The 234,605-nt window shown below is 38.8% G+C and overlaps 27 protein-coding genes and 5 long non-coding RNA genes across 48 annotated transcripts; 16 read left to right on the top strand and 16 right to left on the bottom strand.

Moving 5' to 3' along the window:
• Window positions 1–14,382: 14,382 nt before the first annotated feature.
• Window positions 14,383–22,737, top strand: LOC136268573 (uncharacterized). Of its 2 annotated transcripts, XM_066063950.1 has the most exons (6): window positions 14,383–21,246; window positions 21,351–21,637; window positions 21,692–21,859; window positions 21,932–22,242; window positions 22,359–22,483; window positions 22,533–22,737. In XM_066063950.1, exon 1 carries the CDS (start codon window positions 15,408–15,410, stop codon window positions 20,562–20,564), a length of 5,157 nt encoding a protein of 1,718 aa, XP_065920022.1. In that variant the 5' UTR covers window positions 14,383–15,407; the 3' UTR covers window positions 20,565–21,246; window positions 21,351–21,637; window positions 21,692–21,859; window positions 21,932–22,242; window positions 22,359–22,483; window positions 22,533–22,737. The 2 variants fall into 2 exon arrangements, with proteins under 2 accessions (XP_065920022.1, XP_065920021.1); XM_066063949.1 differs by having other exon boundaries at window positions 21,351–21,859.
• Window positions 21,410–22,637, top strand: LOC136236764 (eukaryotic translation initiation factor 5-like). Its single transcript, XM_066027006.1, has 8 exons — window positions 21,410–21,489; window positions 21,550–21,637; window positions 21,692–21,832; window positions 21,932–22,076; window positions 22,145–22,242; window positions 22,309–22,312; window positions 22,359–22,483; window positions 22,533–22,637. Exons 1-8 carry the CDS (start codon window positions 21,410–21,412, stop codon window positions 22,635–22,637), a joined length of 786 nt encoding a protein of 261 aa, XP_065883078.1.
• A 1,066-nt stretch (window positions 22,738–23,803) lies between the features above and the next one.
• LOC136268577 (eukaryotic translation initiation factor 5-like) lies at window positions 23,804–26,403 on the top strand. 2 transcript variants are annotated; one of them, XM_066063954.1, is made up of 11 exons: window positions 23,804–23,885; window positions 24,050–24,118; window positions 24,218–24,431; window positions 24,481–24,562; window positions 24,701–24,873; window positions 25,000–25,145; window positions 25,196–25,301; window positions 25,348–25,533; window positions 25,600–25,935; window positions 26,010–26,132; window positions 26,182–26,403. In XM_066063954.1, exons 3-11 carry the CDS (start codon window positions 24,360–24,362, stop codon window positions 26,284–26,286), a joined length of 1,329 nt encoding a protein of 442 aa, XP_065920026.1. In that variant the 5' UTR covers window positions 23,804–23,885; window positions 24,050–24,118; window positions 24,218–24,359; the 3' UTR covers window positions 26,287–26,403. The 2 variants fall into 2 exon arrangements, with proteins under 2 accessions (XP_065920026.1, XP_065920027.1); XM_066063955.1 differs by having other exon boundaries at window positions 23,839–23,963.
• Window positions 26,381–29,001, bottom strand: LOC136268576 (aarF domain-containing protein kinase 1-like). The gene is made up of 8 exons (XM_066063953.1): window positions 28,805–29,001; window positions 28,676–28,759; window positions 28,251–28,613; window positions 28,041–28,199; window positions 27,190–27,306; window positions 27,000–27,146; window positions 26,747–26,947; window positions 26,381–26,700 (listed from the first exon to the last, which is right to left on the bottom strand). Exons 1-8 carry the CDS (start codon window positions 28,946–28,948, stop codon window positions 26,395–26,397), a joined length of 1,521 nt encoding a protein of 506 aa, XP_065920025.1. The 5' UTR covers window positions 28,949–29,001; the 3' UTR covers window positions 26,381–26,394.
• Window positions 28,988–30,804, top strand: LOC136268580 (DAZ-associated protein 1-like). Its single transcript, XM_066063957.1, has 4 exons — window positions 28,988–29,181; window positions 29,301–29,359; window positions 29,404–29,511; window positions 30,262–30,804. The coding sequence occupies exons 1-4, from the start codon at window positions 29,100–29,102 to the stop codon at window positions 30,727–30,729; spliced, it is 717 nt and encodes a 238-aa protein (XP_065920029.1). The 5' UTR covers window positions 28,988–29,099; the 3' UTR covers window positions 30,730–30,804.
• On the bottom strand, window positions 30,705–60,765 carry LOC136268575 (neutral alpha-glucosidase AB-like). The gene is made up of 23 exons (XM_066063952.1): window positions 60,606–60,765; window positions 60,305–60,541; window positions 59,838–60,002; window positions 57,558–57,784; window positions 57,385–57,481; window positions 57,228–57,332; window positions 57,025–57,103; window positions 43,107–43,280; window positions 42,880–42,941; window positions 42,746–42,823; window positions 42,372–42,447; window positions 40,266–40,475; window positions 39,441–39,482; window positions 39,293–39,394; window positions 38,351–38,549; window positions 37,687–37,930; window positions 36,487–36,551; window positions 36,352–36,428; window positions 36,001–36,075; window positions 35,797–35,910; window positions 31,148–31,257; window positions 30,978–31,078; window positions 30,705–30,919 (listed from the first exon to the last, which is right to left on the bottom strand). Exons 1-23 carry the CDS (start codon window positions 60,704–60,706, stop codon window positions 30,810–30,812), a joined length of 2,850 nt encoding a protein of 949 aa, XP_065920024.1. The 5' UTR covers window positions 60,707–60,765; the 3' UTR covers window positions 30,705–30,809.
• LOC136268581 (calcineurin subunit B type 1-like) lies at window positions 60,701–62,843 on the top strand. Its single transcript, XM_066063959.1, has 5 exons — window positions 60,701–60,818; window positions 60,881–60,920; window positions 60,976–61,212; window positions 61,894–62,078; window positions 62,563–62,843. The coding sequence occupies exons 1-5, from the start codon at window positions 60,816–60,818 to the stop codon at window positions 62,668–62,670; spliced, it is 573 nt and encodes a 190-aa protein (XP_065920031.1). The 5' UTR covers window positions 60,701–60,815; the 3' UTR covers window positions 62,671–62,843.
• On the bottom strand, window positions 62,704–64,604 carry LOC136268579 (GDP-D-glucose phosphorylase 1-like). The gene is made up of 9 exons (XM_066063956.1): window positions 64,430–64,604; window positions 64,238–64,354; window positions 64,078–64,185; window positions 63,849–64,030; window positions 63,688–63,790; window positions 63,539–63,636; window positions 63,341–63,489; window positions 63,206–63,289; window positions 62,704–63,014 (listed from the first exon to the last, which is right to left on the bottom strand). The coding sequence occupies exons 1-9, from the start codon at window positions 64,577–64,579 to the stop codon at window positions 62,896–62,898; spliced, it is 1,110 nt and encodes a 369-aa protein (XP_065920028.1). The 5' UTR covers window positions 64,580–64,604; the 3' UTR covers window positions 62,704–62,895.
• An 83-nt stretch (window positions 64,605–64,687) lies between these two features.
• On the top strand, window positions 64,688–67,286 carry LOC136236763 (hapless 2-like). Its single transcript, XM_066027005.1, has 7 exons — window positions 64,688–64,911; window positions 66,165–66,305; window positions 66,377–66,511; window positions 66,564–66,700; window positions 66,756–66,930; window positions 66,982–67,104; window positions 67,152–67,286. The coding sequence occupies exons 1-7, from the start codon at window positions 64,699–64,701 to the stop codon at window positions 67,284–67,286; spliced, it is 1,059 nt and encodes a 352-aa protein (XP_065883077.1). The 5' UTR covers window positions 64,688–64,698.
• Window positions 67,234–71,781, top strand: LOC136268574 (dentin sialophosphoprotein-like). Its single transcript, XM_066063951.1, has 9 exons — window positions 67,234–67,282; window positions 67,332–67,374; window positions 67,424–67,599; window positions 67,650–67,764; window positions 67,812–67,947; window positions 68,007–68,104; window positions 68,154–68,415; window positions 68,540–68,699; window positions 68,749–71,781. The coding sequence occupies exons 3-9, from the start codon at window positions 67,457–67,459 to the stop codon at window positions 71,753–71,755; spliced, it is 3,921 nt and encodes a 1,306-aa protein (XP_065920023.1). The 5' UTR covers window positions 67,234–67,282; window positions 67,332–67,374; window positions 67,424–67,456; the 3' UTR covers window positions 71,756–71,781.
• Window positions 71,782–75,409: 3,628 nt separating this feature from the next.
• Window positions 75,410–81,577, bottom strand: LOC136236258 (mediator of RNA polymerase II transcription subunit 17-like). The gene is made up of 14 exons (XM_066026384.1): window positions 81,418–81,577; window positions 81,220–81,366; window positions 80,979–81,117; window positions 80,762–80,930; window positions 80,577–80,714; window positions 80,385–80,521; window positions 80,267–80,338; window positions 80,072–80,140; window positions 79,830–80,011; window positions 79,679–79,735; window positions 79,495–79,629; window positions 78,439–78,553; window positions 78,213–78,382; window positions 75,410–75,664 (listed from the first exon to the last, which is right to left on the bottom strand). Exons 1-14 carry the CDS (start codon window positions 81,504–81,506, stop codon window positions 75,460–75,462), a joined length of 1,824 nt encoding a protein of 607 aa, XP_065882456.1. The 5' UTR covers window positions 81,507–81,577; the 3' UTR covers window positions 75,410–75,459.
• LOC136236256 (hapless 2-like) lies at window positions 81,481–85,064 on the top strand. Its single transcript, XM_066026382.1, has 17 exons — window positions 81,481–81,808; window positions 81,905–82,048; window positions 82,100–82,261; window positions 82,313–82,449; window positions 82,511–82,715; window positions 82,765–82,887; window positions 82,989–83,119; window positions 83,171–83,213; window positions 83,273–83,520; window positions 83,568–83,679; window positions 83,730–83,865; window positions 83,915–84,012; window positions 84,067–84,356; window positions 84,404–84,523; window positions 84,583–84,770; window positions 84,820–84,890; window positions 84,944–85,064. Exons 1-17 carry the CDS (start codon window positions 81,620–81,622, stop codon window positions 85,013–85,015), a joined length of 2,469 nt encoding a protein of 822 aa, XP_065882454.1. The 5' UTR covers window positions 81,481–81,619; the 3' UTR covers window positions 85,016–85,064.
• Window positions 85,065–85,066: 2 nt separating this feature from the next.
• On the top strand, window positions 85,067–93,924 carry LOC136236257 (dipeptidyl peptidase 3-like). Its single transcript, XM_066026383.1, has 16 exons — window positions 85,067–85,346; window positions 87,250–87,339; window positions 87,394–87,531; window positions 87,699–87,773; window positions 87,837–87,918; window positions 88,177–88,316; window positions 88,914–89,008; window positions 90,633–90,922; window positions 91,344–91,450; window positions 91,503–91,595; window positions 91,650–91,712; window positions 91,766–91,890; window positions 91,950–92,070; window positions 92,374–92,550; window positions 92,600–92,750; window positions 93,686–93,924. The coding sequence occupies exons 1-16, from the start codon at window positions 85,095–85,097 to the stop codon at window positions 93,832–93,834; spliced, it is 2,148 nt and encodes a 715-aa protein (XP_065882455.1). The 5' UTR covers window positions 85,067–85,094; the 3' UTR covers window positions 93,835–93,924.
• Window positions 93,925–96,299: 2,375 nt separating this feature from the next.
• Window positions 96,300–97,403, top strand: LOC136236762 (TNF receptor-associated factor 6-like). The gene has a single exon (XM_066027004.1). The coding sequence runs from the start codon at window positions 96,300–96,302 to the stop codon at window positions 97,401–97,403; it is 1,104 nt and encodes a 367-aa protein (XP_065883076.1).
• A 994-nt stretch (window positions 97,404–98,397) lies between these two features.
• On the bottom strand, window positions 98,398–112,376 carry LOC136236260 (uncharacterized). 5 transcript variants are annotated; one of them, XM_066026388.1, is made up of 6 exons: window positions 110,682–112,371; window positions 109,282–109,368; window positions 105,607–105,669; window positions 102,938–103,001; window positions 102,816–102,886; window positions 98,398–99,476 (listed from the first exon to the last, which is right to left on the bottom strand). In XM_066026388.1, the coding sequence occupies exons 3-6, from the start codon at window positions 105,607–105,609 to the stop codon at window positions 98,451–98,453; spliced, it is 1,164 nt and encodes a 387-aa protein (XP_065882460.1). In that variant the 5' UTR covers window positions 105,610–105,669; window positions 109,282–109,368; window positions 110,682–112,371; the 3' UTR covers window positions 98,398–98,450. The 5 variants fall into 5 exon arrangements, 3 of the variants coding, with proteins under 3 accessions (XP_065882460.1, XP_065882462.1, XP_065882461.1); XR_010692046.1 differs by lacking the exon at window positions 98,398–99,476 and adding an exon at window positions 99,587–101,721 and having other exon boundaries at window positions 110,682–112,376; XM_066026390.1 differs by lacking the exons at window positions 102,816–102,886; window positions 102,938–103,001 and adding an exon at window positions 105,471–105,547 and having other exon boundaries at window positions 110,682–112,370.
• LOC136236262 (uncharacterized) lies at window positions 112,353–116,105 on the top strand. The gene is made up of 3 exons (XR_010692052.1): window positions 112,353–112,435; window positions 112,487–112,616; window positions 113,700–116,105. It is a non-coding gene; the product is annotated as an uncharacterized lncRNA (long non-coding RNA).
• On the bottom strand, window positions 113,923–118,438 carry LOC136236259 (uncharacterized). 2 transcript variants are annotated; one of them, XM_066026386.1, is made up of 6 exons: window positions 118,301–118,438; window positions 117,946–118,133; window positions 117,869–117,900; window positions 117,484–117,546; window positions 117,281–117,436; window positions 113,923–115,109 (listed from the first exon to the last, which is right to left on the bottom strand). In XM_066026386.1, the coding sequence occupies exons 2-6, from the start codon at window positions 117,959–117,961 to the stop codon at window positions 114,033–114,035; spliced, it is 1,344 nt and encodes a 447-aa protein (XP_065882458.1). In that variant the 5' UTR covers window positions 117,962–118,133; window positions 118,301–118,438; the 3' UTR covers window positions 113,923–114,032. The 2 variants fall into 2 exon arrangements, with proteins under 2 accessions (XP_065882458.1, XP_065882459.1); XM_066026387.1 differs by having other exon boundaries at window positions 117,869–117,888.
• On the top strand, window positions 117,972–129,504 carry LOC136236261 (uncharacterized). 5 transcript variants are annotated; one of them, XR_010692047.1, is made up of 13 exons: window positions 117,972–118,625; window positions 119,981–120,222; window positions 120,394–121,078; window positions 121,143–121,239; window positions 121,385–121,480; window positions 121,705–121,857; window positions 122,708–126,227; window positions 126,276–126,444; window positions 127,620–127,700; window positions 128,013–128,081; window positions 129,084–129,218; window positions 129,268–129,325; window positions 129,383–129,504. It is a non-coding gene; the product is annotated as an uncharacterized lncRNA (long non-coding RNA). The 5 variants fall into 5 exon arrangements; XR_010692048.1 differs by having other exon boundaries at window positions 128,013–128,094; XR_010692049.1 differs by lacking the exon at window positions 128,013–128,081.
• On the bottom strand, window positions 122,140–126,134 carry LOC136236263 (uncharacterized). 2 transcript variants are annotated; one of them, XR_010692054.1, is made up of 3 exons: window positions 126,020–126,134; window positions 124,922–125,348; window positions 122,140–123,726 (listed from the first exon to the last, which is right to left on the bottom strand). It is a non-coding gene; the product is annotated as an uncharacterized lncRNA (long non-coding RNA). The 2 variants fall into 2 exon arrangements; XR_010692053.1 differs by having other exon boundaries at window positions 124,937–125,348.
• A 6,788-nt stretch (window positions 129,505–136,292) lies between the features above and the next one.
• Window positions 136,293–141,376, bottom strand: LOC136268290 (pecanex-like protein 4). Its single transcript, XM_066063581.1, has 7 exons — window positions 140,487–141,376; window positions 140,158–140,331; window positions 138,993–139,570; window positions 138,820–138,938; window positions 137,126–138,768; window positions 136,646–136,832; window positions 136,293–136,590 (listed from the first exon to the last, which is right to left on the bottom strand). Exons 1-7 carry the CDS (start codon window positions 141,164–141,166, stop codon window positions 136,342–136,344), a joined length of 3,630 nt encoding a protein of 1,209 aa, XP_065919653.1. The 5' UTR covers window positions 141,167–141,376; the 3' UTR covers window positions 136,293–136,341.
• On the top strand, window positions 141,332–144,287 carry LOC136268291 (uncharacterized). The gene is made up of 4 exons (XM_066063582.1): window positions 141,332–141,465; window positions 141,519–141,585; window positions 141,647–141,744; window positions 144,041–144,287. The coding sequence occupies exons 1-4, from the start codon at window positions 141,406–141,408 to the stop codon at window positions 144,134–144,136; spliced, it is 321 nt and encodes a 106-aa protein (XP_065919654.1). The 5' UTR covers window positions 141,332–141,405; the 3' UTR covers window positions 144,137–144,287.
• Window positions 144,288–152,154: 7,867 nt separating this feature from the next.
• Window positions 152,155–153,211, top strand: LOC136236761 (uncharacterized). The gene is made up of 2 exons (XM_066027003.1): window positions 152,155–152,718; window positions 152,776–153,211. Exons 1-2 carry the CDS (start codon window positions 152,155–152,157, stop codon window positions 153,010–153,012), a joined length of 801 nt encoding a protein of 266 aa, XP_065883075.1. The 3' UTR covers window positions 153,013–153,211.
• Window positions 153,212–157,244: 4,033 nt separating this feature from the next.
• LOC136268144 (uncharacterized) lies at window positions 157,245–160,192 on the bottom strand. Of its 2 annotated transcripts, XR_010706885.1 has the most exons (5): window positions 159,010–160,192; window positions 158,917–158,959; window positions 158,056–158,117; window positions 157,479–157,798; window positions 157,245–157,423 (listed from the first exon to the last, which is right to left on the bottom strand). It is a non-coding gene; the product is annotated as an uncharacterized lncRNA (long non-coding RNA). The 2 variants fall into 2 exon arrangements; XR_010706884.1 differs by having other exon boundaries at window positions 158,917–160,192.
• Window positions 158,034–159,580, top strand: LOC136268143 (uncharacterized). The gene is made up of 2 exons (XM_066063390.1): window positions 158,034–158,593; window positions 159,171–159,580. The coding sequence occupies exons 1-2, from the start codon at window positions 158,042–158,044 to the stop codon at window positions 159,381–159,383; spliced, it is 765 nt and encodes a 254-aa protein (XP_065919462.1). The 5' UTR covers window positions 158,034–158,041; the 3' UTR covers window positions 159,384–159,580.
• Window positions 160,193–168,459: 8,267 nt separating the features above from the next.
• Window positions 168,460–171,231, bottom strand: LOC136268142 (glutathione S-transferase theta-3-like). The gene is made up of 4 exons (XM_066063389.1): window positions 171,091–171,231; window positions 170,076–170,166; window positions 169,826–169,976; window positions 168,460–168,829 (listed from the first exon to the last, which is right to left on the bottom strand). The coding sequence occupies exons 1-4, from the start codon at window positions 171,203–171,205 to the stop codon at window positions 168,509–168,511; spliced, it is 678 nt and encodes a 225-aa protein (XP_065919461.1). The 5' UTR covers window positions 171,206–171,231; the 3' UTR covers window positions 168,460–168,508.
• Window positions 171,232–172,885: 1,654 nt separating this feature from the next.
• On the top strand, window positions 172,886–174,922 carry LOC136236760 (TNF receptor-associated factor 3-like). Its single transcript, XM_066027002.1, has one exon. The coding sequence runs from the start codon at window positions 172,886–172,888 to the stop codon at window positions 174,920–174,922; it is 2,037 nt and encodes a 678-aa protein (XP_065883074.1).
• Window positions 174,923–175,731: 809 nt separating this feature from the next.
• LOC136236759 (uncharacterized) lies at window positions 175,732–180,758 on the bottom strand. Its single transcript, XM_066027001.1, has 4 exons — window positions 180,754–180,758; window positions 180,509–180,612; window positions 176,028–176,049; window positions 175,732–175,969 (listed from the first exon to the last, which is right to left on the bottom strand). The coding sequence occupies exons 1-4, from the start codon at window positions 180,756–180,758 to the stop codon at window positions 175,732–175,734; spliced, it is 369 nt and encodes a 122-aa protein (XP_065883073.1).
• A 15,025-nt stretch (window positions 180,759–195,783) lies between these two features.
• Window positions 195,784–230,517, bottom strand: LOC136268141 (glutathione S-transferase theta-3-like). Of its 2 annotated transcripts, none has more exons than XM_066063387.1 (4): window positions 230,237–230,517; window positions 200,737–200,827; window positions 200,517–200,667; window positions 195,784–196,290 (listed from the first exon to the last, which is right to left on the bottom strand). In XM_066063387.1, exons 1-4 carry the CDS (start codon window positions 230,493–230,495, stop codon window positions 195,967–195,969), a joined length of 825 nt encoding a protein of 274 aa, XP_065919459.1. In that variant the 5' UTR covers window positions 230,496–230,517; the 3' UTR covers window positions 195,784–195,966. The 2 variants fall into 2 exon arrangements, with proteins under 2 accessions (XP_065919459.1, XP_065919460.1); XM_066063388.1 differs by lacking the exon at window positions 230,237–230,517 and adding an exon at window positions 202,568–202,743.
• Window positions 205,083–210,084, bottom strand: LOC136269348 (uncharacterized). Of its 3 annotated transcripts, XR_010707295.1 has the most exons (3): window positions 209,985–210,068; window positions 206,856–209,941; window positions 205,083–206,784 (listed from the first exon to the last, which is right to left on the bottom strand). XR_010707295.1 is itself a non-coding variant. In XM_066064897.1 (2 exons), exon 2 carries the CDS (start codon window positions 209,873–209,875, stop codon window positions 208,853–208,855), a length of 1,023 nt encoding a protein of 340 aa, XP_065920969.1. In that variant the 5' UTR covers window positions 209,876–209,941; window positions 209,985–210,068; the 3' UTR covers window positions 205,083–208,852. The 3 variants fall into 3 exon arrangements, 1 of the variants encoding a protein (XP_065920969.1); XR_010707296.1 differs by lacking the exon at window positions 206,856–209,941 and having other exon boundaries at window positions 205,083–205,536; window positions 209,985–210,084; XM_066064897.1 differs by having other exon boundaries at window positions 205,083–209,941.
• On the bottom strand, window positions 218,113–221,042 carry LOC136236914 (uncharacterized). The gene is made up of 3 exons (XR_010692233.1): window positions 218,984–221,042; window positions 218,501–218,565; window positions 218,113–218,441 (listed from the first exon to the last, which is right to left on the bottom strand). It is a non-coding gene; the product is annotated as an uncharacterized lncRNA (long non-coding RNA).
• On the bottom strand, window positions 223,133–229,907 carry LOC136268704 (glutathione S-transferase theta-3-like). Its single transcript, XM_066064147.1, has 4 exons — window positions 229,785–229,907; window positions 227,664–227,755; window positions 227,444–227,594; window positions 223,133–223,626 (listed from the first exon to the last, which is right to left on the bottom strand). The coding sequence occupies exons 1-4, from the start codon at window positions 229,905–229,907 to the stop codon at window positions 223,303–223,305; spliced, it is 690 nt and encodes a 229-aa protein (XP_065920219.1). The 3' UTR covers window positions 223,133–223,302.
• A 2,031-nt stretch (window positions 230,518–232,548) lies between the features above and the next one.
• On the bottom strand, window positions 232,549–233,538 carry LOC136236758 (uncharacterized). Its single transcript, XM_066027000.1, has one exon. It carries the CDS (start codon window positions 233,536–233,538, stop codon window positions 232,549–232,551), a length of 990 nt encoding a protein of 329 aa, XP_065883072.1.
• Between the last annotated feature and the right edge of the window lie 1,067 nt (window positions 233,539–234,605).

The following is a 234,605-nucleotide window of genomic DNA, read 5'->3' as shown; positions in this document are numbered from 1 at the left end:
ATGGACACTTATGGATGAATTTAGCTGATTTGTCAGTTTTTTCATCAAACTTTTCTGTCATACAGTATTTTACTGACAACCCCCTAGAAGGCTTGGCAGGGACAGAGGTGTCCATAGAAGCGTAGACAGGACACCTCTATGTCTTATGGCTATTCGGTTCTACAAATGGTCTTACTTTTGATTGGCTACTTTGTCTGAGCAATATATTATAGTTATACTCTGTATCCATGTATCATGTAATGGGCAAAAGACTTTGGGTGCCCGCACCTTTACTTGTGCACATGGCAAAGCCTCCTTTGGTTTACTAGTCCTGTCCAGAATGATTTGATTCAGTGCAAAGGTATCCCTGTGCTGGTATGCTGGGTAAACATGACCATGATAACATGGTAGTTTCACTTTGTGTGTGTTGAATTTGCTGTATTTGGTTTCAACATTAATTAACATGTGAATGTTTATTGACTCCACTTGATGGAGGAGTCTACAGAAGGAACATGTTGATACAATACCAAATGCTACTGCCCCAACTTTACTCACAGCTAAGAACACTAAACCACCCAGTCGTGAACACAAGAAACTGATTGTGCTTCATAATTTCACTAAATTGGAGACATGTGGTTGTATCATGAAGCAGTTACAAGAAGCCTCAACTGACATCATCATTGTTAGTAATGAGTTCCTCTTCAAAGATGATATTGTTACAGAGATAGACAAGAACCTCACCATGGGGTGCAACCTGATTGATGTGACCAACCTTCAGCCGATGAGTATTATTCAGAGAATTGAATATGGTCTATTGGAGAAGGATAGCTTTAGTATAAGAGATGCTGACCACATTGTGTTTACTTTGTTGAGTGAGTACTCCCGAGGAGCAGCTACCATTATACACATTTTAACATCACTAATGAAGAAGTGTGATGACAATAGAACTGGTTTTCAACTAGCAAAGCATCAGCTAAAGTTCCACATTGGGCATAAGAAATACGAAGAAGCATTAAGAAAAGGATTTTCAAAGCAAAGTGCAAATCTAAAGGGCCAAAATCAATCAAGGTTGGCAGTCAGCACCAACAGGAGTGCTGAAAAAGTTAACGCTGCTATTGCCACAAGTCAGGCTTCCCAAGAGGTTTTTCCACTCCAGGTAAAAAGATTTCAACTGAAACTAGCAGTGAAAGTGCTTGTGAGAGTAGCACATCTAAATCAAGTAGTGGATATGATGCTCACCATGATGATGGTGTCGGATTAAGAATATCAAGCGATCATAGTAGTGAAAGTAGTAAGCAAGATACTTCTATTGATTTCATATGTGCGGAGTCATATCATGGTACTTCAGATGAAAAGATAATTGGCAATGAAAGTGTTCTCAATAAATCTGCAGATATCAAACCAAGTGGTGGGCATGGTAATTTTAAAACGTCAAGTGATCAAAACAGTGAACAGAAAAGTACAATTGATCCTATTTGCACAGAAGCATATTATCAAGAGAAATCAACAGAAAGGCATCTGCTCAGAGAACTTCAAAAGAATTAATGGAAATGAAAGATACTTCCTATGATGATACTGAAACTGCTCCACAAACAGTTGAGCCGGTTGTGTATATTGCACCTGAAGGGCATGGTATTTCTCAGACTGACTACCCTCACAATTCTGTTAAAACCGAAAGCCAGGAATATTATCTTCTGCCTTCAAGATGGTTATGAGCTATGTAAAAGGTAGTGATGACAAACAGAAACCAGTTACAGATACTATTAAAAAGGATGACTTGCAGGCCAAACAAGAAGTGGTTTGGCCAAGTACATCTGAAGAAAGAATGCACAGCACTCTCTACATGTACATCAATGATATATTGAAGAGTGATGACTTCTCAATGCCAGCTCAACACCTGCTCCATTGTCTGTCCATTGTGGGGTCAATTCCCCTACGAAAGTTTTATATTGATGAAATTGACAAATTAATCACTGAAGCAATTACCACTAAGGAAGATCGAAGAATGCAGAGAGTTCAAGGATTTTTTCCTGAGCCTAGAACAAAGTGGAGTTTTTAGAAGATTTCCAATCCACTAGTATATCATAAAGATTTCAATCCTCAAAGTGTAGATCCCACTATTCAACTGATGTTCATTACCAAACTGATCTGTGATGCTATTGATAGTGAAATGGACACTGCAGACAAGGCAGTAACCATCATGTGTGTACAACAAGCCTATAGAGAATGTATTGACAGAAAAGAGTATATCCATGACTATACCTCCTGGTGTTGTGTAATGAACTGTTTGATGTGTGTGTGTCAGTGAACATTCCACTCTATATGTGATGCATTGTGATTGAGAGCCTCAAGTTGAAATTCAAGATAGTGGGGCACTCACAGAGTGGAATAACATAATTATTTCACATTCTTCCCACATGCAAGCAAGCATACACTGCACACAACCATGCATGCTCATGCATTCACAACAGCTAACACACACACACACACACACACACACACACACACACACACACACACACACACACACACACACACACACACACACACACACACACACACACACACACACACACACACACACACACACACAATGTTAACGTAGCACTGCACACAGGTGATTATGACACAACAATCCAGATTTCTGTATAATATTTATTGAAATACAGTGAACAATTGTAACAAGTGATTGTCTATACCCACGATCAGTAAAGTTCTTGTATCTCTAATCTTAATACTGTATACAGTGGATTTGTTTGATTCTATAGTTAGCTAAAGTGTCCAATAAAGTGATGAAACAAAGATAAGACATCTTATCTTGACCTCTCAGTTAGGAGCAGACAACGGTGGTGACTTGGAACATATTGATGGTGCAAGTATTGTACGAGATTGCTTTGAAATCCTTAGAACTCCCATTGGTGGAAATGACCTAGCAAAGTATACAGTTTACAGTCATATCCATAGGCACTACAATCATTCTTACATGTGTGGATCATCACAACGGTACCTAGAAGATTCTAGATGATAACTTTAAGTATAAAGAAGAAGAAAAAAAATGTCCCAGCTGTGGATCTGTGCATGTCCTGGACCTGTGCATGTCCTGGACCGGCCCAGGTTAACAGCACAAACATAGTAGTTGACATTTCACACGACTGCAACAAAATTGCAACACATACTAAACATTTAATTTTTTGTTTTTTTAAATATGTGTTTCAGTAGAAGAGATACATAGGTCTGTTTACAATATAATGGTTTTTAATTCTTTTAAAAAAATCTTTTATGTTTGCAACTGTGCATGATTGTTTGCATGTGTGGTTTCTCTGTTTTTGAATCCATGGTGTCATTGGGTATAGTAAGATTTATGATTCAGAATATAAATGAAGGTTTTGGCAATTGACTATATACCAAAACCATAGAAAAAGTAACAGGCCTATACCTGCTCAGAACTGATGCATTTATGTAGCAATTTTTTTTCAAGTTTCACGTAATTGCCTTTATACCAACCAGTATTTTGCTCCATCACAATAACAGTTAATTAACTTGCAGTCATCTGCATGGCATATTGTATTGGGCTAATTGATTGATCATGCATTGGCAATTACAATCAATATTGCTTGATTCCATATCTTCACTTCAAGAATTTACACATGCATGAAAGTACTTTTGGATATGAGTATACTGCAGCACAAAATTACCATGCAGGATTAGATCTTTAGTCATCCATGAGCAAGAGATGTAACATAGCCTTCAGATGCCATTTCAAACCTCCTGTATTCAAAAAATTTCCTGGGGGAGCATGCATGCCAACACATGCTGCATGTGCAGTTGACTATCACATGAAAGTACAAAATATTATCTGATTATTAGATCAATAAAAGGCAGTGTGCATGACTATAACCTCCATTGTAGTCCATAGGATGGCCCCGCCCAACACCTGCAAAAGCATGCATTTGTATGATGACCAGTTTGTTTTATTTGAGTAAACATTCTTACGTACTATAAATGTGTAGCTATATTACTGCACCACAGAAGAGTATAAACTTACATCTTCAACTCTTTTACAATTTACTACTGTTGATTTACCAGAATAAGTAACTCAACATCCAATCTTGAGATAGCCACTGCCAGGCCATCAAATATTTTCCATTTCATGGTCTACTCTTTGATTAAAATTAAAATTGCCTTGCAAATAGTTTTAATTTTCTTTCCTACAATCCACCATATCACCTTAAAAATTTCCTTAAAATAGAGGCTTACTGTACATTACATTTATGTAATCCTACATACATATATAGCACTTGTCTTATTTTAAGCTTTGTTCCTTCAGTTTGCTATTTATTTAAATTACTTCTAGATGTCAATTGTTTCTCAAAAATTGCTTCTAAGTTCAATCTTGCATGGCACACTTATACGTTTCAAACTTTTCCCTGAGGTATAGTATGCCCCAGAACCCCTAGTTAGTCAGAAATCCCTACACTTTTTCTCTTTATCACAAGCCCTCTCTTTCTTTACTTTCACTGTTTGGACAATCATTCAGCACAACTTGAATTAAACATACTAGCTTACTTCAAACACTATAATATGTGTACCCCCCAGGCTAGTTGTAATAATTAGTTATTTTAGCCACTTTTAAAGAACATGCATGCAGAGATTGTCTTATATAGCACGTAGAGCTGAGCGATGCATGTGAGCTTGAATTGCAATTGTGCATCATAGTATGGACAAATTTAATTAACTTATATTGTTGTTATGTATAACATGCTAGCACCACATAACTACATAGTTTGCACCTATGTGGTAAATATATTATATATAGTTATGCAGCATATTATATATACCTATATACTTATAATAAATATGCTAGCATTGGTACCTGCCCTACATGCAGGAATATCTCCACATTAACCATTTTAATGCCAGTAACAGAGACACCACTATATGTAGCATGCATGGTGATGTTACTTAAAAACTTCTGCCATCCTGCAAGTATACTTAAATATTATTAATGATGCAGTGAAAAAAAAAGCTTTGACCTAGGTGGGGATTGAACCCATGCAGGTTTGTTATAACCACTTGGGGTTAAGGGAAGCATGCAATTACAGTTGTTTGTCTGTGGCTTTGACAGGAATGTAGCTCAATTTCTCAGTGATCCTTCCCTACACCAGTGCCTTCATTGCCCTACAAAGAATAAATAGAAGCACAAATTATCTATATACATTCTTTGCACACCAAGATACCAAGAGCTAAAAGTTGAGTTTTAATAAAAGGTGTGCACAAAAAGGTAGAAAAGGGTGCCAACACGTGGATTCAAACCCATGACCTCCTACACGCTAGTCAGGCGTTCTTCCACTTGAACAGTTTGTGCTGTGATTTTCAAAGGAATGCTATTGAAGTTTTCTCTACACCTTGGCCTTCTACATGCTGTAGAGAACGAACAGAAGCACGCGTGAACTCATGATAATCTTAGAGTAGCCAGATGGTGAGTGCTTCATTATCAGCACTGGTTGTGTTGATTCATGCTGAGTTTGGTGAATAAGCAGTGTGCCAGTCAGACAGACAGATCGCTTTTCAGGTTTATATTATATAGATTTACCACACTATGTACTACTGTGTAGTCTGCACAATAGCATGCACGTGTATTACTGCATCATGTATAGATAGTCTGTACCTTGTGAGACATGTGTGCAATACATTGCTTCATCAGTTCACTTCCACTTTAACTGATTCAACAACAGGATAATAAAAGGTTGGGTACTGAGTGATACTACAGTATAGGACAGTAAATGTGCATGGTGTGTACATATTATGGGTTGTGTAGGAATTTGCCACTTTTATGGCTTTAAGTGCACAATAGAGCAAGTCCTGCTGATGGGATGCATATATCGGTCCAGATCCATACATGCACATGTTTTGTTGTCATGTAGAACCTATATAGCACCGTTGCACATCTTCAATTTGTTATTTACTTCAGCAGTATATAATAAGCTTAAGTCAACAAAACATCATGTTGTACTATATGCTTAAAAGCATAGCATAGTGCAGATATTCAGCGAGTGCAGTATAAACACAAAGTACAAACAGATTGGAGAAAAAGTCACCTGCTTTAGTACAATTAACACATGGGACAAGCAAATAGAAAAGTAACTGCATGTGCAGCATGCTGTATGCATTTCTATACTCACATGATGTTGTAAGGCAGCCTATGCCATGCAGTGCTGAATCTTTAAACAAATTGATTGATCGACTTGATTAATTGATTGGCTGACTGACTGACTGATTCATTCATTCATTCATTGCTTAAACTCGCAGTCGGCAAAGTCATTCTTCCATACTGGAGTTAGTACACATAACATTACAAACACATACATGGCATATATAGCTACAAAGCTACACACAACACATAAAAACTATTACAACCATAGTAAAAATAACAGCTGAGGACGAGTCAAGTAGGTACTTAAGCAGACAATTACGAAAACAAAAAAGATGTGCCGGCATAAAACAACTGAAGTGCACCAAAAAGGTTTCAAGTGAATACAAAATGTGATCTAGGCAGGGAACAACTAAAGTCATTTGTCTGTGGTCAGGAATATAGCTCAATTGCAACTTATTAGGAAGTTAATTCCTTCAATGTGCCTTAACAAAAGCCATTGGCACCTATCTTACATTCAAGACTTCAGATTAAAAAATTTCTACATTGAATGGAATAATTAAGTACATCATTATTAGGAACCAAGCATTATAAATTTAATTTAGCACATGGTGAAAGAAGCTTATGCTACGCATAGCTACAGGGTTCTTGGTGCTAGCTATAGTAGTATATAATCCAACCTCGGAACTTTTGCCTTGCCATAAATAACTATTGCCTTGCCATAAATAACTATTGCAAATCTGTTGGCTACATTATATGCACAAATTGTTTTTTGCTGTCAGTAAGGTAGCTAAACATCACAAAACTGAACTATGCTATATGTTACATATACATTATATAAGTAATGTCCTGGTCCAACGTAGTCGCTGACTCGCTGGTCTCCAACTGCATGTACATCAAAGAAATCAAATCAACTACCACATTGATGTACACATATCAGTTTCATGATGTTTATAGTTAGCTATTCTTATGCCAACACAGTTTATATATATTAAGGAAGACACATGTAGCTAGGGTTTGGAATATTATAGAATGATGTAAATAAGAGCAGATCCTTGTTATTTACACTGTGATTATGCAGTTTTACATGAAAAGATAAGATTAAACCATTGTTGGATCAGTTTCAAGGATGCTACAAAGACAAATATCATGGTTTTCAGCCTGAGCTTATTACATGACATGCATGCCAGTGCCGGCACTAGCTGGAGCTTATACACATGCAGGCTCCTGAACTAGATATTCTGCTAACTGAGTGTGTAGCAAAAAAGTTTAACAAACAAGCTACTTTTACCTACTCTGATACAAATACACCACACAGGACAAACTGTATACTACTGATGGACAATTTGGCTGCCTTAATTAGTTAACATACTCATAAAGTGCGATAATTAAGAGTCCCAATATATGCGATGATGCCAGCCAGCAGTCTATGTGCCAGTGCTGAAAAGCTGTCAGCATAAAAGTAAAAATTTGCTGCTAGAACAGATGAATGCACAGAAAACAAAAGATGCAACAAAGTCCAGGGATTGAACTTTAGTAGCTACAAGATAGTTGTCTGAAGATACTTTGGTATGAATTTGAAAAGTCTGACTGCCTATCATTGGTTGGTTTTCCATTCAGAATTTTTATACGACTGACAACATGAGTTGTCATGACTACATTGGATGTAAAATATGCAGGTAAACCTACATGTACTGCCACCTGTTCATCTTAGGATTATGTGCAATTTGCATAACAACTCTCTCCTGGCATAATATAATCTCCATTGTATGACTACCATTCGTCTTATGAAGTACAAACCATACGGTACATGTGTATATGTAGTATTCAGTGTATAGTAACCATGTATACTAAATCGTCATAGTCCGGCATCGAAAGCGAATTAACTTAAGTGGTGATAGTTGAGCCGCTGATACATAGCTGCAGCTTGACAAGTCTGGCATGATCACAGCTTTCTTTGTGCGTGTGTGTGTGGGGGAGGGGGGAGGAGAGTGGTCTAACTACATGAGACTAGCACCATAGATAATAGCTAGCACACACTACGCCTTAATTGCGGGAAAATAACCCTGAGTACAGTACAGCACCGTATACAACCAACGACAACCGACATGTAACACACCGTTCACGTGTACAAAGGCGCTTCGGGCTGCGCTAATGCACAAACACCATTAGCGCGAGCCCGGATGTGGAGGACGACTTGCGCTTTAATTTTGTTGTTATTATTATTTGTTATTATCTACTTTACCAGTTAGGCACTGGAGGGTGTACACAGAAGGCAGAGCCTGTTCGAGGTGTTGACTCGTAAAAACTTCTGTTACGGATTGATTCCTTTCTTCAAGGTTGCTTGTATCAACGTTTTGCTCGTTAGTGTAATAGAACTGCACTGTTTGGTTTGGTTAAACGCATTGATTGTTTAAATTCTCCTCTAGTGTGAGATATCGCTAGTCTCGCGTTGCCAGACCCTTTCCGCGCAGCCGCTTATCGATTGGAAATTATAAGCGCCGCGCTACAAGGGTCTGGAATAGTTCACGGACTTAAAAAAATCTACAATCCCCAGTGGTTGGGGAGTGTAAATTGGCTCACGCGATCCCTTACTCGCCAAAGTGTTCTGATTACTGAAGAATGAGCTGAAGAAGACCTCTGGGGATAACGAGTATCGACCCGTGTAGGTTTTTCCTTACTGAATCTTCAACAAGTACGGCTGAATAAAGACAAACAAGCTCAGTTCATCTCGAGTTACAAGGAAAGTAGGCGAAAGGTTTTAAGCGGATTTGTTGATCAAAACAGACTAAAGATTCAAGGGAACACACGTTGCATTTTGTACCTTTGTATCTTAGGTGTTACCCAATCAATCAATTGTCACCAATAACGTGTCGAAAAATTTCACGTTCATGAACTATTCCAGACCCTTGTAGCGCGGCGCTTATAATTTCCAATCGATAAGCGGCTGCGCAGAAAGGGTCTGGCCACGCGAGACTAAGATATCGCCGAGAGGAATTCAAGAAAAAAGAATTTATGAAGTTCTTTTACTTACCGAAAAGAAGGGGTACAGGGGCGGATCCAGGGGGGGGGGGGGCACGTGCCCCCCCCCTCCCTTAAAAAAATGTATATAAGATCGAGATACTCTAATAGAGCAGTCAATCACCAATCACTCTAATAAAGCAGTCACAGTGTTCATGGGGAAGTGTAGCTTACTTAGGAAGCTATAAATAGGATTTTATTTTACATAATATACGTGATATAATATATTTGGTAAAGGATAACTAGCTATTATTGTTGTGACCTTTTTTTTTTTTTTTTTTTTTTTTGCTCTTCAACTTTTTTCAGCAAGGTGCCCCCCCTCTTTCCAGACTCTGGATCCGCCCCTGGGGTAAGTAGTACAAACCATAGATATTAGAGAGACAAACTAGATGTGTTTGTTGGATAAAAAAATATATTTTGACGCGCTAAGGCTGTATGACCTACTTCTCTCTCATCACCTCCAACCTAAATAAGCTGTGGTACCGTGGTGAAAAGTGTGTAGATAACGGTACAAAGGAAGGTTTGTTTGCTTCAGTACGTACAGTTGTCTCGTTCGCGTATATTCGCAGCTGCTGGTCACCCTCAGTTGGCACTGAAAGTAGACTCCGAAGCGGATGGCATCGCTGGGAAACAATCCATCCAAGCGAAAGAGACCAGAGGATTCCCCTGACGATTCCAGTAAGAGCGTAGATGTTTGCCGTCATTGCAGCAAGAAATGTACTAAAAAAAGTGAGGCTGTTCAATATGATTTGTGCTGTTTGTGGCTGCACGCATCTTCCGAAGGTCTAAGTAAAGACGAATATAAACTGCTTACCCAATTAACATCCACTGTTGAAAATGTTATGTACTACTGCAAGTTTAATAAGTGTGAAACGCGCTCCAAGCAGCTTATGTTCGGTTCAATTAGTAAAGCACTTTTCCCACCGGCTGACAGCTCTGAAACCAGCACAACAACGGAACAGAATTGTTTATCTAAGACTCTGACTGACCTTAGTGAGAAAATTGCTGATATGACTATCAAACAACAAACACTACACAACTCGGTGCAATCTATATCCTCCAAATTTGTTGAGTCTGCTGTTAACATGGACACTGGTGCTCCAGCTCAATCCATCACTCAAGGAGCTGGTCCATCTAGTAATGCTCTAGACATTATAGATGAGATGGCAGATAGAGATCGAAGGAAAAATAACATTGTCGCATACAATTTCCCGGAGTCCACTGACCGAAACGTTGATATTCAATCATTTAAGGCCTTAAGTGACACAGTTTTCAAATTGGATCTGGATGTAACCAAGGCTATTCGTTTGGGACCAAAGATCCCTAATAAACACAGACCATTACTATTGACTGTTGAAGATGTTGACGACAAGACTTTCATGCTTTCTCATTCTCACTTTCTGAAGCGACACGAACAGTACAACAAAGTATACCTTGTCCCTGATAGAACAAGACTTGAACGTGCTAAGCACAAAAGGGTTGTTGACGAGTTAAAACAAAGGAAGGCCAATGGAGAAACTAATTTGATAATTCGTAATGGCATTATTTCACAGAGACAACCCGTGTAAATATAATTGCTGAAACCACCAACACTCAGCAGGCTACTAATTGTTCCTGATAGAAGTCTTGCTGGTTCTTCAGTAATGATAAGTAATACAATGTTAAGAACTTTGTATACAAATGCTGATCAGTTTTTAAATAAGCGTGATCTTCTTTCAGCTCAAATTACAGGTACCCACCCCCCTGACATAATTATTATTACCGAATTGCTTCCTAAATCACCAAATTCTACTGTTAGCTCAGCTCTACTGGCACTTCCTGGATATTCTCTTTACGTTAATTTTGATCCAGACACATATACCCCTGTCACCTCTCACATACGTGGAGTTGGAATATTTGTCTCTGGGAAGCTGCAGGCTCATCAAGTATTTTTTCACTCACCTGATCTTGAAGATCAAGTATGGATTAGAATTCAACTTTGCGGATCTGATTCACTGTTAGTTGGCTGTCTGTATCGTAGTCCTACGGGTGATCTCAGTACTAGTGTTTCATCTCTTTGTAATTTATTTACCAAACTCGATAACTATTCTCACTTATTAGTATGTGGCGACTTCAACTTTAAAGAAGTTACTTGGTCAGACCTTTCAGGTTCAACTACTAATTCTCATATAGTACCTTTTCTCGACTCAGTGGATGATTTATTCTTGTTTCAGCATGTTAACAAGCCCACAAGAATTAGACAGGGTGATTCTCCAAGCCTACTCGATCTAGTATTCACAAACGAAGAGAATATGGTTACAAACTTGTTGCATCTTCCACCCTTGGGTAATAGCGACCACATTTGTATACAGTTTGATCTTTTGTGCTATTTGGAGCCGAAGAAGACTGACAACTTGAAATATAATACAAGAGCGGCAAATATTGATCTAATGAAGCAAACTCTTGGTGATGTTGACTGGGTATCCTTATTGGACCCCCTTGATATGAGCGATGCTTGGTTGCAATTTAGGTCGATCTTTCAGGATGCTCTTGACAATTGTGTTCCTACTTACAAGCCCAAGGAGAAGAAAAGCCTATACAGTAACTCTGAAGTGTTTAGTTTGAAAAGGAAAAAGAATCATCTTTGGAAAAAGTACCTCTCGACTCGTTCTCTCATAGACCTTGCAAACTTTAAGTCAGTAAATAATCAGCTTAGAAGCTTGACTCGTAACCTTAGAAAAGACTACAAAAAGAATCTGGCTCAAGGTGTCAGATCTAGGCCTAAAGCATTCTGGCAATATGTTAACTCAGGGACAAAAGTACGCCCAGGTGTTACCGAGTTGGTCTCCTCGGATGGTTCTGCAATACATTCCGATACTGAAATGGCTACTCACTTTAACGAATACTTTTCTAGTGTATTTACCTGTGAGGACACCGCAAGTATTCCAACAGTTGATTCAACTAGTTCCCCTCTCCTTGATGACTCCATTGAAATCACTCCTGCAACTGTTTTCAGCAAGCTAATAGCTCTACAAAGTAATAAATCCTCTGGACCAGACGGATGGCCTATAACTATTATCAAATCAGTAAGTGAATTTATTTCTGTACCATTATCTATCCTGTTTAATAAATCGCTAAATAGTGGCACTTTACCTTCAGATTGGAAGTGTGCCAATGTAACACCTATTCACAAAAAAGGTGCATGGAATCTGGCCTGCAATTATAGACCAGTCAGCCTCACTTCTATTTTCAGCAAGTTAATGGAATCCATTGTCAAAGATCATATACTGAACCACCTATCCACAAACAACTTACTGTCTCCCTATCAATTTGGCTTTATACCAGGAAGATCGTGTTCCACTCAATTGCTTCTGATGCTGGATTATTTAACTCATCATCTTGATGAGGGCTATTCTATTGACGTAATCTATTTAGATTTCCAAAAAGCCTTCGATTCTGTTCCACACCGACGTTTATTGCAAAAGTTAACATCGTTTGGTATTCATGGAAATGTGCTAAAATGGATTGGAAGCTTTTTATCTAACAGAGTGCAACAAGTTGTACTTAATGGCCATAAATCTTCCACCATTCCAGTTACTAGTGGTGTCCCCCAGGGTTCTGTGCTGGGTCCCCTACTATTCACGATGTTTGTAAATGAGATACCATCAATTGTATCAAGTCCGGTGCTATTGTTTGCTGATGATACAAAAATCTTTCGAGTCATTAGAAATAGAGAAGACTATACTGCGTTACAGAGTGACTTAGACTTACTTCAAAGATGGTCACAACAGTGGCTTTTGAATTTTAATATTTCGAAGTGCAAACACCTTCACTTCGGCCCAGCCCACCACTATGGTCCTTACTGTCTCAACGGAATATTTATTGACATCAATGCAACGCACAGCGACCTCGGTATTGTTTTTGACGATCAGCTCAAATTCCACCATCACACCACTCAAGCTACTACCAAAGCTAACCGAGTACTTGGTTTGATTAAGAAATCATTTGAATACCTTGACTCTACCATGCTAACTTGTTTGTTCAATACATTAGTTCGACCTATCTTGGAATACAATAATCCTATTTGGGGGCCTCATTACATCCTAGACAACAGAAAGGTAGAGAAGATACAACGAAGGGCTACTCGTCTCATCCCACAACTTCAAGACAAATCTTACTCAGAGAGGTTGACACAACTAGATTTGCCATCTTTTCATTATAGACGATTGAGAGGTGATCTAATATTTCTTTTCAAAATTCTTAACAATTATTTCACCACCGATTTTACTGATCTACATACGTACTCAAGATCTATTACCAGGGGGCATCAATTCAAATTGTTTAAGGAACGCTCAAGACTATTGTGTAGATCTAATTACTTTATCAATAGAATCACCAACAATTGGAATAGTTTGCCTAATTATGTTGTAAATAGTTCTTCGATTAACACTTTTAAATCATTATTAGATAGTCATTTAATTGATTCAAGATTTATTTTTGTATAAGTCATTTAATTGATTCAAGAGTTATTTTTGTATAATTACTGCATTGATCAGGTATGCAGGCTGTGCCTTTACCCGTATTTAATCATAATCATGATCATATACTCCAAATGGCAGTAATTTACAGCAGTTGTTACATTTGCAGGAGACACTGACAGTAAACCCGACCTGTTACTTACAAGTTACATGAAGAATCATCAAACTAATGCACCTATCAATGTTTTGCCCCACTACTATGAACACGGGCAAAAGTGGGGGCTAGGCGGGGATTAGTCGGGGAATCGACCTCAAACTGTGCCCCAGGTGGTGGGGTATTTGATGCTACAAGGGCACGTAGCGGGTGTTTCAGGGTCTTTTACTGGGGGATAAGTGGGGGATCGACATCAAAAGTAGCCCCAGGTAGTGGGGATAAGAATTTTTAAATGTCCAAATCCCCACCTCTGCCCATGTTCATAGTAGTGGGGCAAAACATTGATATGCGCATAACGACCACTCTGTAGAGTTGCTAACTAGTGATAAATGTTTTTATGATGGCTATCAACATCAACCAAGACAACCCAGACCAATTCTACCGATACAAGATGCCTCCTCTAGTGGCTAAGGGGGAGTGTATTGGTGTGCTTCAGTTTGACTATATGCTGTGTTCTTAGGTTGAAAAGAAAGGCAATGGTGTAAAGACAGTGATTGTGAATGCCGAGGCTGTTGGAAAAGCTTTGGAAAGACCACCAACCTGTAAGGACCCATTATGTATGGGTGTCTAGACCTCGTGCTCACTAAGGGATGATTTACAGAGAAAAATGAGGGTAAAAGTATAGATTGTTCTATTGCAAAACCTTTCCTAGATGGGATAACTCACCATGCGATAAGTATGTTATGTACTTTTACCTAGTAACTTGCGTTTTAACAGCACTCCTCTGTTTTTCAGTACGATTACTTCGAATTACATTTTTAAAAATCCTAGCATGAAATGTTCTTTGCCCTCAAAAATGGCGGATGCGCCATTTTGATGTACACCTTAGTGTGCACGGGGTCTGTGGCAGAGGAGGTTGGTCATGCATCATTATAGCACTATTATGTATTACAATTATTATAATTATGTATTACAATTATTATAATTATGAAGTCCCTTGTCACATTCATCATCCCTGGGATACTAACAGCAAGCTGCCTATCCCAGTCACAAATCAATCAATCAATCATGAGAAGTACGCAGTTCATCAGAAGTACGCAGTGTTTGTTTCTAAGCTAAAGAAAGCCACACACAAAGAGTTTGGTGGTTGAAATAAGGGTTTTGGGGCCGTAATTTAATTTGTGCATTAAATTATTTTGCCGATACTGAGGTGAACAACTCCTGGGTGTATAGTGTGTGTATTCAGCCATTACTGAATTACTAGTACATCAATGTGTTAATTTGGTGAATGTACAGTTGTTTATACTATAAAGTTCACTATTTTAATGGTAGATATATGCAAGTTCTTTGGGTGCAAGCTTGATGCTCAGACTAAAATAGATGCCAAGAACAGTCCCTACATTGTCAATGGGTGTCGAGAACTAGTAACTATGATATTATATTTGTAGTACATTACATAATGTTCTATGTATCACGTGTACGTATGTGGATTAGTGCTCATCATGAAGTGTGAACGCGTGTAGCTGAAACAGCAGTTCTGTTGTCCGCGGCGTCTGAATCATCCTTCGAATAGCCTTCGAACCTTATAGTCGTACTAATTTACCATTACCTCTCACATTTGGTGCTTTATCGGACCAGGGATTCGATGGATGCAACTCAACGTGCCCGAGCTTCCAGACGTGGTGGGCGCTCATCTGTAACGAAACTCCTTGCTAAAGCCCACGCCATCACTCAACCAGGAACTGAAGTCACTCCCCAATCTATTTCGCAAGCGAACAGAGACACTATAGACCTTGTGTTAAGTCAACTGTCAGTGAAGAAGCGCCAATTAGAAGAACTCGACCAGATAATCCTCGCAGCCATCACTACTGAAAAGGAGCTCGAAGATGAAGTGACTGACACTGAGATGTACCACTTCGAACTGGCCGAGAAGATCGCCAGCTTAAAGAAGTTCTCTATGCCATCAACACCCAACATCACAAGCCAGCCGTCACCTCCGACATCAACACAGCAGCAGCGGCAGGAACAGGAAGTATCACAACAGCCTGTGGTGCAGCAGAATAATGCAGAGACTGGCGCAACTGGAAATTCCACCCCATCAAACTCCGTGAGTAATTCATTGTCGCACACACCTGTTGTACATGATGTGGTTCAGTCTGTGTGTCAGTTACCCAAACTAACTCTTCCTACCTTTAGTGGGGACTCCCTCCAATTCCAAACCTTTTGGGATTCATTTGAAGCAGCTGTACATAACAGTAAGGGGTTAACTGGGGTACAGAAGTTTCACTATCTAAGAGCACAGCTGCTGGGTGATGCAGCCCATGTCATTGACAACCTTCCCCTAACAGACCTGAACTATGAGCACTCTGTGGCTTTACTCAAAGACAGGTTTGGGCAGCCCTATAAGTTGGTCAATGCTCACATGGATGCGCTAATGAACCTACCCAAGCCTGTTAACAATCTGGCCAGTCTTCAAGCCTTTCACGACAAGTTGGAAAGCCACATGAGAGCACTTCAGTCCTTGGGCAAATCTCATGATACCTATTCTGCAATGCTTACTCCTATGGTCCTGGGAAAGCTCCCCATAGAACTGAGGAAACAGTTTGCCAGAGACCACAGCAGTGGTGAATGGACCATTAAGGAGGTCATGGCCTGTATTTTAAAGGAACTCCGGGTACTTGAAGTAGGACACTATTCTAATGGCTTTTCCAAGGAACTGCACAGTGCTACTGCATCCTTTCACACTGCAGCTAGAAAGCCTATAGCCAAACAAGAGAAGAGGGAACCAGCATGTACCTATTGCAAGGGCCCACATACTGCCAACCAGTGCACTGTTGTCAAAGGCCACCAGCAGCGAACATCCATTGTGAAGGCAGCTGGGTTGTGCTTCAACTGCTTGGGAAACCATAGGGCCTCACAGTGTACCTCTCGGAGGCGATGCAAACACTGCAGCCAAAAGCATCACACCAGCTTGTGCCCTCCCACAGATGCTGCCTCTGCCCCAGTATCTGCTCCTGTGAACAACAGTGTACAACCACCTCCCACTACCAGCAGTGTACCGCCATCCCTTACTAACCAAACTCAGCCGGTCCCTCCCCAGGTTCCCCTAACAAACAGCACGGGTACATACACCACTGTTACTAGGCCCCAACCTCCTTTAGAACTAGCCTGTAGTGCATGCCTCCTGAAGACTGCTATTGCGACTGTTTCAGCAGGTTCAATTAGCACAGAAGGCAACATTCTCTTTGATGAGGGGGCACAGCGTTCCTTCATTTCCCAAGAGCTCGCTGACACACTTTGCTTGCGACCAACACGATCAGAACAAATCTCCCTGTCGTCATTTGGTAACCAGGCTTCTTCTGCTAGATTCCTTCAGGTAGCTACCATTTTAGTACACACTCAGGATAGGAGTGTTATCCCAATATCAGTGTTGGTGGTACCACAGCTTGCAGCTCCACTGCAAAATTCTGTGCGGATGGAAGTAAGTAAGATGCCCCATTTGAAGAACTTACAATTGGCCCATCCTGTGACTGAAGACGACAGCTTTGAGATTACCATTCTTGTAGGAGCTGACTACTACTGGACATTTGTCCAAGACCAGGTCATACGTGGCAATGGTCCAACAGCAGTTAAGTCTCGTTTGGGCTACCTACTTTCTGGTCCTCTACTACAACCATCAACTACTGTCAACTTGGTCCATGTCAATTTTACAGTGGCAGATTCCCAGAACCTGGACACCTTCTGGAAACTGGAGTCAAGTGGAACTTCCCCAAGCGCCATTGACAATGGTGATGATTTTTTGAAGACATACATGCAAACTAGCATTGCCCGTCAGCCTGACGGAACTTTATCACTCAAATTTCCTTGGAAGGAGGACCATCCCTTCCTACCCTCCAATCTCCCTATCTGTGCTAAGCGAACCAGATCCCTAGCTCAGAGGTTAGCTAAGGACCCAGAACTCCTGAGCATGTATGGCCAAATCATTGCTGAGCAAGAGTCCAAAGGGTTTATTGAGAAGGTAGACAACTTCAACACCAAACAGACGCATTACATTCCCCATAGGGCTGTCAGGAAGGACTCGGCTACCACACCAGTCCGCATTGTCTATGACTGTAGCTGTAGACAGTCAGCCCACCAACCCAGTTTGAATGACTGCCTTCATGTGGGGCCACCCTTTCTGAACCACCTTTGTGCCATACTACTACGCTTCCGTTTGTATGTGTATGGCTTCTCAGCTGACATTGAGAAAGCATTTCTCCATGTGCAGCTTGACAAGTCCGATAGAGATTTCACCCGCTTTCTTTGGCCAACCAATCCCAATGACCCTAACAGTCCATTCCAGGTGTACCGGTTTAAGGTTGTCCTGTTTGGAGCAAGTTGTTCACCATTTATGCTTAATGCAGCACTGACATACCATCTACAACAACACCCATCAGCAGTGTCTACCAGCGTAGCAAGAAGCTTGTATGTTGATAATGTAGTTTCAGGCTGTGACACGGAGGAAGAAGCCATTCAATACTTTCTAGAGTCCCGTTCTTTGATGAACCTATCAAAGTTTAATCTACGAACCTGGGCATCTAACAGTCTTTCTCTAAGAGCCCTAGCAAAGCAGTACAGTGTTGCTGAGACAAAGGACACGGTTAAAGTGCTTGGTTTATGCTGGGACGTTGGATATGATAAACTATCACTATGTTCTAAACCTGAGCCTATCAGAACCCCAGTTACTAAACGGGAAATCCTGCGATACACCTCTTCCATCTTTGATCCACTAGGCCTAGTTACCCCAGTGACCATAACTGCCAAGCTGCTACTGCAAGAGCTTTGGCAGGACAATGTATCTTGGGACATTGAGCTGAACAACACCTATCAGCTCAAGTGGACCACCATTGTAGCAGATATCTCAATTGCCTCACAGCAGTGCTTCCCGCGACAATGCATCCCTAAGCTTGATCTCTCTTCCGCAGTTCTGCACGTCTTTGCGGATGCAAGTCCAAAGGCATACGGAGCTGCCGTCTACCTTCAATGTGGTAACTACTCATCACTGTTAATATCTAAGTCCCGTGTAGCTCCACTAAAGCAACACACATTACCCAGGCTGGAGCTCATGGCAGCAGTCATTGCAGCTCACCTAGGCTCCTTTGTAGTGAATTCCCTTAACCATACAGTGACCACCATCTACTGGTCAGACAGCCAAATAGTTTTGTGTTGGCTCCAAAGTAGGAAGAAGCTTAAACCATTCATTGACCATAGGGTGAAGGAAATTCTAGCTATCTCTTCAAGTTGGAAATACTGCCCAACTGCCTCTAATCCAGCAGACCTCTTAACCTGTGGACTGTCAGCTGACCAATTTATCCACTCCACATTGTGGAGACATGGCCCTCCGTGGTTATCATCTCCAACTGAATGGCCCACCTGGAGTCCTTCGGAAGCCCTAGTTGTACTGGCTAACAGTGTAGAGGGCCCTCCATCATCTGCTAGTGTCCATAACACAACGTTAATGCCACCTACGAGTAGCATATACAATATAATTGACCCTTCTACCCACAGCAGTTATACCAAACTGCTAGACATAACTGCTTATGTCCTCCGCTTTGCCCACAACACTAGGCAAAAGTTATTCAAACTTAAGGGACCATTAACACCTTCAGAACTATCAATTGCCAATACCCACTGGGTGTCCAGTGCTCAGCTGCAAGGCTTCCCTGAAGAAATAAGTAGCCTACGCTCTAAAACTCGCTCCCCACAGCCACCGTTAGTAAGACAACTTCGCCTGTACCTTGACCACTCTGGCATAATCCGTTGTGGTGGTAGGATCCACAATGCTCCGCTTTCAGAGTCCACTAAGTTTCCTCTCCTTCTGCCATCGAAGGACCCCTTCACTTCACTCCTCATATGGCACACTCACAAGCAACAACATCATGCAGGGGTGACTATGACATTGACAGCTCTCCGTCAAATGTATTGGGTGCCATGTGCAAGGCAAAGGATCAGAGCCCTGTTGAGGAAGTGTGTGACCTGTAGGAAACTAGCTGGACGACCATACACTGCACCAGATCCTCCACCACTTGTAAAGGCCCGTGTACAGCAATCCCAACCCTTTGAAGTCACCGGTGTTGATTTCACAGGTGCACTGTTTGTAAGAGGTGAAGGTCAAGGGGAACGCAAGGTGTATCTCTGCCTATTTACGTGTGCGGTCACTCGTGCAGTACACCTTGAAATTGTGACAGACCTATCTGTGGAATGCTTTCTGCAAGCGTTCCGGCGTTTCAGCAGCAGAAAGTCAATGCCACGGCTTGTTCTGTCGGACAATGCCTCAACCTTTCTTTCTGCTGCTGAACAGCTGAAAGCATTGCTCTCCTCACCCTCCCTGACTAATGCCCTATCTAAGTCTGGTACAGAATGGAAGTTTATCCCCAAACGCGCTCCCTGGTTTGGGGGGTTCTGGGAGAGGCTGATTGGGTTGACTAAGCTGGCATTGAAGAGGGTTTTGGGAAGGACATTTACTACCCTAAACAGTCTTCAAACCCTTGTTGTTGAGATTGAAGCCATTCTCAATGATCGCCCTCTCACATATGTCCCTACAGACATTAGTGACCCTGACCCAATCACCCCCTCCCACCTGCTATATGGTAGGAAGATAGTTTGTGTACCCTACCACATGACCCCACAGTACAACAGGTGTGATCCCGACTATGGAGAGGCTGAGATACAATCAATGGCCAAGAAGCAAGCTGCCCTCCTTCAACACTTCTGGACAAGATGGAGGAAAGAATATTTAACTAGTTTGAGAGAATTCCACTGAGCCAGTGATCCCAACATTCAAACTGTGAAACCAGGAGCTGTCGTCCTAGTCCACGATGATACTCCTCGTATCAGCTGGCGACTTGCTGTAGTAGAGGACACCATTGCTGGAGAAGATGGTCTTGTAAGAGCAGCCAACATTAGGACATCCACAGGCAAAACAAACCGCCCAGTGGCCAAGTTATATCCCCTTGAGGTAACTGCTGCTGACCCTTTGCTCAGGCGAGTCTCAACAGTCCAGGACAAGTCAGTCAACTCAGATGACCAGGCAGTCAACCAAGAAGAGAGCAGTCTACAAAGAAGACCTGTTCGCACAGCTGCAATCCGGGGCAGACAACAAGTTAAAGAATGGACTCAATCATTATGTGGCCCCCCGGAGGATGTCGAGAACTAGTAACTATGATATTATATTTGTAGTACATTACATAATGTTCTATGTATCACGTGTACGTATGTGGATTAGTGCTCATCATGAAGTGTGAACGCGTGTAGCTGAAACAGCAGTTCTGTTGTCCGCGGCGTCTGAATCATCCTTCGAATAGCCTTCGAACCTTATAGTCGTACTAATTTACCATTACCTCTCACAATGGGTCACATGAGGAGACCAGGCTACAGGATTTGCTGGATGAGTTCATCAAGAAGTTTGTCCTCTGCCAGAATGTGAAAACCCTGAAACAAGTTTGGTAAGCCACTTATGTAAACTATAATGATGCAATATGTTAACCAAGATGGTGCAATGCATTGATGATGTGTATTAAATAGGGTTGACCTTTTTTCTATCATTTAGACTGTGTCGTCTTCCAAGACCAAGATCAGTCAATATTGTGCAGCATGTACATACTGGACATGAGGCACAAGTTGACTACCTACATTGTAAACAATCCTCCAGGACAACCTTCCACAGCTGGTGGTGGTGGTGGTGGAAAGTGTATATTAGATTGATGTGATGACTGTTATGTATCAAATGTGATGTTGTGCTCTAATAGGGGTAAAAAGAGGAAGAACCAACGATGCAATAATTCTCATACAGAATCTCCCACTTCTCTTCACAAGGATGCAGATGATAACACAAAGGCAAATAAAATGCTTTTCGCATTGCAAAGGTTGTGCTGTTCAATTTTATTTTAGAGTGGTTCTGATGATGCTGATGAGGAAGAGTGGAGTGTAGACACATCAGAAGATGTTGTAAAGGCTCGGATGGAGAAGATGACAGATGACATTTCTACTCTCACTATGCACAGTGACCTGGAGAAGACATCAGCTGAAAGGGTAGACCTCTTCTAGAAGTTCACAATGGTGTGTAGTGTGCTGGTAGTCTGTGTGTATACATAGTGGGTGCATGTGGTGAGAGTGCTCACTGTGGTGTAGGGCATTATCAGTGCTGGGGGAGTATCTCGTCTTGCCAATGATCTTAGTACTGTGAAAGCTGAGGCGGAACGCCTGGACATGTTTGACAAGGCTACTGGCATTCTGGCAGAGCTGCTGTTTGACAAGGACATCCCATCTTCTTGCAGTTTGTATATGGCAAGACCAAATCTCAAAAACACCTTCTGGATGCTGTGGAAGGAATGGTGGCTATAGATCACCCAGAACTGATGGCTAAGGTGCCACACATCCTTAAAGCACTCTATGATAGTGACCTGGTGGAGGAAGAGGTATTTTTTGAATGGCATACCAAGGTGAGTACAACAGAGTTTTTGTTTTGCAATTTTTTTAGATTGCTTAGTGTGCAACTTTCTTGCCAGCATTGTAAGCCTTGCTGTATATTTATATCAAGCAATTTTCATATGCATAGATGCCAAAGAAGAGCAGATAATAGCTGCTGAAGTAGCCACCAAGATGCGTAGCATTGCAACGCCAGTTATAGAATGGCTACGCAGTGCTGAGGAAGAAAGCTCTAGTGACGAAGACGAGGTTGAGGTACAGAAACAAACACTGCTAGTACTACTGTGAATCTTCCAACAATTAGGTTGTTTATTCTGACAAGCAGAAGAGTTCTGGAAGTGGTATCATGGTGCAAGAGGAAGCTGCAAAGGAAGAAAACATAGATGATATCGACATTGAAGCGATCTGACACCCTTATAGTCACCTGTGACTGCTGAGATAGTGTCGTTTAGTGGTTTTGTCCATTGTATTCCTTACCCATTTTGAAAAATTAACATTAAATTCTTAGACTTCTGAAGTAAAGCCACAATTCTAACAAGTGCAGTAGTAAAATTTGGTGGTACATTTTAGTTAAGCAGTTGCTGTGATGATCGCATTGTTGTTGTGTTCAATGTTGTTCTTAGCAACTACCCTAGCAACACTTGACATAGTGATGAAGCCTGTAGCACTGTATCTTGTGCTGAGCATGCTGCATGTGAGGTCATTGATCTTGACAATGAACAGGAAAAAAATATGTGTTGGTAAATTGCTAGATCATTTTCTCCAGATATTTTAGTTCATTGAAGACACTGAATGTATGGTGTAGAGAATTATCATTGTTACCACAATATTACTGCAATGGAGGTATCCTAATCTTTACCATAAATGGTCTTAGCATGATGTTATATAACACATGATAGCTAGGGTAGGTGTTTTGTGTATGATACTTGTGTTTTCAAAGCTTTCTACTTCATCTACTATATTGGGAGAAAGTGTAGTAACACATGGATGGAATCACACAAGATCTAGCCTCTAAAGATGTTTTCATAGTCCCAGCACTTTAATTATGTTCATGGTAGCTTTCACCATATATTACATAATGAGAGTTTGGTATGCTCTCTTTTGTCACACCTTCTTAATGAAGCCAAAACACATGTGCTTGCTGAGCCACACTTGTAGCTACTGATCTGATTTTTCATGTAGTAATGCTATAGTATGAATATAGCTACTTTACATTATGTTAGTACGAATGCTAGTAATGTCATGATAAAACACCATGACCAGTGACTCATCGGTACAGCGGGCAGCATACACTGAATGACAGACAAGTTAGCCAGGCCATTAATTATGGTCGCATGCATGTATGACAAAAATAAAATATTTCTACTGGTATGCTAGCTATGCCCATGCTAGCATATGCATGATGGAATACATGCAATTCAATGTTAGTGAGTACATGGCATGGAGCTCGAGGCTTTTAAATATACATTGCAGTGCTGCCGCTAGTGCTAACAAAAAAGGCATTATAAGCGCTCGAAACAAAATGAGATTGAACGATGTAGTCTCGTGGGGCTCGCGCTAATGCGCATTAGCGCGAGCCCTGCTGGGCACGAGACTATCAACAAAGATAACTGTCATGTGATCTAGGTACTCACGAGAGTCTCACTCTTTGTTGTTGGTAAGTTGCGTGTGAGAAGCGAAGTTGTGTGTATTAAAGTTGTGACATAAGTTACGGAGATTCAGTCACTTGTCCAAGGTTATTTGTGATTTATAATCATAAGAAAGTTACAGTTTTGTGCCGTCTGGTTTGATTTTAACGCCTTTTTGTTCCATCCCTTCTAGTCGAGATATCGCCGAGAGGAATTCAAGAAAAAAGGTTTATGAAGTTCTACAACTCTAAGAAAAAAAGGGGTAAGCAGTAGAAAGATGTGTTTGTTGGATATCCCGCTATTTTGTTCGCATGATGCAATCACAAATGGCGGTAATTTACAACAGTTGTTACATTTACAGGAGACGCTGACAGTAAACCCGACCTGTTACTTACAATTTGCATGAAGAATCATCAAACTAACGACTACTCTGTAGAGTTGCTAACTAGTGATAAATGTTTTAGTGTTGATTATTTACCTGAACAACTTATACTACACTCACAATGGCAATTAACGTCAACCGAGACAACCCAGACCAATTCTACCGATACAAGATGCCTCCTCTAGTGGCTAAGGTAAAATGTCTTGGGTGTGCTTTACTGTTTAACCATCCTGTGCTCTCAGGTCGAAGGGAAAGGCAATGGTATAAAGACAGTGATTGTGAATGCTGAGGCTGTTGGAAAAGCTTTGGAAAGACCACCAACCTGTAAGGACCCATTATGTGTGGAGTATAGTGTCTTTGTGTATGTGTAGACATCATTGAATTACTAGTACATTGCGTTAATTTGGTGAATACACAGTGGTTACTTGTACAAACTTCACGTGTTTCATTTTTTAACTCCAGATATATGCAAGTTCTTTGGGTGTGAGCTTGGTGCTCAGACCCAAATGGATGCCAAGAACAGTCGCTACATTGTCAATGGGTCGCATGAGGTGGCCAGGCTACAAGATTTGCTGGATGGGTTCATCAAGAAGTTTGTCCTCTGCCCAGAATGTGAAAACCCCGAAACTGCTTTGGTAAGCCACTTGTGCAACACTGATGTAATTTTGACCAAGATGATGATGCATAAAATTAATATTGATGGAGTGTTCATTAATTAGAGTTGACAGGTTTTTTTTGTTGTTTTTTCCCTCCCCATTTAGATTGTGTCTTCCTCCAAGACCAAGATCAGCCAGGATTGTGCTGCATGTGGCTATCATGGATTACTGGACATGAGGCACAAGTTGACTACCCACATTGTTAATAATCCTTCAGGACAATCTGCAACAGCTGGTGGTGGTGGAAAGAAGTTAGTATAATTATGTTATTGTGTAATAATGTGATGGTGTGCTCTATTAGGGGTAGAAAAGGAAAGAAGAGCCAACAGCGTAAGGGGAAAGATTCTCCTACAGAATCTCCTACTTCTCCAGAAAAGGATGGATTCAAGTTTGATGAAAACACAAAGGCAAGTATAATGAATCTTGCATAGCTATGGATATGCTTTCGTTTAGGACAGTAAGAGTGGTTCTGATGATAATGACGATGATGAAAATGATGAGTGGAGTGTGGACACATCAGAGGATGCTGTAAAGGCTCGGATGGAAAAGATGTCAAATGGTGTTGCCACTCTTACCATGCACAGTGACCTGGAGAAGACATCAGCTGAAAGGGTAGACCTCTTCTACAAGTTCACAAAGGTGTGTAGTGTAAATCTTGTGTTTTACATGTGGCGGGCGTATAAGAATGCTCACTCTTTGGTGTAGGGCATTATCAGTGCTGGGGGAGTATCTCGTCTTGCTAAGGATCTTAGTACTGTGAAAGCTGAGGCGGAACGTCTAGACATGTTTGACAAGGCCGCTGGCATTCTGGCAGAGCTGCTGTTTGACAAGGACATCTTGAACCAAGTTACAGTCTACCGTCCCATCTTCTTGCAGTTTGTATATGGCAAGACCAAATCTCAGAAACACCTTCTGGATGCTGTGGAAGGAATGGTGGCTACAGATCACCCAGAACTGATGGCTAAGGTGCCACACATCCTTAAAGCACTCTATGATAGTGATCTGGTGGAGGAAGAGGCATTTTTTGAATGGCATACCAAGGTGAGTAAAAACACGAGGGTGATCACGTGGACAAGTTTGTATGGATAAGACTTTATGGTTAGTATTCTCTATAGATGCCAAAGAAGCAAATAATAGCTGCTGAATTAGCCACCAAGATACGTAGCATTGCAACGCCAGTTATAGAATGGCTACGCAGTGCTGAGGAAGAAAGCTCTAGTGATGAAGATGAGGTCAAGGTACAGAAACAAACACTGCTAGTACTACTGTGAATCTCCCAACAATTAGGTTGTTTATTCTGACAAGCAGAAGGGTTCCGGAGGTGGTATCATAGTGCAAGAGGAAGCTGCAAAGGAAGAAAACATAGATGATATCGACATTGAAGCGATCTGACACTTCTGTGTTACCCTTATAATCTCACCTGTGACTGCTGAGATAGTGTCGTTTAGTGGTTTTGTCCATTGTATTCCTTACCCATTTTGAAAAGTTAACGTTAAATTCTTAAACGAAGTTATGCCATAATTCATACAAGTGTAGTATTAAAAGTTGGTAATACATTTTTAGTTTAGCAGTTACTGTCATGAGTAGACCATTGCTATGTTTAATACTGTTATTAGCAACTGCCCTAACACAACACTTCGACATAGTGATGAAGCCTGTAGCACTGTGTCTTGTGCCAAGTGATCTTTCCACGCTGCGGACTAGGTCATTGGTCTTGAAAATGAGCAATAAATCACGTGGAACAGTAGCCAATAATTGAGTGATCTCACTAGAGTATTGAATTACGTATTTCTTGATGTGAGCTTTCTATAAAACAAGACAATCATTTCCAAATCACACACAAGTTCCTTACTTCAGTTGAAGAAGGAGGACCTTTATCAAGTTCAGCATTTGCTATACTGTCCCATGTTTGTGCACACACCATGCTAGCAAGTAATGGATAGAGATTCCCAGCATTTAGCAGCTGACAATTATGTTTAACTACTTCAGTGTCCCCCTTCAACATTCCTTGCCAGAGGTTGCAGTAGGTAAGTCGAAACTCATCAGTCAATTGCTGAATAATACAAGGTCAAATTGACACTAGTAAATGATGGGGTCAAACTTACAGTATAGAGACCATGGTCAAGCATTATAATTTCAGTTTCTCTGTCTGCATCTTTTCTAATGAGGACATTTCCAGGATGAGGGTCACAATGAATGTACCCATTAACAAATATCATCTCGCTGTATAGCCTTCCTAACTTCCACGAAACCTGTACAGAATTTGAAAAGAGAATACTGCAGAACCGTACACACCTCTGTGCAATCTATTCCTCTCTGCTTCATGTATTGAAAGTCATTAATCTTTCCTCCTTCACAGAACTCCATTGTTAGGACACTCCTGGTAGTTAGGTCCCAGTGTACAGTGGGAGCCTGCAAGTTCAACATGTTCTGCTCTAGTGTATTGTATAATCATGCAGTAATAATGTGTGTGTAGTGGTGTGTCCTAGCAATAGCCTTGCAAGCCGAGAGCAGGGCATTAAAACAAGTGTACACTCAAGCATTCTTTTTGCAGGAGGGTTTGGACTGAGCTGATGATTTGGGTGCTGCTACTGTCCTAGAGGTTACCAGTCTGCCTGCACCCATTCAGTACCAACAGCAGTTAGTAGCAGCACTGACATAAACACTACAATATACATGAATTACATCCCATGAGCAACACCATGATAGAAAGAGTTCATAATATTTGTATATACAAATATTATGAACTCTTGCTGATACCCAGCCTGTGTGCACCACTATCAATGCTTCTTTATAACATTTAATAACCAATGGTTTCTGGCTGGTGTGCCTATCAAAGCTTCTCTATTATAATTCCAGTCTTCTTTTCATGGCTTATTTTCCCATGATTGCAACACAGACAAATACTTAAAGATTTTAGGCACCTTTGAAGTGTGGTTTCAGCAATGTGACAAAGGCTAGGTCAGCAGCATTTATGCAAGCATTCCTAGATGTGTTTGTATAGGGAATTTCTGAAATTTTTTTCAGTTCTCACTTTACAGTTTTGTAGCAAAGATTCTGCAAACTTCTGTACTCCACTGCATTTTATACATTACTAAGGTGTCCACACTCCAGGGTATACATACACACAAGCACCCTCACTGTACCTTAATAAAAGGGAACTGTGTAAACAATTTAGAGAATTTCTCCATATTCTGAGCTTCACATATGAAGTCTAACTCATTTGGTAAGTTGCGCTTGATTTCCTCCACTAACCAGTTGAACTGGAAACTTGGAAACAACCATGAAGCACAGTAGACCAAAAACTATCAAGAGACATACAAAAACAGTAGTTACTGTAGCATAATTTTCCATACTTCAATCGTCTTAACATCAGCACTAGACGTAGCCTTTACATTTGGATGTTGTATCTTCATGGCCACTGTTCTTCCGTCCTTCAAATAAACTTTGTGGCACTGAGCTAATGATGCAGCACCCAGTGGGGTGGGTACAAATTCCTCAATAATATCATCAACATTTTGACCAAGTTCTTTGCCTAAGACTTGCTTAAGCTGTCGAAGGGAGGACTGTGGTGCATCACTGTGGAATATTTTGAACACTTCAACATATTCGTGAGGAAATAAATAATCCATTGATGCTACTACTTGTCCTGCTTTGATGAACAGTCCACCATTCTTGCTACACATGTCTCTTAGACATATCGCCGACTGATGGTGTAACTGCAACCATCACATTGTACGCAGTCACTGGATAACAACAATCCATGTATATACGTACACACCTCTGATCTTGTTGCTTTTTCTTTATCACTGCTGCCATCAGTAATGGTTGGAGAAAATTGGTATCCAATGCAAACATTAAGTGCCTGTGTTGTGAATATACGTCATGCTGCGATTTGAAGGTGACTTACGGCAGATGCAGCCCTCCCGAACCTCACAATTCTAAATGACGACCATAGTGAATTAGCCTCACTGTAATGCTCTAATAGCCACAGAGATGCCGCACTAACTGCAGAAAAAGCTAAAACTTTCTTGTATCTCCTCAGTCTGAACATGGAAATTGCACGGTAACGAAGTAACGCGTATATGGTACGCTTTAATTAGAATGGTGATCATTAGTTGGAAACGTGTGACGGGGTGATCGAATGAGCTGAGTAGTGCGAAGTGATAAACTCTCCACGATATAACCCGAGCTGTGTGCATGTGATGAGTGCGGCTCACTCTTTCAACGCTGTGCGATCATCAAGGAAATTGGTAGTACTGGGAATGCGATGGACTACTTGTCATAGTAAGTACATAAGTTCTCCACATATTATTGTATGTACAGGTATTATGCTAGTTGCAAACATTTTATGTGCGGATCACCCATGCAGGCTAGATGTGTGTCAGTTGATTTTTTGTTTACAGATACATTGAAGAACTATTTCAAAAAGTATGGTGTAGTAGAGAAGACTCGGGTTGTTATTGTAAGTGTTGACATTTTTAACAACATCACACGCATAAAAATTAGGACTTGGAGACCGGAAGATCTAAAGGTTATGGATTTGTGGTGATGCAAAGCATGACAGGTGCAGAGAAGGCAATGGAGGCAGCTTTACACACTTTAGATGGCCATCAGGTACAAATGTCTGTCAATATTTGTACAGTAACCTTTGTATTGTCGATATGTGATGTGAATGTCACGTCAGAGGAAAGAGTTGGGCAACTGAGGAACATGTGTGTACAATTTTTAAGCAAAAAATGTTTGAAAAAGCATGCCACGTGGAACCACTTGTCCATGTACAGCCTGCTGGGTGCTTTATTTTTCTACAAATAATGACATTTGAACAAGTTAGCCCAGCATCTATTTCTTATAGCCGGTGTTTGAATGAGGAACATGCTTGCAATATGCACAACAATAAACTATGTGTTGTAGGTGTAACTGCATATAATAGAACTCTAGAACGTGTCCATTCCTTGAGGTGGAATGCTTTGTATTGAGTGCACATAGCAATATAGGGTATGAGCCTAAAAGACAAGCTATATATAGCCACCAATAAAACGCTTACAAATTCTCCAAACTACAAAGGTATAAAAGCCTTTTAAGACATTTATTTGAGAATTTTCATTCACCATCCACCATAGGTATTGAAAATCATTGATATGATACAGGGATAAGAAATCCAGCATGCAGTGCTTCATGTAGCAGGGGATTTGTATCTCTAAAAGTTATCTCTACTCCCCAGGGGACCACCCAGATGTGACATATAGATAGGTGCATTACCACTACCGGGGTATAAGCAATATTTAGCTTAATATTACCTCTGCAAATCATCTGTGCATTGGCTAAGTTACATTTGCTTTATTCTCTTTTAATTTTTTTCTACAGGTTGAACTTGACTATTATAGAAGAAATAACCCTCAGGCTGATGATCAAGAGAGGATGGGGGATGAGATCAGCCCTCAAAGTGACACTGCTCACAACAGGACTGTCATGTGGAGTCATATTAAGCCTCAGATTGGTGCTGACCACAAATTGAATAGAGAAATGATGAGGAGTGAAATTAATTCTGAGACCAAAGTGGCTCCTAAAAAAAATGGGATAGAGAGCATGATGAACCCTCTGAGTGATATTGACCACCAAGTGGCTAGAGCAAGGGGTCTGAAAAATTTCATGAGTGAAATAGACAATAGTGCAAAGATGGGAGGTATGGGTAACCCTGAAAGTGACAGCATAGCTAAGGGACAAAACACTGAACCTATCACAGCAGCGACCAACTATGCTGCTATTGATTTTAAGTTAACACACAGAAAAAGAAAAGTCAGTGATGATGACGGTGATTCAGATGACAATTGAACTAATGCTGTCATGAATGTATGTGAAATGGTTTAGGAAGAGATTTTATTAATTGTTCCTATTCTAATTTAGTAATACATCTAACTAAAAGTGATAACGAAATCTTTGCTGATATTTAGTCCAGGCTTCTTCACTTCCACAACCTTCTTGGGGGCATCGTACTTGAACCTGAGGTTTTTCTCACCTTCATCTACATAAAGATACATATATAAGTGTATGAATAACAAAACACAATGAGTCATGAGTACCTGAAGAAATGGTGATTGAGGCAGGTGATACATTCATTCCAATGACAATGACTCTCTCCAACCACTCCTTCGTCTTGTAGATGCCATTAGGATCACCCGAACTGAAAATATAAGAATATAATACATTACACAACACAGTCAATGGTTAGTAGATACAAACACATACACACCTGCTGGTTAGCTTCTTGTTAGCAAATTGGAAGTCCCTGACAAGATACTGGCCTTGTTTGTAATCCAATGAGTGACCATCATCAGAGTACAATTGTCCTTTAGCTTTACCCTAACAGTGAGAACCACCAGTGAACCAATGTGACTAAGTATAACAAATTATCAAATATTACACACTTTGTCAAAATATTTCACTTTGTTCAGAAAAAAAGCTAGAATATACATGCCAGATTCCACACTTACAAAATTTCCTAAATTACAATCCTATTGTAAGACCATGGCACCAGTGGCAGCAATATGGAGGAGGGGATGGAGGTCATGTGAACAGAAGACACCAACGTCACCAAGAGAAGTACAAACATGACTGACTAACTTTACTACTATACTTTTAGGGATTAAATCATCAACATTTTGTGATTAAATTCGTACTTATTGCTAAGGCCAAATATATATATATATAGTGTGTTTAACCAGTGCACCATTCTACAACTTGGAGGTCCCTCCAAGGTAAGTGACAGAGCTAGTGATTACAGTTAACTCTGCTCACGCCATAAGACTTGAGGATAGAAAAACAAGAATTCTTGTATTGACTATTACAAAGTTACATCAGAGCACCAAGCCATACAATGCAACGCATGGGAGCATGTGTCAGAGAGTGTGGTCGAGCGGATCAAGAATTATATCACAAGCCCTGATGAAGTCAAGTAGTAAGAATATTTTGTACATGTATTCCAGGTGCCGTACATTAGGCTCCATGTGAGTCAGATTGTGAGGACTTAACATCCGAGTGGCTGACAAGTGTGTGTGTAGCGGATAATGGGGAGAACCTTGAGGGCAGAGAAAGATCAACTCCAGAAAAGGTTAGATAGAGTATGATGAGGAACGTTTATGGCAAATGACTACGAGGGTGTTAGATGGTGATGGCAAGGTCAGTGTGCCTGTTGGGTCAGTTGATAAAAAGGTCAACCTTGTTGATAATAAGGCCAACTCAGGTTAAGAGAGCATGGCAACGCCTACCCTCAGTGTTACGTTATAACTTGAGTAAAGAATCTGTTGAATGTCTCCCAAGTTATCCACGTCAGAGGTTGCCAGCACTAGCACAAGGGAAGACAGATCCTCACCCTCCCCATTAACTAGTCGAGTAGACAAGTTCAGTGGCAGGCAAGCAAAAGACAACTTCAAAGTCTGGCTGCAAGATTATGTAGAGGCTACAGAAGACTGGCTGGGATGATCATAAGTGGGCTAGATGGTTTTCCTAGTTCCTGGCAGGACTACCTGGGAACAGACAATGTTAGCAGAAAACTAGACTGACTGGGCAAGATACCTGAGATATACTGTGGCCAATATGGCATCCATCTTGATCCAAGGACAGCTTAACAATGCTGCCATGAACTACAATATGAGCAGTTTGGGTTGGTTCAAGGACTGCTTAATGCCATGAGGGAGTACCAGCGTAGGCTCCTCTCAAGCAAACTAATGAGGTGCTAGATTCAATCTTGTGGGACAAGGTTCCAGTTGAAAAAACTCTGAAGGAGGTAAAAGAAATTACCACTGATGGGTCAATGCAAGAACTCCTACACAAGTTTATTATACAAGCCAAGTTTTCAAATGAGTTGTGGACTAGAGAGCAGTCATTCCCATTATCTGTCACTAACTGGGCTGGACAGTCAGTGATGATTCAGAAGGGTATTATTGTGGGTAGCTCAGAACCTGTATAACAAGTTGGGTGAGAGGACCCAAGTGGGAAGATCAGTGTCCCACGTAGCCACACTGAGTGATAGTGATGCCAGCCAGAAAAGGGACCAGTTAGAGGAACAACTAATAATTGGTGAGCAGCTAGGACAGAGCTGCACTAGCAGGAGCCATATTAGCTAACCATCATAGCTTAAGGAATTGGGAGGATGAAACATGAAGTGAAGTTGACAGACAACACTCCAATTGCCACAGAACCCAGGAGACTATCTTATGCACTGTGTAAGGAACTGGAGGGAGGTTGATCAGTTAAAACAATCAAATAGCTTTTATGCATCTGGACTTGTCCTGAGGACGGAAGACTTCGAGTGTGTGTGGGCTATAGTGGAATCAACAAGCTCACTGTACCAGACAAGTACCCAATGCCCACAATCGATGAGCTAATTGACAGAGTAGGAGAGTGCAAGGGCAGGTACTTTACTTGTTTGGACCTCATGAAGAAAGTCAAGGTGGCAGAAGAATCCATGCCCAGAATACTACATGGGACTGTTACAGTACTGGAGAATACCTTTTGGTCTGAGCAACGCTCTGGCAACCTTCCAGCATCTGATGAGCTGGTAAGGAGTGGAATTTTATGACCTGTTGTTGGTAGTGTCTAAGTCTGTTACACAGCATGTGGAGCACATTGGGAAGGTACTTAGACAATATGGAGAAGCTAACTTGCAATTGAAGTCACAGAAATGTAAGCTTGCACAGCATGAAGTAGAGTACCTTGAACACATCCTAACTTCCAAAGAAGTACACCTGAATGACAGAAATACAAGAGCCATAAGGACAAGAACTGTGAAGGAAGTGAAGAGCTTCCTTGGCCTGGCAACTACTGACAGCCCTCACCAGGAAGGGGCTTGTCAAGGTAGACTGGATGCAAGAATGTGAGGAGGCTTTCAAAGAGAAAAAGCTGCACTGCTCTGATGTTGAGACCACCAGAGATAGATAAGCTATCCACAGATGCTAGTGCCAGAGGATTTGGGGCATTGTTGGTGATGACAAGAAACATTATCCAATCACCTACTGTATGCTAGTTGCTAATATGCATCAGTAGAGCTGGAGGAAGCTGCACTTGTGAAAAGCAGTAGAACATTTTGAAGTGTACCTACTGGGGAACAAGGTTACAGTTTATACCAATCACCAGGCAATAGTGTTACCATTTATTTCACACAGACTTGTGCAAGTAAGAGTGGTGATCACTATTCAGAATTACCTGACCAAGTGGTCAGAGGCATATGCTGTGGCAGATCATAATGTTACTACTGTAGCAAAGTGTTTTGCGAATGTCATCTGGAGACAAGGAGTACAATGTTGGATCATACATGACTGTGTAGCAGAGTTTTTGTCTAATGTAATTCAGGAGACTGCACAGGTGATGAGAACGAAACAATTGCCCAAATCAGGTGGCCACCCACAGATCGATGGGCTAGTCAAACGACTGAACCGAACACTCAAACACATGTTGAGTAAGATGGCAAACCTACTGCAACATTTTCCATTTATGCCGTACCCTTTTTATGAAAGGTATAGTTACCATTGGTAGAAAATAATGATTTCACTTGTTAAAGTAGTAGTTAAAGGTGGTTAAGATTGGGACAAGTTATTGGGTCCAATTCTGTTCGCATAACAAACAGCTCCTCATGTGTCCACTGGGGAGACACCATTTTCCTTAATGTATGGAAGGAACCCATGGGTCCCAACTACTATCAGCCAATCGGCAGTAGTAGAAATATACTTTGCCAGGAAATTATTTAGTGATTTGAGAGAGCACGGAGTCTTCCACAACAGATTAAGAGAGCCCAAGGCCAGCAGATGCAGCAATATGATAAGTTGGCTAAGGAATCCGAGCAATGCTCTCAACCCACCCATATTGTGCAGAGAGTGTAAGCCCCACTGATGTGATCCAGCCAGTAAGCGACCCTTTAGTTGAACCGTGGAATGTGTCAATTTAGAGAGTGTTGAAGTGCAGCCAGGCATTATCTATCATCATCTTCCCCATAGTATGGGTATGGTGGGAAGACCAGAAATACATAAGCCGAGAGAACCTCACACTGAGAGTAGAGAGCTTGTGGAGTTTCAAGACTTTCAACAACCTGACATAGCTGTCTGAATAATTACTTCAGGAGCTGGGTATGCTGCCAAGTAATGTACACAAGGCGTCATAAATAATCAACAACATTCTACATTCGGATAAATCAGAAGATGAAGCTGAGGAAAACCAATGCTGATTATTTTATATACAGTATAGCATCAACATTTTTCATAGCATGCTTTTGGGCAGGAACTAAGGAGGGAGGTAACCAAGACGTTGTGGGGTCAGAAAATGTCAAAGCCACATATGACATTTATACTGGGAAGCCTCAGGAATCTTTGACACGTAGGTTCCTATCAGTTCATGACAGTGAGACTTCAGGAACCTTTACAAGTTATGATCTATCGCTTGGAGAAGGCAGTGGCAAGCTAGGAATGCTGGCACTGACTTGGTCTCTTAGAAACTGTTGTCTTAGTACGCAGTATCCACATTAAGTACTGTACAAGGTCATTCCACAAGTATGACATACAAAATTTCTTACTACCATCAGTACTACTAGTCATACACTTATTTCTTTGTTACTGCAAAAATAATATTATCATGTAACACATGTTACGTTACCCCTACTCTGTCCTAACTCTACACCATTAATGGTGGATGTCATCAAACTATACACAGCTCATTGGTCTTGGAAGTTCATGCCTGGGCGCAACACCAATAACTTGAAGCAATACATGCTATGAGAATTGTTTCATTATTTATGGTGATTGAAGATTCATACAAAGATAAGGTTGTGTGAATCAAACTGTCCACTGACCCATAACCAAGGCACATCATACTCTGAATGAGTAAGTGATGTTACTATTGCAGTCACACTACCTTGTTGTCCAGAGCTACCACTAGAGTGTATGGGTCATTGACCATTAAAGAGGATGCTCTCCTGACTCTCATCTTCTTTGGAACAATGCTACCTCCTCTTTGGAACACTGGTATCTAAGAGAAATAATGTGTACATGTACATATGTATATATGTGCGTGTATGTGTGTACTGTGAGCATACAGCTGTACATAAAGTGTACCCACCTTGCTTAACGGAGTAGCAATACTAGCCCAGCGATAACCAGGATACGCCTCATATGTTTGTACATCATACCAAACCTACATGACATATAGTAACAGCAGACTCTATAAGTCCATTTCCTAACAACCAATACAACATGCAGTAAAATTGCGTACAGCTTTTAGTTGGAGTTGAAGGTAGTCTCGTCTTCAGCTACCTATGCACCTGGTGACACTGGCCAAACTTCTTGACTCAGAAAGTGTGTACCAATTTAAGTACATACATGCAGCTGGGGATGAGACTATGCTGAAGGCTGTACAAGGTGTATTTTATTTGGAACTGTTTCCAAGTCCCACAGGTTACACACAACTTACGGCATTTGTGCCAGGCATGTAGACATTCACAGAACTGGTGTGCTGCTCTGTCACTGGCTTCACTAACAAGCTGTTTCCTGTGAAGTCAGTGAGAAAGTAGCATTTACTGTTATCACACTGAGTGTGTATACTTACCCAACAAGAATTGGTCCTCCATTGGGTATGTGTTCTGGTCCTTGGGATACTCCACCCATAAGGGTCTATAGTAAAGGACAACAGTCAGAAAATAAGCACACATGCACGCACACAGGTGTACAAAGATGTACATTGAAATTGTTTTAGTAGAATATACCAACACTATATGATGACAACAAATAAAAACAGAAACCAAGCAGACAACTACCGGGGAAATACAAGGGGATTGGTGATGATGATTCATGACTAATTATATAATAGTAGGAAAAACATTAATGAACTGAAATCAACAAGAATGTATCGTTTCTAAAAGGAGGGCATATCAAAAATCACATTTATTACATACATGATCAGTAGTGTGTTTGACACAAAAACAGAACACACAGCACATATGTGCTTTTCATTTTAAAATTCCATTACAGAGCGCTGGGCAATAGAGGGATTGTACACAAAATGCAGTATGACGTAAAAACTACAAAATCCCATTTGTGTGCTCGGGAGTGAAGACTACAGCCATTCTCAATGGTTTAGTGTAGAACGGCATAGGCTCACTAGGTTAGTCACTTGTTATAAACTAGTGGACAAAGTGTTATTAATGTTCATAACTAATCTAAATATTACGATAGCTTATAACTTTATGTCAGACTATGTAACAATGGTTGTTGAGTGTTTTTATAACTCGTGACACTGTACTTTTAGCATTCAAATCCTCTATAACAGTGGATATTGCAACTCAAGTATGTATAAGTGTACGTCCACACTGTTATTATCTGGTGACATTCATTACCATGTAGTGGTGTCGGTATCAAACTTTTAGCCATGCATGACACACATCAGAATCATGATATTGTATAATTGCAATACCCCACTAGTAAAAGTAAAGCTCACTGCCAGTGGAGCAGCTGTACACCAAAGAACAAGAGTCAGTGTAAGCAAATCCACCTGGGGCAAGACTAGTCCTGCAGGACATGTCAAAGTCTTATAACAAAGGTCCACAACAATTACAGCACCATAAAATGGAATCTCTCAACAAACTCTTAATTAAGGACACAATAGAAAAACCTTCTTGTCTGGTCAATACATTCTTTTACCTCTGAAAGAGGAAAATCTCTATATCACAGCAAAAAGGTCTTAGTTCTAAAGTTTCCAATATAGAGGGGGTTCCACTATACTTACAAAACTCCAGGACAGTATACTCACCTCACTACTGGTGCTCCAGTCACTGAGCTCTCCCAGAAGACAGTGTACCACAAAGGTAGCAGTTGGTACCTCATACGAACAGCATCTCTCATGATTGCTAATTTGTCATCATCATACAACCATGGCTCTCGTCGTTTGGTATCAACATGAGCGTGTGCCCGGAAGAATGGGTAGAAGGCACCAGCTTGGTACCAGCGTACCAACAGGTCGACTTCTGGGTTCTGGAAAAATCCTCCAACATCAGCTACAGCAGCAGATATGGTCAAGTGTATTCAATATTGCAACACAACAAATTGAGTAATAAAATTATAACCTGAAAATGTTAGTAGGTAAAAAATTTCCCAAACAAACTGAAATATCCTAACAGTGAAATTCTATCAGATCTGCTTCTATTGCCAAGAAATGAGGGGTATTTACTGTAGGTCCAGGATATACCCCCATCCCTACAAACACTACACACAAACATTGTTTAAAGAAACAAAAGGTAACTATGAATCGTATGACTACACATTGCACAAATGACAATAACTGTATAATCTATTCAGTATTCACCTACCAAAAATTAATAGCTTATAATTGCACAATTACATAGCCAGCAAATATGAAATGCCCAAGTAATAAGCATACACACATGTAATATACTGTAATTTTCTATAATTATTACCTCCAGCAAAAGGCAGACCAGCCACATTTATGGACAAGATCATTGGTATGGAGATTTTGAGGTGGTCCCATGTTGCTGTGTTATCCCCAGTCCAGATGGCTCCATAACGCTGTGAGCCAGCAAAGAACGCACGAGACAGGACAAAAGGACGCTCCTTCCCACCACTTCTCATTACTTGGCCTTCACAAGTTGCTTGAGGCTAAACAAACAACTCATTTTAAAGTTGCTACAACACAAAATTTGCTTTGTGCGGATTTGTAAGAAAAGGCATTACCAAATAACATTCACAATGTTTTTAACCTAATGGCAAACACTACAAAAGCGCTAAAAGTACTTACTCTAATTCAACACTCACAAATGTACAAATTAATGCACATATTTCATACTGAGAATTGGTATACAAGAGCATTAATACAATATATACATCACAGAACTATGACCTCCTCTAGATAATGAGTAAAACAATGAAAAATACAACTGGGCATTAATTAGAAGTCAGGAACATGCAATTTACTATTACACTAGAAGGAATTGGATGGTTTTCACAAAGATACAAGGTAAGTACTGGTATACATTTAGAACACCATGAAGAAGGAAACCTTATTCTAGTATACCCGAATTGAGTGTGACAACTATGAAACACTGTACAGGGCCGCCCAGAGAAATTAAGGGGCCCAGGGCAAAGAGTTAAAGTGGGGCCCCAGAGGCAAGGAGGTTTCCATTCTGAATCACACCTTTACCCAAGCTGTAAGTTGAAGACCAAAAAAAAATTTTAAAAAATGGACTGCTCTATTAGAGTATTTAGATCTGACTGCTCTATTAGAGTATATCAATCTTTTAAACAGGTATTCAGGGGGCCCTCCATGGGGCCCGGGGCAAAATGCCCCAGTTGCCCCCCCCCCCCCCCCCCCTGTGGGCGGCCCTGACACTGTACAAACAAACCTGAAACATTCCATAGATGTTGTGCACATCTCTGTGTTCCCAGCCACCATAATGAGTAGCATCTTTGTGCATGGAGATCTCTGGACCATTGAACACAGACGGCTGTTAAAATAGAGACATTACAGACATACAGTACATTTGATCTCACCTCATTCATATCATTCCATGTGAAGAGATCCAATGTAGAACCCTATGGATACACATAACATGATTAGTTTACCTACAAAAATCTGCATACAAAGTGAGAGCTGATAGGACTGCTCACATGGAAAGCGACATTGTGTTATGGGCCGTCCCAGCCCAGATAGTATATCCTTCCACCATACTATACTGTACTGTACCACTAATATACTGGGACCACTAATATACTGGGACCACTAAAATGTTGTGAGACCTCATGTGAATGACGGTAATTTGGATAACACATATGCAATATCCATAATAGTTCACTTTACAACTTGAAATCATTAAGAAGAACAAACCCTGACTTGTGTGATCCATATGTGGATTAGCACACAATGTGTTGTGCAAATTTGGTCCTCTTCCATAAATACCTAGTACAACTATCTCATGACATTTCAACATGTGTAAATTCCCATGACATGGGATGTAACTAGTTGTAACACATTTCATTAAGGATATTGCACCATTATTGAATTGTGTTATGGTGTATACATGTAAGTGGAGCCCCCACTTATATATCTTGACACCAAGATTACTATGGTGTCTGAACTCTAATAACCATGTGTTCTCACACATTTTTGTTGGACGACATTTACAGCAAAACCTGTGTATTATGGACATCTCGAGAGTGTCTTGATTATCAGAGGTCTAGTTTACGTGCACATGCTAAGGGATACTATACCAAGTGTCCAGATGATGTTCATATTACCTGTGTAACATGATCATGCAAGACTTATACATACACAACACAACACACGCACATGTATGCATACAGATTCTTATTCAGTACCTGATACTTGTCAAGGGCAAATTGCTCGGCCCACCATTTCCTGATGTCAGGGTTAGTGAAGTCAATCCATGAGGAACTGCCAGGCCAACACCATCCTTCATAGATGCTTGTCTTGTCTGCCTTCTTGACGTAGAGCTCCTGAGCCTCTGCTTCTTGGTGGATACGATAGTTACTCTCTCTCTTAATATGAGGGTCAATAATTGTAATCATCTGAAGTAAACAAGGTGATTGTAATAATTGCTTTGAGATTATATGTCAATATTAGTGCAGTGGAACTTCAGCCACCTCTTTAATAAGACCACCTCGTCATAGTGCCCATTTCTATAAGTCTCAAACACAAGCTAAGGTGTACTTAATGACCTCGCCTGAACCTTAGTATAGTTTGTAGGTGGTCCTACATGGTTTAGTGTCCAAAGCAAGTAAACAACCACAAGTAGTAAAATGTTTGGTTGCTTGAGCTTAATTTGTAGTCATTTTAATTTCATAACTGAAATTAATTTAAAAAAAAAAAGCAGTTCATCATAACAAGAGTTCATAATACAAATATTATGAACTCTTGACCACAGTAAGTAAATAGCCATTTAATTTAGCCATTTTATTAACCAGAAATTCTTTTACCAAACTCCAAAGATGCTCTACACCTCACATATGTGTGAAGTTCCAGCACACTCCATATAACTTTGCTAATCCTAGTAACAGTGTAGTTTGTGGCTGCTAATCATTTTGGCAAAGCATATACAGGTTACACACACCAGTTGTTTCATGCCAGACTGAACAAATCACCTTACTGCAAAGCTTATACCCATCTGACTTTTTTACGAACATTTATGTGGTCTTTATTTTGTTGGTTGCTTTTAACAAAAAAAAACTTTGTAAAAAACTTTTTGTCCACATGACTGCAGAGACAACAGACAAACACAAACTTACAGGTTTGTAGAAGACAATATAATATAAGGAACAAGGAATGTTTTTGTCTGGCTCCTACAATTTATATATGTCTATGGATTGTTTGTAGAGCAGAATTTACGTAGAAAGTTTGCATTTGATTTGAGCAGGAATCATAGAAATGAAAATGCAATGAAACAAGGGAGGTCATCTACAACTGCAGCTATACTAGTGGACATTTAGTTCATGCTTCAATCACATACTGTACAGCCTGTAGCTATGACTGAATTAGGGATTAAATGTCCACTAGTATAGCTGCAGGTGTAGATGACCTCCCTTGCTCCATTCTATGATCCCTACTCAAATACAATTTCTTATACTTTTTGTTTGTAATACTGCAACACAGTTCATTACTGGCAAACCACATTGCATACCACATCAAAGGAAAGAATGGTGCTAGAGACACATTATAAGAAATAATTGAGTGACCGAATATGTGTTCCTATATGCCCATTCCACTTTGTGTTTAGGTACATGTATGTTCCACCTGTTATAAGCAAATAACAGTGCATTAAGTGCCTCTGCTTTCGTAACTACGGAAATTACAGATGGTTCTTATGATAGCCAGCACTGAAACCACAATATGTTACAACAAACCTACATGGCAGTGGAGAAAGAAATGGGACACAAAGATAAGTCCATGATGCATGAATTGTAGTTGATGTGTCTAGGACAAAGCAAAGTTGTACAGTGAAGAATTCAAGCCCATACGTAGCCTTAACCATATACTTGGCTAAAGGCATCAGATACCTGTAGTTGCTAGGCTTAAATACTTGTTGGGTCACTTAATTATGCTTAACCAATACTTCCAAGGTGGCATGAAGGAAAAGTGAGGTAGCAAACCACCATGATCCCTACTATGCAGTACTACCATATTGTATGACGGGATCCTCCCCTGATATTTCTAATTGGCAATCCAAATAAACCACATGACACCAACCAGACAGTGACTGCTCTATTAGAGCATTTCAACCAGCTGGCAATATCTTAAGTGAAAAGGAGTATGCTTGTTATCAGCTAAAGCAACTGCCTCCGATCCAAGCCCTTTGCTTCAATAGCAATATCATCAATAAATGTACTGGTCAGATGGTTTTGGCAACTAGTTTGACCACTGGGTGGCCCAAATGAACAACACAGTCCACACTAACAAGGTATCCTGACCTTTCTTCCTTTTGCTGCCACTCCATTTATCATGTCAATTGAAGCAGGAAATTTACCACTATCCCAAGTGAAATATCTAAACACACAAAGAATAATATGAGATAAACAAGGGCACAGACTTTCATATGCATAGTTATTGGAAAGGCATTTATTAATCTGGCACATTAAATTACAGCCCAGACCAGTGATCAGGTGGTGACTATAAATGTCCTATGAATAATGTTCAACCCGTTCACCCATAAAATTAACCATCCACCAATATAGATAACTACTAATACTCTAAATTTAAAAATAGAATGCTTAAAACTCTATTACAACATACAGTATTTTAACTCTATTACATATTTTAAAGGCATGCAACAATCTTAACTAACTTTTTCCCATCAGTGTGTTCAATATCCAACCATATGACATCCATAGGAAAGTCATATTGATCAAATCCAGCATTAACACTACAACACACATCAATACACACACTTAGTACAGTAGTGGGTGGTGATGGTCTCACTTGTTCACATCTTCTTGGTCATTGTAGTTCCATCGTGATTGATGGTACGCTATTGAAAACAGCTGCAAATAGAAGGGGGAAATGGTATGTGACTGAATTTCTCCAAATACACACACTAAATTTAAATCAATTACACAATATAGGTAATATAAAAAGTGTATGTGGTTATTGCAATGTAATTAAGCAATGACTATACCATTATTTCAAGGAGACACATACACACTTACGGGTGGTAACATGGTGGATCCAGCCAATCGGGAGTACTGACGGAAGACACTACGTGGACTAGGGCCGAGCATGACAAACATGTCAATAATACCACTCTCTGAGAACCAGTGAGTATCAACTTGTGGAGTGTCCTCTGCTGACTTAAAGAATGACATCAACTTGGTCAACATGGTCTGTCAAGAGAACATGTACTTTGTAAACCACCCTAACAAAGCAACCTACTAATGTACACACAGCTCTATGTAGCATAAGTCTGTTGCTATGTGACCAGAAGCACATGAATGAATCTTCATAGACTGCCTCCACAAATACAGCTTTGTTTACTTGCACTACAGTTTATGTGTGTTTTTCTCTAGGCTAGAATGTACTTGCCACCACCCCCAGCACTGGCTGTCAAGTGATGCACAGACAGCTGGAAGCACCAGCAATACCATGAAGGCTGCCAGGAGCAACATGTACAGTTTGATGAAGCGCTCACCACATGCAAATATTAAGATGAACTGGTGTAGTGCTTAAACAGGAACTATCCACTGTCTTCACATCCACAACTTTTTCACACATTTTACAGCACCCAATTCACAGTGCTCATACGACAAACGAAACTCTTGGGGTAGCAATTATTAGCAAAACAAAATCAAGGTTTCATTCTTAGATAAACTTTCACAAAACTCCAGTTGAAGGTGGCAGCCACAGAGGTCAGAGGTTCAATAGAACAGTCTGATTTTAGGCCTTAAATAGCACATGGTAAGGGATAATTACCTCCAAGCCACTGTAGTAACACTAAATTATATTATCATTGTAATTGACTATGTATTTTTTAGTAATGTTTGTGTACGAAATAAGAGAGTCAGTATGCTGTAAATAGAGTTTTGTATGAGCACATGTTTAGAAGCATTGATTGAATATTGTTTTATACTGGTACCAGATGATGGCAGAAGGTCACATTAGTCTTCCCAAGCCGTTTGCAAGTGGCAATGTAAAAGAGTGGCTTCAGTGATTCGAGATCTGCTGGCGTGCAAACGGATGGGGCGCAGCAAGAAATTACCAACGCCACTTGAAGGCGAAGCATTGGCAGTCTGGATAGAACACTGACTACTGAACAACAAGACGATCACACTCAAGTTAAGACAGCACTGGAAAAGGCAATGATGCCCATGACCTTTGTGTCACTAGTCAGAAAAGACTTCAACCAGATGAAGCCATCACACCATATGCACACGATTTGAGGAAACTGCTAACACACGCTATTCTGGGTATGGCTCAAGCATCAAGAGAGCCTCTGTTGCTGCATCAGTTTCTAGCAGGAATTCCTGAACCAATCTCGCGACAACTAAGAGCTTCAGGTGAAGTAACAACATTAGACAAGGCAGAGGATGATATCAACCCCTGATTCTTGTGGGTATGGGGCATGTTTGAAAAGTTAAGTTCTGAGATGCTTCAAATATTGGGACCACTTGGGCTATTGCCATACTATCCACTGTCAGAGCAGTTCTTTGGAGTGGCCGGTTAGTAACTGCTACTGGATTTTGTGTAAAATCCCTGTTTCCTTGCAAGAAGTCAATTCCCAAAATTCATAAGGGAAACAGATGACTGTGCCATCCCTACTTATGGTGCCCCATCAAACTACCAACATGTTTGCTCCTTAATCTCATAGAAAAATACCATGAGCTGTTCAGTTCTAGACCTGGGTACACTGAAGATGCATGGCATTATATCCCCACAATGGAAAACGCGGTGAAGTTAGTATAGTTTACCAACTAGACAGATCCCTACTCATTACCACACTGAGGTTTGCCAGCAACTTAAGACTATGTTAGATGAGGGAATTATTCGACAAAGTAAGAGTCCCTGGATGGCACTAGCTGTTTTTGTCCCCAAAAAGTCTAGGCAACTTAGAATATGTATTGATTACAGGGAACTAAATAAACATACTACTAAGGATTCCTACCCATTACCCCCCCTTCCTGACGAAGTACAGAGTACAATATAACGGTCGGCCCTCGGCCATTTTCCGACCAAGTGATGCTGTTGACCGATCAATGTAGCCGTTGGTCGGCCATTTGTGCCGATCAAATTTTTTTACAACTGTAATTCTTTATTATTAGCCTTTATAACATGTATTATTATAGTTATTATTATTGTCGTATCGTTAACTTTCCTTACCGAAGCTATTTAATCACTACGTGAAGTCTCGATCCCGTCGAAGCATCGACTCGATGCGCACGTGTAAGCTAGAGCACTGCACCTCGTATTTACCCAAATTATCGATTGTGGGTTACTATCGATGTTGTGAAGAAGCGATCACTACACTGACTACACGAGTGGCGCCTTCCAAGAGAAGAAAAGAAAGTAATGTTTGCGAAGTGGAGGTACGATATTAAGTATAAGATGGCCATTTCGTGGTTATAATCAGTGGCTGAAGAGTGGAATGAAAGTCACGTGATAAAAGTGTTCTGCACACGGAAAGTTTGAGAGTAAGTTTTGATCTATTGCTATTCACAAGAGAAACTTTAGCAATAGCTAGTTGATAATTCAATCTGTACTGGCTCAACACCACTTGTAACAAAGCATTTAGCCTAGCTAAGTCTACAAACTGGCTGTACAATACATTGATTCATAGTTTTTTTTTGTAAAATATGTATGTAGCAACACAAATTTTGTACATGTATTACTAATAAACAATTAATTCTCTGTAAAATGCATGTGCATAAAGTTCAGTGATAAGTAGCTGAAAGTGGTCTCAGATTCAATCTCAGAGTGATCCTTTTTCAAAAATTTCCTGGGAGGGGGGGGGGGGGGGGGGGGGGCATGCCCCCAGACCCCCTAGAAGGCTTGTGCTTCGCACTGCAGGGTATGCTTCACACACTAGGATAGTACACTTCTATCTTATGGCCATGCAATTTCAGAAATGGCCAATCAAATTTACTTTTGATTGGCCATTCTGTCCGAGCAATAATTTTCCCTTATATTGTACACTGAAGTAAAAGACCAACTTGCTGGGTCAACAGTGTTTTCTACACTTGATCCTCATAGTGGGCATTGGCAGCTGCCAGTCAATCCAGTAGACCGTGAAAAGACTGCCTTTTGTCCAGGCCTGGAATGGGACTTTATGAGTTTTACAGAATTCCATTTGGGCTTTCAGGTGCTCCTAGTTCATTCCTGTGCCTCATGGATAAAACTCTACAGGGTCTCTCATTTGGTACAATTTACTTGGATGACATTTTGCTTCATTCTGAGACTGAAGAAGCGCATAGGAACCATCTTGATATAGTATTCAAGAGGTTACTGAGTGCAGGACTAACCTTGAGGGGTGAAAAATGTCATATAGGGTATGTCAAGTGTACCATACCTAGGACATACATTTTCATCTAGTGGAATGTCACCTGATCCCAAGAAGGTAAATGTAGTTGTAGAGTGGCCAACCTCAACCAATGTAACTAAAGTGCATCAGTTTCTTGGATTGGCATCATACTATAAGCAATATATCCCACACTTCTCCAATGTTGCTGCTCCATTGTATTTTCTCAAAAAGACTCATGTAACCTTTGCATGGAACCCAGACTGCAATAATGCTTTCAATTCTCTCACGCAATACTTGACTAATGCACCAGTACTTGCTTACCCTTCATTTAGTACAATTTCTTCGGAATTTGTGCTTCAAACAGATGCCAGTGCAATAGGATTAAGGGCTGTTTTGGAGCAGCAAGGACATCCTATCACTGATGCCAGTCGGTCTCTCACCAGCTCAGAGTGTAATTATAGCGTCATTCAATGTGAATGTTTAGCCATTGTCTATGCACTAAAACAATTTTGCCACTACTTACTAGGCCGACCATTTAAATTGTATACAGATCATGCTCCCATACAGTGGCTATCAGCACAAGAATGGAGGGTATGTTATGTCGTTGGTCCCTAGTTATCCAAGAGTATGATTTCAAAATTGTGTATCATAACAACAGTAATGCTGATTGTCTCTCTCGTCTTTCCTCAAAACCTCGTGCTGTCACCATAAGCTTACCTCACTATTCCCACAAAGAACTCCGCAGTGGTCAATCTAAGGATAATAATTTATCTACAGTTCTCCGAGCTCATTTGAAATTAACAGATACCCCACAAGCTCCAATGTGGAACAAAGCTCCTTTCTACAGATGGAAATAACTTTGGCACCAACTTAAAGTAGTGGATGGTGTACTCTGTCGCCAGTACTCACCTAACCCTATGCATCAGTCAGTCACAGTACCTGTATTACCACATGATCTCCAACAAGATGTAATTAGTCGTCATCATGATGCTCCTACTGCAGGTCACTTAGGTGTGGAAAAGACTCTTAATCGCCTGCCTTCTGGCCAGATGAGTATTGTAGACAGTGTTCTATTTGCCAACAGTCTAAGCTCACTATGCCACAACCAGCACCACTACAAAACATTCCTATTGGACAGCCATGGCAAATGGTAGCCATTGATATCTTAAAAGTGCCATTATTAACAAACAATAACCGTTATCTACTGGTAATCCAAGACTACTTCACCAAATGGGCTGATGCTATCCCCATTCCAGACCAAACAGCTTACATATGGGCTTCCACAGATTCTGATTGGATAATTATCCCATTCTGTTCCAGGTACTCAACATGTTGTTATTGATGATACTGAGATCAATCACGAGATTCCTGAATGGCCACCCCCTTCAATAGACCACGTGATTCTTCCATCAGCTCAGCAAACCGAGACTTCCCGTTATCCTCAACGCCACTGAAGACCACCAGACTACTACAGACCATAAACTTGTGGTCAAGCTTTAACTGGAAGGGGTGAATGTAGTAACACTAACTTATCAATGATTATTGTAATATTGACTATGAATTTCTTAGTAGTATTTGTGTATGAATAAGAGTCAGTGTGCTGTAAATAGTTTTGTGTGAACACGTGTTGAGAAGCATTGATTAAATATTGTTTTACACCACCACCTGCTAGCAACCAAAGAGGAGTGGGAGCATCTTGCTAAAGAAGTTTGAACTGTTAATCCTACTAGTAAGTGTTTAGATTTTTTCAAGATTTAGTGAACTTAACTTGAGCTTGTTGTTTGTTTTGATGTATGCATGGTCAGTTTTTTGGACATTTGCCAGCCAAAAACATATACATGTCAGCTAAAGTGTCAAGACAAACTCTTCAATTGAATAGTTAACTGCTTTGAATTGTGATTTTTCCAAGCAAATGGTTGTTACAAAAAGTTGGTTATGACCGTCAAACTGAATGGAACACTGCATACGTACTGTAGATGCATTGACCCAAGAGACTTAAATAATGAACCCAATGCAAATCATTGAAGATGTTGTTACTAGGATTCCAAAAGCTACAGTCTTAAGTGTCACTTGCCAGTCCTGGAAAATCTAACTTGATTAGGAAAGTACCAAACTTTGCACCTTCAGTTCTAGAGGAGTTTCACCAGTTTTCGAAAACCAGTCAGCCTTTTAAAGTTGAAAATTAATTAAAACTTTCAACAAAGTTTAAGTCAAAAATACCTTCTCAGGGAAATACATGTTCAAACAACTCTCCTTTAGACTGGAATTCTCACAGATATATTTCAGAGAGCATGTTTGAGGATATCAAAGTTGTGGAAATTGTAGTCGATGATATTCTTGTCTGATATGACAACAAGCAACAACACGATGTCTGGTTGGTACAAAATCCTTGCTCCAAAATTTGTAACTCAACAAGACAAAGTGTCAAAAGTAAAAGAAACAAAGGTACAAGTAGTTAGTGATATGCCACCACCACAAGACAAGGAAGCTCTTCCAACACATTAAACTTTCAGATATCAAACTTAAAAATAAAAACCTGCTCAAGATAGCACTACCCCTCAGAGCACTACTAGAGAAAGACTCAAATAATGTAAATATGACAAGCATTAAAGCAAATATGACAAGCATTAAAGCAAATATGACAAGCATTAAAGCAAATATGACAAGCATTATTGAAGACACGGATAGTAGTCTCCTGGATGTGTCTGCAGATATCATCAGTGAGACCCCAACAAGAAGCCTATGTCCCCGAGGTCATTTGCCAAGGATGTTGTTGAACGCCTTGCAATAGTAACACCATCAGGTAGAGTAGATGCCGCCAAATTCTTAAGTTGCACCAGTGCTGAAATATTTCAAGTCAGATCGACCTGTGTCTGTTGATGCCAGCTCCAGCTAATTTAAAATGAACATCCCATAGCATACACATCAAGATCTCTTACAGTAGCTGCACTGAACAAAACTGTGCAAACGGAAAAGGAGATGCCAACAGTGGCATCAAGTGCACAAAATTCCATGATCACATCTATATATCCAACATAAGTGTTGAAAGAGCAATCCTGAGAAAGCCACTGTGCCAAGCACCATATCAAATACAAAGAAAGATAAAAATATTTACTAATGTGGTTTACTGCCCTGAGCTTGTACTTGCAGTTGCATTTTCCAGCAAAATGATGTGATATCAATTCCCTCTCTCCACATATTGTGTCAGTGTCCAATGGAGCAACCAATGCAGATGCCCAATTACAACAACTATTATCTGTGATCAGAGCTGGTGAGAGAATAGTCATTCCAAAGAAGATTAGAGCTGAGCGAACTACTGTTTGAGCGATATATCGTGATATTGAAAAAGTATCATGATCGCAATATATAGTGTGTTGTTAATTATTGCAGTTTTATATACGTGCATGCACATGTAGTTATAGTGAAAATGACAACAACATATGCTGATGGAAGTCACGAAGCAATGCTGAGTTACACCGTTAGAAGCCTATACAAGTGGAGTATGGGTTTTCCACTGAGCAATGGCAAGTTTGTTGAAGTGGACAAAAGGAAGTTTGCTGTACACTGTAGTTGTATACAAACACGATGAAGCAATCAAATTTAAGGTTTCACCTTGAGCTAAGTAAGAAAGAGTTTCAACAGTTACTAGAGGTCAGAAAAGTGATGGCAGCGCTTCCTCTAGTAAGCAGCCAGAAATTGCTCAAGCTTTCAAGGATTTATACAGCATCCATTGCTCAAAACTCTAATCAATGCAGTGTTGAAATGTTCCCGTGCAAAGCTGCATTTTAAGATCACAGGATGAAGAGCTTGTCTTACCTGTTGGAAGCACAGAGGGATGAAGTAAAGAATGCTATTTCGAAGCTGTCATAGAGAGCAAAATAAAGTTTAGATAATGATGGTGATGATAAGAAATACATGGAGTTTTTTGACCCAGATGATCAAGAACAGTCAATAACAGAATATCAAAAAGCATGAGAAACGATACCAAGATGCTGCAGTGACTGTAGATGAAAAAGAGGAACCCCAGTTGGCTTGGTGTAAATACTGTGCCGTCCCATTATGAGCAAGTTGGCTAAGAAGTACTTAGCCATCCCAGCTACATCAGTCCCATCTGAGATGGCTTCAGTATTGCAGGTCATGTCTCAAATATGAAACAAGCTGGTCTTCTACCAGCACCTTCTACTGGTAGTTGTTGGTTTTGTACCACTTGATTTTGTATTAATAGAGTTAACATTACAATGAAGTACCAGTATGTGTATGATAACTTACAGCAGTTTAAGTACAGTGTGAAAGTATCGTAAAGTATTCAGTATCTTGATGTAGTATCAATCATGATACCAAAATGGCTGTATCGCTCAGCTCCAAAAAGATGCGGCCAGAAATATAGCAACACATATAGGCAATAAGAAATACAAATGAAGGGTATAGGATGGTGCTGATCATTGAAATCAAAGAGGTCAGTACCTACTTGAGACCACAAATTCTGCATGAGCCAACAAGGTTCCTTAGTTCTTTCATGTTGTTTCTCTGGTAAGTGCTGCATATTCGACAATTTGAAATCATGCCATGTATTAGTGAAAATATTCCTAAGTTCTATTTCACACTAGTTAAACTTGATCGTAAATTGCAAATCACAACTTACCGGCCATGGTATAACATATAGACTCAGTGGATGCAGCAATTCTCTAATGACACATTCAAAATGATTACTCTTTTAAACACAGCACTTCACAGCTACATTATAGAGCTGTCCAAACAGTAAAGAACTTACTCAAGAAGACCATCCTCACTTAGTTCTATAGTGTCTGACACCCTGCTCAACAGCGCACAGGATGCTGACCCAAAATTATGCTTTCAACTTCTGAAATATGTATCTACAACCCACCCAAATGCTGTAAAAAAGAAAAAGAAACACAGGCAGAAATACTGTTATGACAGACATACAAAACCTCCCAATTTCAAAAGGAGACCAAGTGATGAAAAAAAGACATACGCGCCAACAACCATCAACTGTATATTAACTCCTTGATCATACACCAAGTTAAGAGGACAAGTTTATTGAAGATTCAGACAACACTTAAGAAAAGTTATAACGTTGAGATTGAAAATGGCATCCAGGAGAAGGGCACTACTGATGGAGACAGCCTGCCACTGCAAACTACTACTAATATGACAACTCACAAAGAAAAACTATAAGGTAACTGACTCAGGATATTAAACTTGTTGATGCACACACAATTATTGGTTGCAGTTGTATGCCTACTGTAACAAGGGAGATGTCACACACTAATGCTAGGTGATCTTTATAACATTGATTTCACCAATTTTATCGTCACTGAAAGCTTATTCATACAAAAGTACCCGGCTTGTTGACTTGGTATTCTATCATCAACAAAACATTAGCTCCAATGATTCCACATGGCTTCAAGAATGTACAATACTTTATGTCTTGGCATACTAACATCACAAGCCTAGAGTCTAAGCAAACTCAGTAACACTAACATTGCTACCTTGGGTTACTGTGTATACTCTTTTCATCTGCACGCAGCATGACAGGGGACAGGGATACTAAAAGAAAAATACAGTGGATGTAGAAATATATTCATGAGTGGTTGTATACGCATGCGTGTTGGTACTGAGCTTTATTAAGAATATGAACACGCCGTCATCAGTATGCTCCTATGTGGCGCTGTGAGCTAACTAGAACCGCTACGCGGACTATCGTAACCCCACTTCTGATTCCCTGGTGCCGGTTAGAGGCACCATATAAGGTGGAGTGCTTGTAACAGTTGATCAGTTTTCTGTTGTATTTTTTCTCCTAGACAATGGCGGAGAAGACGTACACATTCCAACAAGGAGAATTGCCGAAGTTGGATCTTCAGATAGACAGAGGTACAGAATTTACAGCATGGTGCCTCCAGTGGGAGTCATATTGCTGTCTATCCAGGTTAGCGAAAGAAGAAGCCAGCACGCAAGTGAAGGCATTAATGCTTTCTTTCTCGAGAGACACCCTGAATATTGTAAAAAATCTCGGCCTGACGGGAGATCAAATGAAGGCACCGCAGGATATTATAGCAGCCATACATGTGTACGTAGACGGTCACGTGAATGATACCGTAGAACGGAGGAACTTTAGAAGATGCTGGCAGCAAGCGGGAGAGTCATTTGACGATTTTTTAATAGCTTTGCGCGAACTGATTAAGACCTGCAAGTTCTGCTCGGATGCATGCACACAGAAGGGCTTGAGGAATCAGATTATTGAAGGCTTACAAGATGCAGACACTGTAGAAGACCTGCTAAAAGAGAAGGACCTTACATTGGCAACCACAATCATGCGTTGCCGCAGTCGTGAAGCAGCTAAGAAGCACTGCTCGGACATCACGGAAGTGGAACCAGGCACCATCGTAGCAGCACGCGTGCCATACCAAGCAAGATCAAAGACTTGTACTGGCTGCGGAGGACCATGGCGCAAAGCAGGCCGCCAACAATGCCCAGCCTACAACCAACTATGTATACACTGCCACAAAGTCGGGAATTTTGCCAAGGTGTGTCGCAGTAGGCAAACACAGCAGCCTCTCCCACCTGCCAAACCTGGAGCTAATGCTATCCACACTGATCATCAACATGCTGTTCAATTGTTCCCATTAACACAGCAACTCGCCGACCCAGTCCCCAAAATTAGGGTCCAAGCGTCCACAGTCATGGGCACTCATGAGCTCACTGTGTTGCCAGACTCTGGTGCAGATATCTCGGCAGCTGGAACAGACATCTTAACATGCCTGGGTTGCCATCCAAATAACCTGCTGCCATCTGCAGTGATACCTAAATCAGTGGACGGCCACAACATGACACCTCTGGGATGCATACCGGTCACATTTTGTTTGCAACAGCAACAGTACCACGATAATTTGCACTTCCTCCCAGGCATCACAGGGGCTATCATATCATGGAAAGCAGCCAAGGGTCTGGGTATTCTTCCCTACCACTACCCATCACCAGCTCCAAACAAATCCCCAGCAGTACAGACAACCACCGCATGGAGTGATAGTGCGAAGATGGCTGCAGCAGAGGAAATTATGAAGGAATATCCAACAGTGTTTGATGGCCAAGTACGGGTGATGGAAGGGGAGCAATTCCATATCAGGCTTCAGCAGGACGCAGTCCCATTTTGTGTAAAAACACCGCGTGTTGTACCCTTTGCATACAGGGACAAGTTGAAAGAAGAACTGGGCTTGCTACAGCAACAAGGCATCATTACACCAGTCACAGAGGCCACACGGTGGTGTGCGCCAATAGTTGTTACCCCTAACAAAGGTACAGAATGTGTTAGGATGTGTGTGGATTTGTCCAAGTTGAACAAATTTGTCGTGAGGGAACGTTACATGTCTCCTACCCCAGCTGAAGCTGTGGTTGACATTGCTACACAGGAGGCCAAATACTTTACAGTTATTGATGCTGTCAGAGGCTATCATCAATGTCCTTTAGCAAGCGAGAGCCAAGAACTCACAACTTTCATTACCCCCTACAGGAGATTCAAGTATTTGCGGGCTCCGTATGGGCTCTCGTCAATTGCAGAGCACTATAATCGTCGTATGGCAGAAGCGTTGGAGGGACTGACAGGATATCGCTGAATAGTAGATGGTATAGTTATTTTTGACAAGGATCCACAACAGTACGTGATTCATGTTAAGCAGTTTTTACAGTGATGTAAGGAAAGGCAAATCTCTATCAACAAGGAGAAGTGGAAGTTCTGTTGTACAGAGGTCACATTTGCAGGTTTTCGTCTGTCCCCAGAGGGGTACCAGTTGGACTCCTCAATCACAGCAGCTATTTCACAATTTCCCACACCCACCACTCGTACAGAACTGCGATCTTTTATGGGCCTAGTCAATCAGTTAGTCTGTGGCTGTTCAGAATCGGTACAAGTGGATTGTGATCTGTCCACACTTCAAACTGTGGCAGCCCTGTCAGAAACATGGTGCACTTCCATATGGCCCACGTCACAGCCAACAGTTCCAATTCTATGACTGCATATCGCGACTCCGTATCAGTCAAATAGCGTGACCCAGCTCGTACCTATTGCCATGTGCCATCTGCTCCCTGTTGCTGTAGTACAAACCCCAAACCTTGCCTACTCGCATCCGTGCATAACTGTGTGGGCTTTGCAATGTCAAAGAATGCCAGCACTGGAGCTGTTGTGAGGCACTCCTTAGCCTTCATGACTGCTTGGTCATGCTCTACTGTCCATAAGAACTCATTTTTGATGCTGAGTAGTGGGCGAAATGGTGCCATGAGCCCCGCAATTGCATTGGTACCTGAGGCTAGATGAGATAGAGAACCAGAGGCTACAGCGCATGTGCATGAAGATAATGGCATTTAATTTTAAGGCCATATGGCGTAAGGGGGCAACAAACCAGGCCCCAGATGCTTTATCTAGGAGCCCAGTTAGCATTCCCACCCCAGAAGAGTCATTGGCTGAGGGCAGTGACCAAGATCTTTCAGCGGCAGAGATCAGAAGTGTCCACCAGAACGAGATGGAGAGCATTCATTTGCAAGAATTGCGCAAACAAGCCAGAGAAGACAATTGTTATCAACAGCTGAAACAGTATATTATGGAAGGCTTTCCAGACCACCGACACATGCTGCCAGAAGAGACCAAACCATTTTGGCAAGTCCGCCAACATCTCTCAGTAGAGGAGGAACTGATATTGTATGGATGTAGACTGCTTATACCACGTTCCCTGCAGAGACAGGTGTTGTTACAGCTTCATGAGGGTCACCAGGGATCCACGCGGACAAAACAAAGAGCACATTTAACTGTGTACTGGCCAGGTGTAGACCATGACATAGACCAAATGATACTAGCTTGTAAACAATGTCAGGACCACCTCCCATCACAGCCAAAGGAGTCAATTATATTCAAGCCCAAACCACTACGGCCTTTTCAAGAGATTGCAGCGGATTTTTGCTACCATGCAGGGAAGTATTATCTCATGGTAGTAGACAGCCACACGGATTGGCCCACAATAATCCCCATGGGAAGGGACATCACAGTCAGCCACATGGTCACTGGACTCACTGAACTGTTTAGTAGGACTGCCGTTCCAGATGTGTTGTGGTCAGATAACGGCCCACAGTTTACTGCTAAAGAATTTAAAGCATTCACCCAACAGTGGGGATTCCATCATCAAACATCCACTCCATACTATCCCCAAAGCAATGGTAAGGCAGAGGCAGCAGTTAAGTCAATGAAGAAAATCATTAAGACAGCATGGAATGGCAGATTTCTTGACACGAACAAACTATGCAGAGCTCTCCCACAGTACAGGAATACCCCTTCCAGGAAAGATGGGCTGTCACCAGCCCAGAAATTATATGGACACCCTATTCAGGATATCCTACCAGCACATAGTAGGTCCTTTGCCCCAGAATGGCAGCACAGCACAGCTGAAGCAACAGACCATGCAAACATCACATTAGAAAATAGCAGACAGTACTACAATTCCTCAGCACATCCTTTTCCAGAAATTAAAGTTGGTACCAATGTGGCAGTACAAGACCCTCGGACGAAATTGTGGGATACCTACGGAATGGTTACAGCTATAGGCCCCCAGCGTCAATACTACATTAAGACACAAAAGGGAGGTACTGTAATTAGAAACAGAAGGTTTATACGCCGTAGAGTTTCAGATTCAGTTCCATACTTCTGGATCCCAGAGTCACCGAAAGCAGCAGACCATATGCCACAGCCACAATGTCGCCAGTCCCAGAGGATAAAGAAGTCAACTCAACACCTCATTACCTGGCCATGAAATGTTTAACTGACAACTGGTAGTGTTTATATGTACTCACTTTATTATTGTACATTTTTTTGTAGGACTATATAATGTTGTACACTTGATGTAAGAGGACTTTTCTAAGCTTATTGCATTACCTGCCCCCCAAAAAGCTTGGAGGGGGAGGTGTAGGAATATATTCATGAGTGGTTGTATACGCATGCATGTTGGTACTGAGCTTTATTAAGAATATGAACACGCCGTCATCGGTATTCTCCTACAGTGGAGAGAGACCAGATTTGAATTTTGAACTTGGAGACAAGAAGATGCTGGGTGCACAGCCCAAATTATACATACAGCTCATACAATATGAATAGTGCTATGAAATAATACAGATTGAATCGGTTATAGTGATGGAATAGTTAATACCTGCTCAAGAACTGAAGGAAATGAAGCATATGAGTAAGAGAAAATCCTATCAATTTCAAATACAGGTGATACACATTACATCATTTGTTCACAGTCACAACAGACAACCTCACACCTCACAACACCCATACCACAATGACAGATGTTATACATTGACAAAGCTACACATGTATTGAGCTGGCTGGAAACAACTTGAAGAGCATTTCCAATAATTTACTCAGAGAACCAACTTGAAAGTGTGGACATACTACTAGTACCATTATGAAGGAAGCTATGTTACTGGAGTTAGAGTTTCTACTATAGACGATTGTCATGACAGAGCTAATAATGTTTGACTTAGCTACGTACTGTCAATTATACAGTAGCCATGTGAAATGTGATTCATAAATGCTATGATTATGTTGAGCATACCTGACCAGCTGTAGCAGAAGTGATATCAATCCATGTTTCTGCTGAATTCAACCAGAACACACCAACTGTCTTTGCAGCACTATGAGAACAAACACCAGTTAACAAAGAATAATGAATACTCACCACACACGCATGCACACACGCACAACACAGACATGTACAGACAAATGGACGGACGGACGGACGGACGGACAGACACACACCTGTGTGACACCATATATGGAATAGACCCATACAATGCCATAGGGTTATTGAGCTCATACTCAAACACATCAAGGTTGTATAGTCGATAAGGATCTGTACTACCCCTGTACAACAGATACAACTAGCTAAACAGCTTTGTAGACTCCTGATACTTACTTGGTAACTTTCAAAGCCAGTGAATCAGCATGCTCAGGAATTCCATACACGTGCTCAGAGCCAGGGAAAGACACATCCAAACCAACTGAACTTGGCCCTACAGACAAAGTGATAAGATACATGAACAACAATCATGAAGCTCGGGCCTTTAATTTAGCAAAAAAAATACATACCATATGGTTTTGAGTCATGATGAGTCTTAAATGTCTCTTCCCACATGCCTGCTTCATCATCACCATCATCAGTGGGTGGGGAATCCATTTCATCTTCCTCATCATCTTCAAAGTCTTCAATGTCTCCTTCTTCTTTGTTGGGGTCTTCTTCCTGGTTGCCAGTGTCTTCCTCTTCTTTGCCTTCTTGATCTGCTTCTTCCTCCTCAGGTTTTTGTTCTTCTTTTACCCTGACATTGAACACAAACATTAATAATTAAGAACCTTTTCAAACTACATACAGTGCAATTCTTTACAAACTCTCTGAATTGATAAGGACAAAGATGCAACAGGTCTGGCCATTCCACAAGATGTATACTACTGCAAGTGTTGAACAGAGATCACAATATGATCAGGTACAATGTAGCATACAAACTTATACCAGAAGACTACTTAAAGAGTCGCAGAAAGGAAGAGAAAGACACATATACAACATTTGCATGGGTAAATGCTTTGTTCAACCACTGATGCACATTAAAAACGGATACAAAGAATTACAAGATGTTTTGCCAATTTTTAAAGAGCTGCTTACCCAAGACATGTATACGCAAACTTAAAACCAGAGAGCGCAGCAAGTTGCCACATATAATTTATTCTTTATTTTTGTAGCACATAACAGACAACTAGTAACTCAATGCTCAATGAACCAGCCACCAGTTGTAGCAAGAGTTTATAATGTGTCCATTATAAACTCTTGGTTGTAGTAGCTGTGACTTTTTCTAGATTGACTGCCCATGCCACCAAAAATACTCAGGGATGCTTACTTTAAACTCTGTGGATACTTACTGACAGTGCAGTGTTTTGAAATGCTTTGTTATACATAACCAATACTGTCAAGCTCTTGTAAAGCAAACGCAAGGCTAATTTTTTTATTAACAGGAAAATGCAAACCCTTCATGATCCCTATACTGTAGTACTGTATAATAAAAATGAGCACATACCCGAGGGTAAGGCAATATTGAACATGTAATTTGCTACATAATAAACTTAGCTAGCACAGAGAATACAGTAGCGAGCTTTTCACCTTCAATCTGTTCCATAACACTACTTAAAAATCAGGTAATAATTTATCATTTGAATGTAACATTTTCACACCCCAGATCAAAGGAGCCACCCAGGCTACATTTGCAATGTAGCTCTGAATGTATCCCAGTGCTACAACTGGCCAGCCGATTATATAAACATGGGGATTGATCGATTGTGAGGTGATTGATTAATACTCACATGGTTAATATGCACAACATGGATTTGGCCATTTCCAAGTGTCAGGCGAAAACGTTTTGTTATTATAAGTTGAAAAACATTGGGCTTAAAGTCAGAACTAGTGCTATTACTGCTATAGCTTATTCACACATGTTTTTGAATATGGACCACACCCACATTAACTGATAAAACAAAACACCCACTCTACAAGCAAGCATATCCATATTCATATAACTGAAATTCTCCGTGATATCTCTAGCCAAACGTAGCCAGAGAACGTACCAGCTGCTGACCCATAATCAAATTTTTCAGGTATGTATATAATATATCCACTCGTATTGACTTGGATGATTGAGCGTCAGCTATTAGCCTTGGAAGTGATACATACTAGAGGTAACACAGGGCATTCAGGCTTTTGCCTGATATGCCCTTGGGCTGTCGGGCATACATATAAGGCAAAGCCGTCATACCCTTGTTACAACTATCACATGGAGTCAAAATAAACAATCAAAAAATATACAAACACACACAAAGAAGAAAGAAGATCTTCCAAACTTCTTTATTCCATTTTCTCAGGTGGAATATTTAGCCAGCATTTGTAGCTACTGTTCAGTAGGAGCAGCACTATTGTGATGGATATCATGCCCAACATTCAAGTCAAAAAGTACCTCATTGCTCCTGTTTTTGTACAACACCAATAACAAGAACTTTAACCCTTACAATACATGATACTCCAAAGACAGCCACACAACCTCAAGTTAATAAGATGAAAACAGCTTATAAATTATTGCAGGTATTCAGTACAGTCCATCAGCATTAACAGCCTTCATTAATGGAGTCATCTTTTAACTTAAAACTGTAGTGCTCACATGGGTGCGTACAGACATGCACACACATTTTCCCAAACTAATTTCAGAAAACCGGGTGCATGCCCATAACTATGTAGTCAGCTGTGAACATGAGCCTGGTTAAAAACTCACTATGGGGCAACTAATAAATACAAACAGTTCTTGCATATACATCACACAAATACACACTCACTTCTTGTTACGATAGTGCTCAATATTTAGGAGACCACGATTGTTAACACTGACAGCAACCTCATTGTTTACTAGGAAATCGACACGAAATGGAGAGAAGGTTATCACAGCAGTACTGTTTCCAAATACTGCTTGGAATCCATCACTAGATCTCTGTACCTTCCAACTACACAAGTGAATATATCGATCTGTACAACACTACTATATCATGTTACACCATATATCTACACACACAAACAGCTTCAGTAGCCTCAGTACTCCAGATACCTGTGAGATGTTTAAAGCACCTCACTAGTAGTAAACCACAAGAGGTCTCAAATCACACTAGACCACACCTACCATGCAAAAAAGCACAGTACACACATTGGTTAATAGTTCCCCAGTCAAATCATAAACCAAGGGTCCAGGTGTGTTCACCCCCAGGCTATATTCAAGCATGCATGCACACATGCATCAATGCGTACTAACTTGTCAGCCTTTGGTTCCCCAATTAGCACCCCTTGTACTCCATATCGTGGGTGCAATGGTGATTTTTCATTAATTCTTATTCTTGCTGTGTTGTCCTCAAGTGCGTGGATTTCAGCTGTAAACAACACATCATTTTGCTTGTTGATGACGTCCATGGTAACTGAAGAATCACTGAGGACTACTGTATCTGGAAGCACATGATACTGTGACTCCCCTGGTTCCAGAGCACGATTGCGCCTACATGAAAGATCACGTGATGATATACAAAGTCTTCCTTCAGTGTTAGCTGGCTATAACTTACTTGCAGAATGTACTCTGGTCGCATGTTTTAAAATTCGACCTATCTACTGCATGACAACCAACGAACAAGGCAACCAGTAGCCACCAACGCTCCCACATCATCAAACCAATTATATTCTAATATTTTCGTATCTAGGGGAGGCAGAGGGCGAGACTAGAAATATCTTCGAAATATTAAATCCTTTCGTGTTTTAGCTAGAGGGGAAAAGAGATGGTAAGTGAAGATTGGTAGTGTTTGACTTGCGCATAAAGCTTCATCTTCGTTTGCTGCCATAGGGAGCAGATCAGTCATTGCCAATGGACCTAGTGTCCAACTGTAAGTGATGTGGACACTTCGCGATGTTCAGGATATTATTGTGTATGTTTCACAGTTGACAGCGAAGAAATCAGGCGATTGAGCAAGTATTTCAAGAAGCTAGACTTGAACAATGACGGCGAATTATCGGTGGATGAATTCATGTCGATTCCGGAGCTGCAGCAAAATCCGCTAGTGCGAAGAGTAATTGAAATAATGGATGAAGATGGTAACGGACAGATCGACTTCAGAGAATTCATTCAGGGGCTGTCCCAGTTTAGCCTCAAGTCAGACAAACAATCTAAGTTGAGATGTGAGTCATGTTTGTGTGTATGCATGTGAAAAAAGAGTAAAGGATGTTGACATCTTGAAATGTGGACACCTTGCATATATAATCAGGGAACTTGGTCCATGTTCTCATTTGTATTAGTGTACATACATGTAGAGTCCTGAACAAATAGGTTATAGTGTGTCCAGAATAGAAGGGTTTATGCAATACTGAATGCCTTTTACTTGGAGTCATTGTCCAGAAGTGATCATCCTTGTTTATAACCATCCCATTTGCAGTATTGAGGCAATCAACCTATAGACTACTGGGACACTTGATAATGCATGTATTGTGTGTCATGATGTACAATAATACCATTGTCCATTATGTATTGTACGTCTGTTCTGTATGTGAATATGCTGCACATCTTGTCAATAGTGATTTTGGAGTACACTATATAGTGTAGTATTTTTGAGAATAAGGAAACGTTTACATGGTGTCTGTATACAATGTTCTAGTTCCTATTATCACATTATAATGTTAATTAGTGTGAGGTACTGCTGTAAACATAGTACATGATTTGGATGGAACTTGTTCCTTTGCAATTTATACATATGGTATACTGGCACTTGTACGTGTATGTGACATGCAGATCTGTGTATGTTGTGTGTACCTGCGCTGCGTGTGTGTGTGTGTGTTTGCAATACATTTGTCATCTAATTCTAGTTGCGTTCAAGATCTACGATATTGACAAAGATGGTTTCATTGGCAATGGAGAGCTATTTCAAGTGCTCAAGACCATGGTCGGTAATAACTTAACAGACAAACAACTGCAACAGATTGTTGATAAAACTATCCTGTATGCTGACAAAGATGGCGATGGAAAAATCTCGTTTGATGAGTTTTGTGGTGTAAGGAATACATTAATGTGTTTGTACTAATTAGTAAGATTACAATGTATGAATCAAAAAAATTACTACTTAGAACATAATTTGATGTGTTTTGATGTGTCAGCTTAGCATGGTCACTATAACGGGGTGGTTTTGTTAACAGGTGAATAAGTGAATTTCCATGTACGCTTGAGTGGTTCTGTATGTATACAAATTCCACAATGTTAACTTTTTGGTCAAGTTTGAATTATCTAAATATGTGCTAGAAAAACCCATTGAATAGCATCAAGAGTAAATAATGGAAGTTATTTACTCTTGATAGCATCAATTATACTACGGCCATCAGGCCTGTTACTATATTGTCCATGATTTAAGTACACTTGAATGTCATTCCAAGTGATTGGCTGGTTGTGCAAAAGAAACATTCTTATGTTTTTTGATAACGAAGCCATGTGTGGAAGGCCCGTTTGCTTGAACTGTTTCCATTGAAGTTGTTTCTTTACAGGTTGTGGGAAGCATGGATGTCACTAACAAAATGGTTGTACACATTCCGGGGGCAAACACAGGACTACCCATGGATGAGCCATCTGACTCAGATGAAACTTCAGATTAAAACTAATCACGTCCCTAATTATGCATTAATAAATATACTTAATTTTCTCATCTGCAAAAGATCTACATACATTTTATTGTTATTTTTTCATCTGTAAGAAAATGCACTGGTTGTGGATGATTAGTACGTATGTAGTTTTTTACAAATGTAAATTATATTTTGAGAATACATAATTGTAGTAAAAAATGTCAGTGCTGCAATCTAACATTTGTATGCAGAAAACTGTTACTTAAATTCAACTTTTAAGCGCTCTTTAAATGCTTGAAAGTCTTCTTCAGCAACTTCATTCACTTTCATTTCCTCTATCACCTGCTTCTCTGTCAAAGCATCACCAAATCCTTTATCTGTAGTCATGGAAACCATTAAAATAACAAGTATGATGTGTAGAGAGATAAAACCATGTCATTGATTTGTAAATGTCTAAGAATTACATGCAAGTATGCTAGTGACTTAAGTACAATAGATCTTCAGTGTATAAGATTTCATGTACACAATCCTCATGATTTTATCCCTCACACTACAGTACTTGACATACCTAATAATACTACACAGCCTGCTAATTCACATGCTGCACAAAACATAGGTGGTCTTGAGTCTGAATCATACAACTGCTTGAAACCTAAGAACAAGTGCAGTATAAAATTGCTTGCATAACAACTTGGTGTCTTACCAGTTACTGGCTTGCGTGGAAATACTAGCATTCTAATATAACTATGGCCTCGATCTATAGTGACAGTTACCTGAGGCTTACCATAACATATTACTATGTTACAAGGCATCTCCATTTCATAGCATAGACTAATGACCTTGTATGCTATCCTGTAATAAGTAGTCATGTTTTAAACTGTTATGGACAGATAAATCTTACTGGGCCAGCTTAGCACAACCATCTGCAGTTTGAATCATTATTCCTTTAACTGGGTACCTCTCTAGATCAAGCACAGGACCTTGAAACATCTTAGTTCCCTAGACAGTGAGAACAATAGATACAAGACATTTGACAATGCTATAACATACTGTTGTCATTGCCATAAGAAAATGTTCAAAGTAGAGTGCATGAAAGTGTAAGTGGTTGACTGAGGCATAGGACAATAGTGTATTACCGAGCAGACAAAATCCTCTAAGAATAAAAGAATACACACAATTATATTAACACAACATTAAAATCAGACGTTTACCTGTGGTTACTGAGTGCTACTACTTCAATTGCAAACAGAAGGGAGTCTTCAGTGAATACTTGAGGTTGAGAACTTTTCAGCTTGGGTACTAGTAGTACATGGCCGTACGCAATAGGACTAACGTTGACAATGACCATGTTATGCTCCTTTCCACGAGTTTTTTCTCTCAATTCAAATAAAATCTGTCCTCAGGTTTATTTAAATTGCATGACAGTAACTACTTATGTACCTCATTGGCTGGAACTTGTGTGAAATTAAACTTGCTACGTTCAAACGGCTGCTTTAAATTTTGTATATTTTCTGGTTTCCGTCTATGAGAAAATCTCTTAGGATTCTCCTAATATTGGGAAGGAAGGTTGACTAAAATGTATATTAAATGTAATACTAACCTGCACCATGTAGCCATACCTTCCGGGTAGAGCTGTCAACTTTGTACCAGATAAGTCATACTTCATAACACCATCACGCATTGCCTTGTCCCAGGACGACCTTAACAGTTCATCAAACTACGTCAAAATAGTGGCACATATTGAATTTAACATTTTTGTAAATATCAAAGTTTCTAAATAATGCACACTTACCTCGGATAGTTCTCTTTCGTCATACGTAAGAGGTCGATGGTGCTTTAATTCTGCTGCATTGTAAGTGTATACTCGCAAGTCGTCCTTTCTCCCGTTACTGTCATCCCTTATAGAGGAACCACGCCTGAACAACGCCTTCAGTGCAGACATTCTCGGGGTATCCCCTTACGTAACACGTGTGCATAAACACGTGAATTGTGAAAATCTAAATTGATTGGCTAAATACAAACTAAACATGTTTTCTTTGGCAACCGTTTATATTGCTAGCTATGAACTACGCTTTAAGCTACAAGTATTTGCTGGTGGTTATATTTTGCAATTTCGTGCTCACTAAAGCTGGAATAGTGTCGAAAAGTCGTGTGCTGTTGTGCGGTCAGGAAGATGTAACGTCTTCGGAGGACGAGGATGTGACTGAGCCGCATGTTGGACAGCAACTGTGCAAGAAGAAACTAGTAGTCACTATGACTTTGAAAAATGCTCAAGTATGTTTGCAATGTTGCGCTTGAGCTACAGAATTGATGTAGTGAACATTTTCTCCATTTATTAAGGCTTTGCAGCACAACTTCTGCACAAGTGCTGAAGGTCTGGTCCTACAGGCTGTTTAAAGATGTTATATTAAATATAAATAAACGGGAACCCCAAGCTGCATGCACACTATGTAGCAGTTGGTTGGTTCCAGCTGGCTATTATTAGCTATTTGTTTTCACAGTGCAGAAATCACAAATGATTATAATGCACAGATATAATTACTTAAGTTATTACAAAATTATCCAGGGAAGGGGAATTAACTATGTAGGGGGAGGAGGTTTTTAATCACAGAGGGATAAAGGAGAATTTATGTTTGTCATCAGTTGCTTGTAGTATTCTTTTCTTAATCGCGAATCATTATGGGGTAGTTGTACTATGTGTGGTGTTTGTACGATGGATGGGCTGCCTGCAGAGAAACACACTTTGAAATTCTAAAGCTGACTTATAGTCATCCACATCCAGGAGTAATCACATGCAGTAGGGTGCCATGGTCCCAACATTTTTTCATTATTCGATTAGTAATTCACATGATGATTTGGCATCTTCTTCTTTCCATGTGTTGGTGCAGTCATAATAAACTGCTCAGCAGTATGTGTGAAATATTGTTCTAGATATCTATGACAACATTGGTGTATATCATCTACAGCCTTATAAATATTACACTGTTCAGTATAGCGCACAAACATTCCAGAATGTAATTTACCATACCTGTAACCTGCATGACCACAATGACCATTAGAACATTTTGAGTATAGATGTATGTTCTGTTAGTATTTGATTGAAGCCCTGTAATTATCTAAATAGGGGTGAATGTTGATTGCTGCTAATTGGCAAAGCCCTAATTTTCCCTGCAAAAGAAACTAAAAGTGGGGTCAGCACCTACGTGAGACTACTAAGGGTCTACTGCACTTTGAACAATCGCTGACTGATCTATTAGAGTAAAACTGTCCTTTCATTTGAGCAATGGTTAGCACAGAAACGGTGACAATCTTTAATGTGTTGTTGTGTCTCATTGAAAATTCATATAGCTTTAGTACTGCATAATCTTTTTCAAAACTGAGTATATATAGAAAGGGCCAGCGTCTACCCAGGCAACTATTGAGACCATAGAGCCTGGCTGTTCAGTTTTAGCTGGACCCTTATTACCTCCTACAAACTGCCGTATATGTACAATAGTCATGTGTTGCTTTTTGTTTTTGTCCTACAGGCAAACACAGAGTCTTTGTATGCCAATATTGACAGAGTTTATGAAGAAGGCAATCAAGATTTAGGCATCTTGAGGAGACCCTTTCGCATAGAAATGAGTAAATCACCAGTTATCTCCAGCTATCAGGTCTACTATTATGGGGTGAGTAGAATAAAATTCTGTACGGCATCTTGCAATTACTAATTGTTAGTTTATTACACTGTTATTTACAGACTGCTAATGCTAAACCACATGAGAAAGTGATTTGGCTGGGAAGAGACTGTGAGGATGGGTTTTATGATAAAGAGAAGGATCTTGCTTGTGGAATATTTAAAGATGCTCAAAACAAAAGGGTCTGGGACAGCCAAGTAAAAATCGCTTTCATGCAATCACTACTAGTTATATGAAGTACACACACAGGGATTTTGTTGTCAATGTAGCCAACATGACATCACCACTGCTGGACATGGCATTGAGCAGTATAGAGGTAACTTCAGCTGTCATCATTTTGGAGGAATACACGCTTCAGCTCACTGCATGAGATTAAACAACCTCTGGTATGTACAACATAACACATGGGACATGTCTCTGAGGTTTAATATAACCACATAGGTATAATGTATTTAGAATTAGTACTCCATTATTGTGGTACAATATCACAATCAAACTATTTCAATTGGACGTCACAACTGGCTCTAATAATGAAACTACTGAAATAGAATGGAATCACGTCTCTACCATTCCCTTATCTCCGTCAACTCCATATGGAAGGTCTCCAGATGGACGAGTAGGGAACTAATAAATTCCTGTGTAATAGATTAGCTTTATTTCTGTTCAGGTTGTGGTTAAAATTTTAGGAGACTTAGCTAATGGGAGAAGCTTGAAAGATTTTTCTAGCAAGTATTTGCTAGTACCAACTTTAAAACACTGGGAAAAAGAGGAACTTCCAGAGCAGTATACTGTAAGATATGCTAATTGTACATGTTGATAATATAATTGTTGCTACAGAATGGTCCAAGTGATTGGCTTGTGGTTGACAAACACGAAGTGGAAATTTCTGGAACAAGATGTAATAAAGTTGGTACTTATTTCTCAGCATTTAAAAGACAACCTTCAAAGTGTCATCGGCAGGCTGGCTCGTAAGTTAACAAAGAGATTTACAGTATATTTGGAATTCAAAATTTTTAGGTGCTTTGACAACCAACCACTGGATTATTGGAAAGTCGATGATGTATGCTATCAAAGTATTCATAATTTTGTAATTAAATCAATAATTTTAGAACCTACGAAAGCACAACAAAACCGGACGTTTTATGCTGTATAACTATGGAAAAATCCATGAATCCACACATCCAGATAATGAATCTTTTACACTAAGATTTCATGAAACAAACTTCCATAATACACTAATACTGTTACAAGTTGATGCCAGTGATATAGCCTTTGTTTATACAAGGTATATGCAAAATTTAAATGCCGGCATTTATTTTAATATGTATATTGCAGTGCAAGTGGACGCCTTGTTTCAACATATGCAACCGAAAATTTTGAATCCCTAAAGGATACTGGTTACATATATGTGGAGGTTGAGAACACTGGAGAAGTGACAGCAGATTTTTCAGTATGCTGACTATTTTAGTTAAAGATATTTATAACATGTATGTACAGGTGTCTGTGGATAGATGTTCCCGAGGGGTAACAAGAATTGCAGCTAAGAGAGTCAGTATTGATCCAGGACAAATTGTAACAATATCTTTTATAGTGCAAACCTTTTACCTTGTGGGAAATAACTATGAGTGCGAAAGTGAGTACTATTAGCCAATTATACATGTAATTATTGAACTGTCTTTGTTATGTATATAGTTCAGTTGTATGATTCAGATTACGCACTTATACAAACTGCATTGATAAATTTTCAAACAAATTCTACCTGTCTGTGTTATGGAAATTGTGGCTGTGATGTAAGTTTCAATGTATGACCATACCTAATTATACATACATTATTTACAGTGTGACTATGGTAGTATTCTTGACTGTCCTTATGAGGATTTGGAAGCTCCTCCACCCCAAAGCTTTGCAAAAAGAATTATCTTACTCATTTTACACACACTTGGAGCACATGGAATAGTATTCTTACTAGGGAGTACTTTCATTATCCTTGGATTTATCAAGTTGTCATTTGGAAGAGTACTATTTTGTCGCAAGACAAAGGCACAAGAAATGGTTGATAAATTGAAGAAAGAAGGAGTTATAGATTCCAAACCGAAAGACGGTGTGTGTGTGCATGTTGTGGGCATGTGTTAGTGTGCTCATGTAGCAAATGTGCATTGAATTGTATACATGACTATACACATGTGGCTAGAAGGTCTCAAATTTCTTTTATTAATATGTTTTAGGTGGCCCAATTCTTGTCAGATGCACTGGTACATGTCGTGGAGCGATTGTTGCTAAAAGAAGATACAGAAGAAAGTTGGCTCGTCTAAGACGTATGGGAAAGAAGCCACGGCATCTTGATGACTGGAAGAACTACTCATACACTTGCAATTGCCAGTTTGAGTAAGTCAAATGTCTGCATAAGTCAAGCTCATATCCTGTAACCTGATAGGTTGGCTGATATCAAGATGATCAATATAATCAAAGCCATCTGTTTCTTCTACTACTGCTTGTTTTTACCTTTCATATGGGTGGGGAAAAAGGTAATATGGAGATTTAGAGACACTGCTGAAGTTAAGAACAAATACGACAAGTTGATTATGAAGAAAGCAGCAAAGAAGGGTAGACAGAACATGTATTTGTTTGAAGAAGAGGCTACTGGTGATATGTTAGCTAACCCAATTCTGGAAAATATAAACAAAGAAGCTCAGGTAGACGTGCATAACGAGAAGAATGCGGATACTGACACAGGAATGTATGAACCTGACAGTAAGAAAGATAAACAAGGAGCAATGAAAGATTTTCAAGATGATAAATATGAATATGCCCAGTTGGAGGGTCAAGAATACAATGAGAAGACAACTAAAAGAAGAGGGAAAGATGCTGATAAATTAAGCAAGAAAGAAAAGGCAGATACAGATATAATAGCTACAGAAAAAGACATTAAAACAAAAGCTGCTGAAGGAGATGAAATCATTTACGCTACAATCAAGAAGAAGCATGGAAAACACAGTAAAGAAAAGGACAAAATTAAATCCAAAGATGAGGTTACAAATGAATATAAAGAAATTGCCACAAAAGATGAAGATACTGCAGAGCTGCAAAAAGACAAGGAAAGGGACAAAAGGAAGAGCAAAAAGAAAAAGAAAGATAAAAAAGGAGCCAAGGAAGAAGACAAAGGAGTGGAAAGAGTTAAAGACAGCAAGGAGCTGAAAAGAAAGAGGGATAGAGAAAGTAGAGATTCAAACAAAAGAAATAAGAACATCACAATGACTGTACCAACAGGTGATACAGACAGTAGATCACAACAAGGTGCAGTAACACTACCTCGTGGCAGGCAAACTGCTAAGACTGATAGGAGGACTAGAGACACTGGTGGAGATTATGAAGAAGAACAACACCAGAGAACTGAAAAGAAAGAAAGATCTTGGTCTAAAGATAGGGTAAGTGGTCACAAAAAACCAGACTCAAAAAAGGAAAGACATTCACATAGTAAAGCCCAATCTAAATCAAGTGAAAAATTAGTTAAGAAAGAGTCATCAAAGAAGGAAGGTCAAAGTAAGGACACATCATCAAGTGTACAGAAATCAACTGATCCTAGTAAAACACAATCACAGTCAACAGACAAGCCCACTCATCAGGATAAGAAAGAGTCATCAATAAAGGAAGATCACGGTAAAAGTAAAGACGGGCCATCAAGTGCACAGAAATCAGTTGACCCTAGTAAACAGCCAAGAGACAAATCCATTGGTCAGGATAAGAAAGGATCATCAAAATTCAAGTCAAATGCTGGTCAAAGTAAAGGTGAAACTAGGACACAAAAACCAACTGGTCCTAGCAAAACACAAACTCAAGCACGAGAAAGAATTAGTAAAGAACAACTGAGAGGGATGTCAGCTGGTCAAAATAAAACACAGTTTTCATCAAAGGAGAAATCAACTGACTATCGTAAACAACAGTCATCATCAAGAGGGAAATCATCTGGTCATAGGAAAGATAGATCAGGGAGATCAACTGGTGGTAGCAAAGATAGATCACAATCAAGAGGGAGATCAACTAGTGGTAGTAAAGATAGATCACAATATAGAGGGAGATCAACTGGTCATAGTGCATCATCTCGGTCAAGGGAAAGATCAAGTCATTACAGAGATCAAATGCAAAGACACAGTCAAAGATCACATCAGCATCACATGGAGGAATCTCACAGTGTAGGATCAACACATGAAGATGATAGTGATCATCACTCTTCAGAACATCAACATCAAGCAGATCATGATCAAGACCACCATGATGACCATGATCAAGACCACCATGATGATGAAAATATTTATGATGATATCAGGGCAGATCATAACTCTGAAGATCATCATGATGGTGATCAAGATGCACATCCTGCTGACAATTCTGATCATGATCAATCACAGCATGACAGCATATCAAGAGACAACAGCCTCCAGAGTAACAATGCTGGAGATAGTCAAGAATCTCTTCATCAAGATGAGCCTATATATGAAACAATTGGAACACCACCTGATGAAGAACATGATAGTGAAGTGCTGGACAGTAGTTTTGATAGTACCCCACCAGAGGGTAGCCAAGAATTTAACGATGAAGAACCAATATACGAGAACACTGGATCACATGACGATGATTATGAACATTTGTATGATCAGCCTCCTGACGCTGACTCTGAAGAACATTTGTATGAGTCACTGAGCAACTTCCAGGATAGATCTTCTCAGGATAACTCATCCAGTGGAACTTCTAAACACAGCAACACTTCTCTGAGCCACTCACATAGCAACTCTACACACAAATCACAGAGTGATTCAAATACTAAATCTAGCAATATATCCGGATCAAGTAGTGCTACAGAGTCAAATAAAATTAACAGCAATTCTGAATCAAGCCACAGTAAATCAAGCTCTGATAACAGCCATAGTTTAGGACCAAGTAGCAGTAAATCAGAATCAAGTAGCAGTAAGTCAGAATCAAGCAGTAGCAAGTCAGAACCAAGCAGCAGTAAAACTGAATCAAGTAGCAATAAAACTGAATCTAGCAGCAGTTCAGAATCAAGCAGTAGCTCAGACTCAAGCAGCAGTAGTAACAGCTCCTCAAGCAGTAGTAGCAGTTCTTCAAGCAGTAGTAGCAGCTCATCAAGCAGTAGTTCAAAATCAAGTAGTAGTAGTTCTGAATCAAGCAGTGGCTCAAATGACGAAAGTTCACACAGTGAGTCAAACAGCTCTGAATCTGAAGACAATGTCGACTCTGAAGCTAGTACTGCTAGTCACTCGCCAAGTGATGAGTCAGTGTCTGATCAAGATGAATTATTCTCCGATCAAGATGAATCAATATCTGACCATGATGAGCCTCAGTCGTTTTCAGGAAGTGATAATGATTTTGATGATGATTTTGATGATGATTTTGATGGTGATTTTGATATGGATGGTGGATTTTAAATTTACATTGTTAATTGCACAAAAATATTGCATTCCTATATTTACAAGATCCATAAGCGTGATCTGAATTCAAACTGTGTGGCTATATGAACAATCATTTTGAGAATATTACTTTGGTGACCTCCACCTAGCTTGCAGCTAGCCCATTCCAGTAAAAATGACTTTATTGTCAAAAATTACTGTGAGCACTGAGCAATAATATCATAATATAGAACCAAATATACCATAGTTACATACAGCTGCATCATTCCTTAGTCTGGTACAGCCAACCCTTTTATAGCTCCTTCCATAAGTGCCCCTGAACAAAGCTTTGGGATGCTTTGTAAATTCCTAAAAAGGATCAGCTGTATCAGACTGATCTTTCTCATAGACACCAAACAAGTATAGTGATGTATGGACTCTTGCTTACACCTATAGTATAGGTAATTATTTTCCATGGTAGTTTCTGGAATCCTCTCCCTTGTATGGCTTTTGTATAGCTGTCCAAAAAGGAATTTACAAACATGGATCGAGGACAAGCAGTAAAAACTCTAGAGATGATTATACAGGTGTAGTGTAAATGTCACATGGTACTATTCATATGGGCAAAGTATAAAGCCACTTCAAATAATTTTTCTGTTTCCATTTCTTCACCCAGAAATAAATGCTGGTGCAATTTTCGTGTTAGTGTTAATGAAGTGATCGATTGGCAGCTTTTAAACCAGTGTTAACACGCTGACACATTTTCAACAATTAATATCAAGCTCTGTGTCTGCATGTCATCGGTATTATATAATTATGCGAATGTTCAAGTGGGTTCTCTGTCTGTAGCTACAAACAGCACAATAAAGATTGCCACTATCTCAGTATGCTGGCCTCCTCAAAATTACCTTAAGTGTACAAAAGCCGTGTGCTGCTGCATTGTTGCAATACACACATGTAGGAATTTTGGTGTCACTGCATGTAAACATGAACATAATCTCAGTTGTGCTTTAGATTCAATGACCTCTGGTATATGCAAATACATAACACATGGACATGATTCTAAAGTCTAGTATCTATGTACTTACACAATACATATAGCTAGGTATATCACATTAATCTTAGAGCTAACAATATCACAATCAAACTCTTTCAATTGGACATCAAAGATGGTTTAGAAGTGGCGGTCCACAAATGTGATAGTGTTTCAGAAACTAGCTAAATCGCAAGTTACTTGTGCTGTGTGTCAGAGAACTTTTATGAGACAAGGGGACCTCAAGAGACACAAGTGTCCTCTATAAAGACAAAAACCAGATCATCAGCAGCAGCATAAAGCTCAATTTTTGGAGCATAATAGCCTCATGCCTAGCTGAGGATGAGTATGGGCCACGTATATAGTTTGTTTGCACTTCATAAAATTACTTATTAAAGTGAAGTGTTATGGTAGCACCTAGAGGAAAAATTTTAGTACTTATAGGTGGTGCTACCATAACATTTTTAGGTGCTATCATAGCACATCACAGGGGCGTAGGGAGGGGGGGTTCAGGAACCCCCCTGTAAAATTTTGACTTCTGCAAGCAGGATCCTAACACACCATTTAGTGTGGCAGGACAAAATGAGTGAGTAATATAGTGTAATGGCAATTGATAAAGCTTGCATTCATCTCTCAAGGAAGGATTTACAGAGGTAACATGAGCCTTAGGCCTCTTCAAAACTTGTTAAAAAGATCGATATACTCTAATAAAGCAGTCAGATATATACTCTAATAGAGCAGTCAGGTATATATTCTAATAGAGCAGTCAGGTATACTCTAATAGAGCAGTCAGGTATACTCTAATAGAACATGTATGTATAAATATATCCATGTTCATATGAAGTTTTTCAGACATTCTAACATTAAATGCAAAACTTAGCATGACCTTATACTGCTATAGCTTTGGTGTGCAGTGTTTAAAGATATAGAGCTCCAGTAATTTATCACTTGTGTTATGCAAATGAATTCATGCTATGCATATTTGTATAGTTATATTGCTTTGATTGTACATTTGTATCAGTGGATTCATGGCTCTTATACCACAGTGAGATAACTATCACTTACAGATTACTATGTGTCTCTATGTGTTATGCTGTCTGTTTCCACTAGGTGGCTTTATCTAGTACTACCTTCATCGCGGGGCACTTATATGCATCACAATTAATGTACTTTTTGCATACAATATAGCAATTTGCTGAGTTTTGATTCATTAAAATATTGAAAGTCTCTCAGCGGCTGGGGGCTGTGCCCCCAGACCCCTGCTTCTGGTAACTCAATGCTGGTGCTGGAACCCCCCTTCAAAAAATCCTGGCTACACCCCTGCATCAGTTTTAACAGTGTACTGTAGTTCACCATTGATTAGTGGTTTCATTAGTAAGGTGTTGACCAATCACTTTAAGCAGTTTAGAGCAACGAATGTCATGTAGTCAGGGCTCAACCCAGAATATAAACCTAGAGGGAGTGAAGTAAGTCACTTCGGATTCTAGGGGGGTCTGGGGGCATGCTCCCCCAGGAAAATTTTGAAAATTTAGGTGTAAATATACTCAATTTTGGTGAAATTTTACTGTGATGCCATTGAATATTGACCATCGGATTATACAACTTTGGGATCAATTAAACCTTTCCATTTCTCAAGGCTTTAGGTATAAACCTAGGGGGGGCAATAGCTAACCCAGAGGGGGTCTGTGCCACCCCACCCCCCTAGATTAACCCCTGGTAGTGTGCTATTTCTCTTTGTTTACATTGTACTTCTGTGTGATTTGTAGAACAATGGTACCTGTTCGTATATTGGACGGCAATTTGAAGTCTACAGATCAATGTATGAGGAAGGCCACAAATACTGGTCAGCAAGCAGTGTTACTTGTTTAAAAATTGTTGGAGGAGGTATAAAAGGCAAACTTTGTGGTAAGTGGAAATCCCCATACTTTGGTTATTCAATTCCTTGTGTAGAAAGGCATTTCTTTACGATAAGACAATGGATACAATTTTACTGGGAATTATGAAAATTGAAAACCCACAGAGTTGGTTAACAAAACCAAGTCCTGTGAACAGAAAAGTACACAAAATTTTTAACCTTGAAAATGCACTAAGTATAGAAATAACCTCTGCACATAAAGATGGATTATCAGGAAGCTTCATTTCCAGCTTTGTTATTGACAAAGAGTGTAAGGCTTGTGATAGCCCACAAAAGACAGATATTAGTATTTTACATGTAATAGTGCTGATAGTAGCATATATAGTAGCATATATAGTAAAAATATAGTGCTATTGTAGAAATTTAAGTAATGATAGTACTGCATTCGAGTCTCATCCACATCATGTTTATGAAGAAGTATTTCATCCTTTTACTGATCCAGCCTTAACAGTATTTTCCATTACATATCCTATTGTAAACCCTGACAAAGTACGATTTTATGAAAATATGTTAATATCCATTGTTAGAGGGGAAAGATGATTTCTGTTACTTTTAAACCTACAAATGTATGGAAGTCATCCTACCGTAAACTGACACCTTGCACTATTGGCGAGAAAAAATGGGACAAAGGAGGGCAAAGGTAAGACTACACCTGTCAGGCTGAAATAACATTGAACAATGAAACAATCAAAATATTGATCACAGCCAATTTTCAGGATGTGATGATAACATTGCATGACAGGAGGATGGTGGATTTTGAATGATGTTATGTATTTACTATTGCATGAATACATACTAAAAATTATATTTCTGAATACCTGTGTTGTTATATTTATTTAGTAATTGCATAAGTCTGTCTTTGAAACAAGATCCATAGGAATGATCCAATTCAAACTGTGTGACTGTTGGTTTGTGATGACTGCTGGATGAACAATCATTTTGAGAATATTTGGTGACCTCCACTTTGCAGCTACCCCATTCCAATGAAAGAGACACTTTACTGTTAAAACAAAAATAAGAACTGTGAACAATAGAACCACATAGTGTGACTTGTAACAGTGATGTCATTTCCAAAGTGAACTAACAACTTTATGCACAAATAATAGGTCATTCATTATGAGGCCAGCCTTTGAGTGGTCCTATTTCGCTGACCCTGCATTAGTTACAATTTCTTTGTTGTGAGTGTTACCAAACCAATGCAGTACATAGCCATGGTTGCCAAGTCATGGCAACAATTATTTGTGACACTACTACTGAGGACCAGGACAAGGTATGTGTGAGAATTTTTGTGGCTTTAACTAAGACCACAATGACTGAACATTTGCATGAAGGTTATGTTGCGCAAATTGTGGCTGAAACTGTTGACTATAATGGACTCTTTAATAAGACAGGTGTAAGGAAATATGGAAATTTTACAGTTGAGTAGAGATCACAGAAAAAAAAAGCAACAAAACAAGGGAGACCATCTATACCTGCAGCTACACTAGCTGACATTTAATTCCTACTTCAGCCTGTCAATGGTATAGCCATGACTGAAGTAGGGATTAACTGTCAACTAGTATATAGCTGCAAGTGTAGATGACATCTCGCGTTTCATTGTTATATCTGTGATCCCTGCTCAAAGGTAAAATTTCTAATTCTCCATGCACTTGTTTGTTTACTTTTTGTGCAGAAATGAAACACATTAATCATGAGACTGAAAGTGTGTCCCAATTATCAATGACCAAAATGCAATGTTGCCATTCCACTTCTTTTTCAGCTACATTCAACCTGTTATATATAGTAATACAACGGGCACGAGTGCTCTGCCTGATATAAACGCACAAGCCTGAAGGCCGTTAGGCCCGAAGGCAAGTGCATTTATACAGGCAGAGCACGAGTGCACATTGAATAACTGTTAGGTACCACTCACCTAATAGGTGGGGAAAGTCTCACAAGATAGCTGTAACACTCATAAAGGCCAGGTTTCTAACATCGATTGTAGGTAACCAAGCCGAACCTTGCGATGACGTTCCCTCTACAGTACTGCAGCCACCTGAGATAATGAAAGCTAGTATGCTATGGGTTATATCACTAACCTGCATTTGCTACTTGACTCTCATCATGTAGTGCTCAGCATGCCAGCATGATCACTCAATCGCCATATAGACTGAGCGCCAGACTAATTGCCATAGTGATTCTCTCGAGCAAAAAAAGCAGCTAAATAGATGGTTCAGGTAAACAAAACCTAACTACTAAACGATACTAGTCTAATTCTTACTACTCACACTGGCTAAACTCGAATCTGGTGGTATGACAAAAACTGGTTACCACAATCAAACGTAAAGGTGAGTATTATTTAGAATATCATAGTTTTATTAAGTCATTGTCGAAGTGGACTACAGTTTAATCTGGGCTAAGATGGCACCAGACTAGTAAGGTGTATAAGTACGTTTATATATATATATATATATATATATATATATATGTAGACTAGAGTTGTGGCCACCACGTTGGCTTTTTCGATCGTCATTGGCTGCTTGGTAAACATTATACGTATTGGTGACGTTATGGCCCACAATCAACCTTTACATGTCAGGCTATAAAAGAATTCGAGTGATCTGTGAAGTGTCTTTCCACCTATTAGGTGAGGTGTCGTAGTGGTCTTGGCCACCGGCACTTGTGCTATGCTGCACAAAGCCGCAGCCAGTGCAATATCTGTATATTGCACTGCGGTCAGTGGATTATAACTTATAATGCACTTGTTGCGGTCTACAAAACCGCAACCAGTGCGTTATAAGTTGTAATGCACTCGATGCGGTCTGCAGCAGTGCAATATACAAGTGCCTTTGAACTGCCCATGCAGAGTGGTACATTACGACATTTACAACTGAAAGAACAATATAAGAAATGTCTCTGTAATCAATCCAGTCACACTACAGAAAATAAAGCACTGAAGCCATGCAGTGAGTTACCATCAATCAACACTTACGTGGTAGTGTAGAAAGAAATGGGACACAAAGGTAAGTCCATGACGTGCGTATTGTAGCTGCTGTGGTTGGTTAAAAGGCATGTCTTAGTCCTTAAATTCAAAAATAAAACAAAGTTCATAGAAACTTGTTGGAGGGTTTGGGGTTTCCTCTCAGGACATTTATGGGCTTGGTTATGTTTAAACAATACTGCGAAGTTGTTATGAAGAAAAAGTGAGGCTGGTTTTTGGACAATATTCTTGGGCATGAAACCATAAGCCTCTACAATCCCTACTACTATACTATATAAGTCATACCCGTAGCAAGCATTGCACATAATACTGCTGCAAATCTCTATACAGTCAATTTCAGATTGCTTGTAAATGCAATTTAACAATTCGTACATGTGAGCTATTTCTTTGCTCCTTGTGATAATGCAACCAAATTGGCCCCTGTGAGCAAGAAGAACCATCAAATTTTAATTCATCAAATACTAGACATGTTGTTCAATTTGCCAAATATTTTCCCATCAAATTTTCTACTTTTACAGTATGCAGATACATAACCCTGGGGATTGTACTTGCGACACAGTTAGCTTACACAAAAGCATCAGAGGTTTCAATCACAATAGCACTGGCCTCAGTGTTATATCTACCATAGACTTGTTCATTTCCAGGTACTACAGCTAAACAGTAAGGGTTGTATTGCAACGTCTTCCAACCAAATGTCTCAGCTTCTTTTCTCGCTACATCCAGCTGGCGAATTAGGATCTAAATGAAAAGTACACAAGACTCAATGCTGTAATGCTCTACACAATTTTATGTACCTGTTGTCTCACACATCTACACAGTCTTTCCTTATCAGCAGTGAGTTCAATACTAGTAGCCCCATTCTTAACAATCAACTTGTTATTGGCTAATATGTCCACCTCAATACAGTGGCTGAAACAGAAGACATCATAGGTTAATACTATGTGTGCACATCATTGGTAGTGTGAATCTGATAAAACAAGTTGATGTCTGGTTTGTGCCATGCAGCTAGTTATATAGTAAATCAACAATATTATTTATTTTAGACAATATACTAAATTATCAAATTAGTTAAGTTATTGTAATTTCATATATTGGTGAATTATTTTGTAACTCTCTGATCATGTTGCTACAGGCTGTATGCACTGCTAAGGAAGCGCTATTCGAACAAACCATTCAAGGCTGTCCTTCTTTTTCGTTCACATATGTTGGGACATGCCCCTTTCAAGTAGAAGGGATATGCTTTCTCTAGTAGCCTAAGAGGCATGCTATGGTGTTTTTTGGTAGTTAAATACCCGAAGAACCCAATGGAAAAGTAGTTTACGAAGTTTGTAGGGAGTCACTATACCTGTATTTTAAACCAGTGAAAAGAAATCGCCTTAGTACATACCTAAACTGTATGCTGAAGTTTAATACAGGTTTCATTTAGTGTTTAATTCTCCTCCTGGCTGTATTTATTACTGAAAAGATTTGCTCACATTGGTACATATAGACAAACATAGGTAGATAGATAGGTATGTACATATACACATTTTTACAGTAAACAAGGTGCGCGCCAAAGGCCAGCTGTGGGCACGCACCTGGTTTTAAAATTAACAAAATAAAACACCAAATTGCCATGCCCAACAGTAAACTAATATTGAAATTTGGTTAGTCTAACCATCATAGCTTAGGAAAGAAATGAAGTAAGTCGAAAACCACATATTACGTGAAATCAAGATTTCCAATTGAACAGCCATTCAAATTAATAAAAGCATACTCAATACACTTCAAAGCAGGGCATTCACACTTTACACTCAGGACCACAACCACACGCATGCACGTATGCACATACTCATGCATACCTTACATACCTGTCAGTTCCATTAGGATACAATTTAACATGAAGGTAAACAGTAACTTTCACTGACGATAAGTCAGGGAGCCACGACATTGTCAACAATGGATCCCGTGACTCACTAACTATCAGTTCCATCCATTGCTTTACACTACAACACAGACAACTTATCAGCACTAATACAAGAAGAGAATACTAACCAGTGAACACTGTCAAGGTGTTGGGCTGTGGCAAGCAAAGTATCAAATAAACTTGATCTGTAAATCAGAGAGAGAAAAAACGTCACAAAATGGAAAATGATACAGATGAACATACAAGTGGTAAGAGACACATTAATTAAACATCAAATACTTTTGTTCAGTTTCCTGCATCTGGCTGGTGTTCATAGCACGTGGTCCAGCAAGTGTTGCGATGGGATTATCAACTGGAGCTATGGCTGGTCTTGGAGGAGACCACTGACTACGTAGCTTCCTCAGTGATTGTAGCAGTAAAACTGTGAGCTCCCAGTTTGGTTCAACATCATCGTGAGTAGTCTATGATGAAAGAAAAAGGTTGATGACACATACATGCTTGCTCTATAGTGCTTGGCTAACCTTAGTGGATACAGTTTCTGTTTCATACTCCCTCAAATGATGGACTGATATCCAGCAATCTTTTCTTAGCTACATGAAAAACGATAAAATGTATACAGGTAATTGTGTGCATGTGTGTGTCTGTGTATATGCATGTAGCCCACAACACATAACAGTGTATATACCACATATGGAACAGTACAATACAGATCTTACTGGAATATGGATTTGGTCAGTCAATATCTCATACGGAAAAGAAGTCTTTTGATGGTAAGCATCTCGTGATAACTACACACACATTTGCAATACACAGACCAACAACCTATTCTCATACCTGCATAAACAGTTCATGATTAAACAACACTTTTTGTGCAATTTTGAGTTGCTGCTCCCAAGGAGGCAAAGACTTATGCTTGCCATGAAGACTATCAAGATACCCAATCAATTTCGGCCGTTGTGCTTGACTAACTTCTATTATAATAAAATATAACAGCATAGACATATAGAATAAAATGATCTTCCTTACTCTTGACAGGATGTGGTCCCAAGAACACAACCAGTTCACTGTTTCCCTGTAACTCTCTTGGAACAGTTACGACAATTGTACCTTGGTCGCTGTCTCCCTTGTGTATCCCAAATGTTGATGGCAAATGACTAACTCGCCCTAATGATAACACACAAATATTATCACCGTGTTAAATTAAAGTGTACCAGAATAATAATTGAGATCTCCTACAATCCCAGTGTTGGTTCTCCGTAATTTCCACCGTTTTCTCATCTCTAACAAAGCTTTGTGGAAGTGGTCACTGTTTGATACCCCAAGAAATGCATTCAAATTCTTTGCACCTTCTTGTAAGATGTCTGCAGCAGCAGCAATAGCCTGCGTGCACTTACTTACCATTACATATCACATAATTGAATTGCTTACCTTCTTTTTGTTATACAGTTGGTATGAGGACTTAACAGTTCTGGGTTCCTGTAGTACTGGGTCAAGCATCACATAGTGTTTGTGATCTTGTGCCATTCGTAGTAAGTCGGCCAACACATTAACTTCCATCAAAGCTTGCCTGCAAAATAGCAACTTGAGTAACTGTTCTAGACTGTATTTTATGTTCACTATGCTAGTACCACAAATACATTTGATTCTAAATGTTGCCCCACATACATACTTCAGTTTTGAGTGAGTCTCCTCCCATGGCCACCTATCTACAGATTTCTTCGCAGGCGGACCAGTCTCTGAATCATCCTTGTTCTCTACAGCACTAAAGTCAACCCGTTGCGCTAGCTCGGTGAGTAGTTGTGATGAAGTAGGCCTCCTACAATGAAGTCGTGGAGGTTCCAACAGTTAGGTGACAACTAAAACTCACTCTTGATAAATCTCTTCGCCCTCATAATTAATCTGTTTTATTCTAGCAGTGGCTAAGGGTTCCACAGATACTTTAAACGAACTGGCCATCTCGACCAAGTTGTTTTCTAATTAACGGACCAGGGTTTTCCCCGTTGGTTGCTGTCAATAAACTAGCCAATGGGAAACGTTGCTAGGAAGAAACATGGGGAAAAAAATAGGACATGGAGATATTTAATGGACGTTTGACATTACTAATATTGCTAGTTACGAGCGTCTGTGTGGTGGACGGGTCGTTAGTTGCTTCCAGTAAAGTGCAAATTTGCAGGAAACTTACTTCAGAGCCTCTCACACGGTCTGGAGAAAATTGTGATAAGAAGTTTGTGGTAGCCTTAAGCGTCCGAAATGGGAAGGTATGCACTGGTAGCTTTTATTTGCTTTTTAAAGCCAGAAAATTCCCACTTATATAAATCAAGCCAGCTGTTTAAAAATCTATTGAATTCTTCTAGGGTGAAACAGACCAACTAGTTGCAAACATTAGATATGTGGAAAACGAAACAACAACATTGCGTCGAGAGCAACTCAGAAAGCCATTTAGGATAGTAGTGACAAAGTCTGATGTACACATCCACTACCCTCTGGTTTATCTGGGAGTAAGTTTGCCACTATGGTGTGCCTGATTTACCAGTCTCGGTATACTCTAGTATGTTAATAATGGACCAAAAGAATACAGTATAATAAAGTACAGTTGGGTAATTAATCAGGTGAAATGTAATGACCAGCCTCTTTGGAGAAACAAGGGAAAAGACAAAAGTACTTGTGGACATAAACGAGGTTTTGATGGTCGTTTCGTTAAAGACAGTCAGGTATGACCACTAAATTGAGCTAACACTTTTAAGAATGTATTATATTTACAGGGATTTTGTTGCAAGCACACAAAAGCTGAACTGAATAGCAAGAAGTGGCAGTATAGGAGAGGCAAGGGGAAAAAAGTTAGCTGGCATTATGTAAACAAACACAGTGAAGCCATCTGCATGAAGCAAAATGAACTATGGTAATAGTTATGCTTATAGTATTAAGATGCTTTGAAATAACAACATGTACATGGTATACAGGTATTATACATTTGAAGTTATGGAACCATTTCTCACATACAAAATTAATGTGACGGTACAACAGTTGGACTATTCGGTGTTAGAAGATGATGCAGATGGTGAAGGTGATGTGTGGAGAACCATCGGATATGTCGTAGTTGGTCCACATAAGATTGGTGATAACACTGCCAACTCTTATGGCCCAAGTGACTCATCAGGACCACAAGTAAGCTACTGCAATTATAAGAATTGTGTTTTGAATAAATAATATTAAGATTAAAGTGACTTGGGAAGGTGACTTTCTGGGATCCACGTCATACACTAATTTACTCCACAAATATCTACTAATCCCTGAATGGCAAAGAGTGGAAAATCCTCACCTGCACAAACAGATTATTGTAAGTAACAGCTATTGTATACATTCAATGTGTTGAAGATTAACCGAACAATATTCCCTAATAGAACAGTCAGTAATTCATAACTCTTTTGTTACATTTAGGGAGGGCAGAACGAATGGCTGATTGTTGACAAACACATGGTGGACTTGTATGACAGAGAATGTAATAGGATTGGATCATCATATAAAGCTTTCCGTTTTCAGAACCACCGATGTAATCGTAATTATGGAGCGTAAGTACTAGTACTTAATAGCATTTTGTCAACATTAGACTTTTGTTACAGATGTCATGAAATAACTGCTAAGAAACTATTTGACCATGCACATGTAAGCTGAGGTGGATGGTGATATATGGACTTATTTATTTATTTATATTTTTGTTTTAGGCACAGAAACAAAATGGAATCGAGTCACGTTTCTTTCCACCATTCTATGGAGAATTTGTTGGCCCATATTATCAAGAGTCTGAAAATGGTTCAGACATTGTTGCTGATTCTGAGTACAGTCCCTCTGGTGCACTGGAAGCTAATCAAAGTGCTGCACCAGTTAGACTAGTGTACAAGTCACAACAGGTCCACAACAGTCTAGTGGTACTTACCTTCACTGCTGACAGTATTTCATTTGTGAGCAACAGGTAAATTCGCTCCTTTCCATGTAGTACCCCTTATTGTGCAATCACAGGAGTCCTGGTAGAATTGTTGAAGCTTTCATTCAAGACTTTAGTGCTTTAGGTGAAGCTGGAAATCTACATGTTATTGTCCAGAATATTGGAAGATATACAGCTGATTATGAAGTGAGTGGGTTTATCTCACAAACAGTATTTGGATTGTTTGTTTTATGTAGGTCGTGATTGAGTCTTGTACAGATGGTATTATTAGAGTGTCTACAAAACAGAAAACCATTGACCCTCGTGAGCAAGCAGAGTTCTTCTTCCAAATATCAGCATCTTTGAACATAGATGCAAACCATACTTGCTATAGTAAGTTACAATTGATACACCATCATAAAGATACAATCATCAATTGCAGTAAACCTGCTTGATACTGAAGGAGTGTCACTTGACCGGACTCCCATACAATTCTCCACGTTCAGAACATGTTATTGCTTGGGCCAGTGTGAGTGCAGGGTAAGTGCCAATACTTTTCATTTACCCATAGGAAAATATTTTTTACTTACCAAGTGTGATGATCGAGAGTTGAGGACCACATCAGAATTGTGTGATAAGAAACGTGTCAACCCATTCTGGACTCCACCAGTTATCATAGAAGAAGAGAAATTTTGTTACCACTGTTGGTTCACTGATTCATTCAAGAACCCAGTTTCTGCTACATTTGTGACCATTATGATCCTATTATGTGTTGGCATGGGAAAGATGTTCTTTGTGCACTTTTGTTGCCGCTACAAAGATGGCCGACCAATAGATGTTGTTGGAATAGTCCTGGGCACAACTAACATGAGACACACCAAAGAGTATGTCATATTGTAAGTATATCAAATTCTATTCATCTTTTGTACAGGAAGACAAGGAATGCTACCATTCAATTCCTTTTGGGTGTCTGTTTCTTTGTCTATTTACCAATCCTTCCACTAATGATGATGTTTTGCCACTGGAGAAGAAAGAAAATGGCCAGGAAAAGGTCTACAATTATCTCCTGCTATTGCTGCACTTACTGGCTTCTTGTGTAACACTTAATAGGATGAAAAAGAAAGTAGAGAGAAAGAAAAGAAGAATAATGTTGAGGAAGAGGGCTGCACTAGCTGCCATGAAAGGAATGATGGTGGCAGAGATTGGCACAGGTCGACAAGTTGATGGTGGACTGGAAGCAACATTTGCCCAAATGAAGGGACCGAGGGGAGCTGCTCCAAAACTTCCTAAAAAGCTAGGTAAGTATAATGTGTCTACACTTTGCTGACTATTTTTGTGATATTCCAGTTGTTTCAAGCACTTCAAGTGATACTTCAGAATATGAGTTTGGCCATTCAGATGACACTACTGGGGAAGATGTAAGAAACACTACATTCGTGTCAATTTTAATTTACCTGATTATCCTATCTAGGATGCTGATACTATACTACTTAAAGATCCTAAAAAATTGAAATTGGCTAGACCAAAACTTGGAAAGAAATAGTTATACATAAAATTGCTAAATAATAATAATGTCATACTAATTTCGCGGAAATTGAACGTCACGTTTCGCGCCAAGCAAGATGGCGGATGTGATCAGCCCCGGTACTCCTGTCAGCAAATTGGAATGCAAGGTGGCATTTGAAAATTTGACTAATAAAGAAAAGCTTTATGCTCACTATCTGTCGCGGGCGTCTTTCGAAGGTGGACTGATCGTGCTATTTCAGACGTCTCCAGAATCAGTACCGATATTTCTCCTTCTTCAAGCGTTGTTCAGTGGTCAGTCCGTACAGAATTTTAAAACAGCCAGCAGTTGTACTGAGGACGAATGGAAGGTACTGAAATCAGTTGTTTGAATGCACACAGAGAGTGTCCGATAATATGCTGAAATAAACGGATTGAGCATTTGTGCATGCTTATTTGCCTGGTTGAGGGTTTGCAGTCTAAGAAACTAAATGTCTTGATAGTAATGAGAGAGTGCATATAAACCTTCAATTATAATTGTGGCTGGATTTTGGAAAAACAATCCAAATCGCACATTAGAAGTTTCGAGATAAGGCCACTCCAAATAAATTCTCTGTTTCCTGTCCTGGACTCAGACATATTTGCATGCGGGCGGGCAGTTCATTTCCATTATTTCATTATAAGATTGGCTAGTTTTTCAAGCCATTATTTACCTGGCACAGCCAAAAAGACTGCATAAAAGCTTGTTCCTTCCTTTGTAAGTTGCAAAAATAACAAATGTGAAGTTTGTGCTGACTTGTTAGCACTGCTGACACGTAAGCTGACACTGTTTTTACTGAGCCTATCAGTATGCAAGAATAACCGGAAAATAATGGAAGAATACGGAATAATGGAATATTTAGAGGTGGTAGTAACCAGATGCGGGCGGTGGACGGGAAACAGAGAATTTATTTGGAGTGGCCTAAACGGTTTTAAAGAATTGAAGCCAGCATAACTCTCCAAGGATAGCAAGCACGTGTATGAAATTTACACAAAAGATGCATCGATCTGTTACCTTTCAGGCCACGTCCAGTACTTGTAGCTGCTTGTAGAGTTTCCCGCCAAATAAGATAGAAAATCTGAGCAGTTGGACGAGCGAAGTAGTATCACGAGTGCTCACAAAGGGGTGGATGGTGGGGGGTGGCGGAGGGGCAAGAGATAGACCTCAAAATGGAGGCAGACCACGATTGGAGTCCAGACACGAGATTACAGAGCTGTGCTGGCTCCTTAGTGGCTGATATGTAGCAAAATCAACAGAGAAAACGTCTGGCCAACATTATAAGGCTGTCCACCAGTAAACCACTGATTGTTGCCAAGCCAGGTTCTCCACAAGGCCTGAAACCGCCATTTGAGCACTCCACACCACCCAGAAAAGACATCTGTTAAAAAACCAGCCTCGAGTAGTTTGAGTACTGAGGGTCAAAGCTAGAAGTACGATAGTGTAGCTATCCACTGGTGGTGTTAGTTTGATTGTGCCTGATGTGCAATTTGGATCGGTTTTGTAACATCTGGTCACAATTATTGTTTTGCCACTCCAAATAAATTCTATTTCCTGTCCACCGCCTGCATCTGTTACTGCCAGCTCTAAAGATTCCATTATTCCGCATTCACGTTTGTATTTTTCCTGCAACCTAAAGGATGAAGATATAAGTAGGCTGTTTGCTATATACCCAGGTAAATAATGGCTTGAAAAGCTGCCAATTTCATAATGGAAATTGACTGACCACCCGCCCACATGCAAATATTCTGCTGAGAAGAGGATGGAAAACAGAATTTATTTGGAGTGGCCTTTTGGGCCAAGATTATCAACGCAATTGCTGTCCAGACCTTTATTGCTACATAATCTGTGTGCACATCAGGTGCACATCAGGTGCACATTATAGTCTACCAGTTTCTGTATAATTGCTGAAAAACATTGCTTCCGTTATACAGGATGTAAATAGAGCTAAATAGAGCTAAATAAGACCATACGCTTAAACTTTCTCATCCCATCCTCACTCATTCGTGGGTGAACAGTAATGTTAGCTTAAACAGACTAAGTAAGTATTTATTGTGAGTCATGTGAGCAACTGTATTATAAAGTCCACCTACTTACATGGATGAGAAAATGATTAGTGTGAATGGAATTTTAGCTTGGGGTTTTGTATTTTATTAATAGCTAGGTCACTAAAACAGGACTAGCTCCTGCTAAATATGTTAAATTTTTGTCCTTTATTGTGTCATTTTATTCATCAGGCACTAGTAGCATATGCTGCAGCTTTTTATAGCAATATGGGCAACTACAAGGGATTTGGTGATACCAAGTTCATTCCAGGACTGCCCAAGGTAAGAACTATATAGGCTTTACATAATATTAATTTGACTATAGTTCCTGTGTAGGAAAGGTTTCATGCTGTACTTCAATCTTGCGCTAACTACAAGACCAACCAGTCCAAACTGGATGAGCTATGGCAGGCGTGCAGTGATGCCATGTATTCCTGTGCTGACTGTGAGAAGCAACTGGGAATGAAGGATGTGGTATGTGCTTGCAGTTTGTGATGTGGACATTGTGTGATTGATTATCTGTGTCTTGATAGTTTGGGACCACAGTGACATATCTCTTGTGATGTTCCCCTGTATCTCATGTGATATTACATGTTATATATGTAGGCTTGAAAATACATTGCGCTCATTCATTCCCTTAGGGTATTACGACGTATTATTCAGCAAATTGTATTAAGGAAGATTCAGACTTCATAAATGATTTTATGACTGAAAAGGTGATAACAAATTATGCTGCTGTACTGGTGCTGGCTGAATAATTGTCTGTTCATTTTTTGTAGAGTTTGTCACCTTACAACACTCGAGTGTTCAAGAAGTCGGACAACTCTTATGAGTTGAGACTGGCATCTGTTTGTACTGGAGGTAAGTATTCTATGCTATAAAGTGTAGGAATTAAGTCAAATAAAATATTTTTTGGATCACAATTTGTTGTTACGGTAGAGCTACATAAACTAGTAGGGTCATTATCTTGGATGAAAACATGTGGTCACTGTAATGAGGTGGTCTTATTTGCAAAGTCATGAAGTACACCTTAAAGTAGCTGTGTTTGTGACATATTGACATGGCCATACTCTGAGGTGGCCTGGGAGATTTCATAACATAGTAAATATTGTTTCACAGCTACAGCTGATCCAGGAATGGAGGATGATGTTGCTTGTCTGATTAATAGTCACAATTACAAGGGGACAGTCGTCAACATTACAAGAGGAGACTACTCACCTTTAATGAGAAGGGTAGTGACTAATCTGCAGTTAGCTCAGGTATCCAATCATCAAAATGTGTATGCATGTAGCACAGTGACAGAATGGAAACTGTACTATAGACCGCATTAAGGTGCTACAGGAAAATCAGTACGTACACAGGGCATTACAGTGTTTTGCAACGTAAGCATTCAGAAGTGTCATTGTTACTCACACTGATTGGTGGCTATCACCTAGCTGCTATACTATAGTCTGTTCATGTTCACCTGAGCCCTCCTTTCTTGTTAATAACTCTTGTTACATGGGCCAGCTGCCCAAACATTTAGTAGCACTGTGAAGCCCTTTAAAAAGCACTTTGATATGGGGCTCAGGTGAGCATACAGACTATAAGTGTGGCACTTTATAGAAGAATAGTGTTATGTAAAGGATACAAAGAGTGGCTAGCAACTTGTAATATTATAATATTATTTAATGACACTGTATATATCCTGTCATTGTTGTGTCCCATGTGCTACTGTACATTAGCTGTCTTTATGTGAACCTGACTTCCATAAGTTGTGTGATTGAACTGGCTGAGTAACTTACTGCCGTACAGTATGTGACATTGTCCATGATTTGTACATGCACACATCTTTTCTTGTTGGTATGTTTTCGTAGGAACATGCTTTGAATGAGAATGAGAGGTCCATGTTGGATGGATATATTGCCTCGTTCACTACTGGCTCCATTAACTCTCATAAGGATGGCTCTCGGTTAGTGAAACTTTAGTGTGTGTTGGTTGACTTTGATGGTTTGTAAAATTACACATACCGTAGTGTATTAATTTAAAAATAATGTAGAGATCCAAGCAATATAAATGCAAAACAAGAGATGAATGATGGTATTACAGCAAAGCCCTCTGTGATAATCCCACGCTACCAGTAAGAGGTGTGGTTGATATGATAAATCGCAATAAGTATGGCTAGATCAGTAAGGGACATGTTGTGGTGCCTAGATCATAAAGAAGTGTGGTCAATCCTAACGTGCAGCTATGAGTATGCATGGCATATTAACAGTTTAAATAATTTTGTGGCATCTAAATACAGAAAGTATCAATACAGAAAAATAGCCTTAGTATGGTTTGAAGATCGTGACCAAGATATAAGGAAAGGAAAGGCACAGAGGGCAAACAAACCCTATAAGGTTGGTGAGTTTGTTATTGTGGCATAATAATTATGTAGTTTAGCCTCTAGCTTGTGAGTTTGGTCAGGCTAGCAAAATAAATTCAGGTTTGGGTTGTTTTTTTTTTACAAAAAAAAATCTGTATTTATGGGTTTTTATTGGCATATCTGGCATTATAGTAACATATTAAGACTCTTACTTTTGTTATGGTTTGAATGACATTTTGGGGGATCTCTACCATATTATATGAGTCTAATAAGTGCCACTTGTTTCACCCTAGTTCCATGCCCTAGCTATGTGAAGTGACCATTATCTTTATGTCTCTCGATGGTGGCAGTGTTCATTGGCCTTGACATCTTTTGAGGGATTCATTATTTGTGTGTCATGAATCCATCACTCATTTCATGATAGCATGTTTGGGGGGAGGTTATTGTATGCAATGAAAATTGGTAATATGATTTCACTTTGTTTGTCAGATAATGCTAGGAGCCATAAGTGCTGCAAAGCACATAATGTGTATACCAAAATAACTTTCCAGGAATTAATCATAAAAATCAGCCTGTCTCCATATCTTTTGCCTGTGAAACAGTTTACAAATGATGTATAAGACTTATTATATAGTTTTCAACTTAGTAAACAAAATGATCATCTTTTTTGGGTGCGAAACCAGATAGGACAGTGCAAACATGCACACACCTTCTCCACTGTCTGTCTAAAGATCTTCATCCCCACCCCAAGCCCCTCAATGGGAGGTATCCACCCACTAGCCAAGAAATGTTGAATGACTAATTTTCAAGCCTGTAGTTTAGGCCAGATGAGAGGACCCCCAGAAGATAGACAGGTCACATAAATGGTCTTTTCCAGAAGCAATGAACATGTATGTATGATGTTAGCCCTTTTGTAGGCCAAACATAAGGAAGCTCTGGCACATGGTCAGGTACTTTCATTACTAACCATCGGTGTGTTACGAGGGTGCAAAACAGGTGCTTTCTTACTTTCTTAGGATTGCAAGCCCAAACCAAAGCAGGACTGTGGTTTGTCGGTTTTAGCTGGTATCTGCAATGTAGTAAATGCCACCTAGGGGGTCACCACAAGGAGGGGCACACAACGTGCACACACACACACACACACTGCTCTACTCTCATCACAACACACATGTACACGCACACACAGTCATATCAAATAATGGTTTATATAATATCTATTTCCTCATAGTCACTGGATTAAGGACAAAGGTCCCATTATTGAGACCTACATTGGCTTCATAGAGAGCTACCGTGATCCTTGTGGAATGAGAGGAGAATTTGAAGGCTTTGTTGCCATGGTGAACAAGGAGATGAGCAAGAAGTTCGCCAACTTGGTGAATGCTGCTGAGCAACTGTTACCACTGTTACCATGGCCATCAGGATTTGAAAAGGACACGTTTTTGCGGCCAGACTTTACCTCCCTTGATGTGCTGGGTTTTTCTGGTAGTGGTATTCCAGCAGGAATAAATATCCCCAACTGTGAGTTAGTAATAAGAACAGAGACTTTTTAAAGATCCTCTTTAAGTTTTTAACACAGTTTGGCTCCTATTTAAGAGTAAATAATAACGACTGACTTTTAGATGAAACCTTATTCAATGTAGTCCTCAATTTAAAGAGTTTAAGAGGAGATTTTTGGCCTGTTACCATTTTAGTGGGATATTTCATTGGAATCCTAGCCCCAGTAATACTTTTCTTCCAATAAGTGATGTAATGGGGGTGCTATATGGAATCTAAATGTTCCTATTGCAGTTTCCTATATCTGAGTGTACTGTTTGCATGGGTAATTATTTATACCAGTTCCTCAGCAGTGAAGTAATATGTTCATATAGGTGTGTCGATCTGTTTAATATTACTAGTAATACTTGTACCTGCTATAATACACACCATACTTTTCTATCAGATGATGATATACGTCAGAATGAAGGTTTCAAGAATGTTTCCCTGGGAAATGTTCTGGCAGCAGGCTCTCAGGATAAACGTGTTAGTTTCCTTAATGACCATGACCAGGTTTGTGGCATTTGTTGTCACTTCTAAAGTGTCTTATCGCTGTATTGTGTAGGATTTGTATTGTAAACTGAAAGGACCAGCTTTTGAGGTTCAAGTAGGCCTGCACGAATTATTGGGCCATGGATCTGGCAAGTTGTTTAGACAGGTAATGCTTGTGTGTGTTCTGTACTGCTGAACACTTGCAATTGTATAATTGTAGGACGAGACAGGTCAGTTGAACTTTGACCTAGCAAAAGTGATAATTCCTGAGACTGGTCAAAAGGTCAGCATTTACTCAACCATCTGATGATGGAACACTTCCTCATTACACCACAGGTGGAGAGTTGGTACAATCCTGGTGACACTTATGACAGCAAATTTTGTCTGATATCTTCTTCTTATGAGGAATGCAGAGCAGAGTGTGTTGGCCTATACTTGTGTCTCTCCACAGATGTGCTGAGGTTGGTATGCTATACAGTAGCTACTATAACAACTGTTCTATTCTTATATTTTTTTACAGTATATTTGGTTACCAAGACGATGCTGCTGATGACATCATCTACATCAACTGGTTGAACATGGTACGAGCTGGTTTGGTGGGTTTGGAGTTTTACACACCTGAGAATAACAAGTGGAGACAAGTTAGTAATGCGTGTGTGTGTGTGTAGTGTGGGAGAGTGCAAAACTGGACCATAGAAACAAGAATAGAAGCTACTAATTGTATATGCACAGGGACTTATTTGTTTGCCTTTGTAGTTGTGTAGATTAGAAATCCAAGTGCAATAAAATGGTGACAAGGTCAATAATAATTGTTGATCATGTATAATATCCCTTACAAAAAAAATCCACACCTATACAATAAAAAAGTAGCTGTTTTTACATACAAAAATACGAGTACACACTTCTTAACAAAAGCATATTCAGTTATTTGTGTGTCCATGTAGGCACACATGCAAGCCAGATTTGTCATCCTTCAAGTATTACTGGAAGTAAGTGGTCTGGTAGAAGTGTCTGAGATTGGTGGCTCAGATGGCCAGCCTGACCTCATAGTGACACTAGACAGGAAGAAGATACCCACTGAGGGTAAAGCTGCTATTGGACAATTCTTACAGAAACTACAAGTGAGGAGAGACTGTAGTGATATGCTCTTTGACCATTTCTTGTTATTAGGTCCTTAAGAGTACTTGTAATGTGGATGCTGCTACTGCTCTGTACAACAAGTACTCCAGTGTTAATGATGACTTCCTCAGGATGAGGAATATTGTACTGGCCAGGAAGATACCACGACGATTCTTTGTACAACCCCATACCAAGTTTCTAGGTCAGTATTGAGCCAGATGTATCACCATTGATCAATCCTCACATACTACTGGCTTTTTTTGAAACTTTAGTGTGCAATAGAGGGTTTGCATGCAAATAGTATTGTGGTGCAATTCACAAAAACACATAAACGTTGCTATGTGAGATCTAGTACAGAATGAAGCTGAGCTGTATTAGATTAGTTGTGAATGTTAATACTTTGTTTGATCACTAGTGATTACACTTGCAAACTGCTTTCATTCTCCACTGAACCATCGATGATGGCTGTAGCTCTATCTTCACAGCAGTGGTTGTTAAGTATTATATTGTTGTTACGTCATAATGTTTTGTGTCTATGGAAAGGATTAAAGCTGTTATAATTTGTACAGTCGTTTTCCTACAATCCATCATGCCTTAATTGGTGATATGCTTTCAAGTCTCGTGTTGTAATGGTGGAAAAGTGCAAGCCTTCATGAATCATACAGTACTATGATTATACTATGGTTGCAAATGTGGTAATTAAAAATACTTTTGTGAAATTTACAATAGAAATAAGCTCAGCTAGAAGTGTCACATCACATATTTTGGCATAGACAGAATTTTGCAAAGCATTAACTTCATTATTATTATTGATGGTTGATGCTACCTGGCAAAAATCAGATCTCACAGTTGGAATAGATCAAAATACTCTAATAGAACAATCACCACATAATGGAACATCCCAATAGAACAGTCAAATATAGCTAACTAAGAAGGCATGTGCCCTATTATAAGACAAATAATACAACATAGCTTGATTAAGCATATATATATATATATAAATGAAGTACACTGTTAGAGTGCTGGTTGGTATTGGATCAGTATTTTACTGTAGTGGTGGTATTTTACTGTAGTGGTGGAACACTAATTCTTTTTTATCCCAACATTTCTTCACCTATGTCTGCGTTATCTCCACAGATGATGGTAGTGTCAGTTTGGTGGAGTTTGATTCCAATATGGAAGGGATTGTGGAATCATCAGTGATGAGGTGGTTGAGCTATGATGAACAATTGGAGACAACATGGCTGAAGGATAAACACCATTGGCCCTGTCCTTCTTCCCCCTAGCCCCACACTAGCCATAGTATAATAGAACTATTATTAATACACTTGTTATGTGCCCTTTAAACATGAACAGTATTGAGACATGTACGTTAAGTACAATGAAGTCTAAGCAGGTGGTTGCATGAGGTAAACTTTTTCTTCATGAACTTGAAGTTGGCTTGACATGGCCTTTCTATATAGGTGGCCACTAAGACAGGTTCCTATGTGGAATTGTTGCAAGCAAAAAATGAATTGGGTCCCACACATGTGTCACTCCTTTACAATGGGTTATCATGTTGGAACTTTTGGTTCGGTTATATCATCATCAATAGATTTTAATGGTGATCTGCTGTGCCTTTGAGACGTAGTTTGTCTTTACACATCATACACAACAATTCATTATTCTGTGATGTGCCGAGTATCTTCCAATATGAGTGAGTACACCTTACTAAATTTTTAACACCGCTCTGATGCTCTTCCTAGCAATTGTTTACTTGGCAGTGGTGATTAGTAATCCTGCTCACGTTACATGTAGGAGGTGTGAATAGCACATGGTGCAATCAGTGACAAGTCTGTACAGTGGATTATTCTTGTTGATAAGTGATCCATTAAATACAGTTTATTGTGATGCATGTGTCTTACAACCTAATTGAGTTACCAGAAAACTACCACCCAACAGTGTCACCCATAAACTACAATCACAAGTTTCTCCATTTAATACCAACTTCTATAGACAACTATACAAATACTCATCATTCAATTCCAGAATTTGATCAGCTACCACAAGACATCAACAGTCCAACTGTTAGTGACCGTTTAGTTAAGGGGTGGATCCAGGGGGTTTCTTGGGTTTCCATGTAGTATATTCAGACAACTTAAAAATTGATTTTCAAAGGTTCGGGTTGAAATACTCTAATAGAGCATTCAACTACCCTATTAGGACAGTCACACTGGTTCTGTATTAAATTTTACCAACACAGTAAAAATAGTCTAAAATCGTAGATATCTCAAAGTGTTTAACTGTTTCCTGTTCCTGGGGGCATGCCTAAGAATGACATCTGCATTTATTGTATGCTTCAAACTTTCCATGGCCTGCACCAGCAGAAGCAAGCATAAGACATCTATGTATCAATCAATATGTTTTATTTTTCATGAAAATCGTCAATTTTTTGGGGAAGCATGCCTCCAGACCCCCCAGATTTAAGCAACAGAAAATATGGAAACCTGTGACCTGTTATAAAAATTCCTGGAGCCGCTCTTGAGTTTTAAGAATCCGTACATTAAAGCACTGGTACTATAGTTAGCTAACTCAGTATTTGTGACCCTTAAATGTGCACTTCTTTACATGGTGTTTTGGCATAGATAACCTTTGGCTTTGGAAACAAACCCTACTTATACTGATAATCGATATCAATTTATTTAAGATAGACATCTTGTTTTGTTAAGACAAAATACAACTTAAGTACAGGGGTCTAAACTCAGGGGTACCGTGCACTGGGTGGACAGTACAGTAGCCCTGTGACTTACACTATTGAATTACAATACAAAAAATAATCAGTATAGCATGTAGAAATGTTTAGTTAAGATCCCTGTCCGGGGAGGCTCTAGAATTAAAAATCCTGTATGAGCAGGAGACAGCAATGTGAGCAGCCTGCTCAAACAGGGATCTTATTGGTGGGAATATATAGTTAGTTCAAACATAGTATGGTTCAAACAAACAGATGGAATTATTACCAAGTCAAGTCTGCTAGGGATGGAGGAAAGATGTGGTGCTGGGATTGATTGATTGATTTATTATTTGGGAGGGCAGACTCTAGCAGGATATCCTGCTCTTGGAGAGATATCTCTGCTCCTGCTCTATCTATCAGACTCTAACAAGATATCCTGCTCTTGGAGAGATTATTTGGGAGGGCAGACTCTAGCAAGATATCCTGGAAGGTCAGCATAGAGTTTAAAACTGTCAAGTAAGTGCTGTTGGAGTCCATGAACGAGAACCTGTAGGACTGAATAATGTCTCCAGGTATGCCTGCCTTGATCAAGAGCAACAGTTTCTAAGTATGTGACTGTTTTATTAGGATATTTTACATTCAGTGATTGTCAAGCTTTCCAGTGCTCGAAACTTGCACGATGCTATTGTGCTCATGGCAATTTTCTAGTTCGATTCAAATTTGAACTAGCTAGCTACCGTTTTCAAAAGCATGCCGTAGTCATGAGAGCAGTGAGAGTGTGTGACTGAAATACGTACTTCAAGATACGAGAAGATAGTGCCTAATTGAGACTGAAGATTGTTAGCATCAAGGAACTTAGCGATTTTTCGGACGGAGGGGGATATTCAACCATTCAACAACGTACTGAGCTGTCGTGGCCGAGCTATATAGATCATAGCCGAATCTGCTAAACCTTTGAAAACGGGTTTCTCTGAACGCAGAACTGAGGTATCCATCTCGGCCGAGCTGTCTGCTACAGGCTAAGCCTGACTTACTGTAGGAATGGCGACGGGAGATTACGACAACGAATTCTGCTCAACCATATCAGAACAAGTTGCTTGCAGAATTTGCCCAAGCCAAGATCCTTACCAGAATGTATGTTGCGGTCATGTCTCCTGCAAGAGCTGTGTTGATAAGGCCCCCACAAACACTTGTCTTGATGAGGAGTTTCCCACTGCCCCCAATAAGCTGGGTACTAATTCCGAACAAGACCAAACTAAAGATCGTATTGTGTCCTGTGCCAATGACGGATGCTCTTGGAGAGATGATACCCAAGCAATGGAAGAACACGAAAAGACATGTCCCCGTGAAATGGTGGAGTGTGAATATCACAGTGTGGGGTGCATGGCAAAGGTGCAGCGTAGACACTTAAAAGAGCACAACAAGGCCAATGTTGAGGAGCACTTAGCCTTGAGCATGTCAAGGCTAAGGAACTTGGAGAGTTTTGTGCATCTGTTTGTTATGAATGATATTTGTGGAAATCTTTTTGAAGAAGCATCATGGTCTATGGGAATAGAGTCTTTAGCCATAATGGCCACGTCAGGTGATAAGGTGTGTCCAGTGATTCTGAAGATGTCGCAGTTTCCTACTAAGAAAGCTGCTGAAGAAAAATGGTTCAGCAACCCATTTTACACTCACAATAAAGGCTACAAGATGTGCCTTTGCATTGATACAACTAACTTTAATGTTACCAAGGGTAATAAGATAAGTGATCCAGAAAAGTCTGTGAATTTACATATCATGAAGGGACCATATGACGACAAACTAAGCTGGCCATTAAGGGGAGAATTTAAGGTAATTCTGTTGAACCAACTTGATGACTTGTACCATCGTGGAGTAATGGTAGAGTTTGATGATGACACCCCAGCTGCGGCAGCCTGTAGGGTTGTAGATGGTGAGATGGCTTCTATAGGATTCGGAGGTGAAGGCATTTGGCTAGATGATTGTGATAGCAGTTTATCATCAGATTCTAGTAGTTTATCATCAGATTCTAGTAGTTTATCATCAGATTCTAGTAGCTCAGATACTTCAGATGAAAAGGATCCTGATTGGCTATACTTAAAAGATGACTGCATGTTTTTCCAAGTGATGTTTGAAACAAATTAAAGACGTATATTTGTCTGGGCTGTTTTGCATGTAAACAGAAGCTCACTATATAAATTAAACTGTTTGTAACTGCACGTTTGAAATTAATTATAATAATAGTGTGACTTGTCTATGATCATAAATATAATGTATTAGCCAGCATGTAACCACACATTAATTTTGACTAGCTAATAATTATGATCCCAATTAAATCGGTATTATTTCAGGTTCTGCTGTATTCTGAAATATAGCTACAATGAACATATTGAAGCAAATGGGTTTCTCTATACAGTTTTGTATTATATCAGTTATAGTGGGAAATATGCACTTACATTAATATTCCTGCTTTAACACAGCTTTATAGTAATCACTGATTCTGCTAATGGCAACAATATTTTCAAATCCTGGAGTTCATAAAGTTGATACATAAACAGCAAACTAATACTAAGTTAAGTAGAACATTACCAAGTTTGGGTGTACAACAAGGGACATGGTTAAAGGCTTAAAAAACACTCTAATATAGTGTACGGCTTTGTGTAATCATCATCTGTGTGTCTCTTTCTAATTTTTGCTGGTATTATTGTCATGTCTGGTGCCTTCAGTAGTGATGGCATATACAATTAGCCATGAATTTAATTAATTAATTAATCTATTTATTTCCTTGTATACTGACAACTGTGTTGCTTTTGCAGTACGTGCTGCTGCTCTGTGTGTGTGTGTGTGAGGGTAGTGTAGTGGTAGCAAGGGTTACAAATCGCAAAGGTCTGATGGCTGTAGGATGAATAATCAGACTATCAGTTTTCATCACGTGAGCAATAATACAGTCCCACAATTGATTTTGGCCTGGTGTTTATTATATAGAAACAAGTGATAAATGCTGCTTTGTACCTGGGCCATGGTACATTCAGATAAACCATGGCCAGCTATGGTTTATCTGAATGTACCAAGGCTGACCATGGTTTATGAGATATGTACCATAAAATTTCCCTTTGATCTTAGGTGGCTTCATGGTACATAATTTAAAGTATGAGGTTAACACACAAACAACACTGATGTAGCTATAGCCTATTAGTCATGTATACTCAATTGTTTGATTGATTCAACACAATAATCTAATACATCATCAACTATCGAAGCTGCAGTGGGTCGAGTACGTGACGCTATGGGAATTTTGGTTGTAATAGTGGTCTGTTCATGAAATTTCATTACTATTTTGAAGAATCCAACTTCTCCATGGTTGGTATAGGCTATGCCATATCCTGTAATTTCCTTAACGTCACAAAGGTCATTCTCAGAAAAGGATTCCAATTTTTCGACAAAGCGTGATACAGAGGCACTCACAATGTTTGCATAAAGCTGGTATTTCAGTTTCTCAATATTTGTACAATCATTTTTAACCTCAATGTTTAGAGTAGTTGTAGAACTACTTCCACTCTTTACTGGTCCACTGATGTCTTTCTGTTCAATAGTGTTCTTGATAACTAGAGTACTTAGGGTATTACTGTGAATAAGTATGTCACCACCTCCAGAAAACTGACAATACCCCTGGGTCTGGGTTATGGCATCAACTAACATTACTGTGATATCTTTACCTTTGGAGGAATAATAGCTCTTGATGTTTTCTAAAAGGCAGTTCCTTCGTTTCGATTCCTTAGCAATAGGAAAAGTATATCCAAAATGTAGGTTTAAATTTGTTCCTGAAATATCTCCTGAAAAATCATTCTGAAGATCATACTCGGGATCTTCAACCAATGAAAAATAAGACCAACCCACATTTCTATTAAGAGTCTTCGAAAATTGCATTGCAGGTGACGTATCTTCTACTGACAATACACCGTCAAAGTTACTAGCACTGGCATCAGAACACTTGGTAAGCCGACCAAATAAATATACAAATATTTTAAGTGATTTCGAGTTAATCTCCAAAATAGATCCATCGTCATCAACAGGTATTATATCTGGATCAAGTTCTGACAACAGATGATTAGGGTCGATTATCATTTTAGAATGAATACGTTCCTGGTCACGCTTAATTTGCAGCCACACTTTACGTGGTTTCGATGTACTCATCACAAACAATACGGCATCGGCATCCTAATAAGAAACAAAGTATGATACACAAAATTATCTTACACAAAGGGATAGTTATAAAACCTGGAATGGAATGGAATCAATCAGGCTTCATTACAATTCACAGCCACCATAGATAATATACCCCCCCCCCCCTCCCCTTGGATTGGAAACTGTGCCGCATGCCCATAGACTTTGTACAAGAACCGATGTCAGGCTGGTTTTGTGCCTAAGCAAATTTTCAAATGGTGGACTGAATGACTTTATCCTTAGCATACTTTACAAAGAATCCTTTAGAGCCTTGTTTTTTTCCTGAAGAAACCATTGAAGGGAAGTGGGGGGTGCAAAACCTGCCGGTGCTTACTAGTTTCCAATCCATATTATCTACCATCACACATCGGTTGACCATTGCAAATGCTGGCAGATTTCAGAACCCTAAAAAGGTTAGCACGAGCAATCGCTCCCATTGACACTGAGGTGTATTATAGTCCCTCAGGAACAGGCAAAACTTCTGCATTGGTAAAGACGACCAAAATAGACACAATCCAAAACTACATAATCGTCATAGCAACAGCTTTCCGCCATTTTGAATGGGGCGAGTTTCAAAAATTATGATTGTGTTACATTATGATGAATAAAGCTTGAATTAGGGGTTATTGTCGAACAATTGGCCGTGGAAGTCTTCAAGGTTGTAAATTGTTTAGAGGCCAGTGGTTATCGAGTAGTCTCGTCCCCAGCCGCCCACACACTCAATCACGCAAAGGTCGTCTGGCGACATTGACCCACATTCTTGGCCCTGGTGAAAATAGTGGAACAAGCATGATTTTAGCGTACATTCATGCTTAACATCAAATAAACAAACTTCCCAGCAGCTTGACTGAGTGATGCTTAGGAAATCTCGCTAGTGTGAGCGGTGATCACCCATTTACACCTTATGTACAAGAACCTTCTTAAAAGTCGATTTTTAATAGATACAGACCGCAAACAAGAACTATATAGAACAACTACGCTGGTTTTTCAACGGTAGACTTTATTAATGCGCACTTCCTGGGCCAAGAAGTTTGACTAGTGTCACCAGACGACCTTCGCGTGATCGAGCGCGTGGGTGGCTGGGGACGAGACTAGTTATCGGGGTTGAATAAGGCATGAAGTATCGACAACCGAAATTGCCTTATTGGCCCACACGATAAGCTCTACAGAGTACATAGATAGTATTTTAGCATTCATTACTGCTGTAAAATTATTGGTGATCTTAACTGTAGTACCTCCTTGTACAACTAAACAAGGCAATTAGTGCTATTGACTGTTTACACCTTGTTCATACCTGATAATCACCTGCTTTTAACCAGAACAACAAATTTACAGTGCTGAAGGCTTCCACAGACTATTGCTCAACAATACCACTTAGTTCAAGCTTTCTTCATCGCTGAATTTCATGCAGTGCAGTCAGTGTTATTGAAATTGGCCCCATTCAAAATGACGTCCAAAAAGTGGGCGTGGTTTTGGATAGTGTTTATTCACAATGAACGCGTTTGAAATATTTCCAGAAGGACATAACATGGCAGATCACAAGATAGAATAATGTACAATTGATTATGCTGTTATACTACCGACAATCTTCATGGCATTTCCAGTGCATACTACGCATTGCGCATAATATATAATAGCATAATTTCCAGCACATTTCCAGGTGTCTTCGAGGATTTAAAAACCTGAGGTAACGTCAATAATTACCAAGGTGTAATGGCATTCAAGCAGCGTTAGGCTACTTCAACTAAATCTTATGTTTCTTGGGCCCAACCGACCCTTTGTTTTTCAGTGCAAAAGAATAATGATAATTGTCCAATTTCCAATTTTCCAAATGTTATCAGCTTCATGAACGTGAGAAACGACGGGCATATGATGAGCATGTTAGAGAGGTTGAGAGAGCTTGTTTCTCGCCATTGGTGTTTGCAGCTACTGGTGGCATGGGGTCCACAGCTACAACAGTTTTTAGGAAGCTGGCATCTATGTTGGCTGAGAAGCGTAGCATCAATTACAGCACATGCCTTTTTTGGCTGCGATGCAGACTTTGTTTTTCACTTCTAAGATCCTCAGTGATGTGTTTAAGGGGTCATCGTTCTTTAAGACACAGTCCAGTAACATTGAATGTTGATCTGGCCTACTCCGAGGGTCGCTTGGAGTCTGACGGCCTTGTTTGATTGCTGGTATTTCCAGCTGTCCAGCACTTTGACATCTGGTGCTGGGGGTGGTGGCAAGGGCAGTCCATCTAACCGGGGAAGAAAAAAATATCACGTGATCGCCTTGTAAGTAAAGATATTTCTATAAACGATCCATAAGCTACCTTTTAAACCAAAGCCGGAAGCGGTGCAAGATTTACCATTTTGCACAGATATTGCTTTTCAAACAGCAAGAACGAGTATTTTTATTTTGCCTACCTACCGACCCTGTAGTTTGCTGAATTTGGCCCGAGAAACACAAGATTTATTTGAAGTGGCCTTATCTTACAGAGAGCCAGTCTCTTAAATAATGAGGTAGTTTCAGCGATCACCTTTCCCAAGCGTCCTACAGGCTGCAACAATCCATGCGGCCTAATGAACCTTTTCCATAATGACATCACTACTAAAAAATGGCGACCTCTATTTGGGGTACTCTAATGTTTTCAAGTACAGGGAGCATTAGGCGATAAATGAAGATTTATTGTTTGTGCACTTCTAGAAGAAGATATCGAGCTAAAACTAACAGATATCGGTAAAAGGTAATGAAATTAAATCGTCCATATTGGTTTTGAAAAATTCGAAAGGTTAGTATAAATAGCATTTCGTTTATGTTATAACCATACCTGATTGCTCCGCTTCGGTACCGTCTTTATTAGCAACTAAATAGCTTATGAAACGTCATCGCCCAATGCTCCCTGTACTTGAAAACATTAGAGTACCCCAAATAGAGGTCGCCATTTTTTAGTAGTGATGTCATTACGGAAAAGGCTAATATTTGAGTACCGTTTAGTAAGCTTGATAAATTAGATGTGTGAGACTAGCAGCAAAAGTGTAGAACAAATTCGAGCATGGCTATTTGGGTTACAGATTGAGGGCGAAAGTTAATAAAAGGCTGCATTTCTTCCTCGCACGTATGCTGCTTTGTCGGTGCTAAAAATTAATACCCAACAAAGAACTAATTACAAAACTGTGGGTATACACAAGTGTCTTACTAGCAGGTTTCTTCGCTGAAAACAGACCTCAAGAAAACTCTGCATACCATTGTCTAATAATCGATAATGGCGAGATAAAAGAGGTCTGGCCACATGAGACTACTTTTAGCACTACTTGTTATCCACACTCGTAGCTACGCGACACAACTTACTTTATGGTCTTCCGCTTTTTTGACAGAATAAGGGTGACACTTGCGAAGTTTCAGGGGTGGTGGAATGATCTCTATCATAACAATAATTTATATCCAGTAAAACGTCAGATGCACATACGTACCTGGAGTCGAACGTTTACGTGATAGTTGTGCGCACATCTCTTTACACCGCCACAGCCTCTTCTCCTACAAATTGAACAAAATACAAAACTGGACAAACTGTCTATTAAACAATTTGACAAAAAAAATTTATTGGTAGTCGATAAAATTTTACTGCTAGTCGATAAGTTACTTAACCATTTTTACAAATAGTTACTACACGTGTACCACATGTCGCAACGTGGATAGTGTTCAACGTCTGTCAAGAAGGCCAGTCACAAGGCCAGCGAGTGGAAGAAACGACTCCGTAGTTTTGCAGCGAGTGAGAAGTTCGGAAGGCACGAGAGACCACCGAAGGGGTCTGAATGGAATCTGATGGAATGCTTCCATACAGCGGATACTTACTTGTCATGCTCACCAGAGTGGCAGTAGGAGCTGTACCTGCCAGTATCACCCCCCTGTAAGTCGTTTTGTTGTCTCACTGCGTACTGGCTTAATTATAATTATTATTAATTTATGTATGTAGCTATGTGCTTAAATTAGTGCTTAAATTAATGCTACCATACCTGCTAAATGTGCATTGCTTTGTTCATAATTATTACAGAGCCCTTATGCACAAGGACTCACACTTCTGGCTGCTTCCGCTCCCAATGTGGGTGGCCAAGGCAGGCAGGTACTGGGCAGGTTACTTAAAAGTCGTATTCATAATCAATTTATTATTATTAGGAACCACTAATGTCATCAGTAGTTGAGTTGATGGAGCAGGTAACATAGTATTGCTACTCCACCAGTAGCCATGCTTGCTACCACCAGCTACTCCACCAGTAGCAATGCTACCACCAGCTACTCCACCAGTAGCAGTGCTACCAGTAACATCACCAGCTATTCCACCAGCAGCACCTCACTGCAGTCAGCTGCTGCTCATGTGACAGTGGGTTCCACCCCAGAAGAGGTAACAGTTGTAGCTGGTACAGTATTTAATTTACACACTTACTAACAGTGTACTGTGGCACTGGAGCAATCCACTTCTGGTTGTGTAGAAGGAGGAGCAGCTTCGATTGCAGTAAGCTGCTTATTGTAATTATGCCATCATTCTATGTACACTTGTACAGAGGCTCAGCAGGAAGCCAACTGACTATGCTGTTTGTGTGCCTGCTGCTTAGAAGGATCGTAAGAGTATTGTTATGACTGTTGGAGACCAGGAGTGGATTGGCAGAACCGTGTTCTCTTCACGAAGGCAGAGCCTGTATACTACTAGTGAATTAAAAACTGTTAATTTAGAAATGGAAGTAGGGATCAAGCGATAAAAACTACTGAAACAAGTGATTTGAATGATGGCAACTACTACATTTGTGGGGAAATCCTTACATTGGCATCTCACCACGTCACCATATATGTTCAATGCCAAAGTAGGGATTTCCCCACAAAGCTATGTTGTAATAGTTGCCATCATTCAAATCACTTGTTTCAGTAGTTTTTATCGCTTGATCCCTACTTCCATTTCTAAATTAACAATTTTTAATTCACTAGTTTGTTAACTTTTTTTGGTATAGGTCAATAAATCACTTCAAGTTATACACTTACTAGTGGTTCGAAGACACATAACTTGGGTGATAGGTAGTAACACTGTATGCGTGTGTGTGCATAAAAAATCAAGAACAATGTGGAATTTATAATTGAGATATTTAATTTTGTAAAAATGTATGAAATAGTGTGAACATTCAATTTAACAAGGGTATCTTGAATAAACTACTTGAAATAGATATGTCACACCCTCATTTCTGACATGAAAGGGTGTTACCACAATTACGTCATCATATTATTAAACTACAGCCAATTTTCGGATGTCCCAACACTTAGCTTTTTGTGTGTAGCTGCTAAGCCAAGCTAACAACCTGTCCAATTACTTTATATTATGGAAGCCATATGAGCTAATTTACAATTGACGTGTAGCTGACTTCTAACAAAATGTTATCTAGTTTGCATGAAGCCATACTAAATTTTACGAACACACATGTTTATGTCTCCCAGCCCAGCACTTACAATCAATACCAACATGTTGGATTCTACTGTATATATGAGGTTTCTGGTTAGAAGCCATGCTCAAGTGGTAAAGGTCTTTGCCATAATAGGAAGAAATTAATAAAATTCACAAGGCTTCTGTGGGGAAATCATTCTGCAATCTTTGTAATAATTATAGCAAGAGTACATAATAAAAATAGGGAGGGAGAGTGTCTAACTAGGACACCTTCAGCCAAAATCACTGCGTATTATAGAGCATCCACACATTGGTAGAGCAAAGGCTTTACTTTATTCAACACCTATCAACAGCACTCAACACCTATCAACAGATCTCTATAGTCAGTAAAAGTGTTGATTTGTTCAAAGATCATGGTCTTTTCAATAATACGCAGTGATTTTGTACAGGCTGTATTGGCAGTTAGACACTCTCCCTTCCTATTTTTATTATGTACTCTTGATTATAGAGACAATCTTGATGCTATGTACATATTTCAAGAGCAAACAAAAATACAGTAAAACGTGTAACATGATTACTTTGTTAAAAAAGCATAACACTGTATATGATAGTTTGCCTTATGTCACATACAGAAGCCCCATAATCCAGACACTGCCTGCATGTCATAAATATATACCATATACTAAAAACAAGATATAGAATAAATAATCTCACCATTCTAAGCTGGCTACATTAGTTTCCTGACTGATGCCATCTGCTTCTGTGAACACATACCATCTAACAGAGGATTAATATCAATAGTGACACGCTCACACACTACACTACGCACATACACTAGACTAAGGGTTGTGTGTATGTGCCACGCATGTGTGTGTGGCAATGCCATCACCACAATATGTGAAATCAAGAGAACTCTTGGTGAAGTGTTATAGTATTTAATTAAGAAGTTCTCAGTGTAGGAGTTTTATGCCAGTTTATACTGGCCAAGTTTGAATATAATTAGTTGCAATGTAGGCAAGGACATGTGGGTAACTTTTTTGTCCAAAGTATATATATATATATATAGGCCCTGCCTGTCACATATTATCACTCTGATCAGAAGATAGACTTGGCAGTGCAGCTCTCCTTGACAAAGTAATAAGTGAGTACATATAGAGAAAATTCTTCTGAATATACAAGATCTGGCTTTGTATTGTGTTAGACACTCTCCTCTGGATATGTTAGCACAATGCGTGCTAGTTATTTGAGTACAGTTTAGTACTTTATCAGATCCCTCTCAGTAGACTGCATAGCTGCTACCAATTGTTGGGGTCTTGTAATATATATATGGCTTTAGCCCCCTGGAGTAACTTGAGACTATTTTGGTGAGAGTTACACAGGGATCTGACCTTTCACCTTATTCACTAGAAATGAGGGAGTGTGGTATGTGCTTGAGTATCATGTTATCACATTCACTTGAAATTGAGTGGGCACTTTTTACGCAGGATGACTGTTGAGGTTTGGCCATGCAAAGGAGCAAAAAAAAAAAGAAGGCGATTAGTGCATAATGTGCTAATTGACACTACTGGTACACAGTGACTTATTATCTGCATGGTTATTATGTGCTAACCACATTTAAGCTATTAGTCTACATTAACTCTTGATATTGTGATATGTTTATTAACACAAGGCTGTCTATTTGCAGAATGGATATTGGCATTACTGAACAACACATTGTATTAACTTTTTACATCACCGCAACAAACACGGAACAAACATTTCAAATAGTGATATATATTCCAATAGATTACATATTAAGAAGCATTTGTGATTTATAGTTATCTATGATATCATTGAAGTGTACTCTATATACTTTACTGTATAGAGCAAAACCTTGGTGAATAGTTGTTCAACTCTGCAAATTCTCCAATAGCGTTTTCCACCAGTAATTATTTATTACTGTTCCACAGCAAATAAATGTGTTGGAAACTGCTGCTAAGGGCTAAATTATATTACATTATCATAAATTAACTACAAAAATTTAATTCAATAAGTTGGTTATAGGGGGAATGTTATCGTAGAGTGAAGTGTTCCATTATACGCAAGAGTCAGCACAGGCAGGTCCTCCTGGGATAGTATCCCACAGCAAGCCGTGCCACATCACACACATATTTGAAAGCAATGGATACTGTCATCCCATATTTGAAAACAGCAGAAATTCTCTTAAAATTTTAATCAGTGAAGTATATTGTCACTACATTGTTGGCAGAAGCCGGGTCCCACCCTCAGTGTAAATAGGTACAGTATGCCAGCTGGTTCCAACCATCTACATGTATGCTATGGTTAATAGTTGGTATTCATTAAGAGGTGTGTATTATAGGGGTTATTAAACAGTGGATCCAAGGACTGGGGACCCAAGGTCTCTGGGACCCAGTGATTTGTGGAGTTTTACATACTCTGCAAGTCACGGTGGTTAATGTTTAGCATTGCAGACACCACTCCCTCTCTGTTGCAATGTTTAATACGCATCTCTAAAAGGGACTACAACTGCCTGAGTCAGAGTATTATACCACTCACACTGTTCTAATCCAGAAACATGTGAGCCATTTTGTTTACAAGTATTAAGAGAGAACAACTATTAATAATGATGAGTAAGCACGTATGGATACAATGTTGCAGCAAAATTTATGTGGTGCATCCACGACCACATATGACAAATGCCACAGTGGGCATAGCAATGAAAAATCCAAAAAAAATGTTAAAGATTAATTAATTCTTACAACTAGAGATATGAATCCTCACGAGCAAATATCTATTCTACATTACCACATCATTATGTTAGCATTTTTGTCCTTAATACACAAAACAGGGAGAAAAAATTAACTTTTACCTAAATTTTACATTATTGGTGGTGTCAATTTCTTTAGTCATCTGTTAGTATGATAGCATATATAAGTCACGAGTTATCACAGGGAATTTTCATAAAAAGAGAGGGGCACTTGTTGCCCCTTTTGGGACGCCACAGTAAATCTTAAGATTTCAAAATGTCATATCTTATATGACCAAGGGTTCATGAACTCTATACACACCATCCATTTGAAACTTGGAGCGATCAATCATATGTACAAAATTATGTAAAACTGATAACATACATAATTGGAATTTTTGGCTTTTGCTCATGTTGAAATCGTCGTGGTTGTCCAAATACCTCTTTACATAGATATGCATAGGAAAACTACATGTCATATCTTACAACGCATATGCTATCCAAATAGAGGATATGCACAAGTTATTATTCGAATGAAAAATGATCAATTAGATGCCAGCGGCGCCAAAGTTGACGGTGAATGAACTCTCATGAGCCCATATAAAAGTGCGGGTAGTAAATGCGGCTCGGACAGAAACTCGCCACTCAAGTTACGACATAGAGCTTCCTACCCACCAAACCTTCCTTTCCAGGTATTAGGATACATCTGTCTGAAAGAAGCGTTCCCAACAGGTCTACTGTCTACTTATTGAAGCGACCCGTACTTTTTGCCATAGGCTACAATACATTGGTTCACCGTCGTGACGCAATCAAAAATCACGTGTTTATTAGAATATTTACGGTCAAACAAGTTGTGCATATCGTCTATTAAGAGTGGTTGCTTTAAATATTGTCACCTAGTCTCGTGTAGTCAGGCCCCTTTTTTTCTTTGAGGGTTGGACATGAAAAAGGATCTAGTACAACGCCAGCTCTTTTTCTGTGCAGGAATTCACCCAGTCTAGGGTGGTTGCTGATTTCCATTAACAAAGACTTCTTAGAGGTGACCAATCGCAGGCTTGTCTCAAGCAGCTAGTGGCTAAAATAGTCAACCTAGGAGTTGTGCAAGACCACTTGCACATCTATGCAATGGCGAGTTGTTGCTCCTTCACTACTGGCTCTGTGTTCAAGACTGCGTAAGGAGGGGCACTGTGCCTCTACAATAGATGCATGCTGCTTTCATAATTGGTCACCTCTAAGAAGTCTACATTAACAACAATCAACACCCACCGTAGACTGGGTGGATTCCATGCACAGAAACACAGCTGGCATTGTACCAGACTCCTTTCCTTGTCCAACCTTAAAATAAAGCGGTCTGGTTACACGAGACTATTTGTCACCTACATACAAATTATACAAAATTCAGGTTATAGGGACAACAGTTATTAGTTTACGCCATAAGGCCCTAATATTAAACTTGTCCATTCATATAATTGTATGGCAACTGATACATTACAATGGTTTTTAGTGATTATAGAGCGTAAAATTTATTTGTAATACATACATATTTTTTTCTTTTTAGGCAATAATACTATGTGTACAGAGCCAATCTTGATGATAATGTGGGTGAATTGATTTTACATATTACTCACATTATTGCAGCTTACTTTTTCATATTGTGGTGATAATGTTCCTCTGTTTATGTCGACTGGGATGGAGGACACATCGCAGGATTAAAGAACTAGAAACACGTACTGTATAGAAATAATAGAAAACATTATCACTGGTTGCTGGTATAAAAATTATTGAGTGTAGAGCATTATGTATGTGTAGTTTGCAGGTGCATGCATGCATCACTTGATAATCAAACTATGCCTAGTGAAAAAGAAACGATGGGAGAAAGGGCCATGGACAAATAATGGGCCCTGAGCTGCTTCAGCTTGTTCTGTTGGGTATGTATATTATATGTGCCTGTTGTTGGGTTGCAATACCAACTCCGGGGCACCGCTGGGTCTCCACTGGCTACCCCAATTATGCAGTATCAATGTTAAGCCTCACCCCCAAGTACAGGGATATAGTGGCTCAAATTCCCCACCTTGGGGATAAATCATTAGCTACTTCCGCTAGATCAAATCCCCACCCTGAGGCACATTTTTGGGATATCAAATTTTACTTACTGGATATCCTGAACACAATCTTTTCGGATATCCTACAGATAGTGACATCACTAAACTTTTGGTTGATAATGCGCTTGTTTTACAAAATAGAAGCAAGGATAATATTGATTGCATTTGTAGCACTGATGTTGTGGATCAAGGAAAAGCCAACACAAAATTACTAGAAGCTATTCCGATGACTTCAAATTACAAATATCTGTTTCAGCCCCATGTCACCTGTCAATGGGGCTTAGCATTGAATTAATACCCGATTGGTCTTGAAATTGTCGGATGAGACAAGTAGCCATTTGTTGTATCTTCTGTACTTTTCTGCTGTCTAGAATGTAATGAGGTCCCCAAATAGAATTATTATATTCCAGGATAGGTTGAACTACTAAATTGAACAAACGAGTTAGCATGATAGAGTCCAGGCATTCAAATGATTTTTTAAAATTAAACCAAGTACTCGGTTAGGCCATACCTATTTGAAAAATTGTTGATCGGATTTTTTCTAAGGCATAATAAAAAAAAAAACAGGCTGATAGCTAGCTATGTAGCTAATCCTATAGCTTGTCATAACCATGTGGTATTGAATTGTAGCTCAGCAGCGGATGAGTGCATGTTAGCTCCACCCAACTATTTTGTGACGTTTGGTAACTAGCTATCTGAGCCATTAGCTAAGTAGCTACAAAGCCTGCATTTCGCATCAGTACACTGACAACGCCTAACTATTGTTGTCTTTGCCCTGCCAATGCAGAGAATCACAAAATTATTTTAATATAGTCTCATTAAGAAAACCAAAAAGAGAATCACGTGATTTTTTTAACATTCTTTAAATGATTTTCCTGCAAAATTTTTTACAGGCATGCACGCCGCATGCACACACACACAATGGTACGTAGAAAACTCACCATGTTGCAGATCGTAGTAACACTGCTAGATTCATTCTGCTCTCGAACACCTAAATAAAAGTACATAATGTTAACAGCATTCAAAACACACACGCACACACAACACAGATACGTATACACTACAGACAGGACTGAGGTGAGTGTTTATGGCATTAAGCAACGCCTACATGTGAACACCAAAACACCAGTCAGTACAGCTAGCCACAATTGCCATACAAAGCCTTTCCCTAATCCAGTGGATGCTCTAACTTTCTTTGAAAGACATGGTAGAAGACACTCTGGTTCCATCCGATGGTACAGCAACCTGACTGGATGGAATACATTATAAAAAAGTGAGCAATCCAACTGGTCTACCATTTGATCCGACTTCACATCTGGTCCCATCTGTTAGTATTGTAACGTGTCAAGTTGACTAGTATGAAACAAATAGATAGACTGGACGTCTTAAAACAACATTTTGTTGGCCGTTTCTGGTGATCCCACTATCAAATTCACAACATAGAAGACACTCTGGTCCCATCCGTTAGTATTGAATCACTGGAAATCAATGTTTATTAGAACGACTACCAATGATTACTGTCTAATTGTTACACAGTGAGTTTGGTGTATGTCACACAAACACACACAACACTACATGCACACGCACACAGACAGACACACATACCACACACACTCAGACGATGCAACACACACACACTAGCTAATCTGTTTTGATTGTTTCTATAGGTGAAGCAGTTGCAGATGATAACGTGCTCCATAGCCTGCAGGTGTTAAAGACTGAGACATCGTGATGATCGTATCACTATGATGATTGCATCACCATGGATATTATATATGTTTTGTGACTAGAACATGTATATCGTGTAATTTTGAATGATCAATACTTTGAGTCATGACTTACAATATGTAATGATATGTGGGGTGTTTGACAAATGGGTGGTTTCTAATGCCTCTAAAGGTGTGGGCGTTAAAGAAACACCTCTGCAAGGGTGTAATTGAACACCTCATTTTTAACAGTGAAAGGATAATCTAACATATACAACAACAAAAGATGGCTGAACATACAGTACAACAACAAAAGATGATTAAAGCACCGTCAACACCGATTTTCTAATGTGCTTGATTAGAAACGAATAATCTAACAGAGAACGAGTCTTGAAGTTTGTGCTACATGAATAGAGCTTCTTGACGACAATATTACTTGAGTCATTGTCAACAGAAAACACTTCCACCTGTAAATACAATAAACATTGTAAGTTCAGCTACTATACCATATATATTTTACTGAAAACTTGCCAGACCATACAGTAGAATGTATAACTGGTCATTTTGAATTATTTAAGAGAACACAGGTTCCATAAAAATATGATCCACTGTAGGGCATAAGCTGATGATACAGTGTACTGTATGTATATGTAATAGTTATACCATGGCTGCGAGGGATTTTGCTGATATATACATCCAAAGCCCGAGGGCTGTGGGTGTATATATTTGCAAAATCCCAAGCAGCCTTGGTATAAGTGATATATATATCACTCCCACGCACTCACCTGATAGGTGTAAAGACGATCTACACACTGGTCTCATTCTTTTATAGCACAGCTATCACAAATCGATCATGGGTTTATACACTACATTCTCCAAACGTACTGTTATTATGCCAACACAGCACGTTACTATATGATTGTGGGATTGTATTATAAGTTTACTGTTTTGTACTAAATTATAAGCCCACTAACTTCGCTATTGGAACGGTAAGCAAGTTACTATGTACTTTAGACTATAAATTACTGACCTATTTTTAGTAGGTCAGAATATTCAGAATCAGGTCAGAATATTCTCTCAGCCTGCACATCCTCATCAACTTCCTCCATTTCATAACGGCAAGCTATCCCTGATGTCTGCTGTGACATGGAACACAGTAATAAGTACAAGGTATAGATATGCTGGGATTAAAATCTTTGTAATTATTAGAGAAATTACTGCATGGCGTCCTCTTCTTCCAAGGGTTAGCATGGTGTTATTGTATAGTCTGGACAGTCTCCTTTTTATATAGCGTTAATAATGTCCTCACACAACTCTATAGTGGGGGCACGGCATTACAAGAAGGCCACACTTGATGGAGAAGTTATGGGTATCACAGAACAGGTGTTAGGCTGGACTTTTAATGTACTCACGGACAGCTATACATTCCCTTTGTGGAAGCCATAATAATGTATGCTAAGCCCTTTCCCAAACCTGTGATGGTGTCACCAAAGTCCATATGGTTGCTCTACTTTTGTCACTAAACACGTGTAGAGCACGTACGTGGGTGCATGTATGTACATAGAATGTCAACTTTTACATAGTGGGTAAAGGTCCACGTGAGACTTGGGGTACCCACACCTAACACAGACATGCATATATATAACATGAGCATACCATGCATACTACCTTTTGACACCAACAAACATTTGCTTGTTGCATTGCAAATTCGATGGCTTGTATGTATATCTCTATTGATGACATTGATAAAGAATCAGACCACCCAGAACTTTCTTACAACATTGAAAAAGGAAGCTTTGCTGCTATCAGCATTCAATATCTGATCTGAATAATGTTGATTGGATCTTATATTATAAACTGGTCTTGTACGCCCGACTAGGAATGAATCCAAGTTCCCTCATGCATGCATGGCTCAGAAGTTTAGAATTACCCTGGGATCTAGCTATTAATTTCAGTATCTGTTTATAAGTAGCAACTGATCAGTCTAAAATAGTGGTAACTTACTGTGAGGTTTCCTGGTTGTATGTATTCCCAGCCGCTTTTCTCTGGTGTGGTGCTTATATGTAAAGTCTTGTATACTAATTTACAGCAAATCAACAATTGCTAGAATCTGGCGATTTCTAGGTATAGGCATTACACCAGACCCTTTTGGAGGGGGCGCTTATAATCTCTAATTGATAAGTGCCACCCAGGAGAAAAACAGCTGGGAGCGAGACTATGTACTTGATTTTGTGTATTGTTTTAACTTCCAAGGTGCAATTGACGACACTACAAGGTTGGAAATCCACTGAGTTCGAATACATCGATTCAGTGAAAGTGTTAAAGGGAACCAGCTGTGGCCAAAGCGAATAGGCTGCTAGCCATCTCACGTGCCAAAAACCTTATGGTGATAAACAAAACTGCACCAGTGATTTCATGTGCATTGATATCAGTGAACTGCCCAGTCATCCTAGTCAAGATGAAGTATTGTCGAAAATGAAAACCTGGCTAAATGATGGCATAATAAATTCAGAAACACAAGATCTACAAGTAAAGACATAACACATGAATAGTTCAGTATTTATAACCTACATGACACATGAATAACTAATCTACAAGTAAAGACATGACACATGAATAGTTCAGTATTAAGAAGTTAATGTTCATAAAATAATTCAATGCAGAATCGAGAATTGCAGCTGATGATGCTGGATTGTACATATTCATTTCAAATTTAGTCACAATTTTCACAGCTTGACCAAATTTCATTTCCACTTTATAAAATCCAATGCATCCTGTACCTGTATATGCTGCACCATATCCTTCTACACAATCAACATTCCTAATAAAATCTTCATTGCACTCATCGATGCAAGCTATAAAATTACCCACGCTGTGTACGATTATATCACCAAAAAGCTGGCACTTTAAAAGCTCTTTGTTAACTGCTAATTTTTTTTCCTCCACTGCAAAACCTGAGATAAGGTCGGACTTCTCTATAGGAGATGGATGGGAAGGATAGTCATCTTGCTGCTGTGAAGAATGAGAATCATCACGCACATCAGAAATCACCAGTGACTCTTTTTTAATGGTAATATGTATGTCTCCACCTCCTGAAAATTGACAAAAATGGTCAGTATTACCTGGAGGCATAACCTGTGCTATATCTACTCTTGTAAGTGACAGATTCTTTACTAATGCATTATAAAGACACTTCATGCGCTCTGCTTCATGCTTTGGCTCAGGGAAAGCAAATAATGGCTTTAAATTCAACGATTTTGGATCTATAAAGTGCTCTGTAAGATTTAAAGCTGGGTCTGGGTCAAGACAAAAAAAAGACCACGCAACATTTCTTTCTAGCTTCATTTCAGGTACAAATGGTCGTTCCTCATCCGTGTGACAGTGTTTAAAATTATCAAGAGAGGCTTTTGAACATTGAGTCACATGTTCTTTATCAAATTTGTAAACAAAAATGCGCAGATTGCCTTTCCTGCCCTTGTCTACAATGGTTCCATTAGGTCGTGGGAATCTTGCATTATTTTTCCGTAGAGTGTAAAACAAAGAATCTGTAGAAATACTGCAGTTATGCAATTTGAGCACATCTGAATTGAACAATGATGAAAGTTTCAATGTCAATTTGTGTGTGTGGGCCATATCAAATATAAACAAAACTGCATTGCACTCCTGTAAAGAATAAAATAAACTAAGTTACATATGCTTCAACTATAGTACATTATTATTATCATTACAAGGCCAGTAATGATACTTTATTTGCTATGAAGCCATACATCATTGTAAATTATTTCTAATTATTTCAATGCTTGAGTGATGCATTACCAGCTTAGAGGAGCATGAGTTTGCTAGGGTTAAGTACAGTTATGAATGGAACTGCGTAATGCATACCACTACAACCACCTATTCAGTTCGGTAGGCATCACCATTATTGTACAACAGGGTATAAACAGTCCATTTTTTTGCCAATCTGCCTAGATATCATCTAACTTTTTCACAAAGGCACTTCCGCTACAAGGCATCTCAATGGTGGAATGGACTACATACGGATGAAAAATTTTACTGCTGCAATTGCTGACTGTCACTCTTATTTGTTTTCATATAGCATATTTAATTTTCTTTGTAAGTAGCCTTTGTGATAATTATAGTACTTATGTAATTTGTTTTGTACTTGTAAGCTATAATGTATTTGTTTATTTTGGCAAGGAAGAATAGCAGTTGCCAAATTGTCAGAGGGTAAAACATAAATCAAGAAATTTATGGGAAGGTATAAAAGCTGGAACGGAATCAATCGGGACGTGTGCCTTAAGAAAATTGCTTGAAACAGATTGCAAAACATTTCTAACTACTATTCGCACACACTATGTGATGGATATTAAATAGAAAATTACGTCAAATAATGTGGTTAAGATTGAAAGATAACTTTAGCGCTATTCTAGGCAAGCAAGTGATGGTTATAAATTAATAATTATACCTTTCACCGCCAGATTTTCCAGCGCTTACACAGTACCTAACTACAGTACAGATTTAAGTCAACATTGCATTTGCTCGCGAGTGCGAGTAGCTCAGCTCGATCGAGGCTGGTAGTAGAGTGCTGTATCGCTCGCTCGAATACAGAAGCCACTCGCGAGTTCAGAGATGACTGCTCGCTCTACTTCAGTTTGCGAGTACCTTGGTACTCTTTTTCTTGCTTCTATAGGCTTAGATGAGGCAAGATGAAGCTGCGTACCGAGCGCCTTTCTTCAACAGTGACCACTCAATTTAATTTTGGCAAATATAAACATCGGATCGGTTATCAGTATCGGCTGCTATGTAAATTTCGATATCATTTTATCGGATAATCGGCAAAATCCATATCGGTGCAACACTACTGTGAAGGATCCGGAAACCCAGGAAGTGGAGCCTGTAAGGATGTGACCACTTTAATATAGGCGCAAGGCCTTAATAAACGTACAGCGATGTTGTAAGCGAGCCAGGAATGTATTCAGCACGCAAGTTATTTCGCTTGGTGCCATATGGCACCTGTAGCGGATAGAGGGTAAAATAGTGTACAATATGATTCAAGCGATTTTTTCAAGGCACACGTCCCAATTGGTTCTGTTCCGGTTCCATTCCTTTCCGGTTTTATACCTTCCCAAATCTATTGTGTAAACAACTCCATCTGACGGTTGTTAAAATGCTTCGCTGAATACCACAGTCTTGAGTGGCCAGACAGCTTTTTTCTTTGTTATTGGGCAGGGAGAAAAAAGGGCTCGAATCCCACACTTGTCTTGACACTACCTGGATAATTGGGTAGTGTCAGGCCTTGCAGCACTTATGAGCTCCTGGTAGTGTTAACCACAGAAACGTGATGCATTTTCAAATACTAGTGCCTACCATCTATCAACTACCAGCCTGCAATTCCACTTTCAAAAGCTGCTTTGGATTATATCGTCGATTGAATCGGTTATAAACCGTTTGTTGATAACAGGTACACTGAATTCATGTTGTTATTATATCCTATTATAACAGAGTTTAAGTGCATGGGGTCATAATTGCTGTATACTGATGACGTAGCTGTGTGACGTGTCAAGACAATTGTGGGATTCAAACTGGACCAGACCCTTTTCTCTATCCAATGACAAAGAGAAAAAGTGGTCTGGTCACGCAATACTAACACAGAGAGGCTGTAAACAACACAATGCTATATGTGTTTTCTTACTAAACACCAATAGGAACGAGAGAAACCATGCCCAAACTAGAGCTGCAGGCCTTGCTGAAATTGCAAATTACATGATTGTTTCTCAAAACAGTCTGGCTTGAGAGACCCACTTTACCTGGTCACTAATCAATAAAGAATGTACCTGTTTAGTTGTTAGTTCTAAAGAAAATGTTTCCTCTGCAATCATGCGTACTCGTTTCTTGGTGTCTGCATACTCTTTCACAAAATTATCCCACATTTCAGAATCAAACACGTGTAAGGCGCGCCTGCACACCGTAGCAACATCGACATCATCAGACTATAAGATGCTAGATAAACACCAAAAACACACAGAAACAGGCTCACTTCATCCTTTATCGCTTCTTTCAGATGTGAAAGGTTTTGTCTGCTCAAGGATCTCCTATCTATGTTGTTGTAGACCTTCAGTGCTGGTCACTGTAAAGTGTTAATAATAAATACCTTAGGATTAAGGAAGAAAATCCATCCCTCCTGGAGGAAGACTGAGTGTGGCCCCGACTAGACATTGGGTGACCTGCAGTTCGATTCCTGGGGTTGGAGGGATTTTTTTCCCTACTTTGGCCCCTTTTCTGTTACACCTTTCCAGCTACTGTATAAGTCATTAAGTCTAAGTCCTTGAAACTAGGTTAGGTAATCCTAAGGCTGCAGCACATGTTGTAGTAGACCTTCAGTACTGGTCACTGTAAAGTGTTAATAATAAAAAAATAATAATCCCATTTTTTGTTATAAAATCTTCAAGAAAGTCTACATTATAAAGTTAAAATGCTATTAACAAATAATATATCACACCTGCAGATCTTTTCATCTCGACTTTCGAATCTTGTGGTAAGCTAGGCGTGTCACCAACACAGTCTTTTACCGTTGCGTTGTACTGCAAGGTGGTTTAAACTTTTGGTTAAAAATGGAAGATACTTAGTCGTTTCTTCAAGCAACAGTTCCTGTTTTGCTCCGATATTTCCTCTGGTTCCCTCTGTTAACTGGTAAGGAATAGGTTTATCACAGTTAAAACGATAGAATATATTTACGAAGAAAATAAAGTGGTTTAAAGTAATTTTTGGGCCGTTCTTTTCACTTTCAATCTCCTTTAATTTTGCGTATAACTTCCTTGAGGGTTGGTACCATCCTATTTCCCTCGATTACTTACTTGAGTTCACTGTAGCGAAGTTTCACAGTCGTTAGTTACAAAATTCTGTCGTTACAACAATTTGTTTCTCTTTGATACAAGCGCAGCAAGCGTAACGAGTATGTTCGTGACGTAATACATGAAATTCCAATAGAAGTGTACGTATTTTGTGACGTCACGTTATTGCGTTTCCTATCCCTTTACTCTATTATCTATGGTCTTACTATAGACCTTATCCGCATTGACGTCACGATATAAAAATGGCGGCGTTAGTATGGGAGTTTGTGCAGGCATAGATCTATGCAGGGTACCATTGTACATCATGAACAACGTGGAGAAAGTTCAGGTAAGGCATTTTATTTATAATTGTCCGATGTAAAAAGGGCTATTTTCGTACTAAATAAAAGTTCTAAGGATGGTTTTTTACGAGGGGTCGCCAACGGCCTGGGACTCTCGTACACTATCTCAGAAATCTAATTAGAAATCCAAAATATTTAGAAATCCTAATTACAATGAAATCGATTATTTACGTTTTCTTCCGTACACAAACACGACCATGTACTGGGACAACACTTGGATGCTGATGTTGGTTGAATTACTTGAGGTTGCTAGCTAAATAACCTGTACAAAGTACTCGCGTGCCTCTCTGTAGTATCCTGTTGATGCTAGCTTTGTTTTAAATCGTTATTACAAATATTGAAATACAATTTAAATACTGAAATATTTTTGAAATTCTTAAATATTGGGACTCTCGTACATGGTTTTGGGAATTGCGTGGGCGTTGCCGACCCCTCGGTTTTTTAATAGATGGTTCTCCCGAAGTGCGAAGGGTTGTAAAAGCTAGGCAGACCAACTTATTTCCTTACATGATCTGCTTAAAGGTTGTTGGGTAGTAATACAAAAGGTTTGATGTTGGCAGATTCTGTCTGCCAGGTGAAGACCGATTCTATCTGTCCACCTGGAGCTTGTAATGGTAGTGGCGATCGCTTTCACATTCTGTAGCTGCCCAACAGACTGCAAATCATAGCCATACAAAGCTAGAGTCATACATGTTTACTTGCCTTTTTATCTATCTTTACATCTATGTCGTCATAGGTTTTGTTCTTGTTGTACCTGTGCTGTGTTTTGTATTTATTGTATGTATGTTGGGGGTGTGCTTATAGACCTCTTGACTTTTAGAGGCGTGGCATTTATTATTTACGGAATGATCACGTGAATCACCCTGTCGCCATTTTTGCTAGTAAAAAGCTAGTGGATGCTAGTGAAAACCCAGGTAATTCTATTGAGACATTCTATTGAGACACCTGTACTTTGCTAGTAGTGATACTGTACACATTGATTAGCACTAATTGCATTATGACATTGTTAGCTGCTGTAGCTAACCAGAGGCTTGGCTTAAAGTACAGAGTATAACAGACCAAGCACATAAACCTTGTCTGTGCCATAATGGCTCCTTATTTTCAAATGCACCGTATATCTGTAGTTACTAGATGAAGAGATCTCAAAGGTTGCAGCACAAGTTGCTACAGACTCTCAGTACTGGCCGCTGTAAAGTCTTTATAGCATTAACAATTTCTATCTCAGAAACTCCCTTTCTACATTTGATGTGTAGCCCTCAGGCTTGGGTGTATGTGTCAAGCAACCATTTGTGTTCCCTTTCCAAATGATCCTTAATTTACATCATTCATTTCATATCCACAGTTCCTGAGGTGCACCTGCTCCACTTGGACATAGCTGTATATTACTACTTTGGACTACTTGAAGGCTTGCTATAGGCCGAAGGGAGAAGTGAACGTGTTCAAGAGCCACATTGCTGTATTTGTTGAAGCCCGTCTATGATTGTATAGTGTGTAGTTATTACTTATGCAGCCTTTGCTGAAGCACATGAGAATGCACCCGGAGTTTGTGTGCCAGTCTATGGACTTTGAGAAGGAGAAAATAAAGTGAGTGTTTCCATACATTTCATATTGTGGTCCACTTTGCGTCTATGGGAAGTAAAGTTGTTGCCGTAAATGTGTGGGTTTTTGCCATGTTCTTGCCTGTTTGCTTACATTGGTCAGTTCCATATGCATTGGTTTGATGGTGTTGGTGATTTCATGATATCCCCTGTATAGATGGTGCACTATGGAGCCTGATGAAATTGCTGCTCTTAGCTGTGATATCTTGCTGGATCCTTTGATCAATGCTAGTGATGATTCTAGTAGAAAGGGCCAGTTGCTCAAGCACTGGCCGTTACAGCTGATGCCACTTTAAGAGAAAAGTTTGACGCAATTTGTCAGCTTCATTCAGAAACCTGTGATGGGCTGAAAAAGCCTTTGGCAAGGCAACTGTGCAGCAGAGAAGACAGGACTTCATTTCAACACATGTACTCATGGCCTAAAAGTTGTTTGAACAAGGTAGCTACTTCTAAGAGTAGTGAGAATAGTTTATTGAGAAAGACTGAAGTTAATGGACACTGGTGAAGGCACAGTTTTACTGATGCTCAAGATTTTCCTAACTTTGTTCCCACACTACAAACTTGTGATACCAAATTTAGCCTGGGAGCTTTTCTGGGCTTGTTTCCCACCACCAGTGAACAGCAACAATTATCTCGGCACTCTAGCTATATTAGTACTACTTCATCCGGCACAACACAGCCACGTCTAATCTGGCCAGCTTTTTCTATGGTGACACCGGCCAATCCCACAATCAATTACAAGTGAACTATTCTTATAATTCATACTACCTCTGTTTACCACCATACAGACAACTAACAAGTGACGTTGCTAGAAAGGAAGACATTATGAACAAACAGTTAAAGTGAGTTTCAGAACACCACTGCCTATCAGATAGTTCACCACAATTGTGTATGATTACTTTGCAGCAAGCTAAGTGCTGAGAAACACAAACAAGATATTGAAAACCAGAAGCTGCAAGAATGATTGCAAAGCTTAGAAGCTCAAAATGTCATCATGGAAAAGGTAAGCTTACCCCTACACACACACACACACACACACACACACACACACGCGCGCGCGCACACACACACACACACACGCGCGCGCGCGCACACACGCATGCACGCACACATACACACCTGTAATGATGATGTCTCTGTTGCTAAAGGAACTCATGGCAGCCAATTCAAAGATATTCACAATGGAGGCAAGGCTGAAGCACAGTGAGCCATTGCTACAGTACACAAAGGAGTTACAGGCACAGGCAAGTAACGTACTATGTACTCTATACAGTTAGCTAAACCCTGTATTGGCAACTGTGAACATCAAGTGTGTACTGGGTCAATACTGATTGTGAGTATAATGAAGCCTGTTCAAATCAAAACTATCTTTTTCTGCAAAGCTTTCCCCTCCGTACAGTAGATGGCTTCAGGGTTTGTTTTTTCTTACTGGATGTATTAGGGTTTATTTGGGTTTTTGTTTCAACAGTTGCTCAAGAGAAGGTTGCAGAGTTGAATTAACAGCTTCAAGAAATGAACATGAAGGTCGACGAACTACAAAACCAAGCTCACACTAAAAACACAAAAATTGCAACACTAGAGAATACTATTTTGCAAGGAGAGATGTGCAGCCAGAATAAAGGTGGGTGTATGTTCTATTAGAGTGTTTCAAATGTATGTTACAAATTGAAGCCATTTGTTGTTGTATATACAGTGTGCAAAATAACTTTTCAAATGTGTCCTGACGCATTGTCAGGACAACCTAAAAGTTGAAGAGACATCAAGCTATTTGCCCAGACATTTCAAGTTTTTGTTATTTAGGCTATACCCTTCTGTATGCAAACTTTAATTATTTTCAGGTCACTAATGTACTGCACTACTGATCACTACTCAATTTACTCTTGCTGAAAGAAAAGCATAGCATTAATAAGGGTACTGGTCACATATTAGGTTCTATGGAATCAGTACAGTATTGCAGAATAGGGGTTTATTAGCCTTTGTGGTACTTTGCTAGTGCTGTCATGAAGTAGATAATGTTTATCAGTCACTCTTCTTTAAAATACCAGCTGGAAGTACCAGTGGATACCACAAGTAAAAGCTGCTAATGGTCATGAGGTTATAAATACTTTTTACTACTGCAGTACTGAGACTAGTGGGCTGGCACGCAATAGCAACCTGTTTACCTCAGAGTACATGTTGGGCATGTCTTGTGGTTTGTGGCCACAAATCAATAACACATAACTCAATTACATGACAATGCAAATCATTATGTACAGTGTATGCCCTCCCTCCTAGCCTATAGCCACAGCATAAACTCTGTCACACTTTGAAAGGACGTTATTTCTGGACAAATGCAATTATGACCTGACGAGTGTTATTGACCGGAAATTGTCGGGTGTCCGACCGTTATTTCGTGCACTGTATATACAAACTCCGAGAGGAAATTTCTGTTCAATAATTTAATCACTGTTTTATTGTTTTGTTCCTTGTAGGTGATTGAGGATAACTACAATTCTATCAAAATGACCTGCAAGCAGCAAGAATCACACATTCTGGAGCTACAGAATCAAGTTGCGGCCGCCAGCAAGCAGGCCAGTAGTGCTAACAAACATAATTGCTCTCGTCACAAGCGTAGTTGTAGTAATCCCACCCCACCAGCCATAATTGAATCAAATCAGTGATATTTCTTCATGTATTTAGAAATACAGTGTCGTAGGCATCTAGCAGTTGTATATTCCCTCTCATTCTTCATCTGAACAGACTCAATAGATTTATATTCCGGTCATTTGTTTTTATGTAGCAAAATTGTATATAGTTGCTTATGAAGCATTCCTGGCAAGTCCTCATTGTGTTTGCTATTGTCTCAAGTGTCATGTTGTATATTGAAATTCTTTTTTAATCATCAAAAAGTACATTTTTAAAATTGTGAAATGTTGGCTAATGCATGGAGGATTAGCGGAGTAATGCAACATAATGCAGTGTTGATGGTACATATTTCAGTGCAGTAGTATAGATTTCAACTAGGTTGTTAAAAGCATTCACAAGGGTGTGGATTGTCCTAGGTAATTGAGTTGCTTTTGAAATGTTTGGGAAGTGCTGTACGCAAGAAAAATTTGACAAAATATCATGGCATTTTACAATGCAAATTTACAACCCTTGACAAATTTATCCAGTTTGTGGAAGTTTGTCATCGACATTTCTTTATGCATGGTACTTGGAAGTACATACGTTATCCTGTTCTGAGAATGGTCTGAGAATGTTATGGATAATGGCAGTACTCGGGAGCTGATCAGCTTATGCACCACTTGGCAAATCAAGCTCCTAGTGAGGGTTAACTTGGCACTTGACAGTGTTAATTGATGCAGCACACCTTGAAGCTGTGGTCCTATGGAAATCAGAGCCAAGAGTTGATCTTGAGCTCCTGGTAAACCTTGTTCTGGCTCTCAGTCTGTGCAAGCAAATCATCAAACAGTTCATAATATACTTCCTAATATAGCAATCATAGCTACACCTGCAAAGAAAGACAACTAATGATAGTGATTCAACAGTGAACATAATTATCTACTTGTTCTTAGTTAATTATTTGGAAGTGTAAGCTGCGTAACAATTAATGTGCAACTTTATAGCTAAAGAGCACACACACACACATGCAGGTGCACAAGCACCACACATACAGTACTGACTCTAAATAGCTATATGTTGGTAACCACAGCAACACATTGTATGTTGAATGGCACCAAACTGGTAAGTCTTACAGATGCACACACACACACACACAAAGCAATCAGCAGCCGTGCGAAACACAGCTATTGCTGCCCAGCGAACCAGCACTGGGATGCCTGCGCACCACTCAGGCACTTGAGTCTGTGCAGGCAAATCCTCCTGGGGCAGGACTAGTAACCCGCAGAAGGACTGTCCAGGTCTCATGGAGAGAGTCTATGGAACCCAAAGTTCCACAACAGCCCCAACACCACTATTGAGACCAGGGCAGTTGAGCATTTGCTTCCCCGCCCATTGATGTTACAGCTGGGTGGGCTACTTCCCCAGTTGACACCAGGTCAACACACAACACACACACACATCCAAGTACAATTACAATACTGAATTGGTAAACACGCCTTGTACCTGGATCTTGTTGAATGGCGACACCAAACCGGTAAGTCTATAAAAAGACTTTTCGTCCCTATTATTTAATGTGGGGGGACTCATCAGCCGGTAACCACAATCAACCATAATCATCAGCCGGTAGCAAAATTATGAAGTAAAGTTTACACTGTTATGAAGTGGTCTTATTAACAAGGTCATGAAGTACTGTTTGGGGCCTAAGGTATCATAAATTCTTCACCTTGTAGTATATAGTTACTATAGTAGCTAAAAAAAGGCGGAGTAATGCGAAGTCTTAATGGGAGCATGCATAAAAACATTTTATTACTATTGTGCTTATAAACACTAGCTGTACCCAGTTTTGGCCATTAACAACTCATCATCAGATTCCTTCTGTTCAGGGTCCTGTGTATAAGTCATCACGCAGCACCATCACAATACTACACTACACATATACACACTACATAGTGTGGTACACACAGTACACTACACACTCACACACACACACACACACACACACACACACACACACACACACACACACACACACACACACACACACACACACACACACACACACACACACACACACACACACACACACACAAACAGCTCACAGTCCATCCGAAGCAGATCAGCTACAAGGGGGTGTCACTTAGGCATTTACTGTAGGTCGATCTGTGACCGCAGTAAAAGTCTTAGTCAATGGTCAAGGGTGCGATTTTCTGACCAACAATCGCAAAGTACTAAAATATGGTCGCTAGGTCAACGATCAAAGATTGAAAAAGCCTCTTAGTCAAAGGTCAAAGCGAAATTTTGGCCGGTCAATGCTTTGACCACGGTCGCAGATCTCCCTACAGCCCGTACCTACGTGACACCCCCTTGAGCTATCTCCCTATGTGTTGCCATTGTTGCTAATCCTCTATATTTAACAATCCTCTATGGATAGTTGCCAATCTACTTTGCTGGTGGTCCATACATCATCTTAGATGACTTGTCACTGCTGCTAACTTCCCAATGAGCCCATACCTGGTACACAACACACAGTATAATGCTGGTCCCTGGTACATGGTCTGGGGGCAAGATTAATACCAAAGGACACACCACACATACAGGTTGCTAAGTCAACACACAAGTTACCAGAACCTATTTCTAGGTTCTTTCCTAGAAAGCGAACTAGCCATGCAAACCTAAATCAGTCATAGATTTATAGGGTTCGCGCCCTCTATTTACACAATATACGAGTCGCTTATAACATCTTTAAACAGGCTGTAGGACCAGGTGTCTTACAGACTTTCAGCACTTGTGCTGTAAAGCCTTAATAAATAAAACAATGTCCATTTGGTTCCACAAGAGGTACTTTAAGAAAATAAGTCACTCTCTAGAGTTCCTATGGATATAGATATATGAAAATAGCAGGGAGAAAACATCTGACCGCCTGGCAGACTCCTGTAAGCGTTCAAGTACAAATCGGATGGCTGCAGGTTCGAGGCTGCTCAGGTTCAGTCAATTTTTTCTCCATTCTGCACCTTTTCAAACACAGCTTATAACATCTTTAAACAGGCTGTAGGACCAGGTGTCCTACAGACCTTCAGCACTTGTGCTGTAAAGCCTTAATAAATAAATAAATAAATAAATTATCTATGAGAACAACACACAGTACTATACACACACTCCACACATTACAGAGAGATGCTTACTGATTGTTTGATCTTAATTCCCTCGTTAATTCCTATGGTCGAATTAGCGCACATTATATGCGCGTTAGGTAAGACGGCGGGATGACTGATTTTAAGTGCCACTAGTGGGCACTAGTTCGAATTAAAGATTTATTATCTTTGAAATTGATGCGCTTAAGCTTAAGGACGTGTCCAGTGCCGTCTTGGCTAATATTTCGTAACGAGACTGGTAAGCTGTTTATATTTGTAAGTCTCGATGGCATATGAACATCTATAGATTTCTAGATAGAGTTTCCAATGAAAATTGACTTTTACTAATTACCAACTAAGTTATCACCTCGGTTATCACTGTGTCCTTGCTGGAATTATGAGCATGGCTGAATGCTAAAATCTCAGGGATGCCTGGCTAAGACTGCCCGTCTCATCTAACGTCGGTATGCTAACAAGTAAGCCTGTATACGTATAGTTACTTGCGTGATTCCGTGATGTTAGCCACTTTGTCTTGCTGACTCTTTAGTGTGATAATCACACTCAGTATGTTGTAACTAGTGTATTGTACTGCTTAAAGTGTGGTGCAATTGGAACGATATATAAGGCCACTCCAATGAGTATACCGGTTTCTGGTCCACCACCCGCATCAAAATATTCACAGAGCATTATACTCATTACGCATGTGCATACTCTATTTAATGCTCATTACGCTTGATGTTACATTGGCTATTGACTTACTTATCTGCATCCCGGTAAGTATTATTGTAAGCATTAACCTTGGATTTTTGGCTTTGTATAGTTGGTTTTTGAAGCCATTAATTATAGCAATTTCACCAAATTCTTATAATGGCAACATTTGCCCGCCCGCATGCTCCTTCCAGAATGAATAGGACCAGAAACCGGTATGCCAATTGGAGTGGCCTAATGGGAATGGACATGTTATGAATGGATAAAGATGTGATCGAATATTGACTGTATTTCTACCTTCAGGTATGGTCAAATGGGAATGTGAGAAACTCAGTGGGATCAGACGGGACCCAGACCAGACACCTGGGTTGATTAAATTTGTATCTTTAGTTGTGGTCAATCAGCTCAGTATAGCCAGCTTTTTATGGGGACCTGGTTACCTAGTGTCAACTGGGAAAACAACCCTCTCAACTGTTACATCTGGGGAAGCTGTGCTTGTCTCACTTAGTGGTATTGAGGCTGTTGTGGTACCTAGGATCCTGTAGCGTCTCTCTGGGCAGTCTGTGATTCACTCCTCCTATGATTTACTAATCTAGTCCTTACCCACAAGATTCTAGTGCATGATTTTGTTTAAATTACGACCTTTGGAATAGCTATTTTTCATTGCCAGAGAGGTGCATACAGTACATAACATGGATGCAAGTGTGTAGAGATATATGTACATGCAGTGCTTGGGCATGCGTACATATCTGAGTGAGTGTTGTGGAGCTCAGTACTAACTTATTATGTGCTGTGATGCGCACAACATTAAAGGGGGCCCACTTGATGGTTCACCTATGGGCTAGAGTCCCTCCACCTTATAAAGGGATATTTTAATAGTACAGTCATATTAAGTTGTCAATACTATCCTTATTGAGAAATACGTTGTTGTTAATATATACAGTTATGCTATGGTGGTGTGGCATTGCAAGAAGACTAAGCTTGACGGATAATATTATACTTCACCTCGAGTATCACTGAACAGGTACAATGTGTCATAGTAATGGTGGGGTGATGTGGTAATGGTGTCCTTACATCCCCTGTGATAAATGGGTAATCCCTGGGGTTTGGTGACATGCTTATTCAGACTATCCATTTGTATAAGTGTTCGTTGGATTGTCCCTTGACAAGTTAAGGAGTCCAGCATGTACATTTCATTTGTGTATGCATTGCGGTGGACCTAAGAAATCAGGGATAGAATTACAAGTAGCCACAAGGTTCCTTTATATATATATATGCATCTGTATGAAACAATAAATTCTAATGACTGTGACATGCTTATCTTATTGGCCCTTAGGTGCCTGTAAATGTTGACGGCACTATACGTTGGAGGCAGGAGACCACCTCAGTGTGGTGGGCATGTCAAGTAAGTCACAAAGGTGTGGATACTAGTGCAATACTTCAGCACATTTGTGAACTTAACACAGTCTGTTTGCTACAGGCCAGTTCTAGTGCTTCTTTTCCTCTTCCATTGTGTTTATCTTCTGCTATATCTGCTTTTGCATGCTGTCTACTGCAATAAAAAATTATTTATTGGTGGTAGTAATGCTTACTGTTTCCTATATGGCTGGTGGCTTCTTGCATGGTATGGTCACCTGACTGTTTTTGATACTTCATTTCTTTATACTTTATTCACATGCATGCATTGATTGCGTATATACTTATTTTACCATCACCACAGTGGTATAACTTATTCAAATTTAGTATACCCTCCACAACAAACTAAAGGTGATCATCAGTGGTTTACATACAGTACTATATAGGTGTATAACTACAAAGCTATTTTTACACATGATGTGATACTTCACTTCTCTATGTATGTGACGATATGTCATCACCATGAAATTCTGCTTTCCAAAGTTGAAAATTAATGTTGTGGTAATGGCAAAAGATTTAGATGCCCAATACCCAAGCTTATGCAGTCAAACAATGTTTATAATACATATCGATAATAATATAATATCGATATAATACAACATTGATATTAGTGTTCATATCACGACGTGGTAATAGATCTGTGGCAGTTCGTGAGGGTAATGATAGAGATATTTTGGTGCTGATCCCAACTGCTGCCAACCACTGTGCATATTCCTGTTCACTAGCCATCTTTAAATCTTATCCTCCAGACCCTTTCTCCGATTCTGGTGGAACATTCTAATGAAACTAAGAAATTTAACAGAGATTAATGAAGTAATGATGGGGGAGTATTTAATGACTGAAGACTGCATTTGTACATATGTGTGTACAGTGTCTTAGTGCATGTGCGAAGGTGTACACGTGTCTGTTTTCTGTGCATATGTGCAGTAAGTGTGTGCGTGCATGCATGTATGAGTGAGTGCGTATGGTGATATGTGTGTGTTACTTTCAGTGTTAAGGTGTACCGATACCACATTTTACTGATGCCACTAATTGTGATGAGATCAACTGCTAATATCGATTAAATCCTAGACAAGAAAGATTTTCCGATTAAATCCTAGACACGAAACATTTTCCTCTAGAATTGGTAAGGGTATAACCCAATTTTGTCTAAATTTAAGTGGTCTACTCTTTAGGTGTGGAAACACAAGTGCTACTAATATTTAACAAGACCACAAAGTGCACTATGAATAGGTAAGAATGTGACTTAATAAATATTGACTATATTGTTACTGTTATATACATCTTTAGAGTGACGTATGAAATGGAGATACAAGAAGTGCTTCACATAGGAATGAGAAACTCGTATAAACATTTGAATTATTGTTTCCATATTGTACAACCCATTTCATCAACATTTAGATTAAACGAAAGGGCTAATGTGGGCTCTTTGGTTATACACCATGTGGATTACTTGCCTCCTTAATGGGTGTCCCAACAAATGCAAGTCAGGGAAAATAGCAAGTTGGTTGTGATTGAAGATCCTTATCTAGGCATCTGCAAGTGGAACATTATATTTTAAAAATGTAGCTACTGATTAGAATGGCAGGTCTGGACTTGATTCTGCCCAACAAACCTTCATAATGACTACAGTTATTAGCTAGTTTCTCTAGCTGATAATTGCAGTAAAACCTTTATCTAGAGTAATACTGTAGAGCACTATGTGAACAGGATATACCCAACTACATTACTTTCTGCAGATCGATACTCTCTAATAGAACAGTCACTATCTGCAAATGCTGTAATAGAGCATTCACCAATTTATTATAAATACTGTGCATGAGAACTGAAGAGCAGAATAGGTGGATATATAGCCAACAATCATGGCTGGTATATTATAGGACATAATGTCTAGACTTGTTATTTTTTTTAAATCACTACAGTGTTGTAAACGCTACAAACAATTATTAGTGCCTGAATGTATTGGAATATTATTTATAAGTTACATCTTAATGTTAAATTACTGCATGCTTGTTGTGACACAAGTAATTTTATATTATTTTCTACCACTCAGTAAATATTCTAATAGAACAGTCATCATGTGCTCTAATAGAGCAGTCATACTAAATTACTCTAATAGAACAATCAATACCTTGATATCCATGAATGGCAATGCGAGGCAAACTTTGATTAATGCCAACATACTAGCCAGAATAATGCTAAGCTTTTGTGACTTTTATGAGCTCATGTTCAGGACAATCCCATGCATTAGCTGCATGATGCATGTGAGTGACTATATACATATGAACCCAGCTGCAGTATACACATCACTTGACATAATGCTTAATTGTTCTTTAAATAATGTCATATCCTCAATTATAAAATTAATATCCACACATGCATGCATGCATATGGTATGGTATGTATATCATACCATGTATGCTAGGTATGTAACTCTTGCATGCATGAATGTGCAAGCAATAATAGACATGCATGCATGCCTGTGCTATCCATTATATATGTATGCATGGGTATATAGCCTCAGTATATGCAAGGAAAGCATATACTCTATTAAAACAATCAGCTATTAAGGGTATGTATTGCATACCACACATGCCAAAGATATGCCACTCATTAATATTCATGTGCAAACTATTAGGCATGCATTCATGCATGCTTGTGGTATCATGCTATGGATGGGTGTGTTGTTTAAGTTTGGAAAACTACAACTATATATTTACTAAAATATTTCATACCATTGTAAAGTGTGTTACGCACTCCAACTGTGGTATGTCAGCGTGACATACCATTGGTATGACCCACTAAAAGTATGAAATGCATACTTTCGCGGGTGGATTACATACTTTCGTTTTTGCTGTGCATAGCTATATGTATTAGCATTGTTTTAACTGATTAGATTATCCATGCAAAAACAGCCAAACTGTATAAAAGTGTGCAACCTTCAAAAGCCTGGGTGAATAATAAAGTTGTAAAATTAAAGGTGGAGGCCATGAAGTGGCTGCAATGATGTTAATGATAATAAATTTAATAATGGCTTTGCATTATCATCATTGCAGCCATTCCATGGCCATCGCCTTTGGTTTCACAACTTTATTCACCCAGGCTTTTGAAGGCTGCACATTTTTATATACAGCTAGGCTGTTTTTGTATGCGTGGATTTGACTTTTTTTTGTATTTTAAACATGTACCCCAAAACCAACCATAAACTGGCTATGAGATTTGTTTTTTACACAAATCATTGTTCTTCTTATCTACAGATGCAATGACGATGATATAAGACAAACTAGTGTTCTACCAATACCTACATTCCTACAACACCAATCCAATACCAAAGCCAAAGGATCTATGTTAATACAATTTTGTGCTTGCTTGTTCATGGCTATATAAAGTTTTATTATAGCAGGGGCAGATCTAGGATTTATAAAAGGGGGGGGGGGGGGGCTAACTCAAGGTACTAATCTCTTGGGTAGAGGTGTGTGAAGCACACTTCCCAGCATGCAAAGCATGCTGGAACTAGGGGGGTCTGGGGGCATGCTCCCCCAGGAAAAGTTTGAAAAATAGATGCTAAAATACTGCAATTTGGAGACATTTCCACATAAAATTCATACCTGTAGATATTTTATATACTGCCTTTAGATTATATAGGTCTCTCTGAAGCATTTTGCTAATGGAAAAGTTTGGGTAGGTACAGACAACCAAGTACATGATGCACCCTTCTCACAATTGCACAACACTGAATAGGTGCATGTTATGTTGAAAGTGGAAAATTTTGAAATTTGAACAATACAAGATTGAATCTGAGAGCATTTTCAATGGAAATTGTGTACCTGAATTAAGTATTTCCATACATATTAACTACACAAGCAGAATGAAGCCCTTTAAACAGACCAATGCACTTCATTGTATGAATAGGTGCAGGCAGATTTAGAAAAATTCCATAACAGAACCAACTACATGTTTCTAGTGAATGTTCTATTAGAGTAGTTAGCTGACTGCTCTATTAGAGTATCTCGATCTTGTACACCTCCAATGCTGATCCGGGTCCTTGTTGCATAAACGTTAGCAAAAATCCACTGATAATACCTTGGAAAGATGTTTATAAGGTGGTTTTATGAGTATTTGTATTATTAGTGATCATATAATTATGCTAAGACAAAATTTCATTACAATACTCAGCATATTGATCAAGTAAAGCCTAAATATGAAGGGGGGGGCTTCAGCCCCCAAAGCCCCCCCCTGGATCCGCCCCTGTATAGTGCCTGTATTTATTTGCAATAGTGTTTTATACCAAAGTAAATCCCTTCTGAGTTAAGTAAACATGATTTTGCAGTGACTGTTTTATTAGAGTATCTCGATTTTTCATGCAAAACGTGATAAGTTGCAGTTGCTCATTTTTAACAAAGCACATCTTGCACTAGAATACAATTTCCAGTCTGTTGTCACAAGTTTCACTAGCATATAGCACTTATTATGATGATGACGATTGACACAAATAGGTCTTAACAGTAGTGTACTACCCTGATGATCTGTACCACAATGTAGCTTTGATTCGTTGGAATACTAGAGAAGTTACAATAGTATTGTATTGCAGAGTTTATATAGTTATATACTCTGTAAAGCGCACATATTTTCAAGGATATTTAGAACATAGCTACATATAGAATGTTCTAGAATAACCATTGGTAGATCTATGAAATTATGAACTTTTATTGCTGGAGTACCTACACTGAGATTTTAGCTATAGACCTTTCAATAATTAGCTAAGTCCATGATAGCAGCAGCTCAGTGGTTAAGGATTTAGATTTTCAGCATGGAGGTCCCTGGTTGCATGCATGGAACGCTGGTAGCTAAGCTTTTCCTGACATTTTCATTCGATTTTCATGCACCTTTTTTATTCCACAGTGACTCAGTGTTCTATTAGAGTATTTTGACCCCGCAATTTACAGTTGTTTGGTTTTTGCCTTGTAACTCTGTAGTTGTCAATGTGATTTCTCCACCAAAGGTTTATATACTCAATTCAGGGGCGTATACGCAGGAATTTTGAAAAGGGGTTTCCACTACAGCTAAGTCACTGTTATATTAGATTGCCTGACTGCTCTATGATTAGAGTATCTCGATCTTTTCACCAAAATCACAATTCAGAACAATGCTATAGGTGTTGCTATCATGCTAGAAACTATTATTTAACCGGCTAAGATAATAGTTTAAAATGTGTCCTGTTCCATGACCAGATTCCAGATTTTGGAAACCTGAAGTATCAATTTCTTAATGTTTCAAGTGTAAAATCCAAAGGGGTTTCCTGAAACTCCTGGAAACCCCCCATCCGTACGCCCCTGCTCATACCACTGAAATTAAAGGTTATTCCCATAAAAGTGGTGGCATGACAACAAGTCGGCCTTTTTTAATGCAAATAATTAATCGTCCGTAGCTCTATGACTATTTATCAGATTTGCACCAAACTTGGTATGTGATTGTGCCACAATATATATGTTCTTAAAGTGTACCAAAGCTCAAGAAAATTAAGCTAAACATTTGCATAAATTGTGCAAAAAGAATTAGACTACCCCCAAAACGAAGAAATTAAGGGAAAAAAAACAAAGAAATTAATCTTGCTCAAACTTGGTATGTGGGGTGCTGAAGGTATAGAGGGCATGTGCAGTATAAAAATGATTCCAATTCGAGAAGGGAGCACTGAGCTATGTATGCATAAAAATCGCAGTTTGTATCTTCACTCACGGTGTGGTGCACTGGCTTTCTTGGCCACACGATACACTACTGTGTCTTTTGACATATCATATTATGTTGGAAGGGGACACCATAAACAGCCTTGTCACTAGTAGTACCTGAAACATTGAAGGATCCAATATGAGATTATATATGCACCTTTGGTAATAATATTATGTGGTTTATGTGCACTCCATAGCTAGGATCTGATGGCATGATTTGTGCATCAAATATGGTTGCTACAGGAACACGACACTTACCATGTTTCATTTCAACTGTGACCAATGCATGACATCTTATTTGTATGATTACATGATTGTGTATGTACAGTACCTACTACTACATTTGCTCCCTAGAAAATTAAGTTTGTGCACAGGACATACTATTTTTTACAGTGTATGAATGTGTTACATAGCAGCTACCATGAGGTGGTGGATTAAATTTTGTGGTAGCTAGCAAAATTGTGCAGACATCAAGATAGTGACACCATGATAACCTTCCAAATAGTAAAGTATAGCTATACTACTCAAAAAAGCTTTTGTTTCATATCCAGATATACATTACGTTGTGCTATATCACTATCTGATAAGTTAATAGCTATCGCTTGTACGCAAACGACCACAGTTAATAACTCAATATAGATATCAGGAATAACATAGACAACTACAACTCATTGAATACAAGGGCAAACAAGATTTATACAGATACAGGTACCTATATATAATGATGTCATAAAACATTACACACAGTTATAGCTATATTAGTCAGTCTATCACAGTAAGTAAACAGATAATATTATATGTTGCAGCTTTATTTTGAAACAAGGATTCAGGCCAATCCTAAATCCTTTAAGCTGCATGTTGCTGGCATTTTCTGTAGACAAACATTGTCTGTAAATTGAGATGGGTATATAGCAGTAAACCAAAATTTGTTCTTGTAATTATGTAGAGTGATAATAACTTGAAAAATCCTATAGTTATTTTACTGGCCAATGGTGCCATACATGATCTATAATAATATAATCACACCATATTGAGTTCATGTGCCATTGTTACTACTAGCCAAGTAGCCATGAGACAATACAAGGGCATGTACATTTAGAATGCAATGCTTTTAGACCCGAGATTAAAATTATATTTAATGTACCCCCAGATTGTAGATATATAGGACTGCACTTAACACTGAGGTGGTTATGTGCATGAGTTCACTGTATTTATTTTGAGGGAGTACACATGCTGTGTAATGCCCAATAGACTACAAATTTTATCTAGCTAGAGAACTGTATGTTCATGGGTGTTGGTATATAATAGCTAAGTGTTTTTTTCCTAGAATAATCTATCGCATTTGCTGACTGTATCAAATCAGTTTTGGTCTGTGTTAACAGATTTCCATTTCCACTATCAGGCCAGGTCAAGTTGATTCACAGTTTATCGTCACTGCATGCCTACATGGGTTTTTAGGAATTGAGAAAAAAATTCATAATTCATTATTGCTCACATGATAATCATTGTTCCCGTTCCTAAACATGTTTTCGTAGACATGGTGAACTATTGTAATGTCTTTGTCAGGGGCACAGAGAAGGGGGGCTGTAGCCCCTGTCAAAGAGATAATGGAGGAGCTTAGCTCCTTTTAAATTATCTCCAGCTGTCATTGAACATGCATCAAGATCTATATACTCTAATAGAACACTCACCCTTATACAACAGTCAACAAAATATTGACTGTACTGCTGAAATCACGCTCAGATTCAATTTTGGAGGGTCTATTATCAAAAATTCATGGAGAAAGGGGATGTTCTTCCAGACTGTCAACTGTATAAATACCTAAATATTGACTTACCCTAATAGAGAAGTCACCCTAATGCAGAAAAGCTAATTCTGATAATCTACTAAAATCACTCACACATTCAATCTCAGAGGGTCTAATTTTCAAAAATTCTTGTATGACTGGAGCAGATTCCCTTGATTGGCAAGCTTCAAGTTAAGATAAATGCATGTAATACCCTAGCTACCCTAAAGAAAGGTGATCTTACAAACAGAATGATGACTGCCATATCTGTAGCACTTTCAATGAATTTAGAGTTGTTTACTTCAATAAAATCAGGAGCATTTTGAACCATTTTGACTTCGCTGGAGCTTTTATCTTCTGGTATTGAATTCAGACTACACAATAGGACAAGACAAGTATGCTAACATATTGTGTGTATTTTATTTGGTTGGCACATAAAAGTTGTGGTGTTGCATGAGGTAGTTGAAAGTTTAAGTCAGGCTGCAACTGCTTTCAAAGATGCCTTTAAATGCTGCAAACCTTTTTATGAAATATGAAAAATGACCTTTTGCCCTCATGACTTTTTCAAATATTCCTGACGATAAACTGTAGATCAACTTGGCCTGACAATAAAACAGTATTTATCAATTATTGATCTATATTCTTTGTTTGCCTTATTCCTAGACATATGACCTACATTTGTGTGTACTTCTGCACTTATTTTGATAATGTATATACAATCTAGTAAAAATATATTATTATAAGGAAATACTGACAAGTCCTGAGCAGTATATGGGATATCCTAATGGAGGTTGAGCAGCCTGTATGGTGATGTTTCTTAACAGGTAAGGATGTGCCTGTATGCTGTATCTCTCATCATCATCATTTGTGAGATATATCAACTCCATATTAAGGGCTGACCAAAATGCTCGAGCTGCTTCAGCATTCAAACTACCAATGAAGACAGTTTGCTCTTGTAATGTAAGAACATGAGCAGTAAAAGTTCCCTGCACAGAATAAATTCATATCTAATACATTTACAACTATTTAGGTTAAACTTACATCACTGCTGTTGTAGCCTAATGAAAAGAGGTTAGGTACTTCCTGTAAGACAGCTTGCTTCCATGAGTCCTCCTCTTCATATCCAATAAAACTTTTGTCATCATAACTATTCAGGTACTCAACTATTTCATTTAAATCATCAGCTTCTCCAAGACATGCTTCATCGTACATTAATTTAACTGCATACCTGAGAAAAACATAAGTATACTATATACGCACCATCTATCATGTTATAAATACAGAGAAATCCAATGCACTTAGCCACTTTAGCAAGTCCGAAACATAGCTAAGGTGTACTTCATGACTTCTTTAATAAGATTACCTAGGAAGCTAAAGTGTACCATTAATAAGACCACCTCCGTTTTGAGGCTTTGTCCTATGGGTAGTTATATTGATGAGGTTTCACTGCACCATACGCATAAAAAGATATTTAGAGACTTTGACACTAAAACTTGTTTGTATTTAGTAACTATTGCATACCTGTAGGCCTTTTGTACTAGCTTGCTTAGAACAGGGTCACCTGTAATCCACTCCATATTTTTAGACCACTGATAAGTACCCTTGAATGATCGATAAACCTGCATAGGACTGGAGCAAGCATCCACACCTTCTAAGATACTATAACAGGTCACTACCAGTTTGGCAAAACTGTCACAGAAAAATGAGTGTTCTACAAGCTTCAAATTTTGTTTAGTAACAGAGTTGCTGTCTTTCAGTGTACTTCTAACATGATGCAACCACTCATGAGGAAATTTTGTAAGTAGCTTGTTAAGCTGAGATGCAAGCAGTGGAGAAGATGCCCAACTCTTGGGAAAGAATGATTCACTGTCCATACTGAGGAAAGTACTGCTGACACGGTCAGTCTTATGCAAAGGGGAAAATGTGTTTGTGTTATTCTGAGCATTACTGAATGGTAACGCGGTTGTGAAGGTCACACTATCTGAGTGGAGTTGATCACCAGAAACACTGCTAGCCCAACTCAGTGTATCAACTGGTTTATCAGGTGCTACAAGTCCTGGAAGAGGAGACCAAAGGTCATCGTCTTTAACACTGCTAACTTGTAATGTGCCACTAGCTTCTGTCAAGGTGCCACTAATGGTTGGGTGTATAAGTGAGTCTCTACTAAATCCCTTCCCCAGTATATGATGGGTGGTGCTTGTCTGTATTGAATGTTGTTTGCTGGTACCTATAGATGCTTTCACTGACTGGTGCCGTGGGAAAACTGAATCATGTGACTCCATATCAATCTCCCTCTGTGTATGCAGGTTGACGTTGGAAGTCTTGTGTTCACCTTTCATGAAGAACTGCAGGATGACCCATATGAGGCACTTGATCAGTCTGTCTGATAGGCGGTTGAGATTGTCTGGCTGATCAATGATCCCAGTTAGAATATTCTTGGCATCAGAATATGTCATGATCACCGATGTTTCAACATGCTGCAAAGTGTGGAATGGTAGAGGGTTAAGAAGAGAAGAAGACTCAAATAGGCTATCAAGTTTGGCAGCTTCGACAGTGTGACAAGATGTCTCCTGCAATTCCAGTCCTTGGAATGTGACAGTGAAGAACGTAGACCCCACCTCTAGGACGGATGTCCACACAATCCTGTCCTGGAATCTGAACAAAACCTGGTCCCCTCCTCGTGGAGTGATACATGCAGAGGTAACAGCTTGTTGAAGGCAAGAAACTAAAGTTGGTACAGCTTGCTGATAATAAACACTATCAGAATTAGGTGAACATGACTTGCTGAAGTTAAACCTACTAGGCCATGTTCTTTTTGGTCTTGGAAATGATACAAGAAACACAGGCAGTGTAAATATTGGTAGCAGTGGTGCAGACAGGGATGCTGCTAATCCAATAGTTACCAAAACAAGTGGTAAGAATACAACGGTGAGACTCGTAATGACAAACTCATGTTTCCTGTATTTCTCCAGTGCAAGGAAAGTTCCAAACAACAGCAAAGAAAAATTCATTTTCTGCCAAAAGTTGATGGCAATCTCTACTACAAAATCAGTGATCAGTAACTGTGTACCAACAGGAATATCATTATCCCATGTGTTTGAAACTCTTTGTAGCAAAAAGGCTACAGTAATCCCTGCAAGAGCATCTCCGGGATGTTGCCAGATCTATGCAAAGGTAAACAGTTTATAAACAAATAGTGCAAAATAGCAAAACACCTTTCTTAAGCTCCTGATGGTTGTGACAGCAAAGACTACCTTATGCCAGGAATCATCACATGGAACTTCAACACACCACAGTGCCACACTAAGATAAGCCAACATTACAAATGATACACCTACAGATATACACGTACAATGTATTACAGTCTGCAGGGGTAGAAAACACTAACCTTTACAAAATGATGCATAAGTGACTGATACAATTGTGATCAATACATTTTTCTTTTGCTTTAATTTTGTTGCATTATCTGCTAACAGTGCGTATCTCATTAGTGGGTTCCTTATCAGCCCAAATATATACAACTGTCGACAGTGTGTGGATATCTTGTACAGAACAAATAGTCCCACAATTACATATCCCAATACAGTAGCAGTATCTTCCAATTCATTGTACTCATTGTGAACGATGATGCATATGGCAAGCACTACGGCTGTGAAGATGGTAGTTCTTATGGTGGATAGTATGAAAAATAGCACATAAGACTTGACATGTTTCAGAGAGTACGTTCTGTTAAAGACTCCAGCACTGAAATATGTGTTTTCAATTCCAACCAATTTAAGGGCCTTAAAAAGTGATAAGCACACATTATTTTTAATCATCACCACCATCAACATGTCAAAGCTTGAGAAGACATCCTGGCTTAACAGTAGTCCACACACAGCAGCTACACAAACTGATGATGTTTTGTCCCCAATAAGCGCAACCACAACAGTTGGCAGTGCAGACAATACAATCATCACAAGAGTTCTGTGTACGAATAACAAATACTCTAATAAAACAACCACCACAAATGCCATATATTTACAAAGGTGGTAAATTTTACAGATTTCTGACTGTCTACATGAAATTTTGTAACGCTATAAAAAGGAAAACTGTGTGAAATAGCTGCACAATATGCAATGAAAAAGATCTCACTGTCATCTATCCACAAAAATTATGATAACTCAAAACTTTGTACTTATATAGACTATAAGGTCTATGTAACAGCAAGATTACATAATATTTATATGTGGGAGAGTATCTAACTTGAATGCATTCACCAAACACCCTGTGTAAAGTAACAGCTCAGCCTTTTGTGAGAACAAAGGTTTTGCCCTCATCAACATAAATCAACAGTTCTCTATTTCCAGTGAAGGTGATGATTTGATGAAAGGTGAACTTTGGTGAACTTTACACAGGGTGTTTGTACAGGCCATACTGAGAGTTAGATACTCTCCCCATATAAATATTATGTACTCTTGGTAACAGCAATGCTTGTGGTTTTCAAATAATCAGGCAGTGCACAAAAATAGTAATCTAGCTTTGTGAAACTAACTAAACATGTGGTTGCTTGCCTGAAGTCTGTGGCCATTGGTGAGCCTCCCAGCAGGATCACTAGCACTCGCTCCATTATCCAGGAGACCAATGCTTCTGGGGGAGAGATTATTCCAAGGAACCAGCCCAATGGCAGCAAACAAAATCCAATGTAGAGTAATTGAATGTAAATTGATGAAACATCTGCCCAATACCTACATACAAGAAAGGAATTGAAAATGCAAATAGTACTAGTGGCCCCCTCCGTAAACCTTAATTTTAAACCAGCATAGTGAGATTAATGTGGTGTGACCTCTTATCCCAAAGGTTACTAAATGAGGAAATTTAGTAGCATATATAATCTGCTTACTCTAGGATGTAGTAAACAGCAGATGTAACGATGACATGTGAAGGTCTGGCTAACAACATCAGCCATGTTGGAGTGGTAGTTGTGTACACTGCTGGCTCTGCAGACGGAGGCTGAGCAGTTATAGAATAATGTGCAACAAGTACCACCAGCCAACCCAGAGGAAGGAGTACCACTACAACTCCTACTGGAAAAGCATCACTCAGTGATAATGGAAGTAGTTGGACAAAAACAGAACCGGATAGCACGGCTGAGAGCAGCGGATGAAGCAACAACATGTAATGCTTGCGGCTGGCAAATAGGAAATTGTTTAGTTCCTTTCTCCAGCAGCCACTGCTGAGATCTATAGAATCGTCATCGTCTTCTTGTTGAAAATCCACTACAATGCTCTGGTTTCTGCATGTGAGTGGTAGTGCTTCAAATCCAGCCACTAACAATCCCATTGTCACGCCATAACCAATTCCGAAATAGAACTTGGCAGAGTCAATGAATTCTGCAAGTAGCACAAATGGGATGGCGGTTGCCAATGGAAGGACCCATAGCATCAACTGTAGAAAAGCCACGTGTCGTGGAATACCGTACCCCAGCCATTTTATTCCGCCTGTTACGGTCTGGAATAACCTTCTCTTGCACACTACATATTTCCCCTCCGTTATCAGCGGAGCCACATCTCTTCCAGGCATCACGAGCAGACGTTTCTATTTAATACATAGTCCAAAATGCATCACCTTCAGGGCTGGCTTTATACTGCGATGCAACGGATTCCAGTTGGTGTCAACATATAATCTATGGTGTCAATGTCACATATTCATCCGTCACCGTCACACTGCTCAGCAATCGTATTCACACATTTGTTGTTTATTACCGCCTCCTAGCAACTGTGATAAAAATTTTGTGCGGACAAGCGAGAAAAAAAACTGCTATGGAAGAGGCTCGGGAAAATGTTCAGGAAGAAGTTCGACAAGACAATCCCGTTTCTCAGGTTCGCTAAATAGCAACGCAATACCATGTTATCATATTTCCCTATACGTGTAGGATTCTTCTGCTGAAGGTCACTGGGTATGGGTGTATACGCGATACGTTGGTCAGAGAATATATACGGGTATAAATTCTGTCAGAATATCCATTGAGAATTTAATATCTGAGCGTATTTGTATGTACAGCTGTAGAATCATTCGCTGAGTCACTGTTTTGGCACTTGGGAATCACATCACCTCAATATCTACATATTATTGAACTGTATGAAGACATGAAGGAGGAAGTGAGTTGTATCCAATACACTTGCTTCTTGTACTGGGGTAGGCAAGGGCATTCTGTCTAGTCTGGGAAGGATGAAGACCCGGGATAGAAAACTAATGGGCATACTCCTCACCCACTCCATTGATACCTTTGTAAACTCTCTTATAAATGTTTGTAGAGAAAACTTGTTTACTGTGGGGTGTATAGTGGCACGAGGCAACTTTGTAACTCTAAGTAAAGCTGCTTTATCATTGTTTTCGAGGAGTAAGCCGTGCCACAAGTTTGCACTTTAAAGGGCATAAATCATTCAGAAGTTGAACATGTTTTCAAGAATTATCCATTCTTGTCGCTGGTAAGGTGTGCCACAAGCTCGTGGGATGGTGTTAAGTAAAGAGTGTACTCGGGAAAAAAGCTCAACAAGGCAGTGGATAGTTGATGGAACGCCTAAACACATGAGTAAGCATTACCAGAGAGTACTATAAACCATTTCATGGTACTAGTTTTGTGATGAAGAATCACATAAGGCTGATGTCACAATAAATTTTAATGAATGACGTGATAGTTTTCTGTACCCTCTGTAATCTATGGAAAAACTAACAAGCCCATATCAATTTCCTGCATATGTAAATGCATCCATCAATTCTATTTCTGGAATGCAACAGTACAATAATTAGATCATTTCACCTAGTGGTCACCTCTTTATAAAGACCACCTCCTTAAAAAGACCAATTTTATAAAGTCTTAAAATTTAATGTCATCTTGTCCCCTTAAAATCTCATTGTGCACCACATGCCTTTATAAGGCAGAGTGATTACCCCACACAAAAACAACTTGGCTGTACTAAAATGGCATGTTCATAAAAGTAACTAACTCATGCAGTAATAGTCACTTTTAACTCTGATTGGCCATTCTTGGCTGCACCAGATTTAGGTATTAAATTAAAATGGGCTTTATAAAGAGGTGACCACTAGGTGAAAATATCTATTTACCATTGCATTCCTCTAAACCCAGATACCCATTTCCTATCTACCTGACAGGGCAGAAGAATTGAATGTTGCATGTAAAACCATGGGTCACAAATCCTCCGATGTTTTTTGGGAATTCCTAAACATTTTTATGGTTAATTAGTTGTACAAATACCCTTATCATGGAGACGACTATAGATGGTGACAGATATCCTAATTAACCTGTAGTCCAGAGCACCATCTCACCTTCTCTTGTCATTTGTTACACAATGGCTGGTGAGATGGGGTCTGGTAAGGATCTGTAGGCAGAATTTTGTTTCTGGTTATCAGTTACTATAGCTTTGTGCTATTCAAATTGTAGTAGCAGTATAAAGCTTGTTCGAAGTTGTCTACCATGCCAATGCACAGCTAGCCAATAAAATTAAATCCACCATACTTTGATAGAAATTTGTTTATGGAACTTCACCAGACCCTACCTCACCAATTAATGATATAAAGAAAAGGTGAGATAACAGCCAACTGGAATTTTAAAAAATTTCTTGTTTAACTGAATTTTCTACTGACTACTTAACTAATGCCTTCAGCCAAGCATAACTCTTAAAGACTACGGGCCTGATTTTTTCACTGTTCGATATCACTTCATCTGAGACATGCTTTTTTTGCCAATTGCAGTACATACAAATACACATCACGGATTTACCTTTTTCCTCCTTTGTGTCCTAGTTATTTTTGCTGACAATGCAAGGTGTAGATTCGCAGTAGCACGACTTGGCTTCCCTGTGGCTGTGGTACTACTGGTAACTATTATGTTTATCGTCTCTGTTTTCCATAGTGATTGCAGAGACAGCTCTCCATTTGTATCGCTGTGTAATGGGTGGTACAAGCATAATGGTCATGTAATTGATTGTTGGGGCACATGTTCAAATGCAAAATTAATTTTAAGGCATGCCTGGTACCACCATTCTTTCTTTTGATGCAGTACACGTGGCTTCATTAGTCATAACTAAAAGTAAACAAACAAAAAATTAGAAATTTTAATTTAAATCAAAGAATACAAATGTAGTGAAACAAGGGATAGCAAAAGGTTAAGTAGTGAAACAAGAGAGGTTGCCTATACCTGCAGGATCCTGCAGGATATACTAATGGACATTTAATCCCTAGTTAAGTCATGGTTTATAGACTGAAGTATAGGGATTAATTGTCCATTAGTATATCTGCAGGATCTCGTTTCGCTACTTATCATTTTGCTATTCCCTTGTTTCACTACTCTTTTATTCTGAATCCTAATTTTTTTCTTCAATGTTTCCTGTATAGATTAGTACCCATTGCTACAGTATTTTCATGTCCTCACAGGAGAGATTAGAAAGAGAAGCTGAAGAGAGAGCACTAGCGGAGGCAGGACTGGAAACATTGGACAGATTAGAAAGTCAACCTGATGTAAATACATGAGCCACTACATAGTACACACATGTACGTATATTTCATGATTCACCAACAGTCATATTTTCATACCAAAATGTCCAACTTAAAAAAACTCACACGTTTCAGTATAAACTAACATGTACACTCTTGACGATGTTAAAAAAAGTTAAAAATAAAAATATATATATTATATATCAAATTTGTACATATAATGACTTCTGTTGACAGTGATGGGACATCTGAATATTATTTAATACATCAGACTTGATCTTCCTTTCAGTCATTTGGTACAGTATTCTTTGGTTGGCAATGTGGCACCCCTTCAATAACAAGGTTGTCAGCTGGGGACAATATTCCATTATGCATTGCACTGTGACGTCTGAGGCTCTTGTGTATTGCAGATCTATTTCTCTCAGATTTGGGCAACTTCTGGCTGCTGCCTGCAAGTCCAGTTGACTAATCCGAGTACAGTAAGACACCTAAAAAAGAAGGACTTCAATTTTTAACACTGCTGCAAGTTATTCCTACAGTGGTCAGCAGAGACCAAATTGATGACCAGTATATGTGCTGTGACCTAATTTTAGAAAACCGTCGTCAATATCCACACAATTTTCAAAATGCATTTTGTTTTCTACAGGGACAGAGGAATGGACTAGCTAAGTTTCAGCTTCATAAGTTAAGCAGCATTGGAAATACAACTCTAGACAGCTGGATGAGCAAATAAATTGATTTGTACAGAAGCTATCAAGAAAAGAATCTACAGGCACTTACATAAATCATCGTAACGTACTGATACAATGGCGTACAAAATTGAATCTTCACTCATTGTGTTTGCCATGAGTTTTTACATCCACCAAGGTATAGTTTTTGCCCCAGGCATGCTTCTGTGTTCAAGAAGGAAGGCAAATTCACTGAAAAACGATCGTCTGTAAATTCTTTCGTCACTGCAATGTAAACAAACGTCTGTAACTTAGAAATCCTTTTGTGTATGGAGATGAAACAAAGATTTTTGTACTCAATATGAACAGGCGAACACGATGATTCCCAGGATTTATCCATTGAAGGCTTAATTCACCCACCAGTGAGGCAATAAAAACTTGCGTAAATTTTTTTCTGGAGCTAGCATTTTTTACCCATAGTTTTTAAATGCGTTTTATTACTCAAGTACTATTGTGTGTATATCAACGGTTTTCCAAAATTCGGTCACATATTGGTATTGATTATTACAAGTGCTTGAGCTTAAAAGGTTCAATTTTTTGTCAGTGATACAGTCCACAATGCAAGAAATTTTGTGGATTGTGCTAAAATTTGTTTTATTTTGTGGATAAGAGACGAGATATCGTGCACACATAAACAGTAGGTTACCATACAAATAAACATATATGCTTTTTAAATCATCAATTATCCCAACTCTAATGGCACTCTCCCATCCTCTGCACATCTCTAGCTAAACAAATAATTGCGTGTGTGATTTGTGGTAGCAAGAGTTCATAATATGTGTGCTGAGGAGAGTATCCCACTCTCATACACCCCTGTAGAAGGGCGTATTGTGAAGTTATGACGTAACAACAAGGTGTTGTGGTTGGTGATGTCCGAGCAGCTGTAAAAGTGCAACAATCGTTAGCATTTTCCCACACTCGTGACGCTTAAGAAAGCCATATTCACGAATGGCCTGGTAAGAAATGTCTACGAAGTTGTCAAACCTACAAAAATATGCTTGTAGTTCAGTGAGAAACGTTGAGATGTCGAGTTAGTTTGGTTGGCATGTGCTCAATCGATATTATATTCAATTAATGACATCATTAATTATACAAAGAGTAACAGGTGAACTTGGAAATGTTACATCATAACTTCACGATACACCCTTCTACAGGGTAGGATACTCTCCTCAGTGTATGTGTATTATGAACTCTTGATGGTAGTGTATAGCTGCTGTATTAGAATTCCACAACTATAACAGTTGACTGAGTATTTTGAGTTTAGTGTCTACTTTCCAACTCATCACCCAAACAAAAGCTAGCTGCAGCAAACATGCAGATATCAAAGCTGTTTCAGTGACTGTCTTTACCACAGTGACCTACTAAGCACAATGGGCTTCTTGATAACAGTACACTGAAGCTACACAGTTATCATATAGTTTACATATTACATCATACCGGTAATTCACCACAACAGATAGGGTTAAAGGAACAAAACTTTTATGAAAATTTATTCGTGGATGTACAAACGATTTAATACATAAACCAGTCTTTCAAGCTGATATGGTTCATTAGCAAAATTGCCAAATATAGTTAAACCACATATACAGTACAGCAGTGTAGCTAGTCAACTCGTGTCCTCTTAAACTCTAAAGTTGCTTTTAGGATATTAGAAATTGACCAAAATGTTTGTCACTACCAAAGGCTGTAATACATATTTTGACCTACAAAACTCGAGTGTATATGGAAAGGTTACGGTTAAAATGACCAGGCAGGCTGTATATAGCTACTGTCTACTCAGAGTCTTGTATTGCTGTATTTACCATAAATAGTTACAATACTGTGTGCGATGGTATATATTACCTTCAAAACACTCAATTCCTTTTTCAGACTAATAAAGTTTCTGAATGAATCAGGAGAGAAAAGGCTCTTGCTCAAATCCACCTCACTGAGTTTGGTACTTACTGTCAACTCTTTCAGTAAGTCATTACAGGACACCAGACAATTTGTGACTCTAAGGATACTCAGTTCCTTACCGTAGTGACCAAGATAAGAATTAGCAACTCCACTTAGGTCCACATTACACAAGTCTAGCACTCTCAATTGTTTTCCACCCCAGAAATAAGTCTTATAGTTAGCAAGGTGGATAGAAACATTGGGAAATTGTGTGCTGTGCCAGTAGAAGCATCTAACATTTCTACACCTTGACATAAGTACTGATAATCCATCCACAGTTAATAAACGGTCTCTGAAATCCAGTACGGTACAGTAAGACTGAAAGTACTCAACACAGAGACGCTGGAATTCTCTGCATACTCTACTGCAGATCCATAAATCTTTGGGATGAATTCTAGTAAATAATTTTGCATATATGACATCCACGCGAGGTAAATCAAATAATGATAGTCCCCCATTCGCCAGCATCAGAGAGCCTAGAAGCTCGCCTAGAAGACAAGCGAACCGAGGTGAACTACAGACGACTGCAAACCGAGTATTAAAACTTTTACTAATATGCGCTTGTTGGTGCATAAAGCTAGCGGCGCTTAAGTATATGCGCGCGCCCTTAAGTAATTATGTAAATTTAAATCCAAAGGCGGTGCTTGGAGGGTGGTCAACACTCCTCCCCTCAGTGAAACTTTCAATATGTGCATAGAAAACTAGTACATAATTATCAAGTTTGGCAAGAGAGATCCTATTGTTTTGATTTACGAAGTGGATTTAGCTTAGGGATGCGGCGGTTATGCTAGCATAATTTCGGGCATAATAGGTATGTGTGGGAATCAGGAATTATGCTAGCATTTTGAGGTGATTATAAAGCTTTAACTGTAGAAACATCTGTAGATTGCAGTCAGAAACTCTAATAGAACAGTCACTGAATATTATTTACTCTAATACAGCAGTACAATTAAAATGAAATATTCTAATGCAGCAACCAGCTTCCAGCAGATGTTATTTCTGCACCAACTGTAGCATTATTTAAGAAGAATCTTGATGATTTATGGAGAACAACAAGATATGGGCACTCTTAAAGGCCTGCGGCCTAACTTGACAGTCTTGTGCTGCCAAGCAATTTTTGCCCGTTAATAATAATAAGAAGAATTCAAGACTATTTGAAGCATAAACGTCAATGAAAATGGTCTGATACAGCAATAACTGGCATTATTGGCCAATTATAGTGGCATATTAATGGGAATAATGAGCTATTCTCAAAAGCATAATAATAGGTGATTTTTTGAGCACTATAGCTGTTCAAAAGCATAATACTCACATAATAGCCTCATGCCTAATTTAGCTTTAGTCGCCAGTCTCTATTTATTTAGCCGGTCATTTGTTGTATAAACATTAGGAATTCTACCCTATAGTTAAGAAACAGGGTTGTAGGATTAGGAATTTATGAATTACCCTACATCTGGATATTAAACAAATTACATGGAAAACAAAAAAGAACGACTGCAGCAGTAAAATCCTCATCATTATACTGGGTAATCCATTTCACCGTTGCGAGGGCCTGTTACAAATAGCTCTGTCGCTGTGAAAATGTTAAATGGTTAAATAATATGTTAACCAACTCTCTCTCATTGATTCTTAGAACTGAGGGATTACTTTCCATGCTCTTTCGGCTTTATACCATTTTACTTAACATGAAATTGTATCTGTATAGCTAATGAAACAGTCAAATTAACTATTTCTACAGGTGCATGTAATTGCATGTTAGCAAAAAGGTATAAAAATGGAAAGAGCAATTAAGGGAATTAAGTGCTAATCTCTCAGTTCTAAGAATCAATGAGCCAGACTGCATGGAATTGCTTGGTTAACATTATACTTTAGGAGCTTATGCTAAAAGTATAAATGTACTCTTTTTCTAGACGCATAGTAAAATTTTAGAGGAGGGATACCAAAACATCTCTTAAATCCACCTTTGAATTTCAATTTGGCATTAGCTACTTGAGGGTGTATGCAACCAGCACATGTTAATAAAACTTATATATAATGCTCGGTTTACAGTCACTTTAACTTTTACACCTTAAGGTAGTTTGTCAGTTCGTTTTAATTTGCTAATCCAATGAAGTTTAACTGTATACATTCTCGCAAATGAGGGTTTTTTTCTGGTAGCTAATTCATTAATTTTTAATTGATCACCATACAATATACATGTAGTACAGGAACAACAAATAGTAAACAGCTTAATTAGAATACAATAAGTGATTGTAAAGAGTGGACATAAAGTCACTAGCTATCAGGCATCATGCACAGTGGTGAAACCATCTACCTTCCCACTTTAATGACCACATTGTTAACTTAATGGTCAATATAAACAGCTTTAATAGTACTTATGTATATTTTGTAGCTATTAATAGCTAGCTATTTTTCTAGTATTTGCATTTATGAGCTTTTGTGTGGTGTGAATGTGTGTTGTTTTGTAAACTGTTCTTAACTATTGAATATAAGGAAGGATTATGGCTATAACTAATTACTGGAGTCTAAATAATAAATCAAATCAATGTAGGCTGCTCTTTAATGCTGGCAAATGGTGGATGCATTGTTTGATTTGCCTCACGTGGATGTCATATTAGAATCCATCGATCGATTCCAAAGATTTATGGATCTGCAATAGAGCATGCAGATAATTAGTCCAGCATCTCTGTGTTGAGTACATTCAGTCTTACTGTACCGTAGTGAATTTCAGAGACCATTTATTAACTGTGGACGGATTAAGACTTATTTCTGGGGTAGAAAAAACAAATGAGAGTTGATATAGACTTATAATTGTACCTACAAGTGGTTGGTCACTACATGTAGCATCCTCAGAGTCACAAATTGTCTGCATGCTTGGTGCATGTCCTATGTAGAATGCATGAGAATAAAATAAATGCAGTTTATTTCTCATCACAAACAACCCAGTATTCCTGGTCTATATATAGCACTGCTTCATTTCCTTTATAATTAGAAATCCGGAATTTAAAGGAATTATAATAATTATAATGTATACCATAAGAGATTCAATACGAAAGCAGTTGCATGCAATATGGATCAACAATGCTGGCCATAGGTATCATTATAACTTTAAGCTATTAAAATCTAAAAGTCTTACTTACGGTTTCTGGGATTGCATCACCAGCCCCTTGAAATTTAACTTAAACTCCTGCAGGATTTATGTTGTATTCTCTTTAGTATTTATTCCTGGCCATGCATGCACATAATGTAGCTATTTCTTGACCAAAAAGCTATAGTGATATAGTTTACAATGATGCTATAGATACTTGGAAAAGTAGGTACCTTGTCAATGTCTGCAATGATGGTAGAACCTCTTAATTAAAGCAATTCCTCTTTTTGTCTGCATGATATTGCATGGCTATGATCGTATTTACTCAATGCTCACAGCATGCTAGCTATACGCAAAGCCATTTGAAAGTTCAGTAGAAAGTGTCCTATCAGAAGCTATATTGCATGTCGCCATTGGATTTACCTAGTGAAGTTCCGTGTCTTCACATATAAAAATCTAAATAGTATTACCATTGCTAATATTAGAAGAATTAATTTTGTAAATTACAATTTATAGCTGTTGATGTGCTTGCACTTACACCATACATATCACTCAATATCCTGATAAAGTTGATAACTAATGATATACAAGTATAACCCTTGACTTCCTCTACTGAGCTAACATGTATGTATGCAAGTTCAAATTGATTCTTAAACTACATGTCTACTACATTTTCAAGAATTAACGCTTAAGCATGCAAACACAATTCTTCATAGCTGTAAGGGGTAGCATCAATCGCTTTGATAACCAGAAGCTTTTGGAATACTGGAAAATGTGACTGAGGTCACTTAGTGTTCTCAAATAAATATTTTTATATAGATTCCAGCAGCATAAAATATAAGCACTAGCATCACATCCTGCAGTGTCTCCATGAATCAAGCACCAATATGTGTTATTCAAATAATAATAGCTTCGAGCACACACCTTCTATACATATAGAATGCTGCTTATCTGCTTCTGGGGGCATTTTTATTAAAGGAAAGTTGGTTGAAGCATTTAATGACCAAAAAGGACTTTCATGTGTTTAGCAAAAGTACTTAATTTTTTAATTGCCAAAAGTTCGAGAAAAGTTATGTACACTCTGGTATGTTACGCCAATGGATGTGTGTTGTCAAAGCACACCTCTCTAAAGACTCTAATTCAATGGCTTACACCTGCAAGAACCCAGCTCTGGACTACTACCATGCTGGCATACTAGTCTATAGATCTCTGTTGATAAACTTTGCTTATGTAGCACCCATGCATGTCATAGCTTTGCATGAATTTTCCTTAAACCTTCGATTGCTTATATTTTTTAAGAGACTGATATTAGTGAGAAGAGAATAATTATTATAGCTAGTAAAAATGGTTAAAGTCAATCTGGTTTTATTTTGAGAGCTTTCATTATTGGCATGTAGTTCAGGGGATTACCTGGAAAGATTAAACACTCACTGAGTCTGTTGGTAGCGTTGCTTAGAACATTAACCTTGTAAAGGATATTTAAAGTGATGGCTGAAAGATTTTAAGTTCTGCAGCTGTATTGACAACATTTTACACTGATACCTTATGATGTGTTACCTATATCTGCCAGCTGTTAGACACATTCAGGGGAAAGCCTTACTTAAAAACTACAAAACACTTTAGTTATTTGGCTTGAGGAGCCTGAGATGGCATGCCATAACATGGGGGCTGAAGGTGGCAATATCCCAATAGGTATGTGCATATAAGTACATCTTACCGACCACACAGCAGGACTAGCAGTTGGTAAGTATATGATAATATCTATAGTACACATACCTTGCAATTGTGCAGAAATCAATCCTATATACTCTGCTATTAAAGCCTTTGCAGCTGTATATATTGTATGGCATGGGAATGATCATGATATTACTACCATGCACCGGTGAAAATTATACTGACAAGAAGTTTCTAGCCTTCAGTACAGCATGCTGAAAGAAGATTGAGAAGATGAAGAATAAGTGTACTTGCTTGTTTTTCATCATTTTCTAAACAGTTGATGACACCACATAACATTTGCTCACCATTACTAATAGCTAGCACAGAGTGCAATACATACAAAATGGGTTTGTATGTGCAGGCATTAATGTAGCTATAACACATTTACACCCAAACAGTTATTAAGTAACACATACAACATGGAAATGACCTAACTGATTAAGTAAATGCTTGTTACAAAACTTAGTGTGGGTTACTATGGTGTGTGGGTAGTAGGTTCAGTGAAATCATATACCAGGCTTCAGTTGGTGCTGCTGTAAAGCTATAAAGTGAGTGAGTCAGTGGTTGAATATAACTTAATAGTAATGATGCACTTCATCAGTGTTGTATCTGCAGTGCTCATCTTATTGGGTGTGTACACCCAGACAATCAATGCAGACTGTTATCCTGGAGATGCTCAGTTTACTGCTATAGTGCAAGAAGTATACAAGAAGGTGACAAGTGATAGGATAAGTGGTTTGAGAGGTTATGGCTCTCTTGAGCTCACCAGAACTCAGCTCTGCTCACTGTTGGTGAGAAATCACAATAGTGGTCTAATTCAGAGTCAGACTAGCAGTCAAACAAGAACTAATTACAATTTCTTGGGAGAGTCAATATCACTTGGTGCATGTGTTAATGCTCTAGTCTATACTAATGGATATGACACAGATGAGGGTTGGAGAAGATGGGCAGGAACACTTTCTGGAACATGGTGGTCAAATGATGAAGCAATTAGTGATGGTGCTAAGTGGTATCAGCCATATTGGAAGGATGGTCAAACCTATGCTGTACAAAAGGTTGAGTTCTATTCTCAGTGGAGGAAAGATAATTGCAAGTTTGTGGACCAAACAGATGCTACTTGTCTATTTGGCTGGAATCAGTCTGGGAGAGGAGTAAGTACAATAGCTTTAACTTGTAGCTGTATAGTCAGTTAACACTGTATGTTTTAGATTCAGTATGTATGGGGATGGGATCCTAAAGATAACAGCTGCCCATATGGAAGTTCCAGAGGTAGGACTGGAGCTCACGTTGGATTCACCTTCACCGAAGGTAGTGCATCCTGCATTGTATGGGTTACTACTGAAGAAGCATTCCTTGAGTGTGTGAAGAACTTCCAGTCCCACAAAAGACGTACCAGCTGCAATCATGAGAATAGCGGATATGGACAGTGGTACATAAACCAGTAAATGCCACTCGGAGAAACAATGCTTAGTCAGAGATGCATGCATTTGGCTGTATAGTTACTAACTTTTACCATATATTGAGCACAGTGTTTATTTCATATGCATTTAGCATAGCTACATGTAACTAACTAAGTGATATACAATTTGTAATCTGATTCAGCATGGATCAGCAATCATCACCATGCAAGCTCAATACGTAGATCCTGAGTATCCAGTTGTTAACTATACTATAAGTACTAGATTTAAAAATAAGGATAGTTGAAAAATATATACGAAACAAGAAGGGATCACTGGAATGTTAGTCTAAATCACAAATCTTATTATGATTCTTCTGTCAAGGCATGTTAATCACACTGATCTTTTTGAGTTGAGTAGTCCTTTCTTGTTTTGTGGTTTTTCTATGAAATTTCCCATTTTTTAATCACATGTAGCTATCTTTTATTATCCATTCATGTGCTCACATGCATCAACCTTTCATCTTTCTCAACAACACATGTGGTACTATGTCCAGTATCACCTCTTGCCAGAAGAAGCAATATTGCCATCATCATCACTATCACCAGCAAAATTTCTTGCAATGATTTTACTAACATTACGACATGCAATTGCTGACTTATCCTGTTCAGTAACTTTATTACTTAAATGATAGAAAAATACTTCAGTAATTACCTCCCAGGATGCTGCTATGCCACCATAATTAAATTGCTTAGATTAACATAGTGAGACCAGTGGCTTGGCTATACCAATATAAATAGTGATTTGTAGTATAGAGGTATATTTTTGTGCTATATACTATATACTGAATCCTGCATAAATGGAAGAGTATTAGCTCTTAACACTCACTTTCTCAGCAAATAAATTTATTGCATTTATATTGTCAAAGCCACTGCATGAGTAAGCTGACAGGTGTACAAATGTAAACTTGATTATTGTTTACTTCATAGCTACAATGGCAATTTCTAAGTAATGGACTATAGTTTATGTATAAGCTATAGCTAATGTTTAAAACAAGAACTGTCAGAATTTGTTAAACACAAAGTTGCATGTCAGTCGACTATATTGATAAGTATTTTCTGTTAATGTTTACTCTGCAAGGAAACTTATCAGTTTACTAAATGACTTACATATGGTAAGTAAGAATATTGTGAAAGCTACACATTGACAAGGTGCAACTTTTAAGTTAGCTATATGTTAAGTGTTTAGAAATCTGCAATAGCTATGCATTATTTGTCTTCAGATTATACATGTTGTGAATGAAGACATTGTGTATGCACATCTTAATAAACAGCATAGGACACCAATACAAATTACCCACAGCAATGCTTCTATAGTTCTGTAGCAATGCCAATGATGCACTGTACTGGTCTTGTTGCAGTGTTCATCTTATTGGGTGTGTAGTTCCAGCTGGGTTGATATAGATCGCTATATATCTTGCATGGAGACCACCAATATTCCACAATAGTGCAAGAGATTCATTATAAGGTGATAGGCAGCACAAATGGCATGAGGATCTATGCTATGCTTACTACATCTCAGCTCTGATCACTTTACTGGAGATAAATCATAGTGGCAGTCATATTCACAACACATGCAGGTCAAATGAGCACCAACAGCATTTTCTGGGCCAGTCCATATTGTTATCTACTGGGTCTACACATGGTTATGAGATAGGTAAAGGTTGGAAGATATGGGTACGGTGGTCTAATAGTCAGTCGTTTACTAATAATGCATGCTCAGTAGTATCAGCCATATTGGAAAAATAGTCAGACTTATGCTGTACAAAATGTTGAGCTTTCTCAGAGGAGAAAAGATAATTGTAAACATGTGGGCCTGGCAGGAACTGCTATATATACAGTAAACTAATTAATTGTAAAAAACTGTCTTGCTGACTCCCATATGTCACTACAGATTGGCTGAGACAGTTATTAGGTCATGCACTGACGGTATTGGTCATCTTTTAAGTTTAAATGCACCCTGCTCCAGTGTGTATGTTGTCATAGTGTGCACATGAAACTGTGCACGTGGCTTTTTACCATTGCTCTGTTGTACACATACTAAATTGTATGCCTTATATTAACAGCTGCTCCAGCTGAAGCTCACATTGGGTTCAGGTTCAAAGAAAGCAGAGCTTACTGTATTTTTGGGTTACTACATGAAGAAGCACTCCTTGAATGTGTGAGGAACCACTATTTCTACAAAAAACGTACCATCTGCAATCATGATAACGGAGGATATGGACAGTGGTACATATACTAGCTACCTCAACCCAGAAACAATGTACAGTCAATGATACTTCGTATGCACCTTAGCTGTAGTTGTACAAGTACATAATTTAATAAATTGTAATTTTAAATAGAGACATGTGTGCACAGCATTAATTTTAATCAGGATCTATAGAATCAAAGATTATATATATATGCATCCAAAAGCTGCAGCACAAGTTGCTGTCAGACCTTCAGTGCTAGCCATGTGGTACTGTAAAGTACAATAACAATAATAACAATAGCTAGCATGGTTGGTAGTGGTGAATCAAATTTATCATATTGGACACAGTGTAGCTACCTACATGTATATAATAAAGCCCACAAGAGATTTGAAGCTATACACAAAATTAATACCTATCAGTATGTATATACAATAATGAGATTTATACTATATCAATATAATAGTTAACCCACTAGTATTGTTTTGATAATTCTGAGCTGGAAATGTAATGCACGTTTGGAAGTGTTCTATTCTTTTATGTTCACAGAAAATTTACTTCCTTAACATTACTATCAGTGTACTGAGTGTTACTACTGTAATTTGGTATATGAATAGGACCACTGCAGCTGCAACTTGTTATGTAGTTAATAACAGTGATGGCTATATTGTTGAAGTGTACGTATACTGTTTGTGGGATAGAAACAAATTCCTGTTTGCTGTATCAACTAGTGTGATCATCATGGTAATATCCTGCACACATGAATGCCTGCTTAGATACACATACAAACCAATGTTTATTTTACATTAAACCGCAAGGAAGTGATCTGGGCCCAATTTTGTTTATTGTTTATATCAATGATTTATCTGATCATATACAGAGTTCTTTGTGGACTTTTGCTGATGATACAAAAATTTATCGTCCAATTTTAAGTGATGTTGATCATACTATGCTACAAAATGATTTAGATTATTTTATGCAGTGGAATAAGACTTGGCAGAGATTTTTACTAGAATATCCCCAAGTGCAAGTATCTGTCACTAGGTTCTTCAGACAGTTCTCCGAGTGGTGGTAGCTACACACTTACAGTTGACTCTGACAACATGGAGATTCAGTGAAGAACGAAACTTAGGCATCACTTTTTCAAGTAATCTCAAATTTTCAAAGCATATCAACTTTTCCATCATGAAGGCAAACAGAATGGTTAAGTGTACTTTTCTTCACCTCACCCCAACAGTATTTCTTATATTGCACATCAGCCTTGTTAGATCCCACTTGGATTATGCACCTATAAACTGGAATCCTTACCTAATGAAGGACATTAGAACATTAGAAGCGGTGCAAAGATGTGCTACCAAGATGGTTCCAGATTTGAGTAGGTTTACTTACGAGGAATGATTACAAGTTTTAAACTTACCCTCCCTTTACTACAAATGGACATGATAACCACCCATAAAATTATCAGGGGCTTAGTTGAGGTACCACATCAAGATGTTTTTACCATAAGTTGTAACACAGCAAGATCTACAATTTAATTTGTATGATTATATAAGACTTTGGTCTTTTTCTGAACCATTAATAATAAATTAATTAATTAATTAACATGTAACAGACTATAGCAGAGCATATATATACAGGACCACCCACAGGGGGGGGGAACCGGGGCATTTTTCTCCGGGCCCCAGCCTGAAAGGGGCCCCAGGAGGCCCCATGAATACCTGTTTAAAAGATCAATATACTCTAATAGAGCAGTCAGATCTAAATACTCTAATAGAGCAGTCACAGTATTCTTCAGAGGAGCAGTGTAGCAAGCTTATAGATAAGGAGATATGGTTGGTGAGGGGTAGCTATTGTCATTGTTAGCAGGTCATGACCTTTTTTTTTTTGTCTTCAACTTACAGCTTGGGTGAAGTTGTGATTCAGAATGGAAACCTCCTTGCCTCTGAGGCCCCACTTTAACTATTTGCCCTGGGCCCCTTAATTTCTCTGGGCAGCCCTGTATATATAATAATATTATATACATGCATATAGTTATTACATCATCATCATCATCACAGTGTTACGCATGTATTCCACTGGGGACCTGTTCGAAGGTTGTATGTAAACACATGTAGGTAGAATTGTGACATTAAAATGCCAACACCCAGTGGTGACTTGATCCTCCAGTAACATGTAATGAATTACTTGAAAAGGAACCATGACAACTGGGACCTAAAACTTCAACCTAAAATTATGTACATAGGTATGAGTAGGTCTTCATACTTACATATAGATTTCATCATGGCCATGATTATGCTAGCTGTTGGGGGGCACAAGGTGAATGTGCCCCCTTCTGGATACACCACTGTAATTGAATGTTCTATTAGAGTATCTCAATCAAAACACAAAAAGTTTGCTCAATTTCTTCACAGTGTACAGTTTATACATGTCAAGTGCATTATAACTGTTGTCTCCCATTTCCCATTGGCTTTTTATACTTCAATACAATGTGAATATTCCCAGCATGTTTTTGGTTCCAAAATTGTCTTTTAAGTCCAAGGGGGCAAAATCCCCTTGCCCCTCCTCAAACCCACCTGTGGGAACGACCTACAACATAAGTATTATTGTTATCAAAGTGGTCACACAAAAAGGCCAAGCCTGTACAAAGTGCTTACCCATAACCTAATCATAAGTGTGTATTGGATGTATGGAAATACCCACAGTGTATGTATGACATATCAGATATGCATGCAATAGGGAAATACCCCATGGCATATTAGTATGACATCTACCAACATAAGTATGTATAAGTTACATCGCTTGGCACAGCTACACAGTTACATTTGTAGAATGGATTGCTATACCAGTGTTGTAGTAGTGCTCACTCTACTAGGAATGCAGGAGTTGGTTGATGCAGATTGTTATCCTGGAGATAAACAGTACACTGATATAACAGAAGAGATTTATAAGAATGTGATAGGTGACACTATCAATGGTTTGAGGGGTTATGGCCCCCTAACTAGATTTCAGCTCTGTTCTCTGTTGGTAACAAATCACAACAGTGGAAAACTTCATGGAACAGGTCAAATAAATACCAACCATGATTTCTTAGGCCAACCAATATCACTCTCTAGTTGTGTTAATGCTCTTGTCAATCTCAAAGGGTATCAGACAGATGAGGGGTGGAAGAAATGGGCAGGAAGCCATGTGGGAACATGGTGGTTCACTAGTAAGTCACTGAGTGACAATGCCAGATGGGATCAGCCACAGTTGAAGGATAATAGTCGAACCTATTTTGTACAAAAAATTGAGTTCTTTTCTCAGTGGAGGAAAGATAACTCTAAACATGTGAACCAAGCAGGTACTACCTGTAAATTTGGTTGGCACCAGTCCGGCAGTGGGGTAAGTCTAAGTGCATGTGACATGTTATACTGTAGTATCCATGTAGAAGAAATCCAAGCATAATGACCTTTTGACCCTATAACTAGTGACTTGCAGGTCTTTTAAGCTCCTTTTTGACTGGTAATTTCTCTCTACTTTGTTGTATCCTTCAGGAATCTTCATAGGGATGTGGAGGTGAATAGGAGTGCAAGTAGAGAGTATAGGACTGCTATACATAACAAGTAACCAAGGTGGGGCCAGTGTACTAGGATATCATACAAATTAACAAGATATAGCTAACTGGCTTCTACAAATCTCATAAACATGTTAATTGTTCAACATACTTGGCTGCCTGTTTTGTTTTACTCAGATCTGACTTTACAGCATCTACACAGAAAGTACATCAATAATTTTTGCATAAAAAGCTGACACTATACATGGCTTGATCTTATGCGATTGGTAGTTATACTCCCTGAGATTAGCCATCCTTCCCTGCTGAAGTGTGCACAATACATACTTCAATTACAAGTATAGCTATGCACAACAGAACCAAATACACTTGACATAAAAGTATACATGATTTTCATACTTATTACAGATTGAGTATGTATGGGGATGGGATCCAAAGAATGATGATAGCTCATCTGGAGCTGTCATTGGTTTTACCTTTAATGAAGGCAGCATATCTTGTATTGTGTGGGTGTCCAGTGAAGAGGCATTCCTTGAGTGTGTGAGGAACTACCAGTCCCACAAAAAACGTACCAGCTGTACTCATGATGGTGGAAGATATGGACAATGGAACATTTATTAACTTGATTTGATACAATAGTATCACGATCAAGAGACTTTACAAAGTCATTATAGACTATACATGCACATGCGCACATACTTGTAACTGGCAATTGTTTATTGTTAGTACATTTACCATGCTATGCTGGTGTACATAACATAATAACAATTAATGACAATAAATGTAATGCAAAGAGCAGCAGCTCACAATCATTAACGAATTGCTCTTGTTACTACAAACATGTGTATGTGCAGTTGGCAGGCTTGAGTCAGTCCAATCACACTTCAGTAAATGCAGTTGGACTGTTATGAACATCAGAGCCATACAGCTTAACTTTAATGCTCAATCTCAGCTATCCACAATTGTGTTAGCTCACTCTATGGTTTCACGTGAACAATAGAATTATCATCTCCACTGATAAACCTTTTCTACTTTCTAAAGCTGCTTTGTTAAATCTCCCATTATACTATTCCACCTCTGAAAGTTTGAACAAGCTATAGTATACATAAGGGCTTTTCAAACTGCACTTGATTAGCTTACCAGCTCAAAAAACGTTTCATTAGTGCACCAGAGAGAAGGCTGTATAATTCACACATGCAATAATATAATAATTTCAATCGTTTGTGTTAGCTAGCTATATCATAAACAAGCAATTTTAAATTTGGCAGATTTTTTTATATTCAAGTACAAAATAAAATGACAACTGACTGATCGAAAAGTCCATGGATGTAAAATTGGTTGTATTCCAAGGGTCACTCCAGCCTGGGGGACATTTGCACCCCCTCCACCTTTATGCTATGCATACATGGAACTGTATAAAAAATTTACAAGTTTTTGCTATAACTACTAGATATATACATCCATCTCACAAAAATATAGCTGCAAATTTTTCAGCATTTAGCTCGATGGTTTCAAAAACTTTAAGGCATGATCTGTGACTGAATGTCTGACAAGCTGCTAGTTTTATCCTCATTTTCATCTACTACTCTGATAATTCTGTAATGAATGTTATAAACCAGAATACCCACCAGCAGAAATTTTGAGCATAAGAGTAACATTATCTTCTTAAGCCAACAGAAATCTGTTACGAAGTATTTTATTAAGCACAAACCCAAGTAAAATACGCACATAGATTTTTCTCCTTTCTGTAACTTTTAAAACGTATTTAATATAACATCTTCAAACAGGCTGTAAGGAAACCGGGTGTCCTACAGACCTTCAACACTTAATTGTGCTGTAAAGGCTTAATAATAAATATTTGATATTTATAATTTAATAATGGTGGTGTTAGATCGTGACGTGTATATTGTTTATTCAGTTATGCACAAGTAAACAAGGTAGCACTATTACATTACTAATTAACACAATTAATACGCATCTATAATGTTTCTATAGTGTAGCTACAGTGATCCAATTACAAACATGTGGAAACCCCTCTTCAGAGTTTGTATGGTATGCTTATAACACTAAAATACCTGTAAACAATGAAAGTGTTCCGAAACTAAAGTTTTGGTGAGTGAGCAGGCTCAGCATATCAAATCCTTCATGCAGCTAACATTGACTTGGAAAATGTGACACGTGTGCAATAATAGCTAAATGCAGTGCTCAGGGACTTCAATATTGCATGAAATAAATACATAATAAAATAGTACAATAGAACACAGTTATCAGACATGGGTCCAAGTACATCAGTACTTATATACTTAAGTAAACTTTGAAAGTATTTTACTTAAGGAAAAACAACACAATAATTTCATGATGTTCTACACCACACCTGTGAAAAGTTTATTACTGGATTTTCCCCAATAGTCACTGTAATGCAGCCAGTATAATTAATATGATGCCACTGATAATACTTTCCAGAGTATATTTGTTAAAGAAAACAGGTACCTGTTGGTCAAAAACATGAATTTTATTAGTTTTTAAATGAGTTCTTTATACCTGCATCATCAGCAGGTTCTAGTTATTGTCAGACCAACATTATTTTATTTAAACAAGAATGCTGTAGACTAACATGTACAGATGAAAGATTTAAATAAGTAGCCAATGCTTATCACCATAATGGCTCTGTGGGCTAAAACATCCATCATTTTGACACTTTAAATACAGTACTATTTGGTACAATGAAAAAAGTACTTGTATACTTGACTTAAGTATAGCTGGTAGAATTAATACTTGTACTTTACTGCTTAAGTACTTTTAAAATGTACTTGGACCCATGTCTGCAGTAAATAGTGTGGAGGACAGTGGTACATTGACTACCCACTCAGTGGCAATACACTCAGTCACAGAATTTTGCAAAATTATTAGTTGTAGAATTTTGTGTACTTATATTGTGTGCATTAGCACTTTGATTTTAAGCTTCTGTTAACTTTTGATGTGTTCTACTCTTAACCAACATAAAAAGTGGAACAAAACATCTCTAATATAAAAGTTGCTAGAAACCTATGGTTACTATTCAACTGTTCCAGTCATCAATAATATGTTACAATTAGCTTTTAGACTTGAACACACTTTTCTCAACTGTTCCAGTGAACACTATGTGTGTCTTATCAAAGTGTGACCCTAATCTCTCTTTACAATTGTTGATCCACACATCAACCTTAGAATCAGCCTCATAGGGTTGATAGTCTATCATCCACAGCTGTGTCAGCTCATACAATGGCTTTAGGCCAGCAATAGAAGTATCATCTCCACCATTAAACTTTCCTCTGCTAAAAAGGTACTTCTCAAGCCTGTTGATAGCTTTGTCAAGTTTCCTTTGTATTCTTCCACTTTTGCAGGATTCTCTGGCAAGCCGTAGACTTTTAGACCTGTAAACTAAACCAGCAGATACAGAAACATGTACTGACAAGCATATTGCATATCTACTTCTTTATTTAGATGAACCAATAAACTCGGCTTTGATCTTTAAGTTCAATTTGAGAAATCAGTTCTTATTTTTGGCATGCATGCTTTAAGCTGACCTCACTTAGGGTTATTCTAATAGAACAGTCAGCGGTTCTCTAATGAATTAATTTGCAATTGTTTTAGTAGAGTATTTCCTAGCAGTCATATAAATATTCTGGAGCTTGTGTACACTACAGTTAAGTTATGCACCATTACATCATCATATTACTAGAAGTACAAGGAAATTTTAGGAATTTTAAGTTCAGTTAGGGATCAAAGAGATAAAAAGTAGTGAAACAATTAAGGGAGGTTGCCTATACATGAAGATATATTGGTGGATATTTAATCCCTAATTCAGTCTGCATGCATCCATGACTGAAGTAGGGATTAAATGTCCACCAGTATAACTTCAGGTGTAGGTGACCTCCCTTGTTTCACTACTTTTTATTTTTTGATCCTTAATTGAAATTCCTTGTACTTGTTTGTTTGTTTACTTTATTTTGTAACATATTATGACTGGTGAACCCGTACATATCACATTAGAAGAAAGAATGGTGCCAGGCTTATTGTTTTTGTCTGAGAACGTGCCCCAACTATCAATTACTGAAATAGCGAAGTGGCCATTACACTTTGTTTTCAGCTATGTTCACCCAGTTATACAGCATTACAATTGAATGAAGAACTTTACAAGTAAGGACCTCTGCAATCAATCCAGTCACAACAGAAAACTCGGATGATTTCCATTACAATTGCTAGGGAAGCCACTACCACGAATTAACACCTCGCGCTGTCAACAAAGATTAATGAGACACAAAGGAGGACACAAGTAAGTCAATGAAGCGTGCATCGTAAGTACTATGGTATGCCAAAATGCACCTGTTGAGCTGAAGCAACGTTGAACAGTGAAAAAATCAAGCTTATTGTCTGAAGGCATTAGTCAGTCAGTCAGTCAGTCAGTCAGTCAGTCAGTCAGTCAGTCAGTCAGTCAGTCAGTCAGTCAGTCAGTCAGTCAGTCAGTCAGTCAGTCAGTCAGTCAGTCAGTCAGTCAGTCAGTCAGTCAGTCAGTCAGTCAGTCAGTCAGTCAGTCAGTCAGTCAGTCAGACCTGTTTACTCTTTTTAGTAAATTGCTATCAGTTTACTAATGTTGTTGCAGGCTAAACAATTACATTTTGCCACAAGCACTGAATAATTTTTAAAATTTTTTTGTAGTAACCCAGGTCATACTGAAGGCTCTTCCAGGCTTGGTTATACCTAACCAATACTGCCAAGGAAACATGAACATATTGTGAGGCTGGTATTTTTGACCAGAAAAGCTGAAACCTTTATGATTCCTGATATACAGCACTATCGTATTGGAACAGAATCATTGTAGTAACTGTGGATCACTGCTGCAAGGTGTGTAGTATGTACTGTATGGTGAAACTATTGGAGGGAAAATGTCAAATACAGACATACCAAACTTTTACCCTCTATTACTAGTAGTGATCAGGTAGATCAAACGTAAATTATTTAGCTGCACCTGACTGTTTTATTAGACTGCTTTATTAAAAGTGCAGGAGATAAAGCCTTCTCAGGGGCGGATCTAGGGGGTGGGATTTGGGGACTGAAGCTCCCCCCCTTCACTTTTAGGCTTTACTTGATCAATATGCTAAGGATTATAATGAAATTTTGTCTTAGCATAATTATATGACCACTAATAATACAAATACTCATAAACCACCTTATAAACATCTTTCCAAGGCATTTTTAGTGGATTTATACTAAAGGTTATGCAACAAGGACCCGGATCAGCATTGGAGGTGTACAAGATTGAGATACTCTAATAGAAAATTCAGTGTAAGCATAAAAGTTGGTTCTGTTATGGAATTTTTCCACATCTGCCTGTGCCTATACATACAATGAGGTGCATTGGTCTGTTGAAAAGGCTTGTTCATCTACTTGTGTATTTATTACCGGTATCGGTATACTTAATTCAGGTACACAATTTCCATTGAAAATGCTCTCAGATTCAATCTCATATCATTCAAATTTCAAAATTTTCCAGTTTCAACATTATTATTATTCTATCATGTATATAGGCAATTGCGAGAGGGTGCATCATGTGCTTGGTTTGTCTGAACCTACCCAAACCTTTCCATTAGCAAATGCTGCAGAGAGCCATATATATCTAAAGGCAGCATATAAAATATCTACAGGCAAAAACATGCATTTTATGTGGAAATGTCTCCAAATTGCAGTATTTTAGCATCTATATTAAAAAAATCCTGGGGGGGGCATGCCCCCAGACCCCCTAGTTCCAGCATGCTGGGAGCACACCTCCATCCAAGAGATAGTTAGCCCCCCCCTTTTATAAATCCTAGATCCGCCCCTGTTTCTAAAGGGATGGAGCTCCATTTTTTTCCCCATTCTTTAAAACAAACCTATGACTGGTTGCACAATATTTATAGGAGTATACAGCCATATTGATAAGTACTGTTTGAAGAACATACATAATTTTTTGGGTTTGCCAAAACACTGACCCGTGAAACATGTCGTGGCCTATAATGGAGAATAAATGTGACTGTCTCATCAAAACCCAGCTAATTCACACCGATATACTTCTTTAGTAATAATGAACTATGAGAAACATATGCAAATCATAATTGCTTGATTGCTCAGTGAATCAATTCTCTGATTCGATGAAACCTCTATACCTTCTCAAGTACTCATGAAGAGTTTGAATGTCTTCGTTAATTTTTGCAGTCTACAGGGCATGCATATTACATTTGTTTGTCTACCTTTTGGTAGAAGAAAACAACATTGACATTATTTCTTCATTTGTAATACCTTCCATCTTGCAAATGTACAGCTAAAACTGTATACTCTGGTGGATTTCATGACAAATTCCAATTCTGTAGACCAAAGGACACTCAAGATATGATTCATTATAGTTGCAGTGCAACACAATTTCTTTTCTCTTCCCACTGTCCAGAATTATAATTCCAAAACTATTAATCACAATGTGCTAAAACTTTGGTAATTCATTCCTTGGACACCGCAGATAGCAATGTGGCAATCAAAATAAATGGTGCAAACCATGTGGGTTTACTGGTCCCATCTTCTTAAAAGACAACAAGGTCACACGAGAAAGAGTGGCAGGAATTTTGGTGACATGTTCAGGTTTTTCAGAATTTTCTGTTGCATGCACACTTAAATCTAAGGGCATGCTTTCCCAGGAAATTTTTGTATTCTGAGATTGAATTTGGTAAAATCTTTAAAGATGACATTGTTAAGAATTGATAGATATTATTAAGCTGCTTCTGCTAGAATCAGGAGCAGGCTAAAGAGTTAAAAGGTGGCTATGGAGCTGTGTGAAATTTGAAGTCGGTATACAACATACATGGATGCCATTCTGGGAATCTGGGACATGGCCTCAGGAGAAATTTCAGGTCTTAAAAGCATGCTGAGAATTTTACTGTGTTGGTTAACTTGGTACGGGTAAACTAAGTAACTTTTCAATGTGACTGTTAATTAGGGTAGTTGACTGCTCTATTAGAATATTTTAATATGAACCTTGATGGTTGATTCCTTTGCAAATCAATGTAAAATTATTTTTAATTACCTGAATATGCTTGACCAGTTTCTGGAAGCCTAGAAATTCTCCTGTATCTGCCCCTGAACACAAGTGTGTAGCTATGCTGACTCATTCACTTACTGTGATGTTCATACCAAGAACAAGTTAACCGTATGTGACACTATGCATGCAGATATAGCTAGCTGCATGCATAATCATGATCAGAATACAAAAGCATATATGAGATTCAAGTTGTCATGGAATGTAAAATTAATCTGGCTCATAAGCTCAGCCAAGCCATGTGCAGCCTCAGTCAAACACAAAGCAAGTTACATGCGCAGGAATAGTTATTTGACTCTGAGTAGTGGCCCCTTGACTGATGTCATTGGCAGATGGATGTGAGAGTATATTGTTTGAGGGGGCATAGGAAAAGATTTTTAAAACTTTTCAGTAAACAGGGGTGGATCTAGGATTTATAAAAGGGGGGGGGGCTAACTCAAGGTACTAATCTCTTGGGTAGAGGTGTGTGAAGCCAGCGTGCGAAGCATGCTGGAACTAGGGGGGTCTGGGGGCATGCCCCCCCCCCCCCCCCCCAGGAAAATTTTGAAAAATAGATGCTAAAATACTGCAATTTGGAGACATTTCCACATAAATTTCATAATATTTTCTGCCTGTAGATATTTTATATACTGCCTGTAGATATTTTATATACTGCCTTTAGATTATAGGTATGGCTCTCTGAAGCATTTTGCTAATGGAAAAGTTTGGGTAGGTACAGACAACCAAGTACATGATGCACCCTCTCACAATTGCACAACACTGAATAGGTGCATGTTAGAATAATTAGGTGGAAAATTTGAACAATACAAGATTGAATCTGAGAGTATTTTCAATGGAAATTGTGTACCTGAATTAAGTATTGCCATACATATTAACTACACAAGTAGATGAATGAAGCCCTTTAAACAGACCAATGTACTTCATTGTATGTATAGATGCAGGCAGATTTGGAAAAATTCCATAACAGAACCAACTACATGTTTCCATTGAATGTTCTATTAGAGTAGTTAGCTGACTGCTCTATTAGAGTATCTCGATCTTGTACACCTCCAATGCTGATCCGGGTCCTTGTTGCATAAACTTTAACATTAGTCCACTGATAATACCTTGGAAAGATGTTTATAAGGTGGTTTTATGAGTATTTGTATTATTAGTGATCATATAATTATGTTAAGACAAAATTTCATTATAATACTCAGCATATTGATCAAGTAAAGCCTAAATATGAAGGGGGGGGGGCTTCAGTCCCCAAAGCCCCCCCCCCCCCCCCGGATCCGTCCCTGGTAATAGGTAAGTATAGTAAATTAGGAAATTACACATGTATTTCATTATACTTTATGAAACAATTGAGCATTGACTTGAAACCAAAATATGAATAGTCTATAACTCAGATTCCATGTCTAACTGCTATAGGTCCCTGTTCCTATGCCCCCTCACATATTATCAATCTTTGAGTATCTATTGGACCTAGAGAATGAATGATTTTTATGGTATCCAGCATGCACGGTTGCAAAACATGCATGCCAGTCTGGAAACAAGTCAATAATAACATACAAGACTGTACAATTGCATCTATAGAAAGAATGATGAAACTCTTACAACAGTTGGAAACAGGTGGAAGTACTCCAGAGACCTTCCATGGAAGGCATGCAAGACAATGACTATTGGAATGGATTTGTGGCTATGCAGAGACAATGGAGAAATGAAACTGGAGACTTTACCTTAAAACAATGGCAGAGATGACCATCCAGTTTCCTGACCCTTAGTTGAGGAATATGAAAGAGCTCAGTAAAACATTCAGAATGTTATTAGTCACTGTACCTTTCTTCAATGGTGGCTCAAGCTGTAGATACTTGTTCATGTCAATGGATATTATATTGCTGATGTGGCTCATGGTGGCAGTCCTTCCACATTCATGTCTGTAGCTACACACTTGTCTCCTAAAAGTAAGCTTTTTACCTTGGCCTTTTGTGCAGTCTGACTCTATATGCTATATAGAATAACCACCACCATAACAAAGTGATATGGCTACCACAGGACAAACCACCAATGAAGTATGCTGGACAAGGCCCTCCTAATCAACCAAGGTAATTGGCCATGGCGACAATATACCTTTATCAGCCAAGTGGAACTAGAGAGTGTCAGCACAATGAGCACATCTAAGCAATATATCATAAATGATTTGCTTTACTTTGAAGTTCAAGCCACTGCAATACCATGGTTGATCCATTATAAAAAAAAGAATGAAACTGTAGCCATGAAATAGCAGTTGTGTAACTTCTATTGTCTATGCTTATAGTACAACTACATGTGTAACTTCTGCTAGCTTCCTAGCTAGCTATACAGTAAAGAAATAAGGGGAATGTGCTTCAGCACCCCAAGTAGCCCCTCCTAAACAATCATTTATTCTAAGTACCAGCATATAAGGCTGGAAATATTATGATAAAGTCATTGTTGCTTTTCATTCAGATGATATACACATAATTTTAACTTACTTTTGCTGAAATTTCTGCAGTTGTGGAAACTATCAAGTTCCTGTTTAACTAACTATACCTAGTTTTCAAACATTTAGCAATTTAGCAATAATCTAAAACTTTCAAAATTTAATACTCAAACAATCAACAGTGTCATGTCATGGTCCTAGTCATTTCAACACTCCTTGTTCCATTATCTCGTTATTCACTTTGTATGCCTTGTCATAGTGTGGTCCTAATCTCTCTTTAACATTGTTGATCCACACATCAACTTTAGAACCAGCCTCGTAGGGTTTAACCCCAAATATCCACAGTTGTGTTATCTCACCAAATGGCTTCAAGTCAGCAATAGAAATATCATCTCCACCAATAAACTTTCCTCTAGTCAAAAAGTAATTCTCAAGGCTGCTGATGGCTTTGTCAAGTTTTTCCTTACGTTCTTCAATCTTGGCAGAATCCACAGGCATACCTAACATCTTTGGTCCTAGAAACTGTGTAGAAAAAGAGTTGTACAATGTGATGCCTTCAAGGTAATGATAACATGCATCATGTGATCCCCTATGACATCACTACTCGATAGACCTGTGTGCACACTCCATATAATTATTAATCACCACATTTACAAGGTGGTGCTACTAACAATTTCGGTACCAACAATTTCAATTGCACAGGTATTAAATTAAATGCATGTTCACAAAGATGCAATTAAATTTATAAACTACTTAGGCCATGAGTTGTTTCACAGGCCCCCATTTTGTAAAATTAAATATTTTTATCAGTTAAAAAATCTAGCTATAGTAAAACTAAATAACCTTTTGAGCAAGAGTTCTGTAATTTTTCAATGCATTTACCTAACAAATATCATCTATATATATATATATATATATTTTTTTTTTTAAAGTTATAACATGATTACTCGGGATATGACAAAATATATGCACTCATACCCACAACTGTTATAATCTACACCCCAGTAGATGAAACGATTATAGATAGTAATTTATGCTAGCACTCAGTGCGTGCAAGTAAAGAAGACAGAAGAGTGAAAAAAGGAGTCGATGCTGGGGCTGGAGTTGTAGTAATATGCCTAAAAAGCACTGCATCAGGCAGACGGAAGAGTATAATATTGGGGCTGGAGGCTAAGCTAGTCCATCATTGTTTAGTTTTAGCTCAGTTATATTATTCATGCAGTAGTAGTATCTTAGTCTAATAAGCTGCACAAACAGCAGTGCTGGTATCATAGTAGCTAGCTAGGTAGGTACATGTGTATGCACTTTTAAACAGTTTTTCAAAAGCAAATGTGCATGTAATAAAGAGTCCACGGAGATGGGCTCGTGTTGCTTGCTGAATAGTTTGCATAGGGACAGCCAGACCTAGTGCCCAGGCAATCCAGAAAGCTAGCTACGCCCCTGGTTTATTAAATAACTTGCCCAACACTGCATTGCCATGCAACCTATTCAACTGTACATGTGGTATAGCTAACACACCTTATAAACAAAGTAACCAGATGCTCCCTCCTTCATGTTCACATCACTCCATTCAAGACATTCATCTACTCTGGCACGATCCTCTAGTTTGCTGGGATACCAGTGGTCAGGAACTTTGTACTTTGCTACAAGGTACCTTAGAATAGCTCCACTAGATATAAAAGATATGTGCATGCAGCAACTATTTACAATTCTTCAGAGAATGGCAAAAAATATGATCTATATGTCTAGTCTATAAAGGTGTTATTACCTTTCACCCAAACAAAATCCATTATCATCCATTGCAGGGACAGTTCTGAAAGGATTGACCTTTCCTAGACCTTCATGTGTTTTGTGTTCACCTACAAAATGAAGATACCATGTAAGCAAGGCTTCAACTGTGCTATATACCATGATGATACGTACCATACTTCTTATTTGTACATTACACACATGAAACATGCAAGTGACCATGCAACTTCTACTCACATATCATATAGATCCAACCACTGCACATCTGGTCACATATACAACAAGTAAGGGAGATAGGGTATAAACCTATGACTTGATTATGTGAGCTCAGCAGTCAGCAATGTTTACAGACTGAATCATTTGGTACATTTTGACCTAGCAATATTGACAATATAAGCTATATGTATAACTGCATGGTATATAGACTACAAACTGCTTTTCTGCTATACAACAGCATGTAATGTCTCATCTCTGTACATGTGATATACAAGCTATGCAGGGTTGAGAGGAGGATGGCCACACGAGTCTTCTTTGAGCTGTACAGCACATGGCCTCTGAGACCATGTGCTGTACCTGACAGTTCAAAGGAGCCAGAATACACTGGATACAGGCATGCAGTTTTATTAACAATTAAATGGCAAAATTCAGTAGTTCCACACTGAAATCTACACACTGTCATTTCTTGTGCCATTAACTGCCAAGGAACAAAATGGATGGTTATATGACATATATCTATCATGTGCCATACATGTGACCATATGCTAATACGTAGCTATACCACTCCTAGCCACAATCACACCCTCGCATTACTGATACCAGTGCCCTTTAAACAGCATGAAGCCAGACGTATGGAGTCGTAGTCTTATACTTGCGGCAATATGTGTCATTTTGGATTCTATACGCCTGCTGAGCAACTCGAGCTGCAAATACGTATAGCTATCATGCTTGCACTGAAACCTTATCACATGATGAGTCACCAGGCCCGAATTTTTTGTCCAGCGGCTACTAGCTAGCAGACGAATTCAGTAACGAACCTCCTCGTAAATTAATCAGCACAGATTCATAAGGAATCTTGTTCATTTCTAAAAACAAGATAACAGCTCTGCTTGGTTGGGAGAGTAGGTCGTAAAAGATACGCAGTTCTGGCATCACGCTCCTCCAGTTTCTTTCGGCCAAGCTGGCTTCAGTTTTACGCGGGGGCGCTTATTGCAGTGATTTAGTAGCTACAGCTAGCTGAGGCAGCTCCCTCGGCAGCTCTGCACATCTGGGGGTCTTACACTACTGTGCATGGAACCTGCATGCTAATTAATCAGGACACTTAAAAAAAAAAAAAATCATAGCTGGTACCATAGATATTGTACTCGAATACTTAGTCATTTATTAGCTATGATTGCTGCTGCTGCTGCTGCTGCTGCTGCTGCAAAAATATGCACTGTCGGTACAAACATCAGAAAGAGTCAGTAGCTATCGAGGTGGTACAGTAGCTGGTGTACTAGCTAATGAGAGCTAGCTAGCTATCAGCACCCAAAATTAAGTGAAAATTGTATTTCATACAGGAGAGAAACTAAAAGTACAAGCATAAACTAATTGCTTAATTAACAAAGGGAAACGTACACCATAAGTATCCCTTTAAAATTGGCCTAGTGGGAAAATTATCAGGATAGTCCCATGTAAGCTAGGTGTCCTTACAGGTTTCACTGTATATACTGTTTCAGTGTTTGGTGTAATTTTGTAGCCATACATATAGTGCATGCATATATACTATACATGCATACATATTGACCCTTGAAATCATTGACTGCATGCAGTACCCTATAGATATTTTTAGCTGGTTATCTCAATTATCTATAGAGGTATTCAGAAGAATCCAAGAATGTATATCAGTACATTTGCATGCAGGACACTGTTACGTCATGTTGAAATTGCCACAATAATTTACAAACAATATCGGAAATTGTGAGAAATACCAGGTGTGTTCTCAAGCTCTATAATGTAACCTCAGTAATGATTTAGAAACAGTGAAGTATGGATGCTTGTTATAGTATTGTAAAGAAGTTCTATATTTCAAAGGAAAGTCCTTCAGTAAGTATTCTTTAGTTGCCAAGAAGTTTTAGATCAAATGCGTGATTTGCCTTACAAGCCATGATCAGCTTCAGCCACAATACTCCATACATAGTAATACAATGGTTAACAATATATTTGCTCATTGGTCAGTCCCCACCAGTGATTTTCAAGATGCCAATAGAACATCCATTGGTTTATATGTCTAAAATATCATGGCTATTCACATACATGCTCTCCACTTGGATTCTCCTGAAGACCTCTATTACACCTCTCAATATCAAATGATCAGATTTCAGTGAAAAACTCCAGGGACAACCATGCAACATTGTTTGCCGACACTCTAACCATGTGAGCTGCATGCCACATCCCACAATTATATACAATCACATTGTGGTGCATCACGTAAGCGGTTAGCCCATGCAAATAAAATGACCATACTAATTACATACTAAAAGGATAATATCATCTATCCCAGTACCAAATCAATCAATCAATCAATCAATCAATCAATCAATCAATCAATCAATCAATCAATCAATCAATCAATCAATCAATCAACCTACACGTGACTTTGCATTAAATACATCTTCACACCTCACAAATCACACAAAAACACAGACGAACACAAAATGAGAGGAACTCCTAACCTAGGCCTCAATTTACGGCCGGTAGTGGCCGCCCCATCATTTCCTACGCAAAGAGGTGGGCGCCGCAGGATAGGTAGTCGTGATATTCAGTCTTGGATAATATCTGAATATCAGGAATATGGTCGATGATGCGAGGAGTTCTCGTGTTCAAAACTTCGAGATCCACTTCATAGATGTTCCTCCAAAAGAGTTCGACTGCCCTATATGTCTGGAAACGTTGAAAAATCCGTTCGCGATCGAATGTTGCCGCCATCATTTTTGTGACGCATGTATCAACTACGCCAAGGGAAAGAAGAACGAGTGTCCCCTGTGTAAGGCAAATCCTATCAAAGGAGCGCTTGACAACCAGTTCAAACGAGCGATAAACAAGGCGTCAGTCTATTGTTCTCGGAGGTCAGAAGGTTGCAAATGGGAGGGGCGATTTGATAGTCTTAACAATCATTTGTCCCTGGGTCAACTTAATGGTCAGTGTAAACACGTAATGCTGAATTGTCCTTACATGAAATGTAAAATTTCAATGTCACGTCACCAAATGATAGACCATGTTAAGGCCTGTCAGTACCGTCCATTTGCTTGCCCTCATTGTGGCTATGAAGGAGCACATGCTGAAATAGTGAAAATGCATTATGAAATCTGTTCCATGTATCCTCTTGTTTGTCCAAACAACTGTTCACAAAAGACTTTTAAACGTGGTGAATTACCAGGGCACCTTGACACGTGTCCCAATGCAATGGTGTGTTGCCCATTTGTGAATCTTGGATGCAAGGTGAAAACTAAACGATACATTCTGAAGAGGCACATTGATTCTGATGGTAGCCAGCATGGTTTTCTAGTGAGCTCTGCTATCAATGATTTACACAAAGAGAACAAATTGCAAAAAGAAAGCCTTGAGGTAAAGGTATCTGTGTTGGGAAACAAGTGTAGTCAGCTAGAAAAAGACTTCTTTGCTGCCCTAAATATGTATGAACAAAATGAAGTCAAAAGGGATAACTTTGTTGCCAGTCTTTTTGAGCAGAATTCCATCTTAGAGTCAAACTTGTCTTCGTTGTACATTAAAAATGCCCAGTTGAAGAATGACCTATCTACTGCATATGTAGATTTAAAGACCAGTCTATCCACAAGGTGTTCTATCCTTGAAGATCAATTTGGCAAATTGAAAAACCACTTGACATCTTCCATCCGGCAGGTGGCAATCAGAGAAAGAGAGATTAAAAACTTATATGATAACTGTTTACACAAAACAAACATGTTAAAAAAACAAATAAATTTATTAAACTGTGCAAATGTCAGTTTACCTGATGATGTTTCTTGTGTTGACAGCTCTCTCCGCTCTAGAACTGATCTGACTGTTGATACTTCAGATGAAGGAAACACTGCACTTAGGACAAGTCTCAACATTCTTGCGGCAAAACATGCTAGTCTAGAAGAGAAAGTCAACAATAACATACAAGATGGTACAATTGTATCTAATCAAGAAAGAATGATGAAACTCTTACAACAGTTGGAAACAAAGGTGGAAGCACTCCAGAGACCTCCTGGCATGCAAGACATTAACTATTGGATTTGTGGCTACAAGTTAATGGCAGAGACAATGAAGAAATGCAACTGGAGACTTTACCTTAAAACAATGGCAGAGACAGCTACCCAGTTTCCTGACCCTGTATCCCCAGTGATTATAAACGTTGAGGGATATGAAAGAGCTAAAGCATTCAGAATGTTATTAGTCACTGCACCTTTCTTCACTGGTGGTTCAGGAAAATACAAGCTGCAGTTACTTGTTCGTGTTAATGGTTATGCTATTGTTGATGTGGCTCATGGCGGCAGTCCTGTTACATTCATGTCTGTACACACTTGTCTCCTAAAAGGAGAATTTGATGACTTGTTATCTTGGCCTTTTGTGGGAAACATTACAGTCTCTTTGCTCAATCAAGTTGAGAACAACCACCACCATAACAAAGTGATATGGGACAAACCACCAACGAAGTATGCTGGACAAGTCCCTCCGAATCAACCAAGTAATTGGCCATGGGGACAACATACCTTTATAAGCCAAGTGGAACTAGAGAGTGCCAGCCCATCTAAGCAATATATCATGAATGATTCACTATACTTTGAAGTTCAAGCCACTGCAACACCATCGTACAATATTGAATAAATAGGTGATCACGCACACTGTGATTAAAAACACAATATTATGAAACTAGCCATGAATGGCACATAGCAGTTGTATATATATTATAGCATTGTTATATGCATGATATGTGATAAACACCATATAGTGAAGTGTGATATATGGTATGTGGACAAACATTACAAATTCTTAAAATCAAGTTATGCTGCAAGGGCCAAATAATATTAATTGATGAGTCTCTGCATGGTCCAATATTTGAGTCCACATCTTAATATCCAGTCATGCTTATATATCCCATAATAACATGCGTATGTTAAACAGTACATGAAGTTTTGAGCTATACCGACATTTAGACTAACTCAATGTGAATGAACTGTTTTACAAATCCATGACAATTTTAAAAACATTAAATCTGACTAAACATTGCAACCAACAGTGATTTTGTACACAAGTTAGCACAGCTATATGGACTTCAGTTTTCTGAACACCAGAACTGAGTTTGCACTGTATAGCTATCTACAGGCTATACAGTGAATGTATATATATAAATTCTTTTGATTTCTAACAGCTTTAATGTTTAAGCCCAAGTATACCTTTTGTCACCTCTCATTGCTTTTCTTTTAAAACCTTATCCCTTCCCCTTGATTTTCTATCATTCCATTGTCTATGCTTATATAGTACAATTACATGTGTATAACTTCTACTAGTTTCCTAGCTACACAGTATAAACTAAGGAGAATGGCAGTTTTAAACACTTAGCAATACCTAAAATTTAGTACTCAAATAATCAATAGTGTCAGTCCTTAACTGTCATCTATATTCATGACGTCATCTTAAGATTTCAACACTCCTTGTTCCATTATCTCGTTATTCACTTTGTATGCCTTGTCATAGTGTGGTCCTAATCTCTCTTTAACATTGTTGATCCACACATCAACTTTAGAACCAGCCTCATAGGGTTTAACCCCAAATATCCACAGTTGTGTTATCTCACCAAATGGCTCCAAGTCAGCAATAGAAATATCATCTCCGCCAATAAACTTTCCTCTAGTTAAAAAGTAATTCTCAAGGCTGTTGCATAGCTTTGTCAAGTTTTTCCTTATACGCTGTTAAATCTTGGCTGGCATACCTTACATTTTTGGTCCTAGAAACTGTATACAAAAGAGTTGTACAATATGACAAGGTATACATATCAGTACTACTGGTGCTACCAACAATTTCAATTGCACGTGTGTTGCATGTTCACAAAGATTCAAATTTTATGAACTATATTTAGGCCATGCATGCACATTAACTTCATAAGTTGTTTCACGGGCCCCCATTTTGTAAAATGAAATATTTTACCAGTTTAAAAATCTAGCCATACTAACCTTTTGAGTGAGAGTTCTGTATTTTTTCAATGCATTTACCTAACAAATATCATCTACATAATATATAGCTTCAAATGAACAATAAAGTTACATTTCATCATGACCACACCCCTAGGCCTTACTGTACATCTTTTGTGTTGATTTTCATTTATATCACCTACTGACTCTATATAGTCTTGATGAAACAATCAAGACCTTGCAGCCAACCACATGAACTGAAATATTAGAACATACGACCCAGCATTGGTGCTTTTACATTTTGGTTCAGTACAGCAGAACCTTACTTATCAAAACTCTTGGAGACTAGCGTCCCCATGCACGCATGCATGTTGTTCAGATACCTTTAATAAATTTATACTAGTATTTATGGCCATTTACGTTAAGGTAATCATTCAACTATATAATATTTCTTATATTGAACAGACACATTGCAAGTGTAACCAAGAATATATAATAGAAACCTTATCCCTTTCCCTTATAGTGTTCCAAGAGTATACAGGAGTAACTGAGTAAGTATAGTGAAACAGTGGTTACACTATATATATGTGTGTGTTTGTGTGTGTGTATGCAATCACTATGTACAGACTATTGGAATAACCACGTTACCATAACGAATGCCTTCCAGCATGAATAGCATGTAATCTAGCAGGCTTCACTCCTTTAATGTCTTTGTACAAAGAAAAGGCAAATTCCTGGTGGAACTCCCTTCCACATGATCTTTTTAAAAACTTGTCTTCTTTCTGTGACGATTTATATGATCATTATATTGTATGTATGGTGTGTAATTGTGTTTTGCTTGTGTAGTTATGTTGTGCTTTTGTATTGTATGTGTGTACTCTGGAATAGAAGAATGGCCTTACTGAATTTAAACAAATAAATCAAAATCAAATCGAAAGGTTTGTAACTCAAACAATAGTGTGAATGCAACAACAGAAAAAGACAAAATACAAACTTAAATGAAAGATAGAATATACAAATTACTTGCATGCTATATAGCTACCTAGGGAGGTGCCTGCTTTTTGCATAGAGATTCAGGAAGGGTCTAGTCATTCCTAATTACATTCTATGTTTATGATATAAGTGCTCAAGTATATGGCAGTGTTTGCTGCAAGGGTTTATAACATCAGGACTGCTTGTAGTTATCAATGCATGGGCTATTCCCAAAATAGCACTGGAGGAAGTTGTTCAAATATCTGTCTGGGGTCAAGTTTAATGATCAGTTTCCATGCCATATTGTTCTATACTTATATGCAAATATTCCTGAGTTCATGCAGGACGGGAAACAGAGAATTTAGTTGGAGTGGCCTAATTGGGACACTTGAAAAATGAGAACACCTACAGCTGCTACAATCTAGCTGGCACTTAGTCAATTATTAGCTATACCGGATTTTGCTGCAAAAAAAACATGCACTGTCGGTACAAGCATCAGGAAGAGTAGCTATCAAAAACTCAATCAGCATATACACTAGGTAGGCTATAAGGTGGTACAGCAGCTGGTGTACAAATAAGAATTAGGGGGATGGTAAAGCATGGTTGAACTATAGTACACTTGAAGAGGCAATGACAGAAACTGAGTCCTTGAAGTACTGTCCTTCAAATCATTACTGTCAAGACTAAAACAACAATTGGAGCTGTATTTAGTGATACCTAATAAATGACCAAATTATGTAAAGGCTTATTATAGGTTAATCTTTATTCTAATTATTCATTATAGTTTAATTCAGTTTTAATACATCAAATTTTATTCTAATCCACTTATTGTAGCACTAAAATATTCTTTCTCATGATCCATTAATGTCAACATGAAATACTACTTCATTCTATAATAAAATTAACATAGAAATCATTACAGAATTCTGTTGTACAACAAAAATTCTACTAAAACACTTAACATTGTGACTCATGGTTGATATATGATTGACACATGAGCACAGAGAATGGGGTTTCAGGAACCCTTTGCTCCCACTGAAATTTAGGTTTTAGCAGGAACCTTATGCACTAATTTTGGCAGCACAAAAGAGAGAGACTAGCATAACACTCACTTCCTTTTGTGCTCATAATATGCATTACCTTATCAAGTGTGCTCACAAATGTAGAAATTTTAAATAACCAAAGCAAACTGTTTTCTTAACTACAATTTTATATAACCTTTAGTTACAGCCAGCCAGGTATTTGTATACTTTTATCCTTCATTATTTTAACAGCCAAGCTGATGGGGATTGTATAAGTGCTTCTAGGCCTGAGTCAAATATACTCAAAATTTGTCCAAAATTCTTCAGGAATTTCCTAAAATTTTCACCTATTATGCTCTTCAATGTTCTCATTATGCTTGCATTGTGCTTCCAAATTAGCAACATTTCTTACAATTATTTTGGACACATTTTAATCAGTGAATGTTCTATTAGATTATTTCACTACAAAGTGTTCTATTAGAGTATTGATCTAAGGGGAGCTATATACAACGTATTTGAGTGCAGTTTGCAGCTTCCACTGACAGCTCTATTTGGGAATATTGATCTATATTCATGAAATTAAGCTCTATAGTATGAATTATCCACATAATATGCTACCATTAAGCTGGCATAGCACTCCCTTTTATTATGCTGGCATATTTGATGCAGGCCTAAGTGCTTCTGCATACATACACAATATTTACAATTATAGCTTTGCAGACTATCATTTCTCAGTCAATATCTATGTATTGCATTGATTAAGCCCACAAATCGCCAAATGTCCTACAACCCTGAGAATGCAAAATATGCAAATGGAAAAGTGTTGTTTAGGAACATAAACCAAATACCTACAATGCATGGGAATGACTATATAGGCAGATCACTATGGTAGGGCAGCACAGGAAGATATTTAGGATCATGCGATGTTTGTGTCTATACAAGAGAAGAAGAACGGAGTTCCATAGCATACACAAGCTATTCTTTCACATAGTTTTAGCTTGGCATTTTGATTTTAATTATGTGTATGCTTGAAAAGCATATATATGTTTAACCCTAGGAAAGCAGTTTTCAGAGAGAGAAAGTGTTTGATGGTTGAATCAGTGCTTAATCAAATGAGACAGTCAGAGGCAGATCCAGGAGGAATTCTGAGGTTTCCAGAAACTATATTCAAAAAAGTCAAACATCCTAATAGAACAGAAATAGCCACTGACTTTACTTGTAACATAACAGAAATAGTCTAAACTACTATCTCAGGGTATTTACAAAATTCTGTCCATAATAATCTGTATGATTCAAATTCACATACCCTTTTTGGCCTGCTCTGGTCCATCAGTACCATCATCCCTGATATTGGAAGCAAACACAAACAGCCTCCTTAGTATAATCTATTATGTCAAAAAGTTTTTAACATACGTATGTGGAGAAAATGTCAGCTTTTAAAGGTAGAATTGCTAAATGAATTTTCTCTTGAATTTCAATTTCAGACAACATAATATTTAAAGACCCACCCAGACTCCCCTTGATTTACCATGTTGTGAGTGTGCTTGAAGCAGGAGGTTTGGAAACCAGTCACCAAAATTCCTGGAGTCGCCAATGTTGTTATAGTGTGCAATAAAACAGTTGTTGTAATGCAATTCAGGGATGGATCCAGGGTTTGGCAAGGGGGCAGGTGTATCATAGGTAGCTATATAAAGCAAGCAGTCTGGGGGCTGTGCACTGCCCCCAGATGCCAGGAATTTTACACATTTCAGGACTGAAATTTTTTTATGTAGAGTAGTTGTGAATATTCCCAGCCTGTTTTTCATCAATTACGAGAAACATTGTTACTTTGTTTATTCTCATTGTTTTTGGCTCATGAATTCACCTATGAATTACCCAACAGTTCACCCATAAAATAATATTGTAACTTCTCAGGAGGTTTATATCAGTAATGACCTTTCATGGACCACCATCATTATACCATAATTGCTAAGGCTCACAAGATGCTTGGACTCTTGAGGTGCACATTTGGTTCCTTTCACTCCATTACAACCAAGAAACAACTATATTTGACACTTTTCTGCTCTCAGATAACTTATTGTTCACAACTCTGGAGACCACAGTCAAGTAAAGATATTTGTTCCTTTGAAAGGGTCCAAAGACATGCAACAAAATTTATTTTAAACAATTACAACTCTGATTATAGGCCTTAAACTTACTACCATTAATAATGAGATATGAGCTAGCCGATATTTTATTTTTTTATTAAAAGCCTCAAGAATCCTACTGCAAACTTCAACATTACTGACTTTGTGACATTCTCCTGCATGCGCTTCGACCAGATCCTCTACTCATTATAAAATTGTCCTTAAAGTCCAAGGGGGCAAAACTCCCTTGCTCCTTCTCAATCCACCTGTGGGAAAGACCCACAACATAAGTGTTATTGTTATCAAGTGTTATACAAAAGACCAAGCCTGTACAAGGTGCTTACCCATAACCTAATTATTAGATGTATGGGAATAACCACAGTAATATGTTTGGCATAGGGAAATACCCCATGGCACATTGGTATGACATCCACCAACATATTTATGTATAAGTTTAATGGCTTGGCACAGCTACATGGTTACATTTGTAGAATGGGTTGCTATACCAGTGTTGTAGCAGTGCTCACTTTACTATAGGAGTGCAGGAGTTGGTTGTTGCAGATTGTTATTCTGGAGATAAATAATACACTGATATAGTAGAAGAGATTTATAAGAATATGATAAGTGACACTATCAATAGTTTGAGGGGTTACGGCTCCCTCACCAGATTTCAACTCTGTTCTCTGTTGGTAACAAATCACAACAGTGGAAAACTTCATGGAACAAGTCAAATAAATACAAACCATGATTTCTTAGGCCAACCAATATCACTCTCTAGTTGTGTTAATGCTCTTGTTAATCTCAAAGGGTATTATAGACAGATGAGGGGTGGAAGAAATGAGTAGGAAGCCACATAGGAACATGGTAGTTCACTAGTAAGCCACTGCGTGATAATGCCAACAATTGTTGAAGAATCAACCACATGCAGTTGGAGGATAATGGTCAAACCTATTTTGTACAAAAATTGAGTTATTTTCTCAGCAGAGGAAAGATAACTCTGAACATGTGAACCAAGCAGGTATACTACGTGTAAACTCGGTTGGCACCAGGTTGGCAGTGGGGTAAGTCCAAGTTACTACTCCAGTCTAAGTGCATGTGACAGTATACTATCCATACAGAAGAAATCCAAGTACCTTTTGACTGTAAATTAGTCCCCTAGTGATTTGCAGGTCTTTTAAGCTCCTTTTTACTGTTAATTTTTCTGTGCTTTGCTGTATCCTTCAAGAATCTTCATAGGGACACGGGCGGATCCAGGGGAGGGCTCATATTTAGGCTTTACTTGATCAATATGCTGAGTATTATAATGAAATTTTGTTTTAGCATAATTATATGATCACTAATAATACAAATACTCCTAAAACCACCTTATGAACATCTTTCCAATGTATTATCAGTGGATTTATGCTAAAAGTTTTTGCAACAAGGACCCGGATCAGCATTGGAGGTGTACAAGATCGCGATACTCTAATAGAGCAGTCAGCTAACTACTCTAATAGAACGTTCACTGGAAACATGTAGTTGGTTCTGTTATGAACTTTTTCCAAATCTGCCTGAACCTATACGTACAATGAAGTGCATTGGTCTGTTTAAAGGGCTTCATTCATCCACTTGTGTAGTTAATATGTATGGCAATACTTAATTCAGGTACACAATTTCCATTGAAAATGCTCTCAGATTCAATCTTGTATTGTTCAAATTTCAAAATTTTCCACTTTCAACACTATTATTCTAACATGCACCTATTCAGTGTTGTGCAATTGTGAGAGGGGTGCATCATGTACTTGGCTGTCTGTACCTACCCAAAACTTTTCCATTAGCAAAATGCTTCAGAGAGCCATACCTATAATCTAAAGGCAGTATATAAAATATCTACAGGCAGAAAATATTATGAATTTTATATGGAAATGTCTCCAAATTGCAGTATTTTAGCATCTATTTTTCAAAACTTTCCTGGGGGGGGCATGTCCCCAGACCCCCCTAGCTCCAGCATGTTTCGCACACCTCTACCCAAGAGATTAGTACTTTGAGTTAGCCCCCCCCCTTTTATAAATCCTAGATCCGCTGGGGGCTGCTATACATAGCAAGTAACCCTGTAACAAGGATATCATACAAATTAACAGGATATATATATACAAATCTCATAAAACATGTTGATTGTTCAACATACTTGACTACTTGTTTTGGTTTTACTGAGAACTGACTTTACAGTATCTGCACAGAAAGTACATCAATAATTTTTACATAGAAAGCTGACACCTTGATCTTATGCGATTGGCAGTTATGCTCACTAGACTTCCCTGCTGAAGAAGTGTGCACAATATATAATATACAAGTGTAGCTACACACAACATAACCAACACACTTGACATAAAAGAATGAAAAACTATGATTTTTATGCTTATTACAGATGAGTATGTATGAAGATGGAATCCAAAGAACAATGATTGCTCATCTGGAGCTGTGATTGGTTTTACCTTTAATGAAGGAAGTGTATCTTGTATTGTGTGGGTGTCTAGTGAAGAGGCATTCCTTGAGTGTGTGAGGAGCTACCAGTCCCACAAGAAACGCACCAGCTACACTCATGATGGTGGAAGATATGAACAATGGAACATTTGATAACATCATTTGGGGACAATAGTATCACTATCAAGAGACTTTACAAAGTCAATATAGACTATACACATGCACACATACTTGCAACTGTTTATTGATAGTACATTTACCACGCTATGCTGGTGTACATAGCATAATCATTTAATGACAATAAATATAATACAATTATAAATAGCTAAAGTGCAGTAGCTCACAATCATTGATGAATTGCCCTTGTCACTACAAAAATGTGTACGTATGTACAGTTGACTTAAGAGGTTTGAGACTTTGTTAAGACCAATTACATTTCAGTAAACTCTCTTTTAACTGTTCAATGCAGTTGGACTGTTATGAAAGTCTGAGTCATGTAGCCATACACAATAACTGTGTTAGCTCACACTATGGTTTCATAAACCTTATTCTGCTTTCTCAAAGCTGCTTAATTAAATCTTTCTTATACTATTCCACCTCTAGTGCACCAATGAAACATTTTTTTGAGCAGGTAAGCTAATCAAGTGCAATTTGAAAAGCCCTCATGTGTTCAAAACTTTCAGGCTGTATAATTATATTCACACGTGCAATAACATAATAATTTCAATCAGTCATGTTACCTAAATCATAAACAAGTAATTTTAACTTATTCTAAAATTTGGCAGTTTCTATTATATTCAAATACAAATTATAATTCATAATATGACAACTGACTAACTGAAAATTTCATGGATGTAAAATGGGTTGTATTCCAAAAGTGAATCCAACATCATGATAGGGGACATTTGCACCCAAGTTACAAATGCTATGCATACATGGAACCGTATTAAATGTTTACAGAGCTGTGTAAGTTTTTGCTGTATGTAACTACTAGCTAGATATCTCCCCCTACAGTACCTACAAAAATGTTTAACATAGTGTAACTACAAAGTTTTCAGCGTTTAAATGTTTTAATAACTCAAAGGGATGATAGGTGACATCTGTGAATGAATATCTGACAAGCTGCCAGTTGTATCCTCATTTTCATCAACTACTCTGATAATTGTGTAACGAATGTTATAAACCAGAATACTCACCAGCAGAAATTTTAAATATAATTACCTTCTTAAGTCAACAGAAATCTGTTACAAAGTATTTAATTAAGTACAAACCTACGTATGTAAAAAAATAACCATTGATATTAACGATGGTGTTAGATTATGACGTGTATTGTTTATTCAGTTACATACAAGTAAACAAGGTTGCATTATCACATTACCAATTAGCACAATTATGCATCTATAATGTTACTATAATGTAGTTACAGTGATCCATTTACAAACCCTCTTCAGAGTTTGTATGGTATGTACTGATATACCTGTAAACAATGAAAGTGTTTTGAGACTAAAGAATTTAGTGAGTCAGTAGACTCAGCATATCAAAGTTTGGCAAATTCTCCACGATCGAATTGGATTAAATACTGAACTATATAACTAACGTATGTATAAATTTATATAATGTGACATGTGTGCAACTATGTAGCCACATACAGTGTTCAGGGACTTGAATGTTACATGACATAAGAAATAGTATACGTTTAGTTGTGAACACAACTGAGCCAGTAACTTATCTTAAGTATGCTTTGAAAGTACTTGTACTTCACTTAAATACTTTCTCAATTACCCCAAGTACTTATATACTTATACGTATGTTCTTTGCTAAGTATTTATGAGTACTTTAAGGTATTGTGTACTTTGTATGCATATGCATACCATAAAGAAATTAATAAAGTTGGGAAAACAATACAAGATTTCATTTCATGATGTTCTACATCACACCTGTGAAAAGTTTGCTACTGGGTTTTCCCAATAGTCACTGTAATGTACACGTAATGATATGATGCCACTGACAATGCTATCCTGAATATTGCTTTAGAAAATAAGTGGCTGCATGCTGGTCTACAACATGACTATTATTATAGTTTTTGAATGAGATAATTCTTTAAGCAGGCTCTAGTTGAGTGATCATTTAACATTAATATTGTAATTTAGACACTATAACGGGCACACCATTATCAAGCTAAAACTGCTGTTACTGCTCTTCCTCGTAACTCACGAAGGTCATGCATGCACAGGCAAGTGTGTAACTATGCTGACTCATTCAATGCATGCAGATAGCTAGCTACATATGTGATCAGAATACAAAAGTATTATGAGATCCAAGTTGTCACAGAATGTAAAATTGAGCAGGCTCATAAGCTCAGCAAAGCAATATGCAAACACAAAGCAAGTTATGTGCACAGGAATAGTAAAAAATGACTTGACTTTGAGTAGTGTGGCCTCTTGACTGATTTCATTGGCAGATGGATGTGAGAGTATTATTATATTGAGTATATACTCTGTACCTAGATAAGGATTGTGGCTACAAAGAGACAATGAAGAAATGCAACCGGAGACTTTACCTTAAAGCAATGGCAGCGACAGTCACCCAGTTTCCTGACCCTGTATCCCTAGTGATTATAGAGTTCAGTATTCAGAATGTTATTAGTCACTGCACCTTACTTCACTGGTGGCTCAACCTGCATGCAGTTACTTGTTCATGTCAATGGTTTAAGTTGATGTGGCTCATGGTGACAATCCTGTCATATTCATGTCTCTACACTCTTGTCTCCTAAAGATAGAATCTAATGACCATTACAGTCTGACTCTATGCTAGAATAACCACCACCGTAACAAAGTGATATGGCTACCACAGAACAAACCACCAATGATGTATGCTGGACAAATCCCTCCTATAATCAACCAAGGTAATTGGCTATGGCCGGGGACAATATACCTTTATCAGAAGCGTGCCAAGGGGGTTTCAGGAAACCTGTACTGAAATTGTCAGTAACAAGAAAAGCTTAGGCCTGCTCAGGCCAATGTGTTGCTGCTGTTGGCAAACCTCGTAGCAAACACAGTATCAGTATGAGTACACCAATCTACATCATTGCAGTGATGCTCTGTGGTGGCACAGCCTCCCTCCCCCTAAGCAACTGACTCCCCAAAACAATATGATGACTATAAAAGATCGAGATACTCTAATAGAACAGTCATCACATCTAACCCTTGTTCCGTTTAGCCCTCCGTCGTTTTTTTTTTTGAATCTTCTCTATACTTAATGTTCTTGTTTTGTTGGTATTTATTTTTGTTCTTGTAGTAGTTATTTTGTTTTTCAGGTGTATTTACTTATGTCATTGTTTTTGTAATTTCTGGTGTGTATGTGTGGGAAGTACACCTACAGGCTTGTCCTTTTGTACAACCCGGTCTTTTGACAAAATTGATAATAATAATAATAACACGTTGCTTAGTGTGAGAACTTGCATCTGCAGCACTATTCCATGGGTACACTTAGCTTGCTAGGAATTTCAGAACCTCACTACTAGTTTGTTTTTGCTGTGTTTAGTACTCAGATTACTGGCTTTTGACAATCTGCAATATTAATCTTCTGGGAGCTTGCACCCCCAGACCCTACATCCTGGATCTACTTTCTAGTGGAAACCCCCTTTTAAAAAATCCTAGGCATGCCCCTGTATATCAGCCAAGTGGAACTGAAGAGTGCCACCTCAGATAATACACAATAAAATAATTAGCTTTACTTTTATTTGAAGTTCAAGCAACTGCATGCAATACCATAGTAGTAAATGGTTAATTGATCAGTTGCAGGATATCCTGGAAGGTCAGCATAGAGTTTAAAATGTCAGGTACATGCCGTTGGAGTCCGTGAACGAGAACCTATACATGTAAGACTGAATCATGTCTCCAGGTATACCAACCTTGGTCAAAAGCAAGAGGACATCCATAGTTTGTTGTGGGTTTGGGAGGGCACAAAGGGTATACTTAAGGTAAGTAATGACCTAGCCAGGTTCATGGTAGAGTATCACAACCAGCATGTAGTAAGAAAGACAGCTCTTTCTCAGGGAGGCCATACGTCAATCTCTTCCACAAAGGACAAGCTTGCTCTACAATGACAATGTCTAAAAAATTATTTTAAACAGGGATTAATGGCTCAAAATTTGATCAATGTGAGTACAATTTAAATTATGACGCGCATGGTTCTTGAATGTAGCAGAGTGAACGTTGGCAACTGAAGCCCTAGCAGCAGATAAAGAAGTTAAGGTGGAAGAGACATCTGGACTATTGGTTAGTACAGAATATGCAGTTCTACAATCAGCGGATCAGCTGATCGCTCAACAGCCAGAACATGCTTCAGATGAGGGAGATTTGGGTGAAAACAGTTCCAGGAGTGCAATAGAGGTTGCATGGCCACCACAGATATTTACACCTGCAACCTGACAATCTATGCCAGGAATTCAGATTGTTATAGGGCAATGAAAATTCCCCATTTAGGCGGTCCCATTCTTGTGGTACTCCTAGGGAGGGTGATGAGAGATAACACCCAAATCTCAGATAAACTACAATTTGTTGTTTTAAAAAATCTCCAAGTTTTGTATGTGTATTCATAATCACATTCATGATGATCATTGAGTATTTATCATACCATAGAATTATATAACCCCAGGTATCTGGGGCTATAAATCTATGATCATACTGGTTTGACAGTGACTAGTCTCATGGTGCCCAACCGTTTTGCAGTGGAACAGCAAGGGTGGATTTAGAGGGGGCTTACCCCTCCAAAAATCTAGTTAGCTAGAAGGCTAATAGAAGCTACGGTACAGGTACAATTGTATCTGAACTCTGAAGCATACAAGGGGGCAGTGAAAATATGAAGGGAAAGCTAGAAATTAACAAGAGGGGTAAGAATTATATTTCAGCAGTAAAAATGATCACTAAAATCAAAATAATCTAATAGAGCAGTCAACTACTCTAATAGAACACCCAACTCTTCTAATATTTACTTGTAGCACTGCTATCTTACTATTATACCAAACATACTAATTGCAATTGCTTTAAAAAGTTAGTAATACAATGAATACCTTTTTATGCTATGTGAATCATAAGACATCAATTCTTTTGGTTCACTTGATGCAGAAATGGAATTTTAGCATCTATGAGGTTAACAGGGTTATAGCATCTGGGGACTATGCTCTCATAGTTACTTGATCAAGCTCCACACATTTTCTAAAACTATAGCTTTACTGAGAACAAAACAAAATATTAATATAACCACTATATACATTCCATCTACTTGGATGTTGTATTTGAACGTACATGTTGGTGTATATATCAAGCTCTTATAATCATACTGTGAATGTTGAAAGTACCCCATCACCTTAAATTCCAACTTTCCAAAGGAGATGCTTTACAATCACAGTATATGAATCAGGCCGGAATTCCTGACCATAATAAGTAATTGCCCTTCCCCGTGAAAATATATTTGAACTCTTTGAAAGCAAATATATTGCTGGTCACAGTTTCATTTTTAGTATTATATAATTATTAGCATTAGCTAATTACTGATCTTACCACTGGAGGTGACCCCATGAAATTCAACTTTAAAGTCAAGCCATATTGCAGCGTTAACTCAGTAATGCTGTGCCATAACAGCTAGTATTACCACTGCTAGAGAATATTATAGTGGCTCACAATGCTTAGGCCACTCCAAATAAATTCTGTTTCCCGTCCTCGAGCATATTTGCATGCGGGCGGGCGGTCCATTCCCATTATAAGATTGGCAGATTTTCAAGCCATTATTTGCCTGGCACAACCATAAAAAGCTGCATAAAGGCATGCTTAAGCTTGATCCATCCTTTTCAGTTGCAAAAATAACACAGTGAAGTGTGGGCCAACTTGATTTCGAGATGGCTTTTACTGAACCTGTCAGTATGCAAGAATACGGAACAATGGAAGTTTTAGAGCTGACAGTAACCAGATGCAGGCGGTGGACGGGAAACAGAATTTATTTGGAGTGGCCTTACAGACTAAGTTAAGGCTATAAAATTCGCAAAAAAAAATCCTGTTAGGACATCATGCACCTAGACAGTAGTCTGGCTATCCGGTGGGGCTTATATCCAGTGGCGTAGCCAGGCCCCATGGATGGGTGGGCACACTCACCCACGCATTCGTCACCCATGCAACTAACTAGCACAAAATGTGAGTCCATCCTTAATGGACTCTACATACATTTAGTTTAAAAACTGTTTCAAAAGTGCATACATGTAACTAGCTAGCTAATAATACGCTATACATTGCTACTCCTGCAGCTTATTTCACTAGTCTAATGCTACTGCATGAATGATTTAGAAGCTAGAAATTGAAACTAACTTATTACACCTCCTTGTCTTCGCCTCCTTTCACTCATCTGTACTTGTACACAACTCTTTGTACTCAGGCCTGACTCTTCAGATAATCGTATGGCTTAATTCAGCCACCAATTACAATTTATCACCTCCAACCGACTTAACACCACTTTTCGTCTATCACTTTAGGTCACTTCACCCCAACACCTAAATATCTGTGCTGTTGCTCACAATTCAATGTTCCAGAAGTGAAAAATAGACTGGATTCCTCCTTCCTCTATTTCCTCCCCTAAAATTTGGACGCTGTGCGTTAAATAGAAACTACCGAAATTATTTGGATTACGCGATGTAATCATTGAACTTATGTCAATATCAACTGTTGATTTACAACGATAATATTGCGCTACCAAAGTATGCACTACTTGTCTCTTGTTCGTAATAACAAAATTGGGCGGGCGCCGCTCTCTTATGGAAATTTAGCGCCCGCTGGAAAGAGTCTGGTGTCGCTAGCATAGGCCACTCGTGTTTCACGCAACCATATTTGCGCCACCAATCAGATCGAAGTATTCAGCAGATGACGTAAGAATCCTTTCAAGTTTAACCATAATTGAATCACTTATTAATGCTTCTGAAACCTTACACGATTATACATCATATAGCATAGATAATAATAATTATTATAGTAAAGGGATTCGCAACGGTGACGTCATTTCCGTAGGAACTAATAGTTTTATGTACGGACAATCCTCGTTACGGGTTTCATGGGTCTTGGTTACGCAAGGTTACGGGCTCAGAATTAGCCTCGCCTCACAAAATAGCTACAACTTTTATACAAATCTTCAGTCATTGGGGACTTAGTTGATGCTCAAAAAATTCTCGTACCTTGTCACAATCCTTAGTAATAGCGCCACAAAAACTATTGGTGCCACGCCTGAGCAACCAAAGCGAAAAGTTCCGAGACAAACTGCTGCAAACCGCCGTGATTTGATAACACTCACTTAATCTAATAGTGAATAGGAAAGTGTCGTTGCGAATCCCTTTACTAGCAGCCATAACAAAGTTAGATTAGTACATCATCATCTCAGCAGGAGAGCTATTGCATGGAGTGAGTGGCCCCGCCCAGCTGCAATTCTTCGATGTGATCAGCAGTAATCTGCTGAGATGATGATGTACTAATCTAACTTTGTTATGGCTGATGCTGCTACTCAGTTTTATAAGAGACTAGCATTGGTACCTGCACTATGTGCAGGACCATCTCCACATTAAACATTTTAATGCCACGAAGAGGGACTAAGCATTAAACACCAGCACTGCTAATGTAGCTATGTAGGGTACATGGTGATGTCACATTTTTTAAAGAGCATGAGGTTTTCTTATGTCATTAATGATGCAAAACACTAAAGTTTATTGTTTGTGGTTTAGACAGGAATGTAGTTTAATTATTCAGTGCATCTTCCCTACCAGTGACTTCAACGTGCTGTATAGAACAAACGAAACCTTTGCTGCTTTACATGAGAACTAATGCAACAATAATTAATATATTGGGAACCAAGCATAAATATTAGTGTCCTATATTTGCTGTGTAGCATGTATATCGATAGTGCTTTAAAGTACATGATCCTTATGCAGTACATAATAATTTATAGTGAAACATGCATGCAAGGCTAGCTAATTAGTTAAACTGCATGCGAGCTAAGGCAATTGTATACAGTATACCCTACATTACATACAGGTTGTGTACACACGGTACAGTTTCAGTTTCTACATTTTGATGTATACCTTACCGACTGTCACAAAGAGAAATGAACTTGAGCATAATTTAAAGTCAACACAATTTGCAGTTATAGTTACTGCATGGCAAGCAAAAGTTCAGCCTATGCACTTTCAGTTCTGATGTTGCAGTGACACATATACCTCTTGCCATACAAAAACCCAGTTTTGAAACACCTGCAGTGTAATTGATCAATAAGGTAATGTATGAATCTTTAGAGTGAAAGCATGTAAGCAGGATAGTGAAACAGTTGTGCCAGGTCAGATGCAGTTCCTCGGTGTAAACTATGGATCTGCATGGTTCCAGTATTATCATTTTTCAGATGCACAGTAGTATTTGTTCAATCATGCAAGCTGTCTATTACTACAGCAGTATTGAGGTAAGTCTGAACAAACAGTTTTTCATGTCAGTGCACACCTATGTGCTTAAAACAAAGATGTAGATATTCTGGATACTGGTGAAAGAAGCTTTTACCTACTCTAATACAACACACTGGACCAACACACAGATGGACAAATATGTTGGCAATTTGTCTGCCCTGTCCCAAAAGTGCTATAAGAGTCCCTATTATGTGAGGTAATTCAGTGCCAGTGCTGAAAAACTGAGCATAAGAGTTTGTAGATGAAGACTTGCATGGAACAGATAGAGCAAAAACGTGCATCAAAAAGGTCCCAAAAGTGACAAAAACAGTTATGACGTAGGCGGGGATTGAACTCTGGCTGGGTTATCAATAACTTGGGGTTAAGGGAGGTGCACAAATCGCCACAGTTGTTTATCAGTGGTTTTGACAGGAATGTAGCTCAACTTTTCAGTGATCCTTCCCTACACCAGTGCCTTCATCGCCCTATAAAGAGCGAACAAAAGCACGTATTGATTTGCTACAACAACACTCGAGTTGCCAGATGATGGGCGTTTAATTTCGCTAAAGTCCCGCCTCGATACGTGCTTTGCATGCCAAGATATGATGAGCTAAAAGTCGTGTTTTAAAAAGGTGTTCACAAAAAGGTACTGAGTAGAAAGAAAAAAATCTGTCAACACGTGGCTTTGAACCCACGACCTCTTACACGCTAGTCAGGCGTTCTACCACTTGAACAGTATGTGCTGTGGTTTTCAAAGGAATGTTGCTCAAGTTTTCTCTACACCTTGGCCTTCTACGCGCTGTAGAGACCAAACGGAAGCACGCGTGAACTCGTGATAACAATCTTAGAGTAGGCGGATGATGAGCGCTTCATTATCAGCACAGACTATGTCGATTCGCGCCAAGTCTGGTGAGTAAGCAGCGTGACCGTCAGACAGACAGACAGACAGACAGACAGACAGCCTTTCAGCTTTATATATATAGAAGACTAGCATTGGTACCTGCCCTATGTGCAGGACCATCTCCACATTAAACATTTTAATGCCACGAAGAGGGACTAAGCATTAAACACCAGCACTGCTAATGTAGCTATGTAGGGTACATGGTGATGTCACAGTTTTTAAAGAGCATGAGGTTTTCTTATGTCATTAATGATGCAAAACACTAAAGTTTATTGTTTGTGGTTTAGACAGGAATGTAGTTTAATTATTCAGTGCATCTTCCCTACCAGCGACTTCAACGTGCTGTATAGAACAAACGAAACCTTTGCTGCTTTACATGAGAACTAATGAGAACTAATGCAACAATAATTAATATATTGGGAACCAAGAATAAATATTAGTGTCCTAAATTTGCTGTGTAGCATGCATGTCGATAGTGCTTTAAAGTACATGATCCTTATGCAGTACATAATAATTTATAGTGAAGCATGCATGCAAGGCTAGCTAATTAGTTAAACTGCATGCGAGCTAAGGCAATTGTATACAGTATACCCTACATTACATACAGGTTGTGTACACACGGTACAGTTTCAGTTTCTACATTTTGATGTATACCTTACCGACTGTCACAAAGAGAAATGAACTTGAGCATAATTTAAAGTCAACACAATTTGCAGTTATAGTTACTGCATGGCAAGCAAAAGTTCAGCCTATGCACTTTCAGTTCTGATGTTGCAGTGACACATATACCTCTTGCCATACAAAAACCCAGTTTTGAAACACCTGCAGTGTAATTGACCAATAAGGTAATGTATGAATCTTTAGAGTGAAAGCATGTAAGCAGGATAGTGAAACAGTTGTGCCAGATCAGATGCAGTTCCTCGGTGTAAACTATGGATCTGCATGGTTCCAGTATTATCATTTTTCAGATGCACAGTAGTATTTGTTCATTCATGCAAGCTGCCTATTACTACAGCAGTATTGAGGTAAGTCTGAACAAACAGTTTTTCATGTCAGTGCACACCTATGTGCTTAAAACAAAGATGTAGATATTCTGGATACTGGTGAAAGAAGCTTTTACCTACTCTAATACAACACACTGGACCAACACACAGATGGACAAATATGTTGGCAATTTGTCTGCCCTGTCCCAAAAGTGCTATAAGAGTCCCTATTATGTGAGGTAATTCAGTGCCAGTGCTGAAAAACTGAGCATAAGAGTTTGTAGATGAAGACTTACATGGAACAGATAGAGCAAAAAGGTGCATCAAAAAGGTCCCAAAAGTGAAAAAAACAGTTATGACCTAGGCGGGGATTGAACCCTGGCTGGTTATAATAACTTGGGGTTAAGGGAGGTGCACAAATCGCCACAGTTGTTTATCAGTGGTTTTGACAGGAATGTAGCTCAACTTTTCAGTGATCCTTCCCTACACCAGTGCCTTCATCGCCCTATAAAGAGCGAACAAAAGCACGTATTGATTTGCTACAACAACACTCGAGTTGCCAGATGATGGGCGTTTAATTTCGCTAAAGTCCAGCCTCGATATGTGCTTTGCATGCCAAGATATGATGAGCTAAAAGCCGTGTTTTAAAAAGGTGTTTACAAAAAGGTACTGAGTAGAAAGAAAAAAATCTGTCAACACGTGGATTTAAACCCACGACCTCTTACACGCTAGTCAGGCGTTCTACCACTTGAACAATATGTGCTGTGGTTTTCAAAGGAATGTTGCTCAAGTTTTCTCTACACCTTGGCCTTCTACGCACTGTAGAGAACGAACGGAAGCACGCGTGAACTCGTGATAACAATCTTAGAGTAGGCGGATGATGAGCGCTTCATTATCAGCACAGACTATGTTGATTCGCGCCAAGTCTGGTGAGTAAGCAGCGTGACCGTCAGACAGACAGACAGACAGACAGCTTTATATATATAGATATATAGATTGGCCAACCTTTTGAGTGCAAAGCACAGTCTTTCCTATGGAATAGTAATGGGATGGCTGAGATGTAAATTGAGCTTCTCTTTGTTGAGGTCTGCAATTATGTGCATTCGCGGTGCCAGGTCCAGTTTGCGCTGTCCCATTGCTGAGGCACCGATTGCCGTGCAGGTTGCTGAGGCACCGATTGCTGTGCAGGTCGCTGAGGCCCATATTTAAGATAATTTGTTTTTGTTCATTATGTACTGTTTTATCTCATGTCATTAATTTGTAAAAAACAACAAAAAAAACAGCTAGCTATAGTATAGATAAGAATAGCCAGTTATAGATGCACCATAATACTGACACCATGTAAAGGATAAGCAGCCATAAAGTGCAAATTATCACATACAGCAATGAATTAAGTGATGAATTACATTAAGATCGTGGTCGACTGATTTACCCACATCACGATCTTAATGTAATTCATCACTTAATTCATTGCTGTATGTGATAATTTGCACTTTATGGCTGCTTATCCTTTACGTGGTGTCAGTATTATGGTGCATCTATAACTGGCTATTCTTATCTATACTATAGCTAGCTGTTTACTGCTGATCACATCGGAGAATTGTAGCTGGGCCACTCACTCCATGCAATAGCTCTCCTGCTGAGATGATGATGTACTAATCTAATTTTGTTATGGCTGCTATGATGTATAATCAGCGGCGGAGGAAGTAGTTGATATGAGGGGGGGCTGGGCTGACCCAGACTTATTTCTATAGTTTGGTAAGGTGAGACAAAAAAAAATAAAATAAAAGGTCGCAACCAACTGACAAGAGCTTTCCACCTCACCAGCTACCATTTATAGCTGATAAACTGCATAAAAATCCTTTCATAGCTCGCTACACACTGACTATTTTATTAGAGTGACTGCTCTATTAGAGTATCTCGATCTTTATCACGGTTTTCAGCCCCACTCCAAGAAAGATAATTTCGGTGTGATATCATTCTGAGGGGGGGCTAAGCCCCCCCCTCAGCAGACCGAGGGGGGGCTTTAGCCCCCTCTTTCTGCCGCCTATGTGTATAATCGTGTAAGGTTTCAGAAGCATTAATAAGTGATTCAATTAATAAGAACTCTAATAACAAGTTCCAACTACCTATAACTACTGAATCATACTCTATCCTTGTATAATGGGTTGAGGATGGTGACAAGACACTGGGATGGTACAAGGCTCAGTAAACTGAATGGAGAAGTATTATGTAGATGGACCTTGCTGGTAAGGTTGCGTTGACAATAGTGATTATAAAGTGTCAGAGTCTTAGTACAGTGTATGGGATCATTAATTGTATTCATCCTGAAGAAGTTTGTGCCTCTGCAAGCCAAATAACCAGCAACCAACTACCACAAGGTTATAATTGCAAAGTATATATGACTCAAGAACACTCAAGTAGTGAAACAATATACTTGGATGATGTTCTGTTAATTTCAAACAGGATTGAATCACCAATGTATCTCTATTTATCAAACCAGAGAGCATGCATGTGTACTATCTGTTGTAGTTCTTTAATAAGACATAGTTAGTTTTGAGGCCACTTCTACTATGTAATAAATGTGTACCTAACTAAGCAATATTATTTTATATTGATCATATATAGGTGGTCCATTCATGGCAAACCACAACATTTAACGTAACTGAAACCATTTACAATAAAAGCAATCGTTGACCTACCTAGTTGTTAAAGTTTAACAAAATATATAGCCTAAAACAGTCTAAAACATTTAAACAGTAATCACAGTAATCACACAAACGATCAACAACATCAGTTTGTGGTGTTAAGATTTCAACACACCCTTTTCAATCATTTCTTTATTCACTTTATATGCTAAATCATAAGCTGGCCCGAATTTCTCAATGCAGTTGTTGATCCATACATCAACCTTAGAACCAGCCTCATAAGGTTTAACTCCGGCTACCCACAGTTGTGTTATCTCACAAAATGGCTTCAGGTCAGCAATAGAAATATCATCTCCATTGATAAACTTTCCTTTGCTCAAAAAGTGGTTCTCAAGGCTGCTAATGGCTTTGTCAAGTTTTCCTTTACTCTCTTCAACCTTGGCAGGATCCTCTGGCTTACCAAACATCTTTGGTCCAATAAACTACATAAATAATAGTTGTACACAGCTCAATAACCAAACTGCATTACCAGTAGTATATATACATCCCTAGAACAAGTATATGATTGCAAACAATAACGAACCGTTTCTTCATGTGGGTGCCAAACAAATCGTTCGGATAAATGAAGTCCATAAATTATTACATGAAAACAAGTTGATGTTATGCTACTTCTAAAAACCTGGTGCCATGCAGCTAACTAACTTGTCTAGAATTAACCAACTACGCATACAACTTATCTGCAATTATGTCATAATGCAAAAATGGCAAAAAGAGTCGGGATGCTTTGTAGAGTCGGGATGCTTTGTAGAGTTGTACCGATTTCCACTTTTCAGGGAAAACCAATATCTGATATATTTTTACCCTGTTTTACCGATAGTTAACCGATACCTGATTGTAGGTCTCTACCATTATACTTGTGCACACTCCATTAAAAGTAGAGCTAGTAAACCCAATTCTGTACACTTATCTCAAAGTTGCTAGTCAGACAAGTGGGCTAGGCCTGAACCATCACTGTTTATCTTTGTGGTTACCACAAAACATAAACAAATTACCCAAGTACATACCAGAGCCTTTGACACCAGCCCTCCAGTGGTACGTACTGCAGCTGCTGAAGCTGAATAGACTAATAATCTGCAGGCCACATCCCATTACAACCGATTTCCGATTACTGTAAGAGCAGCTAATTATCAGATGCTACCAATCCGATTATCAGTACAACTCTGTACAGAGCGCCATTGGAAGGCTAATGTTTCCGAGATATTCCCCATGAAGAAAACTCTGGTGAGACTTATTTATAACAATCTCCCTATGTGGGGGACATGTATTTCCGTGCTTTTCGAAAATTGCCAGGTTGGTTTTGTACTTTTCAAGAAGTGCAATAATGCATGTCCCTGCATAGGAATATAGTTAACAAGTCTTACCAGAGTTTTCACCTGCTTTCTTCATGGGGAACAGCTCAAAATGTTTATCCCTTCCAATGGCTCTGTGTACGAAGTACCCCCACTCTTTTAACCATTTTTGCATTATGATGTGAATAAAATTGAATGTCAAAGAAACCACTAATATAAATTTACTACCTGAATTGGTTTGTCAACAGTCTAACTACATGCTAATATCATTTTAAACAGGATGAGATCAAGTTTATCACAAATCATGAAACTGTTACATACTAAACTCCAACGTGATGAAGTCCTTAGAAGCACATGTCTCCAACTATCAGCATCACAGTTAGCTTGTAAGTCCTTGCAGCAATGAAGTGTAAACTTCTGGTCAGGCCTATATTACTATGTTATTATTTTAGCCAATAGGTTTTTGGTTTTGCAATAATGCATATAATCTATTGTAAGTTTGGATTTCATAATTCTGTAATTCTTCAATTACATTGCTATGCACTGCTAAGGAAGTGCTTGTTGAACAAACCGCTTTTAACAACATATTACGCACAGAAGTATCTTTTATACTGTTTATAGTTTGACTATCCTGTTTTTCCCACAAAATTCTCTTGGCAAAACCTCAAGCTGCTCTTCATTTTTTTTTGCATACATAAGGGACACACCCCTTTCAAATAGAAGAGACAGGTTATTCCTAGTAGTCTACGAGGCTTGCACCATTGTTTTCAGTTGTTAACCACCAAAGGAAAGGTAATTCACAAAGCCTGAGGAGAGTTGCCACATCCGTATTTCAGACTGCCAAAAAGAAACTACCTCAGAGTAAAGTTTACCTGTGTGGAAGTTTAATACAAACTTCATTTCATTTTTACTTCTTAAATGCAAGCTGCTTTTACCATTTAATGAGTTTGTTCATGTGGGTACATATGGACAAACAAACACACACACACACAACACACATTTACGAAAACAATTTCAGTAAACCAGGTGCGTACCCACAGCAGGCCTTCAATTTAAAAATAATATACATGCATCACTTTGTTCAACTATATATACTGTGATTTTAGGTTAGCAGCATAAGTTATAAACAAGTATTGAGCAAGAGAAATGGTACCAAAAATTGGGCAGAGGTAAGTGTGTGCAACCAGACAATTATCCTCAGAGTCAAAAACATCCATGAGACTTGATGGTTCCTGATTGCTTCACCCTGCTCATGAATGAAAACATAAATGAAAGTGGAGTCACAACTAGCAACTACTTGGTTGGATATAGCTAACATCCCACTGATCAATGCAGCCCATTTTTCTAGATTTATAGTTTGGATTACATTTGCACTTTAAGTTCACTAATGATGAAGTAGTCAGAAATCACTATAGAATTTCGTTAAATAGAAAAATTAGAACTTGTTGATAGTGTTTCGGGTCAATCTGAAAGCACAAAGCACATAATAGCTTGATTGTGTGCCCTAACACCAAGTCATTGTAAAGGGAATACAAATCTTGTCTTTGGCCAATACTATTCACGATCCCTACTATTGTGTACATACCATACTTAATATCACATCACATTAGGGTTGGGCGATACTGAAAAAGTGCATCGAATATGATATATATATCATGGAAATATTTATGACGATAATTGGATATTATCATGATAATATATGCACATTAGAAAACTATATGTAATATACGCTGTGTGCAATGTTAAAAATTTATTAGCATTTACACCATTGCAGCCATTTCTTGGTCGCTACTTTTGATTTCACAACTTTTTAACCTAGGCATTTTAAGGCTGCACCATTTTTCACAGCTTGGCTGTTTTTGCGCAGATTAGAGTATCTCGAGTCAGCCTTTCACCTACTACGGGTGTGTCACTATTTCATATTTCCACTATACTAGCTTATAAATAGCTAGACCAATAATAACAGGGTTTGTGATCATGATTGAGTAAATAGATTGTTAAGGGGTGTGGTCTCGGTGCTCAATCACTATCAATCAACCAAGATTGCATTAATAAACGTGGTCTTGAACCCATCGTGAAGTTACAGGTATCTATCAAGTGTAAGCACTTAAATCAGTTTGCAGTAGCTAAATATGCTGTTCAAGGAAAGCACTGATAGGGAAAATTAATGCCTTAATATGGTTTCATTGTATGAAGAAGAATGAAGACCAGCCTGATTGAAGATAAAAGGAAAGACAAGTTGATGTTGTGCTACTTCTAAAAACCAGGCGCCATGCAGCTAGCTAACTCATCTGGAATTAACTATAGACAGTATATGCTACTATGAATTAATCAACTATGTATTTCTACTTTACAATAGGGTAGTTTTAGGTTGTGCAATAATATTATTAGCTAATTCTTGTATTTCGTACTTCACGAAATATTCATAATTCGTTCAATTACGTTGCTATGCACTGCTAAGGAAGCATTTGTTTAAAAAAAAAACACTTTATTAACACATTACGCACAGAAGTATCTTCTAAACTGTTTTATAGTGTGACTAATGTGTTTTTTCCCACAAATTCTCTCAACAAAGCCTCAAAGTTGCTCTTCATTTTCGTTCGCTTATGTAAGGGATACGCCCCCTTTCAACTCGAAGCGATAGGCTATTCCTGGTAGTGTACGAGGCCTGCAACGTTGTTTTTCAGTTGCTAAACGCCTGAAAACCTCAAGGGGAAGGTAGTCTGAGGAAAGTTGCTACACCCGTATTTCAGTCCGCCAAAAAGAAACCACCTCAGAGCAAAGTTCACCTGTACAGAAGTTTAATACAGACTTCATTTCACTTTTACTTCTTATGTAAAAGCTGCTTTTACCAATATTAAACAATTTTGCTCACGTGGGTGCGTACAGACAAACATAGGTAGATAGGTACACACACACACTTTTACGAAAACAATTTCAGTAAACCAGGGGCGTGCCCACAGCCGGCTGTGGGGGTGTGCACCTGGTTTAACAAGGCGCAGTGGGCACACACTCGTCGGAACCCCAAAAGGCACATGTCACTGGTGAGTTTGTTACCGCGGCATAAAATGGTGGCTGTGCGCTGTTTCATTTGGGCTCCAGTCTTGCAACTGTGGTGAGGAAAGCGGCAGGCTGATGAAAAGTTAAATTTGAGTGATTTTTTAAAATTCCATATCCGGCCGCCTGTAAATGTTTTCTTGTTTTCAATGCTGTATTTGATTGATGTTAGATGGCCTAACATTATTCCATAAAAGTGACATGTAAGATGTCTCTAGGATGATTTTTAAAGGTGGAATTTTAGACGGCATACATCACTTCCCTATATTTAAACAGTACTACCATACTGTTTGATAATATACCTTATTCACAAAGTAACCACCAGCTCCAGCCCTGATGTTTGAGTCACTCCAGTCAAGACATTCATCTACTCTGGCACGATCCTCTAGTTTGCTGGGATACCAGTGGTCAGGAACTTTGTACTTTGCTGCAAGGTACCTTAGAATAGCTCCACTAGATGAGGAATACATAAACACATTATCTAAAAATTTCCAGAATGTGTCATATGCTATAACTACTTACCTTTCACACAAGCACAATCCATTATCATCTATTGCAGGGATAGTTCTGAAAGGATTGACCTTTCCTAGACCTTCATGATTTTTCTGTTCACCTGTAGTTTGAAAAGAAAATTGGTGAATGTATAATCAGACTACTGAGAACTTACACTAGGCACTACACATCAACTAGCACATAGGCAATTCTAAGGGGGGCCAGGGGGAGCCATGGCCCCCCCTGCTGAAAAAACTTTGTAAAAATCTTGGGGAAAAGCTGCAGTGTAGAATGGCATTGTTATTTTTAGTATTTTTTTCATGTTTTTTTAGCATATATTTTAGGCTGTTTTCAAGCCTTCAAATTGCAAAAATCCTGAAACTTCTGGGGATTACACCCCCAGACCCCTCTGAAATTCTACCTTATGTTACAGCCGTACAACAATTAATAGTCATACTGTTCCCTACTTGCCCCCTCCCCATAGGTCAGGTCTAGAATCACCACTGAACTCCTGATTTCAACAAGTGTAAAATGAAGCACTAGTACAAACAACTATAATTTGCTTTAGTATGAACAGTTGCAATTTTGCAGTCTGAGTTATGATCACCAATGAGATGATGGTAGAAAATTTATGAAGAATGAAACCTCAAGAAAAACAGCACATGGGCTTAAACACTAACAAGTATAATTATAGGATTTCCCACTAAAATGACGTGCGCCACCCAAAATGCTGCCAGTGAAAGAACATTATCAGTTCTGCACTATTGATGATCCGCTAAACCATAGTGGGCATTAAAAGGCATGTGTACACTACACCTCGAAATTATGAAATATCAACAATCTCCTTAGTATCATTATCCAATCACTAGCATCATTTTATCCGTACCAATAGCATCATCACAATCTTTTTTGCAGCAGGCATTAAAAGGAATATTACTTTAACATTTGAAAATCTTCTATAACAAGATCGATGAACGCCTCACTCAATGCCTCAGTTATAAAACGCCTCACCTTGACTTAATCGTGATGCTCACTTACTGACAGCTTGCTTACTATTAAACTTGCTATCATGTGATAGTGGGCATTCAATAGAATATATTAAGTTTGCCTATTTATGTTATTTATATGGCAAGTAACTAGGAAATCATACATGCAGCGGTGATATAAAAAGCTGATATAGCACTGTGAGAAATTGTCATGTCGGATCACATGAGTTACAGCGGTTACTGATGATGGAGCCTAGAAAACTGACAGTGGGGCACAGCTAGGCCCCAGTATTGCTACGCCACTGAACATAGTATAGCTATCATCACATGATGAACAACACATCTTTTGTGGCTTCATGAATAAAGCACAGAGCAGAGCAAAAAGTTCCTGCCAAAACTTCACCACTGAAATATGAAATTTGATGGCCATCAAGTGACTGACCTCTTGGGTATAAGCAAGTAAAGGAATATCAGATTGGCCCTATGACTTCTTGAACAGTTTTTGTGTGTGCTGCAGAACTGCAAGAGTCACTTCCGGTGCACTTAAATAAAAATAATGAGACACGCCCTAGAGCATGTGACTATCCCTACATGAATTCAAGCATCAGAGACTGAGTTCGTCACATCTACGCATCACAGATGTCTCAGACAACATGGCTAGACTACCACACGGTATCGTTCTCACTACATGAACTTTTGTCGCGGGCTCGTACCCTGAGTTACAACGCAACGCTGCCTGCATGAGGCGCATGTCCTGCATGTGACGGATTTAGACTTAGACTAGCACCATCAGTGTCTAATGGTGTTGCAAAACTCAGTGACCCTATCGAATGCTACCCAAGGTACCATTACCTCACAAGTTCAACATCACGTACCTTCACGTAAACTGATCAGCACAGACTCATAAGGAATCTTATTCATTTCTAGAAATAAGACAACAGCCCTGCATGGCTGGGAGAGTAGATCGTAGAAGACACGAAGTTCTGGCATCTCGAGGTCTTTGACCTTCACTGAATACTGTATAGTTTAACTGAGGTATTTAACCTTTAGTTGCACATGCGCAGTATGTATCTCGTCTGAGATTACTGCGGTTTTCCAAGTTCTTGCAATGGAAAGCGTCATGCGCTATACAAGCATGTACGTGTGCAGGTGTTCAACAGTGGATTTTCAGTGACAACTACTGACTCACAGGACTTCAAGGATGCCTACGCATACAACTCGACAGCCACAGAATATTACAGGAGTACAGAAAATTGCATTGTCTTTGCAGCAACCGGCCATGCGCGGTTTGAGCATGCGCGTGTTTTGAATAATAAAACGCGCGCAATACTGCGGTTTTCCAAGTTCTTGCAATGCAAAGCGTCATGCGCTATACAAGCATGTGGTGCGCAGTTGTTCAACAGCGGATTTTCAGTGACGACTACTGACTCACAGGACTTTAGGCATGCCTACGCATACAACTCGACAACCACAGAACATTATAGGTGTATTCAAAGAACTGCGCATACTGACACAATATTAGCGCATGACGCTTTGCATTGCAAGGACATGGAAAACCGCAGTACCGGGTATGGTATCGAAGCCGTTCAATTCCGCGTCAGTTAAATCATTGCATAACTGGAATTAACTTTTACAGCAAGTATACCAGGAATGGTAGGATCATCACTAGTTAGCAAATACGAAAACCCTGTACTGCAGTTTTCCAAGTTCTTGCAATGCAAAGCGTCATGCGCTAGCTAATAATGTGTCAGTATATGCGCAGTTCTTTAAATACACCTGTAATATTCTGTGGCTGTTGAGTTGTATGCGTAGGCATCCTTGAAGTCCTGTGGTACTGCGGTTTTCCAAGTTCTTGCAATGCAAAGCGTCATGCGCTATACAAGCATGTACGTGAGCAGTTGTTCAACAGTGGATTTTCAGTGAAAACTACTGACTCACAAGACTTCAAGTATGCCTACGCATACAACTCGACAGCCACAGATTATTACAGGTGTATTTAAAGAACTGCGCATGCTGACACATTAGGCCACTCCAAGTCATACCTTAGTTTCTGGTCACTCCCAAGCCTACAAATGGATGCGGGTGGGCGGATGATCAGGACTTCAGGACTATAGACTCTATTGTGACAATATACTGTATGGTATCATTATTTGATCAATTTAGCAAATTCATGTTGATTTTGTTTTCAGTCAATTGAACTTAACCAACAACATAAGTAGTTGTGCTTCGGCAAAAAATGCACTAGGAAAGTTGTTGATGGATCATGGATAGCTATACACTGATGGATAGCATTTAAGTATATTTATTTATTTATTTAGAATATACTATAGGAAATGTTTTGCTCATGTAGCTACTTATGCTTTCCAAGTGAAATAAATGTCTCATTAGCTATGTCAGGAAAGTATTACTATGACTTATAGCTAAGTTGTTCAAATGATCATGATCCAAAATGAAATTTAACTTCTATTTTCACATCAGAAATTCTTCATTCAAATGTGAAGTCTTAGCCCACTAGCTATGTGTTTCCAGCCTTCTATTCAGCAAACCTTGAGAAAAGTATACTGTCAAAGTTTTGGGTCATTGAGTGCTCCAGACTAGTGTTTTTTAGTGATCATCTGGGAATGTTTAAACTATAAGGGTTTCTACTTGCCAATCTAATTTTAGTTATGGAAAAGTTTAAGTTTAAGCTCACCGAATGTTGCCGGCTTTCCATATCCCTGTAGTGTTCAGTGATACAAGGAATTTGAAGTTACTAGACTAATCATTAGAGGACTACATTTGAATTATAAAGTTAAAGCTATGGCCCATCTGCATGGACTAGTAGTTAATGCTACTGAAATTACTTTGGTTACAGAAGCATTAGTAACAGTTATAATCTGAACAGCTATATAATCAAGGACAAAACTAGCTATAGTTAGAAACATTTTATTAGTGTGGCATATATACCTAATATTAGAGTTAAGAGTAGTGTGACTGCTCTATTGGAATCCCTGACTGCTCTATTAGAGTATCTCGATCTTTTGCAGTAAAAAATAAGTGTCTTGCTGGGTCACATGCACTTAAGCACCTGTAATATTAATAATAGTCCTCATAAACTAGGGTTCCAGGTTTACCATGCGGGCGGGTGACCAGAAACTAAGGTTTGACTTGGTGTGGCCTTATTAGCGCATGACGCTTTGCATTGCAAGAACTTGGAAAACCGCAGTATTGCACGAATTTTATTATTCAAACACGCGCATGGCCGGTAGTTGCAAAGACAATGCAGTTTCCTGTATTTAAAGAACTGCGCATACTGACACATCATTAGCGCATGACGCTTCCCATTGCAAGAACTTGGAAAATCGCAGCTCCCCGCTAAACTCTATTGCATGCCACAACACACACAGACACTTGGGTTGGCCTGGCCGTGCACCAAGCAAGAGTTTAATGATTGTTTGAAAATAATTATTTACAAAACACCACCATAGCTAACTATGAAACACCATAGATACTGGAAACACTACCCAACACATTAATAACTGCCATGTGATCTGTGATCTGTAGACCTGTGTGATGCTACAGCAGGGTCTGCAACAATAAAGTATCAGTTTTGCCTAAATTTTGGAGACAGCCGACCCAAATCTGCCCCCAAGGGAAAAAACCCCCACTGAACAAAAACCACATGGGTAAAAAAAGAACAGCTGGAGGAAAAAACCATACATGATGCATGCAGCTGTAGCACCACATGTGCATCACTCTCGAACACAAACTGCAATAACAATAACCACAAGCAAGATTAAGCACATGGATGAATACATATATAATAGTCCAGAATCTAGTCCAACTGAGTAGGCTCATCATCTAGCTAATGTCTGTAAAGGAAAAAATAAATAAAAAATTAACTGAAGTCAACATCACACATCACATCCATTACACACTAACATCCCCTCAATAAAAATGAAGCAACAGTAGCTTGGTAAACGGCCTAGAATTGCCCTAACAACCAATCATTCATTTAAATACCCCAATTATCCCGCCACACATGCGCAATTACGTACCGCGGAGAGCATATTTTCTGTCTAATATTGCATGACCGACAGAAAATACCACTCGTAAACTCTATTGCATGCCACGACACACACAGACACTTGGGTTGGCCTGGCTGTGCACCAAGCACCAGCACTTACTATGTATATAGACACACTCTAGAGGTACAAAGAGCGGGACTCGGTATATATATAAGGCTCAGGTGCCTAATTTTTGTGTAACTTCTAAGAGAGAAGCAACTAAGTCTTTAACATAGCCATCCTTGGCGCTATCTGAGGACCAACGACCATGCCTCTTGAATAATCTGTCTGGTATTCTAGCTTGAGCTGCAGAAGTAGCACCTCCTGACCTAAGGCTGAAAAATCTGACTTAGAGAACCCAAGAGATTCCAACCTGTCCAACAACAGCTCTTGTATACGAGTGTGTGACAATTGGCCAGATGGACGCAGCTGCTCACCCCCTTTTTCCAGCGGACGGAACAATATTCCAGAGGAGTTTGATAAACCACCCATGTCCATATATCGCTTAAGCATTGCAACTGGGCAAGTAACTTTAGCACTGCAAGCCACATACACCCGGACATAGACACACTCTATATACCAACGGATTGCTGGAAGGTGACGGCAACCCTGCCATTTGATGAATCCAGGCAATAGCATATGTAGCTTCCTTCACAGCTGCTCAGGACTGCTTAGAATCTCCCAAGTGTTGAAGATACAATGCCAGATGAACTGGCTTTACTGCAAACATGTTGATATTGCTAAGGGACTGGGCCCATTTCCTCCAGCGGTTGAAAGCATACATGTACTTCTTAGTTGTAGAAGGAACCTTACTGTTGAGAACTGTAGTATACAAGCTCTTGGCCAAGCACTTAAAATGGGGATCTTCCATGCACAATAACTCTTGCCATACTATCTGGCCTTGTACCACTGCAAAATACACACGATTTTAGTGTAATAAATATTCAAAAAGCCCATCACAATAACAGGCAGACAATTGTTTAGCATGGAAGCATCTCAGCACACTGACCTATAGTGGCTGACACAATACACACCAATAGAAGCATCTCAGCACACTGACTGACAGTGGCTGGTTCAACACACAACATAGACCATGCAATGCTTACCACAGAAGCACCTCAGCACACTGACTGACAGTGGCTGGCTCAACACACAACATAGACCAATGCTTACCACAGAAGCATCTCAGCACACTGACTGACAGTGGCTGGCTCAACACACAACATAGACCAATGCCTGCCACAGAAGCATCTCAGCACACTGACCAACAGTGGCTGGCACAACACAAACCGATGCTTAACACAGAAGCATCTCAGCACACTGACCGACAGTGACTGGCTCAACACACAACATAGACCAATGCTTGCCACAGAAGCATCTCAGCACACTGACCGACAGTGGCTGGCACAACACAAACCAATGCTTAACACAGAAGCATCTCAGCACACTTACCAACAGTGGCTGGCACAACACAAACCAATGCTTAACACAGAAGCATCTCAGCACACTGACCGACAGTGACTGGCTCAACACACAACATAGACCAATGCTTGCCACAGAAGCATCTCAGCACACTGACCGACAGTGGCTGGCACAACACAAACCAATGCTTAACACAGAAGCATCTCAGCACACTGACCGACAGTGACTGGCTCAACACACAACATAGACCAATGCTTGCCACAGAAGCATCTCAGCACACTGACCGACAGTGGCTGGCACAACACAAACCAATGCTTAACACAGAAGCATCTCAGCACACTGACCGACAGTGACTGGCTCAACACACAACATAGACCAATGCTTACCACAGAAGCATCTCAGCACACTGACCAACAGTGGCTGGCTCAACACAAACCAATGCTTAACACAGAAGCATCTCAGCACACTGACCAACAGTGGCTGGAACAACACAAACCAATGCTTAACACAAAAGCATCTCAGCACACTGACCGACAGTGGTTGGCACACAGCCCTTACCTATAAACATGTGTAGATATACCAACTGTTGGTGTAGAAGAAGGGTGCTCATTACACTAATTCTATGTATACTACCTGCCTGGGATTGGCTTATTGAACAGAGAACATTCTAATCATATACAACTTGTGTAAGGAATTTTGTTTAAAAAATTTTTTTTTTTTAAATTTAAATTTATTTTTATTTTTATTAGCTATTCAATGAATATGACACATGGTTTTAAGAGAACAACAGAGGGCCACCAACAGGCATGTTAAAATCAAATAACAAGCCAAGAACACAAGTGGTTGACCTTGAACCAGAAAAGAACCCTGAGGTACACCTACCAGGCAAAAACAAATGGTCAAACAGGGGCAGGTCACACCAATCCCTGACGAAAGAAGCAAGATGTCTACCATCAGGACAAATTAGAGGCCAAAATGGGGCGGATGACCAATGAGGTAGTACAATGATACCCCTGCACTTACAGTTCTGAGCATGCCTTAGCAAACATGGAATGAGGTAGACTGGGAGACACCACCAATTCATTTCACCAGTCCAATCACATGTGAAACAATCTACTGCCTCAGACCTTGGGTTACAGAAACGGCTATTAAACCTAGGTAGTTGAGTATTATAAAAGCTTGCAAAGCGATCAACTGTACACAGGCCCCATCTACTGTTCAACCAGCAAAACACATTTGGGTGTAATTGCCAATCATCAAAGTCTTGTATGTGACTGATAAAATCAGCTATCTGGTTCTCAGTACGAGGTATCCACTCAGGCTCAACAGACACACTATATTGTACACACAAGGAACATAACCTAGGGTTTCCTGTTGAAGGGCCGGGTTTTTACTACCCACCAGAAGAATCCGGGAAACATTTTGGTTATCAGTAAGCCACTTAACTTTACAATTTTGAAGTTTTGATATCAATGATTGAAGAACCAGCCTGACACCTTTAAGCTCACGCCATGTAGAGCTTTGTTGGGCCTCTACAGCATCCCAATGGCCATGCACCACATACTGACCATGTTCAACAATATACCCACCAAATCCTGTATCGCTAGCATCAGAATACACAATTCTTACAGCACCTGGCTGGCACCATAAAGGCTGAGAGTCATACTCCTGAAGATTTGCTTCCCAAAATTGTTACTCACAGAGAGCCTCTGGACTCAGTGACAACATGTCACTCCAGGTATAACACTCATTAATCACTGCATACAAACTACGAGTCATGAGTCGACTAACTGGGCCCACTGCAAGGGACAAAGAAATTATCTTCCCAATGATCCTAGCAGTATGACGGGCAGGAAGCACTACTGTCTTAATTGCAGAAGACACTAAACTTCTAAAAGCATGCACCTTATCTGTGGGGACAATAATCTGGCCTGTTTCTAGATTGATATCAAACCCTAACCAAGACACCTGGTAGGAAGGAACCCACTGGGATTTCGTAGGGTGAGCCACAAAGCCAGCATTAGCCAGGGACTCCTGAACAAATCTATTGGCAGCTTCGGCCCTTTCAGCTTCTACAGAGCAAATACCGTCATCTAAATACACCACTATCTTATAACCATGTCCCCTCCAATACTTAACTAATGGCCTAAGAAGCTTAGTAAACAAGTAGCACGCTGAAGATAAGCCAAATGGAAGGACTTTAAACGTAAAATAAGTCTGGACTTTATTCACAGGCCACATAAAGCCTAAATACTTCCAACAGGTTTTGTGGATGTCAACATGGTGATAACCAGACTTCAGGTCAAACGTAAATGCCTTATCACCTTTTTCAAATAACATCAGAGCTGTCCTAAGGTCTTCATATTTAAACCTCTGCTTCCACAGGAACTGGTTGAGGTGTCTGAGATTAATCACCAGACATTTCTTACTGGGTCCATCAACAACTGACAAAGGACTACATATAAAAGGTTGAAAGTCAACCTTAGCAATACAGTTATTGACTAGCAATTCCTGGATCGCCAGGGAAACAAAGTCACAATTAGCCAAATGGTTACAACCAAAATATGGTGTTGGTGAAGAAAACAAAGGAAACATATAGCCATACTGAGTTGCATCCACTACCCTATGAGGGGCATTCAAAACATCTATCCAAAACCTTATATGTTTCCTGAGGCCTCCTTGCATGGACCAGTATACTATGAAGTTCATCAACATCTAACTCCCAAATAGGACCATTGAGTCCAGCATCAGGGCCTTGTCCTTCAAAATCAGGGTTGCTAACTGGCAGTAAGTCATACTGTGTATTTCACGTTCAAAAGGATACTGTTTAGATGCTGCAGCTGCTCTTCCTGGTGCCTTGGGACAATTTCTCCTGATGGCCAAACTTCCCGCAATAGAAACAGGCGCCTGAAACTGGGCGCGCTTGACGACCAGGAAGAACAACAGGTGTGGCCTGTACCGGAACCACTTCCGGTATCCTACTGATTCAAAGGGGCCTCACGCCCAAAACCGGTAGACTGCTGCGCGGAACGACCGCGCTTCTTCTTAGCTACAGAAAATTGCATTGTCTTTGCAACTACCGGCCATGCGCGGTTTGAGCATGCGCGTGTTTTGAATAATAAAATGCGTGCAATACAGGGTTTTGGTATTTGTTAACTAGTGATGATCCTGGTATACTTGCCGTATAATTCCGGTTATGCAATGATTTAACTGACACGGAATTGAACGGCTTCATTACCTGCGTACTGTTAAACCCGGTATTGCGCGCGTTTTATTATTCAAAACACGCGCATGCTCAAACCGCGCATGGCCGGTTGTTGCAAAGACAATGCAATTTTCTGTATTGCTGCTTTCCTTTCCGCAGCCTTCTCGGCCTTTTCTATCTTCTTCTCGTCGTCACTATCATCAGCCAACTCGTCTGCGTCATACTCAGCGATAAGAGACCAACCGAACTCTGAGCGGTCCGCCAACCTGATAGCCTTTTGGCAGACTGAATTTCAACAAACGCATACCTTCCTCTATTGCAAGTTGTACTTGCCGGAGCTCGGACGACACAGGGGGAGAACTCGTAACCTCCTCAAGCCTCACATGAGCTACACGAAGGTGTTTCTGGAGTGACTCGTTAAAGCGGAACTGCCTCTCATTGCCTTTCTTTCTGAAAGTTACTTCTGCTGAAAGACGAGCTTTCTTGGCTGCTCTCTCTGCAGTTTCTTTCTGTTCCTTCCGAAACTCAACCCTTAAGGCCTCAATAGACTGCTGAGTCGTTGCCTGGGATGCGGTCACCATGTGGGCGATACGGTCCAGTTTAGCATTCGTCTCCAAGTAGCGGTAGCTAACGAGCTGCTGGAGCTTCCTCCACTTCCACCACCAGCCATTGAAGTGACTGAAGGGTTTATAACCGTGACAGTTACTCCAGAAGTAGCAGACATTTCGAACGAGGAAAAAATGAAGCAACATGCAGTAGCTTGGTAAACGGCCTAGAATTGCCCTAGCAACCAATCATTAGAATATATTGGTAACGATGTCTACGTACTATTTTGTGTAAAATATGTTATTCTATATTATCAGTGCGAACTACACTTTGCTACAGGTCAGATGCAGGGCCGCCCAGAGAAATTAAGGGGCCCAGGGCAAAGAGTTAAAGTGGGGCCCTTGATCCAAGTTGTAAGGTGAAGACCAAAAAAAAAAAAAAAAAAAAAAAAGGTCACAACCTGCTGGCAATGACAATAACTACCCATCACCAACCATATCTCCTTATGTATAAGCTTGCTACACTGCTCCTCTGAAGAATACCGTGACTACTCTATTAGAGTATTTAGATCTGACTGCTCTATTAGAGTATATCGATCTTTTAAACAGGTATTCAGGGGGCCCTTCATGGGGCCTCCTGGGGCCTCCTGGGGCCCGGGGCAAAATTCCCCAGTTGCCTCCCCCCTGTGGGCGGCCCTGGTCAGATGCATTCAATGTGTCATGTTTTTCTATTACAGTAGTTCAACAGAGCTTTGTATGGGCTTCAATTCGATTCACTTTTTTGAAAACAAAGGGGTTCGGTTTGTCATTGCCTGAAAACAGAGAGGTTCGGATAACCAAGGGTTCACTGTATCTACAGTGCAGTAAAAATATTAACTCTTGTAGTCTTGATAACAAGTAGCTACCCAGCTGAGAATGTGGCTAACTGACACCATAGATAGTATATACTACGGGTACGTATATATAATATCTATGCTGACACGTACCTCTACTTCACAGGTCTAGAAGTCCCTAGTACTTATCATCACCTACTAAAGATGGTTTGCTAAGGGGATATACTCAAAGCTAGCCATGTTACGGTGGTGTCTTCCTTATTACAGGTTGGAAAGGAAAGTGATGAAACTCTGACAAGAGATGTCCAAAATCTTAGTCAAGCTATGGAGGCACTGAGATAACTTGAGCTGGGTGAGGAGAAGGCTTCTCTGAAGGAGCTCCAACAAGACAGAGAAGAGTATAATGAGGTGACTACTGTTCTGTGGGACCTCATTAGCGGGATGTTGCTGATCTGGCTAAAGAATGTCAAATTAGTGATGAAGTGTTGACTGAGTCTAAAGCATTGGTTAGAATAGGCAGTAAGGTGGAGAGAATCATAGCTCAGGTAGACAGTGCTCTTAAGAGTATTAATTGTAGTGGAAAGGTGAATAGTGTACATCAAATGTACTATATGGATCACATGATCTCATCACCTAGTGAGGTCAATGTTACCACGGAGGAGCTGGCAGCAAGACTGAAGGCACCCAAGCTTGTTGATGATCATCAAATTGAAGGGGATTTGTGGAGTATTGAAGATCATGATGGGACTCTTGATGAACTGACTAAGGTGAATGAGGTGAAACTAAATACAGTAGGACCTCCATTATCCAAGCACCTGTGTGCCAGTTCGATCATAAAAGTGTTCAGATAGCTGAATTTGTTCAGATAAATGAAGTCCATTCATTTATGTACACAGTTATGTTCAAACTACTTCTAATAGAACATACACTTACTTTAATAGAATATTCACCTCATTGTGAAATACTCTAATAGAGCAGTCACTTATACTGTTTGGATAATCGAGGGTTCAGATAATTGAGGTCCTACTGTACTTAGTTATTAACCTTTAAGGACCACAACAATTTATGCAGTGCCTACCCCAAAAACTTTTTGAAATTACGCATTCTATTACTTAGCAATTTGTAGTGCTAACAGAACTCCAGGAAGTAGTAAAGGTTATAATGCATTATATATATATATATATGGGGAAACTCACCTATCAATAACAAACAGCACTATCTACTTTATAAGTGCGTAGAACTTACCATTTTGAAGCAACAAGGCAACTTCTTAATACCGGTGACGATCTGTATCCTTCGTGAAACAATTTTTCAAAACGCTTTGTTTTGTTCTATTTAAAGTGTGCCATCACATGATTTTGTATATCATCTCTAAAAAGAGAGCCCTCTAAACTCCTTATTTCAATTTAATCAGACAATCAGAGAGGAAGTATGGAGCAAATTCTACAAGGTTAGTTTTATTATGTAAACATAATATAATATAGGGCTAAAACGAATATTCTAAATGAAAGAGTATGAATGTTTTTTAAAATCATTTTTTATTTATTTTTAGTTAAGAACGAATAATCGAATATTCTATGTAATACTGAAATACAGTGTATATGTGTTATTTCTTATTATTTGTAAAACAACATTAAAATTTGATATCATAAAACCTCAGTAGGTGGCTTTCAAAATGAAGTAGAAGTGTCTGATGCTGTAGCTATATACTAGAGGTGTACCGATAAGGATTTTTTGATATCTAATTAATCTGTCCTAAAAGAGCTGATACTGATTGTATATTCTGTAAAATGTAAGTCAAATAGAACTACAGGTGTAGCTACTGCACGATGTATGTTCTAATGATTTGTAGCATTGAGAAAACAGAAGTGATGTAACTTTGCTATATTGCACAACTACCTATGGTGATGTGGTCTCTAGTACACAATCCAGACAATTAGGCACCAAAAATATTTTAATACATGCTCCCTTGTCTGGATCACTCCATGTTTTGATTGGTTACTAAAATGGCTGTTATACACAGATGATCAGTTTAGTTTTCCTGTGGTACAGTTTTTGTTCTTAAAGTATAACAGCTACTGTTCTGGGCAAGAATATTTTAACACTAATAACAGTATACTTACATGTGCAGTAGTGTGGCTTCTCGTAACTTAGCATTTTCTGGAATAATATGGATAGGCTTTCTACTGTTTGTAGTAAGCAAAAAAGGTTTTCCTAGCTGGTACTCATATTTGCCATGCAAACTAATCGGTTCAGAGAGCGTTTGCACCCATTATTAATATGGAAGGCAGCATGTGATGACTTCCATTCATAACGGAAATCATCTGCATTTTTCACAGTAGCTACTTTGATTGTAGAGGTGCTTTTCGAACAGTTTTGATTCGTACTGCTGTGTAGCAGGTTTAGCATAGCTGACAACAAAGCATAATGGATACTTCACTTTTCAGACAATAATTGATAGCTGGGGCGTGCAGCACCATTTCTTTCTTTTAATGTGGTTCACCAGTCATAATTTTACGGGAAAAAAGTTAACAAACAATTACACAAAGAAATTTGGAATGTTCAACTTACTAGAGTAGGGACCACATAGCACATCAATTAAAAGTACTGAAACAAGCTGAAGTAGTGCACGGTATTAAATCACAGTAAAACAGTAAGGAGTGTTCTATCCCTACTGTGCTCAAGATACCATAAAATGCACAATAGGGATATAACACTTCTTATTGTTTTACTTTGATTTAATATCATGCACTACTCCAGCTTTTTTTAGTACTTTTTATTGATGTGCTATGGTCTCTTCTCTAGTTGAAAATTCCAAATTTTTTTGTGTACTTATAACTTTAGATAGATTGTAACTTTTAAGTAGCATAGTTTTTCATAACATATATATAAAGAACTTTGCGTGGGAGTATCAAGCAAAAAGTGTTCTATATTTGCCATAAAAGCCCAAGTGTTCTATATGTATATGTTAAAGTATAGCCACGAATGCTATATGAAAAATAAAGCACGAAGCGCGTGGCTGAGATGCTAATAAAGCACGAGGTGAACACTGTGAAAAAAGAGGGATATAAGATGGTATTTCCAGCGGCTTATTGAATACAAAAAAGCTTGATATAACCTGTGTTATACTAACAATCTCATGTAAGGCTTTAGTTAATGTGTTAAACATACTGAGACCATATATGTGATGGTAAAGTGTGGGTATTATATTCAATATAAGCTATTTCAGGTAATGTGGTAAATAAACTGAAACCATATATGTGATAGTATAGTATGCATTATACTAAAGTATAACATGAGTATAATACAGGGTTTATATTAAGGCTTATTTGTATTCAATAAGCCACTGGAAATACCATATTATATCCCACCTTTTTCACAGTGGAAGCCGAGTGCTTTATTAGCATTGAGGCCAAGCGCCTCGTGCTTTATTTTTCATATAGCACTCGCGGCTATGCTTTAAATGATTTATGGAACTTTCTAGTTGTGTAGCTTCACCATACACTAGGGCTCGTAATTGACACGCGTTGCACGAACTATTAGCAGCCTGAATGCACACAAACGAGTTTAACAAAGTAACTCATGTGTAGTTCACCATAGTTTGGCATGGAAAACGTTCATCGCATATTTTGGTAGGTTTGCTTGCAACCCACAATCAATTCTATTGTGAGTCACATGGTGAAATATTTCCATGATATCTTGTCCGTTACATTAACAAACGTAACAGCAACGATACCTTCTCCCACCCATCATCGAAGCATTTAGGTATATCTATAAAAGCAATCCAGTGGTAGAACTCGTATTGGCTAGGATGATTGATCACTCAGTGTGGCGAGGCTATCAGCCTTCACCGGCATGGGTGATTAGTCGTACTAGCATGAGCCCTGCGGGCTATTAGCCTACATTAAGGCACGTGGGCAACTGTGCTTTATTGCCCGCAAAGAGTGCCTTATTGCACCACAAAGAGTGCTTTATTCGTTCAATAAAGCACTCTTTGTGGTCATGAAGCACTGTTGGCCGGCTGAGAGTGTACTTTATGAAATTTAAAGTACACTTTTTCCTTTGATCTCGCCCACGCAAAGTTCTATAATTGGCAGTTATAGAACACTTTAATAGACCACAGTTCTATATCAGGTAGTTATAGAACTGCCAGGTCTATTTTGTAGCCTACTTTGAGTGAGTAATCACTCATTCTGGCCAGTACAACCAATCAACCAAGCCAGTATAGGCTGATAGCCTGACTGCACTGGCTGACCAGCAGGCATGGGGCAAAGTACTTTGGTACTTGTACTTAAGGACACTTAAGTACACCTTCTTGAGTACTTGTACTTATACTTAAATACTTTTTGTACAAATGTAATGTACTTGTACTTATACTTAAGTCCTAAGTAATGTACTTAAGGTACTTAAAGTACTTCAAAGTACTTATAAGTACCTTGAAGTACATGAAGTACAATGAAGCCATTTACATATGTACAAGTGAAATAAGTTGTAGCTATATATATTTGCTGGATTTGGCTCAAAGATAATACATTCCTGGATTTACATTGTCAGCTTTTGGTTTAAGTCACAATTGCTGCATTTGCTCTAATAACAGGATTTAAAAGGTTTCCCATCTTCTGATTCATTTCTCTGTTGATCTTAGAAACAGTTGTACTGCTTTTGGCCTGAAAGATTTAGTTGATCACTATAAGAAGCAGGCAGCTATAGCAGCTAAGAAAAAAGATTATGTGCTGAACAGAAAGTCAACAACAATGAAGTACATTCACTTAGCAGGTGGATGAATACATTGAAACTGATGCAGTAACAATGGCCCAAAATCCAGCAATTAAGATAACCAAAAGAAATATCCTCTGCTTTCAAGGTTGGCAAAAAATATCCTAGGAGTACCATCTTCCTCTGTGCTTATTGAGAGACTCTTTAGCATTGCAGGAAAGGTATTTACTCCTGAAAGATTTCACCTTACAGATGACAGATTTTCACAATTTTATTAGGTACAACCAAAACTACATAAATGCAATTGTGAACACTGTAAGCATAATCTGTACTTGTACTTAAATACTTTCAAAAGTACTTGTACTTTACTTAAACACTTTCACATGTACTTCGCCCTGTGCCTGCTGACCAGTCAACCCAACCAGTAAGAGCAAAACCACTGGATTTAATTTATAGACACACTTGAAGATTTCGATGATGGTTGCTTGTGGTCAGCAGCAGTGAACATTCTTAGTACGTTTTGCTCACACAAACAGACGAGTCCTAGGAATATCACGGAAATATGCTTATTAAAGTACCACAATCAAAAACTTTTAATAATGAGAAGATGGACTAGACTCACAAAACAACTAATGAAGGCGCAGCACAGTGCAACGTAGGCAAAACACAGGTGCAATGCCTATTGTATCAATGATAACACTCCTCCGTGAGTTTCTAATTGTTTCATGTGTCTTGTGTGTACCTCAAGTTGACAGTTCTCTGTACCAGATAAAGCACTGCCTTTCGTGAGTGCTATACGGGGCATATAGCACTCAAAGAGTGGTCTCGAAACGAAATATAGCACTTGACTTCTCCTCGTGCTATATTTGTCTCTCGCCCACTCTTTTCGTGCTATATTTCCCGTATAGCATTTGCGGCAGTGCTTTATCTAGTACATACATATCAAGACTCACGGTAGTGAGTCGCGTGGCCAAGAAACTACAAAGCGCACGCCCAATTAAAAGACGCGCGGCCACTACTGTGAGTTATTTACGTGTAGGGCCGGTTTTGCAATATTAGTCCTAGATTACGCAACATCTCTCAATAGATTTGTATTGCGTTACGTGTAAAAAAATCTTTTGGAGTCGTCATCATAGTTGTCTTGCGACCTCGCTAAAATAAAAAAGTAACCATCGCAAAATAAAAAATAGGCGTATTTCACTTTATTTCTCCACCTTATGTTACAACTACTGTCACGTTATACCAGTCAACATAGTCGTGTTTGTATAGTCCATCTAGCACTGACATTATCCAATCCTGGTTTGCCTATATGCGTATTTTCTTCAATCAAACCTCTATTTCCTACAATAACTTTTAAAGACACGACGTGGACACAAACTCTAATGCCTGATAAACAAGTTGTGACAGCGTACTGAACCTTAAGTTCCCTAGGGATGGCGTTTTAAACAGAAATCTTTTAAATTCGATTTAGTGCCACACCCCATGCGAGCGTTTATAAATCGCCAGTTGTCTTATGGTGTGAAGAACAAAATCACTAGTGAAGGTGCTTTAAGCATACTCTTCAATTCTCTATTTACATGTAATTTTTGATAGGTTAACCACAAAGGCCGGTAAGGTGAATACAAAAGGTAACAAGCCTTTAGGGGTTACCACCTCTATGTAGTGTGTACCATGTAGCTTGTGTTGTGGCTTTCATTAAGTATTATGCACACACAAATGGTGCACAAAATTTTGTAATGGATTGCTCGGATGTGGTTGGTGGTGTTGTGGCTCATGGTTTGCCAGTGACCATGTATGAGTTGGGGTTGTTCCACACAACTCACACAATATTCAAATTTTATGATGGCCATGAAAATTTCTTGCCATATGGTAAACATACAACAATGTGGAAAAACGTTAATCAACATCACATCAAGACTTGACTAAAAACAGTTCCAACAATAGTGATGATTTCTTGTATGTCAGCATGACGATACTGAGACCTGTAAAAGAATAAGCAGGTACTGAAGTTAACCTTAAATTAAACACTCATGCAACTGACCTGGAACATCGGTCGCAACACCAAAAACACTTGTTTTGATATCTGATGACACAATCCAGCAGGCACTGAATTAAAAGAGAATGTACAAAAAATCAATATGCTGGGCTGTATCAATAATAGCATGGATAATCAAAATGAACAAAAATTATGTCCCAGGCTAAGTGAATGAATAACATAACTGTTGGGTAAGCATGTCAAACCTGAACATTAGGACATTAGTCAAACAAAAGTACGCTATCACAACTTGGTCATAATACAATGTTTGTACCACTTGACTTCACACTGGTTGCCCAAAAATTGTGCCATTCCGGGACAACAGCATAATTATGAAACAAATAGTTACTACAACACAGAAGGCTTACTGTTGCACTGTCTACACTGATATACCATAATTTAAAAACATAACTGGTGGGCATTAAATACAATACACTTAACATCTGGGTACTAGGAAAAAATCACTAACATCACAACATGTAAACTGACCTGGAAATTAACACCCTTGATGCCACTACAGTCTACGCTGGATATTTGTTTGAACCCATCAACACTATGCCTGATACATCTGAGTAGACTGACCTGCAAATTCACATCACTAGTATACAGTGATAATTAACTACAAAAACAACAATTGCAATAATACAATTCTTCTGTACGTCAACTGACCTGAAATTCATGACACTCAATATCCACTACCTAAAATGTTTTCTCTATTAGCCTGTTATACAAAAGCTTGACTAGTTTGCAATAACTAGGTTGGGTAAACAATGCATTCTGCAAAAAAAAATAATATGCATGTTGCGATTGTAGTTGCTTCAGTAAACAGTGAAGCAAGACACAAATTAATAAGTGATATGCCATTGTGTTACCCTGTTCATGGAAAGTAAGAATATCCTTGTTCCATATTTGTATCATCAAGCAAACTTGATAAACTTGATCGAGGTATGTGTGTTTATTATGGTTTTGTAGCTATTCAATAATCACATCAACCATGAATATAATTGCAAGATACAAGATGATTGAACCTTGAAGCTGATGTAGTAATACTGCTCAGGAAATCATCTACTGTCGCATTCATAGTAGACAAGTTGTGAGTTCATCCACATCAGGCTCTAAGATCTCGGGTTCTCTACTGAAAGTTATTGTGTTTGAATGATTTAAATAGGCCAGGTGGGCTGAGGTGGCTCTTGACTGACTTGGCTATGCTACATTGTGGTATATTATACAAGTCAGTTTATGCATTAAAATGCATTGTTAAGTATCTCATGTATATGACTTATTATGGAAATGGAGCATGCCTTTTAACACTTATCCATAGCTGCCGTGCTGACTGACAAAGTACTGGCTTTAATTATGTTAGTGCAATGATATTTCTTGCAATCACTTGAATACAGTTGAGAATGCCTGGAATGTTCATATTCTCTTGTATATTATTCACCACATTATCATAAAATATATTGGTTGAGGTGTTTAGTGAAAGTAGCAATGATTTTAATGTAATGTAGTTTAGTTTAATGACACTACTTAGTTCAGTAATAATTTTGTCAATCACTGCATGGATGATACATTGTACATTTGTTGTGGTACAGTTGTATGCCTGAGCTCTGGAAATATATGCATTGTCTCCTCAAACATTGGTTACTTACACGAAAGGCAAATATGAATGTTCACAGACAAATTTAACATCTTACGGCATTGACACTTTGTGTGTCTTGCACTTCCATGATGCACCAATTCCACTGGAACAGATGCTTCAGAAGCACAATCAATATACTTATCTTGGTCAACCTATATAAATAAGTTTGAAACCTGTGTTCTGCAATCCTGGAGAAGCCTTCTTAATTTTCTGATTCATTACAAGCTATGTATAAAGCATTCCAGCACTATGTGCAAAGTATATGGAAAAGGTGCAGTTGTAATGAATCAAGTACTGCACATTATATTTTCTCTATGTTGCATTTCACTGCAAGCATATATCCTCTTTCAGTTGACTTTGAACATTTGATGACAGCTTTAACTGCATACATACAGCGATGAAAATTAGACAAGGTTGGTAACGTGTCAATCATCTCGTGATCTCAGCTGAACATTAGAGGTGCGTGATGACAAACTTAGTGAAGTGAGCAAATTACAATTTAAAGAGTATAAAATATGTTATATTAGTTTTAACACTACGCCAAATGGTGGGAGAGTTGGAGCCCCTAGGAAGTGTCTACACCATTAGGTATACAAGTAATTTAAGGAAGTTTACTATTTAGATAAATAAACCTATCTTATATGCAATATCTTAATATAATTGAGATTATCGCACACCTCTATTAACATTGATACCTCTTAGTATTCTGAAAGAGAAATTATATGTACATACCAGAGCATTCCAGAGCCCTTAGTCCCCTTACAAGCTTTTTTAGTACAACGTGCTGCATTCCTAGCTGTTTAACACCAGGAACAATGTTTGGTTATGTAATTTCATGTCATAGGGTTATGACACGTGACTAACCTCCTGTGATTGCAAATATTATATGATTCTGTACCAAGTTTCATTAGCTTGAGGACCTCCAATTGTTTTCTAATCATCAAGTAATCCATGTGCAAGCTGCTTTATTGACATCAACACAGAGAATCCATTATAGCTTCTAAAATCACAATACTCTATCCCAGAATGGCATGTGTTCTGGTTAGCCTACACACTTCAAGAAGCTACTGTGTCAGTTTCATTGTTAGGTTGTCCCTACACCTATTGCCTCCACTATAGATGTATAGGTGATTTCTAAAATGTTGGTTCTCAATACTGACTGAGCACCCAGTAGGAAAGTGATAGAAAATTGATTTCTATTTGTACAGGTATACCATAGACATAAATTTAATAAATTCATTGTCGAACACCTCAACCAAATATACAAACACACAGTGGCACAGCCAGCCAGAAGGTGAAGTGGGGGCAGACACCCACAAAATGCTCAAAATTGTCAAAATAATTGCACAAAGGCTAATGACCCAAACATGGGCAAGCAAAGATACAGTGTTACAGTTATGCTAATAATAATCATAACTATGTAGCTACTTTATTATGAATAATCTTATGTCATCACTGCAGGTAATATTCATTGAGCCTTTCCATCCCACATGCCTCAACTGTATTCCAACACATTTGTCCACAATCAAGTAGAACTGTATAATTGTAGTAGAATTACCGATGTATGAAGCAGTAGCTACTTACATTAATAGACACATCCTCTGCTGCACTCCTGGCCAGACTGATTTCATCTACACTTCAGCCTTAACTCTATCCCCTATCCTCCTCTAGTGAGCCAGAACTTGCTTCCTTCAATTTTATAACACTGGTAAAACTGTTAAAGTACAATAAATAGATGTAGATAAATGTCTGGTTCCTTTGGCGCCACAAGCACACCCAGCATACGTCCACTAAGAATGATTAAACTAAGCATAGCTCTTACATTAAACTCTCAACATTGACATTCTGTCACCACATAGTGCTGTCTTCAGCATCATTGATTGACAGTCTCAGATGGTCACTGGTCTCAGACAAAATTTTGAAAATGTACTATCACTTGAGTAAGCTATTTATAGAATAATGATTAACGTGCGTGACTAAAGTTAGATAATTATTACTATTATGCATTAGATAGCTACATGATGAGTTTGTAACGGAAGGGCAAACAATGATTGAATTGGTGATGGACAATTGCTGATGTGGGGTTACGCCACTGCAAACATGTGGTACCACATTCATACCAATCGAAACCAGTACCATGCACACCGTACAATTTTCACCCCTGGCCACTAAAATACTGCAACATAAGTGACCTCACCATACATGTCTCAGTACACAAAACACTTACGTTCTGTTGAGCTAGGCCAGCTGTTGACTGGCTCTTTAACAACTGTCTTCCAGTCCTGCTCCATGAATACAGGAATATTTCAAAAGGCTTTCCACTACCCTTCTACTTAGCATGTCCTGGAGTCTAAAATGGATTTCCTGATGCACGAGTGGAGGAGCCTCCCACAATCAAATTCACGGAGTGATAAAGTGCACGTATCATGTGATTATTAAAGTAGACCATATTCAGTAATCATCCATTCTATACTGTTTGATTTGCTGTTTGGAATTATCTGGCTTTCTCATAGCCTGTATAAGTCAATTCGGTGGGTTTCACGTGACTGTCGGTTCAATAGCCCCGGCATTAGAACCAACTTTCGGTTCAGTAACCACTGCCTTAGGTTAAAGACCAACAAAAAATGAAAAAGGTCACTACCTGCTGACAATAGCTGCTCTCCACCAATTATATCCTCCTTATTTATAACTACACGTACGTAACTAAGTAGCTTGCTACAGTCTTGTAATGTGGTTGAAATGTGCTGTGTTGGTTAATTGCAAAGTATATGTGACTCAAGAACACTCAAGCAGTGAAACAATATACTTGGATGATGCTCCTTTAATTTCAAACAGGATTGAATCACCAATGTATCTCTATTTACCAAACCAGAGAGCATGCATGTGTACTATCTTTTATTACTTGTAGTTCTTTAATATGACATAGTTAGTTTCGAGGCCACTTCTACTATGTATTAAACGTGTACCTAACTAAGTAATATTATTTTATATTGATCATATATAGGTGGTCCATTAATGGCAAACCACAACATTTAACTTAAAACCATTTACAATAAAAGCAATCATTGACCTACCCAGTTGTTAAAGTTTAACAAAATATATAGCCTAAAACAGTCTAAATCATTTAAAAAGTAATCACACAAACGATCAACAACATCAGTTTGTGGTGTTAAGATTTCAACACACCCTTTTCAATCATTTCTTTATTCGCTTTATATGCTACATCATAAGCTGGCCCGAATTTCTCAATGCAGTTGTTGATCCATACATCAACCTTAGAACCAGCCTCATAAGGCTTAACTCCGGCCACCCACAGTTGTGTTATCTCACAAAATGGCTTCAGGTCAGCAATAGAAATATTATCTCCATTGATAAACTTTCCTTTGCTCAAAAAGTGGCTCTCAAGGCTGCCAATGGCTTTGTCAAGTTTTCCCTTACTCTCTTCAACCTTGGCAGGATCCTCTGGCGTACCAAATATCTTTGGTCCAATAAACTACATAAATAATAGTTGTACACAGCTCAATAACCAAACTGCATTACCAGTAGTATATATATATACATCCCTAGAAATTTAAAAATGCTGACCTTGCAGAAATCTGTGCAAATGTAAACATTGATTTTCAGATTCCTCATGCTCTAAGCTTTCCAAAAATGTATAGGTTTGCTAATCCCCATAAAATTTGAACAAAAGTACATAGTGAACCTGACTATCTGTACAAAGTACCCCCACTCTTTTTGCCATTTTTACGTTATGACGTAATTGTAGATAAGGTGTATACGTAGTTGGTTAATTCCAGATAAGTTAGTTAGCTGCATGGCACCAGGTTTTTAGAAGTAGCATAACATCAACTTGTTATCATGTAATAATTTATGGACTTCATTTATCCGAACAATTTGTTTGGCACCCACATGAAGAAATGGTTCATTATTGTTTGCAGTCACACATCTTGTTCAAAACGGTAGCTTATAAAGTAAAAATTCCTGGTATATCAATTTTAATTTAACATTAAAGTTCATTAATGAACTCAACGGATTCTCTGGTGACATATTCACATCCCTATTCATTAGAGGTGATAGTTAATCAAGAAATTTTTACAAACAGAATAGAAGAGCATCCATTATGCTGCGATAACTCAGGAATAATTTTTAGCAAAAAATTGAGGAATATTCCAGAATTTTCTTATTTTATTAGCTGTCACTTTGAAATTTAAAAAATGCTGACCTTGCAGGAATCTGTGCAAATGTAAACATTGATTTTCAGATTCCTCATGCTCTAAGTTTCCAAAAATGTATAGGTTTGCTAATCCCCATAAACTTTGAACGAAAGTATATTTTTTGACATAGTGAACCTGACTAAGAGTGCCATTGGAAGCGATAACGTTTCGAGATATTCCCCGTGAAGAAAACTCTGGTGAGACTTATTTATAATAATCTCCCTATGTAGGGGCATGCATTTTTGTGCTTTTCGAAAATTGCTAGGCTGGTTTTGTACTTTTCAAGAAGTGCAATGATGCATGTCCCTACATAGGAATATAGCTAACAAGTCTTACCGCCTGCTTTCTTCATGGGGAACAGCTCAAAATGTTTATCCCTTCCAATGGCTCTGTATACAAAGTACCCCCACTCTTTTCACCATTTTTGCATTATAACATAATTGCAGATATGGATAAAATTGCAAACAGTTGTCCAATGTAAAAGAAACCACAAATATAAATTTACCACAAATATAAATTTACCACCTGAATTGGTTTGTCAACAGTCTAACCACATGCTAATATTATTTTAAACAGGATGAGATCAGGTTTATCACAAACCATGAAACTGTTTATCACAAACATCAAGTTGATTCTGCTACTCACATTACCTGGCAACCTTTAATATCAAATTTATTTTATCTAAGGATGACACCAACAAAATGTTTTGTGCTTGATTTGTGACATAGTTACATACTAAACTCCAACATAATGAAGTCCTTAGAAACATATGTCTCCAACTCCAACACGATGAAGTCTTTACAAACATATGTCTCCAACACAGTTAGCTTGTTGTAAGTCCTTGCGGCAATGAAGAGTAAACTTCTGGTCAGGCCTATATTACTATGTTATTATTTTAGCCAATAGGTTTTTTGGTTTTGCAATAATGCATATAATCTATTGTAACTTTGGATTTCATAATTCATGAAATATCCGTAATTCTTCAATTACATTGCCATGCACTGCTAAGGAAGTGCTTGTTGAACAAACCGCTTTTAACAACATAATACACACAGAAGTATCTTTTAAACTGTTTTATAGTTTGACTATCCTGTTTTTCCCACAAAATTCTCTCGGCAAAACCTCAAGCTGCTCTTCATTTTCTTTTGCATACATAAGGACACACCCTTTTCAAATAGAAGGGACAGGTTATTCCTAGTAGTCTACGAGGCTTGCACCATTGTTTTCAGTTGTTAAACACTGTAAAACCAGGTAATTCACAAAGCCTGAGGAGAGTTGCCACATCCGTATTTCAGACTTCCAGAAAGAAACCACCTCAGAGCAAAGTTTACCTGTGATACAACTTCATTTCATTTTTACTTCTTACATGCAAGCTGCTTTTACCATTTAATGAGTTTGCTCACGTGGGTGCATATGGACAAACACACACGCTTTTACGAAAACAATTTCAGTAAACCAGGTACGTACCCACAGCAGGCCTTCAGTTTAAAAATAATGTACATGCATCACTTTGTTCAACAGCTTTAATATAGACCATATCCTTTAATATAGACTGTATCATGAGCCACACATTTTACTGGTAGATCATTGATATATATATATACTGTGATTTTAGGTTAGCAGCATAAGTTATAAACAAGTATTGAGCAAGAGAAATGGTACCAAAAACTGGGCAGAGGTAAGTGTGTGCAACCAGGCAATTATCCTCAGAGTCAAAAACATCCATGAGACTTGATTGCTTCACCCTGCTCATGAATGAAAACATAAATGAAAGTGGAGTCATAACTAGCAACCATTTGGTTGGATATAGCTAACATCCCGCCAATCAATGCAGCCCATTTTTCTAGATTTATAGTTTGGATTACATTTGCACTTTAAGTTCACTAGTGATGAAGTAGTCAGAAATCACTATAGAATTTGGTTAAATAAAAAAATTAGAACTCGCTGATAGTGTTTCGGGTCAATCTGAAAGCACAAAGTACACATTAGCTTGATTGTGTACCCTAATACCAAGTCATTGTAAAGGGAATACAAATCTTGTCTTTGGCCAATACTTTTCATGATCCCTACTATTGTGTACATACCATACTTAATATCACATCACATTAGGGTTGGGTGATACTGAAAAAATGCATCATGATACATATCATGAAAATATTTATGACGATAATTGATATTATCATGATAATATATGCACAATAGAAAACTATATGTAATGTATGCTGTATGCATTGTTAAAAGTTTATTAGCATTTACACCACTGCAGTCATTTCTTGGCCGCTACTTTTGATTTCACAACTTTTTAAACCCAGGCATTTTAAGGCCGCACCATTTTTCACAGCTTGGCTGTTTTTGTGCAGATTAGAGTATCTTGAGTCAGCCTTTCACCTACTACGGGTTTGTCACTATTTCATTTGTCCACTATGCTAGCTTATAAATACAATAATAACGGGGTGTGTGATCATGATTTAGTAAATAGATTGTTAAGGGGTGTGGTCTCGGTACTCAATCGCTATCAATCAACCAAGATTACATCAATAAGCGTGGTCTTGAACCTATCGTGAAGTTACAGGTATCTATCAAGTGTAAGCACTTAAATCAGTTTGCAGCATCTAAAAATGCTGCTCAAGGAAAGCACTGATAGGGAAAATTGATGCCTTAATATGGTTTCATTGTATGAAGAAGAATGAAGACCAGCCTGATCGAAGATAAAAGGAAAGACAAGACGCAGTGGCACACACTTGTCGGAACCCCAAAAGGCACATGTCACTGGTGAGTTTGTTATCGTGGCATAAAATGGTGGCTGTGCACTGTTTCATTTGGCCTCCAGCCTTGCAACTGTGGTGAGGCAAGCGGCAAGCTGGCAGGCAGACGAAAATTTAAATTTCAGCAATTTTTTTAAAATTCCATATCCGGCTGCCTGTAAATGTTTTCTTGTTTTCAATGCTGTATTTGATTGATGCTAGATGGCCTAATATTATTCCATAAAAGTGACATGTAAGATGTCTCTATGATGATTTTTAAAGGTGGAATTTTAGGCGGCATACATCACTTTCCTATACTTAAACAGTACTACTATACTGTTTGATAATATACCTTATTCACAAAGTAACCACCAGCTCCAGCCCTGATGTTTGAGTCACTCCAGTCAAGACATTCATCTACTCTGGCACGATCCTCTAGTTTGCTGGGATACCAGTGGTCAGGAACTTTGTACTTTGCTGCAAGGTACCTTAGAATAGCTCCACTAGATGAGGAATACATAAACATATTATCTACAAATTTCCAGAATGTGTCATATGCTATAACTACTTACCTTTCACACAAGCACAATCCATTATCATCCATTGCAGGGACAGTTCTGAAAGGATTGACTTTTCCTAGACCTTCATGTTTTTTTTTGTTCACCTGTAGTTTGAAAAGAAAATTGGTGAATGTATAATCAGACAACTACTGAGAAACTTACACTAGGTACTACACATCAACTAGCACATAGGCAATTCATGGCCCCCCTGCTGAAAAAAACTTTTTTTAAATCTTGGGGAAAAGTTGCAGTATAGATTGGCATTGTTATTTTTAGCATTTTTTCATGTTTTTAGAATAAATATTAGACTATTTTCAAGCCTTCAAATTGCAAAATCCTGGGGATTGCATCCCCAGACCCCCCTGAAATTCTACCTTATGTTACAGCCATAAAACAATTAATAGCCATACTGTTCCCTACTTGGCCCCTCCTGTGGGTCAGGTTTAGAATCGCCACTGAACTAGTATACTTCTGTTTTCAACAAGTGTAAACTGAACTAGACTAGTACAAACAACTATAAAACAAACCATACACTGTAAAAAATTAGTAGTGAATTGCTCTGCCACAATACTCACTACTTTTTGTAGTGAACGTCACTACTTGGTGGTCAATGTAGTGACGTTCACTACAAACTTAGTAGTGAACGTCACTACACAAAAATAGTGAGCATTGTGGCAGCCATTATTAGTGACGTTCACTAGTTTGTTTTTACTGTGTATATACCAAACCAAATTGACATGTGCTACTATAGCCCTGGTTTGATCTCATTTGCTTTAGTATAAACAGTTGCAATTTTTCAGTCTGACTGAACTACAGCTAAAATGATCACCAATGAGATGATGGTAGAAAATTGAGATGATGGTAGAAAATTTGGATGAAGAATGAAACCTCAAGAAAAACAGCACATGGGCTTAAACACTAACAAGTATAATTATAGGATTTCTCACTAAAATGACGTGCGCCACCCAAAATGCTGCCAGTGAAAGAACATTATCAGCTCTGCGCTATTGACGATCCGCTAAACCATAGTGGGAATTAAAAGGAATGTGTACACTACACCTCGAAATTTTGAAATATCAACAATCTCCTTAGTATCATTAACTGATGTCCGATCACTAGCATCGTTTTATTCATACCAATAGCATCATCACTATTCACAATCTTTTTTGCAGCAGGCATTAAAAGGAATATTACCTTAACACTTGCAAATCAGTCTTCTATATCAAGATGAACGTCTCACTCAACACCTCAGTTATAGAGTATAGAGTAGTGTGTTATCACCTTGACTTAATCGTGATGCCCACTTATACTTACTTTTAAACTTGCTATCATGTGATAGTGGGCATTCAATGGAATATATTAAGTTTGCCTATTTACGTTATTTATGGTGAATAACTAGGAAATCGTACATGCAGCAGTCATATAAAAAGTTATGATATAGCGTTGTGAGAAATTAATTGTCACGTCGGATCATGTGAGTTACAACATTTACTGACAATGGGGCCTGGAAAACTGACAGTGGGGCACAGGCCCCAGTATTGCTACGCCATGCACTGAACGTAGTATAGCTATCACCACATGATGAACAACACATCTTTTATGGCTTCATGACACAGAGCAGAGCAAAAAGTTCCTGCCAAAATTTCACCACTGAAATATGAAATTTGATGGCCATCATCAAGTGACTGCATGACCTCTTGGGTATAAGCAAGTAAATTGGAAAAGTAATAAATATCAGATTGGCCTTATGACTTCTTGAACAGTTTTGTGCGTGCTGCAGAACTGCAAGAGTACGAGTTACTTCCGGTGTACTTAATAATAAAAATAATGAGACACGCCCTAGAGCATGTGACTATCCCTACACGAATTCAAGCATCAGAGACTGAGTGCATCACATCTATGCATCACAGATGTCTCAGACAACATAGCTAGACTACCACACGGTTTCATTCTCATTTGGACCCTTCTCACTAACTTATATTTTGTCACGGGTTTGTACCCTGAGTTACAATGCAACGCTGCCTGGGACATGTCCTGCATTAGTCTCGCATGGCCAGACCGCTTTTTTCCGTGTATTGGGTGGGGGGAAAAGGGTCTGGTGCAACTCCCAATAGCTGTTTGAATAACATTGACCGCAAAGGAGGCGTCAATGACGTCAGTAAGTAAACTCGAGATGGCTTCGATCCGTTTATCCTTTAAATGAATCTTAATTTGCTCCGATATCTCTTTTAAAGCATCTTGAAAGTTCATCCTCATCGTGTAACAAGACTCACAACCGGAGCAGGAGTGTTATGAATATTTCATTGTTTCACCGACGTCATGGCGCCTCCTTTGCGGCCAATGTTATTCAATTAGCGTCCCCAGTGTCTGGGACGGCTCAGAAGTAAACAGCTATTGGAGTTGCACCAGACCCTTTTCCCCCCACCCAATACACGGAAAAAAGCGGTCTGGCCACGCGAGACTAGTCCTGCATGTGACGGATATACACTTGGACTAGCACCACTGTGTAATGGTGTTGCAAAACTCAGTGAACCTATCGAATGCTACCCAAGGTACCATTACTTCACAACATCAACATCACGTACCTTCACGTAAACTGATCAGCACAGACTCATAAGGAATCTTATTCATTTCAAGAAATAAGACAACAGCCCTACATGGCTGGGAGAGTAGATCGTAGAAGACACGTAGTTCCGGAATCTTGAGGCCTTCAGGTACCGTATGACCTTTACTGAATACTGAAGTCTGACTGAGGTATTTAACCTTTAGTTGCGCATGCGCGATATGTATCTCCACCCAGTTGTCTGATGATCCATGAAGCAATGCAGTGCAAAAAGTAACCATGCGCAATCACTCTGTGCAAATAACTTATTGTTTTAAGTTTACTGGAGCTGCAGCTCCCTGGGATTAGTCCCCATTTGAGTGGGTAATTAGTCTGGTGGCGCCGTCTGACAGATTGTTTGACGGCGCCGCCAATCAAGCAAGTACCTTGATTGTTGCCCAGGGTACTTACTTGTTCCAGACAATTAAAGAAAATCTAATTACTATTAAGGTCATGAAATAAATTGCATAATTGATTGATGTTGATTGTAATTTTGGATGTGGAGTAGCGATTCCGGAAGTCTGTAAATTTTGCACAATAAAATCTCCGTAAATCTCCCAATGGAATTTTAGCACACTCTTTATTTTTTCTTTATTATTAATTACTAGGCAGGCAGCACAGCTGGTTTGCCTAGGATGTAAATCACAGAACACGTTACAATCAATAAGTTAAAGTATGTATGCTACATTGTGTATGTTACAGTTACTAATAATAAACAGTGCATGTGTTGATTACAATTACTATTCATAAATAATAAGTTACAGCATACAGTTACAATCAATCAGTGAGTTATAGTGCATATATTACAATAGAAAAGAAAAAAAAGAAAAGTTACGATAATATAGTTATACAATTAATAACTTACGTAGTTTATTAGTAAAATTATCTAGAGTAGCAGCTTCGATAGCAGAAATGGGTAGTAAGTTCCAATCACGAAAGGATTTTAGAAAGTAACTATTATGATAAAAATTAGTTCTAGCAGTAGGTATATTGAAGTGAAAATAATGTTGAAATCTAGTGAAGGGTGTGGTGGTGGTGGCTGTAATATAGGTAGGTATTTCTAGTGAAACTGAATTGTGTAGTCCTTGGTATAAGATAGAGAGCCTTGAAATTTGTCTTCTAATGTTCAATGCGGGCCATTGCAACTCTGAAAGCATGCTGGTCACACTGTTTTCCCAGTTGTAGTTAGATTTTACCCATCTGGCAGCAATTCTCTGCACCCTCTCAATGGCTTGGATATCTTTAGATAAGTGAGGATCCCAGACTGAGGATGCATACTCTAGTTTTGGTCGAATTAGTCCCAGGTAGGCAGCGGATTTAACTGATTCATCACAATTGTTTAAGTTACATCTCACAAAGTTTAGTGACTTTATTGCATTACTAGTGATGTTGCTAATGTGTGGAGAGAATGACATTGATGAGTGGAATAGGACTCCGAGATATAGATGCTGATTTGTACGAGTAAGTGCTTCATTGTCTATGTAATACTGGAACTCAGGTGGTGAGGTAGATCTAGAACAGGTGAGTATAGCACATTTGTTGGTATTTAGGCTCATCTGCCATCGCTTAGTCCATTGGATGATGTAGTTTAAGTCCTGTTGTAAAAGATGATGATCTTGTTCTGAGTGAATGACACGGTGTAGTACACAGTCATCTGCAAATAGTCTGACACTGGATGTGATGTTAGTAGTAATGTCATTGATGTATAATAAAAACATTAGTGGGCCTAAGACTGTACCCTGTGGAACTCCTGAATCAACATGAATAGATGTTGAACTGTGACCCTTGATGACTACCCTTTGCGTTCTCCTTGTTAGCCAGCTGAATATCCAATTATAGATGTTACCTTGAATTCCATAATGGTGTAGTTTCTTCATTAGGCGTTGGTGTGGTACAGTATCAAATGCTTTACGGAAATCGATGAACACTAGGTCAACTGCATGGTGATGATCCAGTGATAGCTGGATTTCTTCTACAATATTAAGTAATTGGGTCTCGCAAGAGTGATTGGGTCTGAAGCCGTACTGTTTATCACAAAGTATTTGGTAAGCAGTCAAGTGATCCATTATGCTGTGGTAGAGGATGTGTTCTAACAGTTTACTACATATGGAAGTTAAGGAGATAGGTCGATAGTTACTGGGATTGGCTCTATCTCCCTTTTTGAATGTTGGTGTGACATTGGCTGTAAGCCAATCTTCTGGTAGGTTGCCAGAGTTCAAGGACTGAGTGAATATTACTGTCAAGATTGGAGCTATTTCATCACAACAGTGCTTAAGAATGCGAGCTGGTATGTTATCAGGGCCACACGATTTGGAGGAGTCCAGGGTAGAAAAGTAACTTTTTAACTCCATCAACTGAGATTGGTATATTGAGCAATGGTGTTATGGGAAGTTCAGGGCTTTCAGGAATATAAGATAGGTCTTCTTTAGTAAAAACAGATTGAAATTGTTTGTTGAGAATCTCAGCCTGGTCTTTAGAATGGTACACAAGTGAACCCTTCACTTTAAGAGGTGCAATTCCATGAGTATCTTTACGAATGGTTTTGACATACCTCCAGAATTTCTTATAATTAACACCACCATTATTAGAGAACATCTTGTTTTGATACTTGCTATGAGCTTCACGGATAAGATTAATTATGCTGTTCTTTATGCTGCGATAGTTATGCCATGCTTCTTCTGTTTGTAAACGTCTTGCCTTATTGTATAATTTTTTACGTTGTTTCATTTGTTTCTTGATGTTACTAGTTATCCATGGTAATTCTTTATTAGGTTTAGACATTGTTTGAGGTATATTAGTAGTTATTGCATTATTAATGGCCTGCTTGAATTTGTCCCAGTTTTCTTGAACACTATTAGAGTAGGGGTCAGAGGAAAGAAATTCAGCCTGAAAGGTTGAAATATCAGATCTGAGTTGAGTCATGTTACCCCTGTCATAAAGAAATATTGGGTGCACAATATCGTCAGATTCTTGTTTGTTGTTTAGCATTAGTTCACAGTACACAGCTCCATGATCTGAGATACCAGGAATGATCTCCAAATTAGTGACTGATTCAGGGTGTGATGAAAAGATTAGATCAAGGATGTTTTCTCCATGGGTAGGTTCAGTAACTAGTTGATCTAACCCAAACTCGTTTACGGATTCTAACAGTAACTGGTTTACATCAGTACCATAAGTCGGATTAGGGCTGATTTGGCCTGTACCATCTATCCAAGAGATACTAGGAAGATTGAAATCTCCTGCTAATAGTATTTGCGGTGTTTGAGATGATTCATTATGGGACATGTTTGAAAGAAAGTTATTTAACATGGTAATAGGTGTGACATTGTTATTAGGAGGTCTATAAAATGAACACAGACACAAAGGTTTGCTATTTGGGATTTGGAGTTTTGCCCAGATCATTTCTGCTTCATTAGATGGATTTGAAAGTTCTGAGATAATAATACTGTCTCTAAAACCTATAAATACGCCACCACCACCCAATGAACGGTCTTTTCTGATAATTTTGTAAGAGCTAGGTAAGATTTCGGATGATAAAAATGTAGAATCGATATGAGATTCATTTCCAAGGACGATATCAATGTTGTAGTGTAAAAGTAGTGCAGATAACTCATTTCTTTTATTTTGGCTTCTAATACTTCGACAATTGATGATTAAAAATTTGAGGGTATGATTACTATGATTTTTACATTGTACTAGTGGGTCTAGTCAATTGCTTGATGATTCCATTTGATCATCTGGCAATACAGCTTGAGATAGAACAAGATTACACTCGTTTCGCTGCATTAAAATGTCGTGGAGAGAGAAGTTGATTGCTGCTAAGGTTTTTGAGGGTGAGGAATACGATGCGGGTACATCATCTGTATTCTCCATGTCTATGCAAGTTATATTACATAATAGAAATCATTTAAGTGTTGTACATATAAGGCATCTTAGAAACCACAATTCTGTAGTGTCTTCATTTTTTACTGCTTCAGTGAAATTTACAGCTCAGATTTCAGTCTTTATAGGCATAGCAGATTTCAGTGGACCTCACAAGGAGCAACTGACTTGTTTGCAGCTTTAGTAGCTAATATTCATTCAAGAGGTATGCAAGCTATATAAGTTTAGCTATGCTGGATTTTGTATCTGTATCATGTAAACTGTAATTAGCATTGTATCACCATAGGTGACTGGATTTGCGAAAAGGTACCTTTTCCACACATTTGAATACCAGCAAACAAAATGATGTAACACTTGACTCCTTATACTGATTAACTTGCTCTTAGTATCACAATGTAGCCAGACACTGTAGCTACATTCATTGAAAATTTCAAGCAATTATATGCCATGATCAAAAAGTTATGAAGCTT

Source organism: Dysidea avara, chromosome 10 (genome assembly GCF_963678975.1).
Source record: "Dysidea avara chromosome 10, odDysAvar1.4, whole genome shotgun sequence".
Lineage (NCBI taxonomy): Eukaryota > Metazoa > Porifera > Demospongiae > Dictyoceratida > Dysideidae > Dysidea > Dysidea avara.
Note: the sequence above shows the minus strand (reverse complement) of the source record. Positions and strands in the feature narration are given on the sequence as shown.

Excerpts from the sequence above, each read along its gene's own strand:
- LOC136268573 (XM_066063950.1), top strand. The coding sequence starts at position 15,408 with ATGGATGCAACTCAACGTGCCCGAGCTTCCAGACGTGGTGGGCGCTCA.
- LOC136236764 (XM_066027006.1), top strand. The coding sequence starts at position 21,410 with ATGAGGCACAAGTTGACTACCTACATTGTAAACAATCCTCCAGGACAA. Across the intron at positions 21,490-21,549 it reads GGTGGTGGTGGTGGTGGAAA|GGGTAAAAAGAGGAAGAACC; the intron begins GTGTATATTAGA and ends GTGCTCTAATAG. Across the intron at positions 22,077-22,144 it reads GGACATCCCATCTTCTTGCA|ATCACCCAGAACTGATGGCT; the intron begins GTTTGTATATGG and ends TGGTGGCTATAG.
- LOC136268577 (XM_066063954.1), top strand. The coding sequence starts at position 24,360 with ATGGCAATTAACGTCAACCGAGACAACCCAGACCAATTCTACCGATAC. Across the intron at positions 24,563-24,700 it reads TTTGGAAAGACCACCAACCT|ATATATGCAAGTTCTTTGGG; the intron begins GTAAGGACCCAT and ends TTTTAACTCCAG. Across the intron at positions 25,936-26,009 it reads TTTTTGAATGGCATACCAAG|ATGCCAAAGAAGCAAATAAT; the intron begins GTGAGTAAAAAC and ends TATTCTCTATAG.
- LOC136268576 (XM_066063953.1), bottom strand. The coding sequence starts at position 28,948 with ATGTTCAGACTGAGGAGATACAAGAAAGTTTTAGCTTTTTCTGCAGTT. Across the intron at positions 27,307-28,040 it reads CACAGTTCCCTTTTATTAAG|GCTCCCACTGTACACTGGGA; the intron begins GTACAGTGAGGG and ends TTGAACTTGCAG. Across the intron at positions 26,701-26,746 it reads GTCCTCCTTCTTCAACTGAA|AAAGCTCACATCAAGAAATA; the intron begins GTAAGGAACTTG and ends CTTGTTTTATAG.
- LOC136268580 (XM_066063957.1), top strand. The coding sequence starts at position 29,100 with ATGAGTGCGGCTCACTCTTTCAACGCTGTGCGATCATCAAGGAAATTG. Across the intron at positions 29,182-29,300 it reads GCGATGGACTACTTGTCATA|ATACATTGAAGAACTATTTC; the intron begins GTAAGTACATAA and ends TTTTGTTTACAG. Across the intron at positions 29,360-29,403 it reads AGAAGACTCGGGTTGTTATT|GACTTGGAGACCGGAAGATC; the intron begins GTAAGTGTTGAC and ends CATAAAAATTAG.
- LOC136268575 (XM_066063952.1), bottom strand. The coding sequence starts at position 60,706 with ATGATGTGGGAGCGTTGGTGGCTACTGGTTGCCTTGTTCGTTGGTTGT. Across the intron at positions 60,542-60,605 it reads GACCAGAGTACATTCTGCAA|GCGCAATCGTGCTCTGGAAC; the intron begins GTAAGTTATAGC and ends TCTTTCATGTAG. Across the intron at positions 42,824-42,879 it reads GACCAAGAAGATGTGAACAA|TGTTAATGCTGGATTTGATC; the intron begins GTGAGACCATCA and ends TGTGTGTTGTAG.
- LOC136268581 (XM_066063959.1), top strand. Across the intron at positions 60,921-60,975 it reads AATGGACCTAGTGTCCAACT|TTGACAGCGAAGAAATCAGG; the intron begins GTAAGTGATGTG and ends TATGTTTCACAG. Across the intron at positions 61,213-61,893 it reads CAAACAATCTAAGTTGAGAT|TTGCGTTCAAGATCTACGAT; the intron begins GTGAGTCATGTT and ends ATCTAATTCTAG.
- LOC136268579 (XM_066063956.1), bottom strand. The coding sequence starts at position 64,579 with ATGTCTGCACTGAAGGCGTTGTTCAGGCGTGGTTCCTCTATAAGGGAT. Across the intron at positions 64,031-64,077 it reads CACAAGTTCCAGCCAATGAG|ATTTTATTTGAATTGAGAGA; the intron begins GTACATAAGTAG and ends ACCTGAGGACAG. Across the intron at positions 63,290-63,340 it reads TCCACGCAAGCCAGTAACTG|GTTTCAAGCAGTTGTATGAT; the intron begins GTAAGACACCAA and ends ACTTGTTCTTAG.
- LOC136236763 (XM_066027005.1), top strand. The coding sequence starts at position 64,699 with ATGAACTACGCTTTAAGCTACAAGTATTTGCTGGTGGTTATATTTTGC. Across the intron at positions 66,306-66,376 it reads ATCAGGTCTACTATTATGGG|ACTGCTAATGCTAAACCACA; the intron begins GTGAGTAGAATA and ends TGTTATTTACAG. Across the intron at positions 66,512-66,563 it reads AAAGGGTCTGGGACAGCCAA|GGATTTTGTTGTCAATGTAG; the intron begins GTAAAAATCGCT and ends GTACACACACAG.
- LOC136268574 (XM_066063951.1), top strand. The coding sequence starts at position 67,457 with ATGCTGTATAACTATGGAAAAATCCATGAATCCACACATCCAGATAAT. Across the intron at positions 67,765-67,811 it reads AAGTGACAGCAGATTTTTCA|GTGTCTGTGGATAGATGTTC; the intron begins GTATGCTGACTA and ends ATGTATGTACAG. Across the intron at positions 68,700-68,748 it reads ACTTGCAATTGCCAGTTTGA|GTTGGCTGATATCAAGATGA; the intron begins GTAAGTCAAATG and ends GTAACCTGATAG.
- LOC136236258 (XM_066026384.1), bottom strand. The coding sequence starts at position 81,506 with ATGGCCAGTTCGTTTAAAGTATCTGTGGAACCCTTAGCCACTGCTAGA. Across the intron at positions 81,118-81,219 it reads GAGACTCACTCAAAACTGAA|GCAAGCTTTGATGGAAGTTA; the intron begins GTATGTATGTGG and ends GCTATTTTGCAG. Across the intron at positions 80,012-80,071 it reads CAGAAACTGTATCCACTAAG|ACTACTCACGATGATGTTGA; the intron begins GTTAGCCAAGCA and ends CTTTCATCATAG.
- LOC136236256 (XM_066026382.1), top strand. The coding sequence starts at position 81,620 with ATGGAGATATTTAATGGACGTTTGACATTACTAATATTGCTAGTTACG. Across the intron at positions 82,450-82,510 it reads ATGAAGCAAAATGAACTATG|GTATTATACATTTGAAGTTA; the intron begins GTAATAGTTATG and ends CATGGTATACAG. Across the intron at positions 83,214-83,272 it reads AACTATTTGACCATGCACAT|GCACAGAAACAAAATGGAAT; the intron begins GTAAGCTGAGGT and ends TTTTTGTTTTAG.
- LOC136236257 (XM_066026383.1), top strand. The coding sequence starts at position 85,095 with ATGGCGGATGTGATCAGCCCCGGTACTCCTGTCAGCAAATTGGAATGC. Across the intron at positions 91,451-91,502 it reads TCCTTAATGACCATGACCAG|GATTTGTATTGTAAACTGAA; the intron begins GTTTGTGGCATT and ends TGTATTGTGTAG. Across the intron at positions 92,551-92,599 it reads AATTCTTACAGAAACTACAA|GTCCTTAAGAGTACTTGTAA; the intron begins GTGAGGAGAGAC and ends TCTTGTTATTAG.
- LOC136236762 (XM_066027004.1), top strand. The coding sequence starts at position 96,300 with ATGGCGACGGGAGATTACGACAACGAATTCTGCTCAACCATATCAGAA.
- LOC136236260 (XM_066026388.1), bottom strand. Across the intron at positions 102,887-102,937 it reads ACGTAAACGTTCGACTCCAG|AGATCATTCCACCACCCCTG; the intron begins GTACGTATGTGC and ends TTGTTATGATAG. Across the intron at positions 99,477-102,815 it reads AAAAAGCGGAAGACCATAAA|GATGCCGATGCCGTATTGTT; the intron begins GTAAGTTGTGTC and ends GTTTCTTATTAG.
- LOC136236259 (XM_066026386.1), bottom strand. Across the intron at positions 117,437-117,483 it reads AAGAAGCGATAAAGGATGAA|TCTGATGATGTCGATGTTGC; the intron begins GTGAGCCTGTTT and ends AGCATCTTATAG. Across the intron at positions 115,110-117,280 it reads TAGAACTAACAACTAAACAG|GAGTGCAATGCAGTTTTGTT; the intron begins GTACATTCTTTA and ends TATTCTTTACAG.
- LOC136268290 (XM_066063581.1), bottom strand. The coding sequence starts at position 141,166 with ATGCCTGGAAGAGATGTGGCTCCGCTGATAACGGAGGGGAAATATGTA. Across the intron at positions 139,571-140,157 it reads CCAATGGCCACAGACTTCAG|AACTCTTGTGATGATTGTAT; the intron begins GCAAGCAACCAC and ends ATTCGTACACAG. Across the intron at positions 138,769-138,819 it reads CCATCAGGAGCTTAAGAAAG|ATCTGGCAACATCCCGGAGA; the intron begins GTGTTTTGCTAT and ends ACCTTTGCATAG.
- LOC136268291 (XM_066063582.1), top strand. The coding sequence starts at position 141,406 with ATGGAAGAGGCTCGGGAAAATGTTCAGGAAGAAGTTCGACAAGACAAT. Across the intron at positions 141,466-141,518 it reads AAGACAATCCCGTTTCTCAG|GATTCTTCTGCTGAAGGTCA; the intron begins GTTCGCTAAATA and ends CTATACGTGTAG. Across the intron at positions 141,745-144,040 it reads ATGAAGACATGAAGGAGGAA|GAGAGATTAGAAAGAGAAGC; the intron begins GTGAGTTGTATC and ends ATGTCCTCACAG.
- LOC136236761 (XM_066027003.1), top strand. The coding sequence starts at position 152,155 with ATGCACTTCATCAGTGTTGTATCTGCAGTGCTCATCTTATTGGGTGTG. Across the intron at positions 152,719-152,775 it reads GGAATCAGTCTGGGAGAGGA|ATTCAGTATGTATGGGGATG; the intron begins GTAAGTACAATA and ends TGTATGTTTTAG.
- LOC136268143 (XM_066063390.1), top strand. The coding sequence starts at position 158,042 with ATGGATTGCTATACCAGTGTTGTAGTAGTGCTCACTCTACTAGGAATG. Across the intron at positions 158,594-159,170 it reads GGCACCAGTCCGGCAGTGGG|ATTGAGTATGTATGGGGATG; the intron begins GTAAGTCTAAGT and ends TACTTATTACAG.
- LOC136268142 (XM_066063389.1), bottom strand. The coding sequence starts at position 171,205 with ATGCCAGAACTGCGTATCTTTTACGACCTACTCTCCCAACCAAGCAGA. Across the intron at positions 169,977-170,075 it reads GGATTTTGTTTGGGTGAAAG|TGGAGCTATTCTAAGGTACC; the intron begins GTAATAACACCT and ends TTTTATATCTAG. Across the intron at positions 168,830-169,825 it reads CTGGTTACTTTGTTTATAAG|TTTCTAGGACCAAAGATGTT; the intron begins GTGTGTTAGCTA and ends TTTTCTACACAG.
- LOC136236760 (XM_066027002.1), top strand. The coding sequence starts at position 172,886 with ATGGTCGATGATGCGAGGAGTTCTCGTGTTCAAAACTTCGAGATCCAC.
- LOC136236759 (XM_066027001.1), bottom strand. Across the intron at positions 176,050-180,508 it reads ATGCAGGAGAATGTCACAAA|TTTCTAGGACCAAAAATGTA; the intron begins GTCAGTAATGTT and ends TTTTGTATACAG. Across the intron at positions 175,970-176,027 it reads TCTAGGACCAAAAATGTAAG|CCTTGAGAATTACTTTTTAA; the intron begins GTATGCCAGCCA and ends GCTATGCAACAG.
- LOC136269348 (XM_066064897.1), bottom strand. The coding sequence starts at position 209,875 with ATGTTGATGAACTTCATAGTATACTGGTCCATGCAAGGAGGCCTCAGG.
- LOC136268704 (XM_066064147.1), bottom strand. The coding sequence starts at position 229,907 with ATGAGGATGAACTTTCAAGATGCTTTAAAAGAGATATCGGAGCAAATT. Across the intron at positions 227,595-227,663 it reads GGATTGTGCTTGTGTGAAAG|TGGAGCTATTCTAAGGTACC; the intron begins GTAAGTAGTTAT and ends TTCCTCATCTAG. Across the intron at positions 223,627-227,443 it reads GTGGTTACTTTGTGAATAAG|TTTATTGGACCAAAGATATT; the intron begins GTATATTATCAA and ends TTATTTATGTAG.
- LOC136268141 (XM_066063387.1), bottom strand. The coding sequence starts at position 230,495 with ATGGTTACTTTTTGCACTGCATTGCTTCATGGATCATCAGACAACTGG. Across the intron at positions 200,828-230,236 it reads GCTGATCAGTTTACGTGAAG|GTGAACAGAAAAATCATGAA; the intron begins GTACGTGATGTT and ends TTCAAACTACAG. Across the intron at positions 196,291-200,516 it reads GTGGTTACTTTGTGAATAAG|TTTATTGGACCAAAGATGTT; the intron begins GTATATTATCAA and ends TTATTTATGTAG.
- LOC136236758 (XM_066027000.1), bottom strand. The coding sequence starts at position 233,538 with ATGTCCCATAATGAATCATCTCAAACACCGCAAATACTATTAGCAGGA.